General features: G+C 46.1%; 2 protein-coding genes, 2 long non-coding RNA genes and 2 pseudogenes across 4 annotated transcripts; 2 read left to right on the top strand and 4 right to left on the bottom strand.

The window, feature by feature from the left end:
- Positions 1–2,421: 2,421 nt before the first annotated feature.
- Positions 2,422–5,538, bottom strand: LOC146193775 (uncharacterized). The gene is made up of 5 exons (XR_014706480.1): positions 5,260–5,538; positions 5,100–5,179; positions 3,887–4,073; positions 3,144–3,254; positions 2,422–2,439 (listed from the first exon to the last, which is right to left on the bottom strand). It is a non-coding gene; the product is annotated as an uncharacterized LOC146193775 (long non-coding RNA).
- Positions 5,539–38,773: 33,235 nt separating this feature from the next.
- On the bottom strand, positions 38,774–41,889 carry LOC146193774 (uncharacterized). Its single transcript, XR_014706479.1, has 5 exons — positions 41,611–41,889; positions 41,451–41,530; positions 40,238–40,424; positions 39,495–39,605; positions 38,774–38,791 (listed from the first exon to the last, which is right to left on the bottom strand). It is a non-coding gene; the product is annotated as an uncharacterized LOC146193774 (long non-coding RNA).
- Positions 41,890–76,650: 34,761 nt separating this feature from the next.
- LOC146193773 (uncharacterized) lies at positions 76,651–217,559 on the bottom strand (annotated as a pseudogene).
- A 687-nt stretch (positions 217,560–218,246) lies between these two features.
- LOC146193772 (protein obstructor-E-like) lies at positions 218,247–255,960 on the top strand. Its single transcript, XM_084600126.1, has 4 exons — positions 218,247–218,355; positions 229,942–230,151; positions 242,642–242,847; positions 255,834–255,960. The coding sequence occupies exons 1-4, from the start codon at positions 218,319–218,321 to the stop codon at positions 255,879–255,881; spliced, it is 501 nt and encodes a 166-aa protein (XP_084456252.1). The 5' UTR covers positions 218,247–218,318; the 3' UTR covers positions 255,882–255,960.
- Positions 255,961–259,858: 3,898 nt separating this feature from the next.
- On the top strand, positions 259,859–262,330 carry LOC146193771 (uncharacterized; annotated as a pseudogene).
- Positions 262,331–262,646: 316 nt separating this feature from the next.
- Positions 262,647–264,120, bottom strand: LOC146193770 (P2X purinoceptor 7-like). Its single transcript, XM_084600600.1, has 4 exons — positions 263,945–264,120; positions 263,011–263,226; positions 262,772–262,940; positions 262,647–262,655 (listed from the first exon to the last, which is right to left on the bottom strand). Exons 1-4 carry the CDS (start codon positions 264,118–264,120, stop codon positions 262,647–262,649), a joined length of 570 nt encoding a protein of 189 aa, XP_084456726.1.
- Between the last annotated feature and the right edge of the window lie 24,238 nt (positions 264,121–288,358).

Below are 288,358 nucleotides of genomic sequence, written 5' to 3'. Positions count from 1 at the left end.
CGCTTGACGACATCCAGTTTACCTTGCGTCATAGATCTTACATTCCATGTTGCTATGTGATATATCTCCTTGCAACATCGGACTTTCCGGTCGCTTCCCGGCACATCCACAACTGAGCGTCCTTTTGGCTTTAGCCCAGCCGCTTCATTCGTCCTGGAGCTACTAGTAATCGCCCTTTGTTCATCCCCAGTAACATGTGGGACGCCTTCCAACCTGGGGGGCTCATCTTCCGGCGCCATATCATGAATGGTATTGTGACTGGCCATAGGGTTTTCTTGGCAGGAAATACTGGAGTGGGTTGCCATTACCTTCTCTAGTGAATCACATTTTGTCAGAACTCTCTACCGTGACCTGTCTATCTTGGGTGGCCCTACACAGCAGAGCTCACGACTTCATCGAGTTTCACAAGCCCCTCCGCCACGACAAGGCAGTGATCCATGAAGGGGATTTTATTGTATTAGTTATCTTTATTTTCCTGCTTTAAATTTTACAATGTTTATATACTCTGCACAAATTAGGCAATGATGGCTTATTATGTGGCTATTGTTCGATTGGCTATGGATCTGTCTCATTTAGCACATTCCTGCGGACGCCATTCTTGATGCAAGAAACGCTTTCGCATTAATATGTGCAATTGCGTCTGTAACGATGAAAAATGTCTAGAAATAAATGCTCACGAAGTGCTCACCAAGAGGGTGCTCCTCCATGAGGATGTTAATGCCTAAAACTGCGTTGTAAGTAGCTGAACTGTTCTTAACCCACAAAAGCACGGAAATCTCATTAACTAATCTGCTACCTAAGCATACTGAACAGTAAGCGTGACTAAACCCTCGAAATTATGGTCTCTTCCCTATGCACGGATTGTCGCAAGTAGTTGTGTTCGTTGGGGGCAAGAAAGAACACCACGTGACAAACCTTTGGCGACAAGAAAGAAAAGCACATGACAAAACACAATACGTCCAAAATTCTAGAGTGCACTTTGGACCACTTTGGAGCCGAAAACCATTATAGCGCGGAGGATCGTAGTCCTTCACTACGGAACCTCTATATCCCTCCCTTCTTTCACTTCGAACTTCCTCCCTTCCTTTACGGCGTGGTACATGTGTCCGCGGAGAATTGTGGCAGATACTACGCCTTTTCTCTCCTGTATATCAATTTCAAACGGCGCTGACGCCTGCTGTACTAACGCATCGTAGACATCTAGGTCTGCTTCCATTTGCTGCGTGATGTGGTGTTCGAGGAAGCGGCAAATCAAAGGCGCCGCACGGACGCCTAGATTGGAAGCCCGGCGAGGTCAGCTTCGTATATGCATTAATCGCCTGGTGACGTCTTGACCTGTCGTGACGACACATCGCGCGCCCCTTGTCGAACACAACCAGCATTCCATTGAAGGCATCAAAGTTGACCGGGGTTCTAAATTTCGTTCACAGGAAAGGAAAGACGCAGTACCTACCACATGGTGTGGGTCTGCCAGAAAACCCCATCTTTGCCCCCTATCCCAAACTCCACCCGAGAGAACTGGGAGGCGACCCTGTCCGGCTGAACAGGCGCAAAAGGTCTCAGCGCAGCGCGCCCGCGCTGCGGCAAACGCCAATGGAGGGCCTGTCTAGGCATCCCACTTATTGTATATACCTCTGTACATATTATAAATGTTTTCACCACCACCGCCCACTCGCGGAATCCCGCTATCATCCTCACGTAGACAAGGGAAATTATGAAGAGCGTTTCACGATCCCGTTCATGGCGCAGTCGGTAAAGCGCTGGGCGGAGGTGCAAGGGATGGAGGTTCGATTCCCGGTGGAGGCCAAGTTTATTTAATTATTAAGGCTAAAGCCTTTAATGGCTCATGCTGGCCAAAAACGCCCAGTCGAAAAAAACAACAGAAAATTTCTGATGGTCTGTAGTCTTGTCGTATTTTTGACCTGTTGTCTGACGTTCGTTGTTTGTAGTTTTGTATTGTGACGTTCATTGTCTGTAGTTCTGTATTGTGACGTTCACTGTCTGTAGTTCTATATTGTGACGTTCATTGTTTGTAGTTCTATATTGTGACGTTCATTGTCTGTAGTTCTGTATTTTGACGTTTTGTAGTCTGTTGTTCTATACTGTGATGGCATGCATTCTGATGTCCCGCAATCTGACATTCCGTACTTTGATGTTCTGTAGTCCGAGGGCGCATGTTCATCACATACTGTTGTGACTTTCTTCTCTCCTATTGTGAGAATATTCACACGTGCAAAATGCAACCACAGCCAATTGGGAAAAATTAGTCTCATGGGATCATAGTCATTAACTAGGCTATTTTGCAGGCATAGACCTAGCAGCTGTGCACAAAAAAAGTGTGCAAGCATGCCGAAGACATGCGAAACAACACCTGTGAGAAGCCGCCTTTATTTGTAATCCATAAAGCTGTATTTCCAAAAGGCGCTTGAACGGGAACACCTGAATGACAAAAAGATGCAGATTTCAATTAAACACCCATTTAAAATGCATTTTTAAACAAAAAAAGTGGTTTCGGTGAAGAAAAATTGATGCTGGTTATTTTGAAGGTAACTGAAAAATTAAAGAATTATTTTGTGGTTTTCCATAGACATTGGCAATGGAGAATGTTGTAGTGACAGGCACAAGAATATTTTAAACCTCATTGTGCTCATTATGTGGACCGGAAATGGACAGCACAAGGCCATTTTTGTATTACCATTTTATCAAATCATAGCCCGTCTCTCCTACATAAAGCCCACAACTCTAACGTAAGTGGTAGAATGCCAAAGTAGTAAGCCTTCATATCGAGCAATAAATAAATGTTTAAAGAGTTTAACAACGCTCATTGAAAATGACTGAAAGATTATACGTGTTTAGTCTAACGATTACTGCACACAGATATCCTCAGGACAGCCAGTATGTAATGCCCTTATAACTGCGGCCCATGCAAATCTTTCTCTGCTAGAAAAATCTCATGAAATTGCAATAGCTTTTATTACCTACTATAAGCCTATAAGCTTTTATGTTAGAGAACTGAGCAACCTGTGACACCCGCTGATTAGCTACACCTTGAAAGCAAGCATAACTCCGCTGAAAAAAAAAAAAAAAATCCTGTGCATACATTACTCTGTCACCCACCGGAAGGAATACACTATAAATCTTACCCTAGAGAAAAAGGCGCAGACATTTCTGTGCCAGGTAGTGCGGCATCATCTTGTAGCGCTTGACCACATCTTCTTCACTGCAGCTCACCTCCTTCAGCAATAGCCAGGTGTCTGCACAAATAAAATCATTGATTATTTTCTATTCAATCATTCATTTGATTTTGCAAAAACGACAAAATCACAATTCGGATGAAAACTTCACATATTTTCCAGAAAATTATTGCTCAGCTGGAAGCATTGATTTACTACTGAAATACTGTTTAGCATAAAATAGAACATTGCTAGGGTTAGCATGCTGAAATACAACTACTGCTCTGACCATGATCAAGCAACTGCTGTATACATTTCCAAACGAGCAACACATGTTGTTTAGTGTTGTTAAATTTTGCAGCAAATATGGCTTTTTTTTTCGTGCTGGCCCAGTTCAGCTATGAAAGTGACTCAAAAATGCTAGCATAATTGTTGGTGCCTAACAACCAACACGCACATTGAGCCAGTCATCCATTGATAATGATAAAACCGTTTTGTGTGATCTCATCAGCCTTCCCCTGCACTGTATTTCAAACAGCAGCCATGCTCCTTAAGCAGCATGGTTTGTAGCTTGTTGATAGCCACAGTTAAACCAACACCAGCTTCAGTTTCTGAAATACCAAAAACAATACAATTCCAATTATATTGTATACAGCCACCACAAAACCAAATGAAATCTCTTCTGCAGTTCATGGAAAGATGTTTTCGTTTACCTGACAACTGATGCCACTCCAAAAGGGTAAGGTGGAGGGAACACTCTTGAGATGGCTCTGCTACGAAGGCTTCCTGTCACGCTCCTTGTACTTCAGTCCCCCCGAGGTAAACGGACATCAGCTTGAAGAAGTCGGAATCCGATCGGAGACTTAATTGGTTCATACAATTTCCATGGCCAAGGTGGACCTGTAAAAACACGAAGGTAAATGTAATTGATGTGGCTGATTCTTTAAATAAATAAGACTATGCATCATTCAAAAGAAGCACACATTTTGTTATAGTTGTTGAAGAGACAAAAGCACTTGACTGGATAAAGTTTGAAGCAACCAAGTGCAGGTTATTTATAATATACTTTAATCGTGAATCAACGGAAACGCGAAACGGCGACGACGCTCTGTGTTACTGGTATAGTACACCGCAAACTATTTGCATATGTAAGTCACAATTGCAAGAATTGAAGTGTTTTGCGATAGCATGCCATAAAATGAATTTACACTTGCGCTATAAGAGTATACTAACTTGACCTTTTATTTATTTTTTTTTTTGTTGCGATTATACATTCGTAGAATCCTTGCCCATTCACCATTATTCGTACAAAGCGAGAAATTTACGCGGAAATGCACAATCACGATGCAACACTGCAAAAAAAAAAAAAAAATGAGGGAGAGAGAGAGCGCGTGCGAATAGAACGGCAGTAACGTATGCTTTGCGTTCATGCTGTTAGCTGATTGTGCATGCGATTGCGAGGAAGGAGCAAAATTTTCTATTTTGGCAGGTCGGAGTGACGAGCCAATCGACACATGCATTTCTGTTCGCGCGAAGGCTTCGCGCGATGTGTGTCGTCGTCGCGTTCGCGTGAGTTTTCGCGTACATGTAGCTCAGTCAAAGAAGCGCGTTTCGCCATTAGCATGAACAAAAATACAGAATCGATCCGTGCTCTACAAGGCGTTATCATTGAAGATCTGAAAGGTTGGCGACAATATTTTGCGACACACAGCACAGCTCGAGTTCTCCAGGCAAGACTAATAACGCCCGTACTTGGCTACTGCTCGCGAACTGTAGTCTGGCGCCTTTGTGCTTTTCATGCTAGGAGGCTAGAGGCAGTGCTCAAGATCAAGGTGGTTGCTTAGGGTAAGAGTGAGGGTTTAGAAACTTCATCCGTCATCGTAGCTACTAAAAGTAGAAAAGAAAGACAAACATCACATTACGTACCTTCTTCCGCGCATCACGCTCGTCATGGCGTTTCCGGTTCAGCCTGCTAAGCTCTCTGCTCCATCCCTCCATTTCTTCGTCTGCGGTTAAGTGCAGCGTTACGATTCATTTCACGCTTCAGAATACAATTCAAAACACATCGTAGCAAAGAGACGCTTACCTGTAAAATCAAAATATATGTGCAATGTGGTGGGCGCCGCGCGGATTTTCTTCGCCTTCCCAAAATCTTCAACATCGTTCTGTCGAAGTTTCCAATGTCCCGCGGTGAGGACTTTCGCACAGTGTCTTCTCAGATGATATAGCACTTGTGCTCGTTCTCGTGTTAAATGAGTACGAACAGAAACGTCGCAGATCAGCATAAAGTCACCGAAGGAGAAAGACGACTGCACGGGCAGCACTGACGTGATCCGCGGGACGCGGCATCTTGCTAACTTGAGTGGACGAGGAGGAAGCGGAGAAAGAAACAAAAAAGGGAGGGAGGGGGGGGGGGGGGGTCTGTGGACTGCCGGCGGAAACGACACCGACACTGTAAGCGTGCGGATAGTGGGAGAAGGAAGAGGGGAGGAGAAAGAAGAGAATGCAGATGGTCGCTCGCGTCCCGCTGCCGCCAACGCGGCATCCATCTTGGCCAACTGGTTTTTCGTGGAGAGGGAGAGAGAGCTATGAAGGGTGGAGGGGAAATGGCCGCCTTGCATTCCCAGCAACAGAAGAAGACAGGGAAGCCTCCTCCGGGCTTGTGACAATGGGAGCCGGGCACGGGCACAACAGGCTCTCTCATGGTCGGATTCGAGAGCGGCGGCGGCGGCTCTACTGGCGGCCCATACACACTTCGCTAGCGCTGGTGAACTGTGACACATTCGAGAATATTTCCTTCCGGAGTGAATGGAGTTAAAATTGTTTTACTTTAATTGTCGTAAGGAGCACGAAAGAATTGTGAAAAAGGCCAAGCTTCGCTTCTGAATACGCAATTCACTTTTATCGGGGTCTTTAAATATCACATCGTGAATGAGCTCTATTTGGAAGGTCTTAATTGTGCTTCTTTTTACTATTGCAATCATGATGCATCGCCAAGTAAACAAGTCAACATATTTTAGGCAGTTGGAAATAGTTAGGCAAGCAAAATGAGAAAGTAAAAATTGATGTTTGTCGGTAACATACACCTGTGTTGCCTTAAATCATTGAGCCGTGCATGCTCAGCCATCCTTTCATAAAGCACAAATTCCTGCGGTAATTTCGCTTGACTCGCTCGATACCTTTATTTAATCACGTGATTTTTCTGACTACTGTCAATTTTGCTGCGCGTGCATTTCAGGGAATTCTGCCTTTTTCCAGACGAGGGTTCATTTTTGTTCGAGTAATATCCACATACACACAGCCGCTGAAGAGCAGGGGCATAATGCAATTGTAAAGACCAAATTCGATGCAGCGTCCTTATGTACGCGAAGCAGCACAGGTAACTACATGCTGCACTGTCACGTTTTTTCTCGTGTTTAGCAGCGGCCTCCGTCACACGATTATGAGGCCAGTTTCACTTTTTAGGCAGCACGTATTTACTATCAGGAGCTTGTAAATTCTGCCGATGGTATTGCGGTGGGGGCGTCACTAAACCTTCGGAATGACAGGTGCACAGCTCAGATATAAATAAAAATCAGCCACGCCTTTGCAGCACTTGTACGCAAACGTTATGTTATCGCCTGTGGTGCTAGCGCACACTCGTCTTCAACATTTTTCTCACTGTTCGTGATGTACACTTTCTACTCATAACTGCCGAAAGCTGCTAATCACCATTCTAGTGGAACCTTACTTCCAACATACCGACGCTTCAATCGATATTTTTATGCGGGAAGTTTCCTCAATTTAACATTTTGGTAAAAGGAGCCGGGTCGTTCTCTTTGACAAAGATTTTGAGGTAAAACTTCGTAGTGTGCTTTTTTAACAATATCAAACACTTCGAATTCAGCGTACAACATCGTGATGTAGAGGCAAACGAATTTGACAAGAGAGCAAGATGAACTGTAGAAAACACCCGCTTATGATTCAAGGTGGTTGGAACCTACATTCACGGGAGCTCAGAACGATTCCCAAAAGGAGTCCCAGCAGAATTCAACATGCGGGAAAAATAAAGGAAAAACCCTGCTCACCGAAACTCATCGCAGTGCACAAGAAGGTCATTCAACAACATGGACGAAATTATGTCTACACAACGCCGCGATGAAAACAGCCTCAACGGTTACAAATATCGATCTTTGCATCATTTACCTATGGTCTACAGTGAGGGAATTAGCCTAGGGGAGTGTGCATAGAAGAGAAGGCGTATGCATCGGCTTCTGTACCGATCAAGTCCGCAATGATTTAGTGCTGACCTTTAACGACAGGAGGTCACTGACCACCACAGCCTGCCAGGACTCTTAGTGATTTCCGGCGTAATGATTTTTACTTGCTAATCTTAAGGAAGCGAATCGTTTCGTCTGTAAATTCAAGAAAATCGAATTTTTACCGCCTACTTTATCCTGCCTCCGCAGTACCTACAAGATGCTGGTATGCAATATTATAAGCTTTATACCTCATTGAAATCAAAAAGGAAGAGGCTTTTTATTTTTCTTTCTTTCTTTCTTTCTTTCTTTCTTTCTTTCTTTCTTTCTCTCTTTCTTTCTCTTTCTTTCTTTCTTTCTTTCTTTCTTTCTTTCTTTCTTTCTTTCTGCTAACTCTTAAATTGTCAAAAAGGGTCTCAGTATTGCTGTGCTTAGGAGGTCCCCCTGCAGGTCATGCTGCAATTAAATCCACCGAAGTTTAAATTGACGACTGGGAATGTGGAAAACAAATGCTATCGCGTTATTATTTCTAGTGACTGAGACCGAAAAGAAATTCGTTAAGACTATGAGTTAGCGTCCGTCTTATTTAATTTCGGCGCTAGTTCCCGCCTAGTAGCAGCCATCCTTTTATCACGCGCATCGGTTATCTCGATATTAGATCACGATAGCGACGTTCGTCTGAGGCCATCCGCCAGCCGTGAGCATGTGCGCGTCCAGAGGAATCGGACTCCCTCCCTCTGTACCCGGCGCCGTTTAGGTTTTTTTTTTCTTCTTCTTTTTTTTTTTTTTTTAGCGTGTGGTGTTTTTGAACGTTCGCGCGTAGCGTCTGCAGTGGCGATAGTGTGACCTTAATAACTAGTTGAAAGTGTGCACTGCGCCAGCGAAGTGCTGTGAAACTGCGATCCTTTCGAGTGAAGTGCGTCAAGAAAGAGTTTGTATTTTGTATTTTGTAATTTACTTTTTTGTTAAAAAGTTCATAATTCTTTTACAGTCTGTTTTTTCCGCCGTCATGTATATTCTTTAAAACCCTCTTTTTTGCAACAATCGATTCTGCAGTACTTCGGAAGCCGCACCATTCTTACTTTTGTGGGCTATGCCAATGACTCAATCAAACAACAAACCGGAGTGATAATTCTCTTCCTGGGGCAGGACTGTCACAAAGGTCTTTACAGGAACTCGACACATCAGAGCCCTTTGACTGACTGTGGCCTGAATGTGATCAACAGCATAACTGTAAGCTATGGCAATCTTATAATGGGGGAGCTGTATTAGGAGGCACGTGAACGATCTATTTCGCCTAAGGGTACCCGAGAAAAGCAATAAGTTAAGTTATTGCCTGAGGCTGAATTTTCAACACACGTTGCCTTGACCTTGTTGGGCGATCGTTTGTTCAACAACATTTATTTTCGCATGGGCTACGCGTATCTAAAGATTCATTCTCAGGGCGACCATGATGAAGGCACAGCAGAACTTCGACATAGTGTAGCGACCATTTCATCAACCTTGCTCACAGCGATTTTATATATCTGGAAATTTGATTTCTTCCATGCCTTAGTTATAACTCCCCTTTTCTCTTCTTCCATCTTTATTTCGCTTTTTTTTAATCTTCAGCCTAGTTCGCTCGAGCTCCGGCCAGTTTTTCTACTGCCCACTTTACCAGTAACGCTTCATGTCGTTTAACCCCACTCACCTTTGTGGGGGTGCCCAGGTAAAGAAAATACACAGCAGAAAACAGCTTTGTCTGCCGCCCCGCAACTATCCTTTTCCTTTCCTTTCTGGGGCCATCAGTCCCTTTCCATGTCCCTACCTCGTTTGTCACGTTCCCCAGCCTTCACTCGGCCGGCAGCGTCTTTTGCTTAGTGCCGCCGTCGACGCTCGTTTTGAGCAGGCCCGGAGTGTCGGGTCGGCGGGTATCTTGTGCCATTGATCACCGTGTCTGTACAGGTTTTTGGCCATTTGGCTCATTTTAAAGTTTTTCTCCTTTTTTGCTCTTTTCAGCCACCTTTTATCCTTCAAATTTTGCTCTATGCGGAATAAGCGATCAGGTTTTAGTCGGCGCATTTAAGGTCTTCTCCTGATTGCTTCGTTTGAACAAGCGGACTTTTTTTCTTTTTTTACTTTGATGCACCGCTTAAAAGGTCCTTATTTTCTTCAGAGTGCCGCGCAGACGAGCGTGTCGCCTTGCTGTCTTGCAGTCCTGTCTCGTACCTCCCTGCCAGCAGTAAACGTGGCTTGGAATGCCGGTGGCTATTTTTTTTTCCTATTTGAGCTGCCTCTTCTAAGCAAATATTGTAAACGCGCGAGGGGTACAGCGATGGGTGCGCACACAGCCACCGCGTCACGTGTACTGCATGCAGTTGTGGTCCTTGAGATTTGATGGTTCATGGATCCATTGAGCTGTGCCGCCGAACGGTTTCTGACACAAGAGGCTAAACGCGCGCTTCTATGAGTTCGCCTAGCATTGTTCGCAAATGTCGCAAATGGCCTTTGGACGTGAGCGCGTATGAGAGTTAGGGATGACTCGCAGATAGAGATAAAGCGATTAAGACACCCTCCCTCCTCTATTGAGTGTTTCATTTTCACGCCGTGTGGGCAAGGGTGAATGCATCGCGTACGTGCACTTAACGCTAATTTAATACGAATCCATAGTGTAGTTTGTGCTTCGTGCTGTTTAGGGATGTAATTTCGTTACGAGATATGTGGTGCTAGGCGCTGCCTCTGGGTGGTCTATCTTCCTTGCGTGCTTTCTTGTCTCTTGCATGCTGGTTGTTTCTCGTAGCGAGTAGTTTAATTTTTTCTTTCAGAATGCCGAGGTCTGCTGCCTCAACCGGCAGCGTCTCGTTGCGTGACGGATGATGATGTTAGTCAAATTTAGTGCCGTTTCTGCTGCCCTATCGATCATGGTTCGCATTCGCCGAGTGCTAAAATCTTCGACGATTATGCATTACACCTTAATCCCAATTGACTTCTTCATATCAATACATCGTTTTATTATTTGGCCATAAAGAAAGTGTCCGACAGCGCAGTCGCGAAGTCCAATCAAATCTGAGGCTCTGAACCGATATAAAGATGCAATATCGAATCATTTTAAGTCACAACAGACAGAGAAGGGTCCAGACAGTAAATTCGACCGAAAATGTCATAATTGTAACATCAGCGTGGTTCGACGAACACGGTAAGGTGAAGGAGCAAGCGGTTCAACGTTTCCACAGCTCCGCATGTAACCATCACACGCACTGCCTGTCGCGAGGCCGTAGTTAACTATTAAATAGTACAAAAACAAATCGACTTTTGCCAGCCACGGTATCTGCCATCAAGTGCAGCGGCGCCCGAGCTGCGGTAAGGAATAGAAAGGACAACGAGAAGACAGGGATCGGAAATAAAAGAAGGGACATACGAAAGAAAGGACAGGGCAGGTTATAATGGTATAAAATCAGTCAGTCACGTGGAAAGTGTACAATAGCATGATGCCCGCCGCCCATTGTCTCAACTTATGAAAGCTTGCCAATACGGATAGGTATCAAATGGCGGCACAGCACCGCCACAAACGCCACACAGGCTGCCGCATACAAGGAAGACTCAGCCGGAGCGAAGACCCACCCTCTCTCCTAGCAGCGAAGAGACCTATCCAGCCACCTGGTCGGAAGGGGAAGTGGGGGGAGGCGTGCGCGGGAGAGGGGCGGAAACCGGTTGCTGGCCAGTTCCCGAATCCGATCCTCCAGAGAAGCGGTTTGCCTGCAAGCACTCCCAAACGTAGTTTGCAAAACTTGTCTCTTCGTCCCGTTGTCCACCGCGGAGGAATGGGTGCCTTGTAGCGAGCTAATGCGTGTAGGTGGGCAGGCTACAGTGGAAAATCAATTCCCTTCAAACGCCGTACCATTATCGTACTGAAATTAGCGTGTCCTTCTACCGCACTAAAATATACAGAAAGCCCCATTTTCCCCTGAGACTGCCCGTGCATCTGCCATGTCTGTAGCGTCGGTCCCGCCGAGCTGGGCGCGAACAAGCAATGACTGCGCGCGAGTGCTGGAGACGTGCGGGGAAGTTACTTGTGCAAGCATATGCCGTCCTCGTTTTTGGCCAAGAACGTGTGATATCAGGTTGCTCCACGAGAGTCATATCTTTTGTTGTGCATAAAGGATGGAATTTATCATCGACGTGAGAACAAGGATAGATCATTTGAAGAGATCGCTACAAATTTGGAAGCAGATTTCACAGGTGAGAAAGATTTATTCATCCGGTTGTCTTAAGGATTGAGATAAAACAGAAGTAGCTTTGCGATTGTTCCTGTGAAACTTATTCGCACTCATCGAGAAGCTAATCCCTGCATGGAACGAAACATGAGTATTGCGGTCGTGACTGCGCCGGCAATCGCCCGTGATGCTACTTGATGTGCGCGTGAATGGCGCAATTAGCGGTATGCATGCACGGCAGCAGATAGACACTCAAGGCGCGCTCTGTTTTGGCACAATGAGTTGATTTTAAGGTTGTTCGAAGGCGGCTGAGGGCAGAGAGGTAGTCGCGCAGAAAAAAAATACGGCTGGTAAAAAATTAGCCTCTACATGGAACTGTCTGTAACACTGTTCTGTGTCTTAGTACGAATTTTGTATTTTGAACTGAAATAAACATGTTGATACGCAACAAAGAAAAACCTAATGTTTTATTTGGGACAAGAAAAATATGGGCGGTTCTACATGCGCGAAAAAAAAATTGCTTGCCACTGCAGAACACATTATAGAATTTTTCTTGTAACCTCGCTACCTGACCCCGCTATTACCTACATACCTTGGGTTGTCGCGACAATTACGTCAGAAGGTTGTGTTACGTTAGAACATTTTGTTGTTGCGGCAGAACGTTGTGATGGTACGTCAAAACACTGTGTTGTCTGCGGCGACATCACAAAGTTTTGTTGTCGCAACAGACAGAACGTTGTGTCGTTACGTCAAAACTTTCCGTTGTCTGTTGCGACAACACAAAGTTTTGACGTAACAACGCAACGTTCTGTCGCAACAACAAAACGCTCTGACGTAACAACACAACGTTCTGTTGTTACAACACAATGTTTTGTCGTAACGACACAAAGTTCTGACGTAACAACAAAAGTTCTGTTGTCGCGACAGAAATATCTGTAGTAACATCAAACATTTCTGTAGCGCGATAGAAATTTCTGTAGTACTACAGAAATTTCTGTCGTCTTTTTCGACTGGGCGTGTCCCGCTTTTGCGGCGTTCCGATTTTGCGCCAATGAAGACCACGCGACAGGAGCGGTCGTGTACCGGCCAAAGCCACACTTGCCAGTACTGGTCAACACCTCGACCAGAAAATTCAATAAACTGGGCATAAACAAAACAGTGGAAGAGCACATCGAGGCCCACCTTCTCGCGCAGAAAATAAGACTCATGCAGACGCATACGGGAAGGAACACGCTAAATATACTGGGCATGAGAGATGCTTGCAGAGAAATAAACAGCACGGGCAGCATACCGAAAGAAATAAGAGAGATCATTAAGGCCAACCCGATTCCGAAAAACATGCATCCGAAAATACACAAGGCCAGAAGAGGGGCAAGATCCGAGGCACACGAAAGACGCCTCGCAGGGAAAAAAAAAGCATATTGTACGTCGACGCGACCGCATACAAAGAACAACGCGGAGCGGTAGCCAGTGTGGTTGATCACCAGCTTAAAAAAGTCAACTGCGCCTCGATCAAAAGCAACAACATTCTCGAGGCTGAGGAAATGGCAATCCCTCTCGCTGTCACCCACCAGGGTGAGGAGGCTACCACAAAAATAATTACTGACTCGCAAGAAGCATGCAGAAGGTATAGCAGCGGACGCATATCCACTGTGGCCATCCGCATACTCAAGGCAAGAAAAATCAGCTTTTCGAGATGCTTCATACGTGGACACCAGGCCATGAGACTGTCAAAGGTAACCAACGTGCCGACGCCAATGCCCGAGCATGCGCCAACCGGGGGGCGCACAACGACGGGGAACCGGACGCAGTCACTAGACGCTATGGAGCCATCCTTGAACATCAAAGAGCCTTAAGGAGGATCTATCCACCTCCCCACGAAGACCTCAATAGAGAGCAGTCGGTTGCCTGGAGACAGCTACAGACTATCACATACCCCAATCTGAGTCTACTCAGTAAACTCCACCCCACTACATATGAAAATAAATGTCCACTATGCGGAGAACCCCCCACACTCTACCATGTTACATGGGCCTGTCAAGAAACACAGGTAGCACCAATAAACACCACACCAACCCCGGAGCAGTGGGAGGCTGCGCTGTCCTGCTCGATGCCTGACGACCAGCTCAAGCTGACTGACAGAGCGCGCAAGACGGCAAAGGCCACTGTGGCCCTGGACTGAGGGCCCCACCAACGCCGGGAAAATTCCCTTTGTGTAAATAAAGTTTTTCATTCATTCATTCACAGTTGCCAGAGAAAGTGAGATATATATACCGCGCCTTTCCTTTCCTGTAAACCAATTATATGCACTGCAACGAATGCAGACAAGAAGCTAATGATGGAAGGCAAATTATAAAATAGGAAGGGTAGGCTTTCGCTATTCTCCTCTTAAGAGACATCTACATGATGGTAAGACATCTTTCCTGATGGGGCTGGGACAAGTAGGTCACCGTCGCTTGCGGCGAGGGCTATAGCCTGCCACCATATTTTTAATCTGTTGTAGGCCGTCATTGTACCCGCCACCGCTTCGGCGGTGGACGACGGCTGTTGTTGCGGCGCGCGTCTTTCTTTCCCTCTTTCTTTTCTTTCTTCTCTATTTTCTCTTCTTTCTGCACCAGGCAGCGGAGGTGGCTCTGCTACAGAGCCAGTAGCAGGCCCGTGCATTTTCTTTTCATTCTTCCTACAGCCACAACAACAACAACAAAAACCTAAGAGACATCTAAGAGACCCTTTATTTGTATTAACTCTCGCTCTCGAAAGCGTGACACCTCTTCTGACAACCTACAGTCGACAACGATGAGACATTATGAAGGCCTTCGCCTTAATACAGTACATAAACATAACCAATTAAAAATGAAGTATGCTATTTTTTACAGCACCTGTAAAAAACAGCAGGCGTTGAAACCGCGCACGGCATAAAACTTAAAACAGCGCAGAAAAAAAAACCCACAGAAGAACCAACACCGCTACATATTGCACGGAACACACAGCAAGACTACAGAAAACCACAGCGCATGCAGTTGGATGCAGAACTGGGGAGCGGTGATTATGGTAATAATAACCACAATTGGTAGAGGACAACGCATACCGCAGCGGAGTTGGGAGTTAGAGATTGCTATTTTCATCGATTAATTAAAGGAACGGGGTTATAGCCTAAGCTAAAGCAGAACGCTTACAAGAATTACAATACAAAGTATGTAACAGAAGTAAATTTATATAATTTGTGAGGGTTCCTGAATCATATATGGTTTGTTGGATACTTAAAGATAGGAATTGTATATCAGCCAATCCATCACCTCGAATATGTATAGCTAAAAATTTACTTCCCCAAAATCCTGCTATTTCTATAGAAACGGTATCATCTTCATATTGAACAATTATTGACGCTAGTTTCAAAACTGCCAGAATAATAATAATAATTGGTTGACAGGAAGGGAAAGGCGCAGTATCTGTCACTCTTGCTCTGTGGACATCTGAACCGCACCATGTGGGAAGGGATGAAGGTGGGAGTGAAATTGGAAAGAGAGAAGGGGGAGCCGTAGTGGAGGCTACGGAGTAATTTCGACCACCTGGGGATCTTTAAAGTGCGCTGACATCGCACAGCACACGGACGCCACTTCGTTTCGCCTCCATCGAAACGCAGCCACCGTCGTCGGGTTCGAACCCGGGAACTTCGGCACAGTAGTCGGGTGTCTTGCCACTGCACCACCTCGGCGGGGCAAAACTGCCAGAAGAGACATAAATTTTGACTACCAATGCTAATGGTACACTTTCTTAAGTGACGCAGTACTTAACGAGTTCAAGTTCGCTGCATTCATGTATTCATTCCTAATAATAAGGCACTGTGCTATACCCGGTTTCCACAACACGCTCAATACGTACCCAAACAAAGCTGGGAAACTGTTTGTTATAAAACGAAAGGTAGCTTTGGCACGGACAACACCTGACAACTACTCAAAAAGGTATCTCTACGTCCTAAAGGAAGAAAGCTGGCCACAGCTAATAATGAGAGAAACGAGAGTACGAGGAGGATCTCCTAACGACCCCAAACAGCGGTACTGCTGGTAAATATTCAAATATGTATTTGTTAATTTTTGACAGCCACTGGCACGTGTCCTTACTGCTGTGATTGTAGCGCATGTATATATTCGGTACTCTCTTCATTCTCGTGGCGGCGAGACGCATCTTTGTCATTTTCTTTGTCGCGCTAGTTGCGCCGCGATGTATCTCGAAAGATTACAGCAACTTGGGCGTGTTTCTACAATATTTCATGTAATTCTAGTCACAGTTATCGGCTTTATCTAGATGTTTCTTAGCGGCCTTTAAATCGTGCGCTGATGGATGCGACGGGCATTAGTAATTCGACGACCAGCAGTCACATTTGGTTTTTTGCCGCCGCCGAGTTCAGTTATTTTGTAGGCACAAGGGAGTCCAATGTAGAGTTAATTTCAGTGCTGCTATGCCTGTGTTTTGTGTGATATGTGATATTTTACTTTTTTGCCTTTCCTGCTGCGGTTATCAGATGAGTACGGTATAGTGGTGCGGTAGTTTTTCTTGTATGTATCGTCCGCCATCGTTTCTCTTACCCGTGCATTTTGCGGTTAATATAATCTGGTTCAGTGACAGACGTCTTTCGCATCAGACTAGATTTAGGTTTTTTTTTCTCTCCTAATGTTTTGTCTAGGTTTGGCAATTCTTTGTCATCCCCTCCCTCATGTCTGTGGTGTCGGCACTACCTCATTTTTTTTTTGTTTTATTCTTCTACCCCTAAAATCAGTATTTTTTCTCTTTGTGAATTTGTGGACCAAAGATTACAATGCCGTAGGAGACTGCAATTCTCTATTGTTCACTTGACTTTTATTTCTTTGTTGGGGACTCTCCTGTTTACTATTCTACCTCAGTCTCCCTTTTTTATGCTTCGGGTTTTGTACGTCTGCTTCTCTCTCCGTATTGTTATTCGCCACTTTGTATGACGGTGGTTTTGCTGCTGTTCCCTTCTTTTCTGGTTCTGGTTCCTGTTTTGTTTCATTAGCATGTCTGCATGCTACCTTCTGAGGTCCCTCCTACCTTCCTGAGCCAGCGTGGACCACCTTGTGACATGGATGTCTGTATTTTTAAATACCTTCTATTGTTTTTTAAAAAGTGTTTTTTTTTTTTTATCTTGAGCTTTCGCTCTCTTTAATTTATTTTATTTGGTTTTAAGCCTGGCAAAGCTTTTGCTGGTCCGGGCTCCTCTCCTTTTTTTATGTTTTTTTTTCTCAGTTCAAGAGGACGAATAAAATGGCATTGTCCCCTCCACGTGGAATCTGGTGGAGTTGCCGCATCCCTGTCAACATGACCATGACACTGAAGGCGGAACCAACTGGGCAGACACAGTCTCTCGTTTTTGTCCAGCCCCATGAGCCCCACAGCTTCCAAGGAAGACCAGACGAAGCCACGGAAGACTAGCTTGACACTTTCAAGCGTGTGGCATCATTCAACGCTTGCGACGGCTACGCCAAGTTGAGGCAAGTGTATTTCGCCCTTCAGGGATCTGCGCGAATCTGGTTTGAAAACCGTGAAGCTTCGTTAGATGATTAAGGCACTTTTAGGATGGAGCTTCTAAAGTCATTCGCAAGCGTCGTTAGAAACCAAAGAGCACAGCGCCCCCTTGAATCCAGGATTCAACGTCGAAGTGAACTCGGCCTTGCTTACGTTGAAGAGATAAAACGTCTCTTCCGTAGCGCCGTTCCAGCCATAACCAAGGAGAATAAGGTCAAACTCCTGACTCACGGTGTAAAAGAGGCACTTGTTGCCACTCTTGTAAGTCAGCAGCAATAGAGAATGACGGATTTCTGTCAGGAAGCAGCGAGTAAAGAAAAGGCCTTGGAAAGAAGGACCTGTCAGTACAAACGGCTACTTCAAGGCTCCCCAGCAAGCCACTATGGCACCTTACTAACATCAGGAGGTAACCTACAGGAACATACGCACGATATTGTCCGCGAAAAATTACGACGGATATGCCATCCTTCTAACAGCCTCAAATAACGAAGCTTGTGGATGCCGTCCAAGGAGAAGTTCAGCATGCGCTTGGCTCTCTATTATCCTCTATTATCGTCAAGTGCAGTACGCCGTCCTGAACCCAGTTGCTGCCCTCAAAGCCCCGCTGGGACGCAACCTCTTCGCCCCTCCCCCCGCCCATCAAAAAATCAAGCCCACGAACGACCCTCAAGCTCCAGGAAGTGCGACGCCAGGAGGACTCCGAGCAACCGACCTCTATGCTTTCATGGCTCTGATGCCAGCCACATTTTATCTCACTGCCCATAGAGGCGCATCGGCCTCGCCGGCTTCGCCATCGACGCTTCATGACCCCGTCCTGACGAATGAGCGCATGAAATTGATGCCTACCAGCGCAGAGCAGAGTACGCGTCGTCAAGCCACTTATCCCGCTCTCCATCGCCGTTTAGCGCAGGCTTGCCCACAGTTACTTGGGAGGAAGGTCCCCTATCTCCTGTAGGTAAAACTGAAGAGAGCAATCCTTTGAGGTGAGGTTGCTTCACGCCAAAATAAAGATCTGCCGACGATGACGAAAGACGACTCCGCTGCCGTTAAGCTAACGCTCCTTAGAAAGATACTCTCGACGACCGCACCCGCTGATTTCAATCTGACACCGCCACCCAGCGACATAAGAATAGCGTGCCCCAGCCGCGACATCAGTACACTACTTACACTGCACAACATGGTCACGAACAAGTGACGTTTAAATTAATGTCGAGGTCACGCAGTCTCCGCCCTAGGACATCGAGCCGTCTATTAGGTAATCATTGGAGCGTTCGCCGCCCAGCGCAATAAAATTGACGCCCACTTCGTATGGCCCGCTTTACCGCGGGTGGCAATCTTCTTACACTGTCGGTGCGATGCACCGCAAGAGTGAGAGTAAATGAAAGTACTTATCTTATCAGCTGCGTGGTCATAGAGAACTGCTGCCGGTGATGAACATAAAGCGGTCATCATCAGCCTCCGATCTAAGCTCAAAAAGCTCTCCACGGACCTTTTCATCTACTACGTCGACTTCGCGCATCACGTTGCTCTATACATCTTCAACGGAGAATGGACAGTGCTTACCCGTTTAAGCATCGCACCTGCGCGTTTTAGCGCCAGACACCGAAACCACCGAAGGCACCGTCAAAGGAAACATGCAGTTGCCTTGGAACGAGGGCTCGGTGTCACAAGAGACATCGCCCATATCCCAGGCGGACAAGCTCAATTGCTAGTTGCAAACTTCACCGAAGAATGCCGGCATCTTAGCATGGACGCGATGACCGCTTCTCTTGACGTGCTATCAGACGCCCGAGAAGATGGCGCCCTCCCCAGCCCTCCCCGCGCAGACGCTTCACCCACCCGAGTTGATCAGCTCACGTTCAGCATCAACCCAGCCCAACCATGGAGGAGACAACACCAGATTAGCACTCTCCTTGAAAGCTATAACAAGTGCTTTCTGTCAGTGTCGTCGAAGGTGCGACAAACTCCAATGGAAAAGTACCGCCTTCTTCCGTGGCAATACGCTCGGCCTCATTGTCGGCCGCTATAAAGCCAGGCCAACCACAAGAAAGTTGATGAACTGCTTCGTGACGACGTCGGCCAGCCATCCAACAGCCCATGGGCGGCCCCCCTTATTTTAGTGACAAGAAAGAAAGCAATCCGTTCCTGCACTGACTACCGCCGATTGAGAGCGTAACGAAGAACATGTGCACTCGCTTTTCCGCTTCACGCCACACTGGATTGGCTTTGCAACACTCAGTAATTTTTATATATGAACCTCGAGAGGGTGTACTGGCATATAGAGGTCGACGAAAGAGACCGCTAGAATGCCACGTCCTTCACGCCAGACGGCCTCCTCGAGTTCAAAGTTGTGCCTTTTGGCCTCTGCACTGCACCATTGACGTTACAGGGAGTAACGGATACCGTGATGACTGGCTTGAGGTGGCAAATATATCTCGTATGTGTAACGACGTGTTTTTCCAAATTTGAAGATCGCGTGAGAAGGTTTAGAAGAGTGCTCCACGCTATCAAGTAGTCAGGGTTTACGTTGAAAGCAGAGAAGTGTCATTCTGCCTACGAAGGGCTCTGTTTCTGGGTCATATAAGCCAGAAACCGGAAGCGAATAGCCCAGTTTTTCAGCCTGGTGACCAAAACGCTGTGCGCCGATTCTGTGGACTGTGCGCGTACTTTCGGCGATATGTCGAGAAACCCTTGCGTATACCAAACCATTGAAGCACCTTCGATGTCTCGGGAAGGAACAGCAGTTTACATTAGGTAGCGAAGTACTGGAAGTAGTCGACGATTATGTCTACTTAGGACAGGTATTAACCGCAGATCCGGACCATGAAAAGGTAATAACAAGAAGAATAAGATTGGGATAGAGCGCATTCGGCCAGCACTCGCAGATTATGACTAGCAGCTTACCGGTATTGCTCAATAGGAAAGTATACAGCAGTTGCATCTTACCTGTACTCACCTATGGGGCTGAAACGTGGAGGCTAACCAAGGGAGTTCTACTTCAGTTGAGGACAACCCAGAGAGCTATGGAGCGAAAAATGGTTGGGGTAACATTAAGAGATAGGAAGCGTGCAGAGTGGGTCAGAGAAATAACTCAGGTTACCGACATTCTAGTGGAAATTAGGAAAACGAAATGGGCATGGGCAGGACATGTAGTGCGAAGAGAAGATAACCGGTGATCGCTTAGGGTAACAAATTGGATTCCAAGGGAAGGAAAGCGTAGCAGGGGGCGGCAGAGAGTTAGGTGGGTGGATGAGGTTAAGAAGTTCGCGCGGTTCAGGTGGATGCAGCTAGCAAAGAACCGGGTTAAGTGGAAAAATATGGGAAAAGCCTTCGCCCTGCAGTGGGTATAGTCAGGCTGATGATGATGATGATGGACAATGACTGATTACCTTTACATGGGAAGCGCCGCAACACGAACCCTTCGACGAACTTCAGCGCCTTCTACAGTACCCTCCTGTCCTAGGCAAGTTTCAGGAAAACGACAAAACTGAAATTCCCACGGACACAAGCAGTGCGGGCCTATAGGCGCCTTTTTTGTTCATAAGAGTACCAGAGAAGACAAAGTTGTCAAGTACGCTATCATGTCCATCTCTAAAGCCGAAGCCAGTTACACGAAGGCTGAGAAGGAGTGCCTCGCGATCATCTGGGTCATTTCTGTGCTCCGCCCGAGTCTATACGGTAGACCAATAAAGGTGGTAAGCGATCACCACTCGTACTGCTGGCTCGCAAATTTGATAAGCACCTCCGGCCGCCTTGCATGGTGGAGTTAATATCTTCAGGAATATGACGTAATGGTTGCATACAAGTCTCGTGGCAAGCGTTCGGATGCAGACGGCTTATCCGGAGCCCCCTTCGATGCTCCCCCGTAAGACGACAAAGACGGAGCCTTCTCTGGACCGGTAAGTTCCAGCAATTTGCGCAGCAGCAGCGCTAGAACATGCGTTGAGAGACTCAGTGGATTACCTAGAAGGCAGGACAACTTTTCTATTGTTTTCAGGTGCCATTTGTCCTTCCCGTTGCGCAACGATCTACTCGTGAAAAACATCGCACCCAAGTGGAAAATATACAATCGTGTGCCGAAGAGACTCCCAAAGAAGATATGAAGACTTACTACGCTGAGCCGACAGCAGGACATCTGGGAATGGAATGCGCGTTGCATAGAGTCCAAAAGAACCGAAGTTGCACATTATGTGAAAACGTGTATCTTGTCAGCGACGCAAGATGTCTCCGATTTGACGTGCTCTCCAACTTCATCTATGAGCAACAAGTGGATAATCGTGGTAAAACAAGCTACGCTGAAGCAAAAGCCCGGCCTAATGGTACGACAGAAGTACGTTTTTGTCGAGCGCACTCTCCTGCGATCTATCTCCGCCGAAGCGCTCATCACAAATTGGGGAATAACATTTACAGCACCGGTCACTCAAGCCATCTTGAAGCAGTACAGAGAAGCGACCGGAGAACGACCGCCTACCTCCAGCCGGCAGAGTAACAGAGGGTCTGAATAAAACTATCACGGACATACTTGCTAATGTACGTCGGCGTCGATCACTAGGCCTCGGAGATCATCCTGACCTACATCCTCTTCGCATTTAGTACCGCCGTTCAAGAGACAACCCAATCGACTTCGTTCAAACATGTGTACTGCAGGGAGCTCATGACGATAGACGATCACGTAACAGACGATCATAAATATGAGTTCATAGTTTACCTTCAGTGTCTAGTGAATGCGCGATTAGAGGCCCGATTGCCAATTAAAGACCAGCAATGCACCGACGCCTGATGGTGCAACTTGCGACGTAGCAGCGTTGTGTACCAGCCAGGAGACCAAGTTTGTGTTTGAGCGCCCATACGCCATTGCGAACGGAGTAAAAAGCTCTTGCGGCGGTACTTCGGCCCACATAATGTCCATCGGCGTATCGGAAACCTTGACTATGAAATCATCCCCGAGAGCATGACGAAATACCAGCGGTGGCGGGTGGACCCATAAATCGTCCATGTCGAGCACCTGAAGCCTTATTACCCGCTCTAAAGGCCCTTGTTCTAACTATTGATTTTGTTTATATTTCTGTATATATATTGTAATCATCGAGCGATACATTAATAATTTTTATTAACAAACCGCGCTGCACGATTTTGAACATGTTCAAGAAAAAATGAGAGTAATGCCGCGAACTATTAAATCTGTTTTTTTTTGACAGCCGCCAGCATGTGTCCTTAACACTGCGATTGTAGCACAGGGATCAGTTTTGTAACTTTTGGTGTTCAAACTAGTTCTCATGAGAGGGAGCAATATCATTTTCTTTATCACGCAAGGTGCGCTGAGATGTAATCTCGAATGATTTCAACTAGTTGCGTGGGTGTCTAAAATATTCCAGGTTATGCTAGTCTCCCATTTGCGACTTTATCTAGATATTTCTTCACCGCCTTTAAATTGAGTCTTGATGGGTAGGACGGGCACTAGTAATTCGACGACCAACCAGTACGCTTGCTGCTGTCAGTCCCGCCCAGTTCAGTTATTTTGATGGCGCATGTCAGCCCATTAATGAGTTAATTTCAGTGTTGTTATGCATAAGCGTCCTTTTGTGCTCACGGCATTGTCATCGCCACGCGACATTATCTTGGTGTGCTACAAAGACAATTCCTAGCAAATGATCGGGGCATAAAAGCACCGGCTATAAATAGCCCAATAGTGCTTGCCGCAAGCAGGCTGAATAATAACAAGCCGAAGGAAACATAGGCCACAGGAGTTTGAAATGAATGTAACAAGATGCTCAGGTATTTAAATTAAAGTTCAATAGCTCTCCTGACTACCTCATGCAGAAATTCTGAAATGTGGTCTCAGTTCTAGAAGAATAATAAAAGAAGACAGCGCAAATTGATTAATTATAAAGCCAAGAAAAAAAGGTCCATCTGGAAAACGCATCCCCCCCCCTCCCACCCTTCTTGCTGACATTATGTGTGGCGAAGATATGAAACACATTGTGCAAAAAGGCTTAAACATGCTTGTACTCGGACACCTGGATTGTACTCCGGCCCCATCTACCTACGCTGGATGTAACGGTGCAGTTACGACATCAGCTGATCGAGGTCAAAACAAAAGGTGTGAATGTGATCCTTTTGATAGACGTTACCAAAGCCTTCGACGACCTCAAAGACACAGATCCTAAACAACTTGCAAAGACCCGAACGTAGAGATTATGACTTAAGAATTGACCGGAAATATTCTAACTGGTCGCTCCAGAATCATCGGCTCTGGGCTCAGGATTCTCGAAGGGATCAGCTAAGGCAGCAAAGGAACACCGCAAGGGTCTTTCATATTACCGAATCTGTTTAAAACCGAGATATTAGGACTTCCTCAACGCATACCGAAAGTATAAAATCCTAACCGCAGCATCTATACAAATGACACCTTTTTGATAGCGAGGTGAAGCGACGGACAAATTGGAGACCCGCTGCAAGAGGCTGTGAGCAAGATGGAGGTAAAGTGCTTGTAATGCTCAAGAAAAATCAGAGCCCTTGTTAGAAGCCAGCAAGAAACACAAAAACGTGCAAGCAGATGGGGATAGACTAAAGCAAATATACAAAAGTCGAACTTTGTACTTGTGGCGGCAAGATAACGCAAGGAACAACGAATCAATCCGCAGGATGGCGTGGAGCCTGCAGCAGACAAGAAGGATGATTCAGAGGACTGTGAAGCGAAAATAGGGCGCCTGCTCAACTGATTCAAACCGTCGTCTTCAGCAAGGTCATGTGTTGTACCCCGTAACTGCGCGTTACTTAATTCCAGAAAGAAAATTTGAACGACATCTACAGAAAGAGTTCCCAAGTGACGCTCGGTGTCCACGCCGGTTTTTTCCATGGAGAGGTTATTAAGACTGGGAATCTAATACATATTGGAATAGATTACTGGAGCCACGAAGACGTAGTATGTAAAGCTAATGACGATACGAAAACTCAATCAACCCGTATACGGGGCGGCGCCTCTCACACTCCATTGCCTTGTCAGATGGAAAGAAAGATGCACTAGGTGCGATACTCCTGTGAGGGTATAGATCCCAACTTGCGACCATCATCCTACGGCTACCCCAGGCAAGGCCTCCCGCACCATAAGGCTTGGGGGGATTTTTGTTTCGGGTAGCGGGCTTTTCCCAGCCAAGGGGCTCATACAATCCGGCCTGTTCTCACAGGGACGGGGTCGCAGTGCATATGCACCACATCCGCACCACCCCAGTGGGTTGAATCCTGACGCGAGCAAGTCTTCTAATATCTTACTTTTAGTTTCTTGTTCTCTTTGAAAATCACCATGGTGTGTCTCCATTCTTCAAAAAACTTCTTTCCCCCAAGTGGCATCTCTCTCTCTCTCTAGGTGGAGTCATCGTTCTTTTCTGATTTTGGCCTTCACTTCATGGAGGCTCGGAGCCTTGTTCGAGTAGGCCGCTTTGCAGCGGGCCAACCAAATCTGATAGTTAACATCTGCCAGTGTCAAGGCAAACTGCTTGCACCCTTCCTTTGGAAGCGGGTTCAAGTAGCGCACGGTGGGGTATGGGATTGCGGGGAGGCCGATCATATCTCTCAGACGCTCTAGGAATGCTGCGAAATTAGGCAGTCCAGAAAGATGTGCTCCGCTGTCTCTCGGGTCAATCAGAACGGACACAGGTCAATATTTCCCGACGCCGCAGGGATGAAGGCGCGCCGTCTGATTGGTAAGATGCCTCTTGCGAGCCTCCACATCAGGGAGGCTCGGCGTGCAACAAGGAAGTGGGCGGTTATGTACTCCATTCCCACGGTCACTGCAGGTATTTTCACCGAGGTGCCGGGAAAACTTTGATGGAGCGCTTTCGGGGCCTACTCGCATGACGAGCGATATAGCACAAAGATAAACACGGGCGAGGATCGCGCTCGTATGCAGACTTTATTGTTATTAATTTTACATGAATCTATACCATGGACTCACTCTCTATCACTATTGTCTTTTACCCCGCCGGGGAGGTGCAGTGGTTACGGCGCTCGACTACTGTTCCCAAGGACGCGGGATCGAATCCCGGCCTCGGCGGCAGCTTTTCGATGGAGGCAAAAAGCAAGGCGCCCGTGTGCTGTGCGATGTCAGTGCACGTTAAAGAACCCCAGGTGGTCGAAATTTCCGGAGTCCTCCACTACGGCGTCTCTCATAGCCTAAGTTGCTTTGGGACGTTAAACCCCACAAACCAAACCAAACCAAACTCTTGTCTTTTATTTCCTCTTGCTGTCAAGTCGCTCATTGTTTCTGCGCTGATCTCGTGCTTTCAGGCCGCGGTTCGCACAATAATTGCCTTCCCCTTTGCCTTATATTTAATTATTTGGCCTCTTGCTGCTACTACTTTCCCGCGAGAAACACATTGCTCAGCCACCTGTTCCACCAAAAAAAGTTCCAAACACTCGTTTACTATGTGCGTTCGTGTGTCGTTGTCTGTTGGTTCATGGTGGAATACTAAGGAAGCTCGGAGATAACAACAGAACAAAACAGTGATAAAATAATAATTCCGATGCAGGCTCTTTGATACACTAGAATGTCGTACACTGCACGCCTGCTGGACTCGTGGTTTCCGTGGCAGACTCTGGCCGAGCCTTCCAATGCAAAGACGACATACCTGCATTTCAGTGTCGTCCCAGACGTTGACTGCAGCAAAGCATAATGTAAGATGGAGTCCAAAGACAGACTCCTCCCGCACCACTAATGTATAGCGGTTACTGCAGCAAATCAATCGAATTGCTTGAACCATTTACCCATTTTTTTTGGCTCCTCGGCTTGGGAACCGCTTAACATGGGCAGCGATCGGAGCTGCTGCAGAATATTACCGGCTGACGTTGTAGTCTTGTTGTGCATTGACCCTGATGTGGTACATTGCACTCTGGTGCTGTCCGGTAGGAGTCCGTGCTCTGGCGGTAGCTCCTGGAGACGGGGCTACTTCGCAGGTCACTCGTCGTGGATGCGGCCACGGTGGTGCTCCCAGATGGAGAGGTCAGCAGGGTATCCGTCACCCTCATCAGATGTCATGTAGCGGTGAAAAGGTCGTAGAAAATAGTGAGGCTGGTATTGTACTGCAATAAACTGTTATTTGAGCTGACTTGAGCCCGCAAAAGAAATACCCAATTCGGTATCGGTGATAGCAGGAAGCGCGCTCGTCACTCTTGGAAATACGAATTCCTGGCGCACTTGTCAGGGCTCAACTGAAATTCGTTAAACATTTAGATAAAGATGCCAAATCTGACTGGCACAACGAAGAACATTGTAAGAACAGACGTCCGTGGCTCGACTATTCGTGCTCCAGCTTGGCTCATCTTGTGCGATAAAGAAAATGATTGCACCGCATCTCGCGATAACGAGCTTCAACAAACAAAGAGTTGATAAGGCAACTTTCTATGTGATAAGGCCACCTTCTAGTGACTGTTGAAAAGGTGCAAATAATGTTTTGAATGGTTCGTGGCATTATGTTTATTGTACCTTGAGTTACCGCCTTAGGATGGCTTGCACTGTTTTTCGCGGGGACGTGTTTTTATAGCCCTGATCAAAATCTGGACCGGAGAGCCGCAAGTGCGGATAGAGCTCGCGGCATTTGCACTTAGGTCAGCCTTCCCTGGAGACATTTTAGAAAATATTACAACACAGACACAGGGGTAGTCCAATTTTGCAGGCCACTCCGACAGCTAGGGAGAAGATTCTCTCCGCTATTGCGGCGCTGCTATCAGATAGGCTTCCCGCCACCCGCCGGTGTCTGAAACAGAGTCCGGCCCCTTTGTTTTGGCCCTCCTCCATGACAGAGCATCGAAAAAAAATATTGTGGCGCGCTCTTTCATGATTCATTTAGATTCCGCTGCGCTGCAGCCCTTGCACCGTGGATGCGCGGACGACTATTTGCCAGAGGGACGTATGATGACGGCGTCAGTATTTAGGTGAACTGTAAATATGTGCACTTCTCCGTACGTTTAGCCTTCTTGGGGTACGATAACATGCGTTTACATTGACATCAGCGCTTTCAAGGATCGCTGGGCCATCACTGTGCGTTTTCTAATCAGTTTACTTGCTGGCACTTTACTGCACACGAATAGGCATACAGCACGCATTTGCTGTGCTTCTGAACTATTCTCGCTGGTGCGTTACTTCCATTTCTGCCTATAGAACATTGTATTATTGACCGTGTTTAGTGTCTTCACGCACGTTAAGGCCCGCGTACGTTGGGGCTTCAACACGTGTTACTGACACTTCTGCCAAGTAATTCACACTATTTATCGCACTATGATTTGTCAGAGTTGCGTTTTCAGTGCCTGCGCTCAGCTTTCTGCTCCCACGAAAATGATAGCAGTATTTTCTTTATTGTCAGACAAGAAACGAACAACAAATGTTCATGGCTACGCTGTTATATTTCAATGAAAGACCTGCCATAAAAAAGTTTTGAAATGTTCAAATCAGTGCACACGTGTACCTTACAAAAGAAACAGGGAACTAAAAGCCATGGCACACATGTTGAGCATGAGCATTTAAGAACTGTTCGCTGGTAGCCCACTGTCTGCCTTACAAGATTTCGAGATTACGAGGAGCCTTTTTCAAGACTATGATTTTCATTGTACTAGGAATTCCTGCTCTAAAATAAAATGACAAAGAAGTAAAAGCACTTTGCCTTTTATGGTAATGTGTTAGGAATGCGTATGGCTGCGTAAGCGCGAAATGAGGCGCTCAAATCACTAACTCTACGCAGCATGCTTGAACGTGAATATGTCGACAGTCCAAAGGCAAAATCAACCAGAAACACATCTCAGGAAATACAGCTAATCACAGGTATCGACTAAATGCCTCTGCGGCGGTGGCGAATATATCGGTCCACTCGCCGCACAATCTGCAATCGACGGACGGATTAAAGAGCTGTTGCCTATTATCAAACAAAATTTACTGCGACCGCGTGTAGTGAAACGCCTTCGTTATCCACTTCGTTTATGATATTAGGGGAAATTACTCTCTTCATTCTTCTGAGAGCAGAAAGACGTGCGCAAGCTCTGAAAACACAACCCTGACAGTTCATACTGCGTGCAACACCATGAAATGCTTTCGCGGAAATGTCAGCATTACATGCTGACTCCCAACACCACGAACATTTGCGTGGTTTACCTGCGTACCTTGGTGAGACAGCACCCACTAATTAACAGAATGCCTGAGAAGACTAAGTGGCGATAACGCACCAACACAAACCAAGAAACAGAAGCAAACAATGCGTGTGCAAGGTGTTGCCAGCAATCAAAACGATTAGAGAAGGCACAGTATAGTCCGCTAGCCACGTCAGGGAGAAGCTTGATATCATACGCCAAGGCGAAAAATACCTAGACGCACACAAATGTCAACTATATATTATCTCAGGATGAAGCTTGATATCGTACGCCAAGGCTAAAAATACCGAGACGCACACAAATTTCAACTATATATGGGCTCCAGCGTCAAGTTTCACTCCTGATAATGACCGTCTGCCGCGCCAAGGGCTGCAGAAACACTGGAATCCGAAGCTCGAAACGTGAAAGCGCGCCGAACTATCATTTTCACTGCTTTGTCATCGAGGAGAGCGAGACTGAATGGGCCGTAACCCCTCTCAGCGCACACCCTCGCCACCGGTGCGCGAAGGGGCGCATCTCATAGCAGTGCCGCGATAGGGGCTAGCAGCCGAAACCCCGGCTATTCGGAGCGGCCTGGGAACATTTTACTAGCCCTGTACCATTATGAAGGTGTTATACTTCAGTATCACTTCAATATTTAATGTCATTTAAAGCGAGTGGCATTCGATGTTTCCAGTGTCGTTTTCTTGCTTTCGATGCTGCATGGCAACATATAATGTCGTTCGCATATGATGGGGAGTATGGAAAAAAAAACAAAGGATAAAAAAGCATTTTAAAGCATTGTGTAGCATATTAAAGCTGAATAAAAGTTTTCTGTGCGGTAATACAGGCATCAATTATTATTTCCGGCCACACTGCAGTACTTATCCATGAAAATCTAAGCCAAGTACAAAGCCATCCACAGATCCTATAAATATAAACAAACAATATGGCTGACACGGTGGTGCACGGATACACAGCGCGGAGGTGGAACTCACCTTCTGTTTGCTTTGCCGCTCAGAACCCTTTTATAGTGTCGCATTGCCCCATTTGGCTCACAAGGTACTATTGTTCCTTGCCACCTTGAAGTGTTGAATTCAACTGGTGAAATTTTGATATTGGCAGGGAGCCTTCAATGCAGGCTCTGCGTCGCACCTGCCTCTGATGGGCTTTTGCAGAGAGCTCTTCTCGGACCGGAATAAACAGGTGTTTAATGTAGTCTGTGGATTTGTCAGTCGTTGGATGAGGCAATGGTATATGGGCCTTCCTCTAGACGGCAGGACCTTCAAGTTAAAAAAATAGACACTCCTCTGCAGTACCTAAGTATGCAAACGAAACACTGTCTATCTTGAAGATTTCTGACTCGCTTTCCCCACGTGTCGCACGCCTCCATGGTCGCAGCTTCGGAGTGGATGGGCGGGAGTGTGTTGTCGCGTACGTGTTTGGGAGCGTGAGTGTGTTTCGAAAGTTGCGAAACTTCTTGATATGATAAAAAATTTTCCTTTTACTTTATGCAAGTTTGTATTTGTTTTAAAAAATGAATTTCTCAAAGTATTATTTTCTTGATATTTGGGTTAATTTTCGCGTTGCTGCGTGTTAGGTTAGACGGAAATAAGGAAAGTCATCTCTTCGTTTCCTCTGGAAAAGGGAATATATTGTGCGTGGAACTTTAAGCTTTTCTTTTCTTGGATTGGCTTTTTACTTATTTGTGAACATTTTTATATGTTGATTCAGTGTTTCACGTCATCTCTAGTGGAAAATTCGAGTGCACGTTCAACAAATTATGTCATTTTTCAGCCCATTCACTCCCGTTATATTGAATTTCAGCTGTTCGCTTACCGCTGCTTCGGCTGCTATAGCAAGCCCCGCTCACTGTACATGATGCCAAGGATCACATTTTCATTCTCGGTGACAGTTCTCAATTCAGTTTACAATGAAACAAAATTCCTTTTAAGAGCATTAGCTCTCACTACTTATATTTTCCGCATTACCGTTCCTTTCCCCGTCGCTTTCAGGTTCAAGATGGAGGCCAAGTCACATGCTCATAGATACAGTGTTGCAAATACTTTCTGAGCTACCGCGTGCCCACGTATGCAATAGAATTCACCACCCGGTCCGTTGTGTACGACGTCATAAATCCCCAAAGCCACGTTATAATTTTTTTTAATTAAAATTTGAACTCCTATGTAATCATAGGTAAACCGTTTCGCAGAATAAAGCCCCACGCGGCGTGCGGAAGGAACGTTATAATGTTACATCATCAACATGGCGACGCTGCCTTTCATGAAAAAAAAATGACCCAAGAACCAAAAGAACAGCTCGCGAAGCAATCTTCAGCGGCATCCTAAGATGCTAAGCAGGATAAATGTAAAGGAATAAAAAACATTTGTTCCCTCGCATCAAAAGCGAGGTTTCACGACAGCTGTCTTGCTGTGAGGTGTACAAAGGATTTTAATTTAGATAACATTATTATTTTAAAAGCTAGCGTAATACTGGTGTAATATGCCTACTGCCTATTATATAGACAAACACTCGAATTTCGCAGAATTTTTAATCAATGTGGGATTTTTCCCAATAAAACGTTATTAAGTGAGCTCATTTTCTGTGAAAGCCTGAGACAATAGGGTGAATAACATCCACGCTGTTCAACGTTTATCCATGCAATATTCCTTTTATGATTTAACGTTTTATAACAAAGCTATGAATATGCTTGCAAACACACGCGTCTTAGGCCTGGATACCCCACAGCAGGTAACGCCAAACCTTTTCTCCCAAAAAACCTCTTCCGGTAACATATAGTCGTTACAGGTCTAGAGGTGTCACAACAATGCAAAAAATATTTTTCTCGAATTCAGGATGAATCATTTAAAGTAAAAGGCTTCAATACATTTAGATTTTGCCTTTGTAGCAAGAAATACTGAGCTCAGATTGGGAAGGTGCTGAGGGTGTCGATGTAAGATTTTTCCAGGCTTTGCGAATACTAGAAGACCATAAACGAAATTTGCAGGGATATTGTACGCACATACGTGGAATAGCCTTTAATGTCCAACCACGAACTATATCCTCTTCGCTCGAATAGCACTATCAAGAGAAAAATACTGCAATCTTGTAGGTTCATTGAACTACTAATGCTGTCTGGGTAGCATCAGACAGACAAATCAGCTGCTCACACAAATTCACCATTAAAACGGGCATACTGGTATTGCTAAGACAAAAAACGTGGATGTTTCAATAAAAAATGCTAGCTCCTACTTCATTTATTTCATTTTGTTAAATTTGGACAGCGATGAGCTGGGAAACTGCTTCATCGTACCATGAACCAGCTTCTTAAATAGGAGCCATTTGGAAGAGTGAAAAGTTTAATTTATCATAAGCGCTCCTACATGTGCATTAGACAGCTGCAACTCGAGACAGAGACAAAAAAAAGCAATCTGCGTCTACTAAGAGCCACAATCTGCCTTCCTCTACAAGAAAGAGAGTCACGAAGGCCACTGGTGTTCCCTTGTCGCCACCATGGGCCGGAATGCAGCGCATCAGAGGATGGCTTCCTTTGTCCTTTTCACTTTTTTAATTCTGAGAAAGGGCGCATTTGCATTCCAAAAAGTGGATTTGTGTTCAACGCGCCTCAGTAAGTAATAATCTCATCTGCTACCTTTGCAGAAAGTAAGTTAGCTTACAATAATGCGGAAGGGCGCAATCCTCGAAATAGTGCGCAGATAAAACAACATGCTTGCACTCAGAATCGATGCTATATGGTCTTGTTCGCAGCTTTCTAGCCTAGGCAATGAAGTAAGCTTTCGTGGACTTTATTTGCTCATATTGTTTGATGTTCGCTTTCCTTGGCTTCAAGCACAAGGAGGACATAAACTAAATGATATATAGGTGCGCGTTCTGCTCACAACATTACAGAATGAACTTGAAAGACCAACGTGAATGCATCTTTACGTCACGCAGATACCTAAGCACTGATGTCATATTTATTTGGATCCTGTTTTCCCGGAATATTACCTGCCTAAAAGACGAGTCCAGCGTAACTAAATGCAAAAAAAATAATATTTAAAAATCCAGCTATGAATAAAGTCAAAATTTTCATTACGGCGCGCAGAGAAGTCCAAATTAGGCAATGTTTCGGTGGACAAATGCATCAGCGCGACCACTGTCAGATAAAAATATTGCTGTGCAATACCAGACATTTAGTTTTAAAAGATAGCTTAATGGCCCATCGTGGATAAAAAAAAATTACCGTCTAGACATACATACATATGCATAAAAATCACATCATGGCTGTGTTGGTTGAAACTGACTAATTGAATTTCCATTTCGGACACGCCACACAGTGTTTTCTACACAGCCATTCATACAAACAAAAATAGTAAGCTACGTCGACTCAGAAACTTCGCACTGTAACGTAGAAAATCATGTGAATACAGCGTAATGCACAAATCAGTTAGATTTGCTAACTGCGTCCCTCAACTACCTTTCACACAATAGTGCAGAAAAACATCTTTTTAAGGAACTAAGGATTTGTTTTTCCTTACTGTCGAAATTGGTGCGGCATATATACCATCACCATTATCAGCCGGACTTTACCCACCGCAGGGCGAAGGCCTCTCCTATGTTCCTCCAATTAGCCCGGGCCTGTGTTGCTGCTTCCACTTGACCCCCGAATTCTTCTGCCCAACTTCTACCACCCCCTTACACCTTCTTTCCCTTGGCACCCAACTTGTTGCCTAAAGCGATTATCCATTATTTCCTCTTCGCATATGTCCTGTGTATTCGAATGTATTCTTGAGTTTAAATAGAATGTCAAACACTCGGGTTATTTTGCTCACTCTGCACGCTTCCTATCTCTCAACGCCCACCCACCATTTTTCGTTACATAGCATTCTGCTTTGTCCTCAACTTAAGTACAACCCTTTTCTTTAGCCTCCTGTTTCAGCCCCCTGGGTAAGTACAGGTAAGATGTAACTGTTGTAGACTTTTCTCTTGAGCGATACCGGTAAGCTAGTAGTTATATTCTGCAAATATTTGCCAAATGCGCTCCATCTCAATCTTACTCTCCTAGTCATTTCCCTCTCATAACATGGATCTGCGGTTACTACCACTCCTAAGTACACATATTTGCTTACCACTTTCAATGCTTCGCTGCCTGTTATGAACTGCTGTTGCTTCCCGAGGCTGTTGAACATTATCTTAGTCTTCTGCATATTTGTTTTCAAGCCTATCTTCTCCTGTCTAGATAATCAAACATTCCTTGCAGGTCATCCCCCGAGTTACTTCACAAGGCAATGCAATCAACGAAGCGAATTTCAGGTCACTTAGGTATTTTTTATCAACCCTTATCCCTAACTGCTCCCAATCCACGTCTCCGAGTACTTCCTCTAAGCAAGCTGTAAATAGCACTGGGGGGATAGTATCTTTTTGCCTAACACCTTCGTTTATGGGAACTTTGTTTCTTTATGTAAAACTATGGCTGCTGTGCAGCCACTAATATTATAGCATTAAATAATAATATTGTTACGGGAAATGCTCCAGTGTTGTTCACCGTCCTCCAAGAATGCCCCCACGACGTTATCCTTGGCATTGACTTTTTAACAGCCCACTCTGCCCTCATTGACTGCTCTACCGGCCTACTTCGCTTGGACCTTCCGCTCTGCTCTGAAGACCCCTCCTGCTCACCCCGCCTTCGATCAGCACAGTTCTGCCGCCTTCCCCCTGAAGCTGCCGTCTACATCCCTATGTCACCATTCCCACCCGTCCCAGACGGCGACTATCTCGCGTGTCCCATTACTGATGTCATCTTGCAGCGGCACGTCACCCTTCCTCATCTGATTGTGCATATCTCCCAGAACCGTACCACCCTCCCGGTCCTTAACTTCAGCTTATCAACTCAGGTTCTGCCCGAGGGAATTTCACTAGCAGAGCTGTCGCCGATGACCGATTGTGCCATTTCAGCTCTGACTACCGATAATACAAATGCCGTCCCTGCAACACCTCCCTCGTCCTCTACATCGCGCCCTGATCCTGTTAAAAGCATGATTGCAGCTGATCTCCAGCCTGAATTCGCCGCAGAGTTAAAACAGCTTTTGCTCACCTACAGTGACCTTTTTGACTTCGGTACCCGCCCATTGGGTCAAACCACAGTTGTCAGTCACCGCATTGACACCGGTGACGCCAGTCCTATTCACAGGCGGCCCTATCGTGTTTCGCTTGCCGAGCGACGCGTCATCCAAACAGAGGTCGACAAAATGTTGGCGAACGACATAATTGAGCCTTCCAGCAGCCCCTGGGCATCCCCTGTTGTGTGTGGTCAAAAAGAAAGATAACAGTTGGAGATTCTGCGTTGACTATCGTCATCTAAATAAGATAACCAGAAAAGATGTGTATCCTCTTCCGCGTATAGACGACGCGCTTGATACTTTGCACGGAGCCAGCTACTTTTCGTCCATCGACCTTCGTTCCGGCTACTGGCAGATCTCTGTCGACGAGAGAGACCGTGAAAAAACAGCGTTCATCACCCCTGACGGCCTTTATCAATTCAAAGTCATGCCTTTTGGCCTTTGCAATGCCCCAGCAACCTTCGAACGTATGATGGACTCTTTGCTCCGAGGCTTCAAGTGGACCACTTGTTTGTGTTATCTTGACGATGTAATAGTTTTCTCGTCTACATTTCAAAGCCATATTCGTCGCCTTTCTACAATCCTAGCGCTTTTCCGCCGCGCGGGACTGCAACTAAACTCCAAAAAGTGCAGCTTTGGTCACCGACAAATCAAAGTCCTTGGTCACTTGGTTAATGCTGCCGGCGTTCAGCCTGACCCCGACAAGATTCGTGCCGTCAGAGAGTTTCCCACTCCACGTTCATCCAGCGATGTTCGAAGCTTTATTGGCCTATGTTCTTATTTCCGACGATTCGTCCCGAATTTCGCAGCGCTGGCTCGTCCTCTCACCAATCTCCTAAAGAAAGACGTTTCATTCTCCTGGGGGCCTGAACAAGTTGCAGCTTTCTCGGAACTTATTGCTGCTCTCACAACTCCACCCGTCTTGGCCCATTTCAACCCATCTGCCAATACTGAACTCCGCACCGACGCAAGTGGCCACGGCATTGGAGCTATACTTACCCAGCACCTCCACCAAGAGATGTTACGGGAAATATTCACAGTAAGGCAGTTGTCCACACCACTGAGGATGATCACAGCACAGCACTTGCACACCACAGCACTCGTCTGCGTCTTCTTCTTCTTGGAGTCTGTCGCACTTCTTTTTCGTCAGCACGGCCAGCGAATACCGCTCAGTAACAATATATTTATATATCAGCCATTATATATTAATACATGTTATGTATTAATATATCATCATCATCATCATCATCATCATCATCATCATCATCATCATCATCATCATCAGCCTGACTATACCCACTGAAGGGCGAAGGCCTCTCCCATATTCCTCCAATTAACCGGTTCTGTGCTAGCTGCATCCACTTGACCTCTGCGAACTTCGTAAACTCACCCGCCCACCTAAATTTCTGCCGCCCCTGCTACGCTTTCCTTCCCTTGGAATCCAGTTTGTTACCCTAAGCGACCAAACGCAAGTTGTCTTAACAGATATATACATATATATATATTTATATATATATATATATATATATATATATATATATATATATATATATATATATATATATATATATATTCCCCCCCGGCGAAAGGACGAGCCATCCTGGCGGCTCACGGCGATGACACCATAGACGGGCCATACATAGTATGGTTTGAGGCGGCCCACATGGAGAGATTCGCGGTTACGTCGGCGGAGATCAGAGGGTGGCTTCACGAGTTCCACGATATAGTTGACTGGGAAAGTGCGGTCAAAGATCCGATAGGGTCCATGATATTTCGGTTGAAGTTTGGAGGAGAGACCGGGAGTTGTAGGTGGCACTCGAAGCCAGAAGAGAGAGCTGGGTTGGAAGATGTCAGGAGTGTTAGCAGAGTCGAAGCGGGACTTTTAAATTAATTAAGCGGAGTTAAATTCTCCCATTCCGGTCCACTTGAGCTCGCTGATACCCAAGATATCAATGTTCAATCTGTCCATTTCTCGCTTGACGACATCCAGTTTACCTTGCGTCATAGATCTTACATTCCATGTTGCTATGTGATATATCTCCTTGCAACATCGGACTTTCCGGTCGCTTCCCGGCACATCCACAACTGAGCGTCCTTTTGGCTTTAGCCCAGCCGCTTCATTCGTCCTGGAGCTACTAGTAATCGCCCTTTGTTCATCCCCAGTAACATGTGGGACGCCTTCCAACCTGGGGGGCTCATCTTCCGGCGCCATATCATGAATGGTATTGTGACTGGCCATAGGGTTTTCTTGGCAGGAAATACTGGAGTGGGTTGCCATTACCTTCTCTAGTGAATCACATTTTGTCAGAACTCTCTACCGTGACCTGTCTATCTTGGGTGGCCCTACACAGCAGAGCTCACGACTTCATCGAGTTTCACAAGCCCCTCCGCCACGACAAGGCAGTGATCCATGAAGGGGATTTTATTGTATTAGTTATCTTTATTTTCCTGCTTTAAATTTTACAATGTTTATATACTCTGCACAAATTAGGCAATGATGGCTTATTATGTGGCTATTGTTCGATTGGCTATGGATCTGTCTCATTTAGCACATTCCTGCGGACGCCATTCTTGATGCAAGAAACGCTTTCGCATTAATATGTGCAATTGCGTCTGTAACGATGAAAAATGTCTAGAAATAAATGCTCACGAAGTGCTCACCAAGAGGGTGCTCCTCCATGAGGATGTTAATGCCTAAAACTGCGTTGTAAGTAGCTGAACTGTTCTTAACCCACAAAAGCACGGAAATCTCATTAACTAATCTGCTACCTAAGCATACTGAACAGTAAGCGTGACTAAACCCTCGAAATTATGGTCTCTTCCCTATGCACGGATTGTCGCAAGTAGTTGTGTTCGTTGGGGGCAAGAAAGAACACCACGTGACAAACCTTTGGCGACAAGAAAGAAAAGCACATGACAAAACACAATACGTCCAAAATTCTAGAGTGCACTTTGGACCACTTTGGAGCCGAAAACCATTATAGCGCGGAGGATCGTAGTCCTTCACTACGGAACCTCTATATCCCTCCCTTCTTTCACTTCGAACTTCCTCCCTTCCTTTACGGCGTGGTACATGTGTCCGCGGAGAATTGTGGCAGATACTACGCCTTTTCTCTCCTGTATATCAATTTCAAACGGCGCTGACGCCTGCTGTACTAACGCATCGTAGACATCTAGGTCTGCTTCCATTTGCTGCGTGATGTGGTGTTCGAGGAAGCGGCAAATCAAAGGCGCCGCACGGACGCCTAGATTGGAAGCCCGGCGAGGTCAGCTTCGTATATGCATTAATCGCCTGGTGACGTCTTGACCTGTCGTGACGACACATCGCGCGCCCCTTGTCGAACACAACCAGCATTCCATTGAAGGCATCAAAGTTGACCGGGGTTCTAAATTTCGTTCACAGGAAAGGAAAGACGCAGTACCTACCACATGGTGTGGGTCTGCCAGAAAACCCCATCTTTGCCCCCTATCCCAAACTCCACCCGAGAGAACTGGGAGGCGACCCTGTCCGGCTGAACAGGCGCAAAAGGTCTCAGCGCAGCGCGCCCGCGCTGCGGCAAACGCCAATGGAGGGCCTGTCTAGGCATCCCACTTATTGTATATACCTCTGTACATATTATAAATGTTTTCACCACCACCGCCCACTCGCGGAATCCCGCTATCATCCTCACGTAGACAAGGGAAATTATGAAGAGCGTTTCACGATCCCGTTCATGGCGCAGTCGGTAAAGCGCTGGGCGGAGGTGCAAGGGATGGAGGTTCGATTCCCGGTGGAGGCCAAGTTTATTTAATTATTAAGGCTAAAGCCTTTAATGGCTCATGCTGGCCAAAAACGCCCAGTCGAAAAAAACAACAGAAAATTTCTGATGGTCTGTAGTCTTGTCGTATTTTTGACCTGTTGTCTGACGTTCGTTGTTTGTAGTTTTGTATTGTGACGTTCATTGTCTGTAGTTCTGTATTGTGACGTTCACTGTCTGTAGTTCTATATTGTGACGTTCATTGTTTGTAGTTCTATATTGTGACGTTCATTGTCTGTAGTTCTGTATTTTGACGTTTTGTAGTCTGTTGTTCTATACTGTGATGGCATGCATTCTGATGTCCCGCAATCTGACATTCCGTACTTTGATGTTCTGTAGTCCGAGGGCGCATGTTCATCACATACTGTTGTGACTTTCTTCTCTCCTATTGTGAGAATATTCACACGTGCAAAATGCAACCACAGCCAATTGGGAAAAATTAGTCTCATGGGATCATAGTCATTAACTAGGCTATTTTGCAGGCATAGACCTAGCAGCTGTGCACAAAAAAAGTGTGCAAGCATGCCGAAGACATGCGAAACAACACCTGTGAGAAGCCGCCTTTATTTGTAATCCATAAAGCTGTATTTCCAAAAGGCGCTTGAACGGGAACACCTGAATGACAAAAAGATGCAGATTTCAATTAAACACCCATTTAAAATGCATTTTTAAACAAAAAAAGTGGTTTCGGTGAAGAAAAATTGATGCTGGTTATTTTGAAGGTAACTGAAAAATTAAAGAATTATTTTGTGGTTTTCCATAGACATTGGCAATGGAGAATGTTGTAGTGACAGGCACAAGAATATTTTAAACCTCATTGTGCTCATTATGTGGACCGGAAATGGACAGCACAAGGCCATTTTTGTATTACCATTTTATCAAATCATAGCCCGTCTCTCCTACATAAAGCCCACAACTCTAACGTAAGTGGTAGAATGCCAAAGTAGTAAGCCTTCATATCGAGCAATAAATAAATGTTTAAAGAGTTTAACAACGCTCATTGAAAATGACTGAAAGATTATACGTGTTTAGTCTAACGATTACTGCACACAGATATCCTCAGGACAGCCAGTATGTAATGCCCTTATAACTGCGGCCCATGCAAATCTTTCTCTGCTAGAAAAATCTCATGAAATTGCAATAGCTTTTATTACCTACTATAAGCCTATAAGCTTTTATGTTAGAGAACTGAGCAACCTGTGACACCCGCTGATTAGCTACACCTTGAAAGCAAGCATAACTCCGCTGAAAAAAAAAAAAAAATCCTGTGCATACATTACTCTGTCACCCACCGGAAGGAATACACTATAAATCTTACCCTAGAGAAAAAGGCGCAGACATTTCTGTGCCAGGTAGTGCGGCATCATCTTGTAGCGCTTGACCACATCTTCTTCACTGCAGCTCACCTCCTTCAGCAATAGCCAGGTGTCTGCACAAATAAAATCATTGATTATTTTCTATTCAATCATTCATTTGATTTTGCAAAAACGACAAAATCACAATTCGGATGAAAACTTTACATATTTTCCAGAAAATTATTGCTCAGCTGGAAGCATTGATTTACTACTGAAATACTGTTTAGCATAAAATAGAACATTGCTAGGGTTAGCATGCTGAAATACAACTACTGCTCTGACCATGATCAAGCAACTGCTGTATACATTTCCAAACGAGCAACACATGTTGTTTAGTGTTGTTAAATTTTGCAGCAAATATGGCTTTTTTTTTCGTGCTGGCCCAGTTCAGCTATGAAAGTGACTCAAAAATGCTAGCATAATTGTTGGTGCCTAACAACCAACACGCACATTGAGCCAGTCATCCATTGATAATGATAAAACCGTTTTGTGTGATCTCATCAGCCTTCCCCTGCACTGTATTTCAAACAGCAGCCATGCTCCTTAAGCAGCATGGTTTGTAGCTTGTTGATAGCCACAGTTAAACCAACACCAGCTTCAGTTTCTGAAATACCAAAAACAATACAATTCCAATTATATTGTATACAGCCACCACAAAACCAAATGAAATCTCTTCTGCAGTTCATGGAAAGATGTTTTCGTTTACCTGACAACTGATGCCACTCCAAAAGGGTAAGGTGGAGGGAACACTCTTGAGATGGCTCTGCTACGAAGGCTTCCTGTCACGCTCCTTGTACTTCAGTCCCCCCGAGGTAAACGGACATCAGCTTGAAGAAGTCGGAATCCGATCGGAGACTTAATTGGTTCATACAATTTCCATGGCCAAGGTGGACCTGTAAAAACACGAAGGTAAATGTAATTGATGTGGCTGATTCTTTAAATAAATAAGACTATGCATCATTCAAAAGAAGCACACATTTTGTTATAGTTGTTGAAGAGACAAAAGCACTTGACTGGATAAAGTTTGAAGCAACCAAGTGCAGGTTATTTATAATATACTTTAATCGTGAATCAACGGAAACGCGAAACGGCGACGACGCTCTGTGTTACTGGTATAGTACACCGCAAACTATTTGCATATGTAAGTCACAATTGCAAGAATTGAAGTGTTTTGCGATAGCATGCCATAAAATGAATTTACACTTGCGCTATAAGAGTATACTAACTTGACCTTTTATTTATTTTTTTTTTTGTTGCGATTATACATTCGTAGAATCCTTGCCCATTCACCATTATTCGTACAAAGCGAGAAATTTACGCGGAAATGCACAATCACGATGCAACACTGCAAAAAAAAAAAAAAAATGAGGGAGAGAGAGAGCGCGTGCGAATAGAACGGCAGTAACGTATGCTTTGCGTTCATGCTGTTAGCTGATTGTGCATGCGATTGCGAGGAAGGAGCAAAATTTTCTATTTTGGCAGGTCGGAGTGACGAGCCAATCGACACATGCATTTCTGTTCGCGCGAAGGCTTCGCGCGATGTGTGTCGTCGTCGCGTTCGCGTGAGTTTTCGCGTACATGTAGCTCAGTCAAAGAAGCGCGTTTCGCCATTAGCATGAACAAAAATACAGAATCGATCCGTGCTCTACAAGGCGTTATCATTGAAGATCTGAAAGGTTGGCGACAATATTTTGCGACACACAGCACAGCTCGAGTTCTCCAGGCAAGACTAATAACGCCCGTACTTGGCTACTGCTCGCGAACTGTAGTCTGGCGCCTTTGTGCTTTTCATGCTAGGAGGCTAGAGGCAGTGCTCAAGATCAAGGTGGTTGCTTAGGGTAAGAGTGAGGGTTTAGAAACTTCATCCGTCATCGTAGCTACTAAAAGTAGAAAAGAAAGACAAACATCACATTACGTACCTTCTTCCGCGCATCACGCTCGTCATGGCGTTTCCGGTTCAGCCTGCTAAGCTCTCTGCTCCATCCCTCCATTTCTTCGTCTGCGGTTAAGTGCAGCGTTACGATTCATTTCACGCTTCAGAATACAATTCAAAACACATCGTAGCAAAGAGACGCTTACCTGTAAAATCAAAATATATGTGCAATGTGGTGGGCGCCGCGCGGATTTTCTTCGCCTTCCCAAAATCTTCAACATCGTTCTGTCGAAGTTTCCAATGTCCCGCGGTGAGGACTTTCGCACAGTGTCTTCTCAGATGATATAGCACTTGTGCTCGTTCTCGTGTTAAATGAGTACGAACAGAAACGTCGCAGATCAGCATAAAGTCACCGAAGGAGAAAGACGACTGCACGGGCAGCACTGACGTGATCCGCGGGACGCGGCATCTTGCTAACTTGAGTGGACGAGGAGGAAGCGGAGAAAGAAACAAAAAAGGGAGGGAGGGGGGGGGGGGGGGTCTGTGGACTGCCGGCGGAAACGACACCGACACTGTAAGCGTGCGGATAGTGGGAGAAGGAAGAGGGGAGGAGAAAGAAGAGAATGCAGATGGTCGCTCGCGTCCCGCTGCCGCCAACGCGGCATCCATCTTGGCCAACTGGTTTTTCGTGGAGAGGGAGAGAGAGCTATGAAGGGTGGAGGGGAAATGGCCGCCTTGCATTCCCAGCAACAGAAGAAGACAGGGAAGCCTCCTCCGGGCTTGTGACAATGGGAGCCGGGCACGGGCACAACAGGCTCTCTCATGGTCGGATTCGAGAGCGGCGGCGGCGGCTCTACTGGCGGCCCATACACACTTCGCTAGCGCTGGTGAACTGTGACACATTCGAGAATATTTCCTTCCGGAGTGAATGGAGTTAAAATTGTTTTACTTTAATTGTCGTAAGGAGCACGAAAGAATTGTGAAAAAGGCCAAGCTTCGCTTCTGAATACGCAATTCACTTTTATCGGGGTCTTTAAATATCACATCGTGAATGAGCTCTATTTGGAAGGTCTTAATTGTGCTTCTTTTTACTATTGCAATCATGATGCATCGCCAAGTAAACAAGTCAACATATTTTAGGCAGTTGGAAATAGTTAGGCAAGCAAAATGAGAAAGTAAAAATTGATGTTTGTCGGTAACATACACCTGTGTTGCCTTAAATCATTGAGCCGTGCATGCTCAGCCATCCTTTCATAAAGCACAAATTCCTGCGGTAATTTCGCTTGACTCGCTCGATACCTTTATTTAATCACGTGATTTTTCTGACTACTGTCAATTTTGCTGCGCGTGCATTTCAGGGAATTCTGCCTTTTTCCAGACGAGGGTTCATTTTTGTTCGAGTAATATCCACATACACACAGCCGCTGAAGAGCAGGGGCATAATGCAATTGTAAAGACCAAATTCGATGCAGCGTCCTTATGTACGCGAAGCAGCACAGGTAACTACATGCTGCACTGTCACGTTTTTTCTCGTGTTTAGCAGCGGCCTCCGTCACACGATTATGAGGCCAGTTTCACTTTTTAGGCAGCACGTATTTACTATCAGGAGCTTGTAAATTCTGCCGATGGTATTGCGGTGGGGGCGTCACTAAACCTTCGGAATGACAGGTGCACAGCTCAGATATAAATAAAAATCAGCCACGCCTTTGCAGCACTTGTACGCAAACGTTATGTTATCGCCTGTGGTGCTAGCGCACACTCGTCTTCAACATTTTTCTCACTGTTCGTGATGTACACTTTCTACTCATAACTGCCGAAAGCTGCTAATCACCATTCTAGTGGAACCTTACTTCCAACATACCGACGCTTCAATCGATATTTTTATGCGGGAAGTTTCCTCAATTTAACATTTTGGTAAAAGGAGCCGGGTCGTTCTCTTTGACAAAGATTTTGAGGTAAAACTTCGTAGTGTGCTTTTTTAACAATATCAAACACTTCGAATTCAGCGTACAACATCGTGATGTAGAGGCAAACGAATTTGACAAGAGAGCAAGATGAACTGTAGAAAACACCCGCTTATGATTCAAGGTGGTTGGAACCTACATTCACGGGAGCTCAGAACGATTCCCAAAAGGAGTCCCAGCAGAATTCAACATGCGGGAAAAATAAAGGAAAAACCCTGCTCACCGAAACTCATCGCAGTGCACAAGAAGGTCATTCAACAACATGGACGAAATTATGTCTACACAACGCCGCGATGAAAACAGCCTCAACGGTTACAAATATCGATCTTTGCATCATTTACCTATGGTCTACAGTGAGGGAATTAGCCTAGGGGAGTGTGCATAGAAGAGAAGGCGTATGCATCGGCTTCTGTACCGATCAAGTCCGCAATGATTTAGTGCTGACCTTTAACGACAGGAGGTCACTGACCACCACAGCCTGCCAGGACTCTTAGTGATTTCCGGCGTAATGATTTTTACTTGCTAATCTTAAGGAAGCGAATCGTTTCGTCTGTAAATTCAAGAAAATCGAATTTTTACCGCCTACTTTATCCTGCCTCCGCAGTACCTACAAGATGCTGGTATGCAATATTATAAGCTTTATACCTCATTGAAATCAAAAAGGAAGAGGCTTTTTATTTTTCTTTCTTTCTTTCTTTCTTTCTTTCTTTCTTTCTTTCTTTCTCTCTTTCTTTCTCTTTCTTTCTTTCTTTCTTTCTTTCTTTCTTTCTTTCTTTCTTTCTGCTAACTCTTAAATTGTCAAAAAGGGTCTCAGTATTGCTGTGCTTAGGAGGTCCCCCTGCAGGTCATGCTGCAATTAAATCCACCGAAGTTTAAATTGACGACTGGGAATGTGGAAAACAAATGCTATCGCGTTATTATTTCTAGTGACTGAGACCGAAAAGAAATTCGTTAAGACTATGAGTTAGCGTCCGTCTTATTTAATTTCGGCGCTAGTTCCCGCCTAGTAGCAGCCATCCTTTTATCACGCGCATCGGTTATCTCGATATTAGATCACGATAGCGACGTTCGTCTGAGGCCATCCGCCAGCCGTGAGCATGTGCGCGTCCAGAGGAATCGGACTCCCTCCCTCTGTACCCGGCGCCGTTTAGGTTTTTTTTTTCTTCTTCTTTTTTTTTTTTTTTTAGCGTGTGGTGTTTTTGAACGTTCGCGCGTAGCGTCTGCAGTGGCGATAGTGTGACCTTAATAACTAGTTGAAAGTGTGCACTGCGCCAGCGAAGTGCTGTGAAACTGCGATCCTTTCGAGTGAAGTGCGTCAAGAAAGAGTTTGTATTTTGTATTTTGTAATTTACTTTTTTGTTAAAAAGTTCATAATTCTTTTACAGTCTGTTTTTTCCGCCGTCATGTATATTCTTTAAAACCCTCTTTTTTGCAACAATCGATTCTGCAGTACTTCGGAAGCCGCACCATTCTTACTTTTGTGGGCTATGCCAATGACTCAATCAAACAACAAACCGGAGTGATAATTCTCTTCCTGGGGCAGGACTGTCACAAAGGTCTTTACAGGAACTCGACACATCAGAGCCCTTTGACTGACTGTGGCCTGAATGTGATCAACAGCATAACTGTAAGCTATGGCAATCTTATAATGGGGGAGCTGTATTAGGAGGCACGTGAACGATCTATTTCGCCTAAGGGTACCCGAGAAAAGCAATAAGTTAAGTTATTGCCTGAGGCTGAATTTTCAACACACGTTGCCTTGACCTTGTTGGGCGATCGTTTGTTCAACAACATTTATTTTCGCATGGGCTACGCGTATCTAAAGATTCATTCTCAGGGCGACCATGATGAAGGCACAGCAGAACTTCGACATAGTGTAGCGACCATTTCATCAACCTTGCTCACAGCGATTTTATATATCTGGAAATTTGATTTCTTCCATGCCTTAGTTATAACTCCCCTTTTCTCTTCTTCCATCTTTATTTCGCTTTTTTTTAATCTTCAGCCTAGTTCGCTCGAGCTCCGGCCAGTTTTTCTACTGCCCACTTTACCAGTAACGCTTCATGTCGTTTAACCCCACTCACCTTTGTGGGGGTGCCCAGGTAAAGAAAATACACAGCAGAAAACAGCTTTGTCTGCCGCCCCGCAACTATCCTTTTCCTTTCCTTTCTGGGGCCATCAGTCCCTTTCCATGTCCCTACCTCGTTTGTCACGTTCCCCAGCCTTCACTCGGCCGGCAGCGTCTTTTGCTTAGTGCCGCCGTCGACGCTCGTTTTGAGCAGGCCCGGAGTGTCGGGTCGGCGGGTATCTTGTGCCATTGATCACCGTGTCTGTACAGGTTTTTGGCCATTTGGCTCATTTTAAAGTTTTTCTCCTTTTTTGCTCTTTTCAGCCACCTTTTATCCTTCAAATTTTGCTCTATGCGGAATAAGCGATCAGGTTTTAGTCGGCGCATTTAAGGTCTTCTCCTGATTGCTTCGTTTGAACAAGCGGACTTTTTTTCTTTTTTTACTTTGATGCACCGCTTAAAAGGTCCTTATTTTCTTCAGAGTGCCGCGCAGACGAGCGTGTCGCCTTGCTGTCTTGCAGTCCTGTCTCGTACCTCCCTGCCAGCAGTAAACGTGGCTTGGAATGCCGGTGGCTATTTTTTTTTCCTATTTGAGCTGCCTCTTCTAAGCAAATATTGTAAACGCGCGAGGGGTACAGCGATGGGTGCGCACACAGCCACCGCGTCACGTGTACTGCATGCAGTTGTGGTCCTTGAGATTTGATGGTTCATGGATCCATTGAGCTGTGCCGCCGAACGGTTTCTGACACAAGAGGCTAAACGCGCGCTTCTATGAGTTCGCCTAGCATTGTTCGCAAATGTCGCAAATGGCCTTTGGACGTGAGCGCGTATGAGAGTTAGGGATGACTCGCAGATAGAGATAAAGCGATTAAGACACCCTCCCTCCTCTATTGAGTGTTTCATTTTCACGCCGTGTGGGCAAGGGTGAATGCATCGCGTACGTGCACTTAACGCTAATTTAATACGAATCCATAGTGTAGTTTGTGCTTCGTGCTGTTTAGGGATGTAATTTCGTTACGAGATATGTGGTGCTAGGCGCTGCCTCTGGGTGGTCTATCTTCCTTGCGTGCTTTCTTGTCTCTTGCATGCTGGTTGTTTCTCGTAGCGAGTAGTTTAATTTTTTCTTTCAGAATGCCGAGGTCTGCTGCCTCAACCGGCAGCGTCTCGTTGCGTGACGGATGATGATGTTAGTCAAATTTAGTGCCGTTTCTGCTGCCCTATCGATCATGGTTCGCATTCGCCGAGTGCTAAAATCTTCGACGATTATGCATTACACCTTAATCCCAATTGACTTCTTCATATCAATACATCGTTTTATTATTTGGCCATAAAGAAAGTGTCCGACAGCGCAGTCGCGAAGTCCAATCAAATCTGAGGCTCTGAACCGATATAAAGATGCAATATCGAATCATTTTAAGTCACAACAGACAGAGAAGGGTCCAGACAGTAAATTCGACCGAAAATGTCATAATTGTAACATCAGCGTGGTTCGACGAACACGGTAAGGTGAAGGAGCAAGCGGTTCAACGTTTCCACAGCTCCGCATGTAACCATCACACGCACTGCCTGTCGCGAGGCCGTAGTTAACTATTAAATAGTACAAAAACAAATCGACTTTTGCCAGCCACGGTATCTGCCATCAAGTGCAGCGGCGCCCGAGCTGCGGTAAGGAATAGAAAGGACAACGAGAAGACAGGGATCGGAAATAAAAGAAGGGACATACGAAAGAAAGGACAGGGCAGGTTATAATGGTATAAAATCAGTCAGTCACGTGGAAAGTGTACAATAGCATGATGCCCGCCGCCCATTGTCTCAACTTATGAAAGCTTGCCAATACGGATAGGTATCAAATGGCGGCACAGCACCGCCACAAACGCCACACAGGCTGCCGCATACAAGGAAGACTCAGCCGGAGCGAAGACCCACCCTCTCTCCTAGCAGCGAAGAGACCTATCCAGCCACCTGGTCGGAAGGGGAAGTGGGGGGAGGCGTGCGCGGGAGAGGGGCGGAAACCGGTTGCTGGCCAGTTCCCGAATCCGATCCTCCAGAGAAGCGGTTTGCCTGCAAGCACTCCCAAACGTAGTTTGCAAAACTTGTCTCTTCGTCCCGTTGTCCACCGCGGAGGAATGGGTGCCTTGTAGCGAGCTAATGCGTGTAGGTGGGCAGGCTACAGTGGAAAATCAATTCCCTTCAAACGCCGTACCATTATCGTACTGAAATTAGCGTGTCCTTCTACCGCACTAAAATATACAGAAAGCCCCATTTTCCCCTGAGACTGCCCGTGCATCTGCCATGTCTGTAGCGTCGGTCCCGCCGAGCTGGGCGCGAACAAGCAATGACTGCGCGCGAGTGCTGGAGACGTGCGGGGAAGTTACTTGTGCAAGCATATGCCGTCCTCGTTTTTGGCCAAGAACGTGTGATATCAGGTTGCTCCACGAGAGTCATATCTTTTGTTGTGCATAAAGGATGGAATTTATCATCGACGTGAGAACAAGGATAGATCATTTGAAGAGATCGCTACAAATTTGGAAGCAGATTTCACAGGTGAGAAAGATTTATTCATCCGGTTGTCTTAAGGATTGAGATAAAACAGAAGTAGCTTTGCGATTGTTCCTGTGAAACTTATTCGCACTCATCGAGAAGCTAATCCCTGCATGGAACGAAACATGAGTATTGCGGTCGTGACTGCGCCGGCAATCGCCCGTGATGCTACTTGATGTGCGCGTGAATGGCGCAATTAGCGGTATGCATGCACGGCAGCAGATAGACACTCAAGGCGCGCTCTGTTTTGGCACAATGAGTTGATTTTAAGGTTGTTCGAAGGCGGCTGAGGGCAGAGAGGTAGTCGCGCAGAAAAAAAATACGGCTGGTAAAAAATTAGCCTCTACATGGAACTGTCTGTAACACTGTTCTGTGTCTTAGTACGAATTTTGTATTTTGAACTGAAATAAACATGTTGATACGCAACAAAGAAAAACCTAATGTTTTATTTGGGACAAGAAAAATATGGGCGGTTCTACATGCGCGAAAAAAAAATTGCTTGCCACTGCAGAACACATTATAGAATTTTTCTTGTAACCTCGCTACCTGACCCCGCTATTACCTACATACCTTGGGTTGTCGCGACAATTACGTCAGAAGGTTGTGTTACGTTAGAACATTTTGTTGTTGCGGCAGAACGTTGTGATGGTACGTCAAAACACTGTGTTGTCTGCGGCGACATCACAAAGTTTTGTTGTCGCAACAGACAGAACGTTGTGTCGTTACGTCAAAACTTTCCGTTGTCTGTTGCGACAACACAAAGTTTTGACGTAACAACGCAACGTTCTGTCGCAACAACAAAACGCTCTGACGTAACAACACAACGTTCTGTTGTTACAACACAATGTTTTGTCGTAACGACACAAAGTTCTGACGTAACAACAAAAGTTCTGTTGTCGCGACAGAAATATCTGTAGTAACATCAAACATTTCTGTAGCGCGATAGAAATTTCTGTAGTACTACAGAAATTTCTGTCGTCTTTTTCGACTGGGCGTGTCCCGCTTTTGCGGCGTTCCGATTTTGCGCCAATGAAGACCACGCGACAGGAGCGGTCGTGTACCGGCCAAAGCCACACTTGCCAGTACTGGTCAACACCTCGACCAGAAAATTCAATAAACTGGGCATAAACAAAACAGTGGAAGAGCACATCGAGGCCCACCTTCTCGCGCAGAAAATAAGACTCATGCAGACGCATACGGGAAGGAACACGCTAAATATACTGGGCATGAGAGATGCTTGCAGAGAAATAAACAGCACGGGCAGCATACCGAAAGAAATAAGAGAGATCATTAAGGCCAACCCGATTCCGAAAAACATGCATCCGAAAATACACAAGGCCAGAAGAGGGGCAAGATCCGAGGCACACGAAAGACGCCTCGCAGGGAAAAAAAAAGCATATTGTACGTCGACGCGACCGCATACAAAGAACAACGCGGAGCGGTAGCCAGTGTGGTTGATCACCAGCTTAAAAAAGTCAACTGCGCCTCGATCAAAAGCAACAACATTCTCGAGGCTGAGGAAATGGCAATCCCTCTCGCTGTCACCCACCAGGGTGAGGAGGCTACCACAAAAATAATTACTGACTCGCAAGAAGCATGCAGAAGGTATAGCAGCGGACGCATATCCACTGTGGCCATCCGCATACTCAAGGCAAGAAAAATCAGCTTTTCGAGATGCTTCATACGTGGACACCAGGCCATGAGACTGTCAAAGGTAACCAACGTGCCGACGCCAATGCCCGAGCATGCGCCAACCGGGGGGCGCACAACGACGGGGAACCGGACGCAGTCACTAGACGCTATGGAGCCATCCTTGAACATCAAAGAGCCTTAAGGAGGATCTATCCACCTCCCCACGAAGACCTCAATAGAGAGCAGTCGGTTGCCTGGAGACAGCTACAGACTATCACATACCCCAATCTGAGTCTACTCAGTAAACTCCACCCCACTACATATGAAAATAAATGTCCACTATGCGGAGAACCCCCCACACTCTACCATGTTACATGGGCCTGTCAAGAAACACAGGTAGCACCAATAAACACCACACCAACCCCGGAGCAGTGGGAGGCTGCGCTGTCCTGCTCGATGCCTGACGACCAGCTCAAGCTGACTGACAGAGCGCGCAAGACGGCAAAGGCCACTGTGGCCCTGGACTGAGGGCCCCACCAACGCCGGGAAAATTCCCTTTGTGTAAATAAAGTTTTTCATTCATTCATTCACAGTTGCCAGAGAAAGTGAGATATATATACCGCGCCTTTCCTTTCCTGTAAACCAATTATATGCACTGCAACGAATGCAGACAAGAAGCTAATGATGGAAGGCAAATTATAAAATAGGAAGGGTAGGCTTTCGCTATTCTCCTCTTAAGAGACATCTACATGATGGTAAGACATCTTTCCTGATGGGGCTGGGACAAGTAGGTCACCGTCGCTTGCGGCGAGGGCTATAGCCTGCCACCATATTTTTAATCTGTTGTAGGCCGTCATTGTACCCGCCACCGCTTCGGCGGTGGACGACGGCTGTTGTTGCGGCGCGCGTCTTTCTTTCCCTCTTTCTTTTCTTTCTTCTCTATTTTCTCTTCTTTCTGCACCAGGCAGCGGAGGTGGCTCTGCTACAGAGCCAGTAGCAGGCCCGTGCATTTTCTTTTCATTCTTCCTACAGCCACAACAACAACAACAAAAACCTAAGAGACATCTAAGAGACCCTTTATTTGTATTAACTCTCGCTCTCGAAAGCGTGACACCTCTTCTGACAACCTACAGTCGACAACGATGAGACATTATGAAGGCCTTCGCCTTAATACAGTACATAAACATAACCAATTAAAAATGAAGTATGCTATTTTTTACAGCACCTGTAAAAAACAGCAGGCGTTGAAACCGCGCACGGCATAAAACTTAAAACAGCGCAGAAAAAAAAACCCACAGAAGAACCAACACCGCTACATATTGCACGGAACACACAGCAAGACTACAGAAAACCACAGCGCATGCAGTTGGATGCAGAACTGGGGAGCGGTGATTATGGTAATAATAACCACAATTGGTAGAGGACAACGCATACCGCAGCGGAGTTGGGAGTTAGAGATTGCTATTTTCATCGATTAATTAAAGGAACGGGGTTATAGCCTAAGCTAAAGCAGAACGCTTACAAGAATTACAATACAAAGTATGTAACAGAAGTAAATTTATATAATTTGTGAGGGTTCCTGAATCATATATGGTTTGTTGGATACTTAAAGATAGGAATTGTATATCAGCCAATCCATCACCTCGAATATGTATAGCTAAAAATTTACTTCCCCAAAATCCTGCTATTTCTATAGAAACGGTATCATCTTCATATTGAACAATTATTGACGCTAGTTTCAAAACTGCCAGAATAATAATAATAATTGGTTGACAGGAAGGGAAAGGCGCAGTATCTGTCACTCTTGCTCTGTGGACATCTGAACCGCACCATGTGGGAAGGGATGAAGGTGGGAGTGAAATTGGAAAGAGAGAAGGGGGAGCCGTAGTGGAGGCTACGGAGTAATTTCGACCACCTGGGGATCTTTAAAGTGCGCTGACATCGCACAGCACACGGACGCCACTTCGTTTCGCCTCCATCGAAACGCAGCCACCGTCGTCGGGTTCGAACCCGGGAACTTCGGCACAGTAGTCGGGTGTCTTGCCACTGCACCACCTCGGCGGGGCAAAACTGCCAGAAGAGACATAAATTTTGACTACCAATGCTAATGGTACACTTTCTTAAGTGACGCAGTACTTAACGAGTTCAAGTTCGCTGCATTCATGTATTCATTCCTAATAATAAGGCACTGTGCTATACCCGGTTTCCACAACACGCTCAATACGTACCCAAACAAAGCTGGGAAACTGTTTGTTATAAAACGAAAGGTAGCTTTGGCACGGACAACACCTGACAACTACTCAAAAAGGTATCTCTACGTCCTAAAGGAAGAAAGCTGGCCACAGCTAATAATGAGAGAAACGAGAGTACGAGGAGGATCTCCTAACGACCCCAAACAGCGGTACTGCTGGTAAATATTCAAATATGTATTTGTTAATTTTTGACAGCCACTGGCACGTGTCCTTACTGCTGTGATTGTAGCGCATGTATATATTCGGTACTCTCTTCATTCTCGTGGCGGCGAGACGCATCTTTGTCATTTTCTTTGTCGCGCTAGTTGCGCCGCGATGTATCTCGAAAGATTACAGCAACTTGGGCGTGTTTCTACAATATTTCATGTAATTCTAGTCACAGTTATCGGCTTTATCTAGATGTTTCTTAGCGGCCTTTAAATCGTGCGCTGATGGATGCGACGGGCATTAGTAATTCGACGACCAGCAGTCACATTTGGTTTTTTGCCGCCGCCGAGTTCAGTTATTTTGTAGGCACAAGGGAGTCCAATGTAGAGTTAATTTCAGTGCTGCTATGCCTGTGTTTTGTGTGATATGTGATATTTTACTTTTTTGCCTTTCCTGCTGCGGTTATCAGATGAGTACGGTATAGTGGTGCGGTAGTTTTTCTTGTATGTATCGTCCGCCATCGTTTCTCTTACCCGTGCATTTTGCGGTTAATATAATCTGGTTCAGTGACAGACGTCTTTCGCATCAGACTAGATTTAGGTTTTTTTTTCTCTCCTAATGTTTTGTCTAGGTTTGGCAATTCTTTGTCATCCCCTCCCTCATGTCTGTGGTGTCGGCACTACCTCATTTTTTTTTTGTTTTATTCTTCTACCCCTAAAATCAGTATTTTTTCTCTTTGTGAATTTGTGGACCAAAGATTACAATGCCGTAGGAGACTGCAATTCTCTATTGTTCACTTGACTTTTATTTCTTTGTTGGGGACTCTCCTGTTTACTATTCTACCTCAGTCTCCCTTTTTTATGCTTCGGGTTTTGTACGTCTGCTTCTCTCTCCGTATTGTTATTCGCCACTTTGTATGACGGTGGTTTTGCTGCTGTTCCCTTCTTTTCTGGTTCTGGTTCCTGTTTTGTTTCATTAGCATGTCTGCATGCTACCTTCTGAGGTCCCTCCTACCTTCCTGAGCCAGCGTGGACCACCTTGTGACATGGATGTCTGTATTTTTAAATACCTTCTATTGTTTTTTAAAAAGTGTTTTTTTTTTTTTATCTTGAGCTTTCGCTCTCTTTAATTTATTTTATTTGGTTTTAAGCCTGGCAAAGCTTTTGCTGGTCCGGGCTCCTCTCCTTTTTTTATGTTTTTTTTTCTCAGTTCAAGAGGACGAATAAAATGGCATTGTCCCCTCCACGTGGAATCTGGTGGAGTTGCCGCATCCCTGTCAACATGACCATGACACTGAAGGCGGAACCAACTGGGCAGACACAGTCTCTCGTTTTTGTCCAGCCCCATGAGCCCCACAGCTTCCAAGGAAGACCAGACGAAGCCACGGAAGACTAGCTTGACACTTTCAAGCGTGTGGCATCATTCAACGCTTGCGACGGCTACGCCAAGTTGAGGCAAGTGTATTTCGCCCTTCAGGGATCTGCGCGAATCTGGTTTGAAAACCGTGAAGCTTCGTTAGATGATTAAGGCACTTTTAGGATGGAGCTTCTAAAGTCATTCGCAAGCGTCGTTAGAAACCAAAGAGCACAGCGCCCCCTTGAATCCAGGATTCAACGTCGAAGTGAACTCGGCCTTGCTTACGTTGAAGAGATAAAACGTCTCTTCCGTAGCGCCGTTCCAGCCATAACCAAGGAGAATAAGGTCAAACTCCTGACTCACGGTGTAAAAGAGGCACTTGTTGCCACTCTTGTAAGTCAGCAGCAATAGAGAATGACGGATTTCTGTCAGGAAGCAGCGAGTAAAGAAAAGGCCTTGGAAAGAAGGACCTGTCAGTACAAACGGCTACTTCAAGGCTCCCCAGCAAGCCACTATGGCACCTTACTAACATCAGGAGGTAACCTACAGGAACATACGCACGATATTGTCCGCGAAAAATTACGACGGATATGCCATCCTTCTAACAGCCTCAAATAACGAAGCTTGTGGATGCCGTCCAAGGAGAAGTTCAGCATGCGCTTGGCTCTCTATTATCCTCTATTATCGTCAAGTGCAGTACGCCGTCCTGAACCCAGTTGCTGCCCTCAAAGCCCCGCTGGGACGCAACCTCTTCGCCCCTCCCCCCGCCCATCAAAAAATCAAGCCCACGAACGACCCTCAAGCTCCAGGAAGTGCGACGCCAGGAGGACTCCGAGCAACCGACCTCTATGCTTTCATGGCTCTGATGCCAGCCACATTTTATCTCACTGCCCATAGAGGCGCATCGGCCTCGCCGGCTTCGCCATCGACGCTTCATGACCCCGTCCTGACGAATGAGCGCATGAAATTGATGCCTACCAGCGCAGAGCAGAGTACGCGTCGTCAAGCCACTTATCCCGCTCTCCATCGCCGTTTAGCGCAGGCTTGCCCACAGTTACTTGGGAGGAAGGTCCCCTATCTCCTGTAGGTAAAACTGAAGAGAGCAATCCTTTGAGGTGAGGTTGCTTCACGCCAAAATAAAGATCTGCCGACGATGACGAAAGACGACTCCGCTGCCGTTAAGCTAACGCTCCTTAGAAAGATACTCTCGACGACCGCACCCGCTGATTTCAATCTGACACCGCCACCCAGCGACATAAGAATAGCGTGCCCCAGCCGCGACATCAGTACACTACTTACACTGCACAACATGGTCACGAACAAGTGACGTTTAAATTAATGTCGAGGTCACGCAGTCTCCGCCCTAGGACATCGAGCCGTCTATTAGGTAATCATTGGAGCGTTCGCCGCCCAGCGCAATAAAATTGACGCCCACTTCGTATGGCCCGCTTTACCGCGGGTGGCAATCTTCTTACACTGTCGGTGCGATGCACCGCAAGAGTGAGAGTAAATGAAAGTACTTATCTTATCAGCTGCGTGGTCATAGAGAACTGCTGCCGGTGATGAACATAAAGCGGTCATCATCAGCCTCCGATCTAAGCTCAAAAAGCTCTCCACGGACCTTTTCATCTACTACGTCGACTTCGCGCATCACGTTGCTCTATACATCTTCAACGGAGAATGGACAGTGCTTACCCGTTTAAGCATCGCACCTGCGCGTTTTAGCGCCAGACACCGAAACCACCGAAGGCACCGTCAAAGGAAACATGCAGTTGCCTTGGAACGAGGGCTCGGTGTCACAAGAGACATCGCCCATATCCCAGGCGGACAAGCTCAATTGCTAGTTGCAAACTTCACCGAAGAATGCCGGCATCTTAGCATGGACGCGATGACCGCTTCTCTTGACGTGCTATCAGACGCCCGAGAAGATGGCGCCCTCCCCAGCCCTCCCCGCGCAGACGCTTCACCCACCCGAGTTGATCAGCTCACGTTCAGCATCAACCCAGCCCAACCATGGAGGAGACAACACCAGATTAGCACTCTCCTTGAAAGCTATAACAAGTGCTTTCTGTCAGTGTCGTCGAAGGTGCGACAAACTCCAATGGAAAAGTACCGCCTTCTTCCGTGGCAATACGCTCGGCCTCATTGTCGGCCGCTATAAAGCCAGGCCAACCACAAGAAAGTTGATGAACTGCTTCGTGACGACGTCGGCCAGCCATCCAACAGCCCATGGGCGGCCCCCCTTATTTTAGTGACAAGAAAGAAAGCAATCCGTTCCTGCACTGACTACCGCCGATTGAGAGCGTAACGAAGAACATGTGCACTCGCTTTTCCGCTTCACGCCACACTGGATTGGCTTTGCAACACTCAGTAATTTTTATATATGAACCTCGAGAGGGTGTACTGGCATATAGAGGTCGACGAAAGAGACCGCTAGAATGCCACGTCCTTCACGCCAGACGGCCTCCTCGAGTTCAAAGTTGTGCCTTTTGGCCTCTGCACTGCACCATTGACGTTACAGGGAGTAACGGATACCGTGATGACTGGCTTGAGGTGGCAAATATATCTCGTATGTGTAACGACGTGTTTTTCCAAATTTGAAGATCGCGTGAGAAGGTTTAGAAGAGTGCTCCACGCTATCAAGTAGTCAGGGTTTACGTTGAAAGCAGAGAAGTGTCATTCTGCCTACGAAGGGCTCTGTTTCTGGGTCATATAAGCCAGAAACCGGAAGCGAATAGCCCAGTTTTTCAGCCTGGTGACCAAAACGCTGTGCGCCGATTCTGTGGACTGTGCGCGTACTTTCGGCGATATGTCGAGAAACCCTTGCGTATACCAAACCATTGAAGCACCTTCGATGTCTCGGGAAGGAACAGCAGTTTACATTAGGTAGCGAAGTACTGGAAGTAGTCGACGATTATGTCTACTTAGGACAGGTATTAACCGCAGATCCGGACCATGAAAAGGTAATAACAAGAAGAATAAGATTGGGATAGAGCGCATTCGGCCAGCACTCGCAGATTATGACTAGCAGCTTACCGGTATTGCTCAATAGGAAAGTATACAGCAGTTGCATCTTACCTGTACTCACCTATGGGGCTGAAACGTGGAGGCTAACCAAGGGAGTTCTACTTCAGTTGAGGACAACCCAGAGAGCTATGGAGCGAAAAATGGTTGGGGTAACATTAAGAGATAGGAAGCGTGCAGAGTGGGTCAGAGAAATAACTCAGGTTACCGACATTCTAGTGGAAATTAAGAAAACGAAATGGGCATGGGCAGGACATGTAGTGCGAAGAGAAGATAACCGGTGATCGCTTAGGGTAACAAATTGGATTCCAAGGGAAGGAAAGCGTAGCAGGGGGCGGCAGAGAGTTAGGTGGGTGGATGAGGTTAAGAAGTTCGCGCGGTTCAGGTGGATGCAGCTAGCAAAGAACCGGGTTAAGTGGAAAAATATGGGAAAAGCCTTCGCCCTGCAGTGGGTATAGTCAGGCTGATGATGATGATGATGGACAATGACTGATTACCTTTACATGGGAAGCGCCGCAACACGAACCCTTCGACGAACTTCAGCGCCTTCTACAGTACCCTCCTGTCCTAGGCAAGTTTCAGGAAAACGACAAAACTGAAATTCCCACGGACACAAGCAGTGCGGGCCTATAGGCGCCTTTTTTGTTCATAAGAGTACCAGAGAAGACAAAGTTGTCAAGTACGCTATCATGTCCATCTCTAAAGCCGAAGCCAGTTACACGAAGGCTGAGAAGGAGTGCCTCGCGATCATCTGGGTCATTTCTGTGCTCCGCCCGAGTCTATACGGTAGACCAATAAAGGTGGTAAGCGATCACCACTCGTACTGCTGGCTCGCAAATTTGATAAGCACCTCCGGCCGCCTTGCATGGTGGAGTTAATATCTTCAGGAATATGACGTAATGGTTGCATACAAGTCTCGTGGCAAGCGTTCGGATGCAGACGGCTTATCCGGAGCCCCCTTCGATGCTCCCCCGTAAGACGACAAAGACGGAGCCTTCTCTGGACCGGTAAGTTCCAGCAATTTGCGCAGCAGCAGCGCTAGAACATGCGTTGAGAGACTCAGTGGATTACCTAGAAGGCAGGACAACTTTTCTATTGTTTTCAGGTGCCATTTGTCCTTCCCGTTGCGCAACGATCTACTCGTGAAAAACATCGCACCCAAGTGGAAAATATACAATCGTGTGCCGAAGAGACTCCCAAAGAAGATATGAAGACTTACTACGCTGAGCCGACAGCAGGACATCTGGGAATGGAATGCGCGTTGCATAGAGTCCAAAAGAACCGAAGTTGCACATTATGTGAAAACGTGTATCTTGTCAGCGACGCAAGATGTCTCCGATTTGACGTGCTCTCCAACTTCATCTATGAGCAACAAGTGGATAATCGTGGTAAAACAAGCTACGCTGAAGCAAAAGCCCGGCCTAATGGTACGACAGAAGTACGTTTTTGTCGAGCGCACTCTCCTGCGATCTATCTCCGCCGAAGCGCTCATCACAAATTGGGGAATAACATTTACAGCACCGGTCACTCAAGCCATCTTGAAGCAGTACAGAGAAGCGACCGGAGAACGACCGCCTACCTCCAGCCGGCAGAGTAACAGAGGGTCTGAATAAAACTATCACGGACATACTTGCTAATGTACGTCGGCGTCGATCACTAGGCCTCGGAGATCATCCTGACCTACATCCTCTTCGCATTTAGTACCGCCGTTCAAGAGACAACCCAATCGACTTCGTTCAAACATGTGTACTGCAGGGAGCTCATGACGATAGACGATCACGTAACAGACGATCATAAATATGAGTTCATAGTTTACCTTCAGTGTCTAGTGAATGCGCGATTAGAGGCCCGATTGCCAATTAAAGACCAGCAATGCACCGACGCCTGATGGTGCAACTTGCGACGTAGCAGCGTTGTGTACCAGCCAGGAGACCAAGTTTGTGTTTGAGCGCCCATACGCCATTGCGAACGGAGTAAAAAGCTCTTGCGGCGGTACTTCGGCCCACATAATGTCCATCGGCGTATCGGAAACCTTGACTATGAAATCATCCCCGAGAGCATGACGAAATACCAGCGGTGGCGGGTGGACCCATAAATCGTCCATGTCGAGCACCTGAAGCCTTATTACCCGCTCTAAAGGCCCTTGTTCTAACTATTGATTTTGTTTATATTTCTGTATATATATTGTAATCATCGAGCGATACATTAATAATTTTTATTAACAAACCGCGCTGCACGATTTTGAACATGTTCAAGAAAAAATGAGAGTAATGCCGCGAACTATTAAATCTGTTTTTTTTTGACAGCCGCCAGCATGTGTCCTTAACACTGCGATTGTAGCACAGGGATCAGTTTTGTAACTTTTGGTGTTCAAACTAGTTCTCATGAGAGGGAGCAATATCATTTTCTTTATCACGCAAGGTGCGCTGAGATGTAATCTCGAATGATTTCAACTAGTTGCGTGGGTGTCTAAAATATTCCAGGTTATGCTAGTCTCCCATTTGCGACTTTATCTAGATATTTCTTCACCGCCTTTAAATTGAGTCTTGATGGGTAGGACGGGCACTAGTAATTCGACGACCAACCAGTACGCTTGCTGCTGTCAGTCCCGCCCAGTTCAGTTATTTTGATGGCGCATGTCAGCCCATTAATGAGTTAATTTCAGTGTTGTTATGCATAAGCGTCCTTTTGTGCTCACGGCATTGTCATCGCCACGCGACATTATCTTGGTGTGCTACAAAGACAATTCCTAGCAAATGATCGGGGCATAAAAGCACCGGCTATAAATAGCCCAATAGTGCTTGCCGCAAGCAGGCTGAATAATAACAAGCCGAAGGAAACATAGGCCACAGGAGTTTGAAATGAATGTAACAAGATGCTCAGGTATTTAAATTAAAGTTCAATAGCTCTCCTGACTACCTCATGCAGAAATTCTGAAATGTGGTCTCAGTTCTAGAAGAATAATAAAAGAAGACAGCGCAAATTGATTAATTATAAAGCCAAGAAAAAAAGGTCCATCTGGAAAACGCATCCCCCCCCCTCCCACCCTTCTTGCTGACATTATGTGTGGCGAAGATATGAAACACATTGTGCAAAAAGGCTTAAACATGCTTGTACTCGGACACCTGGATTGTACTCCGGCCCCATCTACCTACGCTGGATGTAACGGTGCAGTTACGACATCAGCTGATCGAGGTCAAAACAAAAGGTGTGAATGTGATCCTTTTGATAGACGTTACCAAAGCCTTCGACGACCTCAAAGACACAGATCCTAAACAACTTGCAAAGACCCGAACGTAGAGATTATGACTTAAGAATTGACCGGAAATATTCTAACTGGTCGCTCCAGAATCATCGGCTCTGGGCTCAGGATTCTCGAAGGGATCAGCTAAGGCAGCAAAGGAACACCGCAAGGGTCTTTCATATTACCGAATCTGTTTAAAACCGAGATATTAGGACTTCCTCAACGCATACCGAAAGTATAAAATCCTAACCGCAGCATCTATACAAATGACACCTTTTTGATAGCGAGGTGAAGCGACGGACAAATTGGAGACCCGCTGCAAGAGGCTGTGAGCAAGATGGAGGTAAAGTGCTTGTAATGCTCAAGAAAAATCAGAGCCCTTGTTAGAAGCCAGCAAGAAACACAAAAACGTGCAAGCAGATGGGGATAGACTAAAGCAAATATACAAAAGTCGAACTTTGTACTTGTGGCGGCAAGATAACGCAAGGAACAACGAATCAATCCGCAGGATGGCGTGGAGCCTGCAGCAGACAAGAAGGATGATTCAGAGGACTGTGAAGCGAAAATAGGGCGCCTGCTCAACTGATTCAAACCGTCGTCTTCAGCAAGGTCATGTGTTGTACCCCGTAACTGCGCGTTACTTAATTCCAGAAAGAAAATTTGAACGACATCTACAGAAAGAGTTCCCAAGTGACGCTCGGTGTCCACGCCGGTTTTTTCCATGGAGAGGTTATTAAGACTGGGAATCTAATACATATTGGAATAGATTACTGGAGCCACGAAGACGTAGTATGTAAAGCTAATGACGATACGAAAACTCAATCAACCCGTATACGGGGCGGCGCCTCTCACACTCCATTGCCTTGTCAGATGGAAAGAAAGATGCACTAGGTGCGATACTCCTGTGAGGGTATAGATCCCAACTTGCGACCATCATCCTACGGCTACCCCAGGCAAGGCCTCCCGCACCATAAGGCTTGGGGGGATTTTTGTTTCGGGTAGCGGGCTTTTCCCAGCCAAGGGGCTCATACAATCCGGCCTGTTCTCACAGGGACGGGGTCGCAGTGCATATGCACCACATCCGCACCACCCCAGTGGGTTGAATCCTGACGCGAGCAAGTCTTCTAATATCTTACTTTTAGTTTCTTGTTCTCTTTGAAAATCACCATGGTGTGTCTCCATTCTTCAAAAAACTTCTTTCCCCCAAGTGGCATCTCTCTCTCTCTCTAGGTGGAGTCATCGTTCTTTTCTGATTTTGGCCTTCACTTCATGGAGGCTCGGAGCCTTGTTCGAGTAGGCCGCTTTGCAGCGGGCCAACCAAATCTGATAGTTAACATCTGCCAGTGTCAAGGCAAACTGCTTGCACCCTTCCTTTGGAAGCGGGTTCAAGTAGCGCACGGTGGGGTATGGGATTGCGGGGAGGCCGATCATATCTCTCAGACGCTCTAGGAATGCTGCGAAATTAGGCAGTCCAGAAAGATGTGCTCCGCTGTCTCTCGGGTCAATCAGAACGGACACAGGTCAATATTTCCCGACGCCGCAGGGATGAAGGCGCGCCGTCTGATTGGTAAGATGCCTCTTGCGAGCCTCCACATCAGGGAGGCTCGGCGTGCAACAAGGAAGTGGGCGGTTATGTACTCCATTCCCACGGTCACTGCAGGTATTTTCACCGAGGTGCCGGGAAAACTTTGATGGAGCGCTTTCGGGGCCTACTCGCATGACGAGCGATATAGCACAAAGATAAACACGGGCGAGGATCGCGCTCGTATGCAGACTTTATTGTTATTAATTTTACATGAATCTATACCATGGACTCACTCTCTATCACTATTGTCTTTTACCCCGCCGGGGAGGTGCAGTGGTTACGGCGCTCGACTACTGTTCCCAAGGACGCGGGATCGAATCCCGGCCTCGGCGGCAGCTTTTCGATGGAGGCAAAAAGCAAGGCGCCCGTGTGCTGTGCGATGTCAGTGCACGTTAAAGAACCCCAGGTGGTCGAAATTTCCGGAGTCCTCCACTACGGCGTCTCTCATAGCCTAAGTTGCTTTGGGACGTTAAACCCCACAAACCAAACCAAACCAAACTCTTGTCTTTTATTTCCTCTTGCTGTCAAGTCGCTCATTGTTTCTGCGCTGATCTCGTGCTTTCAGGCCGCGGTTCGCACAATAATTGCCTTCCCCTTTGCCTTATATTTAATTATTTGGCCTCTTGCTGCTACTACTTTCCCGCGAGAAACACATTGCTCAGCCACCTGTTCCACCAAAAAAAGTTCCAAACACTCGTTTACTATGTGCGTTCGTGTGTCGTTGTCTGTTGGTTCATGGTGGAATACTAAGGAAGCTCGGAGATAACAACAGAACAAAACAGTGATAAAATAATAATTCCGATGCAGGCTCTTTGATACACTAGAATGTCGTACACTGCACGCCTGCTGGACTCGTGGTTTCCGTGGCAGACTCTGGCCGAGCCTTCCAATGCAAAGACGACATACCTGCATTTCAGTGTCGTCCCAGACGTTGACTGCAGCAAAGCATAATGTAAGATGGAGTCCAAAGACAGACTCCTCCCGCACCACTAATGTATAGCGGTTACTGCAGCAAATCAATCGAATTGCTTGAACCATTTACCCATTTTTTTTGGCTCCTCGGCTTGGGAACCGCTTAACATGGGCAGCGATCGGAGCTGCTGCAGAATATTACCGGCTGACGTTGTAGTCTTGTTGTGCATTGACCCTGATGTGGTACATTGCACTCTGGTGCTGTCCGGTAGGAGTCCGTGCTCTGGCGGTAGCTCCTGGAGACGGGGCTACTTCGCAGGTCACTCGTCGTGGATGCGGCCACGGTGGTGCTCCCAGATGGAGAGGTCAGCAGGGTATCCGTCACCCTCATCAGATGTCATGTAGCGGTGAAAAGGTCGTAGAAAATAGTGAGGCTGGTATTGTACTGCAATAAACTGTTATTTGAGCTGACTTGAGCCCGCAAAAGAAATACCCAATTCGGTATCGGTGATAGCAGGAAGCGCGCTCGTCACTCTTGGAAATACGAATTCCTGGCGCACTTGTCAGGGCTCAACTGAAATTCGTTAAACATTTAGATAAAGATGCCAAATCTGACTGGCACAACGAAGAACATTGTAAGAACAGACGTCCGTGGCTCGACTATTCGTGCTCCAGCTTGGCTCATCTTGTGCGATAAAGAAAATGATTGCACCGCATCTCGCGATAACGAGCTTCAACAAACAAAGAGTTGATAAGGCAACTTTCTATGTGATAAGGCCACCTTCTAGTGACTGTTGAAAAGGTGCAAATAATGTTTTGAATGGTTCGTGGCATTATGTTTATTGTACCTTGAGTTACCGCCTTAGGATGGCTTGCACTGTTTTTCGCGGGGACGTGTTTTTATAGCCCTGATCAAAATCTGGACCGGAGAGCCGCAAGTGCGGATAGAGCTCGCGGCATTTGCACTTAGGTCAGCCTTCCCTGGAGACATTTTAGAAAATATTACAACACAGACACAGGGGTAGTCCAATTTTGCAGGCCACTCCGACAGCTAGGGAGAAGATTCTCTCCGCTATTGCGGCGCTGCTATCAGATAGGCTTCCCGCCACCCGCCGGTGTCTGAAACAGAGTCCGGCCCCTTTGTTTTGGCCCTCCTCCATGACAGAGCATCGAAAAAAAATATTGTGGCGCGCTCTTTCATGATTCATTTAGATTCCGCTGCGCTGCAGCCCTTGCACCGTGGATGCGCGGACGACTATTTGCCAGAGGGACGTATGATGACGGCGTCAGTATTTAGGTGAACTGTAAATATGTGCACTTCTCCGTACGTTTAGCCTTCTTGGGGTACGATAACATGCGTTTACATTGACATCAGCGCTTTCAAGGATCGCTGGGCCATCACTGTGCGTTTTCTAATCAGTTTACTTGCTGGCACTTTACTGCACACGAATAGGCATACAGCACGCATTTGCTGTGCTTCTGAACTATTCTCGCTGGTGCGTTACTTCCGTTTCTGCCTATAGAACATTGTATTATTGACCGTGTTTAGTGTCTTCACGCACGTTAAGGCCCGCGTACGTTGGGGCTTCAACACGTGTTACTGACACTTCTGCCAAGTAATTCACACTATTTATCGCACTATGATTTGTCAGAGTTGCGTTTTCAGTGCCTGCGCTCAGCTTTCTGCTCCCACGAAAATGATAGCAGTATTTTCTTTATTGTCAGACAAGAAACGAACAACAAATGTTCATGGCTACGCTGTTATATTTCAATGAAAGACCTGCCATAAAAAAGTTTTGAAATGTTCAAATCAGTGCACACGTGTACCTTACAAAAGAAACAGGGAACTAAAAGCCATGGCACACATGTTGAGCATGAGCATTTAAGAACTGTTCGCTGGTAGCCCACTGTCTGCCTTACAAGATTTCGAGATTACGAGGAGCCTTTTTCAAGACTATGATTTTCATTGTACTAGGAATTCCTGCTCTAAAATAAAATGACAAAGAAGTAAAAGCACTTTGCCTTTTATGGTAATGTGTTAGGAATGCGTATGGCTGCGTAAGCGCGAAATGAGGCGCTCAAATCACTAACTCTACGCAGCATGCTTGAACGTGAATATGTCGACAGTCCAAAGGCAAAATCAACCAGAAACACATCTCAGGAAATACAGCTAATCACAGGTATCGACTAAATGCCTCTGCGGCGGTGGCGAATATATCGGTCCACTCGCCGCACAATCTGCAATCGACGGACGGATTAAAGAGCTGTTGCCTATTATCAAACAAAATTTACTGCGACCGCGTGTAGTGAAACGCCTTCGTTATCCACTTCGTTTATGATATTAGGGGAAATTACTCTCTTCATTCTTCTGAGAGCAGAAAGACGTGCGCAAGCTCTGAAAACACAACCCTGACAGTTCATACTGCGTGCAACACCATGAAATGCTTTCGCGGAAATGTCAGCATTACATGCTGACTCCCAACACCACGAACATTTGCGTGGTTTACCTGCGTACCTTGGTGAGACAGCACCCACTAATTAACAGAATGCCTGAGAAGACTAAGTGGCGATAACGCACCAACACAAACCAAGAAACAGAAGCAAACAATGCGTGTGCAAGGTGTTGCCAGCAATCAAAACGATTAGAGAAGGCACAGTATAGTCCGCTAGCCACGTCAGGGAGAAGCTTGATATCATACGCCAAGGCGAAAAATACCTAGACGCACACAAATGTCAACTATATATTATCTCAGGATGAAGCTTGATATCGTACGCCAAGGCTAAAAATACCGAGACGCACACAAATTTCAACTATATATGGGCTCCAGCGTCAAGTTTCACTCCTGATAATGACCGTCTGCCGCGCCAAGGGCTGCAGAAACACTGGAATCCGAAGCTCGAAACGTGAAAGCGCGCCGAACTATCATTTTCACTGCTTTGTCATCGAGGAGAGCGAGACTGAATGGGCCGTAACCCCTCTCAGCGCACACCCTCGCCACCGGTGCGCGAAGGGGCGCATCTCATAGCAGTGCCGCGATAGGGGCTAGCAGCCGAAACCCCGGCTATTCGGAGCGGCCTGGGAACATTTTACTAGCCCTGTACCATTATGAAGGTGTTATACTTCAGTATCACTTCAATATTTAATGTCATTTAAAGCGAGTGGCATTCGATGTTTCCAGTGTCGTTTTCTTGCTTTCGATGCTGCATGGCAACATATAATGTCGTTCGCATATGATGGGGAGTATGGAAAAAAAAACAAAGGATAAAAAAGCATTTTAAAGCATTGTGTAGCATATTAAAGCTGAATAAAAGTTTTCTGTGCGGTAATACAGGCATCAATTATTATTTCCGGCCACACTGCAGTACTTATCCATGAAAATCTAAGCCAAGTACAAAGCCATCCACAGATCCTATAAATATAAACAAACAATATGGCTGACACGGTGGTGCACGGATACACAGCGCGGAGGTGGAACTCACCTTCTGTTTGCTTTGCCGCTCAGAACCCTTTTATAGTGTCGCATTGCCCCATTTGGCTCACAAGGTACTATTGTTCCTTGCCACCTTGAAGTGTTGAATTCAACTGGTGAAATTTTGATATTGGCAGGGAGCCTTCAATGCAGGCTCTGCGTCGCACCTGCCTCTGATGGGCTTTTGCAGAGAGCTCTTCTCGGACCGGAATAAACAGGTGTTTAATGTAGTCTGTGGATTTGTCAGTCGTTGGATGAGGCAATGGTATATGGGCCTTCCTCTAGACGGCAGGACCTTCAAGTTAAAAAAATAGACACTCCTCTGCAGTACCTAAGTATGCAAACGAAACACTGTCTATCTTGAAGATTTCTGACTCGCTTTCCCCACGTGTCGCACGCCTCCATGGTCGCAGCTTCGGAGTGGATGGGCGGGAGTGTGTTGTCGCGTACGTGTTTGGGAGCGTGAGTGTGTTTCGAAAGTTGCGAAACTTCTTGATATGATAAAAAATTTTCCTTTTACTTTATGCAAGTTTGTATTTGTTTTAAAAAATGAATTTCTCAAAGTATTATTTTCTTGATATTTGGGTTAATTTTCGCGTTGCTGCGTGTTAGGTTAGACGGAAATAAGGAAAGTCATCTCTTCGTTTCCTCTGGAAAAGGGAATATATTGTGCGTGGAACTTTAAGCTTTTCTTTTCTTGGATTGGCTTTTTACTTATTTGTGAACATTTTTATATGTTGATTCAGTGTTTCACGTCATCTCTAGTGGAAAATTCGAGTGCACGTTCAACAAATTATGTCATTTTTCAGCCCATTCACTCCCGTTATATTGAATTTCAGCTGTTCGCTTACCGCTGCTTCGGCTGCTATAGCAAGCCCCGCTCACTGTACATGATGCCAAGGATCACATTTTCATTCTCGGTGACAGTTCTCAATTCAGTTTACAATGAAACAAAATTCCTTTTAAGAGCATTAGCTCTCACTACTTATATTTTCCGCATTACCGTTCCTTTCCCCGTCGCTTTCAGGTTCAAGATGGAGGCCAAGTCACATGCTCATAGATACAGTGTTGCAAATACTTTCTGAGCTACCGCGTGCCCACGTATGCAATAGAATTCACCACCCGGTCCGTTGTGTACGACGTCATAAATCCCCAAAGCCACGTTATAATTTTTTTTAATTAAAATTTGAACTCCTATGTAATCATAGGTAAACCGTTTCGCAGAATAAAGCCCCACGCGGCGTGCGGAAGGAACGTTATAATGTTACATCATCAACATGGCGACGCTGCCTTTCATGAAAAAAAAATGACCCAAGAACCAAAAGAACAGCTCGCGAAGCAATCTTCAGCGGCATCCTAAGATGCTAAGCAGGATAAATGTAAAGGAATAAAAAACATTTGTTCCCTCGCATCAAAAGCGAGGTTTCACGACAGCTGTCTTGCTGTGAGGTGTACAAAGGATTTTAATTTAGATAACATTATTATTTTAAAAGCTAGCGTAATACTGGTGTAATATGCCTACTGCCTATTATATAGACAAACACTCGAATTTCGCAGAATTTTTAATCAATGTGGGATTTTTCCCAATAAAACGTTATTAAGTGAGCTCATTTTCTGTGAAAGCCTGAGACAATAGGGTGAATAACATCCACGCTGTTCAACGTTTATCCATGCAATATTCCTTTTATGATTTAACGTTTTATAACAAAGCTATGAATATGCTTGCAAACACACGCGTCTTAGGCCTGGATACCCCACAGCAGGTAACGCCAAACCTTTTCTCCCAAAAAACCTCTTCCGGTAACATATAGTCGTTACAGGTCTAGAGGTGTCACAACAATGCAAAAAATATTTTTCTCGAATTCAGGATGAATCATTTAAAGTAAAAGGCTTCAATACATTTAGATTTTGCCTTTGTAGCAAGAAATACTGAGCTCAGATTGGGAAGGTGCTGAGGGTGTCGATGTAAGATTTTTCCAGGCTTTGCGAATACTAGAAGACCATAAACGAAATTTGCAGGGATATTGTACGCACATACGTGGAATAGCCTTTAATGTCCAACCACGAACTATATCCTCTTCGCTCGAATAGCACTATCAAGAGAAAAATACTGCAATCTTGTAGGTTCATTGAACTACTAATGCTGTCTGGGTAGCATCAGACAGACAAATCAGCTGCTCACACAAATTCACCATTAAAACGGGCATACTGGTATTGCTAAGACAAAAAACGTGGATGTTTCAATAAAAAATGCTAGCTCCTACTTCATTTATTTCATTTTGTTAAATTTGGACAGCGATGAGCTGGGAAACTGCTTCATCGTACCATGAACCAGCTTCTTAAATAGGAGCCATTTGGAAGAGTGAAAAGTTTAATTTATCATAAGCGCTCCTACATGTGCATTAGACAGCTGCAACTCGAGACAGAGACAAAAAAAAGCAATCTGCGTCTACTAAGAGCCACAATCTGCCTTCCTCTACAAGAAAGAGAGTCACGAAGGCCACTGGTGTTCCCTTGTCGCCACCATGGGCCGGAATGCAGCGCATCAGAGGATGGCTTCCTTTGTCCTTTTCACTTTTTTAATTCTGAGAAAGGGCGCATTTGCATTCCAAAAAGTGGATTTGTGTTCAACGCGCCTCAGTAAGTAATAATCTCATCTGCTACCTTTGCAGAAAGTAAGTTAGCTTACAATAATGCGGAAGGGCGCAATCCTCGAAATAGTGCGCAGATAAAACAACATGCTTGCACTCAGAATCGATGCTATATGGTCTTGTTCGCAGCTTTCTAGCCTAGGCAATGAAGTAAGCTTTCGTGGACTTTATTTGCTCATATTGTTTGATGTTCGCTTTCCTTGGCTTCAAGCACAAGGAGGACATAAACTAAATGATATATAGGTGCGCGTTCTGCTCACAACATTACAGAATGAACTTGAAAGACCAACGTGAATGCATCTTTACGTCACGCAGATACCTAAGCACTGATGTCATATTTATTTGGATCCTGTTTTCCCGGAATATTACCTGCCTAAAAGACGAGTCCAGCGTAACTAAATGCAAAAAAAATAATATTTAAAAATCCAGCTATGAATAAAGTCAAAATTTTCATTACGGCGCGCAGAGAAGTCCAAATTAGGCAATGTTTCGGTGGACAAATGCATCAGCGCGACCACTGTCAGATAAAAATATTGCTGTGCAATACCAGACATTTAGTTTTAAAAGATAGCTTAATGGCCCATCGTGGATAAAAAAAAATTACCGTCTAGACATACATACATATGCATAAAAATCACATCATGGCTGTGTTGGTTGAAACTGACTAATTGAATTTCCATTTCGGACACGCCACACAGTGTTTTCTACACAGCCATTCATACAAACAAAAATAGTAAGCTACGTCGACTCAGAAACTTCGCACTGTAACGTAGAAAATCATGTGAATACAGCGTAATGCACAAATCAGTTAGATTTGCTAACTGCGTCCCTCAACTACCTTTCACACAATAGTGCAGAAAAACATCTTTTTAAGGAACTAAGGATTTGTTTTTCCTTACTGTCGAAATTGGTGCGGCATATATACCATCACCATTATCAGCCGGACTTTACCCACCGCAGGGCGAAGGCCTCTCCTATGTTCCTCCAATTAGCCCGGGCCTGTGTTGCTGCTTCCACTTGACCCCCGAATTCTTCTGCCCAACTTCTACCACCCCCTTACACCTTCTTTCCCTTGGCACCCAACTTGTTGCCTAAAGCGATTATCCATTATTTCCTCTTCGCATATGTCCTGTGTATTCGAATGTATTCTTGAGTTTAAATAGAATGTCAAACACTCGGGTTATTTTGCTCACTCTGCACGCTTCCTATCTCTCAACGCCCACCCACCATTTTTCGTTACATAGCATTCTGCTTTGTCCTCAACTTAAGTACAACCCTTTTCTTTAGCCTCCTGTTTCAGCCCCCTGGGTAAGTACAGGTAAGATGTAACTGTTGTAGACTTTTCTCTTGAGCGATACCGGTAAGCTAGTAGTTATATTCTGCAAATATTTGCCAAATGCGCTCCATCTCAATCTTACTCTCCTAGTCATTTCCCTCTCATAACATGGATCTGCGGTTACTACCACTCCTAAGTACACATATTTGCTTACCACTTTCAATGCTTCGCTGCCTGTTATGAACTGCTGTTGCTTCCCGAGGCTGTTGAACATTATCTTAGTCTTCTGCATATTTGTTTTCAAGCCTATCTTCTCCTGTCTAGATAATCAAACATTCCTTGCAGGTCATCCCCCGAGTTACTTCACAAGGCAATGCAATCAACGAAGCGAATTTCAGGTCACTTAGGTATTTTTTATCAACCCTTATCCCTAACTGCTCCCAATCCACGTCTCCGAGTACTTCCTCTAAGCAAGCTGTAAATAGCACTGGGGGGATAGTATCTTTTTGCCTAACACCTTCGTTTATGGGAACTTTGTTTCTTTATGTAAAACTATGGCTGCTGTGCAGCCACTAATATTATAGCATTAAATAATAATATTGTTACGGGAAATGCTCCAGTGTTGTTCACCGTCCTCCAAGAATGCCCCCACGACGTTATCCTTGGCATTGACTTTTTAACAGCCCACTCTGCCCTCATTGACTGCTCTACCGGCCTACTTCGCTTGGACCTTCCGCTCTGCTCTGAAGACCCCTCCTGCTCACCCCGCCTTCGATCAGCACAGTTCTGCCGCCTTCCCCCTGAAGCTGCCGTCTACATCCCTATGTCACCATTCCCACCCGTCCCAGACGGCGACTATCTCGCGTGTCCCATTACTGATGTCATCTTGCAGCGGCACGTCACCCTTCCTCATCTGATTGTGCATATCTCCCAGAACCGTACCACCCTCCCGGTCCTTAACTTCAGCTTATCAACTCAGGTTCTGCCCGAGGGAATTTCACTAGCAGAGCTGTCGCCGATGACCGATTGTGCCATTTCAGCTCTGACTACCGATAATACAAATGCCGTCCCTGCAACACCTCCCTCGTCCTCTACATCGCGCCCTGATCCTGTTAAAAGCATGATTGCAGCTGATCTCCAGCCTGAATTCGCCGCAGAGTTAAAACAGCTTTTGCTCACCTACAGTGACCTTTTTGACTTCGGTACCCGCCCATTGGGTCAAACCACAGTTGTCAGTCACCGCATTGACACCGGTGACGCCAGTCCTATTCACAGGCGGCCCTATCGTGTTTCGCTTGCCGAGCGACGCGTCATCCAAACAGAGGTCGACAAAATGTTGGCGAACGACATAATTGAGCCTTCCAGCAGCCCCTGGGCATCCCCTGTTGTGTGTGGTCAAAAAGAAAGATAACAGTTGGAGATTCTGCGTTGACTATCGTCATCTAAATAAGATAACCAGAAAAGATGTGTATCCTCTTCCGCGTATAGACGACGCGCTTGATACTTTGCACGGAGCCAGCTACTTTTCGTCCATCGACCTTCGTTCCGGCTACTGGCAGATCTCTGTCGACGAGAGAGACCGTGAAAAAACAGCGTTCATCACCCCTGACGGCCTTTATCAATTCAAAGTCATGCCTTTTGGCCTTTGCAATGCCCCAGCAACCTTCGAACGTATGATGGACTCTTTGCTCCGAGGCTTCAAGTGGACCACTTGTTTGTGTTATCTTGACGATGTAATAGTTTTCTCGTCTACATTTCAAAGCCATATTCGTCGCCTTTCTACAATCCTAGCGCTTTTCCGCCGCGCGGGACTGCAACTAAACTCCAAAAAGTGCAGCTTTGGTCACCGACAAATCAAAGTCCTTGGTCACTTGGTTAATGCTGCCGGCGTTCAGCCTGACCCCGACAAGATTCGTGCCGTCAGAGAGTTTCCCACTCCACGTTCATCCAGCGATGTTCGAAGCTTTATTGGCCTATGTTCTTATTTCCGACGATTCGTCCCGAATTTCGCAGCGCTGGCTCGTCCTCTCACCAATCTCCTAAAGAAAGACGTTTCATTCTCCTGGGGGCCTGAACAAGTTGCAGCTTTCTCGGAACTTATTGCTGCTCTCACAACTCCACCCGTCTTGGCCCATTTCAACCCATCTGCCAATACTGAACTCCGCACCGACGCAAGTGGCCACGGCATTGGAGCTATACTTACCCAGCACCTCCACCAAGAGATGTTACGGGAAATATTCACAGTAAGGCAGTTGTCCACACCACTGAGGATGATCACAGCACAGCACTTGCACACCACAGCACTCGTCTGCGTCTTCTTCTTCTTGGAGTCTGTCGCACTTCTTTTTCGTCAGCACGGCCAGCGAATACCGCTCAGTAACAATATATTTATATATCAGCCATTATATATTAATACATGTTATGTATTAATATATCATCATCATCATCATCATCATCATCATCATCATCATCATCATCATCATCATCATCAGCCTGACTATACCCACTGAAGGGCGAAGGCCTCTCCCATATTCCTCCAATTAACCGGTTCTGTGCTAGCTGCATCCACTTGACCTCTGCGAACTTCGTAAACTCACCCGCCCACCTAAATTTCTGCCGCCCCTGCTACGCTTTCCTTCCCTTGGAATCCAGTTTGTTACCCTAAGCGACCAAACGCAAGTTGTCTTAACAGATATATACATATATATATATTTATATATATATATATATATATATATATATATATATATATATATATATATATATATATATATATATATATATATATATATATATATTCCCCCCCGGCGAAAGGACGAGCCATCCTGGCGGCTCACGGCGATGACACCATAGACGGGCCATACATAGTATGGTTTGAGGCGGCCCACATGGAGAGATTCGCGGTTACGTCGGCGGAGATCAGAGGGTGGCTTCACGAGTTCCACGATATAGTTGACTGGGAAAGTGCGGTCAAAGATCCGATAGGGTCCATGATATTTCGGTTGAAGTTTGGAGGAGAGACCGGGAGTTGTAGGTGGCACTCGAAGCCAGAAGAGAGAGCTGGGTTGGAAGATGTCAGGAGTGTTAGCAGAGTCGAAGCGGGACTTTTGGCATCCCTGCTCTCCTGATGTCTAAGACTGAGCGAGCCGACAGCATTCTTCAGCGTGTTTGTAAGTTTCAGAGAGAGTGGTATATTCAGATTCCTATGGCCGATAAGGCAGGATCGTGTCCAACAGAGATGAAGGTTCACGCCCGTAAAGGAGAAAAAACGGTGAGAAGCCAGTTGTATTCTGTGTGGCGGTGTTATAAGCATATGTTACGAATGGTACGAGCCGGTCCTAGTCGGAATGGCCTGGTGCGACGTACATGGAGAGCATATCCCCCAAGGTGCGGTTAAACCTTTCCGTCAAAACATTTGTTTGTGGATGGTATGCCGTAGTAGTGCGCTGAGTGATGTTGCATTTTTGCAATAAGGATTCCACTACCGCCGAAAGGAAGACACGTCCTCTGTCACTCAAGAGTTCGCGGGGCGCACCATGGCGCAGAATGCAATGGTGCAAGATGAAGGATGCAACATGGGATGCCGCAGCCACAGGAAGAGCCGCGGTTTCAGCGTAACGAGTCAGGTGGTCAACGGTTACGATAACCTTACAATTGCCGGCAGCTGTGTATGGAAGCGGTCCATAAAGGTCGATCCCGATGCGGTCGAAAGGTCGCGAGGGGCAAGGAAGAGGCTGCATCGGGCCCATTGAGGTTTGAGGGCCAGACTTGCGACGTTCGCAGTGGGCTCACGAGCGGACGTAGTTGCGGACGTAAGTAAACATAGCACGCCAATGATAGCGAAGATGAAGCCGTGAGTATGTTTTAAAGGCACCGGCATGAGCGTGCTGTGGGTCATCGTGAAAACGTAAGCAGATTTCAGACCTCAAGTGAGCAGGGATGACAAGTAGCCACTTCCTTCCGTCAGATGTGTAGTTATGGCGGCACAGGAGGCCGTCGCGAATGGCGAAGTGAGCAGCCTGGCGGCGGATAGCCCGCGGTACTGGTGAAGCCGATGGATCGGATCCGAAAGGAAGCTAATAAGGCGAGCTATCCAAGCATCCTGTTGTTAGTCACATGTCATGCTGCGCAATGGATGCGTCAACGAAGAGCACTCGACGCGGGAACGGCAGGCGCTGGGAGGCTGTAGGGGAGAGCGGGATATGGCGTCGGCGTGATTGTGCTTCCGGCCGGAGCGATACATTACACTGACATCGTACTCTTGGAGACGGAGGCCCCATCGGGCTAGCCGGACAATAGGGTCTTTCAAGGAGGACAACCAACACAAGGAATGGTGGTCAACGACGATGTCGAAAGGGTGGCCGTACACGTAAGGGCGAGACTTGGAGGTCGCTCAAATGATGGCTAGACATTCATTTTCTGGGAGGGAGTAATTATATTCCGCTTTCGTCAACGAACGGCTCGCGCAGGCGACGACGTATTCTTCAAAACCGGGTTTTCGTTGCGCAAGAACAGCGCCGAGGCCAACGCCACTGGCATCGGTATGAAGTTCAGTGAGAGCAGTTGGATCAAAGTGCCGTAAAATGGAAGGTGAGACGAGGAGACGGCGCAGTGTTATGAAAGTGGTGTCACAGGAGTTTGACCAACCGGTCAGGTCGTTGTCGCCGCGCAGGAGGTTCGTCAGAGGCGCGATAATAGTAGCGAAATTTCGGACAAAACGTCGGAAATTAGAGCAAAGGCCGATAAAGTTGCGGAGCTCCTTCATAGTGGAAGGCTTCGGGTACTCAGCAACGGCGCGAAGCTTGGCAGGATCAGGAAGTACGCCGCCTTTGGAAACTACGTGGCCTAAAATTGTGAGTTCACGAGCGCCAAAGCGACACTTTTTCAGGTTAAGTTGGAGCCCAGCCTGGGTCAAACATTTCAACACGCACTCCAAACGGAGAATGTGGTTCTCGAAATCAGAAGAGAAGACTACAATGTCATCTAAATAGCACAGACAAGTTTTCTACTTTAGGCCATGGAGTATAAAATCCATCATGCGCTCAAAGGTGGCCGGCGCGTTACAAAGTCTGAAGGGCATAACGTTGAATTCGTATAGGCCATCAGGTGTTACGAAAGCGGTCTTGGCACGTACGACATCTACTAGAGGTACTTGCCAATATCCTGATCGCAGGTCTAACGACGAAAAGAATTTAGCTCCTTGTAAAGGCGTCATCAATTCGAGGCAGCGGATAGACGTCTTTGCATGTGACGCTGTTAAGGCGCCGATAATAGACGCAGAACCGTATAGTGCCATCCTTTGTCTTGACAAGGACGACAGGTGAGGCCCACGGACTACTGGACGGCTGAATGACACCCAGCTGAAGCATGTCGTCGACTTGGTCTTCAATAATTTGTTGTTCAGCTGCCGAGACATGGTATGGGCGCTGGCGCAGCAGCTGTGGGTTACCGGTATCAATCTCGTGGGTGACGGTAGCCGTGCGGCCGAGGTGGCTTTTTGAAATATTGAATGAAGAGCGATACTTCTCCACTAAGTGAAGAAGTTGGGAGCGCTGTTGTGGGGCGAGGCTAGCGTCAACAGAACCAACAAAGACTTCGGCTGCATAGAAAGAAATAGTCTCAGGCAAAGCAAGTGAGACGACAGGAAGAGAGGAATCAGTGCAATTGTCCGGGATGATCACGCCATCGATGAGCTGTACAATAGCAAGGCACTCACCACGTAGGAAAGAGCAGGGGTTCAGCAAAGGGTTGGAAACCTGAATTAGCCTGCAGCCGTCTTGGAAAGTGAGCACAGCGTAGGGTAGAAGCAGGGCGTGGCGAGATGCGAAGCTTTCGGACGGGGAAAATATGACGACGCCGTCAGGTGCGGAGAGGCAGGAAACAGGAATGGTAATAGATGAGCGCGGAGGGACCTCGATGTCGGCAGCCAGAGTCAGCTTGCTGGGCGCAGGCAACAAATCGATATCCGAAGGGGCGTTGGACGGGAGAAGTTCGATTTCGGCGCGAGCGCAGTTGATAATGGCGTGATGGTCGTGGAGAAAGTCCCACCCTAAAATAAGGTCACGTGAGCACGACGATAGAACGACAAATTATATGGTATATAGGAAGCTTTGAATGAAAACCCTGGCTGTGCAAGCCGCCAAAGGCAAGACACGTTGCGTATTAGCGGTGTGAAGCGAAAGGTCAGGTAATGGCATCGCCACTTTGCGTAGCCTGGGGCACAGTTTTCGGCTCATCACAGACACAGCAGCGCCAGTATCCACAAGGGCTAAGACAGTCACACCCTCCGCAACAACTTCAATCACATTCGCAGGGACGAAACGAGGCCTTATGTTGTTCGACGCACTCGCAGTTCTTGCCTCGGGAACTGCGCTAATTAGTTTTCCCGAGGCTCGTTGGCGTAGCGACGCATCGGTGAAATCGAGCGCCTCGGTGATGGAGAGCGGCGGCGGGCAGGTGGCCGATCGGCAGCGGAATCAAAGTCGGCAGAAGAGGGACGCGGCGTATGTTCAGCAGGCCCGTAAGCGTAGTGTCGAGAATAATCTGTAGGCGGCCCGACGCGACGACGACCGTAACGCATAATGTGCCCAGCAGCACCACACGCGTAACAAATTGGTAGATTGTCCCGTGTACGCCTAGGGTTCGAACAAACCGAGGTAGGCCGAAGAGGATTGAAAGGGGCTGGCGGCGGTTGAGCGTACACGAGAGGGGGAGGGGGAACGAGATATGCGGTTCAGTGGTGGGGCGTCTGAAGATATCGGCCTACGTAGCGGCCGCTGCGACTGGAACCTGCTGAGGAGTGATTGGCAATGCCTCAGCCATTTGATCCCGAATCACAGCTTGAAGGCTTGGGGCTAGGTTAGAAGGAGGGCCCTGAACGCTTTGAAGAAGGGACAATTGTCGGGCGACCTATTCGCGCACAAAGTCCTTGATCTGGTCGAGCAGCGAGCTGGTGGTCGCCTACACAGCCAATCTTGACAGTGAATCAGGCTGTATAGATGGTGGTGGGGCTGAAATGCGCTGTTTGCGTAGCTTACCGTATTTCTGACAAAGCGTGAAGACTTCGGCAACGGTGTTGGGGTTGCGAGCGACAAGCATCTGAAAGGCGTCTGCTTCGATACCGTTTAAAATATGCCCGATACGAGCAGTTCCGGCATGGACGGGTCGATACGTGTGCACAGACTCATGACGTCATCTATATAGCTGATGTAGGATTCACCGTGTTGCTGGCATTTAGATTTCAGGCGCTGTTCGGCGCGCAGCTTTCGGACAGCAGGGCGGCCGATGATATCGGACAAGGCCCGCTTGAAGGCTGACCTGGTGGTTAACTCTGCTTCATGGTTGTGGTACCAAAGACTGGCAACGTCCGTCAGGTAGAATACGCCGTTGTTGAGCTTCAGAGCTTCGTCCCAACGATTGTGGCCGCTTACCCGCTCGTAAGAGGTAAGCCAATCCTCCGCATCGTGATCACAGTTCCACTGAATATGGCCGGGCCCCGCTGCCGGAGCGCTCCTGGGCACACGACGAGGGTTGGCGAAGAAGCAGAGGGCTGACTCACATCGGTTGTCAGTGTTGGTGCAATGGTGCGGCTGCGTAGATCCAGGATGGTAGAAGGAGGGTCGAATCAGCACACTCCACCAAGTTGTAACAAGGCTTTTTTAGCCTGGGGATCCGAGAGAGAGATCTCGCTTAAGCGTCAGTCCGAGGCTTCTTCTTCTACAACACGATCTCTCGCCGTGCGCTCGCGGTGCGCATGCCTCCAAACCTCATCTTCCTCGTTACAATATATACAATTGTTACGTCAATTACGCTCGCCGCGTGGTGTAGCGCATGCGCAAGAAAAGGACAAAGTGGTCGGTTGCGTTTGTGAAAAAGGAGAACGAAGTGGTGGCGCGTAGACTCCTTCGGGGACAAGCTTTACTGAGACTGTGCTTGAGACTGTACGTAGCTCTCATGCATTCCCCGAATATCCTGTAAATATTAAACCCATTTCCCCCGTAACAACTTGGTGGAGGTGCTGGGTGATCCCGAAACCTTTTCAACATGACCAACGAAGCAGACGCTTGGCCGGGCTTCCTCCTCACTTCACAGCCATTGCAAGCCACGACCACGACCGAGAAGGTCACTCTTCCCGCTCAACTGAAGCTGCTTCTAATTTATGCCGGTAGCACCAAGTACCGTCCAGCCCGTGGCCGCATCAGCGGGAGCCCAGAACATTTTCTGGCCTGGCCGATGAGAATGTCGAGGACTGGCTGACGCACTACAAATGTGCCAGCAAATACAATCTCTGGGACTTGGCCATGCAACTCGCGAACGTGGTATTCCTTATGGCCGGCACGGCGCTGCCGTGGTTTAAGAACCACGATGACAACCTTTCTACCTGGGGCAAGTTTGTGGAAGAGATAACCGACTGGTTTGGAGACTCCACATCAAAGAGACGTAAGGCTGAGAAACCCTTTCCCAGCGAGCACAGTTACCTGGAGAGACTTGCACGACATACACAGAGGAAGTCCTGAAGCTCTGCCGCATTGCTAATAGACGCATGTCCGAAGAAGACAAGCGTGGTCATCTCTTGAAAGGATTGGTCTTAGATGATTATAATTTCTTTATCAGAAAAGAAATCCCAGCCAGTACTTCGGACGTTATCCAGTACTGCCGTACATTTGAATCTTTAAAAATGCGGTGTATTGTGCCCAAATTTGGACACCTCTCCAACGTCCCAACAGTTGCCAGCGTTTACTACAATGTCTACGACGATCTCGCCTCCCTGGTGCGCATAGTTTTGAGTGAAGAGCTGGCAAGCACCTGCAAGGCGCCGACGCACGACCTGTGTAGTGCAGTTCAGCCACAGCAGGCTGAACATCCAGCCGCGTGGGCGTGTCATCCAGAACTTCCGCGCTACTCCTACGACAATGAGCGCGCCTATTCGCCTCGGACGAGTCGCTTTCCTTGACATTCAAACTTGCGTGATGCAGCTCCCATCGTCTCTCAGCCACCGTCGAATTCCTCCGGATCCAGTGCCTACGCTTTTTATGAGTCGCTTGTTTGTTACAACTGCGGCCGCCGCTGGCACATAGCGCGGTTTTGTACACGCCGGCGACAGCAGTCCTCACGTTCTTGGACCCACCCTTGGGCAGGTTTTAGTGATCACGACAACATTTAGTGGCGTTAACCTCGTCCCCTACAGCCTCGCCCGGCCGTCTTTCGCAGTGCCTCTCCTGCTTCTGACCGCAGCTTCACACCACCACCCCCGCGCCGAGTACGGTCTCGGGCCGTCCCCACGCCGACGCTCGCTTACGCCACCATCGGGAAACTAGCATGAGCGGCCGATGAAGGTGAGGTCGCGAAACGGTCATCTTCGCCAATTCCTCTGCCTACTGTGATGTTGAAGAACAAAGAGCATATTTTGTAAATGGTGTAAATACGTTAGCTTTAGTGGATAGTGGTGCCACAATTTCCGAGATGAGTCTCAGTTTTAAAAATCGCCTTGGATAGACATTAACGATCGCTTGGGACCGAAGTGTCACCTTCGCGGTATTAGGGGAGAACATTTGTGTTTAGTGGGTCTCTGCTGCGTGTCAGTGGTCATTGCTAGGGAAACGTTTCGAGTTGAATTTGTAGTTTTAGCAAGAGCCACACATAACATTATTCTCGGAATTGATTTTCTGTGCTATGGTGGAGCAACGGTCGATTGCGCAGCCGGCGAAATTTCTCTGCGCCGCAATATTCGGTCTGCTTTTGTAGAGGAGACACCTAGCTCTAGTGACGGCGCAATTTATGTCTCCCACCTTTCGTGGCTGGAATGTTTGTGCCGGTTCACAGCTCTGCCGATCGAATAGGCACCCACTCTGTGTTTGTTAGAGCTGACATGAACAATGCCATGAAGAAAAATTTACTGGTGCCCCGTGCCGTCGTCGACGTCGTAGATCGGTGTGCCCTCTTGTGGACTGTAAACATGATGTCAGAACCCGTTTGTTTATCATCCGGCCTCAGGTTGGCTACATTTGACGGCTATGAGGTCCTTTCTATTCGGTATGTGTCTCCTCATCCGCACCATCGTGTGGATCCTGATTACAGCGCGAATATAACCCGGATGATAAACAAATGGTTTTCGTCATCCGACCAGCAAGAGTTATGTGAAGTTCTGGCACCTTACGCCTCTGTGTTTGACTTTACTCAAGTAGGCAATTTTTCTGTTCCGCCAAATTCACGTATGTCCCACAAGATCAACACTGGTGATGCGATCCCTATCAGACAGAAGCCCAACCGAGTATTACCAATTGAGCGCAGAACAATTAACGAACACGTCCAGGACATGTTTAAGAAAGGTGTCATACGGGAGTCTTCCACTCCTTGGGTAGCCCCTTCATCTTGGTGAAGGGCAACTCATGGAGATTTTGTGTGGGCTATCGTCGGTTAAACTCAGTTACAAAACAGGACGTTTATCCTCCTTCACGTATTGACGATCCCTCGGATTGTCTTCAATCTGCATCCTATTTTTCATCAGTAGATATCCGATCTGGCTATTGGCAGATCCCGATGCGATGCATCTGTCGGACTAAGAAAAGACAGCGTTTGTAACGTCTGACGGACTTTATGAATTTAACGTGATGTCCTTCGAACTGTGCAATGCACAAGCGACATTCGAATGATTTATGGACACAATTCTTCGTGGTTTAAAATGGAAGGTATGCATGTCCTACCTAGATTACGTCATAACCTACGGAAGGACTTAGTCTTGTGCTGGACTGTATCTGAAACGCCAGACTAGTTTCGAACTCTAAAAAGTGTCACTTCGGTGAACGGCAGACCTTGGTGCTTGGACTTTTAGTGGATCAGGAAGGTATTCGGCCCGACCCCCAAAAGATTGCTGGTGTGCGAGACTTTGCCCCAGAAAGCTTCGCAAATGCTTCACGTTTTGAGGCTTTGTAATGTTCATATTTCCACCGTTTCATTCAAGGATTCGCCCAAATTGCCCATCCACTCACTTCTCTCCCGCAAAAAGATGCTCCGTAACAATATATATATATATATATATATATATATATATATAATGCGAGAACATGACGTGAAACATGAAAGAAACATTTTTATGTGGCTCGTTGTGTCGTCCTGGGGACTGATCTTTTTAGACTTTATTTTAATGAAGTATTTCTTTTATTGACGCGTACACTTTGATATATATATATATATATATATATATATATATATATATATATATATATATATATATATATATATATATATATATATTGTAAAACAGGTATTGGGCTCTGATATGTTCAGCGCCTGTTGCTGAAGAGAACGACGACAAGCATGTTCAACGCGCGTGACGGGCAGGAAAGAAAACGACAACGAAGCTCGCTTCGACGCTCGTACGTGTGCTGACACGTCTCACGACTGATCGCAGATCGTTCCATTGACTGTTGACGACGTATCGCCCTGTTTAAGGTCTTCTACAACAAGTGGTGGAGGTGCCAGCAATCCCCTAAACCTGGAGCTTCGCAGCCGAGCTTTGCCTACCACTTCCGCGGTGCCTGAGACCGCCAGCCAACCGCCAACCGCCAACCCCATCGCCTGTCATCTGTCCCGGTGCAGCGCGTCAGAGCGACCCAGCCATCTTCAGCGGCGCCGATGACACGGATGTAGAAGACTGGTTGGCGTCGTATGAACGCGTAAGTGCGTACAAGTGGCACGAGAACGTGAAGCTCACAAACGTAATTTTTATTTGAGCGACGTGGCGAATCTATGGTTTCGCAACCATGAGAGTGACATCCCTACCTGGGCGGCTCTCAAAACCAGCCTGACCGAAGTTTTTGGCCGTCCCGCTATACGTAAGCTTCGCGCCGAGCAACGCTTGCAAAGTCGGGCACAACAAACCGGCGAGAACTTCACCAGTTTCATAGAAGATGTCGTCGACCTCTGCAAGCGCGTAAACCCTACCATGAGCGACGCCGAGAAGATCGGGCACATTATGCAAGGCATTGACGATTACGCCTTTCACATGGTCGTCGCCGAAAATCCCCAAACTGTGTCCCACGTTATCAGCTTCTGCCAAAGCGTCGATAAGCTGCGCAAAATGCGGCTTTCCACACGACGTGCTGGCCTTCAGCAGGCCACCCTTTCCAGCTTGGCTCTCTCCGGGGGACGGTGCCCAGGACCAGCAGTCTCTAATTCAGCACATTCCACAGTTTGTTCGTGAGGAAGTCGCACGCCAGCTTTCCTTGTCGACCTTCAGTTGCCCGCCAGCACCTGCGCCTGCGCCGCCGCTCACTCCCACTCTTCAGCGTGTCATACAAGAGCAGGTCGCTGAGGTTCTGCCTTCACCTCCTCAGCAGCCGTTGGTTGCGGCTCCTCTCACGTCCGCTGATGTTTTGGGGCGGCCGCCATCCCCTGTCGCCCCAGTGTACAGCCGGCCTCCCCTCCTATACGAGCCTCAGGGACGTCAGCAAACTGAGCAGCCTACAATCCCCCCTTATCGTCCGGTTCTCCGGCGTCGACCAATGCCACACCCTTCCAACCCCTAGCGCACACAAGACAACCGACCTATTTGCTACGCCTGTGGAGTCGCCGGCCATGTGGCTTGTTTGTGCCGCAATCGTGGCCCTCGTCCCTACGACTATACACGTGAGCCGATGTACAATCTTCCTCTGTCCCCCTCGCCTGTTTTCCCTGAGCCTCCTCCGCAGTCCTCTTCAAGTTACGATCGCCGCTCCCACCGCTCGCCTTCTCCTGGCCGTCGTTCCCGTTCTCCGATGCTCTGCCACCAATCAGCCGTAAACACGGAAAACTAACGGCCGCAGTTCCGGAGGCAAGAACTGTGCCATCAAGGACCAACTTAAGACCTGTTCACGTACCAGCAAACATTATTACCATATTCATCGAGGGGGTTCCTGTCGAAGCATTGTAGACACTGGCGCAGCCGTTTCTGTTCTTAATTGCGCCCTCTGTCGCAAATTCAAAATAGTGATGACCCCGCTTCCTGCAATTTCTCTTCGCACAGCCAGCGCTCAGGACATTCGACCATTAACCGCCTGCGCCGCCCGCCTTGTCATCGACGACGTTCAATACACACTAGAATTCCTCGTCCTCGCCCGCTCATCACACGACGTTATCCTTGGTTGGGACTTCCTCTCCAATCATAACGCTATTATAGACTGCACCCGTGCTCAACTCGAGTTATCACCCCTCAGTGACACTTTTTTCGACACACCCGCTGCTGCTGCCACTACCGTGCACGTCGCAGAGGACACCGACGTTCCGCCTTTCTCATCAGTGCTTGTGCCTCTTTATTGTGCTGCTCTTTCCGACGCCACTGTTATCTACACACCTTCGTTACAATGCGCTGACCAAAAATCCGTGTTGCTGCCCCATGCTGTGCTGACAATTTTTCGAAACTCAAGTGCTATTTTTGTTTGTAACCCGTGCCCCTGCCCTACCACTTTACTTCGTGGCCAGTCACTGGGTAGGGTTGCTTTGCTCGATTGCACACCCACCTATCCCTTCGGCGATACCATCGCCGGCCATCACAACAGCGCCGTAACACCTATTCCTGTCGCCACTCCATCATTCCTCGAAGTTTTCCACCGGTCCATCGACGCTTTCCTGACGCCCTTACAACGAGCCCAGCTTGTCGCCATCCTACAACGTTTCGCGGCCTCGTTCGACTCCCAGCAACATTCGTTGGGGCGCACAACTACCGTTACTCACCGTATTGATGCCGGCACCCATTCCCCTTTGCGCCAGCGTCCGTACCGTGTTTCAGCCGCCTAGCGCCGCATTATTGACGAACAGGTGACCGACATGCTCCAGCGCAACGTGATACAACCGTCGCACAGCCCTTGGGCGCCTCCGGTCGTCCTGGTCAAGAAAAAAGACGGTTCCATCAGATTCTGTATAGATTACCGCCGACTGAACAAGATCACGCGCAAGGACGTTTATCGTCTCCCTCGTATCGATGACGTCCTTGACTGCCTGCAGGTAGCTGAGCTCTTTTCTTCAAGAGACCTGCGTTCCGGCTACTGGCAGATGCCGATGGCAGAGGCCGATCGCCCAAAAACCGCTTTCGTCACACCCGAGGGGCTCTATGAGTTTAATGTCATGCCATTCGGACTGTGCAATGCTCCTGCCACATTCGAACGCATGATGGACAATCTACTCAGAGGGCTCAAATGGCACACTTGCCTTTGTTACCTTGACGACGTTGTCATCTTTCACCCAGATTTTCCACCTCAACTCCAGCGCCTTGAGACAGTTCTGCGATGCCTGACCGAGGCTGGCCTCCAATTAAATTTAAAGAAGTGCCGTTTCAGAGCACGGCAGCTAACCATACTCGGATATGTCGTCTCCAAGGATGGCGTTCTTCCGGATCCGGCAAAATTATCCGTTCTTCGGGATCCGGCTGTGGCTGAATTTCCCAAGCCAACCAATGTGAAAGAACTCCGCAGCTTCGTCGGCCTCTGCTCGTACTTCCGCCGCTTCGTCCGCAATTTCGCCACAATTATCAACCCTCTCACCAAGCTTCTGTCCAGCCACAATCTTTCAGCCTGGTCTCCGCACTGTGATGATGCCTTCGCGGTACTCCGCCACCTTCTGACGACTCCGCCAATCCTGCGTCATTTCGACCCTTCTCCCACGGAAATCCAAACTGATGCCAGCGGCGTCGGCCTCGGCGCAGTACTCGCTCAGCGGAAGTCTGGCTTTCATGAGTACGTTGTCGCTTACGCAAGTCGGACCCTAACAAAAGCTGAATCAAACTATTCCGTCACCGAGAAAGAGTGTCTCGCTATTCTCTGGGCGATAGCAAAATTTCGCCCCTACTTGTATGGCCGTTCTTTTGATGTCGTTACCCATCATCACTCCCTCTGCTGGCTGTCTTCTTTGAAAGATCCTTCTGATCGACTGGCCCGTCGGGCTCTGAGGCTCCAAGAATACGACATTAACGTCATCTATCGCTCTGGCCGTAAACATGCCGATGCTGACGCTCTCTCACGTTCTCCCTTGTCGTCTGAAGCCACTCCTGCTATATCCGTTCTACATCCCACCGATATGACTTCCGAGCAACGCAAAGACGCATGGATCGCTTCATTCCTGGATTTTTTTATCTGGTCGCGCTTCACGACCTCCTTGCCGCGGTCTCCGTCGCCAGTCTCACAATTTCGCCATCAGAGACGAGCTCCTGTACCGTAGGAATTACCTTCCGGATGGTAGAAAGTGGCTGCTGTAATTCCGACTCATCTACGCTCCGTGATTTGCTCCCATTACCACGACGATCCCCAGTGTGGCCACGCCGGCTTACTGAAACCTTCACTCGCCTGCGACAACGGTACTACTGGCGTGGGATGTATCGTTGGTTGGTTGTTTGGTTGGTTCATGGGAAGGGAAAGGCGCAGTATCTGTCACACTTGCTCTGTGGACGCCTGAACCGCGCCGTAAGGGAAGGGATGAAGGTGGGGGTGAAAGTGGATTGTTCGTCGATTCGTCCAGTCCTGCCAATATTCTCAGCGCCGAAAACACCCACCTCGCCAACCCGCCGCTCCTCTGCAGCCGCTGACCTGCCCAGCTCAGCCCTTTGAGCGTGTTGGAATAGACCTATACGGCACGCTTCCTAGCACATCAACAGGCAATCGCTGGATTATCGTTGCAATCGATCATCTCACACGCTACGCCGAAACGGCGCCTTTAACATCTGCTACAGCCCAAGACATTGCCTCCTTCATCCTCCATCACATAATTCTTCGCCACGGGGCTTCCAAAGAATTGCTGAGTGACAGAGGTCCTCCTTTCCTTTCTGAAGTTGTCGAAGCTGTTCTTAGAGAATGCAAAATCGTTCACCGCGCCACCTCCGCATACCATCGGCAAACAAATGGAATGGTTGAGCGTTTTAACCGCACCATGGGCGACATGCTAGCAATGTATGTCGATTCCGACAACTCCAACTGGGACCGCGTTCTTCCATTCGTCACATTCGCTTATAACTCTGCCACACAAGCAACCACCGGTTTCTTGCCATACTTCCTCCTGTACGGTCGTGAGCACTCTTGTGCCATGGACACCATTCTCCCTTACCGACCGGATTCTTCCGAATTCACGACTGTTTCACAAGCTGCAACTGATGCCGAAGAATGCCGCAGCTTGCCCGGTCCTTCTCTTCTCACGCCTAGCAACAGCAGAAAACCACCCGAGATCAATCTGCACTTCTTCCTACTTACCGTACAGACTCTTTGGTCTGGCTATGTGTGCCTTCCTCCAGTCCCGGCCTTTCATCGAAACTTCTGAGCAAGTATCAGGGCCCCTACTGTATTGTCAAGCAAACATCCCCCGTCAACTACCTCATCGAATCCCTGACGCCATCCACCGACCACCGTCGCCGAAATCGTGAAATAGTACACAGTAACCGCCTGAAACCTTACTACGATCCGGCCATCGTCACATCGCCACAAGCGGCCAGGATGGCCTCTTTTCGCATGGGGGAAGTTGTAAAACAGGTATTGGGCTCTGATATGTTCAGCGCCTGTTGCTGAAGAGAACGACGACAAGCATGTTCCACGCGCGTGACGGGCAGGAAAGAAAACGACAACGAAGCTCGCTTCGACGCTCCTACGTGTGCTGACACGTCTCACGAGTGATCGCAGAACGTTTCTTTGACTGTTGACGACGTATCGCCCTGTTTGGGGTCTTCTACAACAATATATATATATATATATATATATATAGAGAGAGAGAGAGAGGAAATGAGGGTGCTCGTTATAATACATGAATGAAAGAAGCCAATAGCCGGCGAGGCCAAGGAAAGCACTGGAGATTGTACTTTGTCTTATTTTTTTTTTAATTTTTACTTCGATAATCACATAAATTAGTAATGTATTCTCTTCAGGGGAAAGATAATTAAACACAAAGTAGAAGAAAAACAACGTGCCGATGGTGGGATCCGAACCCACGACCTCCGAATATCGCGTCCGGTGCTCTTCCAACTGAGCTACATCGGCCGCTGTCCCCCCTGCTACTTTCTTGGGTATAAAGGCGGGGACACATGTCCGAAAATCGAGTGCGATCTGCTCCGGCGCGCCGCGTCCGGACGAGTCCGATCCGACAAACCAGCGCTCGCCGCCCGCGTCCAACCGGGCAGATGTCTCCGGCAGTCCGCATGCGAAGCCTGGCGAAGCGACGCTCCGGCGAGCGGTTGCAGCCAATGCGAGCGCGAACAGCGGCGACGTCATGGTGACGTAGGGGGGCTGTGCGGTGGAGCGCCTCTCGGCTTCACCGTCGAGGTACTACCGAGCAGGCGCCGCGGACGCGCCGGCATCTGAAAAACCCTTCAGTATTGTTTCTTCGTGTGCATAAAAAGTCACTACATACAGGACTGTCAACTACAAGTAAATTGTGAAGATCGCCAGCCAATACTGAAGAGCTGCTAAAAGTGATAACTGCGACACAAGCGAGTTTGTTCGCCCAACCACTGCTGCTGCCCGGTCGATCGCCAAACGTCTGCTCGCTCCGCTGCCGAATGCGCCGCTCAAATCGAGCTTATGTTCATTCTATTATAAGATGTCCTTCTCAGTACCCTGGTGATTAAACTCGAACCTTTATTACAGCGTTGGCCCGTTCCGAAGCGCGGTCCGCTGCCTCTTCGGTACGACACCGTCTAGGCCTAGCGACGACTAGGGCAAGCACGAATCGGTGAAGTTCGTCCCCCAGCGCGTCCGTGGGTGGCATCGTTGCCGAAAGCTTCGTACGTGTGCAGGCTTGCTGTTGTTGCACGAGTACAGCAGACAATCCTTCTCATAACATCGCTGTCTTGTCATTTCTTGTACGAGCGTGAATTCATGTGAAGTTTATCAAGCCAAGCAGCCTTCCGTCTCCGCTGCGCAGTGGCACCGGCTGTGGGCGGAGCTTGAGGGAGCTCGCTCGCCGGACGCGCGGTGCTCCAGGTGCTCCATGTGTCCCGGCTGGCACTGCGGCGGCAGTTTGCATGCGGCGTTCGCTGCGGCACGCCGGTCAAACTTTCGCACATGTGTCTCCTGCTTAATTGTTGTCTGTATACGAATCTTGAGAGTGTTCAAGATTCGTATGGTTGGATGGAGTGAAACAACTTTAATAAAAAAAAAGTCTTCCATGATGGTCCCCTACTAGTCCAGGAGACCACGTTCTTTTGCTTCACATAGAGCGCGATCTACCAGCCATTTCTGACCGGCGGGTTGAGCTGTCCGCAAAGCAGCCTCCCAGGAAGAAACGGTGGGATGGGGGATGGGGGGCTCTGCCTGGGGGGAAGGACATTCCCACAGGTAGTGGAAAAGTGATGATTTTGGCTCGCCAGAGGTGTCGCAGTGAGGGGGCAAGCCAGGGTGAAGGCATGAGAGACGGCAGGGGGAAATGAAACAATCCGTCTGCAATTGTCGCCATGTAGCACTGGATAAGGGTGACAAGGTGATGTGGGGTGGTGGCAGTGTCATGCGCTTGTGTTTGTAGAATGTGGTGATTTGGTGGTATGTAGAAAGGACCGATGCGGCCTCCTGCGCGGAGTTGGGTGCCTGATCATCTTGGGCTCGGGTAGACAGTTCTCGAGCCAGCGCATAAACGCGCTCATTACCGGGGATCGAGGCATGCCCTGGGATCCACGTTAGATTAACCATTCGGTCGAGAGAGGTGGCGGTGGTAAGTATATGATGCGCGGCCGGTGTCGCCAAGCCGTTTAGGTAGTGGCGGTATGCCGCCTGAGAATCTGAACAAATTTCGGTAATGTCTCTGTCAATGGCTGAATGGGCAAGCGCGAGTGCGATGGCGGCTCCTTCCGCTTCTGCAGGCGATTTAGTTCGGATAGTGGCGGCGGCCCCCACTCTGCCATCTTCGTAGGCAGCGACTGCAGTGAAAAATCCTACTTTAGAATTCCCTGCCGCGTCGACATAGAGGATATACAGAGCGGTTGCGGTATCGTTTGGTGTAATAGCTGGCTCTAACTTTCCGCCTTCCCTGATAAGGGCAAGCGCCCATGTTGCGTGGTAGGGGCTTCTGGTATATGTGATCCTGCGTGCCCGGAGAGATCATGAAAGGTGTAGCACTTGCTGCGGTGGCGATGGGTGGATTGAGACGCAGTTGTCGCAGTAGGCATTGTCCTGTTTCCGTGCGACTCAGGTGGACTAATTGGTTGGTGCGTTGAGCTTCTATAAATTCGTTCATGGTATTGTGAGTACCAGTGGCCAGCAGACGTTCTGTGCTAACCGTCCGTGGAAGACGTAGGGCGAAGGTTACGGCCATGCGTATTGGAATGTCCACCTGCTCTGTTTGGCGCTGAGTAAGTATATGATATGGGAGGAGGTATGTGATTCGGCTAATGATTAATGCATTGGTCATACTTAGGGTTTCGCGTTCCGACAGCCCATGGTTGCGCGCAGCTACACGCCTGATTAGTCCAGCAACCTGCTTGGTCTGTGGCGGTTTCATCAAGTGCGTTGTTAATGAGAAGGGCGCGAATCTTCATCTGAGACACAATGGGCACTGGGTTTCCGTCATGTGAAGTTCAATGGGGGGATCTGAGGGTGGCACTGGTGAACACTCTCAAGGTTCGTATACAGACAACATAAATTCCCAAGAAAGTAGCAGGGGGGGGGGGGGGGGACAGCGGCCGATGTAGCTCAGTTGGAAGAGCACCGGACGCGATATTCGGAGGTCGTGGGTTCGGATCCCATCATCGGCATGTTGTTTTTTTTTCTACTCTGTGTTTAATTATCTTCCTCCCTAACAGATTAGATTACTAATTTATGTGATTATCGAAGTAAAAATAAAAAAAAATAAGACAAAGTACAATCCCCAATGCTTTCCTTGGCCTCGCCGACTGTTGGCTTCTTTCATTCATGTATATATATATATATATATATATATATATATATATATATATATATATATATATATATATATATATATATATATATATAGGTTACTGTAGGCCGTCTGTAGGTTACCTACAGACGGCCAAAGTATATACAAAATTACGTAGTTCCCACTGAAGTAAAAAAACCACCTCCCGCATGTTGCGTACCTTGTGGCAAAAGTCGATGCCAGTTGTGCAAACACATGCCGACAACAAACCAGGCTAACCGCACACATTCAGCTTTCAAACATGACATCAAAGAAAACCTTAACTGCGACTCGGGCAACGTTGTATGCCTACTGGAATGTGAGCACTACCAGATGCAATACATAGGTCAAACCCAGACTCCCTTCAGAATAAGATTCAATAACCACCGCGTACACACCAGGTCACTACCTAACCTTCCCCTATCGAAGCACACTAATAAAACAAGTCATGAATTCAATAAAGTAAATATTGCTCTACTACAAAGTAACTTCAGAACTAATCGTGAGTGAGTAACGTGAGTCGTATTTTATTCTAAATTTCATACAGTGGATTGCGGCATAAATGAACATCCGGGAATCCTTTCAGCCCTTCGGGGTCACTAACCTATCGAAGCATTCCTAGTAACAGATTCCCTGTGAAGATAAAATTAGCCCTGTGCACCTGCATTTTGTTAACCGCCTTCACGAAGAGACACAGCTGGCGCCGTCTTCTGAGACCATACCGAAAGTGTTTTGTCCATTTTTTCCCCATTCCACCCCCCCCCCCCCTCCCTCTTGCTTTTCGTATCCCGTGCCATCTCCTTTTTTTGCTACTCTGCTTGCCCCCGCTTTTCCGGCATTTGGAATGTTCACGCTCTCCGAATTTTCTTGGTTTGGCCGCCCGCCTGTACTCATGTTTCGTCCTCTCCCTCTTTCCTAGCATTCAACAGATCCCCCATGGCCGTCTTCTTTTTTTAGCGGTCCTTCTGTCCTGCGTCTTCACAATTTTCAGACTTTTAAAACTCAAGCACAAGCAACGTAACCACAGTCTTGAAAAAGACCGGACCACGGTCGAAACGTCGACGAAGAATTAATGAAGTGTTAATGATCTTCGCTATTTATTTCTTCTGCAGCCAAGAACGTCTTTTTTGCAAGAATATATATATATATATATATATATATATATATATATATATATATATATATATATATATATATATATATATATATATATATATATATATATATATATATGTGTGTGTGTGTGTGTGTGTGTGTGTGTGTGTGTGAAGGCCCGGCTTTCCTTGACGAAGGCTGGGCCCCGGCCGAAACGTCGGAAATAAACCGTTGTTTTCGTTTGTGCGCTCTTACCTCATCTTATATATATATATATATATATATATGCGCTGCACCGTGCCGTTGCCCTGTGGACCGAGGTCTCTGCGGCCATCGTGTCCCTGTGTCAGGACGTGACATTGGTGGAGGCGCTGGGTAAGGAATCTCATGCAGCGCACCCCAACACGACATTCGAGCCCAGTATTAAGTCCTGGCCGGTGAATTTTCTTGGAGTCCGCAGCCGCACTTCAGATCCGCGCTAGCTGTAGTCAGCAAGGCAAAGTGTGGAATTTGGACTCCTAGCCGAGCGGAACATGTCTCGGGCTAACGTCACCATGGCCTTCCAGTCGCAACAGCCTGACAATGCTATTGCGGCACGGATAGTCTACGTGCCTGTAACACCAAGGACTGTCTCCCCTTTCCGTGGCGATGGCGTGGATGATATTGAAGACTGCGTACAGCATTATGAACGGGTTGCTCGCCACAACGGGTGGACACCGGATCGATGCCTGCAGAACATTTACTTCTCGCTGGAGGCACCGGCGAAGTACTGGTTCGAGAACCACGAAGCTTCATTGACATCTTTTGAGACGTGCAAGAGCGAACTGGTGCACACGTTCGCGAACCAATACCGACGACAGCATGCAGAAGAGCTGCTGCAAAATCGTATTCAGAGACCAGCGGAGAGCGTGAGAAGTTTCGTCGAGGACGTTCTCCGCTTATGTTCTCGCGCCAACCCTAGGGCTACAGAGGAGAAAAAGGTACACGCGCTGATGCGAGCAATACGAAATGAGATTTTTGGTGGACTTATACGAAATCCACCGACTACAGTAGCGAGGTTTGCCACCGAAGCTACCAATATCGAGCGGGCGTTGGTTACAAGAAACACCCACTATCAATGATTGGGCAACAACTTCCCGAACGTATCGAGGCATACCTCGCCAGGTCAAGGAGGTTTTGCCATCGCTGATATTCGAGATATTATCCGCGAAGCCGTGCGAGACGAGCTCATGAGGGATTTTCCTACTTCAGGGCAATGTTCCCCAGCTACTATTTCTACAGCCGTTCGGGAAGAAGTGCAACACGCACTTCCTTCAGAAGGAGTACCCGTTGTTTCTCTAGACACACAACCGACAGCGCGCTATACCGCTATTGCCAGTCGGCCGCCTCCCGCCCCTCGCGAGCATACCGAGGCTGAGGATCTCGGCCCTCGGCGCCGCGAATATGTGCCGCAGTATGAAGCACCCACGGAGCCGCGAGGGCGAAGGAAGTCCAGCATCTGGAGGACCACTGACAAGCGGCCGTCGTGTTTTAACTGCGGTGAGCCGGGCTACAAGTATCGTCGTCACCCTTATCGACAACTCGGCCTTCAGTGATTCTTCCATGGTTCCGGTACCGTCGATGACACCAGGCACTGCGTATACAGAGTGGCCAATTTTTCTAGCACGATATCCCCCCCATCCTTCAGCAAATCTGTAGTTATCTGATCCTCTCCAGCTGATTTCCCCCTTTTCATAGTTTCTAGTGCTTTCTTGACCTCGTCCTTCGTCACTGGTGGAACGTCTGACTGTTTTTCCCTACCGCCAATCTCATTACGGTCCTGACTACTTTGGCTACTGTAGAGATCTGTATAGAACTCCTCGGATACTTTGACTATCTTTTCCATATTAGTGATGACGTTGCCCACCTTGTCCCTTATCGCATACATCTGGTTTTTGCCTATGCCCAATTTCTTTTTTACCACTTTAAGGCTTCCCCCGTTCTTTACAGCATGCTCAATTTTCTCCATGTTATACTTCCTTATATCGGCCACCTTGCGCTTATTGATTAGCTTTGATATCTCGGCCAATTCGATCTGGTCTGTTGGATTGGAAGCTTTCATACTCTGGCGTTTCTTAATCAAATCTTTCGTCTCCTTAGACAGCTTGCCGGTATCCTCTCTAACTCTCCTACCGCCTACTTCTAACGCGCACTCAGTAATGATATCTCTGAAATTATTGTTCCTTCCCTCTATGGTAATGTCGCCATCCTCAGAGCTGAAAACCTATTCTGTAGCGAGATTCTGAACTCTTCGGAATATCTTCGGAATATCTTCAGCACTACTCTTTTCTGCAGATAAATGTGTCATTAAAAATATAATCTGCATTTCACCTGAATTGTGATGTTTTTGTGATTCCTTTAGATTCATGGGAGACCGGAAAAGCTATGCAGGCAGCCACAAAAATGGTTCTGTCTTGCACTGACGGATTTATTGCTTTCAATTTTAAAGCAGACAGTGTGTTAAAGGTAAAGTTGAAATTACTCTCAATGCTTTCTAAAGAATTTGATCCTTCTAATACAGCTTCTAATACACTGGTGTCAACATTCAGCTCATGAAATGTACAACAAACAATCCGCGTGAGACTTTCAGAGCAGGGCGATAGTCAGCAAATACTACGCACGTGTAACGATAATGAGGTAGCATGTACTTATCGTTATATTTGGCTTTGAGGGATCCATATAGGTATCGTGTTAGATACAAGCAAATATTCCTGACATCTTATAGTTATTAGGCGGTAAATATTGTTTTCGAATGTGTGGATAGCCATTAAAATTAATGCAGACTCAAGCAGATATTTCCGACAGGAGAACAAACACTATGTGCTTTTACTTTATACAGAAGTTTACGCATTCATCATCTTAACTACTCGAGTCGGCTATTCAATTTTTTGTTTGAGAAAGGAACACTCTTCGCTCTTAATCTTCCGTCCTGAAACGTAGTCACTAGGCGGTGAAACTGCAGCTAAAACTGGCACCGTAATTAAAGCCTAATAAAGCCAAGTTAAATACCACTTTCCTTTCGAAAGAGATTTCGCACGCCTGACACAAATATATTATGAGCTCCATTCGAACCATTGCCAGAGCCATACTATTGTACGGTCAATAGGCGCCATAGACCACTCAGCCACCTCTCAAATGGTACATAAACTTAGAGCTTACAGGATGTTCATATTCACTTCGCATACACCATTTGCCTGCGTGAGTTTATTGACACGCTTGACAGCAGATTATACGGAAAAGTATATAAAAAGAAAAAATGCGGATAACAAATATATACACATGAACAGAACAAGGTATGTGCATGCACTGTGTAGGCTTGCACACGGTTGGGCGCGTCGAGCCCTGCTGTGTATATACGATCGTTTTCAGACTCTTCTGTGCAAGACTGTCGAAACGAAAGAGGACGTGGGCGCCAGAACATGTGAGGGAAAGCCTGAACTGAGGGTTTTTGTAGTGCAACAGGTGTGGCAGTTTGATATCGCTTCTTGAGAGGAATGTGCCTATCTTGTTTCACTATACAGGCCACACTTTCAGACTTTGGATCACCGGTGCTGGCGCCCGCTTCTTCTTGCGTTTGGACTGGCTCCTGGAAAAAAAAAACTAATGAATAATATATAAAACAGCGTTCGACAGTGGCAGTTTATTACATGCAGAGGTTGATATTTTTGACGGCGTATCGTTTACAAAATGTGACAGCTTACGACTGTATGATAATGAGAATGTGTTCAGTATAGGAGGTAGAAATTAAGGGCATAATATTTTAGTGAATGGAAGAGTGCATACGTGCTAACGGGAAACCGAAAAAGAAATTGCGTATCGCTTTGCTGACGCTGTCACATCGAAACTTCAAAGGTGGATCGTAAGTGCACCCTGAGTACTCACGCTTTTAGTGCTTCTGAAATTTTAAACACGCTCTCCTTGCAATATAATAAATAGAACACAATCTGAATGCGCCTCTATTTCACTGTTACAGACGAATTGTTAGGACCTTCTTTAAATTTATTCTTGCACTGTCACCTGTCATCAATACTTATGGTTAAGGAAGTTTGCGATTCGCTACTAATTTAAATTTTACTGTCTGGTACATGAACAGACATTGTCCTAAAAAGTTTTATTGGTTGTATATCATGCTCTTCTAATGTCATAGCATCTGTGCGATTTGCATGCTCATTTCTACAGATAATATTATTGCATCAATCGCAAAAGAGTGTTCAAAGCTCATATATTTAGGTACTTCTCATTGCATTGACATTTGTTATAATATTTGCGTCTGAATATTTTCCTGGCAATTTTGACCGAAAGCACCTGTCTTTATATTGTATAGCATAATGTGTGTTTGATTTGTATTTTTGGTGCCTTTTTTAATTTCGTCCATACTGTTGGAAGTTATGAATTACCTTCCTTCGTGTATACATAAGTCATTGCACAAAGAAGACGGTGTGGCCGCTTGTGGTCAGTACATTCTTTCCTTTTCTTGTCCAAAAAGCAGGCGGTGAATATTCGGTCAGATATTTTTCCAAAATACTTCCAAAGCTCTAACAAAACGGACACGAATACAATAATACAGCAACTACTAAGAAAAGGCATTATTATACAATCAATAAAAATAATAGGGGGAAATCAAGCTCCCTCGTCTAGGCACGGCTACCTTCACAAAGCTGCAAATGGCTTCCTTCTTCGGTTGCGTCAAGGTTAATCATAAACCCTTCAATTCGGACCTCGATTGCCTTAACACACACTCATTTGCATACAGTCGCAAGGAAACACGTTATGTGACCGACCAAAAAGTATGGACATGAAGCCCCGCTCTCACCAAGCTGTAAGAATACACTTGCGCGCCCCAGGTGCCGCGTCTATAAAGTGGGGTCGAATGATGCCGGCTAGCATTACCATATCATCCTCCATATGGAAGAGCTAGCCGAATTGGAAAGAGGCCTGCCAAGTTCTTTCATGAAGTAACAAAACCCGGAAACTGATCAATCCCGGCCATGTCAGCTGCTAACTACATATTGCAGACTCATCGCTGCCATGCACAAAGATAATTACCATGCCAAGACGAAGGAAGGAATATTAAAAAATTTCGAGTCGAAAAGAAAGATCTCTAGGAGACTCTAGAATGTAAGCAAGCAGATGACATTTTCCAAGAGGTGGGCAAGGAAGCATTAAAAAAGGAAATTAAAGGATACAGAAGCTGACCCTCACACCATTCTTTGCCGTCAAGACACACAAGGAGGGAAACCTTTTCTGAGCCATCGTGGATGACCGTTGCACATGGCAGCACTGCACAGCTTCATTTCTTCAGAAGTACATGAATTGTCTCCCAATAGAAGACCCCTTGTTGTTGATAAATTCAGATGAGCTGATTGGATTTCTTCAACAGGCCTATCAAGTGTTTCTCTGTGGACGCAAAAGATCTGTATTACAACATTCCACAGCATTTGGCCATCCTCGCTGTTGAAGAAGCAATAGATGTCTACGGTGCAGTGAAGTTTCAGAATGAAAGTGGAATGAGCACTGACCGGGTTTTAGGTCTGTTGAAGCTCTACCTCCGATCCTTGTATGTTGAGTTTGAGGGAAGTGTTTTGGAGCAAAAAAAAAAAAAAAGAAATTTGCACAGGTTCTTCAAGTGCCCCTATATTGAGTGACCTATTCCTTGCTAATGGTGATAGGACACTTTTTATTCACATGAATGAAGCTGGAGTTGCTAAGGCATTTCGATATGTCGATGATGTTTTGGTTTGCCTGCCGTATGAAGATTACACAGAGAGTAAGGTTGAGAACATTGTGGCACTATTCCCTAAATCACCTCCGGGGCTTGAGTTCACCTTTGAGCAACCAGAAAATGCACAGATCCAGTACCTGGATATCAGACTTGTGCTGCACGAAGACCACACATGTTGGTTTTATAGAACACGAGGGGCAAAACGCCTTCTTCTATACGACTCCGGTCATACTAAGTTGATTAGGCGGGGCTGGCTGTGTCTTGTTTACGGCATGCACTGATCAAATTCTGCTCGCACTTTATGGGCGACAGTGTCAACAAACAGACTGAGAGGTCTAAACGAAGCGGATATCCGAGGAGCATGCTGATATCTGCGGCTGAAAGCTATTTGAAGAAGATGCGAACCCGAACAAAGGAACGTAAAGAGACAGAAAAGAGAAGACATGTTGTTTTCCTGCCATACGTACATGGCATATCACACAGTTGTAAGAAGATAGCCAGCCGATTCGAAATTAGGGTCGTGCGGTCCGCACCAAGCAAGTTAAAAAGTATGTGCAGGAAGGTGAATGAAACGAGGGAGACTAAGGAAGGATGCGGAATACTGCACAGGGAACGGTTTGTCAAATTCCGCACGGGGGTCGTGTACAAGATCCCCCTAACATGTGGGAAGGCCCATGTGGGGCAAACAGGCCGATGCATCAATGAAAGGCTAAGAGAACACAGAAATGTGTGGGCTGCTTTGTCTGCTCCAGGAAACCTGGCGACCCATTGCTCCCGTTGTAAAACGGATGACGATCAACAGAACTTGAGGGGCACCCATTGTGTACCAAGGTTCACCGAAAACAAAGTGCTGGTAGGCGCAAAAGACAGTTTTAAAAGAGAGATTATTAAAGCCTTCAAGGTGATTTCGGGAGAAGAAGGAGAATGCGTGAGTGTTCAGGCGGTGGCGCTCAACAGCAACGAGGTGATGCTTCTCCGTTTGGCCAATGTGACAAGACGTTAGACATAATTTGTCATTATTTTCGTTTTATTTTCCTTTATTTTTTCTGGATCTTTGTAAGCTTCTTCTTCATATTGTAACCCCACGTTTTGTTTGAAGCTTTCTTCTTCTTCGTACCATGGAAACTGGCAGTTGGTAGCGAGTGCATCATCTGTGTTAACGTCCTGGTTTAATTCTCTTGTGTGTATATTGTTTTTTGTGTATAACCATGCAGCGCCGGATGTCGTCGGAGGCACGGTAATGGATTGTCGTTAAGATTGCTGACGAGGAAAGCGTTATAAATGCAAGATTTTCTTGAGACTGGAGATTAAACTCAGCGTATGAAGACTATTAGACAGATATCTGTGTAATGAGGACCTATGTAACGAAGAGCACGTATTTAACAAAACATGGAGCCGAATCAAAATTTGTTAAATCTTCTAAGTATTTTTTTGCTGCTCCGTAAATATCGCAGTGTGTAAAAAACAATAGGACACTATGATACTGTTAAAAGCCGTCAATTGTGCTACATGACAGCTTTATCAACCTTGCAATGAAATATTTTGGCTCTCGCTGGCTTCTTTCGCAAACAATTTTATGTCTCAGGTGCTTGAAACAATATAACACTTGCCATGGCAAAGACACAAGACAAATCGTGTGCCACCAGTGCTCGCCTCTAGTTCTTTCAAACTTTATTTCATTCTTGTGGCAACGACAAATATTTTTGAGGCGTGCGTCGAGTAAAGTTGTAGGCACAACAGTAGCATAGATTGAAATCCAGTGTATAGTGATTGATGACTACTCCCTCCTTTATGACAGTTTTCTACAAAACGTTTGCCTATGGAAACGCTTCGAAAAGTTGGGTAGTAAACTATTTTTTCAAATAAATTTGAAACCTTTTGTGCCATATGTTTCTGGGTACTTATGCTTATTAGGACTAATATACTATACAGGAGTAGAATTTACCGCGATATGACAAGGACCATAGGGAAGGGTACATGTACGAGCGCAGAACTCGTGGATCGAAGACAACCATGCCGTTACTTCATCTCTACTAGCTGTTTAACATCGCCTTGCTAAAGAAAGAAAGGTTGCCCACGCGGAGAATACTTGGAAAACCGCCTCCACTATTTCGGACACTGGATCGCGGTCTAATTTATGACCCTCTGGTCCCGTCGAAGAGGACTCCGCTCGACCACCTGGGCCGCGCCAACCGCTCCAGATTCCTGACAAGATTCGCTCAACGCCAGAGCCTTGATTATGGGAAGAAGGAAGCTAGCTGTCTGCGGGGTGGATAGGAGAAGCGGCAGGAGACTAAAGAAGGTGCCAGTGGAACGCAATCTCTACACGAACTTTGTTTGAACCATACATGTTTGAAAGTGCTCCGTTTTTGTAAGTAAATGCAGTTACTGTTTTGCTCATTGGGTTGATTTTCGTCCTTAACGACAACGTATTCGTGAAAAGGTTAGATATTAGAGAGATTTAGCTTGGGGGCGGAGACGTACTGGCGTAGACGTATACTAGTTTGCCGTACATCTCCCACTCAGGCGCAATAGGCAACATGCAATGGAGTTAGCTGAGACCTGTGGCGCCACCTGGTGGCTGACGGGGGCTAATACTGAGGCGGCGCAGAAGCTGACGTGTATGTTGCGGCCGCTATGTTCCTTCTGCGTTCGCGTTTTGTTATCCCAGTGAGTGTAATTTACTCATTTAGTGACTTCAATGGTCCCGTGCGATGCTTCGACTACCACGGATGTGAACAAGAATAAAAATAAGCGTAGGGGCGGCGAGAAAGACTGCCACAATCGCGAAGGAAACCTAAGCGTATCGCTTGTTGGGAGAACCTGGGGAGAATGATGAGAGAAGTGGAAAGTGGCTGCGAGAGAGTAATGTAACTGGAATTCGTTTTGTTATGGATGGACAATGACGTGCAGGCGCCAAGGAGCTAAAATAAGACAATTGCCCGTTGAGTGGAGGAAATGGCAAGTCGCACGCCGGTTGAGGCCTTCTCCTCAGTACGTGCTCCGCGCTGTAAAATATGGAGTGTACTGGTATATGTTGTTCAAGATCGAGAGGCATCGTCCTTTTAAAGGGTGCAACGTTCAAGAAAGCAACAACGTCGCGCAGCCGCAACATCGAATTCCAGCCGCGTTTCTTCAGAGGCGAAATAAATAAAAAATGCTCGTGGATCTGTGAACCGGATTTCAAATGCGGTGTCTATTCCGAACCACAGAACCAAAATATGTTCAAAACTTCAAATTACAGATTTTAATAAGCATATTTACATGTAAATTAGTTCTTAAGGTGCTGAAAAAGTCGAAGTGGTGGAGTTTGGCGGCCCGTGATACTGTGTACGCGGAGCATGGAATTTCGTTATATCGATCCGCGCCAGACATTTCTTACACTGACTGCTCAAGCTGCTCAAGAGTTTCTTGTCCCAGACGATAGACTATTCCATCATTAGTAGCAAGAGTAAAAAATCCTAACTCTAATGACCTCATTTACGGAAGCTTTGCCATTGAGTGCCAGCATTTCTCGCCGGCTTTCCCCAAGCTTGAGGTACGGAGGTACAAAATGCATGCCAGTTGTTGTTGTTGTTAAGAGCTTTAGTTTTCCAACGATGTAGGAGGCCCCCTACTCCCCGCCCCCGGCACGCAGGCCTATGGGATGGAGGCCTGGACCTCCGCGACTAAATGCCAGGTTTCGTCGATGACGCACGCTACAACCGCACAGTGCTTGCAATTGGCACGACATCCGTAGAGTGTACCGCACCATGCCTCATGTAACCTCCGCAGCACTGTCGAAAGGTGCACCACGAACAAACGTGTTTGTCATGGTATTAAACTGTAAATCGAAACCGCGAGAAAATTATGCCGCTGTAATCAAACAGCAAGAACCAAAAAAGAAGTAACGGCGATCAATCTCTTCTCAGGTTCTCTCCGCACTTTCAATTTTTGGGTATGAGGTCTGAACGCAACAGCTAAATGAAAAGCTACGTTTACAACATTTTCTATTCATTAATGATTTCTTAAATCATTATCACATGTCCTATTGATGCACTGAGACAATGAATTTCATTAGAAAAAATTCAAAGTTGTGCGCGCAGGTGTCCCGTCTCGAGCGGCGCGCACTTCGCGGTGACGTCGACACCGTTCACGTTCTAAACATGATCGACCATTCTCGAACAGGTGGTGTCCTTTCACCAGTATTGGTAGTCGGAAGTAGCTCTGAAGACATTCGGTTGCCTTAAAACCGCAGAAAATGAGAGCCGAGATGCTTCCCGCTGTACAACGCGAACGCAACCCGACCGCGCCGGCCGCCTCAGATTACCCGAAGCCGCCGTTGGCGGCACTGAACGCTGCACTTTACTAGCGCCGCCTGGCCACTGCAGGTTGCCTATGGCCGCGACTGCACTCACCCATGTCAATGAGCGTGCGCAGGAGGGCCGGGTACGGCAAACCGGTATATACGTCCACGTTAGTACGTCTCTGGCAAGCTAAATCTCTCTACTGCTTCTTCAGTGAAGCACACCCAATCACATCTACTCATGTTATCCAGCGCGGCCGCTTGCTACCAGTATTCTCAGGTGATGTTGGCGGCCTTTATTTTCTGTAGTTACCGATATGCAACCCATCCCGGCGTCGGCGGCAGCTTTTCGATGGAGGCGAAAAGCAAGGCGCCTGTGCGCTGTGCGATGTCAGTGCACGTTAAAGAACCTCAGGTGGACGAAATTTCCGGAGTCCTCCACTACGGCGTCCCTCATAGCCTGAGTTTCTTTGGGACGTTAAACTCCGAAACCAACCAACCCAACCGAAACGGCTGTGGGATAACATGGGGCGCGTTTTCAAGTTAAGCACAGACTCAATGTGGCAATCGTCCGCCGTGGAGATGCAAGATTTAGGGCGCTTCACTGCTTTGTCGTCCAAGGATGCGAAATCGAATCCCAGCCGCGGTTGAAGTATTTCAATGGAGGTGGAAAACAAGGCGCCCGTGCGTTGTGCGATGGCATGCACGTTTTTTTTTTTTTTTTTTTTTTGTACGCAAACTTGCCATAAGACATATTATATAAACTCATGTAAATGGTTTTCCGTGAGGAACCGGAGCAGGCTCCCGCTCTTAGCGTTGTCGGTGAGCCATTTAGAAAAGTCATCTTCCCTTGTTGTGGTTAGACCCACTTCGCGCAGAATCTTTGTCCTTGATTCCCTTGTCCCTGCACAAGTCCATAGCAGGTGACGAACATCCACTTCTGCAGCTGGTGTGGAACACTTTGGGCATGTTGTTGGTCCGATTTCAGCTTGATTCCCATCGGCATTTTACCGACGGGGTAAGGGCCGCCCCAGCTCTTATCCTTCTAAGGGAAACCTCCTCCAATCTCGTTAAGTTACGAGGGAGTGGGAATGTACACGGGGGAATGAGGGCACGTGTACTTTTCATTAAAGAGGATGCTAAAATGGAAACAGCGGAGCGGGCATCGAAAGGGAGCCTGGTGGGGGGCGCATTAGTGTGTGGAACTTCGTGTGTGAGGTGGTCAACTTTTCTCTGCTCAGCGTTCTCAGCATTGTCTTGTGTCCAATGTATCTGGATGCTTATCTTTGTTTTTTTATTGAGTGCGTGGATTTCCTGGGTAACAAATAGCGTCTTCGTCACTTTCTTTAGTTGTTTTATGGCGGCTAAGGAGTCTGTATAGATGTGGGCTTCTGTTATCGAATCTATTTTATTTATGGCCTCCATAGCATCGCGGATTGCATAGAGTTCCATCACAAGCGGGTCCGGGTATTCTAAAAGATATTCTTTATGTACCTTTAGTTCGCTGTGTGTTGGACTAGTAGCTGCTGTTCTACCGCCATTTTCTATAATTGATGCGTCCGTATATGCAATTAAGGTACCTGGAAGTGCATCAACCAGAGGTCGAGATGCCAGCTTTTCTTTGCGACGAAGCCGAGTGGTCTTGTTTGTCGTGATAGTAGTGAATTCCCAAGGAGGGGGGTCAGCCATTGGTGGTGTTCGAACTGCCACTTCGTTGTACAAGGATGCTATGGGCGTAACGTACTTTCGCTTCATATCCCTTGTTGCCTCTCGTTGCTCAATTAATTCTGTCAACGTATTTATCTGTGCAAACTCTTGGAGAATAGGGATAGGGGTAAGTTTTGGTGAAGCCGTGATAGTGCGCATTGCGTTTCTATTTATTGTTTCCAATTTTGCCCATTGCCGCCTCGTGAGTCTTTGGAATTGGGCCTGGTATAGTATCCTCGGCTGTAACACTGATTGTACAAGACGTCTTGCCATGTCCGCTCGAGCTCCTCCTCCCCTAGACGAAATGCGTTTTATCAAGTTTAAGGAAGTCGCAGCTACTTTTTTCACTTTATGAAGCCATTGTGTTCCTTTGCCGGATTTGTGAATTTCTAGGCCAAGAACTCTCAACTCGTCCACCTCTTCCAGTGCCTGATTTCCAATCTTTAGGGAGACTGTTTGCGTTGCCAATTGTTTTCTTCCATTCTTGTTGGCAACATGAATGTAACTGGACTTTTGAGGTGATAATTCCAGGCCTGCACTTTGCACGTACTCATCTATGGTATTTAAAGCCTCTTGCAGATGCCGAATCTGTCTGTCAATTTGTTTATCAACAGACCAAATCGTGACATCATCTGCGTATATCATGAACCCCACTTCTGGTATTTTAGCTAATTTCCACGCCAATGGGATCAGTTCGATATTAAATAATAAAGGTGCTAACACTGACCCTTGTGGCACGCCTCTGTTCGAGGTGTAATTGCCAATTTGTTTTCCGTTTATCCGGATAGAAAACGTCCTGTCCTTAAGCAGATTATGTACTGCTTTTATGACCTGCAAGGGAATGCCCATACATTCCATGTTGCTAAGAATCTTGGCATGTAACACGTTGTCGTATGCCTTCGCCATGTCGGTAGCCACTACAGTGCGCACTATGTGGCTATAAGGCGACACGTGTATGACCTCTTCAGCGAGCACAGCCAGTCCATTTTCTGTCCCAAGGTTTGTTCGGAACCCAATTTGTCGAGCATGGTATTTTTTATTACTTTCCAACCACCATGACAGGCGGGTGGCTATCATCTTTTCATAGATTTTGCAAATTGTGGGTGTTAGCGAGATAGGCCGCAAAGATTCTAGACTTGTGGGAGGTTTCCCAGCCTTTGGTATTGTTACCACCACCGAGTGTTTCCAGCCGAGTGGAATGTCTCCTCCTTGCCATACCTCATTTACCACATCCAACAAGCCGTCAACTGCGGCTCCTTCTAAATTCTTGAATACTTCATAAGGAATATTGTCATGTCCAGGCGCAGTTTTACCATTCGCTTCTTCTATAGCAGCCAATAACTCCAATTTTGTAAATGGTAATGTTATTCCTGTTTTATCAACCGCATCCACTGTCGGTGAAGGCGCCGGATAATGTGCGTGGTTCGGGAAGAAAAGGGCAGCAGCCTGATCTGCAAACTCTTCGGGTGTAAGCTGTAATGCGAGTCTAATACTTTCTGCATGATCTTTAACCTGCCGCCTCTTTTCCATGCCATGGAAAGTCCTCCAGAGGGCCTTGTTATTCGTTCCTGAGCCCAAACGACTGCACCACTGATCCCATCTCCTATGAGCCAGCTGTTTTTCATATCGGCGTGCCTGTGCCGTCACTCTGTTTACCTCAATTCTTCTTTGCACGTCTTCAGGATGGCGACCAGCCTGTATCTCGGCCCGCTTTCGGCGTGCCCAAAGTTTTAGTAGGTGCAGGTCGGGAGTTGGCTGATCTTCGTTCACTGTAGTTGTAATGGTGTGATCCTTGAGTACCTTTTGAAGGGTAGTAACGAGAGTATTCGGGCTAACTGAATGCGTTCGAGTATCCTGCCGTACACCATCCCAATGTGTAACAGACGCTTTCTTTCGAATTTTCTTCATATGTCCCAAATTAAGACCAATACCAATGGGGACATGATCACTACCCCACGCATCTAATTCCGCCTGCCATAGTGGTGCACCAGGGCCCTTCCATCACGTCAAGTCGGGTGAGCGTGTTTGTGTTGCAGGTAGTGTTGCGACTCCTGGATGATTTAGCAGTGTAAATTCCATTTCTGTGAAGGCAGTATGAACTTGATCACCCCTTTTAGAATCATAATCATATCCCCATACGGTGTGCGGAGCGTTAAAATCTCCACCGATTAGTATCGCAATTCCAGGGTATGAATGAAGAATATGCTTAACCCATCCAAGATTAAGCACTGTGTTTCTTGGCCGAGCGTACATGGACACTAATATAAGGGGCGTTTTGTTCGGACGCGTGAGTACAGCAACTACTTCCTGCTGAGTGTTGCACCACTTGCTCAAGTCAAGTGGCGTTTGGGGAATGTTGGCCCTAATGTAAACGGCAGCTTTTCCTGGTGTTTCGGCCTCTGCTCTTGCTCGTTTATCAGGGATAGAAGGACAATGGTACCCTATATATCCTGTTATTGAATATAACCTATTGTGCTCCTGTATCAAGAACGCCCATGATTGTAGCTTACAGTACAATAATTTTGTATTTATTTCCCCAACTTTATTACAGAGCCCTCTGCAGTTCCATTGTGTAATCTGTTGCCACTTGTTTCGGCTACTTCTATCCATGATGTAAGCTGCTCTGAATGAGGTGTGTCAGTTGCGTAAGCGTGTCCAGTACTGCCTTCCAAATAGGTATGTTATCGGCAGGTTTACAATTCGGAGCATCCACTAACCTTGCTGTCGTACTGCCTGCAAGCGTTTCTTTCTGTTTTTCTGAGCTCTCCTTTCGTCGTTGCGCTATGTGTGCTTTCTTTTGTCGCAGCTGTGCAATTTGTGCTGAAAGCATCGCAATTTCTTTTTCTATTGCATCCTGCTGGCTTGTGCAGTCTTTAAGGTCCGGAAAATCATCAGTAGTGAATGCCACTGTGCTTCGTTTTGTGCGTCGTCCATGTTTTAGCGTAGAAGCAAAAGATGCACTGTTCTGTGCAACCACCTCAACAGGCTCTTCTTCTTCTAGCGGGTCATCAAACAGCTCTTCGGCCAGAATTGCAAATCTGTTTTTAACCATTAACGGTGCATATTGTTTATGTCGTCCAGCCCTTGCTAACTCGAGCTTTCGCTTTTTTGTCGGACACTGAGATGAAGTGATATCGTGATCATCAGATTTGCATAGGCCGCATTTGAATTTCGCTTCTCCAGATTCAGTTATGTATTCGGGGTTAACTCCATATGGACAAAATTTCTGCATATGACCTTCTCTGTAGCACCTGTAACAGTGAACCGGTCTAGGTTTGTACGTTTTGGGTCGCACTATGCGGCCACGTTGAAGCGCCCCGGCCGATCGAACTCGCAGTCCTCCACTACGAAGTCGCTCATTGATTCAGTCGCTTTGGAAAGGTAAGCCCTATAAACCGAACCAATGAATGCGACAACCCGTAAAATAAATGTTACTGTTTGTACCAGAAGAATGTTTGCGAATAAAATATATATATATGTACTACGTGCAGGTTATACCCAAGTTTTGTGCTATTGCCAGACTCGCCTACAGCATGACAGAAGATAACAAAAGTGTAAGTACACGTGGTTTTCTTTTCTCACGATGTCCTGAGCAAATATGTAATGATAAAAATGGATTAAAGACTCCTTGTTGAAGCTCTTGCGGGAAAATTATGAACCCAGCATTCATGTTGTCGCATGTAATATGGACATCGCAAAGCACACCAGATGCGCGCTACACATCGCAGTGCAGCGCGACAAAAGCCTGACCCCCCTTCGCGGGTTTTATGGCCTCCGGTCGCTCCCACTCGTGCGACGGGACAGCGGGAGGCCGCGCTAATGAGGGCCGTAGCCGAGGCAAAAGGAGCGGTTCTCCCGTCTCCAATAGCACAGGGAAATTAAACTCAGAGGGAGTCCGATAGAAGAGCTCGCATTTTAGAGCTAATGCTATCCTTCTAGGAACCAAAACGCGACGCGCTGTTCAACACTTGGACACCCAGCTGAGAAATGCTCCAAAAACACAAGTACACACATACATCAACACATGCATGAATGTCCGGTACAGAAACTCGCCCAGACAATTCAACAAACTTTGAGGCCGAACAGAGCACGGGCCTTACACGTCCCCCTAAGAGGATAATTGAGTTTCCAAATCGCTCAATTAGACTAAAAAAATAGGAAAAAAACACCGCAATAGACTCTCTCTGTGAGGCTCGCTTTTATACGACAGCAACCGCCTCCGACCGCGGTGACACAAAAGTACTATTCTGCCTAAATAGGACCCAGTACACAAAACAAAACCATGCCAAAGTAGAAATAAAGATGCGAAAACATATTTGCTTATGCGCGTTACAGTCATACAGGCGCTTGCAGAACACAGTTCGCAGACATGTGGCTCAGTCACACACACTACGAAAAGATGAAATCTGGCAACGGAAATCAGTTCATCTTGTTGGTCAGTTCTCTGCATGTTCAGGGCCCACACACAGCTTCGATGTGCCCTTCCCCCCCTCTCGCACATTGCCCGTACACATGCTCGAGCCAGAGCACGGGATACACTTCTACAAATAGACGAAGTCGAAGTGTGCACAGAGAGCGACCAGTTAGTCAGTCATTAGCCTCCCGGATCGAACACCTGCGCTGCCTTCTCCAGGCGGCCCCACGCTGGCCACATTGTATGATTGGGCTCCGATCTCTCCAATGTAGAGCCGGCTCAAACTCTGGTCAACGCAATGCCTGCCCTTAGTCTCGCGCGCTCACGAATATTACCGTCAAGGTGCGTTTCCGAACCCGGCGTCGGCAGCCCTTTGTTCGTATTGGGATCGCCCGCTGGCATTCCTGGCCGCTCATTACTCCTTCGCGCGGCCATATCCTGGCGCTCGAGGTTTTCTACCTTCTGCGGTAGTGGGCCTGCGTCGCTCACTTTACGCGGAAAGGAGACGTTGTCACCACGTATCGGCGGCAACTCATGCAGCAAGGTAATAGACGACGCACTGCTCGCGTTACCGTAAGCTTCGTGCAAACTGTCTGCTTTCCGCGGCGCTCGCAGTGGCTGCTCAACTTCCCCTTAGTTAGGCGTCGCGCCTGCTGCAGTCACAATGCGGATTTCACCTCCGTCGCTTTCGTCGCGGCGGCTCTCAATCCGAACGACATCGGGGCCTTTTTCAGGGCTCACTAGCTCTGATACCGCTACAACCGGAAGACAAATTTTCTTTGTGTCCGCTGGCTCTGCCTGGCCATCATCGGGCACATTTGTCTCATCCTTTGGATCCTCTGCGACGGGTAGTAGCGAGACCTGTGTGTCTGCGACGTCGGCAGCGCCTGCCTCCGCAAACGCTACATCTAACTTTGTGGGGTTAGCTAAGACTGGGAACGGCACTGCGAGCATAGCATTTGCATTCACCTCTGTCAAACCCAGAATGTGGGTCTTGGCTTTGTTTATCTCATCACAACCGGCCTCATCGTTCTCTGAGCCATCTTGTGTGCTCGTATGTTCGTCTTTCTCCTCTCAGGCTGGCTTCTCTGTATCCGCTAAACCTTCTAGGGATACGGTAGCGACATCCGCGTTCTCAACAGATGCTGCAAAGGTCTGCAATGCTACATGCAAAACGTCGGTGTCGCAAGCTACTGGGACAGTTTCTTCGGACGTTTGTGCTAACTCCTCTAGAGTTGCCTTTACCTGCAATGTCCGAAGGGTATTCATCGCTTTCTGTCTGCGGAGGCACAGCTGCCGTCTTAACTGCGCTATTCTCACCTTCGTAGATTTCTCTGAGCTGGCTACGTTTATGGCGGTCTCTTTCTAATAAAAGCTCCTGTCGCATCTGCCGTAGCTCGGAAAGCTCTTTATGCATTTCTTTCAGCCTCATTGCTCGAATTTCTGGACCGCAGTCCGTCCCGAAATGCCACAGCCACATGTCAAACTCCATAGCTATTTGTCTAGGCTTTTAGCTCGAGGACGGCAGAGGCAAGCAAGCAAGAATGGGGAAAATCACTCACAAGTGACGCTGCAGTACTGGTTGCAGTGATGGAGCGTCTTTGGCGTCATCGCTGTGATAATCCGCATCGTCAGTGCACACACACACACGCAGTCTGCAGTCGGCGTTTCCCCGGTCTTTTGGAATCGTCGATAGCCGACCTCACCCTAGCTACGTTGGGGCTGCTAACGGTCTTCTGCGTCTCCACAACCGATGCAATTAATTCTTAGGATTGTAGAAGAAGTGTAACAATATCTGAGACGAACAAGCCAATCCTCGATCTCCCGCGTACCTAACACTTATGCCGGTCGATGCCTGAAGCTTTTGTTCAATGTTCGAGTCACTAACCTGGTCGACCCATATGGCAATGTCGTCTGCGTAGAGACAGAATTTTATCTTCCCGAAGTGTTCCAACTGCTCAGTGTCAGTGTTCTCTTAGCTTCTCTAGAGACGCAGAAAGCTCTCTGGGAAGGGGACACCAGCTAATGATGTATGGCAGTACACTACGACACCAAATTAGAAAACTATGAGGTTGTTTCTACTTGACGCACTCATGTTTGCTTGGTCACTGTTTACTATATAAAATACCAATCAATGCAAGCCAAATTGTCATTGATTCTAACAGTGATGGATTGAAGACAAGTGCGTGGCATGATGTTCCAACAGCCAGTTAGAATTGAGCGCTCTAGCCGTTTCCCTCGAGCTTCTTGCGTGCCTAATAAACTCGGTTTCTATTTTGTAAAGAAAACTAAAATCGCTGGATTTTCTAGCTATTAGGGCTTGCAAAGAATTGGTTGCCGTTTAGCTTCGGTAAACCTAGCGGGAAACGAAAGCTGAAGCGGCCATATGTGCTGCTCATCGCTCACGCCTTGCAGCATCGTCGCGGCGATTTTTTGCAAGACGCTTCGGACGTTGTTCCGAAGTTTCCGCCGCTTTTTGCTTTAGCCCCTTCCCTTCTACGCCGAAAATTTTTAGCTAGCAGCGGAATGTTCTCCGGATCGTAGGGTGAAGCCAAATGATGATCATAACGAGCCCAGCTGTTCAGTGCTCTTCCTCCGAGACCATGGAGCAGCTCAGGCCTTGTTTAGTGCCTTCAATAATTTTGGCTTCTATAAATTTTACGAATTCAATGCTCGGCCTAATCAGTGGAAGGGTTGCTAAATAGCGCCTGGGGACCCTTGTTGGGTTCTCATTTTGTCAACAGCAATATATGTAATAACAGGATGTTCCCGGGCGACAAAAACAGCGGCTGCTGTTCAGGCACATTTATCGATTATAAAGCATACGTATAGGTAGAGCTTGCAGACTTTGAAAAGTTCCGAACTTCGTTTTCCTAATGTTACTAAATGTGCCGAAGGTGTATCGTATGTATTCCAGAAACATTGGCTGGTACAGTTGAAGCATCGAGTAGACTGGTGCACTAAGGAAGTTTCCCCTGAGAAAGGAGAGAACTTGAACAAGTCTGCTTCTCAATTCTCTGGGATGGGGACTCGACATAAGATTTCTATAAATGGCAACTACAAGCAAGAGATCACTTCTTCCATAGGGAATGGGTTTGCCATTATGCGTATCAGGTAACGTGACGTTGTTTTATGGGTGAATCCCACAAGGGAACACTGCTCGGTCGAAATATTGAGGCCTCGCCGACAAAGGTAAGGGGTCAATATCGCTGACGCCTTTTAATGCATCGCACGAGCTTAGGGACGAGTCACACTGGAGGACTAGATACATGTATGACCTGTATAGATGGTGATTTGAAAAGATTTTGGCAATAAGTCTGCGAGGCCGAAGAAAGACTGCAGAGAATTGGGCTTAGCACTTCACCCTGTAGAACTCCTGAAGATGGTTCCGTAGATAGTTCGCCTTTAGTCTGGACGAAAAGGAGTCTCTATCACAGGTAACTGTGTATCCAGCTGAACATGCGGCCTCCCATGTAAGCAGCTACCAGGGCGTCCAAAATGGCTTGATGGGTTAAGTTTCGTAGAGATCCTTGATGTCCAAAAATGTGACTGCCAATATTTTCAAAACCATTTGTGTTGTACAGCCGTTACGACGTCAACCACATTGTCGACAAAAAAAGCGGCCACAGTGAAACCCGTGCATAAAATATGGATACATTTGGTATCGTTCCAGCTACCATTCGGCGCGTCTTAGTAACATTCTTTCAATGACTGCCGGTGCAGCTGGCAAGTACGGTTGCACGGCATGGCGCAAGGTCGAGTGGCGATTTTCCCGGTTTCCGAAGTGGGACCAGACGACTGGTCTTCCATTCTTTAGGAACTCGGCCATCACAAATGGCTGGTTGTAATTATTCAAAAGATGCTGGCGAGCCTCTTGGAGACGGTTAGAAAGTGCAGAGTATGTCACACAATTGGACCCTGGTGATGATGAATTTCTACAGTATGCCAGCGCAGCATCAAGTTTTTCCATGGAGAAAGGGAAATCCCTCCGTTAATCCCGCGAAGGTGGAACATCGGAGCGATACAGCATTGTGGATGGGTTTTGCGTGACTGTTATTCTTGCCCAGAAATCTTCGGCAACTTTACCTCGCTGCGTCTGTGGTGGAGCGCGAGAGATCTGAACAGGAGACGCTGTTGAAGGGATGCGCGAAGGACACGAATAGCACTTGAAATGCGTGACTGACATGCGTGGATCTTGTTTTTCACAAAACCCCTCTAGCGTTGGGACTTCAGGAGTTGAATTCTAGGCTGAATCTTCTGCGTGCGCTTTGCATCTCTGGCTCTAGGCACGACTTTGTGCGTCTGTATCTAGGCTCTGGCCTGTGTTGAAGTGATCGCAGTCGTTCGAACATGATGTCGAAATCGGTGCAGATTGCAACTAGGTTAAATGCGCAGGTTACGTTTCTCATGGTCACCTTTATTCTTTCTTCAAAGCATGTGGAGAACCATTTTATGCATATAGCCTCCATTAGGGTTTTAAAAATCGTGTAATCATTGTGCCACATACGTTTCGCTAAGGAGGATGTTGCATGAGCCCCAATGACCAGTTAGGTTGATATACGCTTGCAGCCTGAAAACCACCTGAAACCCTCTGTACGCTGCTGATAAAGCATTCTGAAACAAATGTTAAGTCCAAGCAGCTGCCATAGGTCACTTCACAAATATAAGTTAAAGTTACGTCGTAACGGCACTGAAGGTCAGAGGCGAAGAATACGAGCTTTCTTCACCAGATTCCTACTAACACTTCAAAGCATGGTGTGGTGAGCACTGAAATTACCTGTAACTATTCACGGTCCTGATGAAAAACACATTTGGTTGAGTAACAGTGAATGAATCACTCAACGTTTCGGCGTCAAAACGGTTGGATGTCGCAAATACACACCCACAGGCGTAAATATGATGTCTAAGCTCTTTACTGTCAAGAAAACGCACTGCTTCTAGTTAGGGGGAACGGAATGAAGCCGATATGTAAGATCGTATTGAATTTAAATGATGACCTTGTTGGCTCTGTTGCATGTTGGCAAGGTAAATGCCTCATAACCCGAAATTTATGTTTCGTTCGGCTCATAAATATTCTAAATGGGCCAGTGATATTAGTAAACATATTGCCGAATATCTCAAATTCGGGACCGGAGTCCACAGCCATCCCTCTGAAAAATAACACCTTGCTTGACTTTCTTTTGAAATGATATATCTGATTGAGCCATGTTGTCTTTTGTTGCAGAGCCGCGAACGTTCAATGCAGTGCGTCCAGTACATGCAGTGCACTGAGTCCTGATGGTGTGCACAGGACAGAAAGCAGAGCACGCGTACCATTCGTCAATTACATGAGCAGTGCGATTACTTAGGGATCGTAGGGATGGTCCAGAGCATGCATTTCGGCTGCATCAGTGGTAGGCGTTAGACAATTGTAGTGCGGGGTCGTTCCTGAATCGCTGGGCATACAAGGCTTCGGTCGAGAGGACCACGTTTTTCTGGTAGAGGAGGTAAATAATCACCCACATCGGGTTCCCTTCGTTTAGTGCGGTTGTAGATGGAGTCAGAGCAGTTGCAGTTGCGCTTTTGGAGTTTCGCTTCAAAGGTTATCCGCTTATTCGACGACCTTCGGCGGCGCGAAATAAGTCATCCTACACTTCTAGCAGCGGTTTCTTTGTGCGTAGAATGGTCCCAAACCATTTCCTTCAGTACCGTCTCCTCGGTCTTCAGACAGGGGCAATCTTTAGATGAAGACTCGTTAGGGCCAAGGCAGTTGGCGTACTTCAACGCAGTCTCGCGGCAGATGTCACCGCTTTGTAGATCGGAGCATCTCGGTCACGCGATCGAGTTGTCGCACCCAGCATTCACGTGCACGATCATTATTTACTTCCTGCACAGTAAAGGCTTAAGGACACTACCAGCAACATATAATAGTATACAGTCACAATTTAAATTCAGCTTGATGTATGTACATTTTACTAAGCGCTGAACTCGGGTTATTGAGATGCCAGCTTCATTAACATGGCAAATCGGTGTCACGGATGGCTATTTCAGCGTTGTAGATTACGCCAGCCGTAGTTCTGTTCTCTTTATTAATGCGAAAGCATTGCTTTGCTATGTCCACAGATTTCTGTCCGCAGACCGCGTCCGCACGGCATATCCGTACGCCGCGTCCGCAGACCGCGTCCGCACGCCACGTCCACAGACCACAAACCGCGGCAGCAAAATCGTGCCCGCGGCCGGTGTGAATAATTGAGAAGCTGTAAGGGTAATGAGTGGTGTCAATCGATAGCGAATAACATAATGTTGTTGCCAAAAAAATAGTTAGTCTAAAAGGTAATTAAGGAATTATTTGCAGGCAAAAATGCAAGCGTTTTCCGCAGCAGTTGTAATTGACAGGTGATAGAGGCTAATGAGTGGTGTCAATCGATAGGGGTGACGTAATCTACTCTCCGAAAAAATAATAGACCAGTAAGGTATACCTAGGTACTTAAGCAAAAAATGTAGAAGTGAAGGCGACTGCCTCACTAGCCAATGGCTTGGCGTCCCAATGTAAAGTACATAATTAAAGCAGTCAGTTAGGGTGACGTCAAGGATGTGACAACACCCAAGCGGAAGTACAGTCAAAAAGGGCATAGGAAGGGATTGGCGCTAAATTTGAAAGCACCCAAGACCAAAATGGTAAACAAGAAGTGAATTAATGGGACGTAGATAATGTGACGTCAGGCAACCGGAAGTAGAGCCAAAAAATTTCATAGGAAGAGATTGGCGCGCGATTTGAAAGCACCAAAGCCTAAACTGGATAAAGAAGAAATTAAGCTACTAGAAGCAACCAGAAGCAACCAACAGCAGCATCCGTGCTTTCGCATTACTCCAATGGAGATTCTGCAGTGGTCTTAATTTTTTTATTTATAGGTTTATTTAAAATACCTTCAAGGACATACGGCCTTACTGAGGGGAGTGGTTATAAAATATAATAAAAAGAAAACAACAATATGAGCATAGGTTTAAAAATGTTGCTATATATAGATTTTTAGCTAAGGCATTCTGAAATAAATGGTGATCATTAGTTAGTGCCAGTGATGCGGGAAGGTGATGCCACTCGTTGGATGTACCGGGTAAAAATAAATGAAAGTAGGTTTTTGTTGTGCAAAATGGTACTCCAAGTTTGTGGGCGTGATCCCTCCGGGATGACACGTACTGTGGAGGTGGAATAAGTTGTTCGCGTAAGTTAGACTGACGAAAAATGTAATGAAAAAGACGAAGGTGAAGGGTTTTGCGACGAGACGCGCGGGATGACAGACCGAGGCTGGCTTTCATGCTGGATAATAAATTTCAAAACACCATCAAGGTCAATTGTAAAAGAATATAGTGGCATATAACCGAGTGACTGTACTTATAAGAGAAGGATTAGTGGAAATAGAAAAATTGGATCTTAAAACATCGTTTAACACATATGCCTGCAGTTCGGGGGGAATGCCAGTATATGGATGCTAGCAGTTCGTAGGGGATGCTAGTATAAGAGTATATGGCCGAGTTCAGTGATGCCTGTCAAACTGTTTAGTATGCTTCGCTCCTTGACTTCAATGGCCATGACATTATTAGAGGTGTTCGCCCTCAAACCCTTATTCCTGCCCTGTACTAGGCTTTCCAAGTATATTGAAACGGCTTGCCTTTTCACAGGGTTCATATTGTTGGTCCGTTGCTGTGGCAAGAACAAAGCTGTATGTACCGCGACACATCGCGCTGTGATGGCCTTGACGAGAACGACTCCGCTTGTCTGCGCATTACGCGCTTGGCCTTTTTACTGCCGATTGTTAAGAACCCGCCATCAGTCGCGGAGTCATTACTTGGCGCCGAGTACACATCAGTGTCCTGGCTGCTTAAGTCCCTCGGGTGGTAGAGGCACTTTCTGTGAGTGGCCTTGCATTTAAACAATACTACTGTAATGCTGATGCCATAACCGTGAAAATATTCATCGCTGCAGAAGAGCAAGGCAAAGTAAATAAAGGTAAATGGTTTACTAGCACTCTTTCACAGGTTTCATTTGCCCACCAAGTCATGTCCAACATCAGAAAGCTAGGCCACGCTGTGTGCACAATGGACCCGGTAAGTGCTATTTTTCTGTTCTTACAAAATAGGTACGCGCCTCCTTCTGTGGTTGTGTCCACTTCGCTTTCAAGTAATCCAAAACAGTCTGTTGCTTGACAATAACATTTTAAACTTCTGCTTCAAACGTGCTTCAAGAAATTTAATGCTGCCTTGAGTAGGTGCTAGGTTCTTCATACTTCGTTGCCCTAGAGCTTTACTCTCAAAAATACAATTTAAACATTATAGTGGCGCTCAGTATAAGCATCACGCAGTTCTGATCACATCCTGGTCGTTGAAACCACGGTCCATGGTTAATGAAATATTGCCTCATCCTCTCCACGACGGCTCCTCTTTCTCTCTCTCCACTTTAACTCTCACCTTCCTCCTTTCCCTTACGGCGCGGTTTAGGTGTCCACAGACACAAGTTTGACAAATACTGCACCTTTCCCTTCCTGTGAACCAATTATTATTATTATTATTATTGCCTCATCCTCCAAGCAGCTAGAAGTTTGATGGCACCAGATTAAACCTTTAGGGTGAGTGAGGAGAAGTATCGCAGTTTTGCATGCTTGTCTAGGGTGGCATATCTTACTGCTCTAGGATACAAGTTCAAAATAAAAACAGCAGATGCGAACTATAGGCAGTGGTTCGCGGCAAGTGAATTAGTCCGCTGAACAGCAAACAGCCTCAGTTATTGAAATTTGTTTATTCCAGATAAGCCGCAAGCATTGAAATTCTTGACTATATAATTTGTCTTGTATTTCTCTTTTCTTTTAGTAACTAAAATGTTTTAATTAGCGGACTACTTTCTGTAACGCAGGTACTGTGTGTGGCAGTTACGGCAGGGTTGTGTCATATCCGACAATAATGTGCACTCAAGGGTACTTAGCGTTACGATGTGGATCTGTCCGAGACGGCTTCCTTAAGACTGAGGGCAAAGTCTGAATATTATAGCCTTAAATAAAGCGTTCGAAAAAACCTTGTTGCATCCTACGTATAGTAAACAAAAACCCCGATGGGTCGCGCCATATCTTCGGGTCTAGAGAGGCTACATCACAGCGACAATCTGCCCAGGCCAGTTACGTAGCCTTGTGATGTCGGTAAGCTGTAAACTAATAATGTATTTTCATTATAATACATCTATAAAAGGATAAAAATTTATTTCAATACAAACTATTATTACCCCCTAATATCGAATACTCTTCCGCACTTAGCACATATTAGGATCAGTGTTCGGTTTTGTCGGTAAAATACATGAGTTTTCATAGAATACTTTCCCGCGTCGTGAAAAAAGATTGCACAGAAAATCAACGTTAAAGTTTGAATGTCAGTATCATTAAAATTGTCCCGCATGTGTAAGGCCACATGCCCAGATGACATTATTTGGGATTCTCGATATACACAAAATAGGAACCCATTCATGACAAGTATACTGACAATGTGGTTTACAAGGTACCACTTTTTGTGGCAAGTTGTATATTAGGTAGAGAGGGCGCTGCTTAAATAAGAGACAGTGAACAGCGAGGAGATGTTAGAGATGAGGATTCGGGCAATCTGGCTCATTACTCCTACCACTCGAGTGCTCGCCCAAGTTTAAAGAATGCTCGATGATAGGCGAACATCGCAGCCGCGGCTTTGAAAAAGAGGGGTTGGGAATGTGAGTCAGTAATCCATCTGTTTCATTATAAAAACCGACAGTCATTTTGGATTCAGAGCAGCAGGTCGTAGTGCGAAAAGTGCTCCCTGGTAGGCTGTTTTTTGCCGTAATTTTGTTATTCATACGTACTGACACATGTGGGACACATCTGATTGGCAAATAATCTTGCTTATTTATTTATGAAACCCTCAGCGCTAAACAAAATTTCGTGGAAGTTTGTCTCTTTTTTGTTGTGGGCTCTGCAACCTCATGCACTCAACACATGCAAAAATTTGCTAAACGTCAAATATTCTTAATTTGCACTTTTAATTTTTCGTTGGGTAATAAGAAACTGCTTCTCGTTATATCTCATGAACGTCCTTTCCTCGGTCGCTGGCTGCCCAAGCTCTGGAAAATTTTCCCAACAGACCGAGCTGCTGTCAATGCCACAAACAACTTCGGTGATACTAAGGCTTTTTAAGCGCTGATGAGGTAACATTGCCGCATGAACTATATGCATTAATGCTATGTGATGATGTTAACTGGGAGCGCCTATGAGCAAGTATATTTTGTAGTGTTTATCAATGGCGCTGTCTCGATAGGCTTGCTTGCAGTGCTGATTGTTGGCTATAATTTTGGCTAACCGTCTGTTCTGCAATGCCTAATGGCCGTTTGCTCTGAGCAACAAGGTGCTCGCTGAAAAACTCTAATTCACTATACTGACGTCATAGTCATTGGTGGACTGCGTCTGGCTTGCTATCGAAAAAACAGAGGTTCGATTCACATTCGACTGCTTTTTCTTTGCACATTTTTTTCTTTCTTGACGCAATAGGCTATATGGTGTAATGCCTTCAAGATCTGCTACTTCATTATGTTGAGGAATATTGAGATCCTGTTCTGCTATCCAGGTTTAGGCGAATTCGTACTCTGAGGCTATCGAATTAAATATACAACGCACTGCCCTTGCACATTTTCAAACTCTTCTCAACTTGCCCTTAGGCAAAATGGCGGCAAAGCGTGCAATCTTTGGGGGAGTTGGGGGCAGCCACTAGCGTACGCGTAGCCTTTGATATCGGCTACGTGAACTGCTCCCCGAAAAAATGCCCCAACAAAGCAGAGTCCACGACTCTCACAGATATGCGAAAACCTTTGCAACTTTAACAAAGAGACAGCACCTAGCTGACCCATCAGCTGTCCCCATGCTCCGACTGCGCGAACGATAAAAGCCTTTTCACTAATGCAGACACTGTGTCCCAGCCGACAGCACCACCAGGTTGACCTTACTGGCATAGATCGGCAACTTTCTATTCTTGTTCTTCCCTCCGCTTTTCAATTTACTTTCAACGTTCCTATAAAATTCCTTCTTCTTCCTTTTCTTTTATTCTTTTTTTATAATCAGACCCCCCCCCCCCAATCCACGAATTTTGGGATACTGGTCAACCAATCAGACTTAGGCATTCGAGGCCAATTGCTTAATGTTTTGAAAAGCTTCAGTCCCTTGCTTTGGCTTCAGATACACCCTGTTAACTCTTCGAAAACTACTCAGAAACCTCCATATCGGAAATGTGCTTTCAAACCACACCTCTCTTTCTGGTACTAAATTATTCTATTGTGAACTAATCTTGCAATCATATATATATTCGGTGTAATTACGTAGAAAATACTAGAAAGCCTTTACATTCATTGAAGCAGGAATCAGTGAGAAACAATTGCCACTAATAATAAAATAAACTGCCATCGTGGTCAGACAAAGACGGATATTATTATTCCAAATACAGAACAGGGGTGCTCTAGTTCTTGATTACACGAGTCCATCAGACTGACCGTGCTTCATAACTGCATTGACCAAATTTTCTGCAAACAATAGACTGAAATGTGTAGGCACAATTTATTAAAGGAGACGCGCGTTCTTGCGTGCTATAAACACTAAAAAAGGAATCGCTCACTTTATCCCTCTATGTACTCATGTTCTTCGGAAGAAAAGACATGCTGATTAATGTGACATGCATATACATGGTTATCGCTCAGTTTTAAGGTCTCGCTTAAAAACTGTTGTTGTAAAGTTGATGCCTGCGCAAGACCCTCTTATTTGAACCGACTAGACTCAGTTTGTTACTGTTCTGAACTTCTCTTAGAAAGCGAATAAATGGTATTTTATATATGTATAACATTATGCAGTTATGAATGCAGGAGAGTCATGCTTGCATGTTGATATGATGTAGAAATACTGTCTCTACCGAAAAGTCTATGTTACCTTATAGATACAACGTGCACATCAAAAGAAACTCTTTCAAAATAAACTCCGCTAAAACCGTTGTTCCTCCCATTCGAGAAAATAAATCGATTCAGGAATAATCGATAGCCCTTCTGAGACTGTCACAAAATGCGACCTCTTGCCAGCTTAGTTCAATTTTTCTTCTATACAAAAGCGCAACACCACACAAACACATAGTTTAGCTGCTTTGCTGCTAAATGACAATACACTCAGCAATATATACCGGTTGATCTATGACAGCCTTTTGGGCAGGTAGTGCGGAGGTATGGGATAATTTAATAATCGAGTAATGTCACTTAGGTGCGCATTATTTTTAACACCTTAAATCTTAATATTTTGTCATTTCCGTGGTTGTGAAAAATAAGTCCGTATATGTCAAACTGCTCGGGATGTTCGACAATTGATAGTGATTATATGCCAAACTGCTCGGGATGTTCAACAATTGATAGTAAATTATGCAATTCATACAGATGATAGCATTAAATGCCAGCCTTCGGGCGATACAGAAGTAAACAACAACACGTACTGAAGACGGCCATTTAAATTATCTAGCTGCCAGGAGCAGGTCACAGAAGTAATTTTTTTGTCACCTTCATAATGGACGTGTTCACCTATTCGACAAATTCACTTTGGTGAAATAACATAAACCCACATGTGAAAGATGTGGAAAGGAACACGCAAATTTCATATTTTACTTAATGTGCGATGCTCGAGAATGTAAGGAGGATTTTTCATGCAGTTTATGAAGTAATGCCTTTTGGTACTCCACCTTGATCTTAAAAGTTAACTGCCAAAAGTTCCTGCATTTTTAATTTTCTATTATTATTCCCTCCTCCAAAAGCTATTTTCCGAGTGATCGCTTTGTTTCTTGTGTACATATGTGAGAGACACAACACACCAAAAGGTGGTGGCAGGTAAAAAAAAAAGATATGCGCGAAAATACCACAGGTGTAGAGGAAGCTTGAGCATTGAGGAGAGAGACGGTACATTAAAAGGAGAAAAGAAGCAGGATTTAGAGGTTTTATTAGATATCACAAGTAGCTCATCGTCAGGCCTGGCTAACGCGAAGCGTAAAACATGGCCGAAATAGGTAAAATGCGGCTGTAGACATGTATGTGGGTAATACTCGATGTGACGGTTGCGTAGACGAATTCAAACCGCACAATATCAGTGCTGAGCGCGTTGCCTGCAATTACGTGCAACCATAACACTTCATAAAGTTGGAATTCGGTGTACCACATTTTGGGCCAGTAACGTTCACTTTGATGCCACTCTCGGATGCGATAGTCGCGGGGCTGAAGCTGATCTGGAGTAGCGTAGCGGCGACGCAAGTTCTCGAGGGTGTGACTGTCGCTCAGGTTCGTGGATAGATGCTTGACGTCACGCTCCTTACCACAGAAAGAACGTCGCATGAAAGCGGAAGTATGCTGCTGTCCTTGGCAGTGTGCAGACGTACGCTGGCGGCAAGGCTGGGTTCATGGCGCAAACTCGGCGCTCTCAGGAGTGTCCGATGGGTTCTTTGCCCTGGCCGACTGAAGTGAATGTACCAAAGAACGCGCCGCAGAGCTCTCATGAAAGGTTTTTTGTAACATCGTGCTTCTCATGTAAACAGCCTTCCTTGTTACTAGACAAAGCCAGGTGAGTTAGAGCGCCCACCGTTTCAGACCTTGAAGCGGTACCAGGGGTGTGGAACCTTCATCGCAAAGGTCGTCTGAGCGTTTGCTGGCAAGATGCGCATCAACTGCCAAACGCAGTAGTTTATTGTCCCATATTAAATATATCTTCTAGTATTTTTATGTGTAATTCTACGCGATAACGCGACCATCTGACCGAAAAGTACGTAATATCCGTCCGTCTTCCCTTAAACTTTCACGTGCACGAAGATAGATGCGGTTTGGTTGGAAATAACTTTATTTAAAGCCCTGCTGAGCTTTCGCCGATGGGGCCTTAGGTCTCCCACGTGGGTACGTCGAGGTGTTGCCTCGTCGTCGCCTCGCGGGCCTCCTCGACGGCCCAGAGTTAGTCATCTAGGCTGGGGCTGCGCAAGGTAGCGGCGAACGGCGTCGGGTATTGCGGAAATTTAAAAAGGTATCGTTATGGCCACTACGTTTCCTAGGGAGTGCTTCGCTGCTTTAATCTTTTGAGATTTCAAAAGTAAGCCATCTCGCATTACTAATAACGCAAGAAAATTCAATACATCGATGATGGCGGCCCTATAATGTCCATGTAAAAGGAGCGAAAAATGAATTAAGCACCGGAAAGCTACAAAAACATGCATTTCCTTATAATCTCTTTTTTTATTCTTCATTCGCTTGTTCAATGTAAATATAAAAGAGATACAGAGTGTTACCGGTTTGACAACGCTTTAGAACATCCGTGAATTGGAAGGCAATAGAGCGGAAGCTTAAAAGATCAACGCCCGAGTAATGCAGATCAATAATCTTTTCTGAAACAGCTTTTGCTTTTCTCTCGAGTCACGACTAGATATAATGAGAAAACAGGACGAAATGTTGAATAAAGTTGCAAATGGGAGTAGTGCCTTGGTTTGCTTAGAAATTCGCGAAAGTTCCTGATTAGGCGAGTATCTTTGGTGCACTTGCTGTGGTCACATTTAAGGTCCATCTACGCTTCAATACAAGCAGATCCTGTTTTACTCAGTACCTCCTCCGAAACAATCTTGTACAATTATAACTATTAGACGCACGCCTGAAGTACCAGGTATTCTGCAAGGCAATCGTTAATAGAATAAAAGCAACCTTACACTTCGATCAAATAAATTAGGAGCTGGGATATGGCAGAGGTACTTAAAGATAGATTATATTCGAACAACAATTAGGTGACAGAGAAATATGCAACATATTTGCAGCTCCTATATGCAGCTTCCACTAGTAGAAGGAAGCATTCGACTTATTCGAAACCTAAGTTGACTTGCAGACATAATTGTTTTGGTTTTCCACTAGGTTTAGAATCTTTTAGTCATATTAGTGATTGGCTTGCGACCCGCACAAACCCGTGCCTTCAATTCGAAATGCGCGTGAGAGTATTTCTCTTCCATATGTCTTCCTTGATTCCCTCTCGCAATGCTGCCTAGAGATGCACAAAAAGGTTTATGAGTTACGCAATTTTTATTTCTACTTTTTGCATTGCATTGTTCTGTAGAGATTATTCATTTATTAGTCGGTTTAGCATTGACTACATCTACTGCTCACTCTCCTTACCAGAGCCTGGACATTGAACCTCACTGGGATAACCTCATGGACATGACTGAGGTGATTAGACATTTCTCGTTAATTGAAATTATGAGGCAATGTTTTTTATAATATTTGACTTTATTATTTTAATTACCCTTTGATATCGTTACATAAAGGTGAAGTAAAAATAAATATAATGTGCGGCAACACGTTCACAGAATTGAGAGGAACAACTAATGACACCGATGAGGCAAGGAACGTAGTTTTCAAGTCGACTGCTGGTCTCAGAAAGAATGACATGAAAAAGGTGATGATACGGGTGCGAGGTCTTTCGATTTGAAGGAGTTGGTTGATATAGTGGGAAAAGCATGAAGGAGGTGCGCAGATGTAAGGTTTCTTATAAAGTGCAGAGGAGTAAAACTTGTGATGAAAGAAAATGCTTGCAATTCGGCGGAAAATGCAGAGTGCTGTACTTCAGGCTGTTGTTTCAAAGATGAAATGCTGACTTCGCGCGAGTAGCTTCAACCGACGTTAAATGAGTTGTTGTTGAACCCCCTCGTGTGCATTGCAGCAAGATGCAATATATGTGAATGCTAGATTTCAGATTAATATTCAAGATTCGATTCGACACGTGTTGTGTAAGCGAGTTGTCTCACATGGGGAGGCGCACTACGCAGGTAACTGTTTAAAAGGCCGAATGTTTTCTAAGCAGATAGGAAAATGTTCGCTACATGTGTACGTGCCAAACGTTTCACGACAGAGAAACCTAAGCAATATATTCAGTGTTACACGGTCAATCGTAACGCGGAAAATGCAAACGAATGTAAAAGATGTCCTTGCAAGTTGACGAGCCACATTGTTTTAAATATACAAGGGTTAGGATACACTAACCGTTGATGGTATTCTGTTTCAATTGTTTTGAAAACAGGATGTAAAGATTTCTGGCTAAATCATTTGCGGAAGAAATAAAAACAATGCTTGATCGATTGACTTATTTCATAAGCTAGTAGCTAAAATAATGTAGAATAAACGGATATAATATGGCGCTTGCAGGTGTAGGTGGTGGATGCATATTAAGGGCAATAAAAGCCCAAGAAAGAACCTTTGGGGAACGCGTAAAGTTAGAGCAAAGTTATTTAATTGTCATTGTTAACTGAAACGAGCTGAACCGCATTAATAAGAAGTGATTTGATCAATGCAAGTACATCTCGGTGCCAGTTTAAAGAAGAAAGTTTTAAAAATAAACGATCATGCTGACCCTTATTTAATGCTTTCTCAAATCTAAGAACGATGACATCAGTTTGTATGTCGATATTGTTACGTGAAGGCTTAAAGCATTGAAAGTATATTTACAACACAGCCGCCACCAGTATAGTAGCCAGAAGTTCCACGAAGCAGTCCCGCTTCGTCGTCATCTGCCTTTGCCCCTTCTGCGAGGTGACAGAGGAAAACACTTCGTCGTCATCTTCTTTCAATAATATCGAGTTTGGCGTACACGTGATGACGAAGGATGGGTCAGCTCAGCCTCGGTTTACAAGGTTTTTTGAATTCCATGCTGTGATGAATAGAATAAATGGTCTATGGCCAAGAACTGTATGATGAGAGAAAAAACGAGTAGGTATATTCTCTTTCAAGACACTAGTCAAGGAAATGGGCTTGTAATTGGTAAGGGAATTTTCTACCGCATTTGTGTACTGTAACGGCCTTCCTCTTGTATATCTCTGTTCCAGCACTTGTGTTTTTTGCCTCCATGGCAAATTCGAGCTTCTTAGTCCCGTGTAATTAGAGAATGTGAGACATTTCGTCCATGAAGAAGGAAAACGCGGCAAGGTTCTGTTTGCTCCCGCGAAAGCCCGAAAATGAAACCAATGAGCACGACTATGTCTAATCAGTTTCTCTCAAATCTGAGAAGCCATCGTATTGTCTTCACGCTACGCGAGCGCAATATTTTCTCCATTTCGTGTGCTCTTTGTGGCTTGTGCGCATGGCTTCTTACTACTGCTAGCAAAATTGTCTTAGTTAAATTACGGGCCAAATAAAATATTGGAAAATAAAAAGTAAGCTAAAGGACAGAATATCGCAATGAAAATCAATTTGAATAACAAATAAAAGCACTGAGTTAAGGGTACGACACAGCAGCGTTAGGGGCTCCCGGGCACGGTTCTCTTTGCGAATCCTAACTCGACTACATCAACTACCGTAACTGGCTTCGTTTTTTTCACAGTTTGCGTCGTTTTCAGAAGTGTCGTTATCTCCCCAACCTCGAGTCATCAGATTGGTGCAAAGGCCATAAATGGATGTGGAACTGGTATCCGGTTCCGGTGTCTCGACCAATCAAATACATCGTAGTCAGGGAGATAAGGACATTTCTGAAAATGAAGCAAACGCAGAACATAGACCCTGATGAGGTGGCTTGATTTTTGTCTCGCCTTTCTATAAGCCAGCAAAGTTGGCAGCTCGATCAGGCTACGTGTTTTCTTGACATCACACACTCGACAATGGATCAGTGGCCGATCATGTCAAATGCCATTATAGCATATGAGAGGGATTCCCTTGACTTCGAGGGTTTTCTGGAGTAATGGACCTTTAACGCTGCCTCGTTGGAATTCTTACCCATCGGGTCATCGGGTGGCGAGAAATACAGCAGGCGTAACACAAAAAGGAATCCACACAATCATTGAGAGGTCTATAAATTAATTTGCAGAGAATTAAGGCATGAATATTTTGTTATCGTAACGGTTTCCTACGAGGTTTCCTTCTAGAAATTTTGAATCAAATCTCGAAAAACGTTTCCTATAGTTTAGCTCTGGTTAACCCTAGTTCACCTGCGAAATCAACGGCTGCATGACTACGCTTGTGGCCAAATGAAGAGTCGGATGCATAGGTTCGTGCATCGCATACGAGTGTGTAGCGGTGTACCGAGCGTTGCGTCGAACATAACCAGCGTTCCGTTAAACGCAATAAAATTCAAAGGAACTTTAGGTGGTGCTGGTAAAGACGTTTATTGCATCTAAATATGGGGGACACTTAAGTATCGCCTTTAAAGGAATGACGCGATAGCGTAGGCTGCCAGCCCACATTTAAAGCCCCGTTTTAACCCAGCCGTATGAACGCACCATAGTGGCCTATAAGGGTAACGTGAACACTAGGGTCCTGGTAGGCTGATCCTGCCCTAACCGTCCGATGTGAAACAAGAGACTCAAGTTGGCAGCTCCTGCCGTTTGCGGCTACGGCGTACTAGCAAACGCGAAGAGCAGAGCTTGCTGGCGTAGTCGCGTAATTAATGAAAAAGACGGAAGAGTAATTTTATTTTCAAGTCAGCGCATATCAATCATTAGCCTCTGAGAAGCTGCGTCATCAGCGTTGGCTTTGGTGGTTTTACTAAATAACTGTGATTGGTTGGTGATAGCGTCGCCGTCACATGACATTCCGATGGAATGTCAAACACCTTTGGTTTAAACATAACATCAAGAATTCTTAAAATGAACAAAACTACGAATTTGTAGCAAAACGAAGGCCAGCACAACGAATAAATGGATAAAAAAGGTTACTGAAACGTACCTTAGCTGCCTTTTTTATACAGAACAGGTGACATAAAAGTCTAGAATTCTGCGCAATACACTGTTTTGTTCCCACTCTAAGCAAGCGCAATGTTTCTTTTTTTTTTTTCTTAAAGGGGTAGGTAGGGGACTGCTCATGCATTTTCTTTGCAATCAGTGGTGTTCATAATCTCAATAATCTACCTAATCTGTTTGCACGGTTTCGGCCTATACATTCGTCCTACGGCAGCTGTGTTTACACTTTCCAACCTGACAACAAATGATAAGGTTCCCATTCAGTTGACACTATAGATTGCTCCATGCTTACGACGCCGATAGCGCCTAATTTCACCACAAAATAATGTTTTCTTTGTGCTTGCCAGCAGGATTATGTGCACACCTCCTTAGGTGATTGCGACCATGAGGATATTGTGCTTCTTTCCGATTATGTTTTTGCTTTATAGAAAATGCGAACTTCTCCGCCACCGATAAAAAAATACCCTTTCTGTTCATCCCAGCAGTAATTCTCTATACGCTTTTAGATATCGTATAAATGTATGGAATGACGGCTGCCTTTCCTTTTTTTTCTACATGAATTCTATCTGGATTCTGCATAATTGCCACGAAAGTTCTCGAGCAGTCCATTTTCCACCTAGCCGTCAAGTTAAGTCCGATTTATTTACGTCTTCATGATGTTGGCCCTGATGCAAAAGCGAACTTTTGCTTGAGGCAGCCCGAATCCACCATAGGCCATACTAAATTTCAAAGCTTTCAGACTACATGATAAAGATGAATACAAGAAGGCGCAGATGCATAGATCGGAATAGCTCTTAAAATGTTATTATTACGCCAAACACACAATGACTGAAATGCATATGTCACACACGTAATATTTAAGAACAATGAAATATGGAGCTCATCGGGGTGGCGAAAAGGTTTGGGCGCCCGACGACTGTGCCCAGTGACGCGGGATCGAACCTTAGCGTCTGCAGCCGCCATTCGTTGGAGGCGAAAAGCTAGGCGCCCGTGTGCTGTGCCATGTCCGTGCACTTAAAAGAACCCCAGGTGGTGGAAATCTCCGAAGCCCTCCACTGTGGCGTATCTCATAACCTGAGTTGCTTTCGAACGTTAAACCACAAAAACGAACCAAACCAAAATATTCTCATAGAGCCCGTTAGGTGTATGTTTCAACGGAAACATTTTGAGATAGATGTTTCTTTAACAATCTCCTAAATGTATGACGGAACATGTGTCATCAGTGTTCTGAGCGGCAAAAAAAGGATGTCCAATCTTCTTTTCTTTTTGCGAAGGGGATATGGCGCAAAGTATGGCTCTAGGATTGAGGACTGTACGAATATATGGTCACAGAGAGAACAAGATATTTTATATCTGATGTCTAGGAAGCATTCATACATATTATGAATTGGTAGAATTTTGAATCGCTTAAGCAGTTCCTCGGTGCATGCAAGGTAGCCAACATTAGCTACGTAACGTAGTGCCTTTTTTGAAGCATGTATATCTTGTGCAGTTTATTCGAGCGACAGCGCCGCAGACAAGGAAACAGTAGTTCACATGCGACATGAAAAACGTGTTGCAAGTTTTTAATTTAATCAATTCAGATAGATAGTAGTGACAGTTTGCAAGAATTTAGACGCAGACTGATAAATGTCATAAACTGGAGCTAGCGTGCGAGCCTTAGCTGATGTTTTTAAGAAAAACTACAAATGTGTTTAGTTTGTCTGGCATTTAAAGGGGTCATGCGAACGTCATCCAATATATTAGTTTTGTAGTCTGGCAGACAATACCGTTAAAGTACAATTATATTACAATATTATTAATAATATTATATTATTATTACATATTATTATATATTATTATTATTACAATTTTAATACAATTATTATTCTGTTTATGAAATTTGAGCGCCTTAGACGCTTTTTTTATTTCGAAACCAGTTGCTGAAGTTCACCCCGCGATGTTCCTCTCATCGACAGCGATTGCCATTTTGAAATGCTTGGTGACGTCACAGAGCGTCACCCACCACCGCGTCTTCTGCTGCTGTGCCGTGGCCGATAAGCTGCCTATACACTGTACTTGGTTCGCGCTTGCCTTGCTAAATACCGGCACGACTCCCAGTAATTGTACTGAGCAAGTTCCAGAGAACAGAACTCAAACTCTGGTGAAGCACGATTTAGTTCTTGCCCACTACACCCGCTCCGCCGCCATCGGCAGCTGGCAGCACTGCCCCCACCGCCGTAAATTAACACTGCCGCGCCGGCGTGCCTTTCGCGCAAACTGTCCGCACCGGAGATACAACGGATCCCTTGTGCCGATAAAATTTGTTTTTCTCGTAATAATTTGCCCGGAAAAAATCAATATCAGAAATGAATGCTGCTTGTGAAACGCCAACCCATGCGCTGGGAGGTTTCGCTTCGCAGCAGGTGCGGTTCCCGTGTTCTTTTGCTGGGCGTCGCCGAAAATAACAATTTCCGTTGAAGGAGGGTTGAAATCTGGGTCAGTTGGTACATAGTCAGAGAATAAAAACCAGCCAAGGGACGAGGACGAAGAAAGACGATGTACACACGGAAGCTGGAACTAACAACTGTGCTTTATTGAAATAATACCATTTTCCAAGAAACCTTGCAAGGCATGCGCAGCTCGACGTCCAACACACAGCATAAAAGTGACAAACAAAAAGCAACGCTTCGGAGATGGCTAAGATACTAGGGTCTTTGAGATAAATAACTTATTTCTTTCTGCATCAACGATATGGATGCTGTGCTAATACAATTATCTCCTTGCATACTTATGTGATACGCTTCAAGAACTTCGCGCTCTACCTTACCCTTGCCCCTACCAAGAAATGTGACATTTGAAAACAGCAGATAACAACCGCAATCCCTACAATGGCGAGACAAAGTTTTAGCTCCACTGATGTGTGACAAAGAGTTGTGATGCTCTCGCAGCCTATCATTAATACACCGGCCAGTTTGGCCGATGTAAACTTTTTCGCATGTTAGAGGGATCTTATAATAACACGTGTGGCACATGGAATATAACAATCATCATGTTGCGTCGAGCATAAAGGGGCCTTAGATCTGCCATGAGCAACGCGAGAACAAAGACTTGATAGCTTGCAAGGAGCAGAGAAGACAACTTTAACGCCTTGCCTCGCAGCAACTTTTTTGATATTATGGGAAAGTCCATGCACGTACGGCATCACCTCAAGATTCCTCCATTCAGCTTCAGTAAGCTTGGGCACTTTTTCATTGCCCCTCTTAACTCTTTGTAGCAGCGATTCTGCCACAGCATTCAAAAGTGCATTTGGGAATCCTGTGGCCAGCAGCCGGCCAACCTGGTTGTCAAAGCTCCTCTTTATCTGCTGGTGTTTTTTACCGAGAAGCAAGAAAGCGTTGTTACCGTACTCCTCCGCTCACTCTAAAATCGTTAAGAGAGGTATTGTTATGAATTACTTTCGCAGTGCTCTAGAGAAAAGTTGCCACCGCCAACACACATATATATATATATATATATATATATATATATATATATATATATACTGCACATTTATTTGGAGCTTTTGGAACGTGGTTCAGTGTACAACGTGTACGCTGTTCGAGCGAGTCTGCTCGTGCGCCTTTCGTACTCCGGCGCTAACACGCACCTGAATTCCGCCCACAATGCCGCTATTGCATAGGTTAAAATCGCTAAAAGAGATAGATGAAACGCTCATTTTGTGGTAACCTCGGTAAGTGGTATGACTGCTGTTGGACGGGTATTACCGCAGCTTCACGCAACCATGGTGGACGCTGCTCGTGCACAGAATATGTAGCGGACGACGCGACGTCCTCCTATGTCATCACCGGCTGCGCCGATTGCAAGATCAGTAAGCAGTTGAAGAAGAAACGAAAATACTAGTTTTAAATTTATCTGTAGCTCTGTTGCAGATAAAGCTGTGAGGTTTAGTTGCTTAGCACATCAGGAAAAAGATGCAATAAACAGTATAATGTTACGGTGCGCAATATCCCTACCCCGCGTAGCTCAAGTGACGTGCGAACCTTCCTTGGCCTTTGCCCCTACTTCCGCCGCTTCATTCGGAGCTTCGCAGACATCGCTCGTCCGCTTACCTCTCTTCTGAAGAAAAAACGTACCTTTCACATGGGGTTCGGACCAAGCCTATGCCTTCACCACGCTTATTTCCACCCTCAAAACACCACTCGTTCTGGCGCACTTCGATCCTTATGCACCTACCGAACTGCGCACCGACGCTAGCGGCCATGGTATTGGTGCTATCCTTACGCAGTCCCAGCATGGATTCTCCCGCGTCATTGCTTATTCCAGCCGCCTGCTTTCGTCCTCTGAGCGCAATTATTCAATTACAGAGCGGGAATGCATTGGACTTGCTTGGGCGCTGACCAAATTCCGCCCTTATTTGTTTGGGCGGTCCTTCTGTGTAGTGACAGATGATGTTTTGTGTTGGCTGTCCTCACTTAAGAACCCCACTGGCCGTTTAGGTCGCTGGGCCTTGCAAATAGAAGAGTAGGAATTTACAGTGGTATACACGTCCGGCCACTTACACCAAGACGCTGACTGCTTGTCCCGCCATCCCGTAGATCCTCGCGATTTTTCCGACCATACTGCTAACGACCACATTTTGTCCATCTCGGACTTTATAAATATCGCCTCCGAACAGCGGCGTGATCCTGCCCTGCAACCAATTATAGACCAGCTGCGCAGCAACCCCGATTCTTCCGCCAGTATGTTTGTGCTCCATAACAAGACATTATACAGACGCAATATGCGTCCAGATGGCGCGGACCTTTTACTCGTTGTTCCAGCTGATCTGCGCTCTACTGTCCTCGCCCCGCTTCACGACGCCCCTAAAGCAGGACTCTTGGGAGTATCACGCACGTACGAACGTGTGCGACGACGATTTTTCTGGCCTGGTCTCTACCGCTCTGTCGGCCGCTTGTGAGCTATGACAGCGCCGTAAGACACCCTCGCTTCAACCTAGTGGGCCCCTGCAACTAATCTCAGTGCCGACTGAACCGTTTTCTCGTGTGGGCCTCGATTTTCTTGGACCTTTTCCGACGTCGACTTCTGGAAACCAATGGATTGCTGTGGCGACTGATTATACTACCCGATATGCTGCAACCAGGGCCATCCCCACCAGCTACGCCTCCGACGTTGCTGACTTTCTTTTGCATGACGAAATCTTAATCCATGGCTCTCCGCGTCAACTGCTCACAGATTGTGGTCGCTGTTTCCATTCTAAAGTGGTTCATGACCTCCACTCATGCGCTACTCATCAGCAATTCACCATGGCCTACCATTCGCAAACGAACGGTCTTACTGAGCGCCTTAATCGCACGCTGACCGACATGCTATCTATGTATGTGTCCGATCACCATCGTGACTTTGACATCTCCTTACCTTTCGTCAAGTTCGCCTATAACTCCTCACACCATGATACCACCGGATACTCTCCCTTTTACCTACTTTTCGGCCGCGAGCCTTTACTCCCGTTCCACACCTTGCTGCCTCTTGACAACTCTTCCTGTAGTAACGCTTCGGACGCCATCGCCCGCGCTGATGCCGCCCGCCACATTGCTCGAGACCGGCTTGGCGCGTCTCAGTGCTCACAAAAGCGTCGTTATGACCTACATCACCGAGACGTCCACTACTCTCCTGGTTCCCTCGTGCTTATTTGGCTTCCGGCCCGCCGTGTGGGGATGTGCGAGAAACTTCTGCCTCGTTACGTGGGTCCTTACTGCGTCCTGCGACAAGTCACCGATGTGACCTATGAGATCGCCCCTCTACAGCCCAAGTATCCTTCCACAACTCCTCATTCAGAAATCGTGCACGTCGCCCGTCTGAAACCATACCATTCAAGTTCTCTTGTGTAGGCAGCACAGGGACGGTGCTTCTCCCCGCGGGGAATACTGTTACGGTGCGCAATATCTAGATGACGACGACGCACTGGTGTGATGTTGTGAAGGAGACCACGCTCAGGCTGGGTTCGTGCTGGTGGTGTGTGCTTCTGAGAGTTATCTGGCGTTTACCGCTCTGTAAGTTTCCCTTAACAATATATTCCAAACTTGGTGTCATCACCCCTTCAAAAAGTGGACTTGTCGAAAATTAATCTAATATGTTACGCAACGACGATCTGGCGCGTATGAAAAAAGTACGGGTTTTCTTTTTTTGTATTTATTACCAATGTATTTGCTGTGATCCATGACTTCTATTTGCATTTCACACTGTTAATGTGGGAAATGATCAATAGAATGCTACCGCCTTAAGACAAGATACCTGTGTCTGCTGCGTATAGAAGATACTTCGGAAGGTTGCTTAGAAGTTATAACTGGTATGTTGTTCATACACAAAATTAGTGATGCTAAAACACTTTCCTATGGAAATAAGTTGTAATAATTTGAACGGTTGAAGCGTCCCGCCCTGTTTTCACACACTGATATCGATGCATATCAAAATCTGATCTGGATACCCAGCGTATTTATCTCGGTCGACTTGCTGCATAAAATACTTGCGATTATTTCCGGGCAATTGTTTTTCACAGACTTTGAAACGATATCGTCACGTTTCTGAAAACACTAGGATAGAACTGTGGAGTTAGTGGGTGTAAGCGGAACTTGCTTGGGTCCTCCGAAACAATTCTTCAATATAAACCCATCTATGGACATATCTTTATTTCTTCTTTCGTCCACTATTTTGTACAGTGGCCCCAATAATGTAGAAAAGAGAGCCATAAAAAGTATAAGCACTGCAGCTTTATGAGGCAATATGAGAGAGGAAGAGGGCAGGCTAAGGGAGGAAACAAGTGCATGTTAGTGGTATATTAAATAAATCATCAAGCAGAGCGACTAACTGGTCGAGTACAATACTCGTAAACGAAAGTAGGGGTTACATGCTACAGCTATGTATACTCTTGGCGCATATTCACATACTCCATTGTGATGTCGCCATTGTCGCACACGCACTTAATCCTAATTAATCGTATTTAAATTTCTGCCTTGTGTGACAGTGGTAGAGCCGCGTATGTCTTTGTTGTCGCACCACTGTCATATATTAACGCGGTAGCGTTAAGGAGCTCGTGTCGCAGAAAAGCCGGTGTCGTCGGCGGCGTTGGCCGTGAGCGATAAATCCCGGCATGCACTTCATAAATAAAAAGCAACTTCCAAGATGGGCTGGGTGGGAATCGAACCAGGTTCTCCGGAGTGTGAGACGGAGACGCTAACACTCAGCCACGACTTTTTTTTTTCTTTATTTCCTGGCTTTGGTTCATACCATTTCACAAGAACACAACACGAATAACACAAAACAAAGTACATATTGGAAGGTCATCATCAGCCAATGTCAGGCTGGCTTCGTCTCAGTACATTAAAACTCCCGCAACGACAGCAAAGGCTCTAACCTTGAGAGCCATTCGGGAGGGTCAGCAGATACTTTCTGTATGGCAATAAACCAATTCACACTTTCTCGAAAGTATATTCTAGCGGGTCGAGCATCCCTGTCGCAGTGATAGCCCGCCATTCTGGAGCGCCATATAGAGTGGAGGCCCATGAGCATGATTAAATCATACGGAACGCCATCTTCATTATCAATGCTTAAATACCGGATGCCGTGGGAGTCTAGAGGAAATTCTTTCTTTATCGTACGTTGCAAAACATCCCAGAAATAAACCCCTTCCCAACAATGCAAAAAAACATGGTCTATTGTTTCCGGCTGCTTGCAGATTAAACAGTGCGCCCCCCACGGTAAAAAAAAATCCCTTTCCTCCAAAAACTTCTTTACTGATAATGTTCCGGTGTGTAATTTAAAGAAAAATGTCTTAGCTCCTGGCGACACCTGCATTTTCTTTACTCTCTTCAAGACATCTCTGCCCGGACCTCCACTGTATAAGGTTCTGTACAAGGGTTGTGGCAAAACAATGTCACATAAATCGCGATACAGCTTTTTTCGTTTTACAGTGGACAAATATTCATTGGAAAAACGCACTGAAAGAAGTCTTACACTAGCGACGACCTCCCTGTAATAACCAAAAATCCTACCCGTAGCTTCTTCGGTGGAGACAACAAACTCCGGCAGTAGGCGCCGTAGCCTAACTTGGCAGACGGTGCGTAAGAAAGGGTCCGAAGCATCCCGAAAAAACAAAAACCGGTTGACCACCTGCCGTAAAAACAGATGGCCGAGTCCCAAACCGCCGTCTTTTACCCGACGGAACAAATTCGTCCTGCTGCAGCGTTCCCATTTACCTGCCCAAACAAAAACGGCGAAAATCCTGTGTAACTTCTGTACGTTTACGCGCGAACAACTCAAAACTTGCATTGCGTACCAAAGTTTGCTGATAAAAAAAAGATTGCATACAGTAGCTCTGGCAAAAATCGACATGTTTGCGCCTTTCCACTTCTCGGCTCTCTCCCGTAGTTCGGTCATTTGCCCTTTCCAATAATTCTCGCTTTCGCGGTAGGCACCCAGCTCGACGCCCAAGTACTTGGTCGGTGTGTCTGTCCACGTAACATTGGCAAAGCGATCTGGTTTCGACGGCCACTGTCCATGCCAGAGCCCAAGGCACTTGGCCCAGTTCACCCCGCTACCGGTAACTTGAGAGAACTCACGGATACATTTGACAGCCTCGGTGATACTCTCCTGGTCAACCGTAAAAATAACGATGTCGTCTGCATACGCGAGCAGCTTCACTTCGGCTGCTTGTAACCTAAACGCACTAATGTTGACATTATTCATCAGTTTCATGCACAATGTTTCAATATAAATGCAAAACAAAAGAGGACTGAGGGGACAGCCCTGTCGCACCGAACGGTGCAGTCGAATGGGGGCTCCCAGACTCTTATTAATAATCACTCTCGTCGTGCAGTTACGGTACGCCAGGGCCACACCCTTACATATAACTGAACCAACATTCACATGTTCTAAAAGGGAAAACAAAATTTCGTGATCGACACAGTCGAATGCTTTTTCGAGGTCGATCTGAAGCATGGCGACCCGACCATCCCAGTCATCACAACACTCAAGGACACTTCGCGCCTTTTGAATGTTGGTCACTATTGACCTCCCTTTTATCCCACACGTTTGGTGTGGTCCTACTATATCCTTAATAACCGTTTGCAACCTTCGGGCCAAAACCTTCATAAAAATTTTATATTCAACGTTTGTAAGTGCTATGGGTCTGTAAGATGTTACCAGGCGTAATTTGTCTATTTCATCAGTTTTAGGAATGAGTACGGTGTGGGATGACCCATATGACGGAGGCAGGGCATTTAATGTGTAGGCATCGTTATAAATTGCGTTCAAAATAGGTGTGATTTCGTACTTAAATTCTTTGTAAAAACCTGCGCTGAACCCATCCGGTCCCGGCGATTTACCGGCATTTAAACTGTCGATAGCGTGCTCCACTTCTGTTTCAGTTATCTTTAGTTCTAATCTCTCTTTCACTTCATCGTCCAGATGCGGTATCGTCGCCAGAAACTTATTCTTAAAAGTGTTAGCGTCTACCGTGTGGGATGCGAAGAGGGTTTGGTAATGGGCGTTGAACGCTGCTTTGATGTGGTCGTTGTCCGCCGCCAAGATACCGCCCCAATCTATTTGGTCGATGTGTTTCCGTTGAGCGTTTGCTTTTTCTAACCCCAGCGCTCGTTTTGATGGCGCCTCCCCTGCAGCTGTGTCTTCTGCCCTTGCCCTCACTAACGCACCTCGATAACGATCTTCGTCTATCAATTCTAGTTTTTGCTTTGTTTTCCGTATATCTTCAATCCATTTCCCCGGCGCTCGAGCTTCCTGTTTAAGCAACGTACGGAGCAGTGTCCTTAACTCCGTCTCTTTCTGCTTTTCCTCAAACCGTATACAGGTTGCCCTCTCTATTGCTTTAATTTTTATAGTTTCTTTACACAGCTCCCACTGTTGCCAAAGGTGCATATTTTTACTTGGGTTTATTTTTTCAATTTCTTCTTTTACTATGCGGGTAAAATGTTCATCCTGCAAGAGTTTATTATTGAATTTCCACATTTCCCACGAAAAAGAATTCCCTCTCTTTACCCATCCAAAAGAACATTTAACTAAACAATGGTCTGAAAGCGATACCGGCTCTACTTCATAACTATTGCATTCAGGTAAGATGTCGAGGGATGCATAAATGCGGTCCAGCCTTGCATGGCTCGAACCCTGGAAATGCGTGAGCTTTACGGTGCGGGCTCCCTCGAGACACTCTGCCACATCCTCGAGGTTACACTCCTCAACAATTCGCGATAGCACTTCAGTGCTTGCGTCTCAGTATGGCCGCCGGCTTGTCTTGTCTCGCGCACTAAGGACGCAATTAAAATCACCTAGGACGATCAGTTGTCTATCGGTTCAGAGCCGCTGCTGGATGCCTTGGAAAAACTGCGCCCTTTCATCTGCTACATTAGGCGCGTAGAGACAGACAATCCGCCAATCCGTGCTATTCAGCGAAAAATCTAGAAGTGCACACCGGCCCGACTCACAAGAAAAATGACCAAGCACTTCAAGCCCCGGCAACTTCTTCACAAAAAGAACACAGCCAGCCGATGTGCCTACAGCGTGGCTAACCACAGCAAAAAACCTAGGCGTGAAACGTTGCACCATGCTCTCGGTCTCTTCCTCACCGTCAACTTTCGTCTCCTGCACAGCTAATACATCAATATCATGCTCCGTTAAAAGTCGGTACACCTGGCCTTGTTTTCTCTTTCCTGCCAGACCTCTAACATTTAGCGTGGCGACCTTCAACGGTGATGCAGGAGCCATTTTTTAAATAAGAAGAAGAGACCAAAAGCACGGTGCTTACCTCTCGCGCCTAGCACAAGGCTAGACGCCTCCGTCCTCCTCGAGCTTCTGGCCGTGCTCGAGAGGCGCCGTGTCGCCGGCCCGCCGCTCGCTCGCAAGGTTTGAGCGAAGCTTCAACGTGGCCCTCCTTGTTTGAGGCGCCTTTGCTGGTGGTTCCTCGGAAGTGGGCGTTGCCTCCTTGTCTCTGCCGGTGCTGGTGTCGGCATGTGGGCGTTTCCCAGGGGTAGCGGCCGTGGTCGTCCGACCACCGCAGTTGTGCCGGTGAACCTCGCTCACTTCCTTTGCTTCTGCGTCCTTGGGAGCCGGCAGGCTCTCCGCGTCCGCTGAGGTCTCCTCGCTTGGCTGTGGCAAATTCACCGTAGCCGGCGCGAGCTCTGGCTTATCGGCAAGGGGGGCGTCGCCACTCGGAGTCACCGAGGTGCCCTGCGACACGGGAACCTTGTCCAGCACGTCGGCACCCTTTGCTGCTTCCTCAGCCTCGGCGACGTCCATCAGCTCCCTGTTGTCGTCCTTCGCACCGAGCCCGGTCGCTGACGCGTAGGTGCGGACGCAGTCCGCGTCCGCGTGTCCATAGCGCCTGCACTTGGAGCACCTGGGCACCTTGCAGTCACGGCGAACGTGGCCTGTGCCGTGACACCGCAGGCACTGCATCGGCCGCCCGGGAACCACCACGAGAGCCAACTCGCCGGCGACGCGAAGCTGGTGGGGCAGGTCGTCCACCTTCATACCTGGCTTCAACTTGAGCAGCACTGTTCTCGTGGTGGATCCCTTTTCCTTCATTCCAACGACGCGCCAACGCTCCCGCGTCACCTCGGTCACGTTTCCGAACGCCGCGAAAGCAGTCCGGATGTCCTCGTCTTGGACACCGTGTAGCATCCAGTGCAGGCGTAGCTTCACCTGCTGGTCTTCAGGGTCGAATATGAGGCAGCGGCGTCCCTTGACTTCCAGCTCCTTTAAGGCGGCCAGCTTCTTCGCGGCTTCCGTGCTGTTCATGGTTACCGCCCACACATGGTTGATTTGGTACGCCCCCAACGCCACGACGTCGGGGAGCGCACCGACGTTAGCGAGGGCATCCCTGAAGTCCTCGACCCTGTAGGGCCTCATACGCACGTCGCCGTGCAAAAACATCGTGTTTAACACAACACGTCCGGTGGGCAGGGTAGGCAAAACGATATCGTAGTCCTTATCTTCTTCGGCGCTAAACCTGTTTCCGCGGCCAGCAACGGCCGCTATCGCCGCTCCGACGGAGCTCATGATTCCGCGTCCGTACACTGCGGTGGCCGGAAGTAGAATACCCACTCAGCCACGACTTCGATGCTTGAAAGCGGTACAAAAGCGCTTCTAGTGAATGCGGTGTTGCCTTAGAAACGTGCCGTAGAACGTTATACTGCTGTGTATATCGGTCATTATGAGCATGTTACTTACAGAAGTCGCAGTTACACGAGTAGCGAAGTACGTTTTCGTTACATTTCTTCTGCGCTCTGCGCACATGCAGAGCCATCTTGCGGCAAACACAGAAGAACCCCTCCTCGCAATGTGCGGCGCTTCCCCGACACGTGGCGGGCCACTCGCCCCTGACGTTTAGCCGTGCACCCTCACGGGTTGTAGAATCAAGTGTCTTTCCTTTCTATAGATCACTATCTTCGCTCACCCGCTTCTCCCCTTCGGGCCGCGCGGGTACCGGTGCTAGGATGCCCCAATTCCTTTGCGTTTAATAAGTTTTCTCGACGAGGTGAAATAACGCTATCGCGTTCCACTCTTGAAGGCGAAGCTTAAGCGTCCTCCAAATTTTGCTCTATGGGTTGATAGCAAATCAGTCGACGTTTATTTGTCTTCATACGTTGTGCGAACCGTGGGCCAATTTGGCCAGACTTCAGAAAACATAGCTTCTTTATTCCTCTCCTGCAAGCGGGAAAGGAGGAAAGCTATCGCAATTCCCGCAGAGGTTAACCGAGGATAAGGGATGTTTTCTAAAAGAGAGAAACTGCAGGGATCCGCGTGCGAGTATAACAAAAAGACTATAGTGGTAATTCACTGCCGCCCTAAGGAAAGACGTCACTTTGTCTTTTCTGAAGCATTTATGCTATATTTTGTTTTTTGCTCCTTTACTCCTTTTTTTCATATTGTGCCTTTGCAGTTTGTTGGATAGCAAATTATAAAGCAATTTGATGAAAGATCTCAAAACGAGCGTATACGTTGTGATAAATGCTGCCTGTTTGTATTGTCGTGTATGTCTTCTCGCCTCACCCCAGGTATTGCAATATCTTAGACAAAGCTGGTAGGGTCAAGTAACGTATTTGAAAGTTTATATAAAAAAGCAAGCTCACTTGTGCTCAAAATTGCGCCCTAAATTATTGGCTTTATTCTCTTTCGCCCATGCGGAAATATTGCTTCAGTAACATTGTTCGCCTAATCGCATCTGGCTTACGCAAGCTGCGTATGTGCTCCTTTCGACCTCGCAGGAATGCTCCGCCCGTGATCTGCCCAGAGACGTCCGGTACCAACTCAAGGTAATCGAATACGCCAAGGACTTAATGACCGGCTGAAATAAAGGCTGCGCCACATGTGCTCCATTATTGAAAATATATACAATAAAACTGAAAGTCTGCTTCTGTGGTACTATTACATTACTCATCCGATCAGCATACCTCACCGCACTGCACATCCGTTTCAGATTGCCCGGCCCCTCCCTCTTACTGCAACGTTTTCAGGCTCCTTTGTCCCCGCACTGCTGTGGACCGGAATGTTCTCCCCACCAACTTCGCCGCTATCACGTGCCCATCTTCTTTCTTACATGCTGTAACAACTTTTGTCGAGAGGCAATGACATGTATTATTGTTGTATATATTGACCCATCCCTTATGTAATACCCCTGGAAGGGGGTCTGTAAGGCGAATAAAGTGAAGTGAATCAGCGCTCGTAGTAGGCATGATTCTTGTATTTCTTTTTTTCCGTTTCGATTGAATTTCAGGCAGTAAAGACAACTTTTACAGCTTACTGTGAGTTACTGATATCACGGCCCTAATTGTATTTAGGCAATAATTTCATTAACAGCAACAAACAAAAGCTGAAAACCGCCAGCACTTCGCGAGCATATAATTTTGCGAGATATGAATCTTACTTCAGGCTAGCTAAAACATGCATGTTTTGATAAAGGTTAGTAATATCGCAGCGCCCATGCTGTCCTCAATACCCCTCCACTTTATTTCAACCAGGTTTAATGGGGAAACTGACAGTCGGTCTTGTCGACAATAAAATTCGTAAAGCTTACGGAAACATCAGTAAGTCAGCATAGAGTTCTAGGTTAGTTGAAAGATTACAACTGTTGACCTGAAATCATGAGGGACCTCCTTGATTATTTGCGCTCAGCCCTCCCATTGCAGCCTCCCTCTGCTTTACTGGCAACAATTATGTCGATGCCAGAGCAGTTCGTTCCGCCAGCGCTTGTCTACCAGCTCTGTCACTATTGTCGTTCTTGACTGCTGTGTTTCAAATCCATTGCATGCAGCATCTGAGCCAAAGTCGGTGTGCCACTTACGTCTTCGTTCCATCAGCGCTCTTGTACCTGTCGTCATGTCATCACTACTGTAATTATGATATCCTTAGAGTTCATGTGCTCCGTTTGCAATCGGCGCAATGAAGTTTTTTTATTTATGAAAATATTTCACGTGGTCTCGCGTCATCCTTAATCTCACAACAAATCAGCGCAGAGCGATTGCGTGACAGACTTCGCCGTATGATCACTGAGCGATGGGTGTTCGGCGAATTCGGTTATTCAACGAACCACCATCGAATGTCTGAATTGCCAGGTGATATAGCGGAGCATTCTACGGAATCAGCGTCGCTCTTTGTTCGGTTCCTAAAGTATGATACACTTGTGGTTACCCGGAATCGTCATCGAAAGCCGATATATTATAAATTGCGGCAGCTCTCATCATCAGCCGGCCTATACCCACTGCAGTGCGAAGGTCTCTTCAAAATTCCTTCATTGGACCCAGCCTCGTGCTAGATTATATCCGCTTGACCCCTGCACAGTTCTCAACCACCGCCCTTCCCTTGGCATTCTGGGGTTACCCTAAGCCACAATCGGTTAACCTCTCTTCGCAGTAAACGTGCTCCCTAAGCTGAATTCTGTTCGTTTATTTCCGCTAGAATTTTATTGACTCGAGCTATTTGGCTGACCCAAACAAAAAGCCACCTATATCTTCCCGTTACACCTACTATGGCTCCCTGATTGTCCTCAACACAGACCCCTTTCGCCGGCCTCCATGTTTCAGCCAGATTGGTTATTATTGGAAAGGTGCAACAATGCAATATACTTTCCAATTGAGCGATTACGGCAAGCTGTTAATCATAATCTGCGATTATTTGGAAATGCGCTGAATTCTTACCTGAGTGCTGGTGGTGCACTTACATCTGCTCCGCACGGCGACGAGGCCGACGACACACTTAAGGTAGAGACAAGCACAGGCTATGCAGCTTAGGCGGCCCGAAAAACCCAAGAGTCGGGAAAAAGAGGAAGATGTAGTGAGACAGCGAATACAGGCGTAAGTAGTATGTTTGAATTTTTTTTTTGTTCACTGTTGCATTTCAGCTCGTACGTAGCCCTGACAGACAGGAGAAACTTTATCGGGTAGTAGGTTTACCCACAGGATTATATGCACGGCTTACAACAACCTGAACTTATGCAACTTCGTTCGTAATCTCATGACCACTTCTGTACATCCTGTTGTGCTACCTTCGTTTTGATCAGGTCTGCTTCGCGCTCGACGTAGTTAGGAAAGGGTGTTGGCGAGACGCGGGATCGAAATCAGCAAGCGCGCCGCTTTTCACTTTGTGTAATTATTGGTTCATCTGATGAGATGTGCACTCATGCGGCGGCATGCAAGGGCACCTGACAGGCGGCTAATATTGCTGGAAGGCGACTGTGTTTAGGTACGGTTGTGCCCGGCCAAAGCCGCCCAGAAATTCAGCCGGACGCCAAACTTCTCCGGAAAACACCTCCTTCACAAAATCTGCATACTGCTTTGCAAAGCACCAGTGCACTGGAGGCGAGCCGTGCCAAAGGGAGAGAAGCGACGTGTTTCAACATGAGCTGAGCGTCCAGACAACATGGCGCCGTTGCCCTGCCGGTGGACCCCTTTTCGCCCCCCCCCCCCCCCCCCTCCGGCATATTTGAAGCAAAGGTGCAGCAAGCTCTCCCATTTGCCTTGTGAAAGTACTGCCGTCGGATTGGACCATTTGAGCGTCAACGGTTCTCGGTTACGGAGACTCAAGTGTTTCCGTTCGAGACTCCGAGTGTTCGTAACTAGGGTCCATCGGGAGCACTTCGCCCTTGAGAGAGCGGACGCGGCGGAATCTCCTCGGCCCTCGCTGCGCGAGAACTGTCGCGTATGGTTATGTTAGCTTTCGGCCCTAGAGCCGAAGTCGTTGTTTAAATGCCTGTAAATAGTGTATAAAGCTTTTTCTTCATCTCACCAACGCCGACTCGGACTCATCGCTACCGCCCAGGGAGCTGACAGCCCTCGTTTACGAAACGGGTGACGTGCGCTACGCAATCAACTCCTTGGCACAACCCTGTTGACGGCGGGCTACTGTGTGACAACCCCACCGGCACAACAACGGGAAGGGTCTAAAATACGCAGATGGGCATCCCATATATGCCACGCGGTGCAATATGGGAAACTGTAAGGTGCCATAATTTTCTTCTTTTAGATTATTGTTGCCAAACAGAAAATTTAAGAAATTACAAAAACCTTACGAAAAATACGAAAATGTTAGATTTTTGTTATTTCTGTATATTACTATATGTGGATCATTACTCTTCACCCGTTATGCTATCTTAACTTTTGTTTAGATAAAAAAGGCTTCAAATACACTAGACTTGGCAAGACCAGAAAAGGGGACGTTCACCACTAATATTTCGCAGGCAATATTTAAGCGAATATTAAATATTTCAATACTTGTGCTTTGTAAAATTACCATACGTGCCCCAATAGTAACCATCATTACTAAAGATGGCAGTTACAATGGAAATAAAAAAAAAAACTAATATCAACCCGATGTAACGCACACCACAACTGTGGAATACATTGCATCTAGTTTGATGTACTAGACGACAACGAAGTGATCAGTGCAGGAGCGATGGAATAGAAAACGATGCAGAGAGAATAAAGCAGGGCATTCCAAAGAACGACCGTGTTTCGGCTTGTTCTCTTTACAATGCCGCAGTCTGCTAACGTCATGCCAGACCCGGACCTTCCCGACCCGCTCTTCCTGCGAAGCGGCCGGGCAGTGACACGACCGGCTCACTCGGCGCCCGGAACTTCTATCCGACCGAGAACGGCGTCCTCCAATAGGCCACCGGACGGAGCCTAGTGGAGGTTCGAGGCCTCGGGTTGCCATACCACGGCCGCTGAGTCCTGTATCCCCGATGTGCGTAGGTCCAGCACGGCGTCGAACGCTCGTGCCAGTGATGAGCTCCTGTTACAGCATCGGCGAGGAGCTGAAGCTGTATTACACCCTGGTCCGATCACCTGGGACAGCAAGGGGACCAGGACAGGATGCGGTATGCAGGCTTCAGGTCTGGATCCGCGGTTAAGGCCTGGCGGAACACGCTCTGCTCCGAGCTCCATGGACCACCGGTCGGCTCCGCAGCTCGCCTGTTCTCTTCTCGTGCCTCGCGCTCCTCGAGCCAACCTCTACGTTTTCCTCTTTTTCCTTCTTTCTCCAAACGTGGTTTTCCTTCGTCTTTTATCAGTTTCTCTCCCCTCACACACATGTTTTTGACAATTTCTCACTAAGGCAGTACCAGATCAAGGAAAACCATCGGATACCGCGCAAGGAAAGCAAGTCAACAGCAAGTAACTGGCATTGGCGAAACTTTAAGAAGCATGGCTGTCATCAAGGCCTTGGCAGAACGCCCAAGTGGCAACTACCCAAAGCGTCCCGTACGGAGAGCAACGCGCCACTCGCTGAACCAGACAATAAGCAAAGATTATCAATGCTGATATCATCACGGCTCCGCAGGAGGACAGCCCGAAAAAAAAAGCACCATTTGCAGCAATTGCTACGACAGCGATGGGGTGGTGCTTTATCTAAGGGCGAACGCAGTCGTGGCCGAGTGTGATGTACTAGCTGACGACGCAGTGAACAGTGAATGAGCGAAGGAGGAGAAGACGATGCAGACAAAATGAAGCAGGGTGTTCTAGGGAACGGCTGTGTTTTTGCTTGTTTTCCTTTAGACAAGCTAGGTTACAAGGGAGAGCTCTTTTACTCATGAATTCCAGACCATTGCAAGCTACAGTTTTTACATAATACCGTGATTTCAAACGCCACCTCATAAGTGCTGAATTCGTTCATAATGGGCTCAAAAACATTTGTTGCCGTTCAGGTTAGCATATTCCAAGACACTGAAACGCGCTCTCGGAACGCATTGCTTACAGGGCGTCTTATATGTTTTGCGCTCACCTGGCGCATGAGAGCCTCAGTAATCCAGTTATTTGAGAAGCGAAGGCTGGGTTTTTTGTAGCAATATTGTGGCTGTGGTCGAGAAGCTCCTGCACAAATGGAATACTAGGATGTGCTAATGTAGTAGCCGTTCTAAATCAATGAGGCCAGTAGTTGTATCGTATGTCCACACACACATCCTGAAAAATGTGGTGAATCGGTACGGCGTGCTCGCCGGCATTTTTTCTTCCCGTTCAAGTTGGCCTCATTGTGTACACGTATCATGTGCACTCGTTTCATTGGCGCCCTTCTTGAAGCGTCATACCTTTCCATTCATTAGATGTCTGACTGGTGTTATGCACGAAGTGTATTCACCGGTCAGCGCGGTCTACGTTCGATAATGGCTCAAAGAAACGCCAGCTGGCGCTGAAGGTAGGAATTAAGTCGAATTTGCCCCTGCGTTATGGCGCATGCACTGATGCTGCACGCGGTGAGGCATGCCTACATTTGCTGGCAGAATCAAGCATGTGCTTGCTTCTGCCGTGGCCAGACTGCTCCTGAGCTTATCGCGATGTTCTTTATAGACATGAAGGATGAAGATCACTGAAGTCACTAGTCAGTAAAGGTGCACCCGAATGAAAACACTGCAGGTTATTGGACAGCGCATAACCTCTGTTACGACGGCTTGAATGTAAAAAAATGTGTGCCTTTTATCAAATAAAACTCCCGAATCTTCGTCTGCTGTGTAGACGTCTCTTCCTTGTCTCGTGGTGCGCAGCGGCCATTTATGAATTATGCTTTCCCGAGTTACCCAGCAACAGACTCTCTTAAATCACGCGATGACATGAGAGAGGTTGGTGAATAATGTATTTCGTAACAAAGTTCGCACTTTGAAAGCACTGTCACCGCAGGAACACTTCAATTTCCAGTGAAATATCATATTTTAACGCGAGTTTATTATAGGCTCCGAAATGGAGAAACTGTGGCGTCTCCGGAACGAGCCAAGGACCCGGAGATGTCTCTCGCAGCTGGCAACTGAAAAATTTGTATAGCTTAGATTAGGTTGGGCTGTACAACTATAGAAAGTGGTAGTTAATACAATATAATTGCCCAAACTGAATGCAAATCAATATTTAGATATAATACTGGCTGAAACCAAGCTATTAGCGGTAAGATGCTTAGAAAAAGTGCGGTAACGACTACCGGAAAGCGAAGCTGCAAAAGGACGTCATTACCTCTGTTGCGTCATGCTCTTAATGAACGAGCTTCAGAACTTAGGTGCCCTTCAGGTTTTTCCGATGGGGAATTTATTACAATAGCATTACTAGACTAGGAAGAACCCATTTTGCACAGAGGAACTTATAGAAAAATATCGCCATATACCATATGGTTTCAGCCTTACCCTGCTAAATAATGAAAGACTCAGTTGGGCGTCTTATTATAAAAGAGAGCTCATAAATCCAGACGGTCAATCAATCCTTACTGTCCCATAATGCGATCCGCGTAATCAAAGTCAGAACTCGGCTTGAATTTTCGAATAAGGTATACATGTGCATAACCATGCCAGCGATATTTCCAGCCTACGTGACAGAACAAATATTAGAATGGAATATAAAATGCAGGCGCAACCCTAGTACCTGTTTTGAGCTTAGAGCTTCATTATTCACGCTCAGTGCTGCACAATGTATTAATGAATGCAGCTGAGAAGGTACTGAGTGAGCCTAAGCACCGTCAGGAACATTATTGCTTTCATTTAGTCCTCCGTATATAAATATCTTGACGAGGCGACTGAGAAACAACGTTTCTATGAAGAGCACCTGAGCGCCTACATTATAGAACCGCTTCCATTAATTTCAAAGGTAAGAACGTAGTATTTCTAACATTTTGCTTATTTCACAGGCTCTCACTTTGCGCTTCAGCAAAAAAAGGATTAAGACGGTGTAAATAGATCTGTGTATTCAGCAGGCACTTTGTGCTTCGAGCTCAAATAAAGACCAAGGGATTCAAAGTTTAACCTGGTGCGAACATATATGGGCATTATTAATTGTTTTACTACCTCAGATTCAAGCTTCCATAATTGTCATCTGTAGATGATCATTCAATGTAATCTGGGCTTCATGATAGAATGAGCTATTAAGGATAAATCAAAATTGTCAAATTCAAACTGTTATTGCTTGTTTCGTAAAATGATAGACAATGCAAACATTTATACCTATAACAGTGTGGCTGCTAAGGGTCTATTACAAAAATAACCCGAGAACCACGATGAACGCAAAGAAAGAAGAATGAAAATAACTTCAAACACAACCGAGCTAAGACAGCTATGCACTGCAGACTGAAACAAGAAACCAATCGGGAATGATAATGAAAGCCTTGAATGTAAACTTTGTGACAAACAAACTTGCTGTTTTCAAGTCATTACGCAATACATTCCAAATTTTGGTGTTGGACATTTTTACCAGACATTCTCAGTGCATGCTAAACGGGCAGGTTGGATGATAGCGCCATTTTCCGCGTGTCTCATGTTATGTACTCGTAGCAGAAGACTGAACGGTAGATAATTACCTGTACATGTAACGGGTGAAGGCGGGCTAGTTGGTGGTTGACTATAGAATGCATATTGAAACCACGTGAGGCAACAGGGACAGGATTTTGTCTCGTGCTTTCTTCTCTTCGTGCTTGTCGCTCGCGCTTTTGCAATATGCATTCCATAATTACCTGTAATAACAATACAATTAACAGAGGTACATGGTTTATAGTTAGGCATGGACTTCAGAAAGCGCAGTGAAAAATACGTAGATTGCTAAAGTCGCATTAGCTTTTCACAGGGCTCTAACTTTTAGGTTCTGTGTGATAAATGAATACCCTTAACGGGGCCATACATCTCCAGCAAGTGTAAGGTGGATTTTATGACAGCGATAGCCGTTAGAAATAGAAGCTGTGGCTAGGAGGTATCGCAGCTCGTAGTGTGCCGAATAGCCACCTTTGTCGTCTTGGTTTGCTTCTAGCTGCTCAGCTGGACATCTTCGCTACAACAGGTTACATAGGTTTTACCCGAGAGAAAGATCGACACCTGTAGCTAATATGGCAGTTAAAATGCAGAAAGTGCAATAGATGGAATAAGCTTTACACAAAGCGCTGTTTATCTCTAAATAAGTGTTTGGGAACTGAAAGTGTTTTCACACTCCCTTTTGAATTGTGTTCCCGAGTTCAAATGATGGTCGACGACGCCGCTAAGGTATTTGAAAGAAGAAAGGTAGTTAATGCTGCTATTCTTCAACAACAAGCGCATTTCTTTCCTTTTATTGTGTAAAACACCACATATTTGGCAGAGTATTATCTAAAGCCAAGTCGGAACATAAGACACTTTAGATATTTTAAATCTTGTAGCTCTAACTCTAATAGACACTCTGCTGTGAAAAAAGGAGTAAGGTCGTCGCATACAATAGAGCCCTTGAAAACTGACAGGTTTACGGGCGGTTCATTTGGAAGATAAAAAACAAAATCGGACCATGTAAAATCAGCGCAATTCTCATGTCACACCGTTGAACTTGAAATGAACACTATTAAATAAAGCTTTTTGAAATATAGGGGACAGGTAACTCTCAGAGGACTGCAGAAAGTCGTTATTAATGCCACGTTAAAGAGAAGTTTCCATAACATGGAGTATTAAAAGCGCTAGTGTATCTAATGTCCACAAGTATCGCAATTACGAGCTTCAATGGTATGTAAAGAATTGTAGGCCAATAAAGTGATCAAATGGCAGTAGCTACTATTTTCCTGAAACAGAGCCATGTTAATACTTGGATTGCACACAAAAAGTAAATATTTGCTTAACCGTAACACCAATAAGTTTTCGATTATAGAAATCTTTGGGCTAGGCATAGATATCGGCTTATCCCCTTTTGAGTTCAGTGGGCTCTGAAGCTTTGTAGACAGGCACAATTGTTGGAATCTTCCAGCTTATAGTAACCCCGCCTGGCGGAATGTTTTACATCAAAGGGGCAAAGGTAAAGATTGCTTTGTAGTACCTTAGTGGGTTTTGTTGCAGTAAACAAAAGCTTTTTGCCTGACACAGCGTCATTGCAGAGCATCTTTCGGCTTGATTTTCTCCCGGAAAGCGAGCATATTATCGTTTACTGTAGGCATGAAGATTTGCTTCCAACCATTTTGAATAAAAATGTATTAACTGTGAAGAGGAAGGAGTGCACGAGGAACATTCCAGCCAGTTGCATCGTGATCGCTGCGCGTGACTGTGTTCGCTGTCGCCGTGTTCGCCGCTGATCTGCCCAGTCCTGCTGATTTGCTGAATAAACCCCTATCTTACATTTGGTGGAGGTGCGGGGTTAGATCTATCCTCTCGCCCTGGAACTCCGCAGCCGCCCATTACCACCTCCTGCGATGCATGAGGACGTTAACCACCAAGCCGTACAAGTTGGCTCGGCTATCATCTATCCCGGCTCCCTCCGCCAGCGAGACCCCGCCATATTAAGCGGCACTGAAAACGACGTCGAGGACTGGCTTACATCCTATGAGCGAGTGAGCGCCTACAACAAATGGGACGCGGAAACGAAGTTAAGCAACGCAATTTTCTATTTTACCGGCGTTGCAAATCTATGGTTTCGAAAGCACGAAGCGGACATTCCATCATGTCCGCGTTTAAAGCCAGCTTCTCCGAAGTTTTCGGCCGTCCGCCTGTGAGAAAACTCCGCGCTGAACAGCGCTTGCGTGTGCGGTCTCAGCAGGTAGGCGAGAATTTCACGAGTTATATCGAGGACGTCGTCGACTTGTACAAGCGCGTTAACGCACAGATGTCAGAGGCCGACAAGATCAAGCACATTCGGCAAGGCATTGATGACGACGCCTTTCAGATGCTGTCGGCTCGAGATTTCCGCACCGTCGCGGAAGTGGTCACACTGTGTCAAAGTTATGATGAACTGCGGAAACAAAGGGCCATAACTCGCGCAAACACTATGCACTCTGAGTCTCTTGCTGGCCTGACAGATGCAGGCGAACATTCTGCGCTCCTGCCGCAAATTAAGAGCCTCATTCGGGAAGAAGTTGCTCGACAGCTCTCCCTTATGTCCTGCCATCAAGAACCTTCCTCACACCTAGCTCCCAGTTTGCGCCAAATTTTTCAAAAACAGGTAGCTGAATCTCTTCCTCCAGCCCCTCAATCCATGCCTGTCACAGCGCCGTTAACATATGCGGCTGTTGCTGCCCGACCACCACCTACATATGCTCCGCCACCAGCTGCCTACGTTCAGCCGCCTCCTGCGCCTGCGCGAGAAGCTGCGCAGTTTATTCGACCGGCTCCAAGACCACGTAATCCCTGGCGCACGACGGATAACCGGCCAATTTGTTACACTTGCGGGCTTGCTGGACACATTTCTCGTTATCGCCGCAACCGTCTCCCAGTGTCGGCACCACCTACTCATGGTTCTGGGTACTGGTCCCCGACGCCTCAGTATTCCGCGCCTACTGAGCCTCCAGTCCGCCGTCATTTCTCCCCAGACCGCTCAGCCTCGCCGACCGCCGTTCACCGTCGCCGCGACGCCGCTCTATCTCTCCGATGCAACGTCGACAGAACGCATCACATGAGGAAAACTAGAGGCAGCAGTTCCTGAGGCGAGAACTGCGACCCCGTCGAACTTCCCAATTCCTCATGTGTCGCCGGCAAACCTAACTGAAGTTTTCGTCGAGGGTGTTGCTGTCATGGCTCTAATTGACACTGGTGCTGCGATTTCGGTAATGGGCGCAAAACTATGTAGTACTTTAAAGAAAGTGAAGACGCCAATTGCGGGACTTTCGTTGCGAACGGCCAGCGCTCAGCATATCAAGCCTTTAGCAGCGTGCGCCGCTCGAGTAGTTATCCAGAATTGCCTTTATACGATCGAGTTCGTCGTGCTGCCAAGTTGCTCACACGCTGTAATCTTAGGCTGGGGTTTCCTGTCGCGTCACGAAGCTATTACCGATTGTGCTCGAGCTGAAGTGGGGTTCTCGACTGTGCCCGATGCCTTACCAGACGCTGATCAAATTCCTGTGCTAATGCCCTCGTCGCCGAAGATACCGAACTTCCTCTCTGCTCTTCAGTGCTTGTTCGTGTCGCTTGTGCCTCTGTTAGCGATGACACCGTTTTCTTCACACCAGCCCATACTTTCCTGCGCCGCAAGTGCCTTCCATTGCCCTACGCAGTGCTCGCTATTTCCGCTGGCCTTTCCATCTTATGGGTATCTAACCCATTTAACTCCCCTACTGCTTTGCGCCATGGTGAATGCCTCGGAAGTATCTAGCCAATCGCATCTCTTTTGATCTCTGTGGAACCTGACGACGCGCCGCACTCTGCCGTGACTGCGCTCAGCCCCCCTTCACCTGCGCCCGCTCCCCCCTCTACAGACTTGTTCCTCCGTTCCATCGACGCCGATCTTCCTCCAGAGCAGCGCACTCGGCTGTTGAACCTACTACATCACTTTCGCTCCTCCTTCGACTCTCATCAACGTTCTTTGGGTCAAACTTCTACAGTCACTCATCGCATCGACACCAGCACCCACGCACCACTGTGACAGCGCCCCTACGTGTGTCTGCCACCGAACGCCAGGCTATTGAAGAGCAAGTCGACCTAATGATCAAGAATGGCGTGATTCAGCCCTCAAACAGCCCTTGGGCGTCTCCTGTTGTCCTCGTAAAAAAAAATGATGGTTCTATCCGCTTCTGTGTCGATTATCGCCGCTTTTTAAAAGATTACGCGAAAGGATGTCTATCCTCTCCCACGCATCGACAACGCTCTAGATTGATTGCAAGGCGAAGAGCTCATTTCTTCCCTAGATTTACGTTCCGGGTACTGGCAAGTTCCCTTGGAAGCGGCTGATCACCCCAAAACTGCCTTTGTAACTCCCGACGGCTTGTACGAATTTACAGTTATGCGTTTGGCCTTTGTAATGCTCCGACAACATTTGAGCGGATGATGGACACCATTTTGCGTTGCCTAAAGTGGAAGACGTGTCTCTGCTACCTCGACGACATTGTCGTCTTTTCTCTTGACTTTGACACACACCTCTACCGTTTGAAGCACATTTTGACCTGCCTATCTGATGCCGGACTGCAGCTGAATTTGAAAAAAATGGCGTTTTGCCGCCCGCCAGCTCACCATTCTCGGCCACGTTGTTTCCAAAGAAGGTGTATCTCCAGACCCTGCCAAACTTTGTGCCGTAGCAGCCTTTCCCAAACCGACTTCCATCAAAGATCTACGTAACTTCCTCGGGCTGTGCTCTTACTTTCGCAGCTTTATTAGGAATTTTGCTTCCATTGCTGCTCCCTTGACAGAACTTCTGTGCGGCAGTTCCGACCTTTCGTCGTGGTCACCAGCGTGCGACGATGCCTTCAATGCTTTACGCCACATCCTCACGGCACCGCCTGTCGTACTTCGACCCCACAACGCCTACTGAGGTCCACACAGACGCCAGTGGTATTGGTCTCGGCGCTGTGCTCGCTCAACGCAAATCAGGTTATACTGAATACGTGGTCGTCTATGCTAGCCGTACACTCACGAAGGCTGAATCCAATTATTCTGTCACTGAAAAAGAGTGCTTAGCGATTATTTGGGCTCTTACTAAATTCCGCCCTTACCTCTATGGTCGCCCTTTTGACGTAGTGACGGACCACCATGCGCTTTGCTGGCTTTTCTTACTGAAAGACCCGTCCGGAAGACTGGCAAGATGGGCTCTTCGCCTTCAGAAATATGATGTCCGCGTTGTTTACCGCTCCGGTCGCAAGCATCACGACGCCGATGCACTTTCCCACTGCCCCCTTACAGCTGAGGTCGCGAGCCTTTTCTCTTCCGACGATTCCCCGCCATCGCTCCATATCAATGACATGCCGTCAGCGCAGCGACAAGATCCTTGAATAAATTCTATCCTCGATTTTATCTCCAATCCTACAGCTGCTTCTCCATCGCGTGCTCTCCGCCGCCATGCTTCCCACTTCGCCATTCGTGATAACCTCCTCTACCGCCGCAACTACTGCGCAGATGGCCGCAAGTGGTTGCTAGTTATTCCCCGGCAGCTATGTTCGAAAATCTGTGACTATTTCCACGCTGACCCGCAATCCGGCCACGCGGGCGTCTTCAAGACATACAAGTGTCTTCGGCTGCGTTACTACTGGCGGGGCATGTACACCTTCGTACTCAAGTACGTTCGCTCATGCCTCGCCTGTCAACGTCGCAAGCCATCTCCTCAACGTTCTGCTGGAGAGTTGCTGCCGTTACCCAGCCCACCACACCCTTTCGACCGCGTCGGCATTGATTTGTACAGGCCGCTTCCCTACACTACGGCCAGCAACCGCTGGGCTATCGTAGCCGTTGATCATCTGACGAGGTATGCAGAAACCGCCGCACTTCCATCTGCCACAGCGTGAGAAGTAGCTTCCTTCATTTTGCAGCAATTTGTTCTTCGCCATGGCGCACCTCGAGAGCTGCTCAGCGACAGAGGACGCGTTTTCTTGAGCGACGTTGTGAAAGCCTTGCTCACCAAGTGCAACATTATTCATAGAACCACCTCCACCTATCATCCCCAGACTAATGGCCTCACTGAGCGTTTCAATCGTACCCTTGGCGACATGCTCTCTATGTATGTCTCCTCCAACCACTCAAACTGGGACCGCGTCCTTCCGTATGTCACGTACGCATACAATACCGCAACGCAGTCTACTACTGGCTTCTCTCCTTTTTTTCTCCTCTACGGCCGTCACCCCTCCCCTTACAAAAATGCATGTAGGGTTTCTATAGAAATTCGAAAGCGTTGTGTCAATACACGCTGTTGAAAGTCTGTCGATAATCGACAACATCTTGGATGATGCAGTGTTGACCTCTTGTTGAGCGCTTATGAAATAGTGGCCCATGTGTTTCTTAAGAGCGCTTTTGGAATTCGCGCAACTGAAATTCTGTTGATTTCAGGCTCAAATGCTTCAGAAACTCTGCAAGTGACGCTTTTTGATTTTCTGCTACCTTTTCACTCCTGAACTACAGAAAATAGAACACGACCATCGGTTTGCCAGGAGCAGACACGGCGGGATTTTCATTAATGCAAAAGTAGTACAGTACACCCCTTCATGGATCACTGCCTTGTCGTGGCGGAGGGGCTTGCGAAACTCGATGAAGTCGTGAGCTCTGCTGTGTAGGGCCACCCAAGATAGACAGGTCACGGCAGAGAGTTCTGACAAAATGTGATTCACTGGAGAAGGTAATGGCAACCCACTCCAGTATTTCCTGCCAAGAAAACCCTATGGCCAGTCACAATACTAGCGTGGCGTGACATGGTCCATAGGGTCACGAAGAGTCGGACACGACTGAACGCCTGAACTAGTACAGTACATATCCTAGCTGCGATAAGTCATCACATTCTATGTTCTGCCCGACCAATCAACAATCCTGTCTGATCAGTGCTGGTTAATGATAAGCATAGTGAGGCATAAAAGAACAAAACAGATCTTGATCATTTAAGCCCCATTATACTTACTCACTCATTAACCTACACTAAACTGACTAAATTGTTGATTGGTCGAGCAGAACATAGAATGTGTTGACTGACCACAGCAAGGATATGTGCTGTGCTACTTTTGCATTATTGTAAACCACCTCGTGCCTTCTGCTGGCTAACCGTTGATCACGCAACATTTTCTGTTAATCCGCAGCGGAAAGGGTACACAGAATAAAAAATGCGCGTTAAGGAGAAAGAAAAAATATGCATCTTTGGTGAACCCATAACATGAGGTGGGTTGTTTATTTGCTTTATTTCAATTCATGTGCAAGGTATGACGCCAGGCTGTTCTTTGCGTAAAACGCTGATACGTCCGGGAACTCCCCGCATGTGAGGCTGAAATAAACAATATAAATCATAATTAAGTTGCGGTATATACTAACCTAAAAATAGAGCAAAGGCATTTGTGCGCTTCTCCACGTCATAGCTCAGGAAATTTCTTGTCTAAAATGAGTTGTCACTGTCTTTCACTGCTTAGACGGCATCGACCGCCGCCTCCACGGCTCGGCAGCACTACCACATCGTTCATTTCTCCCTGATAAACAATATATGCTGTCGTCAAAGATCCCATTGTGAATATAAATAGCAAAGCGCAGGTCACAAGCATTACTACCCAGAAAACTTGAAGCAAAATTACCAACTATAGGCACTAAAATGAGTGCAAACAAAAACAAACACTGCAAAAATGGCGGCGCTGCACAGATTCAATAATCCACAATGTGTGACAGAGGCATATTATGATCTCGATAATGTGTCCGTCTCAGCGCGAGTAGCGTATCGAAAGAGTACAGCACTGTGCCGAACAATCCGTCAAAAACGGTCACCGGTTAAAAAAAGAAAGAAAATGTCGCCATTCCAGCTGGCGTTCTATCGGCCCCAGCGTCCGCATAGAGACAAGCCTCGTTCTCTCTCTCTTTCTCTCTCTCCCTCCTTTTTTTTCCGACGAGGCTGGTTTGTCTGCTAGAAATATTTACATGCGGGCTTCACCTTGTAGCACACACTGTACAAGACTGGCACAAACACGAATAGGAAAAAGTAAAACACTCACCAAAGTGCAGACGCTCCCTCCGCCCGCGCCGGCTATTCGCCTAGAATCCAAAACGCCTGCGACTGAACTTCTTAAACACGTCCTCCTTGCGCAGAAGCTGCCGTCCAAGAGCGGAGTCCTCCGAAGACTTAAATTCGTACGTTCGCGCTCCAATTTGAACAAAACGATCTTCGTGATAATCACCAGCGAAAAACCTACATACGGTGCTTCGTTCACAGTGCAAGATGCGACCACGGTGGCGGGAAAACGCCAACTGAACTGGCACATCGCCGCACTCAGCGTACCCGCGTCTGCGTGCAAAGAAAACGGGGCGCAGAAGAACAGCTTCGGTGAAAAGGGGAAGACGCCGCCCCCGCTGCGCGGCTCCGGCTATGTTGAAGCGAAGGTCATCTCCGTGAAGACAAACCACGGAGAAGGCAGAGAGCGGGGAGCATCCCTCCCCCCCCCCCTTTTTTTTCCCCCCAGCCGACAGGGAGAGACCCCTCCGGACATGCTGGCGCCGTTCGCGGGGCACGGGGGAAGTGGGTACGGGCAGGAGCAAGGCGGCGGCCGAATGCTTCTTTGAAAAGAAGAGTCGCCGATAAAAGACGCGTGCAATCCTGTTTTTGTTTTTCTTTTTATTTCATACGCGAATGTTTTTGCTATGCGTGTTAACTCTATAGTATGCGTGGGATCAATCCGTGATTATTAGAACCCCTCAACGTTTAAAGTGACTTCATTTTAGCATGGTGTCCACTAAGAAAGGAAGGAAAAGAAAAAAATAACAGTAAAATTCTCCAAAGGCATGCAGCGGTGGAGGATTCCAATACAGACTGCACCTCATTTTGCGGCAAAAAGCTACGGGCAAAAATACCTATGCTTGGGCAAAATGTCAGACCCTGAAGCATATATATAGTGAACTTTGGAACTGGTTTAAAAAAGCTCTGTCCTGCCCTACATGGTAGGTTCAATCTAGGATCCTGTAAGTATGATGACTCACTGAACTTGTTTTATGATAAATATAAAACATGTCCTGCCACTAAAGTTACCTTCTGCGACATACAGAAGCTGATCCATTACGGATTCTGATTGACATTCAACGATATATTTGCATTATTAGTGGAGGCTTTGCCATCATGAAGTTTTTAGGGCATATTTCCACTGTGTTGCGAAACTTGAGCTAAGTGTGCACCGTTAATATGTACTTTTATATAACATGAACGAGCACGCAACTGCATGCTGCTCTTATATTTCCCTTTGCAGAATGTGGCCAATAGTTGATTACAAGTGATACCAAAAATTCATAACAAAATTGTCACATCATGCTCTTATCATTTGTGCCTAAAACTACTTAAAAACATGGGTCAGCATGAACAGTACACGCTAATTGTTCGTGAACGTTGAAACTGACAACAAAAAGCACATAGAAAAAATTGCACAAAAAGTTTATTGGGTAGAACACAATGAAAATTCTGTTGGCCCTGTAAAGATTGCGTTCAGCTGGGGTTGAATGTCTATCGAAATTCAGTAAATTCAAAAGGCGGTCAATAGCTCAACAATAGAGTTTCAAAACTCATTTTTGTAAGGGAGATCTGCTATAATCGACACCATACTCCCGTATCAGCCAGACATATCAGAGTATACTCCTGCGTCTCAAGCAGCCCAGCATGCGGAAGACTGTCGACAAGTTGGCCGCGCATTCTCGGCTAACACCCAGTACCGCCATAAATCCAACCATGACAGCCAATACTTGACACCGCTTCCTTACGAAAATGGTTTTTGTGTTTCTGGTTTGGCCTTAATGTTTTCTTAACGAGTACAAAGGAACTCAACAGATATTCAATACCTTCTGTGTTTTAGCAACAGCCTTAAACCGGAGTTTCAATTGACACTGAACATTATTTTTTCTTGTTTCGAAAATCAAAGGCTTTTTTTTTTGTGAACTGCTAATGTGTAAGCGCAGAATGCGATAAGTGAACGGAAAGTATGATGTGTATTTTCTCGGTCATTGCGACCACCCATTGATAGAATACGGTGTGTTTCAACTTGAAACACAGTGCAAATTATCCACGATCACGACATATGCATTACTATTACTCCTTGATGATTTTGGAGGATGTAAACATAATTAATGACGAAAAACATAACTTTAAAACCATTTAATGAATGCTACATGCCTTTACATTACTACTGTACAGGAAGGTGGCCTGAAATGATTGAATTCAAAACTAAGCATTAAATTGATCATTTGACAGGAATGTGCGTTTACATTTCCTTTCACACATACTATGTTTACAAAGTAATCACTCTAAAGGAGACAAGGAAGAGAGTAGTTTACCGAGTGATGGGCCCATGAGAGAAAATAAAACACTACAGCGCTTGTAATGCATGATATTATGCGTGTTTCTCAAGCTTTTAAGCTCCTTCTCGCTCTGCGTATAATTAGTCGAGCCCTCGGTCATCGCATCGCTTCCCAAAATGTTTACATACAAATAAGATTTAGTTACAAGCAAAATAGTGTCGTCGCTGCTGCACTTGCCGGTATTGAATCTTGGTCGCACTTTTTTCGTTCAAGGTTTGTACTAAAGCTCCGTGTTCAGCGAGAATTACGCCCACGGTGGCAGAACACCACCAAACAGCCGGCGCTGGTAAATTTGCCATGCCAAACTCGACATTTTATAATAATTTCAGTGCACAAAATAGTGCGCATAGCATCCAGAACATTAGTTGCAAGTCGTGGGAGGAGGAAAGAAGCTCCAATGGTGAAGAATTGTAAGTGTTAGAGCCGCAGCAATGGCCTCTACAGTTCAAAACATGAAGTCCAAATCGCATGATTGCGATCATGGCATAACATGCAAAAATGTTTCCGGAGTACTCAGTTTCTGGCCTGGCCGAGTGGTTAGCGCAGAATGCTACGGAAGAAGAGCTACCGAGTTCGAAGCGAGCTATTGCTTTTTTTTCGCCTAGTTTTTATTATTTATTTTTTAGCTTTTTTTAATGTAGTTGAGGTGTTTCGTTCCTTTTTTAGCTTTTATTTTATCCGAGGCGTTTTTTTTTCTCTCCGAGCGACCAGTGCGGCGCGTGACAGTATGCCGCGTCCCAGTACGAACCGACTCCAGCGTCATACTGGGCCCGTAATGAGGTATGGCACTGTGGGGCTGGGACCCAGCGGCAATGGTTTTTGTTGCCACAGCCCGCCAGCTTCGTGCTTAATTATGGTCCTAGACGCAGACTGTACGCTGCCTTTCAAACAAAAAAAAAAAAGTTATCGCCAAACTGCCTTTCGAAACCGAAAGTCTCTCTAGAAAGCGGCTGGCAGTAAAAAAGGAAGCCAGAAAAGCCACCGATCCGATCCGAAGCCGCCAGCGGCAAAAAGTTGCGACGGTGCCATGCTGCCTTTGTTGTCGTGGGGTGTGATTGTGAACGCTATTTCCTTACGCTGTGCTGCTTTTTTGTTTTGTGGTTCCTGGAATGGGCCGAAGAATTGATATGCAACATGTGCACTTTAATAGACGTTCTGAAGTACGTGGTGTAGTGGTAAATAGGTTCTGTACCGTACACCGTTTGCATCGCGCAGTGGCAACGCCGGCATCAACACGGAAGAAGGAAATGGACTGGCGGGATTGTTTGCAAATGTGAGTACTCGTGATTGTTTGCAAATGTGAGTACGCTGCTTGAAATTATTTTTATTTAATATTGCTATTGAATGAAGTACGCGTTGTTAATACTGTTGCGTGTGGTCTCAAAATTCCTTCGTAATACAAGCTACGAACTCGACCCAGCCTGCTTTATTGTGAGGGCGAGCCAGTCACTCTTCGGAACAAGAAGCGTGAACGTTTGGGCCAGTTGGTCAGACATACTTGACATGAACGGCCCGGCAGAAAGATTTGGCGCTTGTCCGTGTGTGTTCTCTCTCTTCGTCTCTTCCTGCCGCGCCGTTCAAGTTAACTCATCAAAAGCCGTCGCTTTCGTATGCATGTTCGACCCTAACGCGAAGCCCTTGTGCTATGTAAGTACAGTGTTTTGCAACTTTATTTGAACCGTCTTGGAAAATTTTGCCGCCTCGACCGGTTCCGATAAAGTTGCAGAACGCTGTATAATGTTATGGTGTATATATCTAGATATAGTTGTAGCTGATGTGTATTAGATGCACGACCGGCTTCATGATTGGATGTAATCAGCACCCCGAACGAGTTTTCAATCTGTTATTTTATGTTAAAAGCGCCTATTTTTCTAACAGTGGGGGCATTAATACGATGAGTACAACCAGCGTGCGAGAAGCAGGTCGTTGCTATGGCGCATATTTCACAGTGGTCGCTGCATTTAGTTTTGGTGCTTGTATGCTTGAACAAAAATAATCTAAATCATGGCTGACGCCGTTAGCCAAGGTACAAACTCATGTAGTACTACTGTATTAGAATGACGATCAGAAATAAATATTTGAGTGACCACACGTAGTAAAATGTGCATGTCAAAAGTAATTGCTTTCATTACTACATAGTCTTTTATATTTTTGACGAATTATACGTATTTTAGTGTTGTTCACAACACAGGCAGAAATGAGCTTTCAGTGGGCAGTTGCATTCTTTGGCACTTTGTGTCATGGCTTTTCATGGGAGCGTTGAAATGGTGCCGTAGTAAACAGTTTCAAACGAGAAATGAAAAAGTCATTTCACCTTCCTTAGTGTCATGTCCGCTATGGTTCAAGCTAATTTGACTTTAAAGTTCTTTATTTGTGTAGAGTTCTTTGGTTGCCTTACACATTGTACACACATTTCTCAATACACCATCAGTGAAATTAGTTTTGTGCTATTGCTAGTATTTCGGAAGAAAAAAGTTTGACCGACATCATGGCATAAGCAGCTCTTCTCTGCATGCACGCTTTTTGCAACTTTGATATCACCTAGGATTGAGATATGCAGGCCGTGATAAATAGTTTGTATGTGCTCAGAGTAAAAAGAAGAAAAAGTGCAGAATGCCAAGCATATTTCTGACTGTGTGAGAAAGTCACGACTTAAAAAAAAAAAATTCAGAGGTGCCACAAATCTGAAAGGAGGCTGTTTTAATAACTTTTTCACTGCTGCTGTAAGGCATACCTGCATAAGAATTGCAGAATAGACAACCATTTGGATGGTAAAATGTTTACAAATATATATTTTTTTCATATATTGAACGCAACACATTAAACACGGTCCCAAATTTGTCTTATTCAGTAATTAAACGAAGAAACACCATTCCTAATTTGTCTTATAATTTAAGGATCAAGTTTCCAGGTGGAGATTAAAATTAATATGACACAATATGTTGCATTGTATTGTTTCCAGGAATGTTATCAAAGCTGAATCTTCTTGTTATTTCTCTCATTGGGAGAACGACCTGAACTGACGGCACAAAAGCAGCAAATAGGCTCCCCGCTCCTCAAAACATTGCCCATAAGCTAACCCTGTGACCTTGGCCATAAAGGAAACGCGTGCCTGATCACGTGATTGTGAGCCAATGCGGATCTGTGATGTACGCAGGGTGTGGCGGCATTACTATATGTGAGTGTGCATAGACGCTCGTAGCACCACCTGAAGAACTCAGTTGGAAATGACAGTTTTCAGTATTTTTTTTCGTAGTGCATCAACGATGACCTTCGCATCCCCAGTTCCTTGCTTTGTCTTTTTGCTGTAGACATACTTGCCTTATTGGTTTTTTGCAATAGGCGTTTATTCATAATATACATGCTGGGATCTTTTTGCCCCTATTAGGTAAATTTACTTGTTTCGTCGTAGCTTTGCTAGAGCCGTCATTTCCACATTATTTATTAGTTTACTGTTCAGTTTTGCAAGTCAGAAGTACTACTAGATAAGGAAATCAGGTTTCATTGCTTGAGAAATTTGAACCGAGCTTAAACAGAATGGGGACGTGTGGAACATCCGACAAGGTCATGTTGGAGTATTCAAAAATATTCGCTTCGAAATTACATCCTACACGTCTTGTTTTTTTTTTTTTTGCTCTAGAATGCACTAGCTATGCTAAATGAAGAAATTTGCCATAGTTGTAGTCTGAAGGCTGGAAATTTCAAAACAGTTGTGTTTACGCATTCATATGAGTGTCACTTTAAGCTGCTGCTTGCTCCCACAAATGGCTTGTACCGCTGCATGCTGCTTATTTAACAATCCGACAATTGCTCATAATAATGTAATTACATATGCTATCTCCCCACCGTACAGGTCTCAGTCTTGACATAAGGATAAAATTTTAGCAAAGGGCATTGTGTTGACTACTTATGCACCTCCATTCAAACACTTGCAAGGATGCTTGAGAAGCTGCATGTTTCATAACATTGCAGGAAATAGAATAACGCAATGTGTTCTCTTGAACTCTTTTTTTTTCCAGCTCCTGCAAAATTTATGGGCTGATGAGGTGATTTTTTTTTAGTTTTGAAGGAATATACTCTGTTCAAACATCCATAATTGGGAACATGTTTCATGTGTTTTCATTTTATGCATAACAGAAACATTCATACACATTTTAAGCACCAATTTTCATATCTATTCTGTACATTTAAACTAGGTGCACCTCACACTCGTGGAGAAAAATAGCCTCTTGTGAATCATGATCTTTTCACCTTTAGGGAAACTAGAAAGGCTCTTCTATACAAACGAGCACACCATGCAGGCTGGTTACTTTTGGCAAACAGTACACTGCATTGAGGCTGAAGTCCAGTACTTTCTTAATCACGCTTTGAGCACTCGTTTTAAAGGTGTTTGCTCGGAATCCTTATAATTACTGAATATATAGCTGTGTCTCTTTTCATTACCAGGAAAGGAGTTGTGTGCTCGGTCTCACTTGTCGATTGTTCGTCTCTCTTTATATAAGCAGTTACCTGAGCACTTCAGACTGGCCGATGCCTGGAGTTTACCTGCTGCTCACCCACAGCACGAACGAGGAACACACTAAATCATCTACCAGCAAGCACACTGCAGTGTACTTCTGCAAGCCATCACCACAGTCTATGACACGTTCAGGGATGCATGATTAAGTACACACCCTAAGCATAGTTGAAAATGGTGGTATGAATAGATAGGTGCCTTGGTTTGGTTGCTTTAGCTCTTTTTTGAAACCTTTGTTTTACTAATGGTGTAGTCAGTGAAAAAAATCATTCTGAAGAAAACTTGTTTGCATTGTTGTGAATTAATAGCAAAACCAAACCTCATACCATGTATGATGTATCTGAAAGTTATAGTTTTGTGTTTTCTCTGTGCACGGTGTAACATGTTTCTCCCACCAACTGCTAACTATGAGGGTTTGAAATATATAGGTGCCAGGAAAACACTGTGGGGCATGCCTCTTGTGTTTGAAATTAGCTCATGAGTTTTGTTCCGCAAAACTTGATTCCACATATGAATGAATGCTTCAATGGCATGTGCTGAAGTATGTGTAAGCTTACCCACGAGTTGGAAATGAAGCTTGAATTATTCTAAGTATTGTGAACAGTAATACAAAGCGATTTCATTTTGTATTTGTTGGGTACACGTGCGACTAATTCACGACAATGCGCTTCACCTCAAAAATGGCCTGTCTTCTATGCTGCGCAGGGAAATAAAGTAAGTTTATTTCCTTGCATAGCATAGAAAACACGCATGCGAATAGCATTTGAGCTGTGCTGCACATTATGAATAAAAAAGGCCATTTTCACAAAAGGCAATCTTTGTTTTTTTTCTGTAACTAAAAATACCGGCACTAACTCAGTTGCATGTAGTGTCGGAAACCAAGATCCCATCAAAAACTAAAGTGAAAGCCGCCAGACGCTCATTGGTCAAAACTCATGAAGAACTCACAAGAAATGCACACATTAAGTACCAGCCAGAAACACGGTGGCCAATTTGTTTTAGACACACAGTAAGAACTCAAGAGAAAATTCATTTGAAACTCAGAAGATACTCTGGTGTCTCTATTGTGAAAGAGCTACATACTCTCATCATACACACATATAAATTTTTATAAGGACGGACTTCTCGTCTGGCGCTCTTGTGTAACTGTGGATACTCTCCAATGCTCCTGGACTGTCTTCAAAATTTCTTGCTAAATACCATGGCCCATACCGAGTTCTGTTGTGCACCTATCCGGTTAATTATGTGGTGGAACCTGTTCCGCCGTCCCATGATCTACGCCGGCGCGGACGCGAGATTGTTCACGTTCAGCGCCTCAAACCATATTACGATCGTGCCGTCTTGCTCACGCCGTAAGTCGCCAGGATGTCTCCTCTTCGTTCCGTGGGTAATTGTGAAGAGGAAGAAGTGCACGAGGAACATCCCAGCCACTGCATCGTGATCGCTGCGCGTGACTGTGTTCGCTGTCGCCGTGTTCGCCGCTGATCTGCCCAGTCCTGCTGATCGAGTCCTGCTGATGGAGTCCTGCTGATCTACCGAATAAACCCTCCATCTTACATAGCACCTTTTTTTCCCACATTAAATAAAATAATTAGCGTCCTCGTAGACTACCTCTTTTTATAACCACCACAATTATGATAACAGGATGTGTCACTACGTTGTGAGTAGCTGCATAATTGCTTTTTGGACCAAAATAGGCTTTATGCACAGCTTGAAAAAAAAAAAAAAACTTCTGAGTAGCATTTCAGCCGAGGTTATTTATCACCTCATTTAGTAGGAAACTTGTTTCCATCTTAGAAAAACATAGTTATCGATATTATCGTAGTTATAACGTATCCTCACTGACAAGACTACCATACTGGTATCATATCACAAGAGACAACTGTCAGATCACATAATTACTAGCACAGGAGAACTGTGGCAGAGGTTCAAAAACGTTGTTATATTGCATCAGTACTTATGGGGCTACCAAGACAAAGAAAATACGTAAACGTAATCCATGAATAACTCGAACCGTAACACATGTCATAAGAAAAGATAGACGATTGAAAAAAGCGCAGATACGCCATCCCCCAGACAAAATACTTCAAAATTAACCCTGGCCATCCCGGATTTAACATCCAAAATGAACACAGCTAAATCATTTTGCATTCAAATTACGCTAATCCATTTTCTTAAAAAATGCTCCCCAAAAGTTCTGCCGTCACCTAAACCCTAAATCATCAAATGAAAAGCAAAATACTCATGAGGGAAACCGAAATATTCAACCACACTGAATAACTATTTTTGTTCTATCTTCACTACAAACAAAGGAAATATGCTTCGTACTAGATTTTGTGCTAGAAACTATTTAGAAGAACGGACTGTAACAGAAGCACGAGTCTTTAACGTTTTACTAAATTTGGACACAAAGAAAAGATCAGGTCCTGATATCACTTCCAACATTTCCGTGCGCAGCTATGACGAATTGATAGAAAATTTTTCAGTAATACTCTTTATCAAGTCCTTGTCATTTTACGCCCTTCCTAAAGAATGGAAAATGGCTAAAGTAACACCGACACACAAAAAAGGAAGCAGACCAGTCCCCTAAAAATTCAGACCGATTTCACTATGGGTCTTAGTACGGAAGCTACTCGAACAGATTGTATTAAAGCACATAACAGTCTATTTAGAAGAAAACCTAGTAACAACATCTTTAAAGCACTGCTTTCTCAGAGGAGCTTCTAGGGACACACAAATAACCTAACTGATACATGAGATATCCTACGCTACTAAACCGCAGAAGTATATTTACCTTCATTTTTAGACTTTTCAAATGCTTTCAACCGCCTATCACACACTAAACTTATTATAAAAATTAAAGCAAGCTTCGGAACTGGCCCCAGTGTAGACTGGATTGTTTACTATTTCACTGAGAGTACACCATACGACGAAATTAACAACGCAAATTCCGCAACAGCCAATGTAACATCCGGTGCACCATAGGAAAGCATTCTAGCCCCAGTATGCGTTAAATTTTCGTAAACGACTTTTTTTAATGTACTTTTCCCAATAATAGACTTTTTGCCAGCGATGTACTTTACCGAGAAATTACCTGCGTCAGTCATCATGTTTTAAATAACGCTTTAGCAGCGGTTACCGAGTGGTGCGAAGGATGGCAGATGACAATAATTGTTAAAGATCAGTTATTTTATCCGTAACCAGAAACAAACACCGAACAAATTTTCAGTATTCATTACACAACATTCTTCTTGCATTGGTCTCTGATTACAAATATTTAGGCATAACACTGAGTTCTGACCTCAGATGGGATTCTCGTGTTAACAGTTTGCCAATCAGCCGCCTTAAAATAGTTACGTCCATTAACATACGCCTCAAACTATATCATTATCTGAAAATAAATTATTTCCGAATAAGATATTTGTCATATCAGTTCTATAATATGCTGGTGTTGTTTTTTCCTTCCACTAAAAAGTTTATTAAGCAATTAGAAATGCAAAGGGAGGTGGTGAGATGCATATTTAATAAACACTGGTTGAAAGACTCACAAACAGAACTACTCAAGCACGCAGGGCTACTAACCCTTCACAACAGAGCAGAATAAGTACACCTTAAGACCATGTACCATCTTATACACCATCAGTTGAAAGTCTACGCTTCAAATTACATACCAAAATCACAAACGCGACACACACGTAATAACCACATAGTCACACTAAGCCAGTTTTCATTTCAAGTTGACTCTGCCAAAAAATCACTATTGCCTCATACTATACTCGAATGGAATACCTTGAACACATCCACTGTTAGTAGTCTATCAGTAAATGATAATAGCAGACGTGTTGAAAATTAGCTACTTTCAACTTAGTTATTATTGGGCTCTTATGTTATTACGAGGTTGTTCCTTCATGTTGTACTTTTTTTGTGATATAACATTTTCCGGCCTACTTCTTGTCACAGGCTCCTCATCCTGGTTAAACTGCTACACTTATTTTCTGATGTATAGTTCTGTGTCATAGTTTAATATGGACTTTGATTATTTGTCATTGCTACATTTCGTGCCTCTGTCCATTTGAACATCCTGCCTGTTACAATCCCTGGCGGGATTTACAGTATCCAATAAATAACTAAGTATTAATTTTGTTCCAATTGTTTTCTTCAAGGGAAACCCTTAAACAGGACGCACATCCGGGTTAGGGCGATCAATGTAGGACATGTCGTCATTCATTATATATCGCAAGAATCAACGGATGCTTTCATGAAGCCAGACCTGCTCTTTCTTGGTGTAATCTTGTCGTCACATGGTTTCTCTTTTCATCCAATTCACATGATTGCATGCAAAATATGTGTAATATTCTTATGTTACACCTATAAATCTAAGATTTTTTTTTATTCGAATATTTTCAATTTTATTATAGACAATTATCTGCACGGTTACCACGGTAAAAGAATGATATTATTCGCAGAAGGTAAATTAAGCTGCGTTCACTTAATATCCGCTATTAACTGACCATTCATAAAGTTTTCATTTCGAGGTATTTTGGTATCACTACCTTGATAATCCCTCCACAAAATTTGCATAGTACATGTGTATATTTATGGTTGTTGCTTTGGGAATGCATAGGCGTCAGTTGCTAATAGCTTGTGCATGGTGCCAGTTCCTGAACTAGCTAACAGTACCTTTGAGAAATTACCGCCTTTTTTGGGTGCATTGTTTATTGCTTCACATAATTTTTTTTTTTTTCAGTGGATACCCTGGTTGTCCCTGAATTGCAGTAGCGAAGACAAGAAGAATGAAATGTCTGGCCCAAAGGTGAATATTATCAATGTCCTTTCGGATGAAGCGAATTTCACGTGCGTTCACTGTTTCGCTCTTTTGTGTTTACTATAGGACACATTTGTCGATGTTGGACCAGTCAATCTTTGGCTGTTGATTACTGTAGTAGAATATGGGAATATCAGCTTTCGAGTTTTCCGGCTGATGGCTTACTGCTCCTTTTGAAGGCTTCTTCAAAGCATTCAAACCTCTGAAAGCACCATGGGAGAACGCTGTCAACATCACGTATCTCAATTGAAAGAAACACAAAGGCTTTATTTTGCAGGAATAATGCTCGAAAAAAAGAGAGCGTTCAGTGCAATTTCTTAGAATCTCCGCATAGGTTCTGGGCATTGGACAGTCTTATTTTTGATTAGCTGAGATCCTAATAACCGGATGCAGGTTTACCCTTTAAAGAAGCCCGCGGCCACAAACAAACTTTTGCGAATGTTTTTTGCCGCTGAAGATAATAACTTTTGAATAGGAGTGTTGAGGGTACTGCATCCTCCATTACTCCATTACAATTCCACAGAAATTACCTAATACGGATACAGTGCAGCATATCTGGTTTTGTTGGTTTAGTTCACGGGGTTTAACTCCTATATCAACAGAAGCTATGGGAGACATTGTAGTGTAAGGCTTCAAACATTTCTACCACCTGGGTTTCTTTAACGCTCACTGATATCGCACAGCACAATGGCGAGCTGCTTTTCGCCTCCATCAAAAAGCAGCCGCCACTGTCAAGATTTCATGCCGCATCCCCGAGCACTGCAGCCAAGCGCTGTAACCACTGCACCACCACGGCGGGGCGGGTAGCGAATCTGTATGCGCTCAAGTTCTAAAACAATACAATAGAATATTTATAACGCAATAAAAAACACACATAATAGACCTGCCGAAGCCTAAGAGGGCTTGGCTGGAGGTGCCTGGCAGTCAGGTTAGAAAACAACGGCAACGGCGCAAAACTATACCGGAAATTGTAAAGGGAAATTTATTTAAAACATTTGAAGCTATGATTGCTAACTTAATCGCTCACCTTGTATTCGCATCTAAGACCGATGCTGGCAGTTCGTTAAACATGACAGAAAAATAATACTGGCCTATTCTCCTTCCTTATTTGGTAGCAGTTTAGAGAATCACGTATGGTTATTTGTCTCTTAAGCAGCTGGCTTGGTTATACTGTAGCTTATAATCGTCGTTCCAGAAGTGCTTTTTTACGATAGCATAGACGATCAAGGAGCTGAAGTTCGGCAAATTCTCCAGCTTGAAAACATCTGTTTCTTATTGTGTACATAGAAGTCATATGCCGTAGTTGACAATAAGGATGTTGAAATTGAATTAATTCTAGATGTCCACTTAGAAGTACAATGGCCATAAACAGTCCACCCATAGGGCAGCGTACTACAAGTTAAAGCATGTAGATTAATATTTCCCATGAAAATTGGCACATGATATAGCACAGTGTACAAAACACAATGAAGCGCCTGCATATTTTTACGTAATTGAGACAATTACGAGTTTCACCGAAGATGACTTTCACAAGTAACTAATGATGCGTATTTAATTGGATGGCAGTTGAATAGCAGTCTGATGTGTGAAGGAACAGTGATTCAATGAAAGAATCGTTTTCATCGAGTTATGAAAACACGACAAACTTGTTTTATTAGTTGATGCGGACTCTTTTAGCAGCGAAATAGCTCACAGCAATATCTTCCTTGTTCTGCAGGTAAATAATTACATCAGAGTAATTACTTGCACAAGATACAACAGTTGTATGATCTGCGTAGTGGATTCGTTACATCTTTTATGTAGATGTTAAAAAGCAAGGGATGAATGTTGAGTCCTGGGGAACTCCGGATGTAATAGGCAAAACTCATTTGATCTATTTCCCATCATCACATGTTGTCGCCTCTCCTGCAGAAAGTTAGTTGATTCAGACAAGGTCAGCGAAATCCTAGACGAGACAGTTTTGCAACAGAATGGCATGCTAAATATTGTCAAATACCTTAGAGATATCTAGAAAGACAGCAGATGCTACCTGATTGTGGTCTAGTGAGGAATTTAACAGACCAGAAACACCTTATAGCACTGTAGCTTTCCTCTACACAAATCCGTTATGGTCTGATTATATTACACTATGATAATCTATGAAATGTGCTATCATAAGGGTCACTTTCGTCTCTGATATTACCTTCAGCTACAATGCCGCTTAAAATAGCTAGCAACACATTCTTAATTACATCGAAGTTTCTTTGCAGTCCCTTAAAAGACATTTTATCAAAACAAGGGGATTTTTTGATCATGCTTCTTTTGTTACATTACTTCTCAGCGACAGGCGCACCATTTAATTAATTCGAGCATATGCCCCGCCGGGGTGGCGCAGTGGTTACGGCGCTCGACTACTGTTCCCAAGGACGCGGGATCGAATCCCGGCCTTGGTGGCCGCTTTTCGATGGAGGCGAAAAGCAAGGCGCCCGTGTGCTATGCGATGTCAGTGCACGTTAAAGAACCCCAGGTGGTCGAAATTTCCGGAGTCCTCCACTACGGCGTCTCTCATAGCCTGAGTCGCTTTGGGACGTTAAACCCCACAAACCAAACCAAACCATTAATTCGAGCAAAGCTGATGAGACAAGGCCGTTCCTCATGATTAGTCCAGTAGCTCTCTAACCACCTAAGTGAAAGCAAAAACAAACTAATTCGGTATATTCAACATACTATACCTTTTGCACTATAGCCTTCAGCTCTCTTTGGGACGGAATGCCTGAACCCGTTATATATCTCATGGTGCCGTCGTTATTGCTACACGTGATGGCTGCTTTCGGACCGAAATGCGGAAAGGCATATTTGATCTTCTACTAAGATTTGTGTACATGCCTACGCAATTTGAAATCAAAAAGTAACATTACCCACTCGTAGTGCAGCACAACCATATGCATTTTTGTGTGCATACATTTTACGACCTGGTGTGCTGTATAGTGTTTAATGTTCCAAGGCGTCTTCGGCTTTGAGGGACTCCGTTGCGGAAAGCTGGGATAGTTCGACGCCTAGTTTTGTTTTTTACATGAGCGATATTTCACAGTCGTACACTCAGTATTCCGTGATAACATATTAGAGCCTTCCATTTATTGAAACAGACTGCAATCACCGGCAATTTAATTAGTTTATTGTTAGGCGAACGGTCCTTTAATGTTTCTTTTGATTCCGTGATTTCAAGCCTTGCCTGTAAATCAAAACCCTCTCGCCACAATCTGCGGCGAACCTTACAAATTACATTGGCACTGAATATAATTAATTTCAGGGAGTCCACAAACTTCTATTTGAAAATAGAACAATCTCGGCTTAATATGTCATAAGATAAACTATGAACTTTGGTTTCAGGTTACGGGTTTCAAAGCGTAATGACCCTTGTGACATCGCTAATAGAAACTAGATATAATAACTTTGTTTCCACAGCAGTATATTTTCTTCTGAAAGCGTCGCAGCTTAGGTTTTTGGATCACAAGTGCCAGCTAAACATTACACTAATCCAGAGACCAATCACCAAGATCCTTCATTGCGCATTAATTGACGGTGCGTTAGCCCTTCCCATGCAGTCAGCTCAGTTGTATAAGCATCCCAAGTAGCACACATTACATGGCCCACCGGGGGCCCGTATGGACAAGTTGGGCTTGGGCAACCACATTAAAACCCACGAGGGCCCGCTGTAGGGATCAAGCGGGCTTGCCCAATTTGGGCTTGCCCCTGCTTTTTTCATTTGGGCATTATATAGGCGTGGAAAGGGCTAACTGAGTACATATTCCCACATCTGGCCCTCAAGGGTCCCGCTTGGGAAATTTCAGGGCCGATGCAAATGAAATTTGGGCTTTGTGTAGGAAACGCATGGGCTGATCTAATTGGGGCTGCCCACTCAAAAGCCGAATAGGTCCCGCATGGGCCGCGGCGGGGCTAAATACGGGTATGCCCGCACATTGCGTACATGGGACCCTTGAGGGGTAATTGAGGGAAGGTCAGACTAAAATCTCGAATTCATGCAGAAAATTCTTGGGCTGCCCCAAATAGGGTTGCCCACCAAAAGCCTAGATAATTTCCGCGTGGGCGGTAGCGGGGCAGGCAATTGCTCCTTCCCACTTCTGCCGCACCGGTCTCTTGTGGGGCAATTTAGGGCAGATGCGATGCAAATGTGGGCCTAAAGCAAATAGAAGACGGGCTAGTCAGATTGGAGCTGCCCACGCAAAAACCGAATAGGTCCCGCATGGTTTGCGGCCGGGCTGAAAAGCGACCTCACCGCCACGCTGCCTACACTGGTATTTCTTGGGGTACTTGCGGGAAAATGCAACATATATTCGTAGTCGATGCGGTAAAATCAAGAGCAGCCCAATTGGGGGCGGCCGATGAAATGACGCAGTGGGCCCCAAATTGGCCGTAGGCGGGCTTACCGCTCTGAAACGTCTCCACCCTATCTTTAAGGCGCCATATTATTTATGTAAATCATGTTATACCGACTACTAATTGCCTCTTCTGGAGGTTTCACATAACTGTATTAAGCATATCTCTGCTATGAATAAAGACTATTTATTTTTACTCTAACTACGTTAATTATGCAGTGTCGACAGAAAATATGCAACAGTAACTGTTTCGCTTTACGAGTATGCACTGAACGACCTCCAAATGTTTCCTGCGGCATTACTATTTAACTAACACCACCGAAATAAATATTCAGACCAACATTTGGGGGTGATGTGGGCCAGCCCACATTGTTGTAGTGTTGGGAGTAAATTTCTCTCATGTTACTGAGTGTCGCATACAAGCAAAAAAATAGCGCTTAACGTATCGCAATTGATGATTATTGGAATTTGGGCAGCCCCGAAAATGCCAGATTCAACCCATCAGGGCAGCACGTGGGTTAGCCCGAAACAGACTGGCTTTCGCAAATCCCGCGCCGGTATAATTCAGGTATTGGAGGGATTAATCGACTTAAAAATTAAAACCTTGATCAAAGGGATGGCATTGCCTGCACAAATGTGGGACCCATTAATGATTCTGGTGGGCTGCCCACATTCGTCTACCTGGGCTGAATGCGGGCAGCCCTATTTGGGCTGCCCACACGGATACAGATTGGGACCGATAGCGGCAGAATTGGGCAGCCCACGCGGGGCCCCTCTGGGTACGTGTTGCAAATCCCGCATGGGGCCCGTATGGGCTGCCCTCACGTGTCCAACGCGGGCCCCCACATCATAGCCCACTTTGTGCTACTTGGGCACAAATAAAGGATTGGGTAAATAGCGGTCACTCCCATAGAGCCCAACAGCCCACTTTACTGTAGCTGACCCATCGGCTGGGGCTATAAAACGTCTGCTCTCGGTCCAAGGCGCGCGATTTGAACTCCGGTTCTCACTGCGCCATGGCGTGCAATTTGAATGCTAGCCAGTGCTGCTGTCCTGCTGCGCCCTGTTTGCGCATTATTTATGCTCTTTGCGATGCGCTGTTGTTTTATATTTATTTTCAGCATTGAAAAATATAACTAGGTTAGAATTACTGCTGCCTGGCCATTGGCGCAACTGCGTCATGGCCTTTGTGAAAGAGCAGTGCTGCAGAAAACGTGCAAGGTGCTTTGTGAAATGAACACTTATTTTCCTTCTTACAAAAACAGACCCGATACGGTTTTTAGCCTTTGTGCTCATAAACGCAAGTTAGAAGATAGACGAGACCGGATAGATCAGCCAACGTGTACATTACAAAAATAAAATGAAAAATATTACACAAAGCAAGAAACAATACATAGGTAGACTAATGCTGCATGACAGATTTACAAAGTATGTCAAATGATGTATAAGAAATACATATAATACATGAGAATGCTCACAATATTATCGCGGCTCCTTCAGAAACAGAACCCTGTACTTTATTTCAAACACACATTTTGAAGAAATAAACTTCAAATCGTCTTGGTCATAATTCCACAGGGTACCGCGTTGATTGAGCTCAACTGCTCACACCGTCCCTACACCATCACGTGCTTTTCGGTACGACATTGAAAGCAAAATTGCAGTAGACGGTACCGTCTCATCCACAGCATTGCTTTCCTCAGAAAGTTTGAAAAGTTTCTGACTGTTGCCTGGACTGCTGGCTGGAAATTTTTGTGGACCAGCAACGGGAAAGTTCTTGCTGGCCGTACGGAAACATCCTCCATAGTGCGGATTGCGTTGTCGAGTAAAGTTGGTTACATGTCTGCAGGTGGCAGTATATCTTGAAATGCTGAATTTGGACATGCATTATTTTTTGACATGCCTTCTTTGGACATTTGGACATGCCTTCTTTTGTATTGGCATGCGATCTAATATCGCATGTTGAAGACAGTTTGAACACTCTCTCTTTAAAATGTTTCCATATCAATGCTCGTTCACTCTGCAATACGTGTGACGATTTTAGGTGGCTTTTAAGAAGCTTTGGTTTTAATTTTATGTATTGATGGCGTCAAAGATGGTTCAATTGTAATTTTGCGTTTACACTCCCGAGTCCCTTGCTTTGAGACCTTTCATCTGAATCGCGAAGGCCGCACAGGCGGTGGAGTATATGTATTTATGAAATATCATCTGCAATGTGCCTCACTAAGTTTACTCTTTTCTCAGCTGATGCTCAATTGTGAACACTTTTAAGTAACTCAACTGTGTTTTCCTCTTTACCGGCCACCAGATAGAAACGTGCATGTGTTTTTTGCATGCCTTCATCATTTCTTGCAAGTCAATTCCCAAAATAAGAACGCTGTGGTTTGAGGCGGGGATTTTAGAATTGATATGTTACCTGCTTCTTCCTAAAGCTGTTGTCTGTTTGCTTTGTAATCAAACGTTTGGCACCGTTTAAGACCAAAAAGATGATGTGCACTTTATTGCATACTGTGTGTTGAGATACATTATAACGGTTTACAGTTTCTGCGCCAAACGTTGAAAAAAAGGATTTGATAGTCTGTTAAAAAAATATTAAAACTGCAGCCTACAATCGCGTCGCATCTTCGGTCAGGGATATTTTTCATGAGCTTGATTTCCCTTCCTTTCAAACTCTGTCTACTTCTACGGTTGAGCTTTGACACTTATGAACCGGTGATTTCAAACACGTGCACGTCAGCCTACGACTGCATCGCAGATAACTGCGTTTTGTTGTTCCCCGTTCCACGACTAGGTATGGAGCAGCAATAAGCTGCATTTATGTCCAAAATGTGTTTAACAATTTGCCAGATGAATATTTTCCTGTTGACTCGCGGTTTGAATTGAAGCGCTTATTACACGAGCTAACACAATTAGTTAATTCCAAGTATCATACGTTTCAAAGTACATTTCAAAGTTCTCGTTGTAACCAGTCCTTGATTTTATACTACATTTATGAGCAACCTATTTTTAAATCATGTTGTCTCTTTTCTTCGCTTGTATTTCAATTTATGCGGGTATATTTTATCCACATTGCTTAGCCGACGATGCCGGGACACGTCACGCAAGCCATTATTGGCTTAGAGGGGCCCATTTTGCGGTGTTGTGGCAACTTTGTGTTCAATAAAGATTATTATTGTTATTATTATTAATATTATTCTGTACAAACTCCTTCATGGCCACATTATGTGCCCTCACCTCTTAAAGTACGTCCTACTGCGCGTTCCGCGAAAGAGCAGGATGGAATTCAGACTATTTCAAGTTTCTCTGTCTCTTCATTCCCATTCCCCTGTGGACAGAATGCAGTAGTTATTTAACTCCTTTTGTCCTCACCTTGACATCTTCCAAACCTCGCTCTGTTCATTTATATTAAATGCTCGTAGCGTTGCATTCTGAATAGTACTTTATCACATATAACTCCCAATTTCTAGCCTAAAATATTGTATTTACTTCATATTTTGCTTTTTCTCCTGTTTAACGCTGTCTGTATCTTGAACTGCTTTTTATCCCTTTCTTATTGATATTTTACTTTAAACTTTATATTCAAGTCTTACTGTCCCACTTTCAATTCTATCCCTTTATTGTATTTTCTTGTATTTCTAGCCTGTGTTTTAAGTACCACGCATTTGTTGCGCCTGAAATGATTGTTTATTTTATGTATATCTTTATATTACATTAATCAATGTATGAAGGAGCACTGAACAAGGGTAAATGGGGTATGCCTCACGTCGCACGTGGAGCTAACGTTTCGACAAGTGGACTTGTCTTCGACTTGGCAAACCGATCCTCACTGGCAGGAGTTTAAATACGCTTTTGCTTCCGAAGAAGAAAGCTGGGGAGGGGAAAGTGGGTGAAAAGAAAGTATGTGTGAAGGAGTGGGGAGGGGAGGATCGGTGAGAAGAAAGCAGGTCATTAAGTGAAGAAAAAGAACTTCAATATTTATTTCTCGGCCTCGAACCAGGGATCCTGTGACCTGCAAGAGAAGTAAAAGCGGCAGTACCAGGAAAAACTACAATACCGGATAGTTGATTAGTCACCCCTTATAGGAGTTTGGTGCAGATATACCTTACAAAGCGACAGGCTTTGCAAAGGGCCCTGATAAGGTATATATCTAAGGGAGACAATTATTAAAAGGTAGGGGGGGGGGGGCGGGGAAGGGAGTGCAAAGTCACAGGATAATAACCGCACAGTGAACGACAACTGACATGGAAAAAAAATAAATAAAAAATTGTTCAGTATGTATTAGCCTGGAACCAGGGGTCCCGTCGCCTGCAAAAGAAATAAATCGGCAGTATCAGGAAAAACTGCATGCGGATGGTGGTTGTTGATTAATACTTGGGAGAGGGCGTCGATACCTTCATCGATAGGAATATTAGTGTGGATTGCCGCGACGTCATGTGTGACAAGTATACAATCATTTGAAAGATTGGTGGTGTTAATAATACGCTCAATAATTAGGAAAAAGTGAGGTGTGTCCTGTATAAACGAAGGAAGCTGGGTCGGGAGGTCTGCTAGGTAGTGATTTAGGAATATTGAGAAGTTTTCTGTGAGCGTATTATTGTTAGAAACAATTGGTCTTCCTGGTATGTCTGTGGTAAACAATGCGTCTGCGGAAATCTTGCGGATCTTGTGCAGTAGTTAAAATCGACCTGCTTGTTTGTTTGACGGCTGCAGAAATTTATTGTCCATCTCTGCTATTAGTTCTCTGTCAAATAGATCTCCTATTTTATTCAGGATCACTTCACTGAACTGTTCTGTCGGATCGGTATTTTAACTTCTCATAGCGGCAAGAGTTGTTAAGCTGTCTATATGCCTCTTTTTTATAATTTTCAACAGGGAGAATCACTATGCTACCATTTTTATCTGCAGGCTTGATAACTAAGTCTGTTCTAAAAGCTAGGTTGTCAAGAGTTGCTCTTTCAGTTATAGAGACGGTTTTGGGTTTTCGAGCTAGCTTTGTTTTTTCAATAATTTCTTTTGAGGTGGATTAAATGTATAGGTCCAGTTCGGGGCTGCGCTCTGCATCAGGAAACCATGTGCTGGGGTCTTTGAGTAGGTTAGAGGCTTCCGGTACATTATTTGAATTTTCAGCGAAGAATTCCTTAATACGCATTCTTCTTGCAAATTTAGTTATATCTCGGTGAAGTTCATATTTATTAAAGCTGTTATTTGTTGGGCAGAAGGTCAGGCCTCACCTTAGAATCTGTTTAACACTATCACTTAGAGATTTAGAAATGTCAATGACGTTGCTCTCAATCTATCGTTTTCTTTTTCGTGACGTGCTCAACAATTCTCTTACTGTGTATATACGACACGCTACTCAATGAATTCTTTCTTTCTGTGACTGTTTTCGTCTCAGTTTCATTTCCTATGTTATTTATTTCTTCTTTTGTGTTCTATCTGTGTGTATAAAACTTGCGTGGGCATTTTCAGTTTTTTTTTATTTGTGCTGCAGCATGAAGACCGCATGGTTGTTCCTGCGTCCATTAAATAAAGATTGATTATTATTACTAATGAACAGACCTCCTTCGTTTACCCTGCAACCAGTGGAGTCCCTCAAGGTTCCGTATTAGGCCCGCTTCTTTTCTCCGTTTTTATTAATGATGTTTCCTCGGCGATGAAGAACTTCTCGTTTCTTCTCTATGCTGATGATATAAAAATGTTCAAGGTAATACATTCTTTTCATGCTTGCTCATTGTTGAAATCGGACATATCTGCTTTATCTTATCGGTGTGCGAAAAATCAACTTACCCTCAATTCTTCTCAAACTAGGGTTGTCTCATTTACTCGTAAAACACACAGCTGTCTCTACCATTATTCTGTGAATTCTATGCTGTTGGAAGGGTTGATTAAAATTAGGACTTTGGAGTACTTTTTGACCGCATCCACAGCTTCTCCTCTCATACTAAACGCATTGCTCAGCGCGCTATGCGCACACTCGAATTCGTTTGCAGACTTTCGAGAGAGTGTTCCGCTCACCACTTCCATTCTTAAAACTGTACCTGTCCATATGCTTGCCGCTCTTGGAGTACGCGTCGGGTGTTTGGAATGGCACTTGCAAATCGAAATTGGACGAGGTTGACTGAATACAAAAAAAATATATTTACGGATATTTTGATATCGCTTTCCTTGCTCAAATTTCTCCTCTCGCTCCACCAGGAGCACCCAACTGAATCTTCCTTATTAAGTGGAGTGTGATGATATTCAAAGGCTCAACTGATCAGGGACTTAAAATAGAAGACCATGAAATACATAAGGTAGCAGAATATAAATATCTCGAGGTATGGGTAAACGAAGGATTGGCATACATTAGAAAGCATGAGCAATCACTTAAAGTCAAAGGGCGAAGAAATGCCGGTATAATGAAGCATAGGGCATTGTGGGGATACAACAGGTATGAGGTTTTGAGGGGTATTTGGAAAAGAATAATGGTGCCCAGGCTTACTTTCGGAAATGCAGTTTTGTGCCTAAAATCAGAGGTACAGTCGACATTATAGAAATATATCAGAGAGCCGACGGACGATTAGCACTAGGTGCCGACGGCATAACCACAAATGAGGCGGTACAGGGAGATATGGGCTGGGCATCTTTCGAAGTACGGAAAGCTCATAGTAAAATATTATATGAGGAACGAATGAGTAAATTGGACAGTAACAGATAGGCAGCTAAAGTATTTAAATATTTACACCTAAAAAGCGTTGACTCACAATGGAGGAAAAGAACTAGAAAACTAACCAGTATATATGTTGGACAAAAGCAAGAAGAAATAAAGAGCGTTAAGCAATAGGTTAAGGAAAACACAGAAGGTAAGAATTGGATAAATTCGATAGAAAAGAGCCCGAGCGTGGAATTATACCGAAAGTGGAAAAGGCAGATCAGAAAGGAAGCTTTCTTTGATAACTCAAGAGGCAGTGCCCTACTTTTTGAAGCCAGATCATGGTTCCTTAGAACACGCAGCTACAAAAAGAAATTTAACAATGAAGATGACGCATGTGCTTTATGTCGTAACTCCAGTGAAACAATTGACCATATTATGGTTGGTTTGGTTGGTTTGTGGGGTTTAACGTCCCAAAGCAACTCAGGCTATGAGAGACGCCGTAGTGGAGGACTCCGGAAATTTCGACCACCTGGGGTTCTTTAACGTGCACTGACATCGCACAGCACACGAATTGACCATATTATACTCGCATGTAATGGTATCCATCCGGAAGTCGATGCTGGCGCAGCCACTCTTCCTGAAGCTCTGGGTTTAGAGATACCAGTGGCCGGGTGAACAAACCGGCGGGGGAAGCTAGCAAAAAACGACTGGAAGTTTGGTGGCTTAAAAGCTGAAAATTGACTTAATGTTAGTAAAGCAGAATCCAAAATTCCATAAATAGAATGATGGTATAGTTAACCAATCTAAAACAATAATTAAGATATAGGGAGAAGAATTAGCATGATAGCTACTGCTAACACCCCGTTTCAAAGGGTACGCTTCTATATTCCATCCATCCATCCATCTTCTCTTCACTGCCATCGTGTAGGAGTTGATATCATTTTTCTGTACAAACTCCTTCATGGCCACATTATGTGCCCTCAGCTCCTAGAGTACATCCTACTGCGCATTCCTCGAAAGAGCATGAGGGAATTCAGACCATTTCAAGTTTCTCCGTCTCTTCCCATTCCTCTCTGGACAAAATGCAGTGCTTAACTCTTTTAGTCCTCACCATGACGTTTTCCAAAACTCGGCCTGTTCATTTATATTGGAAGTTCGTAGCGTTTTATTCTAAACTTTCTTTGGGAGTTACATGTGATAAATATCCAATTGCTCTTAGAACGAGGTGTCGGCATCGCAAGAGGCATCGCGAAATTTCGGAGAGGTCAAGCTCACGTGCTGATATCAAACTTCTCTGAAGAATACCGGCATCTCAACAAGGGCACGACGATCGCTTTTCTCGACGAATTAGTGGACCTCAAAGATGTATTCGCCCTCCACGACCAAACGCTGGAAGACGCACCAAACCTATTCCGTGAGCCCACATTTAACATCAACCCGGCATTGACCCACAACAGGAAAGACCAGATTCTCAGTCTGCTTCGAAGCTACGGGGAGTGCTTCTCATCGTCATCGAAGGTACGACAAACACCACTTGCCAAGCCCCGCATAATAACGGATGAACACGCCTGACCTCTGCGCCAAAGCCATTACCCTGTATCGCCGCGAGAACGCCAGGCCATTCGCGATCAAGTTCAGGAAAAGCTGCGTGATGACGTAATCCAGCCATCGAACAGCCCCTGGGCGGCACCAGTTGTTTTGGTGAAGAAGAAAGACGGCACACTTCGCTTCTGCGTTGATTACCGCCGCTTGAATAGCATTACGAAGAAGGATGTCTACCCGCTTCCCCGCATCGACGACACTCTCGACCGGCTCTGCAATGCAAGGTACTTCTCATCGATGGACCTGAAGAGCGGATATTGGCAAATTGAGGTCGACGAAAGAGGTCGCGAGAAGACCGCATTCATCACACCGGACGGTCTTTTTGAGTTCAAGGTGATGCCATTTGGCCTCTGCTCCGCACCAGCCATATTTCAACGAGTAATGGACACAGTCCTGGCAGGCTTGAAGTGGTAAATTTTTTTGGTATGTTTGGACGACGTTGTTGTCTTCTCGTCAAAGTTTGAAGACCACCTAAAACGACTACAGACAGTGCTGGAAGCCATCAAGTCATCGGGACTACCGCTAAAAGCAGAGAAGTATCACTTCACCTACGAAGAACTCCGGTTCATAGTTCACATCGTTAGCAAGGACGGTATTCGCCCAGACTCTGAGAAAACAGCTGCAATGGCACAATTCCCACCGCCTGCCAACAAGAAAGCTGTGCGCCGATTGCTTGGGCTGTGCGCTTATTATCGACGATTTGCCAGAAACTTTTCGCGGATCGCCGAACCGTTGACGCAGCTTACAAAGGCTGACGTACCTTTTAAATGGGAAGCGCCGCAAGGAGAAGCCTTCAACGAACTTAAGCGCCGCCTGCAATGCCCTCCTGTACTTGGCCACTTTGTTGAAAACGCCGCGACCGAAATTCACACCGACGCGAGCAGCGTGGGTCTAGGAGCCCTTCTCTTCCAGAAGAGTGCCGGACAGGAGAAAGTAATTGCCTACGCTAGCAGGTCCCCCACAAAAGCCGAAGTCAATTACTCGACGACCGAGAAGGAGTGCCTTGCGATCATCTGGACTACTTCTAAGTTTCATCCAAACCTATACGGCCGACCATTCAAGGTTGTTAGCGACCATCATGCGCTCTGCTGGCTGGCTAATTTGAAAGATCCCTCCGGCCGGCTTGCCAGATGGAGCCTACGACTTCAAGAATTTGACTTGACTGTAGTCTATAAGTCGGGCCAGAAGCACTCCGACGCAGACTGCCTAACACGCGCTCCCGTCGACGCTCCCCCGAAGGACGATGACGACGACGCCTTTTTGGGACCGGTAAGCGCCAGCAGTTCCGCAGAACAACAGCGACCAGACCCTGAGCTGAAAGCGCTAGCCGATTACTTAGGAAAGACCACTTCCCCTCCTGGTGTGTTCAGGCGACATTTATCATCGTTCGCGTTAAGCAATGACTTCCTAGTGAAGAAGAACTTTACAACCAACAAGACCGCGCAGCTTCTTGTAGTGCCTAAAAACCTCAGGCAGGAAATTCTGCAGGTGTTGCACGATGAGCCCAAATCAGGCCATCTCAGATTTGCGCGCACGTTGCGTCGAATCCAGGAGAAGTATTACTGACCGCGACTGTCTACCGAAGTTGCCCACTACGTGAAGAAGTGTCGTGAGTGCCAACGACGCAAGACGCACCCGATCAGATCAGCAGGACTACTAAACCCGATTCCGCCCCCAATCCTGCCCTTTCAACAAATTGGGATGGATCTCCTCGGCCCTTTTCCATCTTCGTCTATAGGTAACAAGTGGATCATTGTGGCCACTGACTACCTTACCCGTTACGCCGAAGAAATAGCACTACCAAATGGTACCGCGGCAGAAGTAGCCAAATATTTTGTCGAACAAATTCTCTTCCGACATGGCGCCCCAGAAGTGCTCATCACGGACAGAGGAACGGCGTTTACGGCAGAGCTGACGCAAGCCATCCTGGAATACAGTCATACAAGCCATCGACGAACAACTGCGTACCATCCTCAGACCAATGGCCTTAAGGAGCGCCTGAATAAAACAATCGCGGACATGATCGCTATGTACGTCGACGCTGAACACAAGACCTGGGACGCCATCTTGCCGTACGTGATCTTCGCGTATAACACGGCAGTCCAGGAGACGGCCAGAGCGACCCCGTTTAAGCTTGTGTACGCAGGGAGCCCACGACGACGCTCGATGCAATGCTGCCGCACGTAACCAGCGAGGACTACCTTGACGTCGCCGCCTACCTGCAGCGTGCAGAGGAAGCCCGACGACTCGCACGGCTGCGTATTAAAGACCAATAGCGCACCGAGAGCCGACGGTACAATTTACGACGACGCCACGCAGAGTACAATCCAGGAGACCAAGTGTGGGTTTGGACACCAATTCGTCGTCGCGAATTAGGTGAAAAGTTGTTGCGTCGACAATTTTGGGCCGTACAAAATCATTCGCCGCGTCGGACCACTAGACTATGAAGTCATTCCCGACGGAACGTCAGCACCACACCGGCGACGCGAAAGCCCAGAAATTGTACATGTACGACTGAAGCCATATTACGCGTGGTAAAGAATCTGTGGTGTTTAAACTTAGCAGTGTTTATGTTTAAGTTGCTTTGTTTTGGAACATCGAGGCGATGTTTTTTTTAAGGGGGTAGTAATGACGCGAAACCTTCAAAACTGTATTTGTTGTTTTTTAACAGCCGCCGGCATACAGACTTATTACTGTGATTCTGGACCGTGTATCAGTTCCGTAATCTTTGTTTGTTAATGCTTGATGTCGCGAGTCACACCTTTATCAGTTTCGTTGTAGCGCAAGATGCACCGAGATCTGTCTCGAAGGTTCCGGCAACTGGGGTGTCTTTCCACAATGTTCCAGCCCGTGCTGGTAGCTGTTTGCGACGTTATCTAGATTGTTCTGTGCAGCCTTTAAATTGAGCGTTGACGAGTGTGATCGGCATTCTTTGTTCGACGATCGACCAGCACGTTTGTTGCTATCGCCGCCGCCGAGTTGCTTAGTTCTTTTGCGGGCGCAAGTCAGCCCCAATAAACAGTTATTTCAGCACCATCACGCCTGTGTTTTATTTTGGCGTGTACAGCGTTGTCACAATACCTGACAATAAATGAATAGAATAGAATGAATAGAATAGAATAGGATAGGATAGAATGAAACGAATAGAATAGATAGAAAGAATAGAATAGAATGGAATAGATTAAAATAGACTAGATAGAATAGATTAGAATAAAATAGAATAGGATAGGATACAATAGATAGAATAGAATGAATTGAATAGAATAGAATGAATAGAATGGAATAGAATAGATAGAATAGGTTACAATAGAATAGAATATGATAGGATGGCATTGAATAGGATAGAATAAAATAGAATAGAATAGAATAGATTAGAATAGAATGGATGGAATAGCATAGATAGATAGAAAGAATAGAATAGGATAGAATAGAATTGAATGAATAGAATAGAAAGAATAGAATAGAATAAAATAGGATAGGATAGAATAGATAGATAGAATAGAATAGAAGAGAATAGATAGAATAGGCTAGATAGCATAGAATAAAATAGATTGAATAGAATAGAATAGGATAGAATAGAATAGGATAGGATAGAATTGATTGAATGGAATGGAATAGATGGAATAGAATAATTAGATAGATAGATAGAATGTAATAGATAGAATAGGATAGAAAGAATAGAATAGAAGAGATATAATAGAATATAATGAATTGAATAGAATAGAATTGATAGAATAAAATACGATAAAATAGATTAGAATATAAAAGATAAAATAGAATGAATAGAATAGAATAGGATAGGATAGAAGAAATAGAATGAATAGAATAGTTATAATAGGATAGGATAGATAGAATTGATAGAATAGAATAGATAAAATAGAATAGATTAGATAGATAGATAGAATATAACAGATAGAATAGAATAGAGAGCATAGAATAAATAGATAGAATAGAATATAATTAATACAATAGTATAGAATAGAATACAATAGATAGAAAGAATAGAATAGAATAGACAGAATAGATTACAATATAATAGATAAAATAGAATGAATAGAATAGAATAGCATAGGATAAAATAGAATTAATAGAATTGAATAGAAATTAATAGAATGAATAGAACCGAATAGAATAGGATAGGAGAGAATAGATAGATAGATAGATAGATAGATAGATAGATAGATAGATAGATAGATAGATAGATAGATAGATAGATAGATAGATAGATAGATAGATAGATAGATAGATAGATAGAACATAATAGAGAGAGAGAATAGATAGATAAAGAATAGAATAGATTACATAGATAGATAGAATATAATAGATAGATATAATAGAATAGATAGAATGGAATAGAATAGTATAGAATAGAATAGATAGAATAGAAAAGAATGAATAGAATAGAATAGGATATAATAGAATATAATGAATAGAATAGGATACAATAGAATGAATAGAATAGAATAGATAGAAAGAATGGAATAGATTAGAATAGAATAGAATAGGATAGAATAGAAAAGATTAGAATGAGTAGAATAGAATAGAATGAATAGATTGGAATAGATTAAAATAGAAGAGATTAGATAGAGGATAGAATAAAATAGATAGAATAGAATGAATAGAATGGAATAGATTAGACTAGAATAGGATAGAATAGAATAGATAGAAAGAATAGAATAGATATAATTTAATAGATAGAATAGGATAGAATAGAATGAATAGAATAGATAAAATAGATTAGAACAGAATATGATAGGATAGAATAGATAGATAGATAGAATAGAATAGAATGAATAGAATAAGATAGTATAGATAGAATAGGATAGAATAGAATATATAGAATAGAATGAATACAATAAAATAGAATAGACTGAATAGAATAGAATGAATATAATAGAAAATAGAATAGATAGAATAGATTAGAACAGAATAGGATAGGATAGGATAGAATAGAATAGATTAGATTAGACTAGATAAAATAAAATAGAATAGATTAGACTAAAATAGGATAGAATAGAATGGAATAAATTAGAATAGAATAGAGTAGATAGAATAGAATAGAAAAGGTTGGAATAGAATAGATGAAAAGAATTGAATAGATAGAAAGAATAGAATAGAATGGAATAGATTAGAATAGACTAAATAGAATAGAATAAAAAGATAGAAAGAATAGGATAGAATAGAATAGTATAGAATAGAATGAATAGAATAGAATAGATTGAATAGATGAATAGATTAGAATTGAATAGGAATGGATAGGATAGAATAAAATAGCTAGAATTGAATAGGATAGAATAATATAGATAGAATAGAATAGGATAGAATAGAATAGAATGACTAGAATAGAATACACAAGAATGAATAGAACGGAATAGATTAGAATAGAATAGAATGAATCGAATAGAATAGTGTAAAAGAGGGCACGGTCGAGACGGCGAGGTCATGACGGCAAGGACAGCAAAGCCTCGTCTAGTGTTTTAATCTGATCACGAACCCAGGCGCGCGCCGGAGCCGGCGCCGCGGGACGATGATGATGGTATATACAAATGAAAGAAGAAGATCATGACATGTGCAAATGAAAGAAGGTCCACAGAAGGCTCACACAATCTGCCCGGAGGGTCGGAAGCGGCCAGCATGGCCGCTCCTAACTGATGTACCGCGGCGCAAATACGGTTTCAAGCGAGAAACATGAACAATTTCAGTTCCACGGTGGCGTCGATCGGCTGGGGGATCAATAGGCGTGACTTTAGAGTTAACTGGAGAAGTTTGGCTGATGATCTCGTAGGGACCAAGGTAGCGGTGATGGAATTTGTCACTAAGGCCAGGGGTGCGCAGTGGTGTATAAATCAGTACTTCGTCACCGGAACGATAAGAGACCACGCGATGCGTAGAATCGCAGCGACTCTTGCGGTCTTCCTGGCACGCTGCTGTGTTCAGGCGGGCAAGATGACGGCATCTGGCCACACGAGATAAGAACTGGGTAGGTACTGATGTGGAGTAGTCGGGCGTAGAGAAGAAGGAAGCGTCGAGAATTGTAGTGGGAGGACGGCCATAAACGAGGAAAAATGGAGAATAACCAGTAGTCCGCTGTACTGCTGTGTTATAGGCGAAAGTGACGAATGGTAGAATAGTGCCCCAATTTCGATGATCCGGTGTGATGTACATAGAGATCATATCCAATAAGGTGCGGTGAAATCGCTCAGTCAGCCCGTTAGTCTCGGTATGGTAGCTTGAGGTTGTCTTATAAAGGGTGGATGACGCGTAAAGAACTTCGGCAACGACTGCCGACAAGAAGGCCGTCCCGCGGTCACTTAGGAGCACCCGAGGAGCGCCATGACGCAATACAATTGATCTCAAAAAGAAATTTGCTACTTCTTGAGCGGAACCGGTCGGTACAGGTGCTGTCTCAGCGTAGCGTGTAAGGTGGTCTACAGCTGTTATAATCCAATGGTTACCCCCATCGGAGAGAGGTAGGGGACCATATACGTCGATGCCAGCTACGTGGAAAGGCGTGGCGGCACAAGGAACAGGTTGTAGAAGGCCAGCGGGCGAAGAAGTCGGCCGTTTGCGACGTTGGCACTGAGGGCAGGATGCAACGAATTTGGCAACGCTGGAAGATAGACCAGGCAAAAAGAATCGTTTTTTTACGCAGTGGTAGGTTTTGTCAGCACCAAGGTGACCTGCAGTAGCGTCATCGTGGAGAGCCGCCAGTATACGTGGGCGAAGCACACGCGGCACGACTGCGATCCAGCGAGTTCCATCAGGGCAAAACACGAAGCGGAGTAGGATGCCATCTTCGAGCTTGAAATTGCGAAGTTGTCGGCGAAGCTGAGCATTGGGTGGGTCCGAAGCGCCAATAAGGCGGTCGATGGTGGGACGGCAGTAGGCATCGGCTAATTGCTGTGAGCGGAGAGCGGAGAGCGTGTTTGTTCTCAGAGTCGTCAAATGAAACTGTTGTGATATACGTCGGGGAAAGAGATGGTCGGCTGTGGTGATAGGTGGAAATGCATTGGGAAGAAAAACAGCAAGCCAAATCCGAAAGTGGACAGGATTAATATTCTTTGCGAGAACAGAAAGAGAGACGTCTGGCGAAACACGGTACTGAGGCAGAGGGGCGGTGAGCACCGTCAAGGACAAAGGTTGAACATCCACCATGCAGGGGAGAGAAGTTCCTTTTGGGAGCGCGAGGGGATTCACGTGAAGTGTTAGTCGCCGCTACGGTCGCTGAGCCATTGCGGAACCTTACAAGACTAAACGGGAAGGCGATACCGCGTGCAAGACGACGATAAGATGGTGCGATGAGTACGTCCCTGTGAGTGATATGGTCAGAAACAACGGTAGCAGTTTTTCGCACTGAGGAGGCAAAACAGTATCAGCGGCGGCAACGAGGGGATGATGTCGTTCAGAAACTTGAGATGAAAAATCGCTGTCATATGGATAACACGGTCGCCACAAGAAATATAACGCCGAAGCGGTTTACAAAAAATCCTATCCAAAAATCATCAGATGCGCAGATGGTGAGAGCACAGCAAACTGCACATGATGGCGGACGCCGTCAATAACAACTCGTACGGTGCACTTTGCTAAAGGGCGCAAAGGGACGTCATTGGCTCCACGGAGTTCAGGCCATCATACGGTGTCGTCACTTTTCGCAAACGGTAGCACAAATCAGCGTAAATGACAGAAATTGCAGCCCCTCTATCAATCAATGCTTCGACGGGTAATCCTTCAGCGAAAACAGAAATCACATTATACCGGCTATCTGGAGGATTTTTGGTAAGTTCGCAGAGTGCAGTTTGACCTCCGGAAACTACAACGCTTAGTTTTCTGGATGGCGGACAGGGAGAGTTGTTGCGGGTCGGAGAGGGGAAACTGAGCGGCGGTATGGGGATAGAGACCGACGTCGGGATGCATGGGTTCCACGAGGCTCAGACGAGGATTCTGGATGTGGGGATGATCTACGAGGTGGGTTTGCAATAAACCGGCGTTGATAATATGACGTTGAAGGCATATCACTTTCGAAGGTATCGTAACGACGGCGCTCGTTCTGGAGGCGGCGACGACAGAAGCGGGATATATGTCCTCTAATGCCACAGTAATAGCAAATTGGTCGGGAGGCGTAATAGGGTGGAGCAGGTTGAGCCGTCGCTATTGCATTGACGTGATTGTAGGTTGGTGCCGGTCGGGGCGGGGGAACCAAAGGAGGGGGGATGCTGCTACGTGCACGCAAGTCGGTACTGGGTGGGGTGCCGGAGGGTCAGATGCCATAGGTTGGGTGATTGTTGCCAGCTCTTCTTTGATAATGCTGCGGAGACCGGCGTCATTACAAGTTACCGAAGAATGATCGCAACCGTGTCGACAGACAGGCTTGAAGGCCTGGAGCTCCTCGCGGATAATGGCTCGAATAAGTGCCCGCAGATCGAGATCAGCGTAGATCGGGCCAGTAGCGTTGGCGGGCTGCAATTGGGAGGACTGCAGCTGGTCGATGCGTTGGCAGGTCGTAATAATGGAATCAATAGTTGAAGGATTCTGAGCAACTAGAATGTTATACGCCATAGAACTGATTCCTTTCAAGACGTGGTGTACTCGTTCAGGTTCCGCTATGGTGGGACTAATACGCCGGCACAGTGCAAGTATGGTCTCTATGTAAGACGCATATGACTCATCAGGACCTTGAAGGCGTGAAGCGAGCTTGGTCTTCGCGATCTCAGTCCAAACTGCGGGGTCGGCGAAGTACTGTCGGAACTGCTGTTTGAAGGTGGGCCAAGTAGTTGTGTGGGGCTCGCGGTTGATGAACCAATTCCTGGCGACCTCAATAAGGCAGAAAGAGACGTTGAGAAATTTCAGAGCATCGTCCCACCGGTTGTAGGCACTGCAGCGTTCGTAGGTGTCAAGCCAGCCATCGACGTCTTCATCGCGACGTTCAGCGAACAGCGGCGGGTCGCGCTGTCGTGTGGGCACAGTCGGAGGGGGTGGTGCAGCCGAGGTAGAGGGTCCGACCTGTTCGTGGGTACTGTCGGTAGACATAGCGGTGGTGGCAGTTGCCAAACGGCGACCGTAACGTAGCTCCAGCTAGAGGCGGGGCCCAAGGCAGCAAGGGGATCAAATTTCACCTCCACCACTTGTAAAAGAAGGCAAGGTCGAGACGGCGAGGTCGTGACGGCAAGGACAGCGAAGCCTTGTCTAGCGTATTAAACTGATCACGAACCCAGGCGCGCGCCGGAGCCGGCGCCGCGGGACGATGGTGATGCTATGTACAAATGAAAGAAGAAGATCATGGCATGTACAAATGAAAGTAGGTCCACAGAAGGCTCACAATAAAATTGATAGAATAGGATAGGATAGATAGAATAGAATAGGATAGAATAGAACAGATAGAATAGAAGATAGCATAGAATAGAATAGAATAAATAAAAAGAATGGAATAGAATGGATAGAAAGAATAGAATAGATAGAAAAGAACAGAATGGAATAGATTAGAATAGAATAGAATAGATAGATAGAAAGAATATAATAGATAGAATAGATTAGAATGGAATAGAATAGAATAGGATAGGACAGAATAGAATGAAAAGAATAAAATATGATGAATAGAATGGAATAGATTAGAATAGAATAGAATGAATAGAAAAGCATAGCATAGGATAGAAAAGAATAGAATAAAAAGAATAGAATATATAGAATAGGATAGAATAGAATGAATATAATAGAATATATTGAATAGAATAGAATAGGATAGAATATAATAAATTAGACTAGAATAGGATAGAATAGAATAGATAGAATAGATAAAAAGAATGGAATAGAATGAATAGAATAAAAGAATAGAATCGATAGGATAGAATAGAATAGATAGAGTAGAATAGCATTCATTAGAATAGATAGATAGAATAGGATAGAATAGACAGAATAGATTTAAATAGAATAGGATAGAATAGAATAGATAGAATAGAATGAATAGAATAGAATAGAATGATTAGAATAGAATGAATAGAATGGAATAGGTAGATAAAATAGAGTAGAATAGAATAGAATGGATAGAAAGAATAGATAGGATAGATAGAATGAATAGAATAGAATGACTAGAATAGAATGAATAGAATGGAATAGATAGATAAAATAGAGTAGAATAGAATAGAATGGATAGAAAGAATAGAATAGGATAGGATACAATAGAATGAATAGAATAGAATAAAATGAATAGAGTAGAATAGAAAGAATGGAATAGAATAGATGGGATAGAATAGAATACAATAGACTAGCATAGAAAAAAATAGATAGAATAGAATGAATAGAATAGAATAGATAGAATAGAATAGAATAGAATGAATAGAATAGAATAGAATAGATAGAATAGAATAGAATGAATAGAATAGAATAGGATAGGATAGAATATAATCGATAGAATAGGATAGAATAGGATAGGACAGAATAGAATAGATTAGAATAGAATGGGATAGAATAGAATAGTCTGAATAGATTGGAATAGATTAGAATAGATAGGTAAAATAGAATAGAATAGATTAGAATAGAATAGAATCCAATAGAATAGAATAGGATAGGATAAAATGAATAGAAAGGATAGGGTAGGATACGATAGATAGAATACAATAAAATAGATAGAATAGAATAGAATAGGATAGGACAGAATACAATATAATAGGATAGAATAGAATATAATGAATAAAATAGAATAAAATAGATACAATAGAATAGAACAGATTAGATAGATAGAATAGAATAGATAGATTTTAGTAGATAGATAGAATAGATAGAATAGGTTAGAATAGAATAGGATAGGATAGAATAAAATAGAATAGAATAGGTTAGAGTAGACTAGATAGAATAGAATAGATAGATAGAAAGAATAGAATAGCGTGAAAGAAGGACAGGTCGTGGCGCCAAAGTCGTGACGGCAAGGCAAGGTACGCCGTGTCAGCGTTTTAATCTGATGGTGAACCCAGGCGCGTGCTGGAGCCGGCGCCGCGGGATGATGACGATGGTATGTACAAAAGAAAGAAGAAGACTATGGTATGTACAAATGAAAGAAGATCCGTGGAAGGCTCACAATATTTGTATTCTCTAACCTTGGTTAGTGGCTCAGAGCCAAGAGTGTAAGTAAAAAATAGGCTATTCTTTTTTTAGTGATCTTAATGTAAACTGCTTTTTTTAGCATTTACCTCCATGTTCCAACGATTGCATCAGGAAAGAAGGTTCTGAAGATGATTGTTCAGGGTTATATGATCATAGCGACCGGTTACCTCACTGAACAGTACACAATCATCCACGAACAATTTTATTTGAACTGGTTCTGTGACAACGCTGGCAATGTCTAATATAAATTAGGAATAATAAAGGCCCTAAAATACTACCCCGAGGGACGCCTGAGGTTCCTGGAAGCACCTTGGAATGGTAAGTATCGATACTAACAAACTGTTTTCGGTTAGTGAGGTATGTTTAAACCCAATTAACAATGAAACGAGGAAGGTTAATTATACGAAGTTTTTCAATTAACTTTGAGCGTGAAACAGGATCAAATGCTTTCCTGAAATCTAAAAATATTACATCTACCTAGCTGGATTTGTCTAGAATATTGGCAAAAGAATGAATAAAAGATGTTATTGGGTGACAGTAGAACCCTTTCGAAAACCATGTTGCTCAGGTGAGAGTACACTGTTATCATTTAGGAATATAGTAATGTAGTTAGCTATGATGTGTTCTAGCATCTTACAGCATGATGACGTTAGCGATATTGGGCGATAGTCACTTATAGGTGTTAGGTGAAGAATTTACATTTTATTAATGACTAATCAGTTATAACTTCGATTTAGTCATGTTCGTGGCCTTAACGAAACGCCCAATAGAGCCGTCTTAAAGCGGTTTTCTGTGCTTCTGTCTCGTGATGAAGAATTTACATTTTATTATTGACCAATCAGTTATCACTTCGATTTAGTCATGTTTGTGGCCTTAACGAAACGCCCAACAGAGCTGTCTTAAACGGGTTTCCTATGCTCCTGTTCCGTGATGAATAATTTACATTTTAATAATGACCAATCAGTTATCACTACGGTTTTGTCATCTGTGCAGCCCTTATCAAAATCCCAAGAGAGCCGTCTTAGAGTGGTTTCCAGTGCGCCGGTCCATGGATGAAGAATTTACATTTTATTAATGAAAAATCAATTTGCACTTCGATTTAGTCATGGGCGTGGCCTTAATGAAACGCCTAACAGAGCCGCCTTAAAGGGGTTTCCTGTGCTCCTGTCCCTGGATGAATGATTTAGATTTTATATTATGCCCAATCAGTAATCTCTTTGGTTCAGTCATGTACGCCGCCTTAACGAAACGCCCCACAGAGCCATCTTAAAGACGTTTCCTGGGCTCCTGTCCCAGGATGAATGATTTACATTTTATATAATGCCCAGTCAGCTATCACTTCGGTTTTGTCATCTGTGCAGCTCCCTTATGAAATTGCCAAAGAAATCCGTCTTGAAGTGGTTTCCAGTGCGCCTGTCCCTGGATGAAGAATTTACATTTTATATAATGCCCAATCAGTTGTTATTCGGTTTAGTCATGTGTGCAGCCTTAAGGAAACGCCCAACAAAGCCGTCTTAAAGGGGTTTCCGGGGCTCCTGTCCCGTGATAAAGAATTAACATTTTAATAAGGACGAATAAGTTTTCATTTCGATTTAATCATGTGCGTGGCCTTAAGGAAACGCCCAACAAAGCCGTCCTAAAGGGGTTTCCTGTGCTCCTGTCCCTGGATGAATGATTTAGATTTTATATAATTCCCAATCAGTTATCTCTTCGGTTCAGTCATGTACGCCGCTTTAACGAAACGGCCCACAGAGCCATCTTAAAGACGTTTCCTGGGTTCCTGTCCCAGGATGAATGATTTACATTTTATATAATGCCCAGTCAGCTATCACTTCGGTTTTTGTCATCTGTGCAGCTCCCTTATGAAATTGCCAAAGAAATCCGTCTTGAAGTGGTTTCCAGTGCGCCTGTCCCTGGATGAAGAATTTACATTTTATATAATGCCCAATCAGTTGTGATTCGGTTTAGTCATGTGTGCAGCCTTAAGGAAACGCCCAACAAAGCCGTCCTAAAGGGGTTTCCTGTGCTCCTGTCCCTGGATGAATGATTTAGATCTTATATAATTCCCAATCAGTTATCTCTTCGGTTCAGTCATGTACGCCGCCTTAACGAAACGCCCCACAGAGCCATCTTAAAGACGTTTCCTGGGCTCCTGTCCCAGGATGAATGATTTACGTTTTATATAATGCCCAGTCAGCTATCACTTCGGTTTTGTCATCTGTGCAGCTCCCTTATGAAATTGCCAAAGAAATCCGTCTTGAAGTGGTTTCCAGTGTGCCTGTCCCTGGATGAAGAATTTACATTTTATATAATGCCCAATCAGTTGTGATTCGGTTTAGTCATGTGTGCAGCCTTAAGGAAGCGCCCAACAAAGCCGTCTTAAAGGGGTTTCCGGGGCTCCTGTCCCGTGATAAAGAATTAACATTTTAATAAGGACGAATAAGTTTTCATTTCGATTTAATCATGTGGTGGCCTTAAGGAAACGCCCAACAAAGCCGTCCTAAAGGGGTTTCCTGTGCTCCTGTCCCTGGATGAATGATTTATATTTTATATAATTCCCAATCAGTTATCTCTTCGGTTCAGTCATGTACGCCGCTTTAACGAAACGCCTCACAGAGCCATCTTAAAGACGTTTCCTGGGCTCCTGTCCCAGGATGAATGATTTACATTTTATATAATGCCCAGTCAGCTATCACTTGGTTTTGTCATCTGTGCAGCTCCCTTATGAAATTGCCAAAGAAATCCGTCTTGAAGTGGTTTCCAGTGCGCCTGTCCCTGGATGAAGAATTTACATTTCATATAATGCCCAATCAGTTGTGACTTCGGTTTAGTCATGTGTGCCGCCTTAAGGAAACGCCCAACAAAGCCGTCTTAAAGGGGTTTCCGGGGCTCCTGTCCTGTGATAAAGAATTAACATTTATTTATGACGAATAAGTTTTCACTTCGATTTAATCATGTGCGTGGCCTTAAGCAAACGCCCAACGAAGCAGTCCTAAAGGGGTTTCATGTGCTCCTGTCCTCTGATGAAGAATTTACATTTGCGTATTGCTTTCGGTTACTAACATAGTGACATATCCATGAAATAAATATCTGTGGGAGACCCATCCATTGTAATTTTTCTATTAGCCTCTTACAGGGAAATACATTTCAGACAAATTGCAGTAAACGCTTCTCTAAAATAAAAATGATTGAACTTTTTTTTTCTGCTTTGGTGCTAATGAATCGTGACTATCCCTCAAGCATAATCATTGCAACTGATTCGTAAAGTTTCTTTATTTTAGCGCATGCAAATAATATATCGCATGTTATTGCCTAACTGGGCATGGTTGGAGAAAAAAAAAAAGCGGCTGAAGGGGGAGTCTCCGCTACTCGGGCCGTTACTCCTCTGGCGGAGTAACTGTTGAGAGAAGCTTGCCGTGTGCAAATTTTGAGGACTAATGTTTAGTCTTGGCGTTGAAAAGACTAACGAAAGGAGGAACCGCCAGCCTCTCTTCTCTCTTCCAGCCTCTTTCGGCGCGCGTTTCTAGTGCAGAGCACGTGTTTGTGGATAATTGGACAAAACGTGCATCCTATGTTTGAAACATACAAAAGGCAGGGGAGCCCTGGTCCATCAAAGAGCATGCACACTACAATAGGTAATTACACTCCAATGCACCTTTCGCCCCCCTCCTCCCCTCTAATTGGCGGGGGTAACAATGAGAGCACAACTGCCTATTATTGCGCCCTGTGGGGAGAGCTTCGTAGGATTCGGTTATTGTGCGCATGATGCTGATGGGCTCAGGGCGCCCCTGCCTTTACCACTGCTGATGAGATTTTGTGAGATGAAGTATAAACATACCACGCGAGACACAAAAAAGACGATATGGAAGTGCTTTCTACTAGAAAAACATGTTCAGTGGCGAAAGTAGACGATTTATCCCATAGGGCAATGCCTACAACGGAGGCGCGACATGAGCAGACATGCGGTTACTGCCGGTCGGAATAGTCACGTGACCTGGAAGTTATGGACCGCGAGGAGGCGTGTTGGGTCGAGAGAGCACTGCTGTCTTGCTTGCAAAGGAGTTGCAGCCGCTCCTCATTCATGCGCCTTTTTTTTTTTCATTGTACAGTTCGCTTGTTTGCGTGGCCGTTTTGTTTTTCGCGTTGGAGAAACAATCTCGACGCGTCATAGCGGTGCATCGATTTCAGCCTCGAACCATGACTGCAGTAGGTATACTGCATGTTTACTATACTTGGTGAGAGCTTTCTAGGCTGCGTGGTGTGTTATACAAGCGCATGAGCCGTGCACTGCTTCAAGCGGACGCTCATTCATGTGTGGCTGTCCTGCGTGCACTCGCAGCGTGAATCACATGGCTACATAAAGCTGGAATTCCTTGCTGCCATTCGTTCGCGCAGAAAAAAGAGCAGAGCCACATGGCCGGGAAGGGCAGATTGGGTACCTTTGCTTGCCGTCGATGTGAGGCGTTGTACGCAACTCCATATCTGCTTGCTTTTTTATTTTATTGATGATGCGGACGGTATGCTATAGCCGAGCGTCATGGATGTTTTTCTCTTTTTTTATTCCACTTGTTTTGTGCTCCTGGTATCAAATAGTTTGTACGTATGGGCGTAATCTTTGTTTTGCTTGCTATTGTTAGTATTTCATATCGGGATATCTGCATTGCCGACTGGGCCAAGATGGTAATTTAGATAAATAAAAAGTCTCCAAACTGAACTTGAGCTGTCTTGCAATAAAATCATGCACCGGTGATTGCAGCGCAGTCGACCTAATCTAGCATGTCCTCGGCGGGCGAGGGTAACCAGTCTGTGGATAAAAAGTTTTTCTCAGTGTTTACTGGTTACTCCTTCGAAATTCGTTCACATAGATCAACAGGTAATCTGAGGCAGTACTATTTCTCATCCAAGGATCATTTCTCAGGATAAACGGCGAATACTGAGGGATTAATGTTCGCACTCCCAGAGATCAATGGTTCATCGATTGTTATTCTGTTAGTCTCTTTGGGAGCATCTGAAAGGATCAACTGTTCCTCCTTCTGAAGATTGTCCTTTCGAGACTTAATGTTTATAGCCTTGCAGTTGGCCCCTAAAAAAAATAATGGTTGCAGCCACCCAGTTTGCTCCCAAAAGAACTAACCTCACTGCTCCGGTTAGTCATTTTTTTTCCTAGAGTGTAATGGTCTATGTCTCACGCTGGGTGACGAAAACGTATGCAGCAGATATGTGCTTGTACTTGTATTTATTTCCTCATCATTTATTTAATGCTGGATAACCTTTACTCACCTATGGGGCTGAAACATGGAAGCAAACAAAGAGGGCTCTACTTGAGGACAGCACAGAGAGCTATGGAAAGAAAAATGAAAGGCATAATGTTAACAGATAGGAAGCGTGCAGAGTGGGTCAGAAAAATAACTCAAGTTACCGACATTCTAGTGGAAATGAAGAAGAAATGGGCATGGGCAGGACATGTAGTACGAAGAGAGGATAACCGATGGTCGCTTAGGGCAACAAAATAGAATCCAAAGGAAGGAAAGCGTAGTAGCGGGCGGCAGAAAATTAGGTGGGTTGATGAGGTTAAGAAGTACGCTGGAGTCAAGTGGATGCAGCTCGCACAGGACCGGGTTAATTGGTGGAATATGGGAGAGGCCTTCGCCCTGCAGTGTGTAAGACTGATGATGATGATGACGAACTTTTTAACAAAGCAGCTCGAGCTTCAAATGCGACGAAGAGCAGAAAAAACTTTCTGTCGTCCTCTTCTATACAAACCTCGCAACCTGGCTCCAGTTTTACTAAATGGACTGCACAAAAAGGTGGCTTCATCGCTCCTCTGAAAATTCTTGCCGTCCTTGTAAGCACCTGTCCTGTCTCCAGAGAAGTGGATCTTCTACTTCCGAGGAAGCTCCAGACGTCCTCTCGGCGTCAGGTTGCCAGACCTACGGCGCATGCTACCCATGCATGATTGCAGCTCAGGTCGGCACGGAGGCTAGGCTTAGGGCTGCCGCTGCCACGCTGGCAGAGGTAGCTTTGCCGGAGCTGCTCGCTGCAACTCCTGCACTGCCGTCGACACCTCAACCTGACCATCGGCCTCAGGTCCAGCTTGGTGCTCCCGGTTCTTCAGCACCAGCGCCCATTCAGCCTTCCCAAAATGCACAATAGCCCATACGTGAACTGTTCTCTGGGCGGAGCACGGCTATGGCCACCCAGCTAACACGACGAGATGCACATCCAACAGTGCGACCTGAGGAGACAAGCGGTCCAATGGACTTATCGGCTCCACCATCCGTATCAAAGAGCAGCCGTGCCCCTCAAAAGCGTACTTTGGAAGATAATCAACCGAATTCGTCCTCGGCAAGTGGTGGCTATCAAGGAAAGCGCTCCTGTTTAACTATCGAAAACCAGGTTGCACCTACACCTGGATCGTCATCTTGCAAAGTGGCGATTAAATGTCTAGCCAACAAAAGCCTCACCGATATACCGAACAAGATCATCCAGGCCAACTTGGACGCGTGTCTCGGAACCAGAGGTTTTCGGGGCTTCACGGCAAGGAAGAAGTCAAACACTATAGCTGCGTGGCTCCCGAAACTTACTGCGCTGGAACGTATCCAAACGCTTAGTTATATTTCAGTCACAAATGAGATCTCAGTGCCTGTGCAAGTGTATCTAGTTGAAGGCTCCGACTTGCAGCGTTGCGTCGTTTACAACGTCGACATAAACGAAGATCAAACCACCCTGCAACGTGAGCTGTACTGCCCAACGCGCCGAGTCATACAGGCCCGACACATAGGAAAGGGGCATTCCTGCATGATCACCTTGCAAGACCCTCCGACACTCCCAGCCTGACTGTACTACTACGGCTGCATATTAAGGCCGCGGCCGTATAAACTGAATGTGGTTTACTGTTACAACTGTTTTCGGGCAGGACACATGCGCAAATTTTGCCCCTTTGCTACTGCCAATGAAGGTGCGTCTGAAGGAAAAGTTACGTACCGATGCGGCCTCTGCAAATCGGACGACCACGAGATAACATCTCCAAGTTGTCTGACAAAGCAGAAGGCAACGCAGAAGGCTCTTCTTCGGAACACCAAGCGTTGGCCAATAGAGGACATGACACCGGTGCAGACATCCAATCGCTTTGCAGCTCTCCAGTGGGATGATGACGAGTGGCCAGAGCTTCCTGAGCCCGCTTTGAATGCACCTCCAGCTAAGACAAAGTCTAATGATACGGTGCTTAAGAAACGCCGTCGACAACAGCCAATACAGCAGCGTACTGATCTACCAGACGACGATATGGCTGTAGTGGATGAGCAGATCAGTCGTCTCTTAGCAGAGGTCTCTAAGCTCCGACAACACCGCGAAATGCTTGCTCGACGTCGGCGAGCTGCAGAAGTAACCGCCAAATCTAGTAATTGCGAAACACTGCCGCCTTCATCCCGCACAACAGGGCCATTTGCTGCATCTTCCCAGTGTACCACAACGCCCAATGATAACTCTGCAACATCGCTGCTCCGCTATATGGTCAACCAGTTGTCCAACCTGACATCCGTGATACTACAGCGCTTGGACTAGCACACAAAAATGGCGAAATCTGGTCGTCCTGGTGTACTACAGTGGAACTGTAGAGGCATTTCCACGAAGGTGGCCGAGCTCAAGACCCGACTGCGATTTAACAAGCTTCGGGTGTGGGCTATGTTACTTCAGGAAACGAACGCCTTGCCATCTATTCCGGGCTTCAGCGGCTACGTGTCTCCTTCAATGACTGACCGTCGCGAGCAGACTGCTTCTCCCCCGGGAAAGGCGGCGGTATATGTGTGAAACGCGTATTCCTCATGTACGCCTTTCTCTCGAAAACTGGTGCACATCATACCAAGGGGTAGTAGCAGTTGCTCCGAAATTTCTGAAAGGAACCGTTGTTCCTGTTTCATATTACGTTCGACCAGCTGGAGGCGCCTCTTCCCGTATTAATCTTGGCTGGTTATTAAGTGTTCGTCGGCAATACCCCGGGTGTCCAATTTTAGTCGGAGGCGACGTTAACGCCCCACACCTAGATTGGGGGTATCCGACTGCAAGCCCTCGTGGTAGGCGTGTGCGGGACGCCTTCACTGATGCCCTGTCTGTTCTGCTTAATCACCCTGGGACAGCAACACGGCTTGTGCGTCACATACGTAGTGCTGGCTATGCTCCAGACTTGACGTGGTGGTTGGGCGCAGGAACTCCCTCACGGCACATGAAGCCGGACTGCTGGGGAAGTGATCACCACCCTATCCTCATCGGTCTCCATCCCTTCCGCCTCAGCCCTTTACGCCGCAAATGTTCTGTGATAAACTGGGACGGCTTTCGCTCATGTCTCGACAGTATGTCTTCAGATTCGCCGTCACTCCTTGTTGACCGTATACAGAGAGCACTAAACAGCGCTACGACTACTACCTGGATTGATGTAGGTCGACTTGCACCAGATCACGGCCTGCTTAACTTGTGGGCAGCCCGCCGTCATGCTGAGCTGGCTGCTACGCGAGACCCTTCTTCGGGGCAGGCACGTACACGACTGAATTATCTTACTGCGAAGGCTCGCAGATATGAACGCGATCTCTCGCGACGCCAGTGGCATGCATGGCATAGAGAAAGAGATTGGTAAAGAGCGGACACTCCCATAGGGCCCAGCGGCCCATTTGACTGTAGCGCACCAAGCGGTCGGCGGCAACTACTTCCGGTCTTGCTGAAAGGCGCGCGATTTGAATGCTAGCATGCGCTGCGCCCTTCCCTGCCCTTTTGGCGCATTATTTTGGTTTTACATGGTCCGCTAGGGTTTCTATTTATTTTGAGCATGCATAACAACATGAAAAATAGATCCCCAGTTCTCTAAACTGGCCATCAACGCAGCTGCGCCGCAGCCTTTGCAAAATAGTATTGCAGAAAGGACGCCAAGTGCTTTGTGAAATGAACATTTATTTTGCTGCATATAAAACACATAGAGATGTAACAGATGTAGACGGATGCATTGACAAAACTTGACACACAGACGATGTGCACAGTACAGGAAAGTAAAAATACACAAGGCGAGAAACAGCACTTAGAGACAAAAAATAGCATAACGTTGATTTCCGAATTATGGCAAATATGTAGCAAAACAGGCATTATACATAAACTACACAGTCCCAGTAGCGGCTACTTTAGCAAGGGTACCTTGTATTGTTCAGGACAGAGAGGAGTACTGACGCTTGAGGGAAGGCCACACCGTTCACTCGTCGCATCGGCCGTGCTTCGGCTGCAGTCCGTGGGTCCATGCAGTGCTGTTGGAAAAGGAATGAACACGATGCAGAAGGTTTCAATGAACTTTAGGGCCACTGCACCGCGCACACATCTGTACATGTGGGTGCGTTCTGAAGACTTGGTGAACAGCATTTATGGTCGAGAACAGAAAAGCTCAATCGTAAAATTGATACAAAAGCTACTCTTGCAACGTAGAGGCCAGGAAATGCAGGCTAACCGAACCTACCTGAAAATACATTTCTATAGTCAGTGAGATACCAGCCACTAAACTAGCAATACTCCTCAATAGCACTGAAAAGCTGAAGCAATGAAGCTTGCAGCATAATAAAACATCTCACTTTATCGTTGTCCCGTTAAATGCAACGCGACATTACGCAAAACTAGCCGTTCGCAAAACCGCGGTCTGCGAGCACGCCATGTTGGCTTGCCCTTCATACGCGACTTTGTGAAGCGCAGACCGCCTTGCTGAGCTACACTGCCCGAAATGCCTCGCAGTTTGACAAGAATGAAACATTTCTCACCTTGCGATTGTCCTGTTAAACGCGACACCACGCAAAACTAGCCGTTCGCAAAACCGCCGCATGCGATGTCGCGTCACGGCGGCGGCCAGCACGCCTTGTCATGCCTATTATCTTGCCCTTTACGCGTGACTTTCTGAAGCGCAGTCACCGCCGTACTGAGCTAAACTGCTTAAAAGTCTGCGCAGTTTGACAAGAAAGTCAAGAATGCAACATTTCTCACCTTATCGTCGCCCTGTTAAACGCGACACTCAGGAAAACTAGTCGTTCGGTAAACTGCGTCAGGCCTGGCCGCACCGGCCGGCTACGCCATGTTGGCGCAACGGCGTGCCTTGGTGCTTCGCATGCCACTTTGTCCAGTGTGCTGAGATAAACTGTTCGAAATGAAGCTCAGTTTCGCAGGAACACGACGTATTAAACCTCGCCGCGGTTGGAAACTGCCGGAGCGTCACGAACTGCGCCTGAACTTCTCTATGCCTGAACAGCCGGCGCGCCTGTTCACGAGCTGAGGAACTTAATTGGCACCGGTAGGCGCGGTCATGGTAAACTGCTTCAAATGCAGCGTAGTTCAGCAAACAACGTTGCTCACGTTGACGTCGTTCCAAAGCGCAGTCGTTCGGCGTAGCAGCCCACGAGAGATAAAATATGCGGTCTGTGCCGCACAGGCACGGCGAGGCACGAGCAGACAACGACTCGCTCTCTTCGACAGCTTCCTGTCGTCTGCTCCGGCGGGCTACCGCTGCAGCGAGCCTTGCCTTGGCCTTGCAGCGAGTGCCGTCGCGCGCGAGTCCTCGCATGCGCACGTTGGTGCCGCCATCCATCAATCGGCGGCAGCGCAAAAAGTCGCGCCTGATTTCCTAGGGCCAGTTTTCGCCGAGTGACCGCTCTTTACCAATCTCTTACTCTAAGTGCATGGTGTGAACATTTTTCTGACAAACCATCGAATGCCTCACTCTGGCGAACGTTTCGTGCAATGGAACACGGTCGTCGTTCTACTTACGCAGCAGCAACAGCATGCTTTGCGGCTAATCTGTCGCCGGGCGATTTCGCCAAAGAAGTTGCTCGAAAAATTTTCCCAAAATACGATATACTGCCTCCTTCAGCTGTAAATCTTAATTTGGCAGGTGTCCCTGCACACGCAGGGAAACTACTATCTGCTGCCAACGCAGATGGAATTGCGAGCCCCTTTTCAATGTGCGAGCTGCTGGCTGCAATTGACGATGCGAAGCGGAAAAGCAGCGCGCGGCCTGGACAAAATTCTGTATGAGGTTTACAAGAACCTCAGTACTGCTGCACTTCAACTACTAGACACCATAAACAAAGTGTGGCTTGATGGTGTCGTACCCAAGAGCTGGAAAACCGCAGTCGTGATCCATATTCCCAAACCTGGGAAGCCTCCAACGGACCTCGCCAACTTACGACCAATCTCATTAACATCAACGCTTTGCAAGCTCGCAGAGAAAATGCTAGCCACACGACTTTCTTGGTGGCTTGAACAGCAAGGTTTTTATCACCCTGCTCAAATTGGATTTCGTCCATAGATAGGTACAGAGGACGGGTTGGCTGTCTTGGCATCAGCAGTTCTATCATCTACCCGCAGCCGCAATGTACATACCATATGAGCAATGGACGTTGAAAAGGCATATGACAACATCAGTCATGCTGCAATCCTGAATGCCATTGACATGCTTCATCTCCCTCCGAGAGTACGCACTTTTGTCGCATCATTTTTGGACGGAAGAAAATTTGCAATACGCCTCAGCGGTGACACTGTTGGTTCATTCGTGTCACTACGTGGCGTGCCCCAGGGGTCAGTATTGTCTCCGACGTTGTTCAATGTTACTTTCATCCCATTGGCGTGGCGCTTACATGATATCCCTGAAATAAAGTTTTTGCAATACGCAGATGATATCACGGTATGGAGCACTCACCATGATCTTCTCACTGAAGAGGCCACCCTTCAGTCAGCATTAGACGTAACCTCTGATTACGCATCCTCCATTGGCCTTCAACTTTCTGTGTGTAAAACTTCATACACGTCAGTCGCCAACCACTAGGGACGCTGTAAACGTACCTCAAATCCAATTCGTCTCGCTCTATCAGGCACCCCAATACAAGAAAGTTCGAGCCTGAAAATTCTGGGCTTAACAATTCACCAATCAGGATCAGTGACTGCTTGGCTTTCTCAGGCAAAAAAGCAAGCACTTCAAACTATGAGTTTAATAAGAAAAATTGCACGTAAAACGGGTGGCGCTGGCTCGTCTGTTGCACGCCAGTTAGTGAGGGCGGATCTGCAGCCACGTATTGTTTATCAGGCCCAGTTCCAGCATCTTACAAGGGCACGATGGGATCGCCTTGAAGCCGTAAATCGGGAAGCTATGAGGACCATAACATGTCTTCCACGACTCACACCGGTCGTAGCGTTACAGGAGAATGCGCAGCTCAACACCATCGATAAGCTGGTGCACCAGCGCCATGATGCTCGCAGACTCAAGGCCACTGTGACACATTCCACGCAAGCACTGAGGGCGTATGCAACGTCACACATTATTCTTCAGCCACCTGCGCCAGTTCTCCCTCCCTGGAAATTTATACAGTTAGGAGACAACAAGCCAACTGACATCCGCAGACCGACGTCTGCCAACTCGGCATCATTGCTACACCAGAAATTTGTAGAGCAAGAAACTCACCTGCCCCAAGATTCCATAGTAGTGTATGTAGATGAGAGCCTGCAAGACTGTGAAGCCAAAACGGCCATCTACAGTCCACGGAGAAATTGCCTGAATCAGACAACTACGTTTCAGCTTTAGGAACCACTTACATCTTTGTGCGCTGAGCTTGTGGCAGTTCAGGAGGCACTCTGCTCCGTGACTTCTATAACCATGCTCCCTACAGCCCACGTTGTCATCCGCACAGACGCACTTCAAGCAGTACGTCTGCTCCGACGTGTCAGCCGCTGCCCTAAAACTTGCCAGGACATCCACCAGCTTGCGGCGCTCATCCCACAATCAATACGCATTGAGTGGGTCCCACGGGATCTGCTGCCTTCCCAAAGTCAAGCTAATTTTGCAACCCGCCTCGTGAACCAAGTCGCATCCATCCCACGGCTCCTCGAAGTCGACGACGCTACCCTAATTTTCTCAAGAAAGGAGCACCTCCTGCACAGCACACATGCACTTATCCCTCCGTGTGCGATATCCCTTCCCCGCGGTGTCACCCGTGCAGAGGAGGTTGCGCTTAGGAGGATCCGGGTCGGTGTTGCCCTTACACCAGCGGTTACTAGGACGTGGTCATACTTCCAACACTTATATTACTCGCCCAGGATGCCCGATATGTAAAAACGAAGATATCGAGGCCGACATCCACCACTTGCTTGGGACTGCCCAGCACTCAAACCAACACGAATCCGGCACCTGAGCATAGCTGGCCTTTCAGCAACGAATCCTGCCTCATATGTCACTTGGACGCAGGGACCTCATCATCGCTCACTTCTGGACTTCATAAAATCAGCCAACCTTTTTCCATTCATTTAATCATTTATTCACCCTTCATCTCATACCCTACTGATGCCCTGAGGCAATAAATGTCGACTTAAAAAAACAAGAACGTAATGAGTTTGCTGCAATTTACGCGCATATCATGTTTCTAATTCCGGGCACAGAAAAGACGGCGCCAATTCCGAGACCAGAAAGCTCTACACGCTACAGCGTAAACGTTGATATCAGTCACATTTAAATGCTCTTTTTAACTATGATTTCATAAGAATTTGCCAAAGTCCATTCATATCACGACTTCTGGATATATTTTCCTTTATCCTTTTCTTTTTGTTAACGTTTATTGCTTTTTTCTCTGTCATTTGTTCTTTCAATTCTAATTATAATTTCCTTCATAATCACTTCAACCAACAACCACTTTAGCCCCAATCACCTATCGCTCTTAACCAAAGCTCTTTAACCACTGTTCATAACACTTCTAAATTAACTGCACTCTTGTCTCGATTTCAACGCCAACCTTAGCCGCCGGATCCGTCGCATCCAGCGTGGCCGCGCAGAATGCGCCTGTGTACGCCGCCTTCTAACAATGGTGTCACGAGCTCCGTCCACGATCGTATGGCTATCCTATCTCTTACGTTCTTCCTCCGCATTAAGGCCCCCTCCTGGCTACGGACAGTATTTAAAAAGAAGAAATTAAAAAAAGAAAACGAAAAATAATGTTGCCCAACCGGCACCGCCAAAACCACGACGGCCTAAAACAATGTAAAATAAAAGATGTGAAAAAATATATTTCATTTCAAAAAAGGAAGAAATTAAAAAATACCAAAAAAGAAAAAGCGAGTGGGGGAAGGGACCGTAAGAGATAAGGAGGTGTATGTGTGAATATGTGTACATTTTCACTCCCTCTTTTTAGATATAATAATAATAATAATAATGATACATTGGCAACAAATTTACAATATAATAACCAGCAGGTTTAAACAAACATGCTTGTGAACGGAGCTAGGCAATACAGCGACATTGCATGCATGCCGAGCCATGCACAAAAAAAAAACATTATTCAAAAATAGCCCTGATACGAAAAAAACACGAAATGAAAAACCAAAAAAAAAATTGACAAAGCAATTACAACACAAATCAGTTAATGTTATGTGTAAAAAAAAATCTCCTATACAGTATTCCGTACTGATAAACAATGTATCTAGAATGAAACAGTGCAGGCGAACGGTAAGCGCTCAATCGCATTGCACAATTGACCGAATGGACTCTGAGCGAGCGAGGTGAGCGAGGAAGAAAGGTGAGCCACGTATTGATTTCAAATTTATTGACGATAGAAGGTAAATAAAAACCATGGGTTTCTTTCCCGTAATTTGTATAAACACGCGGAACTATGAATTTTTGTGTATGGCTCAAACATCGCGTTTTTCTATTCTTAGATTTGAAAGTTCAGAAAAGTAATGCTTATACAAAATTTCATACGAAAACTGTTTCTCTATGAACAATATGTCGAAACGAACCATGCTCAGTAATGCAATTTCATTGTGAAAGTTAGTACCATAGGACAGGCTAGACGTAATTCTTAAAATACTGTTTAGAATATTTAATTTGTACATGTAGGCGGACCCATATACAATGAGACCATATCTGAGTACCGACTCACCTAAGCTCTTGTAGACCAATTTTCTGATACATGCATCAAACAGCGGTCTAAGGGGAATATGTATGCACAAACCGTTCTTAAAAGTTTGGCTACTTCCGTGATATGAATAGTCCATGATAGGTGCACTATCGAACGTCATGCCTAAGAAGTTTTTGCTATCAATGAGCGGATTGGGGATACTCGAACAATTTCCAGAGCAATCCGCCTTTTTCACAGTGTGGAGCCATCTGGGAGTGGTTGAAAATTCCTCTGCTACTGGTAGAAGACACCCTTGGGCGACGAAGCCGCCAGCGAAATGGCGACCTGTGTTCTTGACAGCTACCGCCATCTGTCGCATACCTCTGTCACGAATATCGCTCCCCTCTCTACTTCCCCTCGCTATCCTCTCGATATCCCCTTTTCCTTCCCGCCGGCCGCAGCTGAAGTGCTTCAGTTTTTAAATAGCAGTTGCCGCGGCCGGCAATACTCTTTTCCTTCTATTTGATTATTTATAAAAAAAAAATAAATCAACCACTACCACCCAACTGCACATGGCTTCCGAGACCAGTTCCAGCTGCGCGGATCGTGGAGGCCAAAAACTGAGCATGCGCAGCAAGGGTTGGTGGTTTGTTTTCAACCAGAGGAGAGGCGCGCATGCGCAGAGTGGCCTTGTTAAAAAGGCGGATTGTAATGCAAGAAAATTGGTTTGTAATTTGAAATGATTTTATGTGGGTTGTGGAAACATATAAGGTTTGTTTTGGCTTTGTTAATTACTACTTTGTTGTCTGCCAAGCATGAAAGCACTTGTATTATATCAGTTTGTAATATGTCCCCGAGATCGCTTTATGATGTTCCAGGCAGTACAAGGCAAGTGTCATCTGCATAAACTATAGTTTGGATTTCAGTGGCAAAGTGGCTAAATCGTTGATACAGGTGAGGACCTAGAATCGAGCCTTGGGGTACTCCAGATTTAATGTTTAATAACTTACTGTAACAATCGCCTATTTTTACACGTTGTTGTCGATCTGTGAAGTAATTATGAAAAAATGCACGGTATGTCTCTCTGAAACCAAAATTCTCTATTTTGTCTAGCAAAAGTTGATGATTAATTGTATCAAACACCTTCTGAAGCTCAATAAAAAGTGTTAGAACAATATTATTTCTATCAATTTCAGAGCAAACGAGGTGATTAAAATCTTCTAAAAAAGGAATGGTGCTATGACCCGAACGAAAACCGTATTGAATGTGGCTTAGTAAATCCCACCTTTGACAGAATGCCACCTTGTGGGCGTGAACAGCTCTTTCAAGAATACAGGCAACTGAAGAAAGGATGGCTGCTGGACCCGGTTAATTGGAGGAATATGGCAGAGGCCTTCACCCTGCACTGGGTATGGTCAGAGTGATGACAATGAATAGAGGTTGGTTATATACCGACTTTCTTTTAGTAGATAGTATTAATATGATCGGTCGTAATAGTGACAAACTTTAAGTACTTTCCCATAAACAGGACCTTGTATATTTCCTCGCACGAAGAGTACAAGTAACTTGGTGAAGGCCAGCAAGCTATACGCAGTGACTTGGTCAATGTTATCAGTAGGCTAGAACAGACAGAAAAATCTCTCGCGAACTTTGGCTTGCGCTTGAACGAACTTGAGGAAAAAATGAAAATAATAGCCGCAAACGAAGGAAATTGATATGGCTACATGAAAGCTTAACAGAGGTGCAATAAGAATTGAAATCGCAGAGTGCAAGGTTAGTTGACCTAGAGAATAAAAGCCGCAGGAACAATTTGATTGTGTTTGGCATCAAAAAAGAAGTAGACGATACTGAAGGAATATTGTAAGGTAATCGACGAAGTTTTCTACGATAAACTTACGTGTAATTCTATTGCCCGCATTCACTGGTTAGTTCGGTGCGAATTGACCAGTTACAATACTTCCAGGATTGCTTACAACAGGTTTGGAGTAGTGTTGGAAAGCTAAAACGGACCAGAGTGTGTATTCAAAACGACTATTCAGGGGAGACAGTTAAAAGGCGTAAATTACTTTGGCAGAGTGCAAGAAATGAAGGTGATAGTGGTAAGAAGGTTTTCCTTTTGCATGACAAACTGAGAATTGATAACACCTACTACGTGTGGGACGATGCATCGAACACACGTGTTCCAGCGCGTATCAGAGGAGGCGAGATTTCTGAAAGATAGCAGTTGCAGGCCCAAGCACATAATCTTCGTGTGTTATCCCTTAACGCCGGAAGTATTAAGAATAAACCTGACGCCCTCGAACTACTACTACTTTCATATGACCCATACGTTGTTGATCCTTCAGAAGCATGCTTGCAGGATAAAATAAGAAATGACGACATTGCCCCCCCTGGCTATCACATCTTTAAAAAGGATAGCTGTTCAAAGGGCGGAGGTGTCGCAGTGATTGTAAAGTCATTTTTGCAGGTCACTGTCCTCGACCAAATTCCTTATCATCTGTTGTTAAATGTGTCGTGTTGGGGTTTGAGCTCTTTATCATGTGCAGTTTACCGCGCTCCTGACACTGAAATCGCCTTTCTTGAGAGCTTATATGATCACCTGCTAGCCAAGCGTGAAAATAATGTGATTATAATAGTGGGTTTTTATTTACCAGGCTTGGACTGAGAGAGTTTAGCTAGGGAACCTGTGTTTCTGGTGATGTAATTATAGACATTAGGTTAGCCTTAAACCTTAACCAAATTGTATGTGACTGTACCCGTACAAATGCTGCGTTGAATTTGTTTTTTCAGTGATTTGTTCTCTAATGGTGAATTGAGAGTTAAACCTGGCATTTCGAATCATCATTTATTTTTTTCTAGTCCTACTGATCACGTTAAATGCAATAGAAATTTGTCTGTTGAATACGTCCATGATTTTGATCGCTCCCAGGTAACACAAAATGGGCTATGACGTGGGGACCCATGTTGGGCCCGCGGGGACAGCCCATACGGGCCCCATGCGGGATTTATAATACGTACCCAGAGGGGGCCCGCGTGGTGCGGACGCGTGTTCCATCGCTCCTCCGATTGCACGTGGCTACCGGAAACGGACGGACTGGCGACAGCGGCAGCTTCCGAAGCGTCAAATAGATGAGTTCTTTCTTTTATTAACTTTATTTCGTTTTCAGCTAGTTAGATTAGGTGCAGCCTAGAGAATAGATTTTCCCTCTTCTTCCTAGCGGCCTGGTTTTTCGTGCTGGCAGCTAGGTTTTCTTGGCGTTCATTATTAAGCTATCTTGTTTAGATAAATAATTTTTTCTAGGCTATTGGCATTAGCAGAATTGGTTTTTAACGCGTGTTTGCTAGTTGTTTCTTGTGTCTTCTTTTTGCAATTTCTATATTCTGAGATTTCGTAATAGATATAGTTCAGTCGATGAGCGCTTAAGATGTACAATCAAAAGAAGGTAAAGTGTACTCAGTGTGAGGCGCCGGTTAATCTGAAGGAAACGCGTTTCGACTCTGTAGGTGAAGCGGAAGGCAGCGACTTTTTGTGTCGGTGTTGCGTACTGAGTGCCGTCTGGATAGATCTGATCAAGAAAGGGGCAGTTTAGTGTCTCGTGTGGATGATTTAGAAAATGAAGTACGGTTGTTAAGAGCGGAAAATAAGAAACTGCTTGGACAGCTTACTCAAATTGAAAAAAAAAGGGGCCGACTTTATGCTAGGAACCAACGAGGACGAACATTCCAATGCGGGCCACGTGGCTGGGGTCAGCACTGGCATGGAAGGCATAAGCAAAGTAGGTCAGGCGGATCCAAACCGTCAGAGTTATTTAGAAGCAGCTAAGACGCCGGAAAAAAAGGAAGAAGTAAGGCAGACTGAAACTCCCAGAGATAAGGACACAGAAAACCGAAAGCAGGAGCCAACAGTTGGGAGAGGGAGAGAGAAGGCCCAGCTGCTTATCGCCGGAGATTCTAACATGGACAGGTGCAAGCGAGATATCTTGGAACGTGTAAGGGGTGATAAGAGAGTGTAGGTTGGAGCCTTCAAAGGGAGAAAAATGAGGGCAGTGCTAAAACAGAGTAAACATAAGCTGTTGAAGAATTCCGCAGAGCGCAGTGTGGTTATAGTAGCCGCGGGGCTAAACGATGTCCTAAGTGGTGACGCTGCAGCAGTGGTGGAAAGTTTAGCTAAGGGAGTTGTCGAGATCCGGGAGATAGCACAGCAGACACAGATAGTATTATGCACAGTACCAGAGGTGCTAGGATTGAACGGTAAAGATGGAAAAGGACGTGGTGACAGTTAATCAGGACATAAGAAAGTTAAGCTTCGAGAAGCGTTTCGAAGTGGTTGAGGTAAACAGGGAGGTACATAAAACAGGTTTTGGTAGGGCTTTTCAGCGAGATGGCATTCATTTTAACAGAAGGGTGGGAGCAGAGATCGGCTGGCGCCTGGCAGGCAAGGCTGTAGCTATTTTAGGGGGTCCGCGAGGACTCCGTGCACAGAGGTAGTTAGAAGTGAAGCAGAAGAAAGTGTAATAATGGAGGCTGAGCACCCTAAAATGGCAAAGAGTAGGTCGAGAAAGAAAAGTACAAAAAGAAATTTAACAGTAGGATCAGCTACATAAACATGCAAGGAGGTAGCAAAAGACCGAAATGGCTAGAGATAGAACAGCAGTTGAAGGATGACAAAATAGGTGTGTACGCTCTTTGCGAAACTCATCTCAGGGATCTAGAAGATCCGCCGTTTATAGAAGGCTACGTCTGGGAAGGGTGCACAAGAACGAGAACGGAAAAAAGGGTGGAGGGGTAGGTATGTTGATACACTAGGGAACAAATTGGCAAAGAGTTAAATCATCTTGTAAAGAACATATCTGGGTTTCAGGAACAATTGCCGGCATAAGGACATGGCTAGGGGTAGTTTAATTAGGAACAGGACATCAATGCAGGCAAGAAAACAGGGATCTCGTTGAATGTCTCAGTGACGATATAAGCCAGTTTGGAAACGGGGCCGATATTATTCTACTGGGGGACATGAACGGCCACATCGACGATCTGGATGGATACACGGATTGTAACGGCAAGCTAATGATAGATTTCTGTGAGCGACACGATTTAGTTATAGTAAATGGAGAAACAAAATGTGAAGGCCAAATCACGTGGGAATTCCGCAACAGGCAGACGACCATTGACTATTGTCTAATGTCACAGAAAATTTATAGCAAGGTCACAAAAATGGAAATAGACGAAGAAGGGAAGTGTAGTCTGGGAAGTGATCATAAACGTATTAGTATGCAGATGAAAAGAGAAATGGAACTTATACAAAACGTAAGCACAAAAGAAATGACGATCAAATAGCGCAGATAGCAGCAGACATAGAGGAAGCAATAGAAAAAGGCCCCATGGAAGACTGGAATTATGAACAGGTAGAACTACTCATAAGGAGGAAAATTCAGGAGGTTAAAGTAGCAAACCGCTGGAATGGAAAGAGGAAGCCACGGAGCTGGTGGAATAAGGAAATCAGGGAAGCTATTGAACAACGATGGGCTGCTTCAAGGGAACATCGAATGGCAAAGAAGGCACAGGTATCTCAGGAGGAAATCGACCAAAAATGGGAATCATATCGACAAAAGAAACTTCAAGTGCAGGCACTCGTCCAAAGTAAAATGAGACAGTCCACCGATCGCTGGATGGCTGATATACACGATGCCTCTAGAGGCGGAGCAAGAAAATTCTGGAACCATATAAGCTGGCTAGGGAAGAAGAATCAAAGAAAGCAGGATCGGATTCAAGATAACTAGGGAAATTGTTTAAAGGAAGACAACGCAGTGAACTACATTACATCAGTTATAGCCGAGTCATTTAATAGCGACGATAGGGTAATCTCCGCCAATCAGGAAGCAACACAAGGTAGCAGAATGCAAAGCAGCTTAGAACTGACCAATCTAAACTGGAAAAAGGCAGAAAAAATATTCCTAAAAACACATCTACAGGAATAGATGGAATTCCGATCAAGCTGATTAATCAACTCGGTCCAAAAATTAAGGAAACCTTGCTAAAAGCTCTGGAAACAGTCATAACGAATAAGCAATTTCCGGACAACTGGCGGCAGAGTAAAATGAATTTGATTTATAAAGGGAAAGGAGACAGGATGCACATAAAGACCTACAGGCCAATTACCATAACATCTGTTATGTATAGGTTGGCCATGCAGGCGGTGAAATGAAAGGTGCAAGCATGGGTTGAAAGTAACAAGATACTCGGAGAACTTTAGAACGGCTTTAGAAATGGTAGGCGCTTAGATGATAGCCGGTTCGTGCTTACCCAATGCATCGAAATATCTAGAGTGGAAAATAGACCTTTGTATTTGGCCTTCCTGGACATAAACAGGGCGTACGACAACGTAAGCAGGGAAATCCTGTGGAGCATATTAAAAGAAGAAGGTATCGGTTATGAGATAACAGATTTCCTACAAGAAATATACCGGGATAACAAAGCAGAAATTACGTGGAAGGGATAAGAATTACGGAGGATGTATACAAGACAGTAACCTAGGTTTTAACCTGTCATATAGATTAGGTGGAAAGGCGTAAGAGCAGCGCCTCTCCGGTTTGATGTATGCAGACGATTTTGTGCTGCTAGCGAAGAGTCTGGAAGAATTGCAAACTCTAGTTAAGTATTGCGGAGACGAAGGGGATGCTCTAGGCTTCCGTTCCAGCGCCGTTAAGTCGGGCTGATGATTGTCAACGGCTCAACTGATCAGGGTCTTAAAATACAAGGCCTTGAAATACCTAGAGTAGCAGAATATAAATATCTGGGGGTATGGGTAAAGGAAGGATTGGCATACATTGGAAAGCATGAGCAATCACTTAAGGCCAAAGGGCGAAGGAATGCCGGGATAATGAAGCATAAGGCATTGTGGGGATACAATACGTATGAGGTTTTGAGGGGTATTTGGAAACGAATTATGGTGCCCGGACTTACTTTCGGAAATGCGGTTTAGTGCCTAAAATCAGAGGTACAGTCGACATTAGAAACAAATCAGAGATCCGTTGGACGATTAGCACTAGGTGTCCACGGCAAAACTACAAATGAGGCGGTACAGGGAGATATGGGCTGGGCATCTTTCGAAGTACGGGAAGGTCAAAGTAAAATATTATATGAGGAACGCCTGAGGAAATTGGACAGTAATAGATGGGCAGCTAAAGTATTTAAATACTTGTACCTAAAAAGCGTTGACTCACAATAGAGGAAAAGAACTAGGAAACTAACTAGTAAGTATGCTAGTAACAAGGACGGAGAAATAAAGAGCATTAAGCAACAGGTGAAAAACACAGAAGGTAAAAATTGGATAAATTCGATGGAAAAGAAACAGAGTGTAGAATTATACCGAAAGTGGAAAATGCAGATCAGGAAGGACGAATTCTTTGATAACTCAAGAGGCAGTGCCCTACTTTTTGAAGCTAGATCAGGGTGCCTTAGAACACGCCGCTACAAAAAGAAATTTAACAATGGAGATGACGCATGTGCTTTGATGCAGGCGCAATCACTGTTCCTGAAGCTCTGGTGTTTAGAGATCACAGTGGCCGGGTGAATAAATCGGCGGTGGAAACTAGCAAAAAACGACTGGAAAATTGGTGGCTTAAAAGCAGAGAAGTGACATAATGTTAGTACTGTAGAAACAAAAAGTTTAAGCAATAGAATGATGGTTTAGTTAACCATTCTAAATCAATAATTAAGATATAGGGAGAAAAATGAGCATGATAGCTACTGCTACTACCCCGTTTCAAAGGGGACGCTCCGATATTCCATCCATCCATCCATCCATCCATCCATCCATCCATCCATCCATCCATCCATCCATCCATCCATCCATCCATCCATCCAATGTTGCCGCGATTGGTCCCAATCTGTACCCGTGTGGGCAGCCCAAATAGGGCTGCCCGCATTCAGCCCAGACAGCTGAATATGGGCAGCATACCAGAATCATTAATGGGTCCTACGTTTATGGAGGCAGTGCCGGCCATTGATCAAGGTTTTAATTTTTATGCCGATGAATCCCTCCAATACCTCAAATGTTCCGGCGCGGGGTTTGCGGACGCCATTTCATTTCGGGCTCGCCCACGTGCTGCCCTCGTGTTGAATCTGGTATTTTCGGGGCTGCCCAAGTTCCTATAATTATCAAGTGTGAAACATTGAGCACTATTTATTTATCTTGTATTCGAAACTCAGTAACATAAAGGAAATTTATTCCCAATTCACTACAATTATGTGGGTGGGCCAACATCACCCCCCAAATGTTGGTCTGAATATTTATTTCGGTGGTGTATGTAGAATAATAATGCGCAGGAAACATTTTGAGGTAGTTTAGTACATACTCGTAAGTCGGAACAGTTATGCTGCATATTTGCCGCCAATACTGCATAATTAACGTAGTTTTTAGAGTAAAATTAGATAGTTATGTTAAAATAGTTATGTGAAAAATCCAGAAGATGCAATTAGCGACCGGTATATGATGAATTACATAAATAAAATGGTGTCTGAAATATAAGGTGAAGACGTTTCAGAGCGGTAAGCCCGCCTACGGCCAATTTGGGGCCCACTGCGGCCTCTCATGGGCAGCCTCAATTGGGGTTGTCTTATTTTTACCGTATGGAGTACGAAAATACCCATGTGGAGGCATAAACGCTTTTCAGCAAGGATGCAAACCACACGGGACCTATTCAGTTTTTGAGTGGGCAGCCCCATTTTGGCCACCCGTCTACTATTCGCTTTAGGCCCACATTTGCATTGTATATGTGCCCTAAAGTGCACGGCAAGAGACCGATGCGGGCAGAAGCGGGAAGGAGCACTTTCCTGCCCCGTTACAGGCCAGGTGGAAATTATCTAGGTTTCTGATGGGCAGCCCCATTTGGGGCAGTCCGGGAATTTGCTGCATGACGCCTACAGTTACGTTTGACCTTCCCTCGAGAACCCCTCAAGGGTCCCATGTAGGAAATGCGTGGGCATACCCGTATTCAGCCCCGCTGCGGCCGATGCGGGACCTATTACGCTTTTGAGCGGGCAGCCCCATTTAGGTTAGTCCAGGCTTTTTACATACAAATCCCAAATTTTTTTTGCATCGGCCCTGCATCGGCCCTTGATGGCCAGATGTGGAAAAATGTGCTGGCCAGATGTAGATGGCCAGATGTGGGAAAAAGAAATAGCATCAATTGGAGAGCACCAATTCTTCGAGAATCTTCGCTCAAAATATGTCACTGGTGTGAAGAATGGAACATGGATTTAAAAATTGACAAGGGTGCATTTGTTCAAGTTACGAGAAAAAAGGAAGGTTAATGATTACCAATATCGTCTTCACCACAGTCACATTAGAAAGGTCTCACAATACAAATATCTAGGGAACACTCTTAACAGCAGATTCACCTGGGGAACTCATATTTCTGATATCTATTCAGCCGCTTTCTCAAAGCTTTGTTTTTTGATGAAGTTAAAACATACTCCTAGCAATACTAAGCTTTTGGCTTACAAAACTTTTGTAAGATCTAAACTTGAATATGCTTCTGAAATTTGGGACCCGCACACCAAGAAAGATATCTATTAGCTATAGCTCATCCAGAGGAAGGCGGTACGTTTCATCTTTCATAAATATAGGAGGTCTTACTCCCCAACACAGCTCATGAAAGACAATAACATTCCATTGCTTCGTACGCGCAGAAAACTAAATCGTATTTCTTTCCTTCGAAAAATTATCGCAGGTAAGCTTAGCATTTCTCCCCTTTCATTCTTCAGACACTCCACTGCTCGAACGAAGTAGGGAGCAAACCTTACAGCCTCTCTTTGATATTAAGCCCAGTTTCTTCCCTCAAGCAATAGCGGATAGAAACGCACTCCTTGAATCAATTTTTAACTCTCCTAACATGGAGCAGGCGCTAAAATCATCATTTTCGTTTCCCTTAAAAGGAAGTGACTATCCTATATTCCACTTTTCAGCATGTGTTTCTATTTGTCTTTGCTGTGTAATATTTTTGAGATTCATTTTTGTTGTGTGTCCCATGAAATGGTTTCACGTAGTGTTGTGATTTGCTTTCCATGCCCCTCCTGCTTGGGCCAACTTTGGCCTGCAGTTTTTTTAAATAAATAAAGTAAGGACGAGTGAAGTGAATCATCTTAAGGCTGGTTTTACTTGTGATAAACTGCGTTTTCGCTATCAGTGGTGGACAATAGAGAGTTTTAGCTGAGCGGTTTTAGGGCCAGCGCAGAGGAGCGGACGAGCGGAGATGCCACTGCGCATGCGCGCGTCGCTGGGCAGGCCAGCGTTTTTACGACGCGAAGCTTACGCCCGCTGGGGAGCCCTCTCCAGCGGAGCAATCGGGAGCGCGCGAGCGTGCGTAAGAGCGCGCGGGCGTGTATGGGAAATCAAAATGGCAGCCGTCAACAGAACCACCGGCGCTGCGGCGTTGTCGACGGCGACCCCAGTTGAGGTCCGTTTACAAGTTAAGAAAACCCGAAGATTGTTTCACAGCTGAGGAAGACTTGTGTCTTTTGCGTGAGGTGTCAGCAACGAGGCCGTTTGGAGTTGGAGATGATCGAAGTTGTGCGCATCGTGAATCATCTGATGGGCCGCGAACTTACGCTGCACGGATCAAAAGACCGCGTGGATGCTGGCGACAGCAGGACGTCAAGAACCTTAAAAGGCGAGCTTTACTTTTGCACAACTAAAACGTGTAATGCCAGTGCTTAGTTGACGCGAAATGAGAGAACGATTATGCACTCTTTAAACCTAGTCGATTACCGTCAGTGCCGCTGCGCGGCCGACCTCGATGAATGATAAAAAAAAAAATATGCATTTCGCGATGATACAGCAGCAGAAAAGAAATGCAGCACTTACGCGTTATAAAGCATGAAACGCGAATGCGGGCTGCCGTATACTGGGGTGTGGAAAGTGCCTTCGCTTACTTTAGAACAAAGCAACTGTCGTCTGAGCTGTTTCATCGGCAAGCCCACCGCCTAACATTAGGCGCATCTGTTCGGGTTTCGGTCAGCGCTCGGAAGAGACATTCGAAACCTCACAGCAACCACTGAATGGGGCGAGAGCTTTGTTTGCGCGCTCGTCGGGCCGCCGTGTCTGTTCCAAGATCGTTTTTCAACACACTTTAGTGCCTTCGCCGCAAGGACGCGGCTCGTATACCCACAGATGTTTGAAGGCGCCTTGCTTGTGCAGCCGATTTTCCTTTTCTTTTTAGTCTCTATTGAAAGACGCACTCGATCAGTTCAATTCTGTTCATTAAAAAAAGCTATTCCACTGGCTTCACGGAAATATTACCGATTCTAGTTTATCTGTGACATTACTCTAACATAACACCGATCACCAAATGCGCGTTCGTCTTTTTCATGCCTCATTGTGGTCTTGACATACTTGGTGGATAACACAAAAAGCAATCGTTATTGTCTCTCACACGGCCAAGAAACTTCTCTCCGCCTGTACTTTGCAATCTGGCGAGTATAGGGCCCTAAAAACCCACCCATAGAAATGATGTCTTCATTAATAATATGCCAATAGTACACAGGCTACATACCAAGAGGAACTCTGTTAGACATAACAAAAATGGCACACAAGCAGAAATACAAGGATCATAAACTGTTTACTGTCCTCATAACAGTCCATTTTATTTTTGTACAACGTGTACACATTGTGGTACTTGTTCTGTATACAAAGTTCCGGTTACCCGCGAATGTCACATGTCAACTGACTGCGACTGGTAGAAACATGTATTTGTGACTGTTTTGCTCCAGTGGAGAAGCTCAACTGAATTTAAGGTTGATATAAAGCTGTTTGTCTTTTTTTGCAGGCACCCGAGGGTTACAGAGCACCGGGCTTCAGCTGATCACTATGCGAGAAAGAAACGACTATGAGCTACGCAGAAAAGCGCGAGAAATTGAAAAATAAAAAGTTGAAAATGAAGCGCGGCGTCTCGCTCTAGACGAGAGCAGGTTGGACTTGGAGGAGAGAAAGCATGAGTTTGAAGTAAGCGTTATAACAGAGAACATGAAAAGCTGCTAGAGAACGTGCAGAGAATGTTCAAAGAACAGACTCAAGCATTTTTTTATTTCTTCAGCGCAAACCGCGCATGACATGAATACCCAGAAAACTGTCCTGGTAAAATGTTGTAAATCTTGTGCTTAAATAAAACACATTTCTGAACGATTTGTGAGTCGTAAAAGTACCGAGGAGTAAGGGAAGTTTCAAAATCTGGTAGATCAAGACCGAAGTAATGCGATACCAGAGGATCATACAAACATGTATGACAGTTCGCCAAAAGCGCACTAGCTTTATAGATACGCGGCACGTTCTGTTGGTACAGCTTCAAGGCATGAAACCGCTTGTGGCCACTAAAGTAAAGTGCCTGATTCCTTGATGGTCGGCATATTGAACTTGCTGTACCGTCGATGAAACCCCGGTAGTTTGTCAGTGGGGCACCTTTGGCTGAACAACCTCAAAATCTTTATACACTTTTCATCTTCATTTTCACTGTAAGGTACATGTGCATGGATTATCAGTATTACAGAAGGTGTAAGTGAAATTTTAGGTTAAGAAATGTTTTTTTCACAACCTTGCAACTTACCTGCGAGAATTTCTCCAGCGTGTCGAGACTGAGCAAAGAATGGTTATTTATATCGTCGAGCAAGTGAAAAACCGCTCTTCGATGTGGCGCAGAACTTCGTTCGTCCGTGATTATATCGTTGAACTGTGCCGCCTGAAAAGATCTTCAAGACCACACAGCCGGTTCGGATATGCCAGCAGTCGAAGGATAATGCAGAGGGCTTCACCTCTGGGAACTGCAACCCTTTGCGCTGTTACTACCTTATCGGGTATGCACATGGCCACCTAAAGTCTGCGTATATATGCTCCTTCTCGAAACGAAAATATGTCCTAAAGACACTATCGTCAGTCGTATCAATGTTCAAAAGTCCGTGCACTGAAAGCGGCTCACGTCGTGTCCACCAAATACCTCCAGGCACTGCCCATCTCCACTTTCGGTCAAGGTCAGTTGCGACAGCAGCAGCGGGTCCTGTAGTATGCTCTTCGGCATGATTCAAACAGCCGTAGCAGCCGCCAATTCGCGAATGCACGAGAAAACAGCTGACTTTTGTTTCGTTTTGACTTGACTAGCACTGGCGAACATATTCTGTTTAACAAACTGCTCTTTTGTACATCTAAAACACAAAATATACCAAATAATTAACTAAAAACACAGAGTCTACCTTTACTAAACAGTTTCAGGGCATTATTAGCAGGCTTAATTGGTATTATTTTCATTCTAACTCGAATTGTGACCGAGAGGTGGAGCAGCAGAGCAAGCAACTCTACTCCGCTCGAGAAGATGGCTGATCCGCCCGGCTAAAACTCTTTTCTCGCGCGCCTCTCCGCTGGTGTATCCGCTCGCCCGCTCCGCCCCGCTGGTCGTAAAAACGCTCAGCTAAAACTCTAATAGCTGGGCCAACCAGTATAGCACAAAAATAGAGCAACAAGTTTCAACAACTTTTCACTCGTGCTAATGAAAGCTACGGACCTACAAAAAAAAAAGCATTCTGCTCACTTTAAAGCGGCGCCCTCAATGCAAGATAAAAAGGAACATTCGCTCGACCCACGCTGCTCTCGGTATGGCACACTCTGCAAGCGTCCATTAAACATGAGCTTCTTGAGATCGCAAATAAAAAGCAAACAAACAAAAAAAAAACCCGTCCCTCGTGCCCGTTAGAGGTAGTGACTCGTCTGCCGCGGCACAGAACCGCATTCCGGCCGTCCGGTTTTGAGCTGGGAATCTCATCGCACACTGCTCGCCAGCGGCATGGGGCCAGCCGCCTGCTCGTTCCTCCTGGGGTGTGGTGAGTGTATCCCCAGTGCAACTGAAGGTTTTTGCTGCTTCTTGACGCAGTTTCCCTACATAGAAGTATTTGAAGGCCGGTCACTTACTTGAGGGCAACCATTTCAATTCGTATTACGACCACGGCTTCTTCTAGCAGACCAGGAGAACTTAATTTTTGACTGCTGAAACGCTCACGGGTGCTTAGCTGATCTCGTGCCTTCCCGGGCATCGGGCGAGCGCAGAAAAAGTATTTCTCGGACAGAATAATGGCCCTAATTTTCTTCAGGAGCTGCTTCGTAGGGACATATTTTACAGAGAAGCACGCCTGTATTCTTAGAGACATGTGTCTCCGTTTTTGCCTTATTACGACTGAAGTAGAGCGCTTTTAAACCATCCTTCTCAACTACATGCTGGGGAGATTTTCGGTTGTCCAGCGTGTTTAGCAATGCAGTGTAGCAGTTTAAATAACAACGCAGAATTTAAGCAGGCAAGTGCACCCTGAGGTACATCCTTAGGGACTATAAACTCATTCAATGGCGTGCGAGAAAAAAAAACGCGGTGAGGATTAGCATTAAAAGGAAGCTAATCCAACGCCAAGTATACGTGAGCAATTTCAACTGCCAGTAGAAAACCTTGAGGTGATACAGAAAATCGGTTGATGATGAAATCTCAAACCGCTGAACTTATGCATCATTCTGAGCGTATTGCAAGTTGGCAAGTCGATTTTGTGACGTCATGAGATATGGCAAAATTGAAAACAGCTGGAATTCGAGTTGCTCATTCGAAGTGGGATTGAAATGTCTTGGAGTCAAACATCGTTCGCACGATTTATTCATATCAGGGCTTTATATCTGTTTTGTGTGGTAGCTTACGATCGGTAACTGAATATCTTGATAGTTAGGGACTTGATGGTAATAGTAACGTTTCACATTATGCACGAAATAAGAGATTGGTAGCTAAACGAGCAGGAATTATTAGAAAGAATTGTTTGTACTCAAGCGAGGAACTTCCAGCGCAGCCGTTGCTGGGAGGGATAAGAGCGGAGTGTCGCCCAGAACAAGTCGAGGCATTTTTTGTCCAAGTTTACGTTTACTGCAAGAAAAGATGTTTTGACGCTTTAAAGCTGTGACTGCATGCGATTTTGAAACAGCCGAGAATTGCGAAGCAGATGACGCTGGTTGCCGCATCATCTGTTTCAATTTTGCACCAAGTTTTCCTTTAATATCTAATTCAGAATTTTTGAAAATTACCCAGCTGTGTCTAATTTAAAATTGCGAGCGATGTACACATGACCCTTTTTAACATCACAGGCAAGTAGTGCTGACTACGGTAGTTTTGTGTGTGCCATCGGAATTGTGGTGAAACTCCAGCCATTGCTAGAAATGTACTCCTCCTAAACTTCTGTAACGTAGTTGATCTACCAAATGAGCCATAGTTTACAGACCATCATGCGTCTCAGCCCGAATGGACCTGTGAACCAATACGTGCTTCGTTGTCATGCCTTAGAGCAAGACTGACAGTAGTCATGATAATAAGCCACACTAGCGTGTAATGCTGCGCACCTCCCACGAAGTGTTGATTCATCGACATCCAATTCGTTTTAGTTTATTTGTAACTCCAGTTTGAATGCTTCCAGGCGAAAAAGTTGATATACACAGGGTTTCGTTGTGTCGGTGTCCCATACAAGGCGGCAGTTGTAACAGTGAAAATTTCAGTACGAGTACACATCTAAAAAAAAAAATTAACAAATCCGAATAGAATAATTTTACAAGACAATTTTTTCAAGCGTTCTGCCTCAGTTAACAAGAAAGACTCAACCCAAGGATGCGAGATCGAACCCGGCCGCAGCGGCCACTTTTCGCTGGTGGCGAAAAGCAAGGCTCCCGTCTGTTGTACGATGAAAGTGGTCGAACCCAAGGTGGTCGAAATTTCGGGAGTCCTACACTACGGCGCCTAGCATTGCCTGAGTCGCTTCGGGATAATAAGCCGCATAAGGCAAGCCCAACAACGAACACTGGAAAACGTTGCAGCTTTCACCGCGGATGCCATGCATATAAATCAGATTCTAATCACATATGTCATATCAGGTGTGGCAAGATGAATCGCTATACAAATGAATATTGAGCTGATGTTGCACAAGGATGTCTATAGTCTTGCGGCCATTTTCAATTTCGAACCTACTCAAGTGTTAATTTTCTGGCGTCATTTCCTTGCCACTGACGCACAGCCGCCCACTGATTTAAAACGAATGAAGAAAAACATGGCTTCAACTACCAACAGCGCCACGAAGCGATAATCATCTGGTGCTTTTGGTACGTTTACTGCGGCTGACGATAGCTGGTGTACTTTGCTTTCCTAACTGCGGACAGAGCTCTCGCTGCGTTGCCGCTTCTCCCTTTGCGGGCAACGTGCGGGCAACCTCAGGACGCGGCAGTTTTGTACGTTAACAAACTGGGCCGTCTGCTCGAGTTTGCCTTGCTGCTTCTTTTTGCTTCCTAGAAATTTGATTTCCAGTTGAGTTCACTAGGAAGAATACAGCACTGAAGATAACATTTCATTGATTAGATGCGGAGCATTCGCACGAAACTCGAGACGGGCCCGGGTTGATGAGATTTAGAGGGCATTTTTGAGCTCTCACGGTAAGAAAGGTGCAACCCATGGCCTGGAGGGTGAGGTCGCTTCCGTGAGTAAAAAAATATAGAGGGTCTCTTATATGTATCTTAAGAGGAGAATCATCATCAGCCTGACTATCCGCACTGCAGGGCGAAGGCCTCTCCCATATTTGTCCACTTAACCCGGTTCTGTGTTAGCTGCATTCACTTGAACCCCGCGAACTTCTTAACCTCATCCACACACCTAACTTTCTGCCGCCCCCTGCTACGCTTTCCTTCTCTTGGAATCCAGTTTGTTACCCTAACCGACCATCGGTTATCCTCTCTTCGCACTACATGTCCTGCCCATGCCCATTTCTTCTTCTTAATTTCAACTAGAATGTCGGTAACTAGAGTTATTTCTCTGACCCACTCTGCACGCTTCCTATCTCTTAATGTTAACCCTACCATTTTTCGTTCCATAGCCCTCTGGGTTGTCCTCAACTTAAGTAGAACTTTCTTGGTTAGCCTCCACGTTTCAGCCCCATAGGTCAGTACAGGCAAGATGCAATTGTTATATACTTTCCTCTTGAGCGATACCGGTAAGCTGCTAGTCATAATCTGCGAGTGCTTGCCAAATGCGCTCCATCCCAATCTTATTCTTCTTGTTATTTCCTTTGCATGGTCCGGATCTGCGGTTACTACCTGTCCTAAGTAGACATAATCGCCTACTACTTCCAGTACTTCGCTACCTAATGTAAACTGCTGTTCCTTCCAGAGGCTGTTGAACATTACCTTAGTCTTCTGCATATTGATTTTCAAACCTAGTTTTCCTGTCTAGGTCATCAATTATTATTTGCAGTTCATCCCCCGAGTTGCTTAGCAAGGCAATGTCATCAGCAAATCGCAGATTACTGATATATTCTCCATATACCCTTATCCCTAACTGCTCCCATTCCAAGTCACTGAATACCTCCTCTAAGCAAGCTGTGAATTGTACTGGGGAGATTGTGTCTCCTTGCCTAACACCTTTCTTTATGGGAATTTTGTTACTTTCTTTATGCAGAACTATGGTTGCTGTGCAGCGACTATATATATCTACCAGCACTTTCACATATGGCTCGTCCACCCCCTGATTTCGCAATGACTGCATCACCGCCGATGTTTCAACTGAGTCAAATGCTTTTTCGTAATCAATTAATGCTATGTATAAAGGCTGATTATATTAGGCTGATGACGTTGCCCGCCTTGACCCTTATCGCATACATCTGGCTTTTCCCTATGCCCAATTTCTTCTGTACCGCTTTAAGGCTTCCCCGTTCTTTACAGCATGTTCAATTTGCTTCATGTTATTCTTCCTTATATCAGCCACCTTGCGCTTATTGATTAGCTTTGATATTTCGGTAAATTTAATCTGGCCTGTTCGACTGGAAGCTTTCATACTCTGGTGTTTCTTAATCAAATCTTTCGTCTCTTTACACAGATTACCGGTATCCTCTCTAACTATCCTACCGCCTACGTCTACCGCACACTCACTAATGATATCTCTGAAATTATTGTTCATTGCTTCTAGGGTAATGTCACCATCCTCGGTTAGAGCTTAATTTCTATTCTGTACCGAGATCCTGAATTCTTCTGCCCTCCCCCTCACCGCTAATTCGTTGATATGATTCTTTCTTACTAATCTGTTGCGTTCCTTCTTCAGATTTAGGCTAATTCGGGACCTAACCATCCTGTGGTCACTGCGTCGCACTTTCCCGATTACCTCTACATCTTGCACAATGGCGGGGGTTGAACACATTATGAAGTCAATTTCATTTTTAGTCTCCCCGTTAGGACTTTTCTATGTCCATTTCCGATTCTTCCGTTTGCTGAAGAAGGTATTCATGATTCTTAAGTTATTGCGCACTAGAAACTCAGCTAGTAACTCCCCCCTGCTATTCCTAGAACCAATGCCATAGTCACCTACTGCCTGGTCTCCTGCCTGCTTTTTCCCTACCTTGGCATTGAAGTCGCCCATCAGTACAGTATACTGCGTCTTTATTTTTCGCATTGCCGATTCTACATCTTCGTAGAAGCTTTCAATTGCCTGGTCATCATAACTACCTGAAGGTGCATAGGCCTTTACAACCTTCAGTTTATACCGCATATTAAGCCTAATTATCATGACTGCCACCCTCTCTTTATTACTATAGAATTCATCTATATTACCCGCTATATACTTACTGACTATGAAACCTACTCACAGTTGTCGCCTCTCTGGTAAGCCTCGATAACACAGTACATGCCCATCCTTCAGTACAGTATATGCCTCATTCGGGCTCCTAACCTCACTAAGCCCTATGACATCCCATTTCATACATTCTAGTTCCTCTAACAGCACTGCTAAGCTAGCTTCACTAGCTAGGGTTCTAACGTTAAACTTTGCCAGGGTCAGTTTCCAATGGCGGCCTGTCCAGCGGAGCCAGGCTTTCTTAGCACCCCCTGCTGCGTCACAGGTCTGACCGCCGCCGTGGTCAGTTGTTCCGCAGCCGCTGGTGACAGAGGGCCGGGGTTTTATGGAGCTTATCATGAGAGTTTTTGGCCAATTACTAAACCAGGGTGGCCAAATCCTGTTCTGGTGAGGGAGTGCTTTACCGGAGGTGTTCACTGGCATCAGGTCGCACCCCAAACCTGTGTATGCAATTCCATACACAGGCGGAGCTTTTTTTTAATCCGGTGGAGAATTGCGCGGCACCGAGCTTTGAACCCCGGTCCTCTTGCATGCGAGGCGGATGTTCTACCGCTACGCCACCGCAGGAGAATGACGAAAGCCTACTCTTCCTCTCCAATCATTTCCCTCTCGTTGCTTGACTTTTATCGGCGTTCATTGCAGTGCTACATATAATTATAATTGGTTTACAGGAAAGGAAAGGTGCAGTATCAGTCACAGTTTCTCCGACAAGTGTGCTTTTGGACGGTACACCGTCGCTCCTGTCGCGTAGCGTTCCTTGGCGCGCGTTGAAGTGTTGGATTGCAGATGGCAGGAACGCCAGGCAAGAGGAGAATTCTGATTGGTCGCATCGAATTTGGCTGTTTGTCACGTTCCTTCTCTGTCGACCAATTAGGTGCGTCGCACGCGCGGATAGCGTTGTTGACGACAGTATGAGCCGTTAAAGGCTTTCGCTTTAAAACGCAGAGGTACGTCAGCGTAAGGAACGCGCTGCCTACTCGGTGACCGGCCATAGTCGAAAAAGCAGGATGAATGGATGGATGGATGGAATATAGTAGCGTCCCCTTTGAAACGGGGTAGTAGCAGTAGCTACCATGTTCATTTTTCTCCCTGTATCTTAATTATTGATTTAGATTGGATAACTAAACCATCATTCTATTTCTTAAACTTTTTGTTTCTACATTACTAACATTATGTCACTGCTCTGCTTTTAAGCCACCAATTTTCCAGTCGTTTTTTGCTAGTTTCCACCGCCGGTTTATTCACCCGGCCACTGTTATCTCTAAACACCAGAGCTTCAGGAACAGTGATTGCGCCTGCATCAACTTCTGGATGGATACCATTGCATGCGAGTATAATATGGTCAATTGTTTCACTGGAGTTTCCACATACAGCACATGCGTCATCTCCATTGTTAAATTTCTTTTTGTAGCTGCGTGTTCTAAGGCACCCTGATCTAGCTTCAAAAAGTAGGGCACTGCCTCTCGAGTTATCAAAGAAATCTTCCTTCCTGATCTGCGTTTTCCACTTTCGGTATAATTCCACACTCTGTTTCTGTTCCATCGAATTTATCCAATTTTTACCTTCTTTGTTGTTCACTTGTTGCTTAATGCTCTTTATGTCTCCGTCCTTGTGACTGGCATACTTACTATTTAGTTTCCTAGTTCTTTTCTTTCATTTTGAGTCAACGCTTTTTAAGTAAAGGTATTTAAATATATTAGCTGCCCATCTGTTACTGTCCAATTTCCTTAGGCATTCTTCATATAATATTTTACTCTGAGCTTCCCGTATTTCGAAAGATGCCCAACCCATATCTCCCTGTACCGCCTCATTTGTAGTTTTGCCGTGGGCACCTAGTGCTAATCGTCCAACGGATCTCTGATTTATTTCTAATGTCGACTGTACCTCTGATTTCAGGCACAAAACCGCATTTCCGAAAGTAAATCCGGGCACCATAATTCCTTTCCAAATATCCCTCAAAACCTCATACCTATTGTATCCCCAAAATGCCTTATGCTTCATTATCCCGGCATTCCTTCGCCCTTCGGCCTTAAGTGATTGCTCATGTTTTCCAATGTATGCCAATCCTTCGTTTACCCATACCCCCAGATATTTATATTATGCTACTCTAGGTATTTCTTGGCCTTGTATTTTAAGACCCTGATCAGTTGAGCCGTTGAAAATCATCAGACCCGACTTAACTGCGCTGAAACTGAAGTCTAGAGCGTCCCCTTCGTCTCAGCAATACTTAACTAGAGTTAGCAATTCTTCCAGACTCTCAGCTAGCAGCAAAATATCGTCTGCATACATCCAACCGGGGAGGCGCTGGTCTTACGCCTTTCCACGTAATCTATATGACAGGTTAAAACCTAGGTTACTCTCTTGTATCCTCCGTTCCAGGTTTATCATATAAAGCATGAACAGCACCAATTATAGAGGACAGCCTTGTCTTAACCCTTTGCATACTTTGACATCTTCCGTACTTCTTATCCCTTCCCACGTAATTTCTACTTTGTTATCCCGTAATATTTCCTTTATGAACTCTATTATCTCATTACCGATACCTTCTTTTAATATGTTCCACAGGAGTTCCCTACTTACGTTGTCGTACGCCCCGTTTATGTCCAGGAAGGCCAAATACAAAGGTATATTTTCCATTCTAGATATTTCGATGCATTGGGTAAGCACGAACAGGCTATCATCTAAGCGCCTACCATTTCTAAAGCCGTTCTGAAGTTCTCCAAGTATCTTGTTACTTTCTACCCATGCTTGCACCTTTAATTTCACCGCCTGCATGGCTAACCTGTACATAACAGATGTTAAGGTAATCGGCCAGTAGGATTTTATGTGCATCCTGTCTCCTTTCCCTTTATAAATCAAATTCATTTTACTCTGCCGCCAGCTGTCCGGAATTTGCTTATTCGTTATCACTGTTTCCAGAGCTTTTAACAACGTTTCCTTACTTTTTGGACCGAGTTCATTAATCAGCTTGATCGGAATTCCATTTATTCCTGTAGATGTGTTTTTAGGAATATTTCTTTCTGCCTTTTTCCAGTTTAGATTGGTCTGTTCTAAGCTGCTTTGTACTCTGCTACCTTGTGTTGCTTTCTGATTTGCGGAGATTACCCTATCGTCGCTCTTAAATGACTCGGCTATAACTGATGTAATGTAGTTCACTGCGTTGTCTTCCTTTAAACAATTTCCCTCGTTACTGCGTTTCGATGGAGGCGAAACGAAGAGGCGTCCGTGTGCTGTGCGATGTCAGCGCACGTTAAAGATCCCCAGGTGGTCGAAATTACTCCGTAGCCCTCCACTACGACCCCCCTTTCTCTCTATCCACTTTCACTCCCACCTTCATCCCTTCCCTTACGGCGCGGTTCAGGTGTCCACAGAGCAAGTGTGACAGATACTGCGCCTTTCCCTTCCTATGAACCAACCCAACCATCTTGAATCCGATCCTGCTTTCTTTGATTCTTCTTCCCTAGCCAGCTTATCTGGTTCCAGAATTTTCTTGCTCCGCCTTTAGAGGCATCGTTTATGTCAGCCATCCAGCGATCGGTGGACTGCCATAATTTACTTTGGACGAGGGCCTGCACCTGAAGTTTCTTTGGTCGATATGATTCCCATTTTTTGTCGATTTCCTCTTGAGATACCTGTGCTTTCTTTACCATTCGGTGTTCCCGTGAAGCAGCCCGACGTTGTTCAATGGTTTCCCTGATTTCCTTATTCCACCACCTCCATGGCTTCCTCTTTCCATTCCAGCGGTTTGCTGCTTTAACCTCCTGAATTTTCCTCCTTATGAGTATTTCCACCAGTTCATAATCCCAGTCTTCCATGGGGCTTTTCTCTATTGCTTCCTCTATGTCTGCTGCTGTCTGCGCTATTTGATCGTCGTTTAATTTTGCGTTTACGTTTTGTCTAAGTTCCATTTCTCTTTTCATCAGGGGCCCCATCTGCAGACTAATACGTTAATGATCACTTCCCAGACTACACTCCCATTCTTCGTCTATTTCCATTTTTCTAACCTTGCTATAAATTTCCTACGACATTAGACAATAGTCAATGATCGTCTGCCTGTTGGGGAATTCCCACGTGATTTGGCCTTCACATTTTGTTTCTCTATTTACTATAACTAGATCGTGTCGCTCACAGAAATCTAGCATTAGCTTCCCGTTACAATCCGTGTATCCATCCAGATCGTCGATGTGGCCGTTCATGTCCGCCCGCAGAATAATATTCGCCCCGTTTCCAAACTGGCTTATATTGTCACTGAGACATTCAACAAGATCCTTGTTTTGTTGCCTGCATTGATGTCCTGTTCCTAAATACACTACCCCTAGCCATGTCCTTATGCCGGCTATTGTTCCTGAAACCCAGATATGTTGTTTACAAGATGATTTAATTCTTTGCCAATTTGTTCCCTTTTGTATCAGCATACCTACCCCTCCACCCTTTTTTTCCGTTCTCGTTCTGTTGCACCCTTCCCAGACGTAGTCTTCTATAAACCGCGGATCTTCTAGATCCCTGAGATGAGTCTCGCAAAGAGCGTACACACCTATTTTGTCATTCTTCAACTGTTGTTCTATCTCTAGCCATCTTGCTCTTTTTCTATCTCCATGCATTTTTATCTAGCTGATCCTAGTGTTAAATTTCTTTTTTGTACTTTACTTTCTCGACCTACTCTTTGCCATTTTTGGGGGCTCAGCCTCCATTATTACACTTTCTTCTGCTTCACTTCTAACTACCCCTATGCACGGAGTCCTCGCGGACCTCCTAAAAAAGCTACAGCCCTGCCTGCCAGGCGCCAGCCGACCTCTGCTCCCACCCTTCTGTTAAAATGAATGCCATCTCGCTGAAAAGCCCTACCAAAACCTGCTTTATGTACCTCCCTGTTTACCTGAACCATTTCGAAACGCTTCTCCAGGCTTAATTTTCTTATGTCCTGATTAACTGTCACCACGTCCTTTTCCAGCTTTCCGTTCAATCCTAGCACCTCTGGTACTGTGCATACAACTATCTGCGCTTGCTGTGCTATCTTGTCGACTCCCTTAGCTAAACTTTCCACCACTCCTGCAGCGTCACCATTTAGGACATGGTTTAGCCTCGCGGCTACTATGACCATACGGCGCTCTGCGGAATTCTTCAAAAGCCTATTTTTACTCTCTTTCAGCACTGCCCTTATTGTTCTCCCTGGGAAGGCTCCAACTAACACTCTCTTATCACCCTTTACACGTTCCAAGATATCTCGCTTGCACCTGTTCATGTTAGAATCTCCAGCAATAAGCATCTGGGCCTTCTCTCTCCCTCTCACAACTGTTGGCTCCTGCTTTCGGTTATCTGTGTCCTTATCACTGGGATTTTCCTTACTTCCTTTTTTTCCGGCTTCTTAGCTGCTTCTAAATAACTCTGGCGGTTCGGATCCGCCTGACCTACTTTGCTTATGCCTTCCATGCCAGTGCTGGCCCCAGCCACGTGGCCGCACTGGAATGTTCGTCCTCATTGGTTCCAAGGATAAATTCGGCCCCTTTTTTTCAATTTGAGAAAGCTGTCCAAGCAGTTTCTGATTTTCCGCCAACGGGATCGGCACACCATCTATCGTCAGTCGCCGTAAACGCAGCGAGGTGAAAAACTTTATGCAATGTTGGGAGACAAAAGGTAGGGACACACTAGCGGGAAAATGCGCGCGGCATGCCGCCGGCGGCAAGTAGTTTGCCGCAAAAACCTGCAGCGGCGGCGGGTAGACCTGCTGCGCGCCGAATGGGTCGAAGAGCCATTTTCGGCGGCTTGCCGCGTGCCGCGAATCGGAAAAGCCAATGAGACACGTCCGGCTCAGCGACGTGCGCGTCAGCGTCGCCATCTCGTGCCTGCTACCGAGCTAACTCAAGCGCTCCGTGCAATCAACGACGAAGCGAGCATTCTCCTTTTGTGCCTCCGTGTTGAAAACTTCGCCTCAGTGAGAGAATAATAGAACACTTTCTTGAGGCTGCTCGCTTATTCCCCTTTTACGCGAAAATCAACCGATGAGCGATCATAGGCAAAGCATTCGATCTGGCAGGCGAGTTGTTTTCATACTTGAGGGCCCGCTGAACATTCACGTCAGGGAAAATGTGAACAGGACAGTAAATTTGCTTCGAATGCTCGAGCGGCGTGCTGCGGAGCAAACACGATCGTCGCGGTAGATGATGAGGGACAAGCAGAAGCTGGAATGAGGTCTGCTAGCCGAAAAAAAAGAATCGTAGATCAGCTCACGCAGTCGGACACAAGGCGAGATCGCTGTCACGTGACCTCCGCGACGATTGCCGCGCGAAATCGATGTGGCCTCTCTGCCGCGCGGGCGTCCTGCCGCTGGCGGCACGCCGCGCGAGTTCTCCAGCCAGTGTGTCCATACCCTTAAGTGATCCTAATGACAGGTCAGCTAGGTGTTGTCTGGTGCTTCTCGGCTACTCCGCAGAGCCGCTTTTGAACGGCCGGGTACGCGATAAGAATCACTTCGCGGCGCTAGTAGCAACCACGCTTTTCATCATTCGTGCGGGCGGCTTTACCGTCAGCGCGGTCATCAACACGCGATCAACAGCCGCTACCGGATGCACGAGAAAACCGACACGTTGTGGCTACGTAGCTGCTGCTCATGTGTAATCCCATGACATGCGGAAAGACACCCATAAAACTGTTGTGATGACACGTTCATGGTCAAACGACACAGCTAAAGTTGATAAGATTGTATTCAGTGCTATATCGTTGTATGCAGAAGAGCTGTAAACTAGATCATTCAATAAATTGACTTTATTGCCTACGTGCGCAGTGTGGCTCGTCGGCGCCGCTGAATTCCGCTGCCCAAGCGGCAATGGCTACTTCCCGGATCCTGAACAATGCGACATGTACTACGAGTGCCGACGTGGCGTAGCCAAGCAAAAGCTGTGCGCTGACGGCATGGCTTTCCACGACGGCAACCCGCTGTACGGGCGTTGCGACTACATTAGCAACGTGGACTGCTCCCGGAGGCCATACCTTCGTGAGTCTGCAGGGCGCATTATTTCTCGCAGTGCGCCGACTGGACGAACTCTGCATTATGGGGACACCTTTTTTTACAATGCTTGTTATATATCCTGAATGTAGACACCGTACTGGAAATATTTCCTTCGTCAAAATGTCAATTCTAAGTAAAAAGCAGACAGGTCCTGTAAAACGAGAGGCTCATGACAAGACATAATTGAAGAAATTCAGCAGTCGAATTAACTAAGGAAAGCTTAAGAAAATATATTTTTCACTTTCCCTTATTGAACTCGGTAATTGACGAGTCGCTTTGAACCATTTTACCGGAAGATAACTAATAGCAATGGGGACGATAATCAACAACTAGGTGCTAGGTTCTGACCCTTCGAGATCCGAATGTTTCAAGCGATGCTCTGTTAGCACTGTTAAAACGGGGTTTTGCAATATCCACTTTTTAGGAGAGTATTAATGTTGCATTTAACCTCTTTGATTGAGAGTTACCAGGCCCACCCTTGCCCACAGCGTAAGCTGTAAGGACATCATGCTATACTGTAAGTTTCGCGTACAACCATAGCCGAACGTTGAGAAAGGTAGTTCAACGGGAACTCTTTTATGATTGGTATGGTATCCAGGCCATCAGTTGTCCTTGTTTATGCACTGATCAGAGTTCCCAGAACCCAAATGCCAAAATATACTAATCGACGGAACCCAGTCGCCAAGCCAAAATATTCAACCGAACCTTAGAAAGCATATGCATATATTTCGTTTTTTTTGTCTCTGGAAAAATACAGCGGTATCTGGAAAAATACAGCGACGAACTTTAGAAGACTGTTTTGCATGCCACCATTGCTGCCAACATCTTCGACAATGCACGCGCATTCCTAATAATCTGCATGCATCATTCTTCCAGCAGGCGGCGGAAAATGTACGATAGGTGCTGTCTTCTGTGGGTCCATTTGAATAAAACAAGGACCAAGCGAAAACACAGAAACGAACACCAGCGCAAATCCATTTGGACTCCATAGTTGCTTGCCAAGTGAAAAAAAGAGAGTCACTCTTTGCAGGCCAGGCGGAGCATTTATGTCCTCAGGGTTAACCCTGATCATTTGATTGCACTCTCAGAAGTATTTTAGTGCTTAGCACTAATAGCCGCAATCACGGGTTTTGCCGGTGTCTGTCCGAAGCCATGGGTTCACTGTCGCAGGGGGGATTCCGAAGGGGCGGCCAAGTTTATTTATGACGGTCGCGCAGGCGGTCGCACTACGGAAATGATGTAAGAACACATGGAAACGGGCGACGCCAGCGATTCGGTCCGTTCCGATTCTCGGAAAAGTCGCGCTTCGACCGTGCCGCGAAGGAGGCAAGCCAGAGCAGTTAAAAAGCACAGCGTAAGCGCAGTGGTTGTGGGTTCGCCGCTGTCTCTCGGTTTGAGGGAAAGGGCGCGGAGGCCATAAATCGTGGCGAAACACGGACTGGGGAGAATGCGAGGGAGCTGCTGTTGGCGTCTTCTCGGGTCTGTACATACGCCCCATTGAATCCGCCGACCAAGGGGAGGGAATGTTTGGGCCTTAGGTTTGTGAGTTGTTTGTTTTGGAAGCGCAACCGTCGGCACTGTTTGTCTTTGTGACTGCTGGCCACCTCTAGCGTGAGCTGAGGGAAGATATTGGAGAGAGTGTAAATCGAAGATGTGTGTGGTAATGCATGAAATGTATAACGGTGATAAGCGGTCCTACGCACCAACTTTGTATTTGATTAACTATTCAAATCGGCCATATTTTTTCAACTAGCCTTCAATATTGGAGCACCTGAGAACAACATCTAAGTACACCAGACAAATTTGACACTTTAGACCTGCCATTACTGAATCCATTTCTACCAGAAAAGTGTCGCAGCCGCTGCAGAGATGAACAGATATAAATAAAATATCATCCGGCGAGATGACTGCGATGCCTTTCGTCGACCTAGAAGCCCATCGGCGAGAAACATGTGGCAGACGTATGGAAATCCTCATTGATAACTGAACCAAAGCATGCCTTCCTGAACAAAACATCCGGCAACCCATGAGCTCATAAACGGCTGGATGACGTCGTCGCGATGAATTTCTTCTGCTTGATCCCAGATGGCTTCGCGTTCTGTCAGTGCTACCTGGTAAAGGAGGTTGGTCGTGTTCGTCAGTAACAATGTGGTGCTTTGCAATCGGTGTTTATCGCATCTCTGAAGACGATGAAAAGCACGCGCTGCGCATAAACTTTTGTTAATATAGGTTAAGAATTTTATACCAACGCTGACATCAATTAAACATAAAATCATGATCGGACTAAAAAAGGGAATGTCGCTAGGGTCACGTATTACGCGAAAAAAAACACATTCTTGTGTAAAGAGCCTAATTGAAGAGTTGCTTCCAATCGGGATAATATTACTATATATAAGAAAGAGTGAAGGACTCAGAACTGAGCCTTGGGGAACATCAGACGTTAGAACACATGGCGATGATAGAGAGTCGTTAGCTAATACAAACTGAGTAGGGTTGGTCAAGAAATATTCAATCCGTCGCAGGAGATTAAAATCGATAATGAGAATCGATAATAACTTTATGCGCACCGACATTCTGGACTATTTACACGTTTCGCAATGCGAAGGAAGCGTTTTTTATGTATTCAAGAATAGTTTCATGGTCGCAGTGACCGCAGTGTCCTGTGTCATTTTTAATTTCGAGCATTGCGACACGATCATGGACTAATGAGGTGACTATATTTTGACAAAGAACTTTCGTAAAAGACATACGCATGGAGTTTTCAATGAAGAGGGCAAGTTTGGGGAAGAATGTTAAGCATTGAGACACGGGCTCTCCAGTGCTATTCATTGCTATTCATCCCTTCTTTGCAGGAAGCATTCAGAGCCCTGACAGGAGGAAAGGTAGGGATGAAGGTTGACGGAGAATACCTAAGTAATCTACGGTTCACTGAAGACATTGCCTTGTTAAGTACTTCATGGGATGAATTTCAAAGGATTGCCATTGAACTTGACGGCAAAGGTTTAATAATAAATGTGGCTAAAACGAAAATTACTCTTATACCCGGCATCCTTATACTACGCAGGAGCGAACGTCACTTCACGATAGTTACGAGGCGCTGGAAGTAGTGTCTACTTTGGACAGATCCTCTTATCCGGACACCGACACCTCTCGTCCGGACACCGAAAGCGAAACAACTCAAAGAATTAGTACGGTGTCTAGATGGGTAGGTGTGCCGACCGGCGGGGGTAACGCGTGCCTTTTTTTCATGACGCCGCAGTGGCGCCACCAGCGAAAGCCCGGTTCATGACCGTTTCCTCCGGCCGTCGCCACGCATGACAGAAAGCGACTCGCTTCACTTTTTTCCAAGTGCAAATGAGTTTATTGCAAACAAGCTGTCTTACGGGAATAGGGAAGGGATGTAAACATATTACAAAGGCAGGGGAGCCGAGTTTAAGGCTGTTTTTTTACGTACAGCGTGTTTGCTGCGTTCCCGATTTTTCAGGCAAGCAACTCCAAACACTGTTATGTCACTTCCTCGGTCTTAATTTTTTTTTCATTAAATGTTCCACGCCATCACAAGGCAACGCGAACATATATTAACACAGTGCTCAGCTGTGATTTATGCGTGTGCATGGGCGTAAGCAGACCCTGCGAATAAATAAAATAAAACGAGTGCATAAGCTTGTATTGCAAAACGGTATCTTCTAGCTGAACTTTTGAAAGTGCAATAAATGACATGCACACATTAGTGTTTTTGAGTCAGTGAAGTAACACACCCCAAAATCATGCCTATGCGTTCAAAGCACGCGTCTCTATTTCCGGTGTTTTCTTTTTTTTCGCGCGTTTTCACGGGTCAGGTTCTTGCTCTTGACCAAGAAGTGGAGGCGCATGATAGAGTAAAACTTGACGACGCTGTTAGTGATCTCAATCTTATGCTCCTCACAACCGATCATATGCGGAGGTTTGAGGTGCAGAAAAGAGGCGAAGTCTGCGAGACTTTCTCGCCTCAGTTCAGTGACTGTGAAGCAGTGACTGAAGGTCTCCTCGAGAGATGTTACGAGACTGTTCAAAGCATCAGATGGGAATATTAGGTTCCCCAAGCTTACATGGGATGTGAGAGCGGCCACAGGCGGAAGGGGAGCTTCTGGCGATGCCAGCAAAACAGTGGCACAATCGGCACATTTAGTCTTTGAAAGAAACTTTCTCGCCACGTATCCTGCCAAATAGAAAATCAGCCGCGAATCGCTTTTTCCTACCGCCAGGCTGCTGTGGTCGTTAAGCTGGCAAGCGCTGAGCATTTCGTGTGCTGCCTGCACATTCTTTATGTCCAGTAAGTCGTCCACATACCTCTGCTGCTTTTGCTATGACATTGTCGGTGTCAAGCAAGCTGTTTAGTAGACTAGGTGAAACATTCCCATGATCAGGTGACTTGGCCAAGTTCATGAACTCCAGAGTGTTTATGGAGATCAAGAACTGAACGGGGGTTGGATGGTCGTTACTTAATCCTGTCATTTGTCGCAGAACCCCAAACAGTTGCTCCAAGATGTCTTGGCTTAGTCTGGCGGTCATTAAGTACCTGTAGCCTATTTTGGACGACAGATAACCCAAGAGGGAAAGAGTGCTCGACAGCGTGACTCGGAGGCCTTCTGCAGTGCTCCAAGAATCCCTCCTTCTGAGTACAGCGTTGCCACTCATCAAAATAGGTGAGGAAGTCACAAGTCGCCGAGCTTTCGCAGAGTTCGGGCGGAGGGCGGCAGCTGGAAATCTTGAAGTCATGATGCTGATGATCTCCTGCATCAATTTGACAAGTTCATCGGTCGCGTGAACTGAACCGTGGTTGCGCTCAATCTGCTGTCTATACGTGAAAAGACACCGCCGGACATCATCAGAGAACAAGCGAAACGAATAATTTACGCGCATCTTCTCGAATGTGTCGGGCCTTACAACAGCTTTGTGCACTCTGGGCAAAGCCTTCAAACCGACATGGCTATGCTGATCTAGCTGCCATGCGGCATCAACGTGACTGATGGATGCCACGCCCTGAGGAGTTGTTAAAGGGTGCTGGAGCAAGCTGTTTCTTACATTCTTCACCAAATGGGGAAAATCGGAGACGAAGTGCAAGGAGCGGTTCTTGTCCACAGGGTGCGGCGACTTGCATACAACTTGTCCTGCTTTCCCAGAAATTCCAAAAATACGCCACATGGAACGATTCCAGCTAGCAGCGTCTGTTGTTATGAAATCCACAAAAAGTGAGGCATTTTCTGCCATTATCACACCCTCCACCGTAATTTTTGCTAGCACATCAGCTTTCACGTTCCCCTTCGAGGCGAAAGCGCCAAGCACCTGGTGCCACTTTCCCGTTAATGGTTGGAAGAGAACAACTAGGGCGTGATCCGCCAATTCTGAGCTGGAGCTAGATGAAAATTTATCGAGGTCCACCAAACCGTTCACTTTCCCGTAGTGACTGACCGTCAGGTTCTCGGAAAGTTTAATTTCATCCATCATAATGCCGCCATGACGTTGCTGCTCCGTCATGCATATGCATATTTCCTTCAAGGTAGCAAACACCCGTTTGTTGAAGCCGAATCCGCTTCGAAATCCGCGCAGGTACCGTTGGAGACACGTTCTGCCGGGCAGCAGCATGATCTTCTCCTTGCGCAGGTGCTCATAAAGCCGTTTGCTCCTCATCCGCATTATCAAGCATTCGAGCAGCCACTCGCGCTGGTACTTAAAACCCTTCGTGCTTTTCCGCTTTGAAGCATTTAAACAGGCCATGACTTGTGACTGTTGTCTTACTGGCAAATTTTCTATTCTTGACATGAGCGCGCAGCTTTCTAGTTTTGAGTTCTTCCTCCTCATCTCTTCCAGTTTTGTCTCAAGAGTAAACATATTTCGCTTCAGTCTCTTGAACTTTGCGGTTACAAGCTTTCTCTTCTTTTCGCGGTCCCTCGACCTCCGGTCCTTTGTTCTTTTGTACGACAGCTGATTTAGGAGCAACTTTTTTGCGTATAGGCAATGCAAACAGGAGTCTCTTTGACTTGTGGCGATGCCGACGCATTTGGAGCTGAATGTTGTGTTTCCGTGGATTCTTATATTCTTGGATTTCGCGAGGACGGTGTCAAGTTGGTCATTGCATTTTATGCCCTGACATGGAATCATGGCATCCATGTCAGCCAAAAGGTCCCCAACCTGTTCACGAGTTTCCAAATCCAGCTTCTTTGTTACGGCGCCTTGCACGGACACGGTGGCTCGCAGTTTTGACGCACAGTGCTTCAGGAGTATTACTTTCAGCAGAACGATGCTCTGTCCGCTTTTTCTGCAAGTCGAGAACGCAGAGGCGCCAGAATCTTCAATAGAGTGATGTGTCCAGCCGCTGTGGGATACCGTGCAGGTAGTGAAGTCAATGTCAACCGGACGAGGTGACACTTCGGTTACACACGTGGAGATACCTTCACTGGAGCTTGAAGGTACTGGATCGTCCGGCACTGTCTCAAGGTCGTGGCTGTCATTTCTGGCAGCCTTGGTTGGGCGGCAGCCTGTGGAATTCTTCGTCTTTCGTTTCGCGGTCACCTTTCTTGACAGGTAAGCAGGAGCATCGGGCAGGGCAGAAGGCACGGCATCTTTCCTTAATCGTGGGTGAGAACGTGGGAGGCTAACAATGTTGCCTTCTATCATATATTTGTAATCCCGTTCGGATAGACTCCTGGTCAAAATGCCGCTCACACACAACGGAGTGTGGCTGCAACCTCTTTTCAGCACGATGAAGAGCAAGCTCCCACCTTTTGAACAGTTCGGGACCCCGCGGCGCCGAAAACAGCGAGACTTTCAGTCCTTTTCTCGATGACTTGTAGCCGGATTTGCAGAAGAGTGCGAAACAAGTTGTGTCCTTTTTGGTCTTCATTCCGATTACTTCTCACAAAAAGCGCAGCGCCTGCTCCGCTACGGTGCTTGCATGTGGACGATGACAGACAGCAAACAGACGAGAAAAAAGGTAGCTAGTGTCGTCTGTTTATTGTTTCAATGCCAGACCGCAAAAGTGTCAGTTTCAGCTACTATTTTGACTGATAACGCAAGTAATAAGTAATGTTTTTAAACAAAAATTAGGTTAACAAAACGCGCGATGCGATTGCGACAAGTAGCAGACGATCCGCCGGTGAGCACCGGGCGGAGAACAGCAGCGCCAGTTTCGTCGTCATGAAGCGGAGGCACGCGGAACTACGCTTTGTGCCCTGCCGGTCGGCACACCTACCCATCTAGCCACCGTAGAATTAGATTGGTCGTTCTGGAGTTATCCTGATGGCAATGAACCACCGTTTACCCTCTAGAGCAAATTGTGTAGCACCCCAATCTAGCCGCTCAACACCTACGGGGCAGAAACGTGGAGGGTTCATCTTTAGTTGAATAAGAACGAAAGAGCTGCGGAATGGAAACTTGTAAGTGTAACGTTATATAGGGGACAGGAAGCGCGTCGGATGGATCAGGTAACCAGCGGGAACTAATGGTATTCTAGTACAAGTCAAGCAGAATAAATGCAAAGGCAAGAAAACTGGTTATCTCACAGGGTGACAGGCTGGACTCCAAGGGAAGGGCAACCGAAAAATAGATGGGCGGATGAGAAGTTTGTGGGGCATCAGATAGATGGCACAGGAGCAGAACAAGCTCGAAGGATATGGAAGAGTTGGTTCAGTTGCAGCTTATATTATTATTATTATTATTATTATTATTATTTGATTTCTGTTCAGTAATTTTAGGGGTGAAGTGTTTCAATATGCTTACACAACATGTTGATTATAAGACGACAGTTTAATATCTGCAGTAGTCGGTACGTAAAGCTATGTCCTGGTTTCTAATAAGCTTACTGCCAATTACAGCAAGACGAAACTTCAAAAACCCCTTGAAGATTGAGGCTTCTAGTGTTCCTTAATCAGTACTTGCACTCGTGCACTATTACGCTGACACGATATGCACTTCGACTTATCATGGCAAAACCATGGGGCAAATGTGTGCTCCAAACTTAGAGCTGCTGCCTATTTGATTTTTAATACCAAAACTTTTGCGCCGTTTTCGATCAAAAAGATCATTGTGCACTCTCTTGTGTGTGTTGAGATATGCTATAACGGTTCAAGGTTTCTGTTCCGGAAGTTGCCTACACTCATCTTCGGGCAGAGATATTTTTCATGAGGTTGGCTTGCCTTCCTTTCAAATTCTATTTACTTCTACGGTTGTGCTGCGACATTTCTGGATTTCAAACGCCCACATGTCAGCTCGCGCCTGCTTCGTAATGAACTGCGTTTTGTTGTTCCGCCTTTCAGACTAGATTTGGAGCAGCAAAATGCTGCGTGTATATCCCAAATGTCTTTCGGTTGATTCGAGGTCTGAATTGAAGCGTGTTTTAGACATGTTATAACAATTTGTTTTTTCCACCTGTCACATTTTCTTGCCGTAACCGCTCCTTGATTTTATGCTCATTTAATGTGCAACCTATTTTCAAATCATCTGTTTTCTTTTCTTTGGTTTTCAATTTATGCCGCTATATTGTATATCGTATCCACATCGCCTAGCCGACGATGCCGGGCCACGTAACACAAGCCAGTATTGGCTTAGATGGGCCCGTTTTGCTGTGCTGTTTCTTGGGTGTTTATTTAGTGTTATTATTATTATCATCATTATTATTATTATTATTATTATTATTATTATTATTATTATTATTATTATTATTATTATTATACGGCGAAATCAGAGACTCAGATGGACAGGCTTGACCTACCCTAAATTTCACCCAACTGTCATGATGGCTCATGCAAGTTGGGTGCAAGCTGGCCTACAAACAGCGCCTGTGTTTGGATAAAGGGTTAGGAAGACGGCCTTAAGAGAAGGATTTGGTAACGGCTGCACTCAACGGTTGCTTGAAAGTACGATGGCTCATATTCGAAGCATACATCTGAATGACGTGCAGTCGTCAAGAGAAAGCAGTCTACGACATGTTCTGAGAAAACAACGAATATATTTTCACTGTTAAACAGAAAACTTGCACCGCGGGCAAATATAAATATGAATTCCATTATAAGGCACACTCTCAATGCAGTTTTTTCGGGAACCATAGTACATGGTTGCGCATTGTCCGACTTGAAGTTTGTTACCATTCATGCATGATATTAATGCCCGAGAGTTATTTATTATCTTGTTTGCGCTGTTACAACATATATGCAAGCAACTATGCACCAACTATGCTTTGTGTTCTTTGCGTGCCTCTGTTCTTCAGCAGCTTCATAGCGCGCCCACTGCGGGTTATCTTGGCGTATCACGTACGTACGACAGCATCCACCGGCGCTTTTTTTGGCAGGCCTCTACGGTTCTGTTCGTCGTTACGTGGCTTCTTGTGACAGGTGTCAGCGACGGAAGAAGCCCTTGGTTGTGCCTGCTGGATCCCTACAGCCGATCGAAATCCCAATAGACCTATTTTACCGAGTTGGCCTTGATCTCCTTTGGACTTTCCCTCTGTCTGCTTCCGGGTATAAATAGATTGCGGTGGCTACGCCGTTACACGAGCGATACCCACCAGTTGTGCAACTGACATGGCAGCGTTTCTCCTCAACGACGTTACTCTGCTCCACGGTGCTCTGCGCCAGCTGCTCACTGACCATGGTCGCTGCTTTCTTGCTCGAGTAGTCGAAGAAATTCACCGACACTGCTCCATTAAGCACTACTTCACCACCGCTTATCATCCACAAACGAACGACCTCACCGAACTCCTCAATCGCACACTCACGGAGATGCTTCAATGTATCGGCTGATCACCGTGACTGATCACCGGTATCGGCTGATACCGTTTGCAACATTTGCGTATAATTCATCCCGTCACGATACAATGGGCTACTCGCCCTTATATCTTCAGTTCGGCCGTGAACCTTCTCTTCCATTTGACAGCGTACTTCCTCCGAGCACTAAAGCAAGTTCCTATGTTCGTGACGAAATATCCCGAGCTGATACCGCCCGTGATATTGCTCGCCGCCGACTGGCTTCCTCTCAAAACTCTCAAAAACGCCGCCATGATTCTATTCATCGGGATTTCCACTACTCTCCGGACTCTCTTCTTTTGCTCTGGAATTAGGCTCTGTGAGAAGCTCTTGCCGCTCTACACAGGCCCCTACCGTGTTTTGTGGCCGGTCACTTGCGTGACATACGAGGTCACCCCTGTGCTCCCACACCAACAGTTCGATATGCCCCGTACAGAAATCGTTCATGTCACTCGCATGAAGCCGTACCACTCCAGCTGTAGTTCGCTTTTCGCGCCGAGGTAATGTTGCGTATATGCCATTGAAGAGGACAACGATTGACTACAGAGTGATAGACAACGAAACTGAAGAAACGGTTGTGCTTGCCTGAATACCTACGTCTCTCATCACCACTTGTGGTTTCCCTTGTGGTAGTACTAGCCTTATGCCACATATCAATATAGACTGGGTAACAGAACAGTGGCTGTAAAAGTGATATGCAGAAAATTGAAGGAATATTGAACAGTTTGTGAACATAATAGCAGTATACAATACTAACTGCAGATTTAAAAGAGTATCATCATCATCATAATCATCATCAGCTTGACTATACACACTGCAGGGTGAAGGTCTCTCCCATATTCCTCCAATTAACCTTAAAAGAGTAGACTTAAAAGAGTAGTGGGCATACATTTTCTTAGGGCAGGGAGCGATCGGAGATGGCAAGTACGAGAGTTTTATAACGAGAATAAGAATGGTGCAGTGTGCATTTGACAACTACTATCAGGTCCTGAACCCAAGTTTACCACTACTCTCAAACGAGAAGTCCCTAACTGCTGTACCTTGCCAGTGGTCATCTATGCTACAAAAACGTTGAGGCTGGCGCAAAGGCTGAGTCTAAATTGCGCTCAACGAAACGAGCCAGGGAAAAAGATAATTGAAACGTATTTAGGTTAAGAGGAACCTGGCTTGGTAAAAAAAAACGTCACAAAACGATATAGTAGACGCAACCAAAAAGAAATTGCAGTCAAGATAAGCGATTTCCGTGAAGGTTGGATGGCAAGAAAAAGAAAATTGGGCAGCGGGCGGACGAGATTAGGAAGTTTGTTGAGGAAATAAAGTGGCCGCACCAGACATCTAATACAGGGGTTAAATTTTTATTGGGAACAGTTAATTGTGCGGTGACTAAATGTAGCTACTGGTCCTCGTTAGAAGTTATTTGATTATCTTCGATTCCGTCTGCTCTGTCTCAGAGAAACTGATCTCCAAATAACATGAATATACTGTCGCCCTGCCTATTTAACCTATATGCAGAGTGCATCATGAGGAAGGCCCGTCTGGACGAGTCTTCAGCTGGAGTGAAGATTGCTGGAAAACGTATCAACAACCTTAGATATGCGGATGATACAACTTTATTGGCATAAAGGGAAGTGGAACTCAAAAGACTTCTGATGCGCGTACAAGAAGAAAGTGAGAAGTTTGGGCTTAAACTGAACATTAAAAAGACAAAGATCATGGCGTCTTGCCCTATCAAGTCCTGGAGCTTCAATGGACAAGAAGTGGAAACTGTGACAGATTTTCTCTTCTTGGGCTCCAAGATTACCTCGGAAGGAGACTGCAGCCATGAAATTAGGAGACGCCTGCTTTAGTGAAAGAGAGCAATGGTTAGCCTTGACCGCCTAGCAAAGAGCAGACACATTAGTCTGCCAACCAAGATCCGTTTAACTCGTGCTATGGTCTTTCCAGTTGTTATGTATGGATGCGAGAGTTGGACTGTGAAAAAGGCTGACCGCCGAAGAATTGACGCGTTTGAATTGTGGTGCTGGCGAAGACTTTTGAGAGTTCCTTGGACTGCCAGAAGATCAAATCAGTCGATATTGTCGACCATAAACCCTGACTGCTCATTGGAGGGTCAAATTCTAAAGTTAAAGCTCAGCTACTTTGGTCATCTGATGAGAAGAGAGGAGTCGCTGGAGAAAGATTTGATGTTGGGAAAGGTTGAGGGTCGCCGGAGAAGGGTTAGGCAGCGAACGCGATGGTTAGATGGCATCCTCGAGGCACTGCAAATGAAGTTATGTGATGTTAGGAAGATAGTGAGACACCGGAAAGCGTGGCGTGACATGGTCCATAGGGTCACGAAGAGTCGGACACGACTGAACGACTGAACTGAACTGAACCTGAACAGCCCAGCGTAGTTTTTCGTTCTTTCGTATGCACCATTATTTAGGTTAATGATTGATTTGTTCCTGCTCCCACATGCCTTAGACAAACGATGCACGTCGTCCAAAGCGCAAACCCTGCCGAAATTCAGGCCTGCGAATGTGAGGACAGCGACAGATAAAGGCACATATTTTTATATTGCACCTCAGTAGCACGGTTTGTGAAAAACATTCCTTGTTTAAGTTGCGTCCGCTGTCTTTTATACTGTGGTGCATGCAACTATGCTCTCACTGTAATATTCAGAAAAGAATGAACCGATTTTTCCCCTTTTTTTGCAGAGGAGGCCAAGTCCACGCGCAAGTGCCCCCGTGCCAATGGTTTCTTCCCACACGTGGACCATCCACGTGTCTGTAAGGAATTCTACAGCTGCAACAATGGCAAAGCATCCACGCTTTCCTGCCAGAAGGGGCTCGCCTTCGATCCGGAAGTTGGCGGCTGCGCTTGGGCAGCCAGGGTTTCCGGCTGCGAGCATGAAGCCGTTGAGGTACGCCACATTCATTCAGCTTCCGTTGACAGTTCCAGTTATAGTGGCCTCTACAAGGAAATCAAATGGATTTTGAAAGAGCTTTATTACGATTTGATCCTCTTTACAAGCAACGAGCTCGAAACAAAAGCGAGTTGAATGGTAATTGCGTTTGCGCAGGTTTGGAAAAGTGTTGATAATATGCACAAACAACACCATCATCAGCAGCGTGGCTACATCCATGGCAGGGCAAACGCCATAATACGTCAATTGATACCGTAGCATTCTGGGCGTGTTGGTTATTCATGATTGAAAAATACCGCGCAAAAAAGGAGAGGAGAAAATGAAGGCGCATATTACACACAGAGCTCGTGTGTCCTACGTTTCTTCAGTTGTCCTCGTCCTTCTTTGCACGCTATTTTTCCACCGTCAATTGAGCTGCATCCATTTCATCTTCGTAAACTTCGTAACATAATCCCTCAATATTGCCACGTAGTGGTGAAGAGGTCGACGACACAAATGAGGGGTCGATGATTGCACTAAAGAAACTCTTTATTTGAGCTGACTTGCGCCCGCAAAAGAACTAAGCAACTCGGCGGCGGCGATAGAAACAAACGTGCTCGTCGATCGTCGAACAAAGAATGCTCGTCGCACTCGGCAACGCTCAATTTAAAGGCTGCACAGAACAATCTAGATAACGTCGCAAACCGCTACCAGCACGGGCTGGAACATTGTGGAAAGACACCCGAGTGGCCGGAACCTTCGAGACAGATCTCGGTGCATCTTGCGCTACAACAAAACTGATAAAGGTGTGACTCGCGACATCGAGCATTAACAAACAAAGATTACGGAACTGATACACGGTCCAGAATCCGAGGGATAAGCCTGTATGCCGGCGGCTGTTAAAAAACAACAAATACTGTTTTGAAGGTTTAGCGGCATTACTCCCCCCTTAAAAAAACATCGCCTCGATGTTCCAAAACAAAGAAACTTAAACATAAACACTGCAAAGTTTAAACACCACAGATTCTTTAACGCGCGTAATACGGCTTTAGTCGTACAACATGTACAATTTCGGGGCGTGCGCGTCGCCGTTGTGATGCTGACGTTCCGTCGGGAATGACTTCATAGTCCAGTGGTCCGACGCGGCGAAGGATTTTATATGGCCCAAAGTATCGACGCAACAACTTTTCACTTAATACGCGACGACGAATTGGTGCCCAAACCCACACTTGGTCTCCTGGATTGTAATCTGCGTGGCGTCGTCGTAAATTGTATCGTCGGCTGTCGGTGCGCTGTTGGTCTTTAATACGCAGCCGTGCGAGTCGTCGGGCTTCCTCTGCACGCTGCAGGTAGGCGGCGACGTCAAAGTTGTCTTCGCTGGTTACGTGCGGCAGCATTGCGTCGAGCGTCGTCGTGGGCTCCCTGCCGTACACAAGCTTAAACGGGGTCGCTCTGGTCGTCTCCTGGACTGCCGTGTTATACGCGAAGATCACGTACGGCAAGATGGCGTCCCAGGTCTTGTGTTCAGCGTCGACGTACATAGCGATCATGTCCGCGATCGTTTTGTTCAGGCGCTCCGTAACGCCATTGGTCTGGGGATGGTACGCAGTTGTTCGTCGATGGCTTGTGTGACTGTATTCCAGGATGGCTTGCGTCAACTCTGCCGTAAACGCCGTTCCCCTGTCCGTGATGAGCACCTCTGGGGCGCCGTGTCGCAAGAGAATTTGTTCGACAAAAAATTTGGCGACTTCTGCCGCGGTACCATTTGGTAGTGCTCTTGCTTCGGCGTAACGGGTAAGGTAGTCAGTGGCCACGATGATCCACTTGTTACCCATAGACGAAGATGGAAAGGGGCCGAGGAGATGTATCCCAATTTGTTGAAAGGGCAGGATTGGGGGCGGAATCGGGTTTAGTAGTGTTGCTGGTCTGATCGGCGGCGTCTTGCGTCGTTGGCACTCACGACACGTCTTCACGTAGTGGGAAACTTCGGCAGGCAGTCGCGGCCAGTAATACTTCTCCTGGATTCGACGCAACGTGCGAGCAAATCCGAGGTGGCCTGCTGTGGGCTCATCCTGCAACGCCTGCAGAATTTCTTGCCGAAGGGTTTTAGGCACTACGAGAAGCTGCGCGGTCTTGCTGGGTGCAAAGTTCTTCTTCACGAGGAGGCCATTGCTTAACGTGAAGGATTATAAATGTCGCCTGAACACACCAGGAGGGGAAGCGGTCTTTCCTTCCAAGTATTCGGCTAGCACTTTCAGCTCAGGGTCCGATCGTTGTTGTTCTGCGAAACTGCTGGCGCTTATCGGTCCCAAAAAGGCGTCGTCGTCATCGTCCTTCGGGGGAGAATCGACAGGAGCGCGGGATAAGCAGTCTGCGTCGGAATGCTTCCGGCCCGACTTATAGACTACAGTCATGTCAAATTCTTGAAGTCGTAGGCTCTATCTGGCAAGGCGGCCGGAAGGATCTTTCAAATTAGCCAGCCAGCAGAGCGCGTGATGGTCGCTTACCACCTTGAATGGTCGGCCGTATAGGTATGGACGAAACTTAGAAGTAGCCCAGATGATCGCAAGGCACTCCTTCTCGGTCGTCGAGTAATTGACTTCGGGTTTTGTGAGGGACCTGCTAGCGTAGGCGATTACTTGTTCCTGTCCGGCACTCTTCTGGACGAGAATGGCTCCTAGGCCTACACTGCTCGCGTCGGTGTGAATTTCGGTGTCGGCGTTTTCATCAAAGTGGCCAAGTACAGGAGGGCATTGCAGGCGGCGCTTAAGTTCGTCAAAGGCCTCTCCTTGCGACGCTTCCCATTTAAAAGGTACGACAACTTTGTAAGCTGCGTCAACGGTTCGGTGATCCGCGAAACGTTTCTGACAAATCGTCGATAGTAAGCGCACAGCCCAAGGAATCGGCGCACAGCTTTCTTTTCGGCAGGCGGTGGGAATTGTGCGATTGCAGCTGTTTTCTCCGGGTCTGGGCGAATACCGTCCTTGCTAACGATGTCACCTAGGAATCGGAGTTTTTCGTAGGCGTAGTGACACTTCTCTGCTTTTAGCGTTAGCCCCGATGACTTGATGGCTTCCAGCACTGTCTGTAGTCGTTTTAGGTGGTCTTCAAAGTTTGACGAGAAGACAACAACGTCGTCCAAATATACCAAACAAATTTGCCGCTTCAAGCCTGCCAGGACTGTTTCCATTACTCGTTGAAACGTGGCTGGTGCGGAGCAGAGGCCAAATGGCATCACCTTAAATTCATAAAGGCCGTCCGGTGTGATGAATGCGGTCTTCTCGCGATCTCTTTCGTCGACCTTAATTTGCCAATATCCGCTCTTCAGGTCCATCGATGAGAAGTACCTTGCATTGCAGAGCCGGTCAAGAGTGTCGTCGATGCTGGGAAGCGGGTAGAAATCCTTCTTCGTTGTGCTATTCAAGCGGCTGTAATCAACGCAGGAGCGAAGGGTGTCGTCCTTCTTCTTCACCAAAACGACTGGTGCCGCCCAGGGGCTGTTCGATGGCTGGATTACGTCATCACGCAGCATTTCCTCAACTTGATCGCGAATGGCCTGGCGTTCTCGCGGCGATACACGATACGGGCTTTGGCGCAGAGGTCGGGTGTGTTCGTCCGTTATTATGCGGTGCTTGGCCAGTGGTGTTTATCCTACCTTCGATGACGATGAGAAGCACTCCCCGTAGCTTCGAAGCTGACTGAGAATCTGGTCTTTCCTGTTGTTGGTCAATGCCGGGTTGATGTCAAATGGGGGCTGACGGAATAGGTCCGGTGCGTCTTCCAGCGTTTGGTCGTGGAGGGCGAATACATCTTTGAGGTCCGCTAATTCGTCGAGAAAAGCGATCGTCGTGCCCTTCTTGAGATGCCGGTATTCTTCGCTGAAGTTTGTTACCAGAACCTGAGCTTGACCTCTCCGGAATTTCGTGATGCCTCTTGCGATGCCGACACGTCGTTCTAAGAGCAATTGGATATTTCCTTCGACGATGCCTTCAGCGGTTTCGATGTTGGCGCTACCTACGCAGACTGCGATACTTGATCGGGCGGGACGTTCAATTCTTCATCTAGGACGTTTAGAGGGATGTGTTGCATCGACGTCGTCGTAGCAGGAATGGCTTTGTCTGCAGAAAGCTTGATGAGCTTGGATCGCAGATCGATGATAGCCCTACGTTCATTTAGGAAGTCCATGCCTAAAATCACGTCGCGGGAGCACTGCTGCAAGGCCACAAAGCTGGTGGGGTAAGTGCGCCCATTTACGGTTATTCTTGCAGTGCATCGTCCCGATGGAGCAATCAGGTTGCCACCTGCTGTGCGAATCAGCGGGCCATCCCAAGCGGTGGTAACCTTTCTGAGCTGAGAGGCTAACGGTCCACTAACGACTGAATAGTCAGCTCCGGTGTCTACTAAGGTGTCTACTAGTACTCTGCGACCGTCGATATCAACTTCAAGGTCACTTGTTAGCGTCCTCGCATAGCACGTGGGCCTTAGTGTCCGATCTCGGCTCCGTCGTTGCTTCAGGTCATGGCCGGGGCATACCATTGTTACTTCGCTGGGCGGCGGTGTCGGCTTGCACTCTGATCGTGTTGTCGTCGGTGTCGTCGTGTGGAGCGGTGATGAAATGGTTGCGTCGTCGTTAGTGGTTGTCTGCGGCGGAGGATGTTCGTGTTTTCGCCGTTGAGCAACCTCCCCTCCAAAGGTTGCTCTGTTTAGTTTCCCCTGCGCGGGCTTGGGGACCTTCCGCGCATACTCTCATCATAGGTACGGCCTGGCGACGCAAAGCGGGCCCTGTACGGCGATGGAGATCTTAACCGACGGCTTGGTGGCGCAATCTCACCTCTACGCAGATAGTTGTCAGTTTCTTGTGTTCGTTCACCTGGGCGTGGTCGTGGAGCGTCGACTGCAAATCCGCGGAGACCGATTCGTCGGTGCGGGCAGCGGCGCAGAATGTGGCCGGCCTCACCGCAGTGGAAGCATAATGGCCGGTTGTTTGCAGTCCTCCAGGCGTCGCACTTCCTGGGGTTTGGGGGTAGTTGGTATGCTTGGCGGGCGGGGGCCAAGGGGCGGTTTTCAAGAAGAGGACGGTAGCGGCGAGGGTTCGGAAAGTCATCACGTCGGGGCGCAGGGTGACGTAATGCACCAGCGTAGTTCATTGCTGTTGCCTCTTGTGCTGGAACAGTCGCAGCCGTCGCTTGAGGAACGCCAAGCACCTGCTGGACTTCTTCACGGACGACGTCCGCGAGCGTCGCCACCTGGGGTTGTTGCGATGATGGCGTCAATCGGCGGAGCTCCTCTCGCACGATTTCCCGGATGAGGTCCCGAAGGTTCTCTCCACTCGCAGATGCGCTGGGGTAGTGGCTTGAATAGTCTGGTTGAAGTGGTCGCTCGTAGTGGCGCATCCGGGTGTACAACATCTTCTCGATGGCAGACGCTTCCGTTTCAAATTCCGCTACGGTTTTTGGCGAATTTTGGACAAGATTTGCAAAAAGCGATCCTTTGACGCCTCGCATTAAAACTTTGACTCTCTCACATTCAGTCATGTTAGGGTCGGCGCGGCGAAAGAGGCGCTTCATCTCTTTAACGTACGCCAGGACAGGCTCGTTTGGAAGTTGAAGTTTTGACTGAAGGAGGGCCTGTGCTCTTCCCTTTGGGACGACGCTTGAAAAAGCTGTCAAAAACGCTTCCTTGAAAATGTCCCAGTCCTTCATAGCTGCCTCATTATTTTCGAACCAAACTCGGGCATGTCCTTGATGAAGAAAGTAGACCTGCCTGTGTTTCGCAGCGTCGTTCCAGCCGTTGAATTTTGCCACACGGTCGAAAAGGTCCATCCAATCTCCAGCATCTTCATCCGGTCGTCCATGGAAGCAAGGGGGCTGACGGGGTTGGACGAAAACAACCGGTGCTGTAGGCTGGGCCATTGTCAGCGTTGATGCCTTCCGCGATCGAATGGGGTCAGGCAGCAGACCGTGTTCGGGTTGTAGGCCTTGAAGTCGGCGGCTGGCTCGGTGACCTGTAGGCTGGTCTTCCAGGGCGACAGGAACACGGCTTGGGTCTTCCTTTGAAGGATCAAAGGCAGCACCTCCACCAGATGTCACGTAGTGGTGACGAGGTCGACGACACAAATGAAGGGTCGATGATTGCGCTAAAGAAACTCTTTATTTGGGCTGACTTGCGCCCGCAAACGAACTAAGCAACTCGGCGGCGGCGATAGAAACAAATGTGCTCGTCGATCGTCGAACAAAGAATGCTCGTCACACTCGGCAACGCTCAATTTAAAGGCTGCACAGAACAATCTAGATAACGTCGCAAACAGCTACCAGCACGGGCTGGAACATTGTGGAAAGACACCTGAGTGGCCGGAACCTTCGAGACAGATCTCGGTGCATCTTGCACTACAACAAAACTGATAAAGGTGTGACTCGCGACATCGAGCATTAACAAACAAAGATTAAGGAACTGATACGCGGTCCAGAATCCGAGTGATAAGCCTGTATGCCGGCGGCTGTTAAAAAACAACAAATACTGTTTTGAAGATCTTGCGGCATTATATGTATACTTGCCGTCCCTGCCTACGTTTGTTTTCGCTCATAATACAGTCGGTTACGCTTAGAACTATCGATATATTCTCTTCGCATCTTGCCCATTATTTTCTCTTCATTTCGATTAAATATTATAAACTAGCGTTTCTTCCCTCAATACTGCACGCTTCTGTTACGCCTATTACTTTCCTTTCCGCACCTCAATTCGTTGCCCTCATTTACCCCGAATTCTTTTCTTTTACCGCCTTCTAGAATACGGGTTCGCGAGCCATAGTCTTTCTTAAAAACACCGCTTTATTCCAGAGCAACAGAAAAGTATAAAATAAAAAAGGAACAACATGGACAAAACCGAACTGAAAACATGCCGTCGAGTTTTGCGACGATGGACTATCAAGAATAAAACGGAACAAGGTTATGGGCTTTACTGCGACAACACGAAACACACTGCGGCGCGAATAGGGTGAGTAATAGGGCCAAAGCGTTAACGGCAGTACAAAAACATTCCTTCTCTCGTAGCAGCAACTTACGCTAATATTCCTAAGCCATTCTTGTAGGCAATGCTTCCGTCTTCGTCTGGCAGGACTCCGCTCCGTCATCTGTGACATACAGTCGAGCGCGATTTGAAGGTTATCGCGCGAGCGTTGACCGGGAACATGAACAGCGCCATGGCCCAGAATTCTCTGCCGAGGCGAGGGAGGTATCAAGCCAGCTTCCCTCGCTCTTTTTTGCTGTTCCTTCAGCAGCCGTCACTCCCTGCTGGGACATCACTTCCTTTTTTTTTCTTTTCTTACTTTTGGTTCTGCGAACAGGCAGTGATCGTTGTGCGCACGACGTATTCTTCGGTATTATCTAAAATTGAACCCTTTATCGCACCAAATAGAAAGCTTAGAATAGAGAGAAAATGTGGTGCGTTTGTCGCGGGGAGGGGGGGGGGGGGATGGTTGTTGTATGGAACAGCGAACGAGGGAGAGAATAGTGCGAAATCATAATTTTTCCTGTTCCAAATTCGGCCGCCAGGTGCCTGGAGGGCTAGGCTGGTCGATGCTCGCGCGATAACCTTCAAATCGCGCTCGACTGTACATCACGCCGGCCTGTGTCGCTCGCTGGCCACCCTTCGCTGGCCCGCCGCCCGGCAAAAAGCCTTGAGCCTTGCTTCACACGCGCTTATCTGCCTTTGGCTTCGCGCCGATAACATGCCGCCCCCGCTCCAGGCAGCTTGCTCGTGCTTACTCACGCTGCCCGGGCAAACACCAGCACAACTGGAAAAAGCGTGCGCGGTATGAAGCGCTAAAAGGGGCTGTGCGCCCCACACTCCCCCCTCTCAAGACCGGGGACCTCCCGAGGCGTAAACAAAGAAATACCGCGGGAAAAGGACGGAACCGGTACTGCTGCTGGTGGGGTGTATGCTTGGAGGTATCCGCCGAACATGGGTAGCCGTAATGCCTGGTAGGTCAAGTGGTTCTATGTGGCTAATGGACGACCGTGGTACGCTCGGAGATCAGTCCCGTTGACTGGTTCGATTTCTCGGCAACCCTGCACAGGACAAATAAAGTACAATAGCCGAGGCACGCGCTTTGTTATCGTGTAAGGGCCAGTCCATCGCGGTGCGAGAGAAGCAGCAAACCCTTAGTGGGTGCATGCGGCGAAGGACTTTGTCGCCGACTGTGAACTCCAAAGGTCGCCTTCCCTTGTTGAACTGGTTGCAGTGTTTCAGGTGGGCGAGGTCAAAGTTCTCCCTTGCCTCCTTCAGCCTCGGCCAAGCGGCTGGAAAGATCATGCGCGAATTTAGAATAGCTAAGAGCCGGTAAATCAGAGCCATTCAGATCATTCTCAATAGGGAACCTGAGCTCATGACCAAGGAGAATGGCCGCTGGCGTAAAACATCTTGACCGGTTTACCATGGTTCTTGTGGCGAAAGCCATCTCCTGGATACGACCGCTCCATTCCTTGTGCCGCTCCGTGAATGCCACCATCATAGTCTTGAGATTTCGATTCACTCACTCCGTTATATTTGCTAGAGGGTGGTAGGGCGTAGTCGTTTTGTGCTGCACCCCAGGAGCTTTGCAGGTGTCACTGAATATACTACCGGTGAAATACGTGGCATTATCAGTTATCACTGATAATGCCAGCTGAGCTGGGAAGCCAAAGCGGGTGAAAGTTTCTAGTAGCTTATCCCAAGTTATCTTAGAGTCTAGCTTACTTAGGGGGTACAATTCTACCCATTTCGAGAAATGATCAGTGAATACTAACAAATAGCGATTCCCTTTCACTGATCTGGAATAGGGACCCATTACGTCGCAGGCTACGATTTCCCACAGGTATCGGTTCTCTACAGGTTGCATGAGGCCCGGTAGTTTCCCTCCCCTAGGCTTCGCGGTCTGGCAGGTATAAAAAGTAGCATCAGGTCGCACTAGGTCACTAGCACCAGGTCGCACCCCAATCCTGTTTATGCAATTCCATCGACACGCGGTTTGCTTTTTTTTTTGTCCGGTGGAGAATTGCGAGGCACCGGATTTGAACCCCGGTCCTGTTGCATGCGAGGTGGATATTCTACCGCTACGCCACTGCGGCGCGGGTTAATTATTGGCGGCATGGTGGTTCGGTTGAATTGGTAAAATGCGCCGAACGAACCACACCACAAGAAAGAAGACGAGACACAGGCACCACTCACATTTGTGAGTGGCGTTCGGTGCAGTTTTTTTTTTAACCATTCAAGTATGCACCAACCAGCCCAAGAAGCGATGTTATGCGGTTATCTTCATGCCTGCGATATCTTCGGCAGCGCAGATCACAGAAGCGGTACATAACCCTTATGATATTACTAAAAAAAACGGAAAGGTTCAGAGGAGAGTAACGAGGACTATTCAGAACTTGTACAAAGGATAAAAAATGGGTGTCAGAATATCCGATGTAAGACAGGCTTGAAGCGTAGACACTATATTCAATATGGACATCGACAAATATATCTAGTTATTGTAAGCCAAAATTTTTCCAAATGGGAGGAAATGCCACGATAGCATTTTGAAAACATATTTGGTAGTCTGCCCGAGCGCCACCTTTTAAGATATGCATATGAGATTGAATGTTTCTGATTGAGAAATAGTCTGTATGATTAGGCGCTAGAAGGCTAACAAATGTGTAAAGGTTGCCGCACGCTCATAATATACTCTTCCTAACAAGGTTGCCTGGTGTCATCGACGGTACCGGAACCATGGAAGAATGCAAGCATTAACCTCATTCATAAGAAAGGGGACTCTAAGGACCTTAAAAATTAAGATCAATCAGCTTACTGTCTGTTACGTGTAAGGTATTTACTAAGGTAATCGCTAATAGAATCAGGACAACCTTAGACTGCAATCAAGCAAAGGATCAAGCAGGTTTTCGGAAACGGTACTCTACTATCGATCATATCCATACCATCAATCAGGTGATAGAAAAATGCTCGGAATATAACCAGCCCTTATACATAGCATTTATTGATTACGAAAAGCATTTGACTCAGTTGAAACCTCGGCGGTGATGCAGGCATTGCGAAATCAGGGGGTAGACGAGCCGTACGTGAAAGTGCTGGAAGATATATATAGTGGCTGCACAGCAACCATAGTTCTGCATAAAGAAAGTAACAAAATTCCCATAAAGAAAGGTGTTAGGCAAGGAGACACAAGCTCCCCAGTACTATTCACAGCTTGCTTAGAGGAAGTATTCAGAGGCTTGGAATGGGAGAAGTTAGGGATAAGGGTAGATGGAGAATAGCTCAGTAATCTGCGATTTGCTGATGACATTGCCTTGCTAAGCAACTCGGGGGATGAACTGCAAATAATGATTGATGACCTAGACAGTAAAAGTAGAAAGGTAGGCTTGAAAATCAATATGCAGAAGACTAAGGTAATGTTCAACAGCCTCGGGAAGGAACAGCAGTTTACATTAGCTAGCGATGTACTGGAAGTAGTAGGCGAATATGTCTACTTAGGACAGGTAGTAACCGCAGATCCTGACCATGAAAAGGAAATAACAAGAAGAATAAGTCTGGTATGGAGCGCATTTGGCAAGCACTCGCAGATTATGACTAGCAGCTTACCGGTATCGCTCAAGAGGAAAGTATACAACACTTGCATCTTACCTGTACTGACCTATCGGGCTGAAACGTGCAGGCGAACCAAGAGAGTTCTACTTAAGTTGAGGACAACCCATAGGGCTATGGAACGAAAAATGGTAGGGGTAACATTAAGAGATAGGAAGCGTGCAGAGCGGGTCAGAGAAATAACTCAAGTTACCGACATTCTAGTGGAATTTAGGAAGAAATGGGCATGGGCAGGACATGTAGTTCGAAGAGAGAATAACCGATGGTTGCTTAGGGTAACAAACTCGATTTCAAGGGAAGGACGCAGGGAAGCAGGGGGCGGCAGAAAGTTAGGTGGGCGGATGAGGTTAAGAAGTTCGCAGGGGTCAAGTGGATGCAGCTAGTACAGAACTGATTTATGTGGAGAAATATGGGAGAGGCCTTCGCCCTGCAGTGGTTATAGTCAGGCTGATGATAATGATGATGAACAAGGTTGCCCACTTCCACAAAGAAACGCCGGCTAAATTATCTGTTTTTCATTAATCAGCTCTCTCTCTTCATCAATGCGAAATAATCCACACAGATCCAAGCAACGTTGGCCTTGGCGCCGTCCTTGCTGCGGGGCAAGACGGCGTTGACAGAGTAATAGCCTATACTAGCCCTTTCGCGTGCTGAGGCGAACCACTCTACGACCGAAAATGAATGTTTAGCGGTAGTGTGGGCCACCGCTCAGCTTCACCCGTGCCTGTATAGAAGATCGTGTCGTCAGCGATCCCCACTGCTTGTGTTCGTTCAAGAATTTGAAAGGGCCTTGCAGCCGCTCAGCTGTTGGGAATTACGCCTGCAAGAATTCCATTTCGCCCTCACTTGACCGGAAGCACACGGACACTCACAGCCTGCAACACGCTCCAGTCGATCCACATCCGCAAACCGCCGCGAACGACGAAGCTTCTTCGGAGCAGTCAGCACGTCCGCCCTCATGTCCAGACACCGTGCCGACCCAGATCTGCAGCTGCGTGCTCATCGAGGATCTCTAAGGAGGGCACCCGGTTATGCTCCGACACCTAGCTTGGGGCTTTCATACATGTGCAACCTGAGTGTTGTGCTCTACAAAAGGAATACTGCTTCCAGTAGAAGAACCTAAATTCTCGTCATACCATCCGGTCCATGAGAAGAGCTAACTTCTACATATTACGAAGAACCAACGTCCGACCATCTTTGTTTTACTCGCACCCTGTCCAGTGTATGGCAGAGGTATTACTGGCCACAGCTTGTGTCCAGCGTCAAGGATTACTTAAGTACCTGCCGGCAACGCCAGCGGCAAAAGACGACTGCGCTACAACCTCACAGCATGCTTAAGATATCGATCCAACACAAATACCGTTCGGCAAAGTAGGCATGACCTCCTGGTACCTTTTCCTCTTTCATCGACCGGTCAGAAGTGGATCGTAGTTGTCAAGAGTACTTGACTGGCTGCGCCGGGATTCTTGCATCTATCTAATTTCCCAACGAGACCATGCTTACTTTTCGCGGGAAGAAATAATGCCAAATGCATAATACCGCGTGGTCGCCGCCTTAAAAACGAAGAAGCGGCTATTGGCGCGGGAGGAGCGCTGGCGCTAGACCATGTTCGGAGATTAAAAAGCCTTCTTTGTGGATCCGCCTGCAAATGTCTGTACGTCTACGCGACGCTCTTCACTCGACGCCTGTGCTCGTTAAGTCAAGACAATATATTAGTGAAAAAAAAATGGTTGCGTAAATTTAAGAATCAACCACACGTCACAACACAGATAGCCAGAAAGGGAAAGATTCAACAGCCTTAGGTCGCACCGGACGCGAAATTTGGAGATCATAAATTGAGGTTCCTCTGGGGTTGTTTCCTTTAATACTACCACCCAGTTATCTATTCAATTACAATAATTTACTTTAATGTACTAAAAACAAAACATTCTTACCATTTAATTGATCTTGGTGGCTGTTTGCACTCTTCTTATGCATCTCATCAGAAGCCTTCACTTTAGAATGCCCTGCAAGGGTTGTGCACTGGTAGGGCACACGACAACTGTGCCCAAGGATGCGAGATCGAATCTCAGCCTCGGCGACCGCTTTTCAGTGGAGATGACCAGCAAGGCGTCTGTGTGCTGTGCGATGTCAGTGCACGTTAAAAACCCCATGTGGTCGAAATTTTCGGAGTGTTCCACCACGGCGTCTCTCATGGTCTGAGTCGCTTTGGGACGTTGCACCTCACAAACCCAACCATTTTCTCGCTGAATACACTGCTCCTGCATTTTAGTGAGAAAAACGTAACTACCTAAGCTTTTTTCAAAGCGGCTCTCGGAAGAAGGAAGTGCATAACAGCCGCTCAATCTCATATGATGCCAACTAGTGTGTTTTCTTCTTGTGTCATGCAGGTGTCCGTTGAAGGTGCTAAGGACCAGTCGTACACGGAGGAAAATTAGTAGTTGAGAAGAAGATGACAACTTGTGGTGGTGCTACGCGGCGTGTATGGAAATAAAACAGCAAACGTTTTCCAAGTAACGTTAAGCTCTCTCTCTTGTTGGGCACTCAGAACCCAAAACAAACCTAGGGCATCACGCATTGATTCAGGTTTGCTCTGTTCTTGTTTCGCATTATCAGCTACTAGATAGAGCCCTATAGGCTAAGGTGCTTTGTTATTAAAATTTAGGATAATTAGGCTGGGCGCAGACCAAAAAGCAGCCTTTCTTCCGTAATCCTAGCATCCTGGTTATTCGCTGACTTGTGGGTTTCGAGTCCAGTACACAACGAACCGTTCAAATTCCCAGACACAAGAGCCTGTCAATACAGGCGATCATGCCTCTGTAAAACTGCAACACACTCCCGTGCCTTGCAGTAAACATCGCCGTCTTTGTGAAATTTCATCTGCTCCGTTGTTTCATTTCACGTAGAGGAGCCTACATATTGCTTGGCGGCGCAACATGTAAGCTCCTTAGCAGAGGCTAGACTATAGGCTTTGCAAATACGCGGCGTCATCTGGGCAGGCAAGGTCCTCGAGCATTGTGTCGAGCGAATCCACCAGGTTCGCGATAAAAAAAAGAGGAAGCCATTAATATGACGGCCTGAGAGGCGTGTTGTTGATGACTTGTTGATACGGCGCAAAGATGAGACAAGAAAGCAAAGGACACCACATGCGCACACTACCAACATTTTATTATAAGAAAAAGGGACATATTGCCACGTGGTGGTGACATTGCCATTGGTAAAAAATGAATAGAGGATCTCCGCAGAAATCAACTCTTTATTGGTATCACTTGCGATCGCAAAGGAACTAAGCAATCGGCGTCGGCGATAGCAACAATCGTGCTCAAAGGTCTTCGATCTACGAATGCCCGTTTCACTCGTGAGCGCTCAATTTAAAAGCGCCGTAGAAAGATCTCGATATAACCCCGAGCAGTGACTTGTGACGTACTTGTGAAATAGCGAACTTGTGAAATAGTGAACGACTGGCTATACGGCGGCGTAGCTCGAGTCGCTGTAAACCTGAAAGGAATTTCAAACATGATACGCCAGTGCTGTAATGGTATGAAGGATGAATAAATCTGGCGGCGTGGTTCTGCAAAAGTTCTAGTGCATTGGTGAGGTAAGCTTGATGTGGCTGCCAAATGAGTGATGCATATTCTAGTTTTGATTCCACCAATGGATTTGTTAACTGAAGAAGTGATGTTTGTTATATGAGTTTTGCAGGACATATCAGCGCACAGAGCTACGCCTAAATATTTGTATGATAGCACTGGTAGCACGGGAACGGAGGCAATTTGATACAGAAGTAAAACTTATTGCTGGACTAGTTGGTTCATGATCGTACTGGACAAAGGATAAAGGAATATGAGGGGTTACGGCGGTGATGAAAAGACAGTAAATTGCATTTGTGAGCGCTTAGTTCCATTTTCCAAATTTCGCACCAATTCTGAATCTTGTTAAGGTCGTTTTGAAGGTATAATTTCACAGAGGTGTTATTAACTGTTTGATAAAGAACACAATCAATCGTAAACGCGCGTATATTAAAGGACACCCGAAAGGGTGAATTATTTAAGCATATTAAAAAGAGAAGGGGACCTAGTATGGAAACTTGAGGGACTCCAGATGTTACAGGAAGGGAGCTGGAATTATATTAATTTACGAAGATGGATTTAGTGCGGTTAGTTAGAATTTCGGTAATTCATATAACCACGTTAGTATCGAGGTTACTCTAAGGTAACGTGTGTAAGAGGCGTTTGTGAGGAACTTTATCGAAAGCGTTTTTAAAATAAAGATAGCCTCACTTTGCAGGTTAAGATCTAGGTTGGCATGCAGGTCATGTATAAAAAGTGCTAGTTGAGTATCACAAAAAATCCTTCCCAGAACCCGTGCTGTGCGGAATGAAAAGAATTGTTTGAATCCAGAAAGACCCATGATATGGGAGAATATGACGTGTTCCATGATCTTACGAGGCACACTTGTTTAAGAGGTTTAACGGAGAGACGAGAAGTAGGAGTAGGGTTTTTTCCCAATAATGATATAGCTGGAATACAGAGGAATTCTAAAGCTGGTTGGAATAATTTTGTTAGCGGTAAAAACTCATGGACAAAAAGAACGCGGTCCACAAATGACGCCTGCTTGGCAGCGTGTCCGGCATCGTGGCAGCTAAGGGTGGCAGGCATCGTAGTTAAGGTAATAAACGGCATACACAGGCCTACGCGTCTATATGTAGACATGATGACCAGGCAGACGAAAGCTTCTACTAAGATGTAGCATGGCAGTGGGGTAAGGAAAACCGCACTATACTAATGGGTGAATTGAATGCCAATACAGGGAAAATGCCGGCTGGAGAGCAGACAATGGGTGAATATGGCATTGGTTCTAAGAATATCAGAGGGGAGTTGCTAGTTCAGTTTGCCGAGCGGAATAAGATTAGAATTATTAATACTTTCTCCGGCAAAAGAAAGAATCTGAAGTGGACATGGAAAAGCGTTAACGGGGAGACTAAAATTGAGTTGTCTTCATACTATGTTCAAACCCCGGCATTATGAAGCATTTAGAGGTAGTTAGAAAGGTTCAATGCAGTTACCACAGGATTGTAAAGTCCCGCAATAATACAAATTTGAATAAGAAATGGAACAGATTAGTAAGGAAGAAGCCTATCCACGAATTAGCGGTGAGGAGGATGGCACAAGAATTCAGGATCTTGCTACAGACTGGATGTTCAGTTTTACCAAGGATGACGACCTTAGCCTAGAAGCAATGAACAATAATTTCGTAGGTATCATTACTGAGTGAGCGGTACAAGTAGGCGGTAGGCTAGTTAGAGAGAATGCCGGTAAAATATCTAGGTGGAGGAAATGTTTAATTTAAACGCCAAAATATAAACGCTTTCAACGCAACAGACAGCATAGACCTGCCAGCGGAAACAAGCGGAAAGTGGCGTACATAAACCCTCCTCGGCGTACTTTGCTAAAGCCGAGGACAAGTGTGTGGCTATGGCGTCGGTTAGCCTTCATTGTAAGGAATTTGACCTTTTAGAAAAGTCGTTAGTTAGGCCTTGACTTTGAATTGGCTTTGTATTTTCGTCTTCATCTTCTTCCCAATGTCTTGCATTCCACCGGTTGGGTTGTGCGCGAGCTTTTCGGAAGGAGTCTTCGCTGTTTTCTTCCGATCATAAACATTCAGTTGATAGTCCAGCCTTGTCCTGTCCCCTCTTTGATTCTGTGTCTCGTCTTTTGGCTGGTTAAGTATGAATACATTAACGACTTGCCTTCCACAGTAATGTCTACCATACGCCTTTTCGCGGACGATTGTGTAATATACCGCCATATAACTAACACCGACGACACTGCTGTCCTTCAAAATGATCTTACTAGCGTACACCAATGGTGCTCAGGGGGGCTAATGTCTCTAAACACTACAAAGAAAGCACTACTTTCTTTCCATCGCCGCCGAAATTATACTCCGCATTCTCATAAAATTAATGATTCTGCCGTTACTTCCGCTAACTCTTTTAAATACCTTGGTATTAACCTCACTAGCGATTTATCACGGACGTACCACGTCAACCACATAATAAATTCATCTAACCGAACAATTGGCTACCTTCGTCGTAATCTACGCATGGCTCCTTCTTCCTTAAAACTGTTAACTTACAAAACACTTGTGCGACCTAAACTTGAATACGCTAGTGCTATCTTTGATCCTCACCAAACTAACCTTTTCACAGCTCTTGAATCTGTACAGAACCGTGCTACTCGTTTTATCCTATCAAACTACTCAAGATATTCTGGCATATCTGCATTAAAGCTTCAACTTCAACTTCCTTCTCTCGCTTCCCGTCGCCAAATTTCACGCCTCTGCCTTTATCAAGTGAGAACTGCAGTGACGGCCCTGAAAATAAAGAATTATTTTAGTGCAAGAGAAGCAGCTTAGGATGCTTTTCACTTCGTGCCGCAAGTGTTTAGCATCTTGCACATATCATGTGCAGTGCAGAGGAACTCTTTTTTATGTGCAAACACTCTGCAAGTCAGGCCACATGCTTTCGTGGAAAAATCAAGACTGCATTCAGCAGCTCCCTGAGCTGAACATACGGCTTTCTTCAGCCATATTGTTTTCTGGGTGCAACCCCACAGTTACCCTCCGGATGCTTTCACTTATTGGAGTACAAGTTTTTGGAGAAAGGACATTTTTTAATATGCAACGTTCTCACCTTTGGCCTGCAATTCAGACAGTAAGTAAATTTCTTAAAAGTATTTTGAGTAATTCACCAGAAGTGCTTATTATTCGTGGAATTTTTAAGGTGTGGAAAAAGGAACAGCAAATGTTGCTTGCAAGTGTAGGACAGCAAAAGGTGAAACTTGCTGGGGACGGCAGGGCCGATTCACCTGGATTCAGTGCTAAGTTTGGCACCTACTCCTTCCTGGACCTTGAGAGCAACAGAATACTGCATTTCGAGCTTGTGTAGGTTTGTTTGAAGTTTGGCATGCTTTTATAGCATGCTGTATTTGTAACAATCAGGGCCAACAAATAGTCCTGTGCACTGAATTGTCACTTCACATTCATTCTGGTTTCAGAGGACATACCATTGCAATGTATTAACGTTAAGACTTTTTGTCACTTTTGGCAGTCTAATGAAGTAGGTGGAAGCTGCCGAATGGAACTGGAAGGCTTGAAACGTGGCCTCAAATTTCTCAGCGATAACCACACTGATGTACAGTCTATGGTGACTGATCGGCATACGCAAATCAAATGTTTTCTCCGCAAAGAGCACTCGGACATCATGCATGAATTCGATGTCTGGCATGTCGTTAAAAGTATTAACTAGTCTATACATTGCTCGTTCAAAATATTTTTGCTTACGGTATGTGTTCTTGCAGACAGTGTGTTTATTGCTACATTTTTTAAAATATTTCAGGTGTTAACAAAAAGCTGCATGCTCTGTCAAAGAGAAATGACTCCATAGAGCCCAAGGGATGGATAAAAGCTGTTGGAAACCACCTCTGCTGGTTAGCTGCCTCAAGCGAGAGCCACAAGGAACTTATTGTTCCGAAGGGGAAGTCACTGTTGAACCACATCAGAGGCATTCATAGCCATGAAGATGGACTGTTTCCATTCTGTCTCCATGGAGACATTGAACCAAGAGATTGGCTAAGTGCAGGCACACTGCCTTCTGATGGAAATATAAAATCCATCATTTCAAAATATATAAGCTTTAGAAAACAGTGGTATGCGAGTACATTGCAATAGGCCATCTAAGAAAGTTTAGGTAGCTTTTTGTGGTTCAAGCTCTATAATCACGTGAGCATTGCTTTCTGGCAAATTCCGTGTTTTCTGTGGTGTCTTTTTATGTCGCTGTAGGTCTAGTAGCATGTGCAGGTTGTGTTTTCTGATTTCCAAGCTAACCGGCTGAAAAACAGCCACATACCTGAGGTGACAGTCAGACTAATGATGGCAAGTAGTGTAATGCCAGCACGTACATTCTTAGCTTGGTGCTCAGAGAGATAATGTTACTCACTTAGCAGAATAACACCAAGTGCAGTGGCCAGTTTGCTTATCCACAAGTGTGGTTGGTGTATACATTTGGGCTTCTACACTTTTTTTTTCAGAGTCAAAGGCTTTCCAGAAGCTAAAGGAGGTAGTGACCTGCGAGGCCCTCCTGAGGGATTTGCCACAGCTGTCAACGAAATTCCAGACTTATGGCTTAGAAGCTTTCCATAGCATGCTTCTCTATTTCGCTCCCAAGTTTTGCCAGTATTCTTTTGAAGGAATGGTGGCAAGGTAACTAGATATTTATCTTTGCAGCTACATCTTGACCAGATATTTAAGCCAAACAAGCAGAGTACTTCAGAAAATTGCTTCTGCCAGGTTGTCGCAATGTAAATTGCAACAGTGTGCCCAAGTATTCATGACGAACAGATTTGTCATGGCAGCTTATGCAGGAATACAGCCATGGTCCAAAAATGGCTTAGCTAAAAGCCACTGCTTTTACTTTGCATGTTTTCTTCATCTCATGGCTACATAAAAGATTTTCACAATTGTAGTAGCCCTACATGTCAAAAATAATGGTTTCACGTAATTGTTCCAGGACTCGGCTGGCAGCCATGCACTATAATGAAAACATTGAGAGAAAGCAGGCATGCACACAGGATGGCACAGCTAGGTGGATTGTGAAATACCCCAAAGCCACAGGAGGTAATCCTGTTGCGTGTCCTGTAAAGGAGCAACCAACTCATGGTAAGCTTGTGTAGATCCCTTTATTTTAGCACACGAATATTACTTTTTCAAACCTTCACACAGGCTATGTGACAACACTGCTGGATGTGGCCATGATGGAGGCACGGACTGTGCTACGGACGAGAAAAGCCACCAAAGTGAATCCACCACCCCTCAGCAGCCACTTTCCTAAAATATCAAAGGAACAACTTGTCAAAATGCGAAGGACAAGATTCAACACGTAAAAAAATGTTTACAGTCTTGTTGCAGAGGGTGGTGAGAGTTCCAAAAATGTCAAGTGCTTGCTGCACTGCTCCTGACAAAAGCCATCGGGGAATCCTGACAGATGACAGGACCAACTAGCTTAGTGACAGCTTGACAACACCTGTGTCAACAATTGTGTAGATATATGTGTGTTAGGAATGATCATTTTTATATTTACATGCATAGCCACTAAACAAAATGACATGGAATAAAAGATATCCAATATGTGCTCCAAATTCACAAGTTTACTTATACTGTGTCAAACACAAACATTTACTGCACGTATCAAAGTTGTGAAGGCGATTGGTAAAATATGGAGTGCATGCAGTGAATATGTTTTTTTTTTACTAATGCACATGTAAATACTCACTTCAAAGCTGCTTGAAAAATGTTTGAATCCTGTGTACACTCCATTTTCAGACGGATATTTCTTGCGGATAGCATACAGCACACAACTTGGCAAACTGCGCCTATTGTGCTTTCCCATTTTTCTCCATGTGAGCCACACAAACTGCCGATATGCAGCATATCTCAACTGCCTGTGGAAGTGAAAGTAAATTGAATTATTATACTTGTCTCTTTCTGCTACAGGTATATCAGCTTTCTCACCTATTTGTGGAGTCTTTGTCACCTTTTCCTGATAAAGCTGTACATTGCTGTGCCAGTGCCACCTCAAGAACATTCTTGTTCAGACAAACATCTTTAAATTTCTTTGACCTTGTGAAGCATATTGGAAGCTTCTGCTTTTTAACGATTTCTTTAACCTCTTGACAGCAGCAGCAGTCTTCCTCAGTCTCCATAGGTATGCAGTTAGTGCAGGAACACCTGTTAAACATGAAGCGTGTTTACAATCGCATCACTGAGCTCCCAGCATTGGCGATCTTGAGCAAATGGAAACAACTAGTAACATATTGCTGAACGCCGCGCAGCTTGATACATTATATAAGCGTGCAGCACGTGTGCCACAGTGAGCCTTGCGATTCGCCCAGCGTGGTTGCTGTACTTGGCGACTGAACGAGTGAGAGGATGATTTGTGCTAGGTCTAAGCAAAGCTCGAAAAGGACAAGACAACGAAATGAAACGGGGTGGCCGTGGTCAGAGGAATAGTGCTGTGCTTGGAAGATCTTGTGGAATTAACTCTCCCAAACCGGCATTTTGACTTACTGTTTGTTTTTCCATGTTAGCATGCTGAAAAGAAGGTGCATGTTTATTGTCGCCGCAGTCCACGTTTCGTCGAAAAGCGCCGCGAACACTCACTCCGCGCGTGTGTTAAGAAACGAGCCTGCGTGTACCAGGCATAACGCGGTGCAAGCGTAAAGTTTGCATGCAACAAGAGATTGGGAAATTGCAGCGTGTTTAAACAGTCTGTGTGGATTACCGGCAGATTTGCGGCAGCACCAACAGCGGCAGTACACAAAAGCCGACTGTTGCCTCTCCGCGTACGTTCTGTCGAAAGGCACGCGGCAACATAATACTGAATTTGTTTACCTGCTGCGAGCTCATTCGATAAGTAAATGTAGCCTTACAAAAAACATATACTTACCAAAGAACATTTCCAACACGAGCAGATGCTGACGCTTCTCCATCGTTCGCGTCGACAGCACTGCTTGGGCCAGCAGAATTTGCTTCTCGGAGAGGTCGGCTTTTCGCAACAGGCTCGTACATGTGGGGGGTAACGCCAAACTCATCAGGGAAACGCAAGCGTTCTAGGTTTTCCATCGTCGTTCGAGCAAAACAGCATTGCCAAACTACAATACACTGCGGCCGTGCACTGTTTAGTGCGTAGCGGCAGCTGTCGGTCCGGACAAACGCCATTAATGACGTCACGAGGCGCCCGGCCAATCACAGGCGCTAACGAGGCGCGCGAGCTGCCTCGGACCTCCTCCTTCACTTTTAGTCAAAAACAATAGTTTTGGGCTTCCTTTCGTTCAATTTCGAGGGGATATTCGAATTTGGAGGGTGCACAACCACACAGTGCAGCTCTTAATTAAATTTTTTTTAAACCTTTCAGCTTCCCTTTAACAATATATTTGCGACATTGCGTGCACAGCGCGTAAATATAATGCATTGACGAAGGCCAGTGATGTAGCTTGGGAATATGTAATTATTATTATTGTAGCTATGCCACACTGTCGTGGAGTTTAACTGCTTGCATATGGTGTATATGCCCTGTGCATCGCGGAGGTCTGTCGGCGGCGTCACAAAACGCAGGCGCGGCTCCCCGGCGGCCTTTCCTCTTGCGTTTCGATGTGGTCGAAGGTTTTGGCGCACGAAAATTGCGATCGTTCAATTTATACGCTTCAACTTGAGTCTGGGTCATGTCTAGAAACAACTATTGTGTAGCAGTAGATTGTCTGCGGGCGAAGAAAGACGTTCTACTTACGCCTCGTTAATTTGTAATTATTTAATACACAGCTATTAAATTTTCTATGAAGTGTTAATTTTCTGATTACGTGTACCCCGTCAAGCAGAATCAGTTCGTTTTAACTGCCTTTTTTTTATGCGAAAGACAGTTGCACGCTTTTTGCCACAACAAAGAACGCATCATGCGCACAGCAATATGTTTTTAAGCGAATGCAGCTCGGATCGGATCGTGGCTCACACATGGCTTTGGATCGTTTCTGAGCTCGTTATGTACATGCCTACGTGTTTAACTGTACGCAAGCTGGGAAGCGTTGCTACTGTATGCACGCTACTCGTTCGAGTTTTCACACAGGTACCGCAATATCTCGCCTAGCCGCGGAATATTATTCGCTTCGTGTGTTTGCAGAATGACATGCTGCAGCTTTTTTAATTGCTTAAATATTTCGATCTCTAGCTGGCATGAAGTCAGCACATTCGGGCACGTTTAACAGCATTTTGAGTGTTTCTATTCTTACGAGGCAAATAGGTCATGATTGCGACATTTACTTAATGTCCCCTTGCTTTAGCGTCCCATTTGCAATTGGAAAGATATTGTTACGGAAAAGATCTACAGTCCGAAAGCTGTCGCACAACTAACGGTGATGGCAGCGCCGATTTCACAACCCTCAGCGTCCTCGTTTTCTGAGAGTCTGATGCACTTTTTCATCCTAAGCACGAGCAGCGCATACACCTAGATAACACAACCCCCCTCACCCCCCCCCCCCCCCCCCCCACGCGGTAAAACCACAGTCGCGGTGCAGTCTACGTTAGCGAAATAGAACGTGCATAATAGGGCTTCAGACGAGACACATGCACTATTTTGGAGATTGGCGCTGTGGACGGGGACTTCAGAAACACAGAGTAAACATCGTAGGTGACGTCGGTCTAGAGGCGCGAAGCGCGCGAAGCACGGTAAGGGCCTGTGTATGGGGGAACAGTTTTTCACACAAACCCACTCGACGGCACGGGAGCCACAGCAAGACGAGATATCTAGGCATGTAGTGGACATCACGCTGGCGACTGTCAACACTATATATACTTTTGGGGGTCTTGGGATGCAGAGTGCCTGGAACGAGCTATCCGATGGACATCATGAGCGCGGGCGAAGGAATCACTGGCGTAAGTACTGGTGGCATCTGCCGCAGGTAGGGAGGAGTCGAAGGGCAGTAACGGGTGTCGGCCAAATAATAAATAAAACTGCGATTATCCAGCGGTAGAATGGACAGATGAATTGTAGGCGAATGTCACAAAGGCGAGATTAATGCCCCAATCTCGGTGGTCGTCAGACACATACGTGGCCAGCATATCTGTGAGGGTACGGTTTAGACATTCCGTGAGGCCGTTGGTCTGGGGGTGATAGGAGGTGGCGAATTTATAGCGGACGGAGCAGAAACGGAAAATTTCGGCAACTACTCGCGACAGAAAGCGGCGGCCACGACCAGTTATTTGTTCACGAGGGGCCCCATGATGAAGAATTACGTTTTCTGGAAGGAAGTCAGCGACGTCTGTGGCGCAGCTGGTCGGGGTGGCTCGGGTAAAAGCGGACCGAGTAGCGTAATCGGTGGCGATGGCGATCCATTTCTTCCCAGAAGCGGAAACTGGGAAGGGGCCAAGGAGGTCTACGCTCACACGAAAAGACGGGTCACCCGGTATGGGGATCAGCTGCAAGTGGCCTGAAGGCAAAATTGTGGGCTTCTTCCGACGCTGACAAAGTTCACATGCCTCAATGTACTGCTGGACAGAGCGGTAGAGCCCCGGCCACTGGAAACGTCGGCGCAGGCTGTCGTATGTGCGAGAGACACCAAAGTGGCCAGCCGCGGGAGCATAATGAAACTGTTCAAGGATGGTGGAACGCAGGTTTTGGGGAACGACGAGCAAACGGTCTGTGCCATCTGGTCGCATGTTACATCGGTATAGGATGTTCTCGTGGAGCAGAAATAAGACAAGAGATGGATTAGAGCGGTCGGAGGTAAGGCGGAGGATATTGAAATGTAGCGAAGGGTCTAAGTGCTGTTCGTCGACAATGTTAGAAACGGCCGAGACAGGCAGGACACATGCGTCATCGTCAGAGCCGGTAGGGCAGGGGGAGTCGACGTGATGATGTGACAAGCAGTTTGTATCTTGGTGAAGCAGGCCGGACTTGTAGACGACCGAAAAAGGTATATTCTTACAGTCGTAACGCCCAACGTCCCAAACGGCCAATAAGTCTTTGATAGAGGAAAGCCAGCACAAGGCATGGTGGCCGGTTATGACAGTAAAAGGGCGGTGTTACAAAAGAAAACGGGAAAAGGGCAGCCCATAAGAGTAGCTTGAATCACAGTGAAGGCTAAATTTGGCCCATTAACTACTAAATAGTTACGCAAAGTGTTTTCTTTTCATGTTTTTCATGCTTTCAAGATTTTGCGTGTCTTAATTATTTGCGCGCTTTCTTGATACAAGCTATACTGCTATGTTGTCTAGCTGCCATAACTGCTGCGTGAGCTTGAACTGAGTAATATTACCTGCGAGGCTCAGTATATTGTAAATCTACGGTAGTCGTCATCTTCAGCTAAGACCCGCTACTTTATATGTAAAGGAAACCTTAATCCCTCTAATTTCCTCTTATTGCAAATATTTCTTTTGGGTGTGTTTCTTCTCAGCCTAGTTTGTTATTTGCTAGTAGGATAATTTTACGCCCTAATGATATATGCTCTCCAATAATACCAATCCAAGATCTCTACATCCTGCGTCTTGACACAAAAGTGTTATTATGCCCGTTTCTGAAAATCACGTCTTAAATAACTGTGAGTTATTCTGCCAACATGACCAGCTAGATGTAGGGGCGCAGAATAGTGAAGTGGTTAATTTGTAGCTGCTGTTGAGGCTAGTTGCGCTAGCTGTATTTGTATTGTCACGTGCCTAGCGCCGCGCGACTGCCGTGCTTCCGTGCTTGGTGCCGACGACCACGAAGTGTTGGTAGGCTCTAGAGGCGCGCTGGTGCTGGACTCTGTGATCGAACTAGAAGCCGACCTTATTCTCGGGTGCTCGGCTACGTGTACCTTCACGGCTCCCTGTGGCTTGAGTCCTGACACTGGTGGCGGTGCCATCGATGATTCCTTCTCATGCGGACGACCCTACGCGGCCGCCTCTCGTGACCACTCCTGTTCATCGTACCAGCCGATGGCTCCGAGGCTTGCCCCCCGAGGCCTTCCCTCTTGACGATGAGACCCTAGCTGTGGCAACCACACCGCCCGCCCGTACTATGACTGTCCGTTCCACCCCTTCGTCCTGTCTTATTCTTCAGACCCCACGTACCCCTAAGCCATTTCCCGGTTAGCAGTTCGAAGACGCCGATGAGTAGCTAGCACACTACGAAAGAGTCGCGACATGTAATGGCTGGGACGACGCTGCGAAAATGCGGAACGTCTACTTCAGCCTTGAAGACGCTGCTCGGACATGGTTCGAGAACCGCGAGGCCACATTCTTCAGGGCCGGCCTTCCGAAGGCAGCTCCTCGGTACCCAGAAATGTGGCGCAACAAACACAAACACACGTACGCCAATAGTGACCGCCGAGAGAACGCCGAGCGTGCCCTGACCTCTCGAGATCAGCGTCCGAACGAAGGGGTCGCAATGAACGTTGAAGACGTCATGCGTCTCTGCCATCGCGCCGACCCATCCATGAGTGAGGAGAAGGTGCGGCAACTGATGCACGGAGTTAAAGCCCAGCTTTTTTCCGGCCTCCTGCGAAACACGCCCACCACCGTCGCGGCGTTTCTGGCCGAAGCTGTGATTATGGAGAAACTGCTACAGCCGCGCTGCAGCCAGTACGCTCGGCCACTGAATTCCATCTCCACACTTCCGCCGTCTGACCGAACCGACTACAATCCCGGGGCAGATCTGAGCTCCCTTCGCGACCTAATTGGCACCGCGGTTCGCGAGGAGCTCCAGCAACTTCACGGGTCATTTACTCTTGGCGCGGCGTCCCTGGCCAGCGTCATCCGTGAGGAGGTCCAGATTGCACTCACGCCACCGATAAGTACAGTCGTTCCACCACCACCCCCGGGCCTCACCCAGCGGATGACTTATGCTGATGTCACACGCCGCCCAGTCCTGCTACCTACCCCTTCGCCTTACACGCCACCTGAGGTCGCTGTGCACGCTGCGGAACCGCTGCCCTTTGGGCAGATCGGCGCCAGGTGCCCCGGAAGACTGATCTCTGGCGCACTCCAGATAACCGCCCTCTGTACTGCCACTGTGGCGAGGCAGGTCACCTCTACTGGTGGTGCCCCTATCACCAGGTGCGCCTTAGAGGATTTTCCGCCGACAGCCCTCGTCCACAGCCTGGTCAGCGGCCTCAGGACATCGCTGAGTACGTCACCCGCCAACGTAGTCTGCCGCATTCTCCTCGTCGCGAGTCGCACTCGCCTTCGCCTCGTCGCTCTTCGCCCTCTGGGCCACGGTATACCGCTGGACGCCATGGTTCCTCGAGCCCTCATCGGGAAAACTAGCTCCGGCGACCTTTGTGGGCGAGACCGCCGCACACTGATTCGCTGCAAGCTTCCACCGCCGCACCGCTCGATTCGCCCCGACGTCGAACGCCAAATTCCTGTCCAGTTTTTGCCGCACAGACCAGATCGCCCCGACGTCGTCCGCATTGCCGACCAGTTATCACCACCGTGTCGCTTCAATCGCGCCGACGCAGACCACAAAACTGCCGCCCAGCTTCCGCCGCCGTACCGCTCGCTTCACTCCGACCTGCCGTCGACAATGAATCGTCTCGACGCCGACCACCCAACTGCCGTCCAGCTTCCGCTGCCACACCGCTCACTTCACTCCGAACCGACGTCGACAGGCCCTGGTCTTGGCCTGGTCTCCCTGGACATCCCTGTTATAGTCGACACGAAGGAGGTCAGCGCTTTAGTTGATAAGTGAGCCGATTATTCTATCCTTAGCAGGCGGCTTACAAGGACACTGAAAAAAGTGATGACGCCATGGAACGGACCAGACATACGTACGGCCGGCGGATATGTGGTTGCACCACTGGGTATGTGTACAGCCCGGGTTACGGTGCGAGGCTGCACATTTGTCGCGACTTTTCTTGTTCTACGCGAATTCTCTCGTGATGTTATTCTTGGCATCGACTTCCGTCGGGAGCACGGTGCCACTATAGATCTCCCAAACGGCTTGGTAACGTTTTCCGTCAAACTGGCCACTGAAAAGCATGAGTACCGTGGGTCCCACTCCACGCTGCAAGTCGCCGATGATAGCCTCACAGTGCCACCACGCGCCAGCATCCTCGCCAGAGTTACCTGTGACGAGCCACATCGCGGCCTCCGGGTTGTTGAGCCTAATGTCTCCCTCTTACTCGCCTTGGGAGTTTCGTGGCAAGAGGTCTTTGTTTCCTTCGTGGAAGAGAGACGGAGGTGCTTGTCACAAATTTCTCCAATGAACATCGACATCTGTTCCGTGGCACTGTCATTGCTTACGTCGACCATCCGCAGGAAGTCGCCGAATGTTTTGCGTTCGAGGAAGCTACGCCTAGCTCGGAACCGGATGATGCCGTACACGCTATTAACATCAATTCTGGCCTTTCCTCCGCTGAAAAGAGGCAACTCCAGGATCTATTGCTGGAGTTTCATGTGTGCTTCACGTCTTCATCCATAGTGCAGCAAACGTCGGTCACTAAACACCGGATTATCACGCATGAAGGCACTCGACCCATCCATCAGCAGCCCTATCGTGTGTCTCCTCGGGATAGAGACGCTATCCAACAGCAAGTCAAGGAGATGCTCGCCGATGGCGTCATTCAACCTTCCAGCAGCCCATGGTCGTCTCCTGTAGTCCTCGTTAAAAAGAAAGACGGAGCACTTCGTTTCTGCGCTGGCTATCAGAAACTTAGCAGTATTACAAAGAAGGACGTCTATCCGCTGCCACGTATCGATGACTCGCTCGACCGACTTCACCGAGCCAAATACTTCTCCTCCATTGACCTCAGGAGTGGTAATTGGCAAATTGAAGTTGATGAGAGGGACCGTGAGAAAACTGCCTTCGTAACACCAAATGTGCTCTATAAATTCCGCTTCCTCCCATTCGGGCTCTGCTGTGCTCCTGCTATCTTTCAGCGGATGATGGACACTGTGCTCACAGGTCCTAAGTGGCAGACATGCCTTGTTTATCTCGACGACGTGATAATCTTTTCACCGACGTTCACGAAACACCTGCGCCGCCTGAGAACTGTTCTCGAAGCCGTCCGGTCTGCCAACCTTTCTCTCAAGCCTCAGAAGGGCCACTTCGGGTTCACCGAATTGAAGTTTCTTGGGCACATCGTGAGGGCTGATGGCATCCGAGCTGACTCTGAGAAACTTGCTGCCGTTGCTGCCTTTCCCGTCCCCGCCCACAAACAAGCAGTCCGGCGATTTTGGGGCTGTGCTCCTATTATCGTCGCTTTATCAAAAACTTTGCACAGATGGGCAGCCCTCTGACTCTCCTGACTTGAGATGACGCAACATTTTCCTGGGGCGCCGAGCAGCAGATGGCTTTCGGCGAGTTACGACGCCGGCTCCAGTCATCCCCGATCCTGGCACATTTCGACGATGATGCCGACACAGAGTTACACACGGATGCGAGCAACGTCGGCCTTGGTGCCGTTCTAGTTCAGCACCAAGACGGGGTCTAGAAAGTAATTGCTTACGCCAGCCGTGCACTTTCCCGTGCTGAGTACAATTATTCCACCACTGAAAAAGAATGTTTGGCCGTAGTAGGCGTCGCTGCCTAGTTCCGCCCGCACCTTTATGGCCAACCGTTTCGTGTCATCACTGACCATCACTTGTGTTGGCTGAAAAACTTAAAGGATCCTTGTGGCCGCTTAGCACGTTGGGCATTGCGCCTGCAGGAGTTTGATTTCGATATTATTTATAAGTCTGACGGGAAGGACACCGATGCTGAGAGCCTCTCCCGCGCGCCCGTCGGTCCTCCTTCGTCAGATGCCACCGACGACGATAGCTTCCTCGAAGCAGTCACTACGTGCGACCTCGTTTCCAAACAGCGTGCCGACGCCGAGCTGCGACTGATTATTGACCATCTTGAAGGTAGGCATCCTGCAATACCCCGCTATCTTGCTCGGGGGTTGACGTCGTATTGCCTCCGCAATGGGGTGCTTTATAAGAAGAATTCTACGTCGAGTGCCAAAACATACCAGCTAGTCATACCGGCTGATCTAAGGTACGAAATCCTCCTGACCTGCACGACGAACCAACAACTTCGGGTCATCTTGGCTTTACACGCACCCTAAACCGAGTCCGGCAGAACTATTACTGGCCACATCTTTCTCCGAGTGTTAAACGTTACGTACAGACTTGTCGACAATGCCAGCGGCGAAACAAACCCGCGCTCAAGCCATCTGGCATGTTACAATCTATCGATCCACCCCTCATACCCTTTGAGCAAGTGGGCATGGACCTTTTAGGCCCATATGCTTTATCCTCGAACGGACACAAGTGGATCGTAGTCGCCACAGACTACTTAACACGCTACGCTGAAATGAAGGCCCTTGCCCGAGGTACTGCTGGCGAAGTTGCTCGATTCTTTATGAACGAAATTGTGCTCAGACTCGGTGCACCGTCGACCATCATTACTGACCGAGGAAAGGCGTTTACAGCACGGCTACTGCGGCAAACCTTACCTCTCAGCCATACCGAACATCGCACAACAACAGTGTATCACCCTCAGACAAACGGCCTAACGGGACGACTCAACAAAACCTTGGCGGACATGATCTCAACGTTCATCGACGTTGAACATAAGTTGTGGGACGAGATCCTGCCGTATGTCACCTTCGCCTACAATGCGGCGCCGCAGGAAACCACGAAGTTTACGCCGTTCCGTCTCGTATATGGCAGGGAGGCCCGCACGATGTTGGACGCGATGCTGCCGTGCGGGGATGAAGTGGTCGAACCCTATGCCGCCCATTTCGCAGAACAGGCCGAGCAAGCCCGTCAGCTGGCCCACTTGCACATCAAGGAGCAGCATGCCACCGACGCTCGACACTATAACCTTCGGCACGGGGAAGTCCACTGCGAACCAGGGGACCATGTGTGGGTGTGGACCCCCGTGCGCCACAAAGGCTTGTTCGAGAAGCTGCTCCACCGGTATTTTGGACCCTATAAAGTCCTGCGCGGCCTAAACAGCGTTAATTATGAAGTTATTCCAGATGAAACTGTGACCGTCAGTGTTCGGCGTCAGCGGCATGAATTTGTGCATGTGGTGCGCTTAAAGCCGTACTTTTCGCGTGACTGAGCGCTTCCTGAAAGTGAAACCTCGAGTTATTGTACAGTTCACCTCACACCTAATTTTTTTTTCTCCTCTCACCTTGTCATTGGGACGATGTTTTTCTTTCACGGGGGGGAATAATGCCACGTGCCTAGCGCCGCGCGAATGCCGTGCTTGGTGCCGACGACGACGAAGTGTTGGTTGGCTCTAGAGGCGCGCTGGTGCTTGAATCTATGATCGGAACTCGAAGCCGACCTTATACTCGGGTCCTCAGCTACGTGTACCTTCACGGCTCCCTGAGGCTTGAGTCGTGACAGTATTGTAATAAATTTATTCTGCTGCCAACAAACCTCACATTTATCACGAATCCGATACTTAGTTTTGACTTTTGCGTTCAAGTATTGCAGAAAACCTCGTCCTTTAGCAATGTATAATCTTGATCGCTATTCTTAAATAAATAATATCCTATGATATTCCGTTTATTACCCACTATTGATCGCCTGAAAGTCTATAACATTTGCATCTTGCCTGTTATCACCTAAGGGGTTGAAACTTGGAGGCTAACGAAAAGGGTTTTACATGAAACTCCCTCCGAAGTTTGCTCCGCGGACGAAAGCGGCGGCTGGGGGTGTCAACGCCGAGCGAGGGGCGCGAACAGTAGCCGCGGCCGGTGGCTTCACATGAAAATTTTGTTGTCATGAGCTATTTCAGATATGTAATGTATCTGCTGCAGATCCACAATTGCATTCTTCTTGCTGATTAACGAGGCTGCTGCCGGCAGAGCCTCAGCTGGCTCCTCACCCGTAGAGCTATACATATCGCTACGCACCTCCGTTTTGGTGCGAATAGCTCTGCCACGCGTGAAATGAGACGCTCAAGCATTGCCAAGAGGGGTAACGTGCCTATTAATCTACAGCCCGTGACGCGCAGCTGCGCGCTGTAAGGGGAAGGCCGTGTTAGCAGACAGCGGGTACCACATACGCACTACGCTTAGGGTGCTCTCCCGATCTGACGACAGGTTTGACCGTCCCTCACTTTATCCTGGTGTAGGTTGAGCACTAGTCGGTATGGAAGTTTTTTTGAAGGTTTTATGCATGACTAGCATCTAGGCACCGAAGGCTCAGAAATGTTGCACAAGGTGCAGCGTGAAGAGGCTTTCTGGCGCTAGAGTACATTCATCTTCGCTCGCGATACTTTCACAACACGTAACAGTATCACTTGTTCAACTTTACGGAGCACTGTGCTTTTCGCGTTCATATTACTATTTTGCCATCAGATCATTACACTATTTGTATAGTGAAAATGCTGCAACATACGACACCGTTAATTGCTCACGGACAGATCATGAACACCTTAGGTTAAAGCATTGTACCGCTGTCGTTACTGTAATAAGGTAAATTATTTTTCCCAACTTTGCTGCCGCTCGAATCTGTGATGTAGATATGCATAATAAAAAAGTGAGCGTCTGACACAATTATTCAGATATCGTTACGTAGTAGTGAGAGTTGTGATGTCTCAAACTGTAAATGGCTAGCGAAAGTCTGATTAGCTGATCGCGTATGCACTCCTGTGCAACCAGCAAAAGTTTGTTTCAGCAGATCTGAACCATTCGAACGACGTAGAAAGCTACACGTACACATGCAAAACTCTTCGCGTAACTGCGTCTGTTTTCTTACCGTCGCATTTACTTGAGCTTTCGTGTAAACCATATGGAGATCACTCCTATATCAGGTCACTCGTCACACCGCAAAGCAACGGAGATTGCTGCCAGTTAATTAAACCCAGATTCAAGTTGAGCGTTTCATGCTGCAGACACTATGTCCGTTAACTAGGAATGCATCGTACCAATGATGTTTAATGTGACCAAATGTGTCTCAAGAGCACACACGTTAGGGGCGTCAAGCGTGAATCCGCCATCTCCGATTATGTCGCAGCTGGCGTGAGTCGGGGAAGGAAAAAGCGAAATCATTTTGTTGTTGCTTCGGGCGTCATAGCCGCAGCCCTTAAAATAAGCTAATGGCATCGTTGAGAGAAAGCAACGCATTGCAAAATCCCGCCATTCGCATACTTCGAAATGGGGCCTATTAAAATGCTAAGGAAACGCCACAGATGAACTCCAGAAAGCATCGCGACGGCAAGCCACTTGCCGTCCACAAAACTATGCCCCCAATTGACGCCAGCGCCGCTACGCGGCCGTGTTCGGCAGCGTACCAACCTGACTTATAGAGTGACGGAGAAGTTTCATGACCCTAAAGCTATAGTGAAGGATTTTGGTTCAACTTATATTGAGGACAATATAGGGAGCTCTGTAATGATAAATGGTGGGATTAACTTTGACATTACAACAGTGCAGAGTAGGCAAGAAGAATAATTCGAATAAATTACATTATAGCAGAGAAAAAGACGAATAATTGGGCATGGGCAGAATCTGCAGTGCGAAGAGATAACCGATGGTCGAAAAGAGTAACCAATTATATTCCAAGCGAAACAAAGCGTAGCTGTGTCGGCGGAAAGTTAGAGGGGCAGATTAGGTTAAGTTCGCAGATGTCGAGTGTATGGAGCTAGCAGAGAATAGGGTTATTTAGAGGAATATGGGATAAACCTTCGCTTTGCAGTTGGTATTGTTCGGCTGATGATGATGATGAGTAACCAAATAAGACTACTAAGTTAGGGATTTGCAAGTTATCTATTGGGAAAACCATCATGTCTCAAACTCTATACATATAGAAATCAAAACCCTGGAAAAATAGAACGTATTTCAATTTATTATCAGACGAGAGACGTCCACTCACCATAGTTAGAATCATGACATCATTCCAGCGAGGTGCGATGTCCGAATTCTATTGAAGTGGGCAAACAGTATTTTTGGGGAAAAAAAAAAGAAATTACAAATCAGTCATCTCTATAGGTGAGAAGCAAAGCATAAATGATTCAGGACTACAATATATGGGAACAGAAATTGTCAGATTGTGTGCAGTGTCTAACCTTATATAGTATAACAAGACATTTATTCCAGAAAAACCAGTAAATGAAAAAATTTGCGAGCATTCGAAAGCAGTGATAAGCTGCTTTGCACAGGTAATATGAAAAGTGGATAAATGGGCAGTTTGGTGCGTTTATCACTTCCTACCTCTGTGTATACAATTCTCTGTCTCAAATAATGTTCATTAACTAGTCTAATTAACGCAAAATTGCTTTTGTGCAAAGTTTTGGAGGCAACACGTTCGCCTGCAGATTCGTACCGTGGACTGCAGTGAACTTGGGCGCAGGAACGGATGCAAACTGTACAAGGACCCTAACGTGCATCATGGAACTAGCGCTGTAATACATTGGCTGCACAAGAGTACAAACCAGGAAATCACCATAGGCGCTCTTGTACTGCTTCTTCTTGTCTATTTCTGAAGCAGGAAAAAGGCCTTTCTCGTGGTCCGACAGGGACTAAGAAATTTCTTACCCCTAACCGATACCATTTCTGACTTAACTTCATCCGACTCCTCTACGATAGTTTGCTGCTAGAATCAAATACGGGGCACGTAACAACCACCAGCGCTCTTTATTTCTTCTCTCAATATATATATGTAGACATAGGTCGCTTGTTACTAATGGGCCAGAGTTAAATCCAAACAGTATGCCACACAACTTTCCCCCGGTAATGTTGTGTGACATTCTATATATATATATATATATATATATATATATATATATATATATATATATATATATATATATATATATATATATATATATCTATATTCACTTCAAGAGAAAGCGATAAAAGGCCCTTACGTCCATTGAAGAGTTGTTCAGCGCAAGCTTCAGTGCCGGGCAAACCCACACCGTGTGGTGAATATCTGCCTCATGATCTTGTGACTCGGAGACAGGACATCCTGGACGTTGATATAAATGCCGATATTGAGGTCATGTTCGTGTCAGAGCAGGTGTGACCCGGATCCTCCATAGCGCAACCTCCTCTGCGCGGATAGGACCGCTGGGGAGGGTTACCGCACACGGTGGGACAAGAGCTCGTGTGCGGCGCCGGAGGTGCTCCTTTCTTGTGAGAAGCAGAGTGGCATCATCCATAGTGAGGAAGTGTGTCATTGATGAAAGTAGAGTCGCGTGGCGGGTTGCAGAATCTGCAGAGGTTTGCGAGCTGAGTAGGTCACGTGGGACCCACTCAATTCGAATGGTTTGCGAGATGCAAGCCGCCAGACGATGTATATTCTTGCAGATTTCTGGGCGGCGACTGACGCTTGGGAGCAGACGTATTGCTTGTACGGCGTCGGTTAATAGTTGGTGAAATAGTGTTACTTAGCTTTCCTACGCTTTGGTTAGCACCTGACGACACATCCTGCCACTTGTGAATTAAAAATTATTATCCGACTTCACGGTCGTAGTATGATCGAAACTCAGATTCTAAAATAGTGGTCTTTAATTGATCAAATATATGATCTTCAATGCTTACATGCTTGAACAGTAGCAGGTTGGATGAGCTTGTACAGTGCACCTTTTGATTAGAAAGGCGATTAGAAAATTTTTCATCCGTTTTCGCGTGCGCTGCCCATTTTGGTGGTTTTTAATCCCCGTCCTTGAGCGTGACGTTTACGTTCTACGGCGCTTGTTTTGGAATGTTGTCTTCGCCGTGGAATTGCTCGCGCGGAGTGGCCTGAACCCGCAGCGGTGGTGACTTATCACAACGCGCGTTGGGGCTCATAGCTGTGACATTTAGTGCGGGAACGCTGGTGCTAGAAAGTGACTACCATGCCTAGCCCTTGGCTCGTAAATACAAGTATAACTACAACATTCTTGGTGCCCAACGGGGGGGAATAGTTCCGAAAAAAACGAATATCAGTGTATCCGACTACCGACAAAGAGGCGATACATGGCTGTGAGCAGGACTCACGTTAGCGGTAACTGCCCACGTGCAACGAAGTAAAACCACGATAACTGCTACTACAGCGACATCTCGGCGACTGAACATAGCATTGACATCCGGTAAATATTTTGAGAGAGCAGGATGCACGTGGCCCCACCACTCCATAGTATGGTGTCGCGTGGACGCAAGTGAGATGGGTATTCTCTTGCAGTAAACATGCTGTACGGGAGGATGGACAGCACTGTATCGTATGTACTTTCGCGTACGAACTTTGATGTACGGAGAAGCAATGTTGCTGTCCATTCTTCCACTCTTCTTTACCAGTCCTTCACAATAGCTCGATAATTCACCACATGAATTGCGTCAAGTGGGAAGCCCAGTCAACCGAAGGAAGCTTTGAGAGGAGCAATTACATGATACAGTTTTGTTGGGAAATGGTGGGTGGGCTTTAGGGGCTTTAGGAGCCAAGCGGTGCGGCCGCTGTGCGAATGCAGGCATGCTGCTATTGCTGGCTGTCTGTGCGCTCGAATGCAAATTGTATTGCTGGGAGCGTATTTGGATCCTTGCCTGCTAAACTGCAATGGAACCTGCCAGACCCTTATCACCCACGACAAGGATACACCAAGACTCCTTCAAGGTGGTAACGCCATGTACGCTGAGACAAGGTATAGCGCACTACATGTGCTTTGCTGGTCTTGCTAGCGTGCCTAATACATGCTTCAGGGTGTGTTATTTTCCCTTCTGGAGAAGTGATCATATAATTTTCGAGAGTGGAGAACATAAAAGTTTGCAGCAACACAACGATTGCTCCGTCTGTGCGAAAGGGCTGTACGCGAAGATTTGCCGAAGCTTTAGACAAAGTGCAGCGGAACCCGAGCACATCTGGGTGGCCTGGAGAGGTCGCTCTCCACTGACATCAGGCAGCTCCCGCGAGAGGCCATGCTTAACATTTGAGCTTGGAATCCTGATACAACTTGCGCATACGGCAAAAATAACTCTGATCAACAATCGGGCGCAGTTTCTTACCGCGAACAAGGACGGAACGTTCTTTCCATGACACACATTTAGCTTCTGAGCACGGATGCACTGTCTATTTGCAAAACGAGCGAGTGGCGGTGGATTGAAAAGTAACGGGTAAAATGTAAACATTGAAAAAGGCAATCTTGCGGTTTGCTTGCAATGGAGCCGTTGGAAGCTATGACGCTCTTTGAGGCCTCAAGATCCAAGCTGTTAGGACTAGGCATATCTTGACTGCTAATACCTACGAAATGATCGATATGTCAAATGATGACTTTAAATGAACGAAACTGGTTTGAAATGAAAAAATAATGCTTAGCTATGAGTGGTGTAGTGTGCCAATCTTCGTCGTCTCCGTCGTTACAGCCACTGGCATGTATCGTGTGCTGGTGCGCCCGATGACGAAGAAGTTGGTCGCTGTTTTCGTGGTTTGCTACGCCTGACGCTCTGCTGCAAGTTCTTCCTGAGCAGCTGTATCCACCTGGTTCGCCTGATTAAACACACCCCTACAATCGGTGCAGGTGCTGCGAGGTACGTTCCGATCCACACCGGAAGTAAGAAGCCACACATTGCCCTCTGCTGACACCATGCCGGACGAGACCACTTTGACAACGCCGCCCGTCCCAAACAAGGTCCTCTGTTCTGGATTTCTATTACAGCGTGACCCATGCCTCTTCAGTGGCACGGCCGATCAGGACGTCGGCGATTGGTGGTCGGCGTATCAACGCGTCAGCCGCTACAGCAAATGGGACGACACTGTCAGGCTAAGTAACATCATCTTCTGTCTGACTGACGTGGCAAACTTCTGGTTTTGAAACCATGAGGCAGACCTCGCATCTTGGTCTGCATTTAAGAATTTCCCGGAAGTTTTCGGACGTCCTGCAGTTCGCAAGCTCCGGCCAGGTCAACGCTTGCCTTAACGCAATCAGCATGCTTAAGAAACCTTCAGCAGTTATATTGAAGAGATCGTTGACCTGTACAAACGTGTCAATTCACTAATGTCCGAAGAGCAGAAAATCAGAAACATCCTGAAAGGCATTTCTGAGGACGCATGTCAGATACTCTGGGCCAAAAATTCTACCACCGTCACTGACGTAATCACACTTTGCCAGACCTATGACGAGCTCTGTAAGCAATGCTCTTCTCCCCGGCGGTCCAGTGTTTGCGACGACACCATCTCTACACTAGCCCTGGGTGGTTCTACTCCACCAGAGGACAGTCCTTTGATACAACAAACCAAAGCCTTCGTTTGTGAAGAGGTCACCCGCCCACTGTCCTTGATCCCTCAACTACGAGATACTGGCATCCTTGTTCCTGACATGGCTTCGTCTTTGGCCTCTACCATACGGCGGGTCGTGCAAGACCACATCGCTGACGTCCTGTTTGTCAAAGCCCCGTGCTGCCGCCCAGTCCCATGCTGCCACAAGTACCGACTACTTTCACTTGCACCCACGTTGCGGCCAGGCCATTAATGTCATCCGCAACTGATTCCTACCAGCCGGCCCCTTCCTTCCATCCTTCGCCTTCGGCTGGGTCTGCATGCCTTGTCCCTGTTCCACGGGTACGGCAATGCCCTACGATCCCTTGGCGGACCGCGGATAACCGGCCAATCTGCTACTCTTGCGGGTTGCCGGGTCATGTCGCAAGCCTTTGCCGCCAGTGCCTTCAACCTTCTCGCCCTGACCTCCAGAATCCGCCCCGTTCGGACTTTGTATCTCGCGACCTTCACACCTATACCACTCGCCGTTCATCTTCCCCTCGTCGCCGTTCACCATTCCCGCTTCTCCGATGTTCGACCGGCGCTGTCAAGGGAAACTAACAGTCGCAGTTCCCGGGAACAGACTGCGCTTGGTTCGAACTCTCCCGGCCCCGTATTCTCCCGCTGACGCAATACAAGTGTTCATCGACGGCGTCACGATACTCGCTCTTATCGACATAGGCGCTGCCGTATCCGTCATCGGTGAAGTTCTTTGCAGTTGTCTTCGCAAGGGGACCATCGCGCTTTGCGACTTTTCGCTTCACACCGCCTCATCACAGCGCATTCATCCCTCAGCGGCGCGCACGGCCCGTTTTCTCAACGAAAACGTTTTATACACCATCGAGTTTATTGTACTGTTTCACTGCTCACACGACATCAACCTGGGTTACGATTTCCTTTACACTCACCGTGCCGTTATTGACAGCCTTCGCAAGGAACTTGCCTTTTTCCATCTTCGTAATACCACCTTGTCTGACGTCCCTACCCGGTCTGCAAAAATGCTCGTTGCTAGAGGTACAGATATTCCTCCATTTTCTGCTGCCCTCGTTTCACTCTCCTGTGAAAGCGTTACTACTTCGACTGTCGTCTTCGCACCTTCCGACGACGCTTCACGCCATCCCTGCCTTCTGCTTCCGTTTGCTGTTCTCAAGTTCGAAGATGGCCTTAGTTCAATGGACGTCTCGAATCCATTTCTTGCCCGTCAGTCCTGCTACGCGGCTAGTGCCTCAGCACTACTGAACAATTTGATCCTGCTCTTGCAAATGCTCTTACTGACATGCCTACTTCATTCTACGTTAAGGTTTTCAGCTCTTGCGATATACGACCACTCGATGATTTGAAGCGAAAAGCTTCACTACGCTAGCCAACACCGCGCTTCGCGTGAGCCGGCGTATGTGGGAGCACGAGTGCTAAGCTAAGCTAAGCTCCCGCCAAATTTTTCAACATGTCATTGACGCATATCTTTCACCCGCACAACGCGATCTATTCGCTGCCCTCCTACAGAGCTTCACCTCTTACTTCGACCTTCCTAACAGTGCTCCGGGTCGCACGTCTGTCGTTACACACAAAATCGACACCGGTACAAACGCACCTTCACGCCAGAGCCCACATCGCGTATCAGCCTCTGAGCGCCGAGTAATTTTTGATAACTGGACGATATGCCTTGCGCGGGTGTCATACAGCCATATAACAGTTCATGAGCTTCTCCGGTTGTTTTGATCACTACGAAAGATGGTTCCATTCGGTTTTGCGTCGTTACCGTAGACTAAATAAGATCACGCGCAAAGACGTGTATCCTCTGCCAAAAATCGACGACGCCCAGCACTGCTTTCATGGAGTCGAGTATTTCTGCTCTGTGGATTTACACTCTGGCTACAGGCAGGTGCCGATGGCGGACGCCGACCGCTCAAAAACTGCCTTTATTACACCGGATAGCGTAGAAGAGTCTTTGGACTTTACGATGGGGCCCCGGCTACTTTCGAACGCCTGATGGACAGTGTTCTCCACAGACTCAAGAGGCGGACCTGTCTTTTTTATCTGGATGACATTGCAGTTTTTTCTACCGACATTTCTTCTCACCTTCTACGCCAGAAGCATGTCCTCACGTGTCTCGCCGATGCAGAGCTTCTGTTCAATTTGAAAAAGTGCCACTTTGCCGTCTAAGGACGGCATTCGCCCCGACCCCACCAAACTTCATGCAGTTGCCGAGCTTCCGAAGCCAACCTGCATGAAGTACCTCCGTAGCTTTGTCGGTCTCTGTTCCTACTTTCGACGTAATCGTCCCCCTGACCCACACTTAACGCCACCTTTTTGGTTTCGGCTCCCATTCTCCGCCATTTTGATCCGACTGCACCTACCGAGATTCACATCGACTCTAACGGTATTCGGCTCGGTGCCGTCCCTACGCAGCACAAAACTCGTTACAGCGAGTATGTGGGTGGCATATGCTAGCCGGATCTTGAAGAAAGCGGAGTGTAATTATTCTGTAACAAAAATAAAATGTTTGGCCAATATTTTTGCCATCAAAAAATTTTGTCCTAATGTTTATGGACGACCATTTTATGTAGTGACTGATCAACACACTTTGTGCTGACCGGCTTCTCTGAATGGCCCATCCGGCCACCTTGCTCGCTCAGCTCTCCGTCACCAGGAGTATGCCATTTATCGATCAGGCCTGAAGCATACGGATGCCGACGCTCTTTCTCGCTCGCCACTGCCTAGCGCTTCCTCGTCTGACCATATCTGCCCTTACGATTTGTCGTCGCTTGCCAGAGTCAACATGGCCACCGAACAGCGGAATGATCTGTGGATAAGTGCGCTTTTAGACTTTCTTTCCTACTCTCGGTAACTCATCCAGAGCACTCGTCCGCCAAGCCCATCACTTCTCTATTCGTGACGGCCTGTTCTATCACCGCAAATATTTGCTCGACGGACGGAAATGGCTCTTAGTCATCGCACATCATCTCCTCGCCGACATTTGCACATCTTTCCATGCTGACACACAGTGTGCCCATGGTGGCATATGAAAACCTAAACGCGCCTCCGTCTACGATTTTAATGCGAAAGCCTTTAATGGCTCATCGTTCTAGTCAGCAAAACTGTCGCGCTTTTGCGGTGGCTCTGATACTGAAAAAATAAATTAATACACCTTGTCGCCCACCACGAAATCCGACAACCATCCCTTGTATCCCCAGTCCAGCGCCTTGCCACTGCGCCACGGCCCGGATTTTTTTTTTATTGCCTGGCTGTGGCACATGAAATAACATGAAACTCCGATCAAAACATGAAACGAGACACACAAGGCAATATACATGAATGAATGTCATGATCAGCCAGTGTTAGACTTGCCTAGTTGCATTAAAACTCTCGCAGCGACAACAAAGGCTCTACCCTTGAGAGCCATTCCGGAGGTTCGGCAGCCACTTTTTGGATCGAGAAACTCTTCACCTACAGTGAGAATGATAGCGAGATTCCGCGAGTTACAGATAATGCGCCTTTCCTTCCCTGTAAACGAATTATAGAACGCCGGTGAACTTTAATGCGTTCAATGAAATGCTGGTTGTATTCGTTGTTGTCGTTGTGGCTGTAGGAATAAGGAAAAGAAAATTTACGAGCCTGCTACTGGCTGTACCTGAGCCACCTCTTCTGCCTCGAGCGCCAGAAAAGAAAATAGAGAAGAAAGAAAAAGAAGAGGGAGAGAAAGACGCGCGCCGCCAAAGCCGTCGTCCACCACCCAAGCGGTGGCGGTTGCAATGACGGCCTACGTAAACTTTTGGTAGCAGGCTAGCCCCGCCGCAAGCGGCGGTGACCTACCTGTCCCAGCCTCAACCTACCAACCTGATCTACCTCGATAAAACGGCTACGGTTGGGCGTACGACGGTTTTAAGGAGGGGCGGGGTTGTGGGGATGTACTTTAATGCCCTCTCTCAATACAACACCCCTGAGTCATTGTGACGCGAGGGCATGTGCTCGCTGTTCGGGAAAAGGGCGAGAAGTTGAAAAGTGGGTCTTATATCGCAAATTTACTTTTGGAAATGAATTACGTTACTAAATACTTTGTTGGAAATCGTGAAAATATAATCAAATTTCTTTACGAATTACTGTTTCAAAAAGTAATGATGTTACATTATGATAGCTTCATAAGAGTAATATAATTGTTTTAATAAACCTTTCTTTCTTACATCCGCGCCAAAAATAAGTAAACGTAGTGAACAGAACCACAACCTTTCAGACGTGTCGCACACACTCGTGTACCGGCCGAATTCAGTACCGTAAAACTATTCTCTCCCCCTTTCACAAGCACGTACTGTTACAAAGAGGAGTCGCTGGCAATAAAACAACACAATATACAAGAAAGTTCGAGCGTTCCTCTCTTTCATAGCGCTCAAGTCAGAAAAGCGCGGCGAACCTAGAGTCGTGCTGCTCCGGAATTATCCCCAATGCTTGAACACCCCGAAGTAGGTCCCAGAAATCGACCTCGACACCTTAAGATCTGCACATGTTGACGCTATGAACCTTTCCTTCTTTTTCCTTACCGCATCCCCACCACCTGTCCTTAGCCCGGTCTCAACGAGTGTAACCAGGCACCACTGTGCCCTAGTCGGCGTAAGAGAGGCCCACTGCGCTACTCTCCCAGCTAGATTTCAAGTACGGCCATGTTGCATCATTTGCCCTTCAGCGGCCCGTTGAAACCTCACATCTTAGTGCATGAAGAAGGGTTGCGACTGCCCAGAGGACTCCGCACAGTTCTAATCAATAATCTCTTTTTGTCAATCCGTTATTTTGGCCAAATTTGCTAATGCGTTCGAACACCATAGCATGTTGTCTATTCGAAAAGCAGGGGCGCACCTTAAGAAAATGATTTTTAGATTATTCACTTAGTTTTGCTTCGAGTATACTGCCATAAAGTAATTCATTGCATCACTAAAGTACAAGCAAAAGCAAGTAAATTATCAAAATTCTATTGCTGTAATACAATCACGGCCATGTCTGAAGTGGGCACACCCACCACCCCCACTGCCTACCACTTTCCTGCAGCGCCGCCGCCGTGGCCTTCCTTCTTCCCTTCACCATTCCGAAGACCTCTTGTCTTTCCGGCCGGTGGACGTCCACGCGCACGCAGCAGACCACCCCTATCACCTAAATCGCTCGGCCAACTTACCGCTGCAGGCCGTGAGAGCGGGTAGCCACGCGAGATAAGCAGACCACTTTTCCTCTTTTGGCGTGCATTGCCCCCTTTTGGTGGTTTTCTTTCATACCAGTACACGGCGGTTGTTTTTGAGTGATGCATTTGCCATGCAATTTGGTTTGGTTTCGTTTGAGCGATTTAACATCCCAAAACTACTCATCCCAAGAGAGACGCCATTGTGGAGTGCTCTGGAAATTTTGACCACCTGCGGTTATGTGCGATGTCAACGTCGCACAGTACTTGGGCGCCTTGCCCTCCGCCTCGATCGCAAAGTGGCCGCTGCCGCCGGGATTTGATCCCGGTATTTACTCGGGCGGAATAAAGTCTGTTTCAAGTATTCAACTCATGCTCATCCCCTCTGACTTGAACTGGTTCGGGTGGGGACTTATCGCACCATGGATTGGGGGTGACAGCTCGGAATATTAGAGCTGGCATTTTCTTGCTAGAAAGTGGCTATCATGTCTACCCCTTGGAGCTTTATTACAATAATTCCTTTAAAAGCTACAACACAGCAGAAGAAATGCATAGCAGCTAGTCAGGCAGCATTGAAAAGTGCTTTATGCTGGATATCACAGTGCTGAAAACATTCGTTGCTATGCGGCTGCATGTGCTGATATTGCTTAAATAAATTGAGGTACAGCCAAAACAGAATGCATTCACCGCACGTAATGACAGGATATTGGCACTCACCGGGTATAGTGTGAATATAGCGCGGCCCAGTTTCTTATGTAGGATAGCACTTGATGGGCAAAAGGAACCTGTAGAAAAGATGAAGAGAGCATTTTGCTGGGCTAGTTAGTGCTTGAAGAAGTAGGGATAAAGAACAGTGCGAAGATAATAACGTGACAACACAACACAGGCGCTGGCTGATGGCAGCCGGACTCGTTCAGTTTGATTTTTGTGATATAAACTCCTTCTGCTCTTCAATAAACATCAATTGTCAGTCAGCGCCTGAGTTGCGTTGCCACGGCTTTGATCTCGCCCTGTTTGTAATCCCCAGTCTTCTGTAGAATAGTGCTAGTAAATTATTTAGCTTTTCTTATTTCACCAATGACCTATAGATCTATATTGTTCTTACGTGAAAGACAGCTTCTATTCATCAGATTTATAATAATCGTAAGAATAAAACACTCACGACTTTCATATTTTCCTATGAAAGTGCCAAGTCATGTTGGGAAATGCTTTTCATGGTGTTCGCCGTTAGTTCATGAAATTCATGGCAATCTGATTGAAGTGTGCAGCGCAAGGCTTCAACCCGAGCCTTTCAGACTAACTTTTATTGTTTGAAAAGGTGGAATCATGAGCGACTTGGAAGTTCAGAATAACGGCCTGAGGGGCGAGTTGATGCATGATAAAATGAATGGCGGCGCAACAAAAATGTTGTAGTTGTGACAGCAATTTGTCCACAAGTCTTACGGTCTGAATTTACCTCGAAACTCAAAACACGCAGCTATGTTTATTGCGTCGAAGCTGTCCGGGGCCCGTTGTATGGTTTGTTTCTCACGGGTAACTTATTCCATATTGCTGCCAGCTATTGGCCTCGAGATCGAGCACAGTCGCCACCTTGCGGCTCAGCGGCGAAACTTAGTGTGGATGCGTTTTCGCGTCGCGTGCCAGGCCTCAGTGATCTACGCGCGCGCATGCGGCGTGTACAGGAGTGTTTTTGTTTGTTTCGCAGTTGCTGTGAGCTTTTGCTTACCTATATGCCTCTTGCAAAATAAATATGAACAGTCTCTAACCCCACGCTTCATTAAAAATATATATACTTGTCCGTATTGCATGTCATGCTTGGATAAGGACATCATCCATCGTGGTCTTCGGCGCTTGAGATCCTTTGACATGCAATGTCTCAAACGAAGTGGTACTATCGTTACTGCCGTGTCAAAGCAAAACAGGTCGTTGCCGTCAATAAAAGCTAATGCAAACGCTCAGAAATCACATATTCCCGTTTCTGTTCGGAATACCGCAGCTACTAAAACATATGCCACCGAAGACTGCTTCATATAGCAGAATGCAGTTTGAACAGACCACTCTATACCTACTATGCCGTCTGTATGCACGATAGAGTTGTGTGAGTACTTTTTTTCTTTTTTTGCTTTTAAACCTCTGTCGCGCTGTCTCAATGGTAAGGGCGCTCGACTGCTTTCGAGAACGGGGGATTCAGTCACAACCCTTTCGAAAGGCGTTCCTCTGCTGTGGGATTTGACTGCACAATAAACAATCCCACGTAATAAATGTGGTGTTAATAGTGAAAGAGAAAAGACACCAAAGCCAGCCTCGGCAATCATCCGTCATAGTCGATGCCGCTTTCATGCCTTAAACCCGGACCAATATGCACTTCTTTTCTTTTTTGTTGTTGTTGTTGAAGGCCTCTATGCATCGGTAAAAGTTTTAGTGAGCAGATTTTGCTTTAGAGAAATGCTCGAATATTTGGGAGACATGTTCCCTGCACCTAATTGTTACCCTAAATATTACATAATACACATAAATATTACATAATGCCTATTATAATCATTACAATCCCTTTTCGTCCAAGTGCTGTCTTCCTCGTCATTTCTGACAAGGGGAGTAAAACAGCTTCATGCGGGCTTAACTTATATCAGTGTTTTTAGTTCGGGAATAAATACATTTTTATAGTCGCACGATAAGATGACCTCCATTTTTTTCGGAACAGTTGTATATCCGGCATCTGTTTTGGAAGCAAACCTAATATTTTACTTCGCGTAAGATTTAGTCACTGCTAAAGAATGATAAAGAAATTTTCAGCCTGTAAAATTGCTTCCCAGAACATGACAGTGCCCATGCGCAGTTTATAACGATGTCTTCGCAGCGAGTAATTCGTAGTTTGCACTTTAAAGTTACTGAAAATTATTCGCTGAATATTGTAAATTCTGTCAAGTGTGTAAAAGTTTTCTCACACGGTGAAATTTATTCGAATTGCAAAACAAAATAATTGCACTACTAATTTAC

The sequence above is a fragment of the Amblyomma maculatum genome, chromosome 4 (genome assembly GCF_055883805.1).
Source record: "Amblyomma maculatum isolate TAMU_Amacu chromosome 4, ASM5588380v1, whole genome shotgun sequence".
Classification (NCBI taxonomy): domain Eukaryota; kingdom Metazoa; phylum Arthropoda; class Arachnida; order Ixodida; family Ixodidae; genus Amblyomma; species Amblyomma maculatum.
Note: the sequence above shows the minus strand (reverse complement) of the source record. Positions and strands in the feature narration are given on the sequence as shown.

Bases quoted from the DNA above. Each gene is read 5' to 3' on its own strand.
- LOC146193770 (XM_084600600.1), bottom strand. From the start codon at position 264,120: ATGGAAAACCTAGAACGCTTGCGTTTCCCTGATGAGTTTGGCGTTACC. The intron at 263,227-263,944 runs GTAAGTATATGT...CATGTTTAACAG, and splicing joins CGTGTTGGAAATGTTCTTTG to GTGTTCCTGCACTAACTGCA. The intron at 262,941-263,010 runs GTGAGAAAGCTG...TCACTTCCACAG, and splicing joins GACAAAGACTCCACAAATAG to GCAGTTGAGATATGCTGCAT.
- LOC146193772 (XM_084600126.1), top strand. From the start codon at position 218,319: ATGGGGCCAGCCGCCTGCTCGTTCCTCCTGGGGTGTG. The intron at 230,152-242,641 runs GTGAGTCTGCAG...CTTTTTTTGCAG, and splicing joins CTCCCGGAGGCCATACCTTC to AGGAGGCCAAGTCCACGCGC. The intron at 242,848-255,833 runs GTACGCCACATT...TGTGTCATGCAG, and splicing joins GCGAGCATGAAGCCGTTGAG to GTGTCCGTTGAAGGTGCTAA.